At 40.2% G+C, this 261685-nt stretch overlaps 3 protein-coding genes across 6 annotated transcripts; 1 reads left to right on the top strand and 2 right to left on the bottom strand.

Annotated features, from left to right (window-relative positions):
- Nucleotides 1–20504: 20504 nt before the first annotated feature.
- ADAM30 (ADAM metallopeptidase domain 30) lies at nt 20505–22865 on the bottom strand. Its single transcript, XM_028503138.2, has one exon. It carries the CDS (start codon nt 22863–22865, stop codon nt 20505–20507), a length of 2361 nt encoding a protein of 786 aa, XP_028358939.1.
- Nucleotides 22866–41194: 18329 nt separating this feature from the next.
- Nucleotides 41195–237487, bottom strand: NOTCH2 (notch receptor 2). 4 transcript variants are annotated; one of them, XM_036015694.1, is made up of 34 exons: nt 237279–237487; nt 149440–149521; nt 124037–124296; nt 120740–121075; nt 110904–111026; nt 93865–94098; nt 92425–92580; nt 91790–91978; nt 90725–90838; nt 89820–89933; nt 87945–88178; nt 83999–84109; nt 75381–75573; nt 73984–74129; nt 71877–71990; nt 69339–69458; nt 68786–68938; nt 65669–65897; nt 64687–64888; nt 63146–63299; nt 61174–61358; nt 59429–59561; nt 56659–56895; nt 54103–54215; nt 52636–53138; nt 50944–51291; nt 50237–50379; nt 49833–50043; nt 49302–49398; nt 47169–47334; nt 46246–46547; nt 45371–45518; nt 44658–44755; nt 41195–43731 (listed from the first exon to the last, which is right to left on the bottom strand). In XM_036015694.1, exons 3-34 carry the CDS (start codon nt 124200–124202, stop codon nt 42343–42345), a joined length of 7161 nt encoding a protein of 2386 aa, XP_035871587.1. In that variant the 5' UTR covers nt 124203–124296; nt 149440–149521; nt 237279–237487; the 3' UTR covers nt 41195–42342. The 4 variants fall into 4 exon arrangements, with proteins under 4 accessions (XP_035871587.1, XP_028358535.1, XP_028358536.1 ...); XM_028502734.2 differs by lacking the exon at nt 237279–237487 and adding an exon at nt 193490–193798; XM_028502735.2 differs by lacking the exon at nt 237279–237487 and adding an exon at nt 150551–150620.
- On the top strand, nt 203211–203755 carry LOC114488910 (cytochrome c oxidase subunit 6A1, mitochondrial-like). Its single transcript, XM_036015696.1, has one exon. It carries the CDS (start codon nt 203223–203225, stop codon nt 203550–203552), a length of 330 nt encoding a protein of 109 aa, XP_035871589.1. The 5' UTR covers nt 203211–203222; the 3' UTR covers nt 203553–203755.
- Nucleotides 237488–261685: the final 24198 nt, after the last annotated feature.

Genomic DNA, 261685 nt, shown 5'->3' on the forward strand with positions numbered 1-261685 from the left:
TGCTTTTAAATTGGTTGTTATCCTTCTTTTGGTTGTGTGAGGAAGAGAAGCATTTCTACCTATGCCTCTGTCTTGGCCAGAAGCTCCTATTTATGGCTTTTATTATGTTGAGATAGTATCCTTCTATCCTAGTTTTTTACTATAACAAGGGTGTTAGATCTTGTCAAATGCTTCTCCTGCATCAAGTGAAATAATGATGTTTTTCCTTCATTTTAATGTGTTGCATTATATTAATCAGTTTTCACTTAATGAGCCATCATTACATTCTAATAATAAAGTCCTTCCGGTTATGGTGTATAATCTTTGTAATATGTTAATGAAATTGGCTTGCTAGTATTTTGTTGCTGCAAGGAAGACTAGTAAGTACATTTTTAAAGCTGCATCTTGCTGCCCCACATGAACACCAGGCTTGCACTGATAACAGGGAAAGGGAGGAAGGGTTACGGCTACACAACCAGCAATGCTGGGTGGGTACTAAGCCGTTACATTTGCACTTTATGGGTGGCCTAGCGCATTTGACTATGTATAAAATAATAATGCAGAATATTTTACAAAACTGTTAGGGCATCTGGGGATTATATGTTCTTAAAAATAAACAAAATTAATAAACATGGTAATTATTTACTCCAGATAAAACAAAAAATTATGGAAACTTGAGCAATCATGATTTACCATTTATCTTAACAATAAAACTTAATTTTATAGTAATAATAACAAAGAAAATAACTGTTATCTTTTTCCATCATCAGACAGTACATGAATTATTAAATGACCAATGAAAAACCAGAAAACAGGAAGTGAATCCGATCTCCCAGAAATAAATAATTTAGCGACTTGCTTAAAGACATCTTTCTATACATACTTGTGTGTGTGGGGGTGTGATTTTACATAACTGGAGTCATATAGTCCTGTAACCTGGTTTTCTTTCTCAGAAATACATTGATTGTAATAAGACTTTTTCACTCACATAATTTTTACGTAGTTGTGATTCTTTCTTGAGTGCAAACCCACACACACAGGGTTTCAGTGTCACGGAGCTCGGTCACTGGCACGTGGTTCCCCGCGGCTCGGGTGCCCTCCCCCTGGGCTGCGGTGCGCATCCCAGTAACAGCGCCCAGGAACACCGCTTCCCCAGACTTCAGCGAGTGCCTAATTTGCCCGTTTTTCTTCCTAACTTTGGTCTGCTAGAGAAAAACCTCATGGTTTTTGTTAGCATTTAAAAATGCTAATGAGGTTGAACATTTCTTTATATAATGCCTACCTTTCAATGTTTCTTTTGCAAACTTTTGCTAGCAGCTTTGTGCGGTATTCTGTTTGATTATTTTTTTTCCTCAGGGATTTGTGAAGACTTCCTTTGAACATTTATTGTCATTTGTATGTTACTACAAATATTTCCCAGGTTGCATTTTCTCCTATTTATCTTTTTTTTGCTATGCTGAACATTTCATATATTGTCATATCTATTTTCTCCTTTATAAGTTCCGAAATTTTTATCAGGAAAAAACTGGCCATCACCACCCACATATCCACCCACATTCTCCTGTATTTTTTTCCACTTGGCATTTATTTGAGTGTAAGCATGGGATTAGGTCCAAGATTTTTCCCCAAATAATTATTAAGATGGGAAATTCATTGACTCTCATTTACGCATGTTTTTTTTGTGATCCAAAAATCAGGATACACGTTCTAACTCTCGAATAACAGATTGCTTAAAGGGAATGATGGAACATATAAAATTGAAATGGAAACTTTCCTGAAAAAACTTAAAGATTGGCTCCATATCCCTGTCCCGGTGAACATCTGGACAGTGTTAATAACGAAGAAACAAAAGGGTGAAGAGCATGGGGGGCGGTGATGACCCCCACCTGTTCTGAACCCCTGCATTCACCCCGCACTCCTCTGACAAACTTCGCCTCCGAGAGCGATGGAGGAATCTTCAGTGTCCTGAAACCCTCTCAAAACACAAACAGTCAGAACTTCTCTGTCAAGCCAACTCTCTGCGGGGCAGGAGTTACAGCATCTCTTCGAATCGTCTGTCAACGAATGTTACAGGACTGGCGTCCACTGAACACTCCTATCTCATCTAACTTAATTCTCACAACTGGGCTGCATGGCAGGTATCGTTACCTTGTTTCACTCGCAATGACACTGAAGTTCATTGAGATTAAGTAACTTTCCTAAAGTTCCACGGCTGCTGTGTAGCAGAGCCATGATTCAAACCAACACCGTTTGACACCAAAGCCACTGATGCTTTGTAGAATCAGGGAAGAAAGAAAACAAGTCATCCAAACCAAACAGAACAGCGACACAAAGCGTGCCCACCATCACTAGAGCTGCCGCGTGTCGTGTCTGGCCCGGTTAAGAGCTGAGGAAAGCAGATACTCAAAGAAAGCCCTCTGCCCTCACCCACAGGGAGGATTACCTGGTTGGCATCCAAGGCTCTGGCGTCCTGCCTTCTTCAGCCTCCAGAGAGACCCCAGGCCGTTTCCGGAGTTCTTATATCTTCTTCCCTCAGAAATTGTATGACCTTTTTTAAATCATAGAGCAATAACATTGTGTACAAATAATAACCCATCCATAAAACCTTATCTACAGTCAGAGCAGACCGTATGAGAGATGACTGGACAACAGATGCAAACCTCTCCCTGTTCACACACAGAAGCTTTTCTCTCCCTCCCCTTCCCTCCCCTCCCCTCCGCTCCCCTCCCCTCCTCTCCCCTTCCCAGGCTACAAAACTGGCAATACCCTGTCATCGGTTACAGCCTCTCCACTCATTCACTTTTCTTTTGGTCTCTCCTTTTACCCCTTCTCTTTATTGATTTCTTTTATTCCTCCTTCCTTTCTAGAAAGATGCCCCACCTCAACTCTGGGGACCACGGCAGAAAGGATTTGCCATCAGGGCAGGGTGTCGGCTATGTATCGAGTGGTGAGTCTGAGGAGGACATACAGACTTTCTCTCTGCAGCCCCACCCCCACCCTTCTCAGCGTGCCCCGGTTCTGCCCTGAATCTTGTCCTAACACGGGGCAATTGTGTCTAAATAGCTCACACTGACACACAATGTTTTACAGTAAAGTGTTTTCACCGAAGTCATCAAATGAGATCTTAGCAGAACCCCTGGGAGCAATGCAGGACTCGCATCCTCGTTTGCATCCAAGAAACCCGCTACTGAGAGCATTAGCAAGCCTGCCCAGGCTCGTGCTGCTGGTCCCTGGGGGAGCTGGTCGCTGACCCCAGGCTGTCTGACACTAAATCCAGCTCGTCCTTTGCAGAATCACAGCCTTATTAAAAAATAGCCTATTTGGAAAGGGTAGCAAGATTCCCTTCTCTTGTGAAGAAAGCAAAGGATTAACTATGTTGTAGGTATCAGAGGTTATTCAAACCTCAACTAGACTAGAACCTCAACAGACTAGAACTTCAAGTCTGGAAAGGATAATGGTGTTGGTAATCAAGTCCCACTTGCTCTACTTACGAGGACCCTGAGGCCCAGAGGAGCCCACGACTGGTTCAGTGCACAGGCAGTCAGGCTCGTGGCTTCAGAAGTCAGGCTTCCTGACTTCCAGCCCAGTGTGCTCAGCCACTGTCATTGGATTTCTGCAGCCTGTGTATAAATCCATGGGAGGACAGGAGAAAGTAATGTTTCCACGGTTTACAAAGGATGTTTTAGAGAGCTTCTGCCACTCTGGTGATGCTCTGGAGAAAGACCACTGGGGTTGGCTTCCAGTGGGTCTTGGTTTGGGTCCTGATGCTCTTACTCGTTCACCGTGTAACGTTGGGCATGCGCCCGAACTTCTCTGAGCCTCAGTTTCCTAACTGCTGTGTGTGTTTGATATTACCGGACTAGTTTTATTTCTTCCGCTGCCCGTTAAATGCAAGCCCCTTCCCCTTTGGGTGGCTGAGTGAGAATCATCATTACCTCACAGCCCAGCACAGTACAAAGATATGAACTCCAAGCCTTGTCAGTTCAAAAGCACTAGTCCAGATGCAAGAGAGAAAAGTTTTGACCAAATATGTGGTCAAATATGTAGATAAATCTCCCCCTCCCCTAACTCTCACTCTGCTATCTCCAGGCCACTATATAAATATTTTAAGTCTAGGGTTGAGAGAGGAAAAAGAAGGACGTTAGATAAGAGAAGTAGATGCTCATAAGACTTTAAGAGGTCTTTCACTGAATCCCTGTAACAGCGGGGAATTGTAACGGTGGGACATTATAACCCACCCCACCATTCTTTTGAATTGTTTCTGCAAGTGCAGACTCTGACTGATATGTGGCCTGTGGGTGAACAACACGTTTGTGTAAGACTCCTAGGAACTAACTTCAGAAATTACGGGCTCTGACCGTTGAGCAGCCCAGCTCTGGGAGACTGGCTGACCTGCATCCGTTCGTGGGGCCAGGATGATGTGAATGAAGTCAGGACAGCGAGAAGCCGGGATGACTAAACCAGAATGTGACACACTGGACCATCACTCGCCTTATCGCCTTATCGTAACGGACTGTGCTTGTCTGCACGCACAGAACTTTTCCACCCACTCCCTTGGTCTCCATGTCTGTTCCCCTCTGCCTCCTTATAAAAACCTCTGCCTCCACCAAGAGGCGGAGATGGGCTTTGAGACCTGAGTCCCCCACCTTCTACATGACCGGCATCTGCAAATACGCCACTTTCCTTTACGTCAGCACCTGCCTCTCCAGTACTGGCTTTCGCAGCGGCAGGCAGCCGGACCTGCATTTGGGTTACATCCCCACTGGTTTGCACCAAAGGTGGGCATTGATAGAACTCACATCAAAGTTTGGGACACAAGGCTATAGCTAATTGGAGAAATATCTGAATTGAAAAGGCCCACTGAATACTGAGTGGAATTATTAAAATAATTTCTACATGAAATTTAGAAAGAATCCTAAAATCACAAATCAACACGATTACCTACAAAACCATAAGGAGCAGAGTAGCACACTGCACTGGAGAAATAAAAATGGAACTCAGACCCTGCCCAGCATGGCTCATTTGGTTGGGTGTTGTTCCACAAAGCAAAAGGCCACTGGTTCAATTCCCAGTCAGGGCAAACCCCTGGGTTGCAGGTTTGTTCTCCAGTTGGGGCACGTAGGAGAGGCAGCCGATCGATGTTTCTCTCCCTTTCTTTCTCCCTCCCTTCTCCTCTCTCTAAAAATGAATATATAAAATCTTTTTAAAAAATGGAACTCAGGCAACCTTAAACTATCTTTAAAATGTAAAGGGAAACAACTTTTTCTTTTTCAGGACTTTTGTTGGGAGTTTTTTAATCACTTACTTGATTTTGTTAGTAGTGGTTTGTTCAGATTTTTTGTTTTGTCTTGGTTTAGTCTTGGGAGATTATATATCTTTGGAAATTTACCATTTGTTCCAGATCGTCTAATTTGTTGGCACATAATTGTTCATACTACTTTCTTACACTCCTTTGTTATTTCTGTGGTATCAGTTGTTAATTCTCCTCTTTCATTTCTGGTTTGATTTATTTGGGTCCTCTTTTTTCTTGGGGAATCTGGTTAAAGATTCATCAAGTTTGCTTATTGTTTCAAAGAAGCTGCTCTTGGTTTCATTAATGGGTTGTTTTTTTTTTTTTAGGTAGTATGAAGGGAACCAGATTTTTCAACCTAGAATTCTATATTCAGCCAACCAATCACTAAGGGTAAGCACGAAATAAACACACATTAACATTGTAAACACTTAGAAAAGTTATTGTCCACAGACACTTATTGAAATTACAGCTCAAACACATCCTTTAGCAAAAATTAAAATGACCATTGAAGAAAAGAATGTGGAACAATAAAGAAATATGTGTTGGCTGTAAAAAATAATTATAATGATGTTTAAAATAAGATTAATAGTGACTTTATTTAATTTTTAAAATACAAGCCAGAACTAAAATACCAGAAAATAATTGTTGGAGTGGGAGAGAATTTGGAATAAAGTTAAAATGTGCTAACATGTGTGCTAACAATGTGCTGGTTAAATTTAGATTCCATTAGAAAATTTTAATGAGTATATGTATTTCCAGAGTACCAATTGTATAATGCAAATTTGCTGTTGTAACATCTATGATGAAATACTGAAATGGAGCCCCACCCCCATCCAAACTTATGCACGGCAGGAAGACCTTCCCAGTCTTAGCCCCCTTCTGCGACTCTAGCCGCCTGCACTGACTCTCCATCCACTCAAATTTGTGCTCCCTCCGCATCACATGTTGCTATTTTCTGGAATGCCCCATACAAGGTCATGTCCCCATGCCTTTTTGGGGGGGTGTGCCATTCTTCTTTTTGCAATGCTCTTCTTTGATTTGTCATGTTTATTCACCTTTTCATTAACAAATTCAATAAATGTTAAATGCTATTGTGGATGAAAACAGGGTTCTGTGGAAAGTGATCTCATAGGGAGATTTGATAATAAATTTTTAACTGGGCAGGTCATGGTGGGTACTCACTCACAAGGCATATAACCTCTTTAGTAAAAGTTTTATCTTTGCCTTAAACCAGCCCTGTCCTGGTGTTTTTGTACAGATAAGTCAATACACCTTTGAAATAAGCTACCCACCCTCAAGAGCACTTAACCATGTTAACTGTCCTGTAATCCAATCCCCACCTTGCTTTCTACCACTTCCATGTAATCTTTCTTTCTTTCTTGTTTTTTTTTTAAATATTTTATTTATTTTCAGACAGAGGGGAAGGGAGGAAAAAAGAGAGGGAGAGAAACATCAATGTTGGTTGCCTCTCGCGTGCGCCCTGCTGTGGACCTGGCCTGCAACCCAGGCACGTGCCCTGACTGGGAACCAAACTGGCGACCCTTTGGTTCACAGGCCGGAGCTCAGTCCACTGAGCCACACCAGCCAGGGCCCATGTAATCTTTCTTACCTTCCCTCCTTAATCTCCAAAGCATAACAAGAAATGTAAAACTGTCATTCTCCGGGACATTTGAGATCTTCCTTCCTGGCACTTTGACTCAAATAAATTCTTATGAAAGTCTCTACAGGTTTGGGCATTCTTACATTAATACTCTTAAGTGCAAGAACTGTGGGTGTGGGTGAGGTGGGGAAGAGAAGGAGAGGTAGGAAAAAGTTAAAGAGGACCCATCTGGTCCCCATCCTGCGGGAGCTTCCGTCACTCAGCTTGGTTTGGTTGGCAACCTGCTTTTGGAAGCCTGTCCATATCCCCACTCTCTGACAGAAAGACGCCCCTCCTCTGTGCACCTACCGCACACTTGTACTTACCCGCATTTTACCATGTATAATGTGCAATTTTTTGCCCAAAACTTGAGGGAAAAATAAGGATGCTCATTATACATGGGTACACACCATGAGTGTAATAATGGGTGTGATAATCCCATGTATAATGCACACAAAACCATGGGTGCACATTTTACATGGCAAAATATGGTAAGTTCTGTTTCCTGCCTGTCTTCCTAACAGATCTCTATGCTACTTCCTCATCTCTATAACCTTATGCTCAGGAAGTCTGAACGCTAAGCGAACCCAAAACCTAAGAAAGAGTGGGTGCTTCCAAACCTGTTCCTTTTCCTTCTCAGGTAAGGAAGTGCAAGCGAGGTCCTGCGTGTCTTTTTCCCTGCCCACAGAAGAAAGCTTCACTCACTCCTTTTTTTTTTTTTTGAGAAGACGTTCGCCTCTCTCTGAATGTTTTCTTTCCTCTCTTGGCAGAATTCATGCTCCAATTGAACTGGTTTCATTTGAAGCATCTTACCTTCGCCTACGTGGTGATTCCACCTGAATTCGTGAAAAGCCCCCTGCAAGTGCGAACATGTACAGTGCTGCGTCTCCATAGACGGGGGGCGCACTTCTGAAAAGGGGGGGTGGTTGAAAGTGCTGACAATGAAGTGAATTTTCTGATGGAAAATAAAATAAGACCCTTTGAGATATTTTCATAAATATTCAGTGAGCTTCTATTAATACATAAATGAATAAATGAATGAGTAAACAAACAAAGAAACAAACATATAAGGACCCACAGGCCCCAGGTGCAGCCCCTTGTCCCCAGGACAGCAAACCAAGACTCAGCAGCAGCTCCGCTGCCTCAGTCTCAGGCGTGGAGCTTGAAGCTGGAATTTCCTGATGGACACAACTGAGGTCACCTGCCTGGTAACACCCCCACCAGTCTCTTCCTCCAAAGACAGGTGGCCTTCCCTGGGACAATCCTTTCTTTGCTTTTGCTAATAACCTTCTTGTCCCGTCCAGATTGCTATAAACCTTCCATGTTGCACAACTCCTCATGTCACAGATGGGGGTTCTTGCCCCGTTTCAGGGCAGAAATCAAGAGCGGGTGAAACAAGTTCAAAAGAGAAGAGGTTTACTAACAACGGAGGGTGGGGGGAGGGGACAATGGAGCGGGAGGGGGCACACTGACAGAGGTGGCTCCCGGAAGTGCCGTGTGGGCAGTGCAGTGTCCTTTAACGCAGGCAGAGGGGATCCCTCGGTCCTGCCCCAGGCTGGCACTGACCGGTGCTCCACGTGGCCAGGGGCTGCCATACAGGACAGACCCAGAAGGTGGGAGCTGATTCTTTGTAGAAACATGTAAATGTGAAAGAAAAGAGAAATCATCCCCCCATCGGCAAGGAAGCTTAGAGACAGAGGGAAGCTGGAGAAGCAAGTCCTGAGCACTGGATGGAGTTTGGGGCAGAAAGGTGTGGAACTTGAATTTCAGTTACATTTAATTAGATGCCCAGGACGACACCTAGTTTTTACTTCACGAAGAAATCTGTTGTGTCTGCAGGATGCTTTCTGACTCCAGTTTCCCCGACAGGAGCTCCGATGACTGTGATCTTGGCCTTCTTCTTCGAATGACCAGTGAACTTCATTTGGAGTCAAACACCAGTGCTTCTCATAACTTCTTCATCAGAGGTCAAGGATAAGTTGTCTCCAGCTTTGGGTGGTAGCAAGTCACTTAGTACTCATTTAACTAATGAACAGTTCTTATTTTACTGGTGGTGCCTATTGGAAATCTTTTAAAGGGTCAATTATTTTCTGGATGTTTAAACATTTCAATACTACTAGATTGGCAGGCAAAAAGGCCTTCAGCCAGGCAGGGGCAGTGGGGTGGGTAGCACCTAGTGGCATGGCCAGTGAGAGAAACATGCTTTAGGAAAATGTGGGAAATGAAGTCTGGTAGAGGGATCTGGGAAAAATCTGAAGTGGCTATATAATGGAATGGTGAGCCATGAAGTTTTAAAAAATTCTAAATCCTTCAAAGTGTCACAGGTTCAATTCCCAGTCAGGGTACATGCCTGGGTTGCAGGCCATGACCTCCAGCAACCGCACATTGATGTTTCTCTCCCTCTCCCTCTCTTCCCTCTCTAAAAATAAATAAAAAAATAAAATCTTAAAAAAAAAATTCTAAATCCTGAGAAAACAGCATAAACTATTCATTTGAAAAAAAAAAAAAACTATGGAAGAATTCCTCCTCATCACCCCAGGATATAAATCTTTACAGTCTTGGACTTTGTGCTTTCATGTTTGACAAAGACATTGATCACGACCACTGCCGCAAGCAAACCCTGTAACCTCCCAGGATCCTGGACGAGTGCTATCAGCAGGAGAGAGGAAATGAGTCACCGAGGACGTGCTCATTAACTTTTACAACCCTGGGGGAACTCTTGTCTGGAGGCCGTAGAGTGTATGTCCACCCACTCAGCCCCGATGTGGGGACAGGTGGCATAGCGCAATCACCCCTTCTCCACGAATCCTGGACAGCCCAGTTATCTACTCTGTGGAAAGCTCTGTCAGCTAGAAAGCATCAGCTGATTTGCTCAAGACATACAACAGAAGTTATGCCACAGAGGTGGCAACTGAAGAGTCCATACCTAACTATCTCCCTCCCTCCCTCCCTTCCTCCCTCCTTTCCTTTCCTCACTCTTCAAGTCACTTTATTTCCACTGTGCTATCCACTTCTTTCTCATCGGGGGGAAGCGGGGGGACTTACCATATCGCACCTTCAAAATGACTAGACGAAAATGTAATTTCCCTTGTTGCCAAAGTCCTTGTCTAGTATTTCTTGTTTTGCATTTTAGAAGATTTTTTATGATGATACTACTTTATTAGGTTTAATTTACATTGAATAAAATGCACACATCTTAAATATAAGCTTGAAGGATTTTGACAAATCTACACACCCGTGTGACAATAACCCAGCTCAAGATATGGAACATTCCCATCACCCCAGAAAGTTCCCTCCCGCCCCCCATTCAACCCCCCACCAAGGCAACAGCTGTTATGACTCCTAACACCATGGATGAGTTTTGCCTTTTTATAAAACTTTATTTGAATGAAATCATATCATATGTACTCTATTATGTCTGGATTGTTCTCACTTGACATAAGGTTTTAAAAAATATTGACTGATTGATTTAAGAGAGGGGAAGGGAGGCGGGGGCGGGGGAGAAACACTGTTGGGAGGGGCAAACATCGACGGGCAGCCTCTCCGACGCGCCCCGACGGGGGCCCAAACCCACGACCTAGGCCTGTGCCCTGACCAAGAATCGAACCAGCGACCTTTCGCTGTGTGGGACAATGGCCTATCAAGTCAGGGTGACCATAAGGTTTTTGTCACGCTTCCATGTTGCTGCCTGCATTAATAATTCATTCTTTTATCACGTTGAGTAGCATTTCATTGCCTGAATATAGCACCGATTGTTATCATAGTTACTCATTCTTGGTTGATGGGCGTGTTGGCTATTTCCAGCCTCTGACTAAAGCTGCTGTGGGCATCCTCAGTCTCTTGGTGGGCGTATGTTTTCATTCCATGACTTGCGGGGGGACTGCTGGGTCGTGGGATGGGTGTATGTTCGAGTTCGTTTGAAAGTGACAAACTGTTTTCCAGAGCATTTGAGCCATTTTATACTCTCCCCAGCAATGAGGGAGAGTTCCAGGTGCTCCACACCCTCGGTACCGCTTGGTGTTGACAGCCTTTTACTGCTTTCCTTTCAGTTCAAGAGTAAGATACGGGGTCGGCACAAATAACGCCCCTGCTTTTTATTACAAAATCACAAGCATGTAATTCTGTAGCATGACAATATCACACTCAAGCACACCCTATGACATTTTAGGTGAAGCGTTCCTATTAAAACTGTAAGCTATCACGCCCGTGTTATGACCCCGCCAACCACACTGGAGCCGGCCTTCCTTCTGCCGGACCCCGCACTCGTTGCCTGGGCTGTAACTGACCCCAGAGTATGGGGTCAAACACTACGCAAAGAAAATGACCCAGAGAATTAAGAATTCTCTTCTTAATGAAAAGGGAATTCACATAGGAGGGAATCACTATTCCTGTCTGGGCCTCAATATCACCTCTAAAACAATGGCCCTGGAGTGGAACATGTCTGAGGCATTCCTAAGTCAAACAGCGGATTTGGAGGGAGGCAGGTGAGCGTAGCTGTGGGTGCCCGGGCCTTGGCGTCGGGGGCTCAGATTCTCACCAGGCTCTGCCGCTTATTAGCAGGGGCTTGCAGTAGACACTTAGCCCCAATAACACTCTGTTTTCTTTCTAATAAAATGAGATGTGAATTGTACATCATCCATAGGAACGCTTTACATGTTGAATGGTATCATGAATGCAAGGAGTTTTGGGGGGCTGGACCTTTTGGGGGTGACCAAGTTTCCCTAGGCTGCAGTGGGCCAGGCCCAGACAGGTGGGGCTCTGGTGCAGCGGGGCTGTGGTGAAGCAGCCCGGAAGGCAAAGGCAAAGGCAGTGGCCACCCAGGCCAGGAAACTGTAGAACACGGCCAAGGGCAAAGCACCCAAGTTGGCCTGGCTGAGTTCCAGAAGCAAGAATGTGGGGGCTACCTTGGAGTGAACCTCAAGTTTACTGCCACTGCAGGAAGCACCGTGCCTGAGCCCATCACCCGCAGACTGTGCCCCAGATCCAAGGCCGCAAATCCTGAGACTGGCCTGTGACCAAGAAGAAGAAGCCGCCTGAGGGCGTGGGGTTCACTTTGCAGCTAGATTCCTGGGGCGGGTGCAGTGGGAGAGGCCCCGAGGCCCAGCTGCCCCCTGTGACCTCACAGCCGCCGCCAGCCCTTGGCCCGGCCAGGCACAGCGGGGTGGGCCGGCTTCAGGAAGCCCTGGAGCTGAAGCCAGGGGCCAGCTGAGTGGAGCTGGGGAGCTGGAAGCCTGGGGGAGGATTCACACTTGGGGCGGAGACCTCCAGGCTTGGGAGGAACTGTCTACCTGCCAGAAAGGAACATTTCCGTCTGTTTTGTTTGCTTTGGCCCAAGTAGGGCCTCCTGGCTGTTTGCTGTGGAGAGGCTAGCTTGGGGGCCCAAGGGCCACACCTCTAGGAGGAGGTGGAGGGCTGCTGGGTGTGATTCTGGGTCCTAATAACTGTGGGTCCCAAGGTGGCCCTGAGGGGGCCCCGAGGGGGAAGCATTTTGCATAACTGTTGGCACATAATAAGAACTTAATATCAGATTTTTTTAATAGACATTTTAAAAGTATGTTCTTGGAGAGAAAGGGTGTTCTCATGAATGTGGCCAGTTCTTAGGGCGGCTGCCCTGGCGAAGGTAGTCGCCCTCCTTGTGGGACCGTCAGAGACTCGCAGAGCGTCATTGTCACAAACATCTTCAAACATGAAACAAAGTCGGAAGACTTCACAGCGGTGGTGAACTTTTACCTGTAGACCTGTTATGGGGAAAACTCGGTTCTTCTAGCCCGTGATGCGGTTAAAGAATTAAAGATCAGCGAGTCTATTAGCGTGCAAGCAAAGTTTATTGGTGGCGCGTTCTCGTGGAGGAGAACGGGCCTTGCCACGGTGTGGGGGGAGGCTCAGGGCGTAGGCAAAAGCAAGGCAAGGGCGGTGGAAAGCATCGGGTCCTTTGTCCTGAGGACTGATACGGTTAGTTGTCGGGATGCGGTGAGGGAGTTACATACTGATTGGTGGGTAAAGGTGGTGCCAGCTTCCCCTGACGGACGTGACCACCTACACATAGGCACGTGTGGGGGTCTTTTCCCTTGAATTCTTACTTTGCTCCAGACCACATTTGGTCATCTTGATGTGAAACAGATGCGTGACAGGAGGCAGGCAATGAACCAAAGTCATTTCATGGGCTCTTTCTCTGGGCACTGGGGACCACCTTCCTCTTCCCCCTTCCAGGCCTTGGGATGAATACACAGTTTCAAAGGCTTTTTCCCAGAGAGTGTTAATGATACATGCAGAGTTTCGGGGGCTCCTCTCCTTCTGTGTTAGCATGGTGTTTCTCATGAGGTTTGGAACACCTGGTGATCTTATGGGACCAGGCTCGGGCCTGCTGAGTCAGCGGGTGGGACACGCTTCCCTCCCCCCCACCCCCCGCCTCGGTTCACTGTCTGTCCTCCCGAACATGCCCATCACTTAGAGCCCATCGTTAGAATTTCCCTATCCTTGCTATATCACACACTGATACATTTGCTGTCTTCTAATCACCTATAAATCCACGTTGGGGTTTTTTAAATGCATTTCAAAGTAGATTGGAGACATCAGTACACTTTCCTCTAAATACATATCATTTACTAAAGTTCAATATTTTTTTGCAGTTTTTTTATTTTGAGGTAAAATTTACATATAACACGATGCACACATCTCTGGTATACATTGCAAAATTCTGACAAATGCCTACTAACATGTAAACCAAACCCCACTGAAGATACAGGACATCTCCATCGCCCTACAAAGTTCCTGGTGCCCCTTCCCGATCAATTCCTACCCCATCCCTAGGCAAGTACGGTTTTGAATTCCAGAACTTCTATCACTGGAATTAAAGTGTACATGCTCTTTTATGTGTGCCCTCTTTCACTTAATACAATGTTTCTGAGATTTATTTATGTTGTTTTGCGTATCAGTAATTTGTTTCTCTCTGTGTTCTCTTTTAGTGTTCCATAGAGTGAATACATCACAGTTGATTTATTCTATTGATAGATAACCTGGATATTTTCCAGTTTTTGCTATACTAATAAAGCTGCTATGAACATCCTCCTATAAGTCATCTTGTGGGCATGTTTTCATTTCTCTTGGATAAAAACCTACCAATTACTGAGTAATAGAATAGATAGTTGTTTGTTTGGTAAGAACCTGCCAAACTTTTCCCCAAGGTGGTTAAACCATTTACACTCCCACTAATTATGTGCAAGAGGGGGGAGAGATTTTGCTACTCCCAAAGGGGTTTTCCATCTATACGTGGGCGTTCTTCTAACCAGAGACATGGCCGATCACTTCAGGGGCATGAATGTGGGATCCAGAGACACTTGCACCACCATCCTCGCCCTGGGCTTTAGAAAGAAGGCGAACTGTGCAGGGAACTCCAGGACCAGGGCGAGTTCCCATCAGATGGCACAGGGCACTCAAGTGACTAGGGCAGAGCTGGCTCTGAGGCCACGGTAGGGAAGTGTCTCATGGTGAGTCAGTCACCTGTGCTTACGGGGCAGGGAAATAAATTTTTTGTTCCTTCTTGGAACCTTCAAAGATAAGAGTGGTAAAAAAAAAATATCATATCTAGAAACCCAGGTCTTGTTAAGATTTAAAAGAAAGGAATGCAGGGTTAATGACAAGACACAGATGGGGGCATCAAATCTGAGTCAAATACACAAGTTGTGGGGAAGAAGCCAGCAGTTGTTTTTCCAGAGAAAAGATGTTATTGTTGTTTATTTTCTTCTCTGATATAGCCCATATGCTTAGCCAAGAAAACATCTTTATAGCTCTTCGAATGACAATGTCCTTGTTTAACAATTCCCCAAACACTTTTTTAGATAAACATTTTATGGACATCCTTCATGGGGTTCATCCTTAATATTAATAAACCTTATGGTTTTATTGCACAGCCTTGTGTTTGTTTTCTTTTTAAGATGACACAATTTATAGCGTGCAAGATTTCTGCCTCCTCCCTTATGTACACATGGAATGAACAAACATTTGGCCACAGTACAGATGGTCGCAGAGTTGGCTCAGCATTGTGATTACAGCAATCTGAGAGCCTCTTATCTGAAATAGCCCTAGGAATGCCAGGACACTGGAGACAGAAGGTATTCAGCGGGCTCCTTTAACATATGTGCTTCCAAATACAAAGCCGTTGGGAAGGAACCAGAGTTACAGAATGTCAAAGACAGAGGAGGATTTAGAGGCACCTACCCCTGTCTCACAAGGGAGAGAGTAGAACTGAAGCGGGGGTAGGCCTGATGTCCATAATCACAGTTCCTCGGAGATTGTCACAGTTAATGTTTGTTTGTGATGAAGGAGAACTCTACTCCAGAAAGCTCAAGTTCAAGTGGCTTTATTGAAATGATAAAGAAGCATCTTGCTGCCCTGGCCGGTGTCTCAGTTGCTTGGAGCATTGTCCCATACACTAAAAGTTGGCGGGTTTGATTCCCAGTCGGGGCACATGCCTAGCTGCAGGTTCATCCCCAGTCGAGGCGTGTATGGGAGGCAACCCATTGATGTTTCTCTCTCATGGCAATGTTTCTCTCTCTCTCTCTCTCTCCTTTCCTCTCTCCCTCTAGAATCAATGAACATATCCTTGGGTATATCCTGAAACTGTAAAACTCTTAGGAGAAAACATATGGGAAAAGATCTTTGGCACTGGTCTTGAAAATGGTTTCCTGGATAAGACATCAAAAGCAGAAACAACAAAAAGCTAAAACAAACAACTGGGATCACATCGCATTAAAAGGCTCTGCACAGCAAAGAAAACGATAAATTGAAAATACATCTTAGAAAATGGAAAAAAATATTTGCAAGCCATATATCTGATAGGGCCTAATATGCAAAATATATAAAGAATGTATAAACTCAACAACAAAAAAGCAAATAATCCAATAAAAATGGGCAAAGATCTCAACAAATATTTTCCCAAAGAAGACATTTAAATGGCCAATAAGCATATGAAAAGGTAACCAACAGCAATAATCATAAGGGAATTGCAAATTAAAACCACAATAATACATCATCCCATAAGTCATAAGATGGTTATTGTTAAAAAAAAAAAAGAGATAACAAATGTTAACAAGGAGGTGCAGAAAAAAGATAACTTAAACACTGTTCGTGGGGATGTAAATTGGTACAGCCACTGTGAAAAACAGTATAGTGGTTCCTTAAAAAATTAAAAATAGATTCAGCATATAATCCAGCAATCCCACTCCTTGATATAGATTATTATAAAAAGAAAATGAAATCTGTAGTTCAAAGAGATAGCTGTACTCCAATGCTCTTTGTGGCATTATTCACAATAACCAAATTTGGAAACAACCTAAATCTCCTTCACTGGATGAATGAATAAGTAAAACGTGATGTGTATGTGTGTGTGTATTATGTGTATGGAATAGTAATCAGCCATAAAAAGAAAATCCTGCTATTTGCAACAACATGGAAGAACTTGGAGGGCATTATACTAAGTGAAAGAAGCCAGACAAATAGAAATTCTACATGGTGATACTTACCTGTGGAATGTAATGAAAACCCCACTAATTTCATAGAAACAGAGACTAGAATGGTGGTTGCAGAGGCTGGGGGAAGGGGAAAGGGGTTGATGGAGGTCTAAGGGTACAAACATTCAGTTGTAAGTAATATAGTTCTCAGAATCTAATGCACAGCATGGTGACTGCAGTTAATAATACCTGTAGTTAATAATACACCTGAAACTTGCTGAGAGTTCTCTTAAGCATTCTCACCACCTCCCCTGCCCAAATTATCTATGTGAGCGATAGATCTCTTAATTACCTTCATCTTGGGGGCCATTCCACAATGTCCATGCATATCAAATCACCACATTGGACACTCTATTGCTATGCAATTATATTTGTCATTAATTTTTCAATAGAAGAAAAAGTGGGTAAGATGCTAAATATTATGAACATTTTATCACATTTAAACTTTCAGCTTCTGGTCAAGATGGTGACATAGGCAGACGTGGCTCGCCTCTTCGCACAACCACATCAAAATTACAACTAAAATATAGGACAACCATCACTCAGGAATATCAGAAATCAAGTTGAATGGAAGCCTGACAACTACGAACTGAAGGAACCACATCCATCCAGACTGGTAGGAGGGGCACAGATGCGAAATGGGCTTGTTTGACACCCGTATGGATAATCAGGGAGGGATATCTCAGGAAGGAATGATGTGTCCCAGACCCACACAGGGCCCCCCAGCCCAGGATTCCTGGGCCAGGAAGATAAGTTCCCACAACTTCTGGCTGCAAAAACCAGTGGGGATTAGGTCAGTGGAGGGGGCTGCTGGAGCCCTAAGCAGTTCCTCTGGGGGAACCCACACACACACTCACCTACTCAGACTCGCTTCCCCTGAGCTCCAGCACCAGGGTGGAAGCTTGAAGGGTACTAGTGGTATATAGGGAGAGACTGAAGTGTCTGGCATTTGGGAAGCACAGACCATTGTCCCTTGGCTGAGCCCTCCCCCCACAGAGCCAGTAGGCTGGTGCCATATCTGAGAGTCCATGAATCTGGCCAACACTGTGTGACCCACCTCAGAAATCCACAGGGACTCTACACCACCCAACTTACAGGCCCACCCAAGCTGCTTTTACACAAGAATGGTTGGTCTGGGCTTCTAAACCCTATCAAACAAGCAATGGCTGGCTTCAATCAGCTCTAGCAGCACCCAGATTAGAGTCACAGCTTGGTTTCACCTGGGAATCTCCAAGCCCAGCACAAGTAGCAGCCATCTCAGATTGCTTTACAGCTCCAGCAGGGTGCTCCAGGCAAAGCACAGGTGTTGGCTGACCTTGGCCTGCACCACCAGGGAACCCCAGGGCCAACGTACCCAGTGGACAGCTACAGATCACATTGGAGCATGACCACCCTGCCCCTGCTCAGCTGATCCTGCACAGAAGGTAGAGGCTGATGGTCCCCTTGCAGCTGACTGGCCTGGGTAAATCACTCCCACTGATCCACCAACAGCAACCAAGGCTCAACTACAAGAAGAAGGTGTACTCAGCCCACATGAAGGGTGCACCTCAAGTACCCAGCTTGGATGATAGGGATCATCCTACAGGATCCTACAGGATACCTACCACATTTGGCCATACTACCAAGACACCGAGTCATAGCAATTCTACCTAATACATAGAAACAAACAACTATGCAGAACAAGAAGAAGGAAAAAAATCCCCCCCAAATCAGGATAGTATAACAACCTCTGGGACAATTTTAAAAGGTCCAACATTCACCTCACAGATGTGCCAGAAGGAGAAGAGAATGAGCAAGAAATTGGAACTCTATCTGAAAAAACAGTAAAGGAAAACTTCCTTAATTTGGTGAAGGAAATAGACATGCAAGTCCAGGAAGCACAGAGAGTCCCAATTATGATGGATGCAAAGAGGCCCACTCCAAGACACATCATGATTAAAAAATGCCAAAGGTTAAGATAAAGAGAGACTCTTAAAAACAAGAGAAAAGAAGTTAGCTCCTGGAAGGTTGCCAGATGGGAGGGGTAGGGGGAGAGTGGGTGCACAGTGAGAGGATTAAGAAATATAAATAGGTAGTTACAAAATAGCCATGGGGATGTAAAGTACAGTATAGGAAAAAGAGTAGCCACAGATAGCAACAGAACTTACATGCATGACCCATGGACATGAACAACGGTGGGGGGATTGTCTGAGAAAGTGGGGGTGCTGGGTGGAGGGGGGCAAAGTGGGAAAAACCAGGACAACTGTAATGGCATAATCAATAAAATATAATTTAAAAATTTAAAAAAAGATGAAAGCAATAAACTTTGATATTTTAATTTGAACTTAAAAAATAAAATTTTCATAAAAACATTTCCCAGTGGATCAATATCCTTACAGTTTTTAAATAAATCCTCTTCCTAAATTCACTTCCCTAATATCTATTGAAGAGAGATATAATGCTTCCTTGAATAATGTCATCACTTATAAAGTACATAATCTCAAGCAGATTATTTAACCTCATTGTGCCTCGATGTCTCTTGGAAAACAGGACAATCGCCACACCTACCTCAGAGAGTGACTTTCAGGAGTGGGACGTGAACACACGTGAGACACTCAGACCATCACCCAGTGCACAGCAAGCTGTCAGTCCCGGCCACCTTCATCAGCACTGCAGCTGTAAGTCCATGTCCTTGCTTTGTAAGGACATTTTCTAGTGACGACCAAGCTTCATAACCAGAAAATGGAGGTTATCTTGATGTTCTCTGAGTGACCAGGGTCCCCAGACAGTCTGGGGGTACCATTATTGTGAGGCATCCCCAAATGCTTCTGTAATTAGAAGCATGATATGGCTAAGAAAAGAGGACATTGGCCCTGGCTGGTGTAGCTCAGAGGATTGAGCACTGGACTGAGAACCAAAGGGTCATTGGTTTGATGCCCAGTCAGGGCACATGCCTGGGTTGTGGGCCAGGTCCCCAGTAGAGGGCGTGAAAGGGGCAACCACACATTGATGTTTCTCTCCCTCTCTTTTTCTCTCCCTTCCCTTGTCTCTAAAAATAGATAAATACAATCTTTAGAGAGAAAAAGAAAAGAGGACATTAGGGTGAGGGACAGTGGGCCTGTGGCCGGGGCTTGGGGAAGGAGGGGCCCGGGCAAAGTGAGAGAACAGCAGGAAGGCTCAGACTAGAGCGAGCCGGAAAACAGCGGGGCTGACAAGGTCTGGGGAGGATGAGCCCCTCCCTGGGCAGCAGAGGTGGAGCCTGACTCCTCTGGCAGGCCACTCAGTCCTCCTCTCCTGCCCCAAAGCACTGCACAAAGGGGGGAGAATTTCTGCTGGCAGACATGGGGGCACTGGGGAGTGGAAGGCGCTTCTCACTCTCTCCTCTGCTCTACTTAGGGGTGTGGCAAACCTAGAGCCAGCTGTCCCTCAGCACACAGGCACACAAGACCTGTCCCTGTGGGCAGAATCCCAAAGCACAGAACATCCTTAGATCCTTCCCCCGGGACACTGCTGGGCTTGTAGTCAATTATAGACTGAGGTGCCTTAAACTAACTAAGGTCACCCCAAACGCTCAGTCGGAGACCACACATCCATAGAGTGATTGCACAGGGGGGATGCTGATCTGAGGGACACCCCTTGTAAGGTGTCACCATCTACAAAATGTGAAGTCACCATTTATGATACAGCATGGGACACAGGCACAGACATCTCCCTGGTCACATGGGGGGAGGAGAGAGAAAGGCAGATTAATAATCCCTTCATTTGCCAGGCTTCTGAGAGACAGGAGTCCACTCTGAAAGCTGCTGCGATTCCATGACACTCACAACATTCCGAGCTTTAGTGTTCAGGAGAGCCATCAGGGAGGGCACGCTTCTCAGGACGCTCAGACCTTATCACAAGCTAAGGGGTGAGGAAACACTAGGAAAGTCAAAGGCACTGATTTTTTTCCCAAACAAGAATATCATTTATTTGCTGACCAATCATGATGGGAAATTAAGTTAAAAAAAAAAAAAAAAGGAGCTTGGAAAAGAATGAAGAGCCATTCGGATAAATGATAAGCTTGTTCAGTATATGATCCTGTGTTATGGAGTGATTACGAACTTCCTTATTTCTTTTTCGTTTTTTTAGTATCTTTTGCCTTGGGTTTTTTAACCTTAGTTTTAGGCAGTGGTTTTTCCTTAACTGCAGTGGTACTCGGTGGTGTTTCCTTAACTTCAACGTTACTCGGTGGTGTTTCCTTAACTTCAACGTTACTCGGTAGTGTTTCTGTAACTCCAGTATTACTTAGTGGTGTTTCAGTTTGTTTGGGTTTAAAATAATTTACTATAGACCGTCTATAAAACACAATAATCATCGAGGCAAATAACAAAACAAGGCGCAGTGACATAAGGGACACGATTTGGACGGTGTCGTACACCTCCACTTTCAGCATTCCCGGCGGCCCGCTGTCCACGCTGCCTCCAAACCCAGCGTCCTCGCAGAAGGGAGGCGCCCAGCCATACCTGCAGTGGCAGTTTTTGTTATTGTTGCAAAAGCCTCTATAGTTGCATTTCTCAGGCAGACAGTCAAAATCCAGCATTGAACTATTCATACAAGTTGTGTTCAAACATACCCGGTCCGTTCCACAGGAGGTCCCATCATATACTGCACCTATGTCGGGAATCCCCATGGGTATCAAGGACCGATGGTAGCCTGTGCCCCAGCACATGAGATTTGCATCCTTGAGATGAGTAGAAATTATATTAGTAAGATCTGGCAAATCAGGGAGGGTTCTGACATTTATACACTGTACCCTGCCACATATTGCCTGTGCCTTGGTACATTGTTTATAGGAGCCAGTTTCCATGAGGCCACAGTTCCCATATTGATCACCTATTAAATTAACTGCTTCATAGCACTCGATAGGAGCCTCCCTGGCATCTGGTCCAAAAATGTGTTGGCACTGCATGTATGGGGATCGACAGCCCTTCTTGAAACAACGGGCTTCATACTTGCACGGGGTTCCATCCTGCTTATATGTGTCATTTGGGCAGACACCTGAGGCCCCATTGCAATATTCTGCAAGGTCACATTCATTTTCTTCCATCCGACACATATACCCAGAAGGACGAAAGTGACAGTTATGACAGCAAAGCCCAGTGCTGCAATTGGCACCGTGTTTGAATCTACAGCCTGCTTCACAACAGTGGTCTCTTTCACAGTCCTCTAATGAACCACAGTCACATTCCTCATCGTCTTCCACAATTTTGTTTCCACATCTCTTAAGCACAAATTTTTGTTCTGGGATATTATCTAGACAGCTTGCTTCTCTACGTACGTGGTTAAAAAACTGGACAATACTACAATTACTAAAGCCATTTCGTCCAGAGTTCATGATGCAACTACGCCGACCCTTACATCTGCAGTATTTGTTGTCATGTTCCATCCCCATACTATGGCCCAGGTTATGAGCACCCCAAGTGGCAGGTCCAAGGACAGAATTATCTAGAAAAACACTTATAGATCCAGCATATCTCTTAGTACACACTTTTCCCCAGGACCATGCCAGAGCATCGCTATAACGTCTTTTAACATAGAGTTGTGACCAATCTATGTTAGACTTACGACTCAGTACATTTTTTTGGTATATCAAAAATTGGCCTAAAGCTTCCTGTAATGTTGCAAAAGCAACATTTACTCTGTCATAACTTGTCCATACTTCAACAGAGCTCAGTTGTATTCTCACATTGAGTTCCTGAAAGTAAGTGTCCATAATTGAAGTCAGGAGAACGGCATCATTTGTGACTAAAGTAACATTGGAATCTGAGAACAAATATCTCTCACGATCAAAGATCAGGGCTAATTCCAGGTACTTTTTGTGCATAGAGGGTCGAAGCAAACTCCTTATGCTAGCCATATTCTCAGGCTGCTTCATCTGCTCGTCCATACCCTCTTCCGCTACGCCACAGATCTGATCTTGAAATTCCTCCTCACTCTTCAGAAGATACACGACATGTTCAAACGTGGAAGAGGCCTTAAGGGGCTCGATTTGGTAATGTTCGGCTCCAATTTTCAATACGCCTCGGAGACCCCCGGTGCATGTACTGAAGGTAGCTTCAGAATCCTCCACTCCTTCTAGCAAGCCCATGTAGTTGCAGTCCCTGGGTATATAAGGGTAGTCTTCCACGAGCTCCCCCTCTTCCGTGTAGGAGAACACCGGCAGATGTCGGGGCAGCAGAAACCTCTTGGGCCACAGGTGAAGGACATGCTTCTTGCCTTTTACCTGCAGGAGGTAGGACACGGGGTTGGCCACACCCTGCTCCCCTCCCCGGAAGCTCAGTTTCTTGGGGGTGGTGATTTCATAGGAGTCAAACCCCCACTCCGGGTGAAAAACTAAATCCTTGCCAAAGGTGTCAACCAGGAGCAGCGCCAGGACCAGCACGAGGAGCAAAGGGCCTCGGGAGAGGACAGTCCTCACTGGCCTCATGGCACAGCTCTGCTCCCCAGTGAGGCAGCCCCTGCGCTTCCAGGGGCCGTCGCTAGAGGCGCGGGAGCGCGAAGTGCCTGGCTAGGCGAGCAGGGTGTGGGTGTGCTGCAGCGCCGGCCTTGGCCTAGGATGGGTCAGGGCGCATGTCCTGTCCAAGACGCCTAGTTCGTTTTCTGGGCGGTGCCGTTGGGCGCACGTGGAAGAAACGCGAGAAAGGGGCGCGAGAATAAAAGAGAAATGAGGGTGTCAGGCAGAGAGAAGAGGAGAAGGAACAGACAGGAGGCAGAAGAGAGGACTTGTTAAGGCTGACTTTCTGCAGGACCTAGGACATCCCTGATGTTTTCCACTGGCTGCATTCGGGTGTCTTATAGGCCCCTGTGCCCGCATAGTCACCCCACCATTCCCAGTTTCCCAGTGGGCTCGCTCGCAGCAAAGGGCAGGAGCCCGGAGCCTGCCAGAGTAGCACCAGAGCCTGAGAGTGTCAGTGTAGGTGCTACACCTCCACCCCCGCGCCCGGAAGCCCCTGGCTGCAGGCAAGAGGAGCTTTCCCAGAGGGCTTCCTTATGCCAGGTCGTTCTTTCTGCTGTGCGTCCTCGGGGCGCCAGGGATCAGTGTGATTCACTGGTGTGTTTGTGCACTGGTGGGAGAATCTAGGAAGAGAAACGTACCGAGAAAGCACAAAGCCCAGCACGTTTCAGAGAAAGGCAAATAGTTGTTTGCGTTTGTGGTGTGGGTGATGGGTGAGAAAGGAGACCCCGGCTCGGACAATGGAGGGACATGTTCACGGAAAAGATAAATCCCCAGGTCATAAGGTCTGTTGAGGAATTCTGTCACAGGAACTTTTTCAGGTTAGTTCTTAGGGGGTTCATTCTGGCTGCATTCCAGAGAAAGGTTAACAAAGGATGAAGCTTGAGTCAGGAAGGCTAGTTAAGAAGCTCTTGTAATGACCCAGACAAGCGATGTTTTCCCTGGGCCGGAAACAACAGCATTGGGGCTGCTAAGAAACAGAAGCTCTGTGGAAGGCTCACTGTGTGCCAGGCACCGTTCTAGGCTCTTTGCAGGAATCAGCCCGTGAATTCTTCCCAATAGCCCTACTTTGCAGATCATGGTAACCCTATTGTCGTCATTCCGATTTTCCCATGAGAAAACTGAGACTGTCTTTGGCTCAGATGGTGATGTTTGTGACACAGTCGCTATACTCATTTAGCCTATTCCACCCCAGAGCCTGTACCAGTCACCTCTGTCATCTTTCTGGGGAAGGACATAAATGGGCAGTTTCAAAAAGTAGGAAGGAAAGCAGACCGTGCCGTACTCTAGGATTGAATGGATTCTCCGGCATGAAAGAGTCAAGAGTGAAAAACAATATTCACACCTGTTATCAAACTATGCCACATAGTCATAGTAATCAAAACAGGTTATTCTTGCATAACAAACAGATAAATCAATATAAATTAACTGAGAGCCCAGAAACAAACTCATGCCTATACGGTCAATTAATCTATGAAAAATGAGGCAAGAACATATAATGGGGATAAAAAGAGTCTATTCAATTAATAGTTTGGGAAGTGGACAGAAATATGCAATAAAATGAATCTAGATCACTACCTTACATCATATACAATAATAAATTTAAATGGCTTGAAGACTTAAATATAAGACCCGAAACCATAAAACTCCTAGAAGAAAGTATAGGCTGTAAAATCTCTGACATGTCTCTCATTACCATTTTCCCTGACATATCTTCTCAGACCAGGTAAATCAACAAAAAATGAACAAATGGGACCACAATCAAACAAAAGGTTTTTGTACAGCAAAGGAAACCATCAACAAAATGAAGAGATAACCCACTGAATGGGTGAAGATATTCGAGTGACACATCCGATAAAGGGTTAGTAACCAAATTTATAAAGAACTCGTACAGCTGAACACCAAAACAACCAAACCATCCAGTCGAAAAATGGGAAGAAGAACTGAACAGACATTTCTCAGAAGAAGACATACAGATGGCCACTGGGTATATGAAAAGCCACTCAAAGTCACTAGTCACCAGAGAAGTGCAGGTGAAACCCACGAGAAGACACCCCCGCACCGTCTGGATGGCTGTCATCAGTAAGTGAACAAGTAAGTGTTGGCGAGAATGTGAAGAAAAAGGAACCTCCTTGTACTGTTGGTGGGAATGCAGAATGGGGGGGGCAATATGGAGAATATTAAGTAGGTCCTCAAAATTTAACAGTGGAACTGCCTTATGACCCAGCAGTCCCCTTCTGTGTGTAGATCTGGAAAAAACCTACAACACTCATTTGAAAGAACAGGTGCACCCCTATGTCTATTGCAGCGTTATTTACAATAGCCAAGATATGAAAACAACCCAAGTGACCACCAATAGACATGTGGCTAAAAAAAGCTGTGGCACGTATGTACAATGGAACACTACTCAGCCATATAATGGTGAAATCTTACCATTTGCAACAGCATGGATGGGCCTATGGGGTATGCTAAGTAAAATAAGTCAGTCAGAGAAAGACAAATACCATGTGACTTCACTAACATGTGAAATTTAAAGAACAAAGTAAACAAATAAGATTAAAAGACTCATAGATACAGAGAACAGACTTATGATTGCCAGAAGGGAGGAGGTTTAGGAGACTGGGTGAAAAATGTGAAGGATTAAGAAATACAAATAGGTTATTACAGAATAGTCATGGGGATATAGATTACAGCATAGGAAATGTAGTCGACAATATTGTAATAACTATAATATGTATGGTACCGGGTGTTTACCGAATATATCGGGAGAACACTTTGTAAAGTATATGATTGGCTAACTACATGCTCTACATGTGAAACTAATATAAAACAATATTAAGTGTAAATTGTAATTGAAAAATAAATTTTTTAAAAGCCTAGAGTCAAGGATGTTTATATAAAATTATTGCGTGTTACAAAGTGTTTTAAAAATGCTTGGAATAGCATAATCATCTTATGACCCCTCACATTTATATGAACATTAATATGTAAAAATACAGGCTTTCTAGCCACATTAGTTAAATAGAGTGCTGTATGCTATTCTATTTATGTAACTCTTATGGCATTTCTACTGGTCAAGGGATAGGGTAGAATATCAATAAATGCTTGTCGATTGAAAAAAAGCTTCTTTGATTTCTTTTAGCAATGTATTATAGTTTTCAAGGTATAAGCCTTTCATCTCCTTGGTTAAGTTTATTCCTAAGCCTTTATCCTTTTCGGTGCTACAGTAAATGGGATTTACATGAACAATTTCCATTTCATCTCATTCCTTGTTAATGCAGAGAAACACGTCTGGGTTCGGATGTAGATTTTATAACATGCAACTTGGACAAATTCATTTACTAAGTCTAATAGTTTCTTGGGTGGCTACTTTAGGATTTTTTGTGTAAAAGACCATATCATTTGCAAACAGATTATTTTAATTTTTGTCCAACTGTATTTCTTTTAGTTCTCTTTCATGTCTAATTGCTCTGGCTAGAATTTTCCGCACTGTGTTGAATAGCAGTGGCACAAGTGATATCCCTGCCCACTTGCTCCTGATCTTAAAGGGAAGGCTTCTCCCAATGAGTGTGATGCTAACTGTGAGGTTTTTACACGTGGATTTATTGTGTTGTAGTGGTTTACTTCTGTTCCTCGTCCATTCAGTGTTTTTATCATGAAAGTATTACATTTTGTAAAACACCTTTTCTGCAGGGATTGAGATAACCATGTTCTTGTCCTTTGTTTTGTTAACGAGGTGTATTATATTGGTTGATTCTGATATGTTGAACCATTCTTTTGTCCAGGTATAAACCCCATCTGGCCATAAAAATAATACTTTAATATGCTGTTAAATTTCTTTTGCTAGTATTTTATTTACAACTTTAGTATTACTGTTCATCAGGGATATTTGTCTGTAGTTTTCTTGTGTTTTGTTTGGTTTTAGTATGAAGGCAATGGTGGCCTTAGAAAGAGTTTAGAAGTGCCTCTTCCTCTTCAGTTCTTTGGGAGAGTTTCAGAAGGGTTGGTGTTAATTTAAATGTGTGATGGCATTCTCCAGTGAAGCAATCTAGTCCTGGGCTTTTCATCTGTTGGCAAGTTTTTGATTACTGCTTCAATGTCCTCATAAGGTACAGGCCTGTTTACATCTTGTCTTTCTTTGTGATTCACCTTTGGTAAGCTGTATGTTTCCAGGAATTTATCCATTTCTAAGGTTATTTAATTTGTTACCCTATAATTGTTCATAGTAGTTTCTTATAATTTTTTTTCTTTATGTTGACATGAATTGCAATGTTTTATTTCATCTCTAATTTTGATACTTGAGTCTTCTCCTTGTCTGCATTAGCCTAACTAATAGTTTGCCTATTTTGTTGATCTTTTCCACAAAATCTGTTCTTGGTTACGTTTTTTCTACTATTCTTTCTTCAAATTTCATTTACTTCTGCTTTATCTCTGTAGTTTCCTTCTTTCCGCTGACTTTGGCTTTGTTTTTTTCTTTTTTCCTCTGGTTCCTTGAGTGAACCAAAAGGTGAAGTGCTATTTGAGATCCTGCTCCCTTTTTAATGTAAGCTTTCACTGCTCTCCATTTTTTCTCTTGGAGAAAAAATGCTTTTGTTGCATCTCATAAGATCTGGTATGTCGTGTCTTGTTTTCATTTGTCTTCAAATATTTTCTGAATTCCCTTTGATTTTTTTCGTTCACTAATTGGCTGTTTTATTTCCACATGTGTGTGGGCTTCCTTCTTTTACTTCTATTTACTTCTAGTTTCATTCCATTATGGTTGGAGAAGAAACATTGTATAATTTACATCTTCTTAAATTGGTGAAAACTTACTTCGTGACCTGATGCAGACACCAGCCCACAGTGTCCGCATCGTTATGGGTGAAATGAGACATTCACACGAACTACTGAGTCCGATGGAAGAAAAGGAACAGCATGGCTTTCTCTGAAGGGGAGCAAAAGCCTGGGCCCTTGCCGTGACAGGCCTTTGTTGGGTTTCTCGGCACATTACAAGAAGGTCCTCATTAACTATGCACAGGTTCACTTTAAGTGGCTACCTTTTACAGAAAACAAAGGAGCCAATGTTGCTAATCACATCACAGAAGGGGGATATTTGCAAATAAAAAGGCAAAAGTGGTTGAATCAGTTACACTCATCCTTGGAAGGTTTAGCATGGATTTTAGGAAGTTACTTTGCAGTAAATGTCCTCAATTCCAGGTGAGGGAGTTTTTTAGCAAAAGCAAGACTTAAAGCGGCCTAGGCACATTGCAGGCCTGATTCCCTGTGGGAGAACCTATCCGTGGGTGTGGGTCCTGTGCATCTCCAAGTGGGAGCTGGGCCCACACCACGCAGAACAGTCTCCTACAGTGACCTAATGTGTGGCCAGAGGGGAAATAAAGGCAGGGCCCTCACCATTGCAATCTAAATAAGAATGTAATACAGGAGGCTAAAAACAAAAACTCACATGCTGACCCCAGTAATCCTGAGCCTGGTCCGATAAGGCTGACAGGTGTCTCAAACAACAAGTGAAACTATGATAGTGCAGCAGGGGGGCGGCCCTTGAAAAGTCTGTGTGTATCATCTCCACCAGCTGGGAAAGGAAAACTTTGAGGCTGTGCATTCATCCCAAGGCCTAGAAGCAAGAGAGGGAAGAGGACAACAGTGCCCAAAGAAAAAGCCCCTAAGACAACTTTGGTTAACTGCCTGCCTCCCGGTACGTATGCAGAATGAACAAACAGAGTCTGGAGAAGTTTACTGACTCTTTGTTCTGCCTTGTCGAGTCGGCTGTTTAGTTCCGCCTGTGAAACTTCCCATTCCGGTATTGTGATCTTCATTCACAGAACAGCTGTTGGTTCTTTGTCATAGTTTCTCTTTGTTGATATTCTAACTTGTGCATGCCACATTTTCTGGAATTTGTTTCGTTATCTTATCTGTTCTGTCTTTTAATTCATTGAGCATCCTTATGAAAGTAATTTTGAATTCCTTATTTTCAATTTATGTAACTACATTTCTTTGGGCATGGCCTAGAGATATAATTGGTTCATTTGAACTTGATGTGCTTGCCTGTTTGTGTTGTTTTTTATTTTTATTGTAGTGTTTGGGATTTTGTCTTCTAAAGAATAAGCTAACCCTCCCAGACTGCTGTCGTGTTTCATAAAAAGCAAACTTTCTCCACACAGACAGTCTAGAGATTTTGGATATCTCTCAAGTATTTTCTGTGTGTGTGTGTGTGTGTGTGTGTTGTAATGTACATGTGTCCTTTCTGCGCTTGCGCGTATAATTTGATGAAATTGCCAGTTTCTATTTAGCTGCTCCCTCTAGTGTCTTTGTGTAATATTACAGCCTCCCTCGAGTAGTCAACTGCCGTCCTGAGGCTTAGCCTATTGCTGACTGTGGTGCTGCACACCCTGGTGAGTAGTTTGTGTCTGTTCTCCCAGGCCACTTAACCTGGCACCCTTTTTCTGTCAGTACAGGAATGCAGGAGGGACGGACACTGGTCTCTTCTACAGCTCCCAGGGTGTCAGTTGGACTTACATTCTACTTCTTTTTCTCCCCAAGGAAATTATTGGAAGCAAGACTTTCCTCCCAATTATGCTGCATTTTGCACGCATGCGCACGTGTGTGTGTGTGTGTTTGGGGAGAGGACCTCTGAGAGGAGAAAGTGGCAAGTGTTGCGGATTCTGAATTCAGCTGCCATGTGGTTGGCTTCATAACCCACCTAGGTTGCAGGAACCCTTTATCTGGTGTCGGGGTTTCTCACAGAGATATTTTGTTGGTTTGTTGTGGTAGAAGGTGTGTCTAGGGCTTCCTATTCCACTGTCTTGCTCATTGATGTCTTTAGTCTGTTCAAGGAAACTTTTTGCAATGACAGAAATGTTAATACAGTCCAATCCTGTAGCTAAAAATCACCTGTGGTCATTAATCTTTTGCAATGTCACTATTGTGACTGAGCAACTGAATTTAAACTTTACTTAATTTTAGCTAATTTAAATTTAAATAGCCACATATGCCTACCAGCTGCCAGACTGGACAGCAGAACTATTCTCACTTCTTTCCAGCAATGTTTGGTATCCAGCTCTTTAACCTGGACTCACATTAGGAAAAAGACAGCTCATACTTAAAATTGCATCCTTCGATTATTTGTGAGATTGAGCACTTCATAGTAGCTTAATGCCAATTAACTTAAAAAATGTTAATTGTGATATAATTGACATAAAACATTTTATTAATTTCAGATACACGACATACTGATTGGCTATCTGTATTGAAAATGATCGGCACAGTAAGTCAGTCCACTTAACGTTTGCCACCACGCGGAATTCCACTTTTTTCTTATGATGAGGACCTTTAAGATTTACTGTGTTAGTACTTTCAAATACATGATTCATTAACTAATTCTTAAATTTTCTCGTTCAGATCCTTTGCCTGTTATTCTATTGCATAGTTTTCTCTGCTTTTATTGAGTTGTTGGAGCTATTTGTATATTGAAAACACTTCTACCAATCTTTTATTTGTCATTTAAGTTTTACAGTGTCTTTCAACATATGGGGCACTTTAAGCCCCTCTAGCTTCTGGGTTAGCTTCATGTGATTCTTCTGTCCCCCCTCCTCCCGTGATTATATAAATTTCTGCCTAATATGTGCCCTGATAAATTTCCTTTAGTATATCTGTGATTTTCTTTGTATGAAATAAAATTCTTTCTGCTAGATATGAAGTAATTTTGTCTTATTATTGAATCAAACATTGAAAAATCTTATGACTATAAAGGACACTATAAATGGTTCTGACATATTGATGAGAAAAAGATAATCTAATAGAAAAATGAGCAAAAGACTTCTGTAGGCACATCGCAAAAAAGAAACACAGGTTGGCAATAATCAAGTGGAAAAGTTCTCAAACACAATGGGAACTGCGAGTTAAAACTGTTGACCGATGCTACTCCCATCAAGTTAGCAATGATTCAAAAGATAGATAATTCCCAGTTACGGTGCAGATATAGATGATAAGAACTCTCATACACTTTAGTGGCCATCTAGTAAAACCACCTTAGAAACCTGTTTAGCATTATCTTATATATTCAAAAATATGCTCTATAATCCAGAAATTCCATTCCTAGGTATATCCCTTATAAAAGTATGTACATATGTACACTAAAGAGGCCTGGAAATAGCAATATTCCTAAACCATAAATAATCTTAATTTCCATTAACAACAGTGAGTATAGCAAAGGAGAAAATGAATCCGAGTTGTATGCAATAATGTAGATGAATATCACAAACAAACAAAACCCCCACAAATAAATAGAAAGGTCAAAATCAGGCAAAGTCAAACTTCTTTTTTAGGGCTACATGCACAGTTGAAAAAAATAAATCAAGAACCCTGGCCAGGTGGCTAAGTTGGTGGGAGAGTCCTCTCTTACACCGAAGTTTGCGGGTTTGATTCCCAGTCAGGACACATACCTAGGTTGTGAGTTTGGTCCCTGGTCAGGACACACATGGGAGGCAACTGATCGATGTTTCTCTCTCGCATTGATGTTTCTCCCTTTCTCTCTCTCTCCCCACCCCGTTGGGTGAGAATTAAAATTGGTTAAGCAAGAAATGATTACCAGACTCTCAGGAGAGCTGTTACTTCTAGAGAGAACGGAAGAGGCTACATAAGGACTGAGGGAGGGGCAAGGTGAGGTTGGGGTAGGTTCTGGGGTGCTGTGGTGTTGGTAATATATTTCTTTTTTTTAAGATTTTATTTATTTATTTTTAGAGAGGAGAGTGGAGGGGGAAGGAGAGAGAGAAAAGCATCAATATGTGGTTGTCTTTTGCACATTCCCCACTGGAAACCTGGCCTGCAATCTAGGCATGCGCCCCAACTGGGAATCGAACCAGCAACATTTTGGTTTGCAGGACGGCACTCAATCCATTGAGCCACACCAGCCAGTAATATATTTCTTGAACACTAGCACTTGATATACATATTTGTTAAACCATTCTAAAACTGTTATGCTTATTCCTGTACATGTTATATTTTACAATGAAAGAAAGTTTTAATATAATTTTTTGGTCTATTTTCTGAGATGAGACAATTAAATATGCTTTGGAATCATTAATCTTGAGGTTGACAGGTTAGCTTGGAGTTTTAAAGATACTGTTGGGGGACAGTACAAGTAGGTTAAATATGGTTAGTATTTTTTTACTTGCATTGTAAAAAAATTATATCACAAATATATTTTGTCCCTTTTTACATTCTTAAAAGTTAAAAAGAAATAGCTTAAATTTTTTAGATGTCCATCTTGATTCATTATGTCCCTTTTGGAAAAGAATTAAAGAAAATTATATAGATTAAAGATAGTTCTGACTTATTAATATTAGAATAAAGCTAAGCACAAAATAGAATTTATTTCTCTACAAAAGTTACCTTTTGTATCTCTCAGTCTGGGTTCAGTCAGGAGACAGAAACTATACATTAACTGAAGAAGAAAAATGTAATATAAAGCTATAACAAAAGATTAGAATAATTAGAGACTGGCTGTTAAAATGTGAAGGTAACTCTGGAGAATATTGGAATAGTGGTTATACTACATAATATGACAGGTGCAATACGATATGATATATGATATGTGACATGATACATGATACGATGTGTGACACAGACACCTCCCTGGGGTGAAATAGGGCATCCAAAGAAGAGCTACCCTCCTTCCCAGGCTGAGGTCGGATCCTGTTGGAGGCACAGCCTAGTCCATTGAATGGCAGAGAAAAGTGGCTGAGGTGCCACTCTGGTGGGTTTTGCCAGAAACCCAACCTTTAAGATACTGGGGAGAGCTGTTCCCAGAAAGGTAACTCATGGCACCCTGGGGCACTTGGGAAGGTATGTCCCTGGGGTATCTCGTATACTGCACTACAAAACCACCCAGGGAAAAGCAGGTGCCCTTGGCTGCCACCACTGCGGACACTGGGTGCTGGAGAAGCAACTGACTCTGTACAGGGAGCCTGCAACCGAGAAGGAAAACCTTTCCTTTCCTCCTACAATCTCTCTCCAGCACCCTCTACTGAGAGCTTAACTTACTGCCCGCTAGGCAAAGCAAAAGTATTTAAAAGCCCAGATTCATGTTCACAGAGCAAGTAGAAAGAATGATTTTTGGAGCTACAACATTTTTTAGTTTTTATTTTTACTTTTCCATTTTTTAAGTTTAGGTGTGTTTAGATACACAAATACCTATCATTGTGTTACAGTTGCCCACAGTATTCAGTACAGTAACGTGAGGTACAGGTGTGTAGCCTAGGAGTAATAGGCTGGACCACAGAGCCTCGGGGTGCAGGAAGTACACTGTCTAGGTGTGTGTGAGTGTGCTCGTGGTGTTCTTGCAATGAGTAAATTGCCTAAAGGTGCACTTCTCAGGACTTATCCCCATTGTTAAGGGACACGACTGTATACTCAGATGGTTTGTAGGCAATACCTTTTTTTTCTTCCCTGGCTATTATCACTAGGACTTCCAGACCAAGTTGAACAGGACATATGAAAGCTGGAATCTGCACTATGCCTAGCACTACAGAAGATTATGACTTCATCATTAAGTATAATCTTTGCTGTTGATTGTGGTAGATACCCTTATTAGTTTTAGAAGTTCTCTGTTTTTAATTTGCTGCTACATCTCATAATTTTTACCACGAAGATTTAATTTTGCCAAATACTTTGTTGAGATACTATTGAAATAATTATGTGAGCCTTCTCCTTAAACTGGTGACGTCTATTAATTGATTTACTAACATTAACTATTCCTTCTTTCCTGAGAGAAAAATTTCTTGGCCGTGATGGGTTTATACAATATTCATTGCTAGTTTTGGTTTGGTAGTAACTGATTTATAATTTTTGTTCATAGGTGAGACAGACCTTTAATTTTCCATACTTGCATTGCCTTTGTAGCATTTGGCTACCAAAGTTATGTTACAGTCACAACATTAGTTGAGGAGTTTTTTATTTTTAATTCTCTGGAGGGTTTATAATAGGCACTATCTTCAGTAGAAATTACCTAGTATAATACCTAGGCCTGATTTTTTACAAATATATTACAATTTGTTTACATTAATGATTTTTAGTTTGCTGTGTCTGCCCTAAAATCCTACTTTTATTTCCCTAATACTTGTTAGTTGTACTTTTGTTAGAATTTTATTGTTGGTTTTTGCAAGAGTATTCTATTTTATGTCTTTCAAAGAATAAGCTTTTAGTTAATTTAACTGTCTCTACTATTTTTTTCAGTTAGTTCACTAATTTTTGCTTATTTTGATTATTTTCTAGCTTCTATTTCTTTGAATTTCGTCTGTGGCTCTTTGTCTTACTCCTCCAATAAAATGCTTAGGTGACCAATTCAGTCTTTGCGCTGTGATGTTAAATATTTAGGCTAGAGTTTCTCCATTTACAACTTTAGTTGCTTTCCATGAATTTCAATAATTAGCATTTCAAAAATAGTGGTGTTGATATTTTTGTGCAGTTTCTAAATATCTTCTAGCATATTTGCATTAATAACTGACCTAAGTTTTTTAAATGTTCATACATATAGGAGTGCTGGTTACATTTTGCTTCTAATTCGATAGTGCTCTGTTGAGAGAGAACTGTGTGATACTGACTCTTTGAAACTCAGATTTTATCATGGCTTCTTACAGGCTACATTTTTGTGAATGTGGTAGGTATTTTTGAAATAAATTCATCAACTCTCACTGTTACAGTCAGTTCTCTTGTATATAAGAAGCTTTCAAAACGGGAATCTTTTTGTCTTGGACGTGAGTGCAGGCCTGTGTGGATGTCTGTGAAAGACCGCCAGGAGCACCCCTCAGAGTCAAACAAGGCCAGGTTTATGAATGTTTTCCTGCTGCGGGAAAACTGCACCCTGGGGGAAATGTGCGTGTCTCAGTAAGGAAGGGCTTATCGTGGGAACTGGGCACGGGTGAGGTGATGGTGAGATGGGACCAATGAATGAGTGTCTAAGCTGTGGGCATGAGCAGATGCAGTCATGCTTTTTACCCAGCAGATGGGCAGGGGGAAATAGAGCAGAGCTAAAACGAGCTGGTAAAGGCGCAGCAGCTGTCACTCAGATTTTCAGGAGTGGGGCGTGTTTGGTAGTATTCTCGGTCAGTCCTTTTTTCTAAAGGTGATTGCTATGTGTAGGTGGGGTGGAGAGAAATGTGCGTGTAGTGTTGCGCGTGTGTATTTACTATCGTAACTGTGATCTTCTCTTCAATGAATCTCCCAATTGGCTTTTGTTTATAACAAAGATTTTTCTATGAATTACTTTTACGTCACTTTATTCACTGAATTCCTAATGGTTTAGGGTCGTTTTTCAGAAAGTTTTCTTGGGGTGTCCATGTATGTAGTCTAAGTAACCTCAGATGCAGACAGCTTCCCTACCTCCTTTCCCATTTTGTATGTAAAACCCTGCAACGGCCACAGTAACACAGATTCTCATGTAACATGATTAGTGGTCGGTGTCCACCATTTGCCAGCTCCATGTTCTTAAAACTTTTCCGGAGTCAAAGGAAAGAAATCACGGAGCAGAGAGATGGAGACGTGAGAGAATTCCGTTACAGAGAGGCAGGAACTGAACGCCTACACCCCAGTATTCGCTTGGCCTAAACTATCTGAACTAGGCATATGAAAACAGGTGATGATTCACAATGAGGTTCTTGCAAATCCAGCTAGATTACAGAACCCAGAATCAATTCCAAATATGTTTAGGCTGTGGCAGACAAGGGCCCAACAGCAAGCCAGGACCCAGACAGATACGGATTATCCAGCTGGACTCCAGAAACCCTACCCAGCTGGCTTACAGGCCGGCCTTGCTCAGTTAATCTCACAACTGTGCAGTCTCACATGTCATACCATTAAATTTGGGAACATATTTTCTTCGTTAAGTAAATATTGCACATAATAACATAGTTAAGAATAAAAAATTTCCATAAACCAAATTTATGAAAAGTAACTGGGAAAGGAAGAAAAATGGAACTAGAGAGGGAAAGATAGAAAGCTCTAAGTATTATACCATCTCTAAATGTCTGAAACAAACATGATAAAATATTAACATTTTGTAACAAATTATATGTGACTATGTATTATTTTATAATATTAGGTGTTTATACATCTGTGTTATTATAGATATATTGGGTTGGACAAAACGTCCATTCTGGTTTTTTCAGTAAAAGGAAAGACACATTTTTCATTTTCACCAGTAACTTTATTGATTTGGATATTTAGAGTATGTTGGCTATCTCCCATGGGGCATAATGTTGATTATTCTCAATGTCTTGATTTGGTCACTATCAGTTCAATTGTTCTACCCAACCTGGAGCATTATTCAGTGAGAAATCTCCAGCATGAAACTTGACAAACCACTTTTGACATATTTGATCAATTATATCACACATCTTTTTCATTGCCTTTCAGTTGTGTTTTTATCTTTCTTGAAATAATAAAACATAATATGCTGAAAATGTATATTTTCTTCCATCTTCAACATTAAAATGGCTAAAATTCACCAACTTTGATGTTTTTTTAAGTGCACGCTGATATGACAGCTGTCACAATACAATCTAACAAAATGGTTTCAAATGAAGTTCAAGACAACTAAGAGCTACTAGAGCCATCACAGGGGAAAAAATCCAACAAACTTTTTGGCCAACCCAATATTTTATCGAAGTATAACTTACAATAATAAAATGCACAAACCTTAAGGAAATCCTATGTGTGTGTACATTCGTGAGATCACCAGCCAGGTCAAGATCTCTTCAGACTTCAGAAAGATTTCCTTGCCCTCTTTTCAGTCAAGAACTCTCTCCCCAAGAAAGCACCCACTATTCAAATCTCTATTTACCATTGGTTTGTTTTCCCTGAACTTACATAATGGAATCATCGAGTGTATTCTTTTGTGTCTGTCTGGCTTACTTTGCTCAACGTTATGTCAATGACAGTTTTCCATATTGCTTTTTTTTTTTCATTTTTGTATAGCATTCCACTTGATGCAAGTACCATAATTTATCCATTCTGCTGTTGATTGACTCCAGTTTGGGTGCCCGAAGCAAGCCAAAGTAGTGAAGAAACACACTAGTAAGTTGATCAGGAAAAGAAGTTAAACCCGGGTTATCAGTACATCGGTCCTTTTCCTTTGCATCCCCTGCCTTGACACATCAGCGGAAGGCTGTCAGTAGAAGATTCTTAGAAATGTTATAGTTGGAGGGAGAATGTTTTCGATAATGCTGTGTTTGCACCATCAGATCCACTCGCTTCCTTTCCCCACCGAGCTCTCCACCCCAGGAAGCTGACTGTATCAGTGGATGAAATCCAACAGGCTCCTGTATTTTCAGACTTCCTCTTGGATTCAGCAAATAGGAAGTGCGGGTTGGAAAGTGAGACCAGGGTTTTTATGGCCTGGCTTCCTCATAGTGCGGGAGCCTGGGGCTCACTGTGTTCCCCGACAGAGGTCACACAGCTCTTCTTGAGGTAACTTGCTCTTCAGGACTCTCTCCTTCCAGGTTCGGTCATCTCTCCCAACCTTCATTCCTTTGGATCTAAGCAGTAGTAGCTGTGCTGATGCTAGCCAGAACGTTCTGCACCGCCTGGGAAGGGTCCCCTACTCCTTACATACACACTTCACAATCAGTCCTGTTATACATAAAGCCCCTATTTATAAGGTTTAGAATAAGCCCTTTTTGTGTTATCCTCTTTTGAGCTCGCCCACACTTTTCAGTCAGGATCTGACAGGTACAAATCTTTTAAATGTGTCTTGCTAATAAGCTCTAAGAGAAAAGAAGGAAAAGTTGAATACTCTCTCTCTATCACACACATTCCCGCACAGACACACACACAAACACATGCGCTCACCACATACACCCTCTCTCTCTTTAGGGCTTTTGCAAGCACTTGACCCTCATTTTACTTTAAAAATGCCGTCAGACAGATGAGTTAAATGGCCTGACCACTCAGAGAACCAGCCTGCAGCAGTGTTTTCCGGATGTAGTTACAGAAGCAGAGGCAGTCACTGGCTCACAGTTCCCCCATTGCCCATTGCACCCTGGACATCCAGGATGGTTGGCCCATCCATCACCTTCTGAAAGAGGACCTTGGCCCCCTCCCCTTGGGCCAGGAGGCTTGTTAGTTGCATGACCGAGGGAAGCACTGTCCCTGCCTGGCATGTCCAGGGCCTGGTCCAAATCTGTTCCAGGCATGTGACATGGACTGCCAGCCTGCTCTCCATTGGATTTCATCACTGGGAAAGCCGTGGGTTCTCCCTGCACCATCAAGGGCTAGGATTTTAGGCTTAAGGTGGCAGGGGGAGGATGTGGAAGGGGGCCAGTGGCCCAGATCCACTGGTTCCCATGGGCCCAGTTTGAGCTCCCAAAGTCTGAAAAGGCAGCTCCAGCTCCGAGGCCAGCCAGCAGAGGACCAGTCTGGGCAAGTCATTCCTTAGCTTTCAAATTCATTTTCTTCCCACACCATTACACAATCCAATGTGAAGACTCAAGTGTATTTTATATACAATGATAACACTCCCGAGGTAACCATTATGTGCTGGCAGCTGTGTTACAACATTATTTTGCAGAACTTAAAAAAGGATCTGTCAGCTGCTTCACTGAACTACAGCCTGACTTCAAGTCAGTCATTCAAATACAATACTGCTATCATGTATGTGTGACTCAGCAGTTTCTGCAAATCCACTATGGAAAAAATCTTGATGCTAAAGTTGATGGAAAGCTGCTAACGCCATAGATATCACCAATGCCAAATATTTGTGTTTAAGCATTCACTTGGTTGACTTGACAAGTATATGAATAAATGAACTTGCTTATGTATTTACATGTAAAATACTGTAATTGCATATATTAAGTTGTATACAAACTTTAATTTGAAGGATAATATTGCAAACTAATGGTTTAGGCACCAGCACCATCAATGTTATTCGTTATATCCTAGTTACTCCTTGTAACCTAACTCTCCCTTCGGCCTTTAGCAAACATCCCCATTTCCTCTGGAAGGCACTTTGCCCTGAGCAATCGTCTATCGACAGCTGGTGCACAGAAAAGTGACTTAATCTTGTGATGCTTCCTATTTGACAGAAGCTTCTTCCTCAAAAGCATTTATTTATGATCTGCCTGAAGGAAAAAAAAAAAAAAGAAGCCCAGTGCTAGGCCCTGTGGGACACAGAATGAAAAGTATTTCTGTCTAAGCAAATGCTGGGAGGTAAATCGCTGCAAGACCAGGGATGCAGGAAAAGAAAACAAAAACTGCCACACCACTGAACTTGGCATGTACGGTTTTTATTTTGTGATAAAAATGCTTTCATATAAATTTCATCTTAACTACTTTTAGAATGAAACTTTGAAAAGTAAAAACAAAGCGTGCATTTTCCTTACTACGTATAGTTAGGAATATGCAGTCATTTTACTGGTTATAGGTTTCCTATACAAACAGATATAATATCATTCTTAAGAGAAATGTACACAAGGAAGGAGCTGTAGGACCAGAGAGTTAGGAATGAGAGCCTCGGGGTATAGAACGTGTCCTATCAAATAGTCATCACACATTCAATGTATTGGTTAAGTCCAAATTCCCCAAACCACCTGCCAACAATACATTACACCTTTGGTTCTTTTCTGTGCAAGAATTATGAACTAGGAAGTTTAACAGGAAGATGATATGATGGACATGAGCTTCATATCTGATTACTTACATTAAAATCTTTAGCTTTCAGTCTCTCTTGCCCTCAAACCTCTACCTCCCTCACTATCATGTAAGTCAGAAAATGATGCTTAACTCAAAACAGGAGATAAGCAAATAAAAAATCTATTTGCAGAGGATGACAGAAGAGTCAAAGGCAGAATCTATAAAAATAAACCAAAAATGGGGTGTTGACCTATACATGGCATGAAAGTTGCATCTCCTTTAATGTAAGTCTGCCATCCAGAGCCAAATGAGATAGTGAGTCTGCATCCTCCCTTTTCTTTGATCAGATATGATACAACTCAAGGGTCCTTAACATCTAAGTGACTGACAAATGCCTGGAAAAGCAGTATCTTCCTCTTTGTCACCAAACCCTGTTGTTTATAATGGTGTCTTTCATGTTCCTTTCCCCTAAACCCAAAAGATTCCAATTAGAAACAAGCAAGTCAGGCCTGCACTGTGTCTGGAGAAGGAGGAGGTTATAAAAGACCCAAGCTGCTGGATCAGAGGCTGCTAATTCCAGTAAGTGGAGCTGGAACAGGATGACAGAGCGGGGCAGGTGTGGTGAGGTCCATAAGAGTGATTCGGGCATATAGGTTCTCCCATCTGTGAATTACCAGATGGATCCAAGAAGAGAGAGCATTTAGAATGAAAAAATGTTACACACTATGAAAGGGGCTAGTAGAGTTGGTGCACGAGAGAATAAAACACAGACTGAGCAAATAGTCTACTTATATTAGAGCAGAATTAATTATTTTTGTTCATTTGTGAACTTGGGCAGGACTGGAAAAATCATTTGTGGGCTTCCACGCAGGCCACAGACGGACGAGTCAGGTAAGTGGGAGGCACTGATGAACACTGCCGGCCACGGCAGGAGTGAAGGCTGTTATTCAAACCAAAACAGAGTAGGCAACTGACCTATTAACATCTACCAAATACTCCAGTGGAATTAATTTTCCAGGAATCATGACACCACAGCACCAGGTAGATGTGACAGTGTGGCCAGAGGACCAATTATTTGCTGACTCAGGGGGAAGGGGAAAAACTGTCGTCTCCTCATTTCTCGTGTTACTAGAACACTTCTGCCCTTGCCAAAGGGTCAAGAACACTGCCAAGACTACAAACAGAGCAGACTTAAGTGAGATGCAATTCCAAGCTGAACGTGAGGATGACAAGGACGGTGAGTCTGTAACTGTCTGTTATCACCCAGAAGGTGACTCTAGGAAAGGAAAACGTTTCTTGGTAGTCACCTAAAAGGAGGTGTCATGACTGTGCCAAAGGAAATGAAATGGTACCAAAAAATAGCAAAGGCTGTCTCATAGTTCCTCCCTTTCAGACCTCTTATAGGACTGGCTTTGATCCTAGAAAACTAGGCCAACATTTTATTTCCTGTACTTGAAAATCCCTGTGTTCAGCGAGAACCTCACTGATTGGAATCTAATTGGAATCACCACTAACTCAGACCACGCTGTGTGGAGGGAAGACTGGTGAATGGGCCTGCGGTCAGAAAAGAGAATCAATCAGGAAGTAGAGACTGATCGCCTGGCCAAGGGAAGACTGCCATGATGGGCTCTCGAGCCAAGGAAAATTCCATGCTAGAAGGTAAGGAAATAATGTTTGAGACATTTTTTTTCTGTGAGGACTGACGGAAGGAGAGGCTCAGCATATAGACCCACTTTATCTGCTGGAGGCCCGAGGGAAGCACCCAAGGGCTCTCGGAGCTGAGACAAATGTGTTTCCCACTGGAGTCAACACACTGCTTGCAGGAAGGGCAGGGACCTGTCCGTGGGGACACTTCCTACATCAGTTAGCTTAACTGCTGGTCACTCCAACATTCCAGACTTTGTTTTTTTAAAGAAGCTCATAGTACCTACACTGCCAAGGATAAAACATCATACTGACTAGGCCCACAGATGAAAAAACTGATTCTTATCCTTCTTCCTATAAGATTTACACGAAGCCCTGCATGCAGGCCAGAGAACCAGGAGCAGCCTCTTGAAGGGATCTCTTGTCCCCAAATTGGGCTCAAAGAAAAATATTTTGCTCCTCTTCTAGGAATGCTATTATGTAGGAGAAGGCAGTATGTCCATTTCCAAAATAAACACATGAGGGTTATGCTGAGAACCATGACCAAAGTGAACCCTGTGACTTCCAGGGACAGTAAAAAGCAGGGGGGCAAAGGAGGCAGAAGTTATGTCCTAGAGCAGGAATGATTAAAGGTACAAAGGCCAAGGCCTGTAACTTGGTGGAAGGGCTATAACCACAGAGAGGTGCAAAACTTAAAGCACCAAATGAAGTCAAAAGAATTTCAACAGCTAAGATGAGACAGGTCAATTCAGCAAGGATTCCAGGCCAAAATTCCCAATAGGACCCTACTGTAGAATCTTCTCACGGATACGGCAGAAGCCCCCGGGGCTTAACATGTAGTCCGAGCTGCAAGAATGTCTGGGCTACAACAGGCATCCACCCTAGTCTCCAAATAAAAGTAAACATGGTTCCGAGTCTTGTATTTATCTTGCATTTCCACAAACGTGGCTTGATGGGCAAGAGAGTAAAAGGAGGCTAGTCACTCTCCCTCAAAAGTCTGCAAATATCCAGTGAAGCTGATAAAATTGCTTCCCTTGCATTATTGGAACGGTAAGAGCGTCTCCCCTCTTTTGCCTCCAAAAGCTGGCTCCAGAGATTTCTTCATTTCTCTCCAGGATGACCTTCATTTGCTCCACAGCAGCATTTACTATAGGCAGTTCTGTCCCTACACTGGAGTCAAACTCTTTCATGCGTAAACCTGCATGTTGCTGCGTGGTGGCTCAGACATGTGTGTCCCAGGTCCCCGCTGTCCTGCTCCAGCACTCCCAGGAGTAGGGCTGGTGGTCACATCCGACCAGTCAGAAGCAGAGTGGGGTGACGAACTTGACCACTGGTCAGGAGACTCTGGGGACGGTGTTAGGTAGGGATGCTCACCCTGCAGATGACCACTGTGACTGGGCGTTCGCTCAGCAGCATTCGAGGAAGCATAGCTATGCTGTGAAGGGGGTGTGGGATACTTGCCCACAGAGGCTGGGAAAGGATGATAGGTTGGGAGGATGGTCTGAGTAACCTGGCCATCCTGCTGGGGCATCATGGCAGTGGGGAAGGCCATATTGGGCAAACGAGCCATTTCTGGAATCTGGTACATGGTGGGCAGGGGGCCCGCAACAGCGGGAGGGCAGCTGGATTGAGGCTGGGGTGCCCCGGCTGGCTGGGCAATGTTGCCTTTGGGGATTAGCTGGAAAGTCACAATGGGAGGCAAGGGCTCCCGAGGGGTGGTTATATGTTTCCCTTCCGGCGGCCTGCTCTGGGGAGCTATGCCAGGAGGGGTGCCCTCAGCGGGTGCCAGTACCATACCAAACATCTCATTGTACTGGCTGTCATTCATCTCCATGCAGTTCATCCAATCTGCTGGTACAGAGACCGGATGCAACCTGCCCAAGCTCCCGGCACTGCCACTGCCTGGGGGAACCATGTGGTGGTGGGACAGCAGCTGGCTCACTGAGGGAAGAACAGTGCCGGCCCCGTGAGCCACAGGCTGAATCTCATGAAGGTTAGAGAAAGACAGTGCATGCTGTGCGTGGACTTGGGCAGCGGGGGCGGCAGTGGCCAACATAGGGTTGGGTGAGGCCTGTAAGAGGCCAGGGGATGTAATCATTGGAGAGGATGTGGTGTCAGAGACATATGTATGAGGAGACTCTAGGGAATCGACAGGGGATAAAGTCACTGAGCTCTCAGACAGCTGGCCCTTGTCACTCAGCGACTTCTTCCTCCTACTCCCCTTGGCATCCTTGGCTTCCTTGGCAAGGTTAGGAAGGCTGGTGGGAATGGCACTCTTGGCATTGGGTCGTCTGGGTTTCTTGCCCACTGGAGTGTGCTTCAGACTGAGGAAAGGTCTGTTGGGCCCACAGATGACAGGAGAGAGGGCGGAAGTCAGCACAGTGCCTGGAGGGCTCGGGGTCACGTTGTACTCATCCAGAAGGCGCACGATGTCGTGGTGCATGCGTTCCCGAGCCACGTCCCGGGGCAGACGATCCATGTGGTCTGTGATGTCGCGATTGGCAAAATGGTCTAATAGGATCTTGGCTGCTTCATAGCTCCCCTCCCGGGCAGCAAGAAACAGAGGTGTCTCTTCCTATAGAAAGGCCCACAGAGAGCACATATTAATGACACTCAAGAATACAGCAGTGTTTCTGCAGTCTTTCCACTATCACCCCTGTAGACATTTTTTCCAAACTGCCTCTCTGCGTGAAACTTTACCAAAAACAAGTTGAATATCTAGCTTTGTGCTAAACAGAGATCTGCACTTTACACATAAAAAGAGTAAGATTATTTCACCCCGCCCCCCCCGCCCCAAGAACCAATTTTGCCATTCAGGGCAGTATTTCCTTAGGTGGGAATGTGTGAAATAAAGCATGCCACTGAGCCAAGGACTCACTTAAAAGAGCACTGAGCTTATCAGAAAAGAGTTCTAAGAGAAGAAGAGTTAGAAATAAGGAAGGTAGAAGGGGAAGAATCTAAAGCAGGTACAGCGCTGAAAAAATAAGAGAAAGTAAAAGAACACAGAGAAAAATCATGAACAAGACCTAAATCAGGGGAAAAGAGAAAATAAAAGGGAGAAGATGAGCGAGAGAGGGGAAGCAGGACATAAAACACAGGAAGAAAAGCAAACAGGAAAACACCTGGGGTCCAAGAACACACAAAAAGAGCAACAGGAAGACAAGTGAAAACAATCAAGAGAGAAGGAAGTGAGCATAGGCAGAACAGAGAACAGCAGAAAGGGGAATGTTAAAGAAGAGGAAGGCCTAGAAGGCTGCACCCAAGTTATCACAGAGTGGCCTGGATCAGACTGCATGCTGAGTAGGCAGGGAGCTCAACCCCGACCCTTCCCTGGATAAGCCTGATACCCTTCCTCAAGCTCTCTGCACCCAGTTTCTGTCCAGCCAGCCTCCATCTTTGTCTATACCTATCACAAGGAGCTATGGGAGGGAAGGTGGGGGAAGTGACGTTGTATTCTGGGCACTGCTGTGCCTGTCCTCCAGCTCAGAGCCCAGACTGTACCTTATTGTCCTGCATGTCTCGGTTGGCCCCATTTTTCAACAGCAAAAGCGTTGCCTCCACATTATTGACAGCAGCTGCCCAGTGAAGTGCAGATTTTCCTGCAGAGAAAATCATTCGTATAAGTGGACAGAGTAGAAGGACATGTCCTACTCCTAGCATAAGGAAGCATCATGACTTGTACAAGGAACTTGAACTTCCAAGAGAGCAGCAAGAAGTCAGTTCTCTATTCTAGAAACACTTCAGTATAGGCTGCTTAGCCTTCAGAAGACATCTAGGTATAAGGATCATTTTGTCTGTGGTAATCCACCCTCCCCATGGCAGATACCCTTTCATACACTGATGACGATGACCTCTTTATGTATTACCTGCCAGAATATATATTTAGACCATCTACCAGTCTACCCGACCCCAGTGCATTCAGTTCTCATAAGTCCTCATGTCAAGAGTGGTGCTGCAGGCAACGTACACAGACAAACTTTGTACAGACTCGCTCTGAGGTCCAAAAACCCTCACTAACAATCCCTTCCTATCTTCATCTATAAATCTCCCAATGGCACAGACCTCTGAGCTCAGTATGTTAAAAGGAAGAATGAATAAATGAATGAATCTTGAGTGGATTTGGATCTGAGACAGGTCTTTAAAGACCATATAACAATTCTGCTCCCTGGAGGATGCTTTGCAGGTAAGAATCCCAACTCCCACTTTATCCCTACCATGGTCATCCACCGCATTCACGTCCGCTTGGCAGTTGATCAGTTCTGCCACCATCCCCTCCACGGCAAGGCGAGCAGCCAGGATCAGGGGTGTGGTGCCATCATTCATCCTGGCATCTAGATCAGTTACTCGGTTGCGGATCAGAATCTAGAAGAGGAGAAAGTACAGAAAACAGTCAGCTGGATAGAGAATATAATGAAGCTCAGAGAAGAAACAAGGGCATCACAGCTGAAGCTGCATGTCAGTTCCTGGAGGGCAAGAAATGTCTTATTTTTGTGCCCAAGTTTCTACCATGGTCAATCAACAAATGTCTGTATGCTTGTTGAATGAATGAATGAATGAATGAACAAATGAACAAACATGTTCTCAACAGACAACTGCTCCATGTAAAGTGAAGCACTTCTCCTTTCTGAAGAAAGAAGAGGGATGTGGGAAAATATCACCACCTCAGTTGTGGTATAGAGAATGTTTCCAACTTCCTCATAAGGGTAAAATAAAAGGGCATCTAGGAGTATACTGTGAATTCATGTGATAATCCCTGAGGCAGAAGCTGACACTATCAAAGGCCTCATAACAGGTATCACTCCCATCTAATCTACTCATTTGGGAGGCATTTTGGCACATCAAAAAAACACAGTGATTAAGAATCAGAAGACTGGTGTTATCTGCTGTTAGCTCTGTCAACATCTGGCTGTAGATAATTAGGTCAAATTGCCTGCCTTCCTTTTTCTGCTTTCCCGTCTAGCAAGTGTGACTCTACCATTTACTTTACTTTCTCAGAAATTATTGAATGAGTATAATAGGATGTTAAATGTCTTATCAAAGATAAGACATTAAAGATCCATAAGGAAGGAGCTCTTCCCATGTTCTTTACCTGGAAGACACCCTGGGCATCAGCTGCCACTGCAGCATGGAGAGGGCAGCGGCCCATGTTGTCCTGGGCATTGGCATCCGCCCCTGCATCCAGGAGACGCTTTGCGGCATCCGCCCTCGAGTAGCGTGCTGCAAGGTGCAGGGCCATCTCACCGGTCCGGTCTGTCTGGGCCTGGAGGCTGGCACCCTGGTAGACCAAGTCTGTGATGATGTTGGCAGAAGAGTCCTCTGCATCTTCATCTTCGTCACTCATATCGGAGTTGCCCCCTCGGAGGGAAGCCAGCATCAGTGGGGTGCACCCATCTATAGGAAAGGAAAATGCCAAAGGGTAGTCAAGGAGGAGAAAAATATTAATATTCAGTTAACCCTGCTGTCAGAAAAGTTCACTATGAGTAAAGTCATTTTGATGGGAAAAAAATCCTGGTGCTTGTGGTAATTGGCCCCCTACTCTTCCTCTGATGATGTCCTTTCTGTAAAGAATAATGGGACAGCAAGAAGGGGGAGTTAAATAAGCTTTTCTGCTCAAGTTGCTAAATGTTTTGTTATTTTAAAGTGGATGACATTTTAAAATATTCAGTATTAATAGAATTATAGGCACTAAGGTATCAACTAAACTAATTCTCTATCCCTCTGCCTGGGATAAAATTTTTCTAACGTACTGAAATCTATCCCATATAATCAGCCTATTTGTTCTCAAGCACACTATATATGAAGAATGTGAAATCCTTCCCTTTGTTCTAATGTATGTTTGTAATTTCTACATATAAGTTCTCATATAAATTCCTAATTTTATAGTTTCCTCAAGCTAATTTAGAGTCTGTGGAACTGACAGGGGGCATATCACCAAGTAGGACAAATGTAGGACTGATAACCTAGAACCAAGGGCAGGCATGGCCTCGTGAGAGGGGAGGACGGGGTGCTGACCTGGGCCCCGGACATTCACGTCCAGCACATCCACCTCCTGCTCTGCCTGCGGAGGAGTGAGAGCCAGCGATGGTGTCCTACGGATGTCTGCGGCTTCAAGGTGCTGCTGCGTCCATGGGCGTCTATCGATGGGGTCATCTTCTGAGAGTAAAGCCTCATCTTCACCCTGACAGGGAAAGGCAGCTCTTGCTATCGGCCTGGCCCACCACCAGGAACTGTGGACATGGAGCGAATCCCACCACTTCTAATCTCCGACCCAGTTTTCTCCCAACTCCTACTCTAACCCTTCAGGGTCATGTCCATATCAGCCTCCCATGGCTCTTGTGATGTGACTTCTATTTACCTGTCCTGTACCATCTGTACAACTCTCCCAACTGTAGGCTGCAGCCTTAATATGTGACCTATCTTACCTCCCTAATGTGCTATTTATACATCTGCAAAGCACCGTTTTCTTGCTTCTGGGCATTCACTCATGTTGTTCCCTGTCTGGCATTGTCTCTCCCAATTCTTTAACTCCTACCTATCCTACAATTGAATTTAGACCTTAATTTGTCTTCTTGGTCCTAAAAAGCACTTTGCTCTTCTGCTCAACTGACCATGTGTTAAATGCTCACTGGGGACTACCACCAGGCTGTACAGTTCACGAGCACAGGGGACAAAACTGCTTCAAGGCTGCCGCCTGTATGAACACAGAGATCAGCACACAGCAAGCACTCAGAAAATATTTGTTGAGCAATAATCATTATTATGATTTCAAAAGCAGCTACTCTTTATTGAGTACCTAGTATGTGACAGAAAATAAATAAATCACTTTACACATATTGCTGTATTTAATCCTCACAATACCTCATAAAGAATTATTAATATCCCTATTCATAGTCTTATTTTAAGGGTAAGGATAATTAAGTACAAAGAGGTTAAATAATTTGCCAGCTGTTAAGTAGCAGAGTTTGGACTGGAATCCAGTTCCAATGGTAACTAAAGCAATGTTTTCGGTCATCGTGCTGCACTGCATGCCTGTACTACAAGATTCATTTCCTTAAGCTGGTTTAGAATATCTATGGGATGTATATGCATCCCAGCCATGCAGGGCTACAGATGGGGGGGGGGTCTCCTTTTTCACATCAGCCTCAGCCTAATCTATTGCTTACTGTTAAGTGGTTTTAGTGTCCCGGGCTCGAACTGAGGAGCCTCTGAAGCCAATGGTCACAGGCTTTCTTCCACTGTTTAATTTCACCTTCCCTTCCAGAAGAGAAATGCCCAGAGAGAATAAGGGAGAGATGTAGCTCTGCAGGAAATTGGTGTTTACACACCTCAGTCCTTATTTGACTACCACCTATGGCACTTTTCAGGAAGGAAGCATGTTTGTACTTTCAGAGTTCTTACTGAAAACACGTAGGTAACCCAAGGCCATTAATGACCTAAAGATTCCTGCTTTTCATGACAACCTGGGATAGCCACTGCCTGGGCAACATATGATGGGGGACCCCCAAAAACTGGAATTTACTTACAAAAAATTGTGTACTCATTCTTACATGTTTAAACTTCAGTCACTTTCAAAGTATCCTCTGTTTGATGCAACATACCTACTGAGATGTTTTTTCCACTGCTCAGAACAGTTTTTGAACTCGTCAATTTTGATGCCTTTTAGTGCTTCTGCCATTTTTGTGTTTGTTTCACCTCTTTCACACCAGTAAATCATTTCCCTCTGAGGACTTTTTTTATCCAGGGAAACAAAAAAAAGTCGGATGGGGAGAGATTGGGTAAATAGGGAGGGTTGGGGTCATGCTGTTTTTGGTCAAAAACTGCTGAACACTCCGCGCAGTATGGGCAGGTGCACTCAAATCACCCATCACTAAATGGGCAAAGGCATTAACTGAGTCTTCAAAAAAAATTCACTGGAGCCAAATGCAACCTCTCACAACACCACCAGCTGGTACATTGATACAGATGGTTCCCTAGAACACTCACCTAGCAGGGAAAGCCTGTACTACAAGGGGCCTGCCCTCCAGAAGAGAATTCCGGTTTTTCTTGGGTCCCCCTGTATTACTATCACTCCCATTTGGGACAATCTAGCTACCAAAGACAGAAATTGAAATGTGACCAGATAATGGCTGATGACGGCCAACTTACCTTGGCTTTCTTTGGCTGGGGACCTTCATCATCGACCCAATGTTCACTTGTTCCAGAACCAATTAGGTTGGCCTCTGAGACTTGCGCCGAGAGATTTCTGATATGCCAGGATTATGAAGGGGAAAAACAAAGCAGAGGTCTGTCATCAACTAATGTAGTGGATTTTAATACTTTTTCCACCATGACACACTCTCAGTGCCATACTTAGATTTTTAGGGACTTTGGCCCTGAAAGGATGGACAGTATTTTACATCTTATTACCTGAGTAAACATCACTTCCTTTCCTGCTGATTAAGAGCTTACAACAAAAGTGTACCTCAACACAGAAGCTGAGCACCAATGCAATAATATCCAATATGTACAGAATAGAAGCACACAGTTATGCAGTAGGCATTCAGAATTATGGTCAAGTGTGATAATGTGGCGTGGCCAGAGCTTAGAATTAAAATCATGACTCAAAAAGATCTACTTTTTTGATTTATCTCTGCTAAGTACAACTGTGAGTCGTGACTTGCTGGCAAACTGTCTTACTTCATCCCCACGGCATCCTGTCCCACTGGCTCACGACGCTTGTGATTGCTGGAGTCTCGGCGAAGGGTGAAACCTTCAGGCAGCCAGAGGGAGCCATGCTTCCGCTTTCGTTTGGCCATGATAACCCCCAGCAGCAGAATAAACAGAATAATGACAACAGCAACGGCAAGTAGATAGAGAAGCTGAGTGCGTGGTGGACTTGGGGGTTCACCTAAAATTGCAAACGACAGGAAAAGTGCTGAATAAAACACAAACCTCTCAATACTGGCTTTAAATTTAGTTAGAGGACAGCTTTGAGCTCCCTAGCCCTGGAAAACAGAGCTGCACATCGAAAAGTGTGTCCTTTTCCCTTTGCCCCAGGTGACGCCCCCCATCCACTTTTCCCTTCACAGTGTGCAACTCACTGTCAACAGAGACGAGAGGGTATGACAGGGTGCCCTGGATGGCATGAGAGGCGAGAAGCGCTGCTGCTGCATCTGTGTTCTTGAAACACTGGTCTGAATCTTGAACACACTGGCGGTTGTCAATTTCCAGATATACCTTAGAGCTGGGGGTGCCAAGGAAAAGAGGAGAAAGGGAAATGGTGAGGAACATAAGGTGCCAGTCAAGCTGAGTTAGAAAGGGTCGCATGACCCTTCCTTTGTCACCTTCAGTTTCGGCCTCTCCCCTTTGCGATGCTGCCTCCTCCAGAAGGATCTCTGAAATTAAAGTATAGATCCTAATCCCCACTTAGAGAATATCTCACCTTCCTTAGCCTGGCTGAGTTCAAGCCTTCTGGCTTAGGCAACACAGCTGAGAAGCCAAAGATTAATACAAAAGAGGTGTCCTACTGAAGGGATTTGAGGCAACCCTGCCAAAAGGTTAAAATCCTAGCACTTGAGGAGGCTTCCTGACATCCCGCCTCCTGATCACTCCAGACCACCTTTCAGGATCCCAAGATCAAGGCAAACCTTTACTCTTAAATAAACATACTGGGATCATACATTTGTTTTACTTGGTGGGCTGTTCTATTTGATTTTGCATTTTTATAGATTCGCTTATGACTTCTTCTGTGTATTTAAGTACTCAGCTTTATAAAATTAAGCTGTAAGTTCAGAAACCAAAAACCTACCCAACTACCTCCTGTTCTTGATCATCAGGAAGGGACCTGCGTGTCATCCTCTGCTTCTTTATGGCAGCTGACTTCTCACCATAATAGGGGTAGACCATGAGGTTCCCCTGATAGTCCTGTTTGATGCGCAGGTTGGTGTGCAGCAGGGTGCCCAGTGCCCGCAAAAAGTTGCGAGCATCCTGGAGTAGATGTTCAGGTGGCAACAGCACCACAATAACCAGGGTACCCTCTGCCAGGTTCTCCGGCCGATCAGCAGCACAGTCCAGCCCATCCCAGCCACACTCCTCACTGTTGCATCCTTGGTCACAGCGGTTGTCTCTGAAGTGGTCTGCACAGTATTTGTCATACCTAGGCAGGGGGAGGCAGAGGAAGGAAAGGAGCTGGGATGATACTGGAGCTCTATTTAGATTTCCATGGGGAACTACTGTGGATTTTTCTTACCCATCTTCTGTGGCCCAGATCGGACCCCAAATGCCCCATTAAAAGCCTTCCTTGAATTTCCTACCTCTGCCATCTTAGAGTACATAGAATCTATGCCACATGACATCAGTGAGTGCTCCCTCAATGAGAGACAGTATGGTGCTCACTATGCCATCAGGGTTTATGGCCCCCTGGCAGCTCATCATCTTTTTAAGTCAGATGTATAAATAAAGCTGCATACCTGAAATGAAAATATACCTGGTTCATACCTCCTCTATTTTTGCATCCACTTTCAGAAGTAAAAGATGCCTCTCAGAGATGCCTCCAGAGCCAGGATTCACAGCTCTGAACCATCAAGAGCTGCTATACAAAGGACCATGTCAATACGGCCTATTTCTTTCCCAGTCAAGACTGAATCTCAGCTATGGAAGGCAGGCGGGGAGGTGGGTGTCCCACACAGGATACCACATCTAACTTGTAAAGCCTCTTTCAAATACTGGGAAGAGGAAGTCAAGCCCCAAAACCTAAATGATGCACAAACCATTTTATCTACACCTCCTCCCCCACTCCCACCCCTTGGTAGTTACACCACATGATACAACTTGCCATGCTAGCTCAATGAAGACTCGAGGAGTCAGGAAGTGCTATATGTGATTTGGCAACCAATTTAACCTTCCAGGCTTCACCTGTGAAAGGCCACTAAGAATACCTATGCCTCACAAGGTTGTTGAGAATTCATCAGGATCAAATTAAATGGGAGGGCTAAAAGGAAAGTTATTATGTAAATGATAACGCGCCCTATAACTGTGAAGTGAAGACCAGGAGGGTTAAGTGGCCTAATCTACCTTATGCTTCCTGATAAATCCAGCTGGGGAAACCCAGTCTTAGAAAAAGGAATGGGGTAAACAGATAGAGGTACAGACCTTTCCATCCATCCTGCAGGCAGATTATGTGAGAGGCTGCCTGAGAGTAGGTAACACCACTTCCAAAAGTTATTTCCCCAGAAGGTCACGAGAGCAGCAGGTGAGAAGGCAAAAATAGGCAGAGAGAGGGTAGTTGTGCAATGAGCATTCCTGGACCTCTGTCAGCAAGGGAGAGCACAGGGTAGCGTGCGATGGGACAAGGCTGACACCAGGAAGAGGGCCTCAGGGCACCAGTCTGAAGGGCAGAGGCAGCTTGGGCTGAAGCACTGGAGTGGTTAGGAGCAAGAACAAGAAACCAAGGTGTGTTAGTGACAGTCTCCTGCTGCTTCTAGGGACCCTGGATCCTTACTTGCATGGCTTGCTATTCCCCTGGCATTCAAAGTGGTCAAACAGGCACTCGGCTGTGTTGCACAGCTCATCACACTGGTTGTTGATGTATTTCCAGCAGGGAAGTGGGGAGGAGCAGTTGGCCCAGGGGTCCTCTATGGTGAGGGAACAGTCACCCCCATCCCACTGGCAGGCATGGCTGTTGCAGGCCTCATCGCAGACATTATCCCGAGCTTTGTCAGTGCAATACTGGCTGTCACAGGTGGCAGGAGGGGTGCTGGTGGGGGCTGTGTGTTCGCAGTGGCTGCCCCAGAATGGCGGAGGGCACTGGCAAGAATAATACGGAGGCTGGCGCTGAGGCAAGCAGCTTCCCCCGTGCTGGCAGGGGCTGCTGGCACAGCCTGAATCACAGTCCTGGGGGTTGGGGCAGAAGCAGCGTGGTCCTGAAGTCGTGTGCACACACTGCTCCCCTCGCTTGCACTTCACTTGTCCGCAGCTGCTCTGGCATCTTGCCCCGGAGAATCCCTGTGGAGGCCAGTGAACAAATGAGGGTGATGGGTCGATTCTTGAGGGCATGCCCTATTTCCCCTCCCAATCCCCTCTGCCATACTTCTAGGGAGGTAAAGACGAGACACTTGGCTAAGATCTCTCCATGAAGGCTCCTGGACCAAGTTCTAGGAAGAGACCTCTTTCAGTCAACCTGGAGGTCAAGGCTGAAGGTTCCATGGAGTGATGTAAATTTTATCAGTTTAAAAGATCACTTCCAAATTAAGCCCACAGGTCATGGTGGGATTAGACACAGGTGACACTGTATCCATAAGTACTTGCCTAACCATCGTTAGATCACTTATATAATATAACGGCTTTATGGGAGCGCAGGAATCATATCAGGAGTTCTGGGTAAATAAAAAACTCCCCATATCAGTTCATTCTTATACTCCCTGCTTAGCCCAAGTCAAGCTTACTGCACAGGCTTCCTTTTGGTGTCTCCCCACACACAGTGATCTGTGTTTTAGGGAGGATTCAGCCTCTGGCAGTGGCAAAAGAGTTTGCACAGCAAATGGCTAAAATTAGGCTTCCTTCTAGATTAAGGAGCAGCTTGCTCTCATACAGTCCCTACTAAGGAATGTAAGCAAAACAGCATTTCCAACCAACTCTGCCCCAATCTGGGCAGCAAGACAACCCTCCAGCACAGGACCGAGAAGCCAGAGACAGCGGGCCTTTTTTCCAGGGCACATTCCAGCACTTCTTGTGGTTTCCTTTGGTGCTTCTGAAGATCGCCAGTCAGAGATTAGGGAGCTCACTGCTTCTGGGAGTATCTTAACAGCTCTAAATGAAAACCCGAGCACTTTCTTCTGAAGGAGCTAAAATTAAGAAACCTCCCCACTGAGAAAGTTCCCCATGGAACTTGGAAAAACCTGGTTTGAGCTCAGCTTTGTCAGACTGCATGGAAGACAGCATGCTCCATAAGTAGGCAACACGGACTTACCGGGGGACAACGACAAATGAAACCATCAGGCATGTTGCTGGCCACAGCACAAGTCCCTCCATTCAAGCAAGGCTTCTGGGGACACACATCGATGAAAGTTTCACAATGACGGCCTCAAAACAGAAAATGAAACGGAACTTTAGAAGGCAGAAGTAACTGCAAGTTGCTGAACAGAACACTGCTAGGATGTGAGCTAGCCAAAGGATTAGAGATGGAGTAAGATGTATGAGAGTTCAGTTCCAAGCCCAAGGGAACATGAGACGATGAAGAAAACACTCTCTGGATCTCAGGGTGACTGACCCATCCCTGGCTCAGGCCAGTGCCCTCGCCTCTCTTGTCTACACTCTACGCACACGAATTCCCAACATGGCATGCACTCCCAACTGACTCACAAAACAGGATGGGTATGGAAAATGACTTTAAAACCACCACAACACCCCCCAACAAAAAGACACAGCCTTTTCTTGAAGGCAGTTAGCTTTCATAAGTCAAAAGAAATACTTAGCAAACTGTTTACTGCATTTTGTTAACATCGTCTTCTTTATAGGAGAAGCTACCCCAGGCCAATACATATAAATGCTGATTGGCAATTTATAGAGAATTTTCATCTGTTATATCACTTTTCAATCATTTCTTAGCCTTTCTATAACCTGATTGGCACTGCTTTAAAACACAGCTTAACTTTCCCAGAATTGATTTTCCCATTGTTCCGAGATAAAGTGAACTAAACAACTGAAGTCATGGGGGAGGCAGAGACACACAGCTGGGGCTGCTTGGCAAATAGAAGGAGACAGGCACCTTTTGCCCTGCAGTCACTTAGAAGGGAAGAGGTAGCTTTAAAAGAGAAATTCAGAGTAATAATTTCAGCCAACCAGAACTAAGAGTTAAGAAATACAGATGTTTATCTCTTCAGATCACAGCCACAGCTTCGAACCAAGGGCAACCACAGCATGAGCACAGGGCTCAGGGACCAAGGGCCCCTCAACATTCATCTCATCAACAGCATCCCACAACAATTACAATCATTGAGCTCAATCTGCAAGTGTGGGAAATGCACGAACACCCCTTCCTGGCCGTGGAACCCTGACTCAAGGTGGTCTCCATTCCTCCCTTCATCTGTTCCACCTGTCTTTGTATGTGCCTGTCACTGTTTCAGATAAAGGAAGCCTCAGTGGTGACAAAAAAAAAAAGGAGGCAGTTTTGCTTCTCTGGTTCTCCAAGCACATCGTGGCTACTGTGAGGCTGTAGACAGATTGTTCATGCTCTTTCCATCCAGCGCTACCTCAATAGGCATGACATTCACAACAGAATGCCTCTCTTTTGATATTACACACAGGCATTTTTCATAATGCAAAATCTTTCCCATTCTTTACAAAGCTCCGAAGTTCTTAAAGGTAACACAGCTTTAAAATCAGAGAGAAGGATGTCTAGAGATGGGCTCAGAGTGTAGCAGAGTCCAACTTGCCAAATTATTAGTAAGGTGATTACTACAGCCTATTACCTTACTCTCAAGGAATACTACTACTGCATACGATTAGAAATGACCCCAGAAATGCCAGACAGATTTCTGAACTGAATATCTGATGATACTGCCACATTTAGACAAAAACAACTATTTTCGTCACCAAACTTTCCTTCTAGAGAAGAAACTAGTCAAGGCCTATGATAAAGCACCTATTCTGAGGCCAGACTTTGGTCATCCTTATGCTCTGTGATGGAGGAAAAAAGCTTGAGAAAAGTCTTAGGACTACAGGTCACCCTTGTGACCACTGCAGGTCCAGTTCACACCCTTTATCACCTGACTTTTGCTCAAATGCACCCTGGTTGGACCTACTCTCCCTAAGTACCCTGGCAGTGGCACAGTGGCAGTGACTACTCAGTTACTCAGGTCATGACATGCCAATGAAGGCAGAGTGATGAAACCAGAGTTAGGTGTAAGGTTCCTGAAGAGTTCTTTGCATAGATGTTGGTGATGGTAGTACAACGATGTGAATATACTTGGTATCACCGAACTGTACACTTGAAAATGGTTACAATGGCAACCTTTACATTATGTGCATTTTACCACAATTAAAAAATGTTATTTTGCTCAACTATTCCCCAAATTCTATCTTTTATATTTCTGCTACATATATGTATGTATGTATACTATATATTGTGTGTGTATATATTGCATATATACTATATATGCTATGTATATATAATATGCATGCATTTATACTACATGTGTATATATGTAGCATATACACATTTATATTATATGTGTGTGTACATACAGCATATATGTGTATATACATACATACACATATATAAAATCAATGTATAGCAAAAAAGAAAATGTGTCTCAGGAAAAACTCAAGGTAGAGATCGATTACAGTAACTATGGGATACAGACCTAAGAAAAAACCTGGGCCCTTGAATGAAACTGGTCTAGTTTTTCCTGTGGGAAGAACTAGGCTTCACTTGGGTCTGGGAGGTATCACTCAGAGTCCGGTCTCCTCATGCAGGGCCCCGCCCCCCGAGCTGAGCAGGCAGGCAGTCTGGAGAGGCTCTCACCAGTGAAGGCGCTGCGGCAGACGCACTGGTAGTCATTGGTGAGCTGGATGCAGTCCAGGCTGCCCTCAGAGCTGCAGGGGTTTGACAGGCACTCGTTGATGTCCCCCTCACACCGCTCCCCGGCAAAGCCAGGCAAGCAGCGACAACCGTAGCCCCCAATCTTATCCACACACTGACCACCATTAAGGCAATGGGGTCCCTTGGCACAGTCATCAATGTTCTCTTCACAAAGCAGGCCTGGAGGAAAGAGAGGAGAGATCAAGACTTGTGACAATTCTTGAAACACTGCTTCTAGCAAGGCAGAGCCACCCTTGCTGGCACTGCCAAAATTAATCAGGATCCACTGTGGTGGGACCTTTTAGGTCAGGCAGGGCAAAACACACTCTTGATCTAAGACAGCCCATCATTTTCCTGGTGGCCAGTTACACCTATTCTTCCACTCACGACACAGTCCCCATGGAGCAACTAGTGTTATCTGTCTCACCTGAGAGACTAGGAAACCGGAGCCCAAGAGAGACTCATAATTTCTTGTTAATTTATTCATCTTGATTTAAAATATAAAACAGTTGAAAAGAGAATATAACAATGAATACACAGACTGCAAGTATGTGACAATATTGGTAAGAACTGAAAACTAAGTTTTGAATGACTTTTAAAGTTTAATACCCATTGACTATTTCTCTGTAAAATAGTATAAGTGTACTTATTTCTTATATTAAGAATAGAGGGAAAATATCCTGTTGAGAGCTCAAAGGTATTTTATTTGAAACAGAATTAATTTAATGTTGACTATAGATATAAAAGAGCTATCTAGTATAAATATCTGTAAATACCTTTAAGAAACAAAAGAAATCAATTACTAGGCTAGAAATGATCCCAAGATCAACTAAAAAAATTACAAAAGAAAGGAAAATGGTTCTGTACTTCTACCACGTGAATCTGTAGCATGCACTAATATAAGATGGACTATTAAAAAAAATCTAAGGAAAGACCTAATTTTCAATAGCAATAGCAAAAAATAAAATATCTAGGAATAACTGTAACAAGAAATGTACTACACCTACATGAAAACTTTAAAATAGTCATGAAAGATACAAAAGGAAACGAATAAATAGAAAGACACTGATTTGGTTAGGAACACTCCTTATCATAAAGATATCAGTTTTCTCTATACACATTTATAATTTACTGTGACCCCAATAAATATAGCAATATGATTTTTACCAGACAATCTGATTCTAAAGTTACATGGAAAAATAAACTATAACCATAGCCTAGAAAACACTGGAGAAGAAGATCCATAATAATTAAAACATCTGGGATAGTACTGATAATAGAACAACAGAACAAAAACAAAAAAAAAATCCAGAAACACTCCCAAATATGCAGGGGAGTTTATAATTTGATAAGGTGCCATCTCAAATCATTGTATAAAGGATCAATATTCAGTAAATTGTGCTGGGACCAATCGGTAGCCATGGGGAGAAAGTGCTCCAGGATTCTAGGACTTGGAGAAAATATGGGAGAATTCCTTTATAATCGTAGAGTGTAGAAGGTGTTGCTGACTAGGACTCAAAATCCAGGAGCCACAAAAAAAGACTGATGACTTCAACCTGATTAAAATAAAAAACTGCATGAAAAAAATCACCATAAAAAAAATCAACAGACAAAAACCAATATATGTGGATAATATGTATATTTACATTCTGTATTACAGACAGCTAATCTCTGTCAAATATTAAGATCAATCACAGAATAGAAAAAAAGAATACAGATATGAACAGAGAACCATAGAAAAAGGAAAACCAAATGACAGCACATTCATCCACACTGAGAAGCAGTATGCTCATACACTGTAACTCAGCCACATCAACCAAAATTACAAATACATATCTCATATTCTCTAATCCAGAGATTCCATTTTTGTAAATTAATTTTATAAATACACTTATGTACATGTGAGACGACCCAAATTTCTATCACTAGGGCACTGGTTAGGCAAAATATGGCATGCTCATAAAAGGGAATTCTGCAGGATAAAAACAATTAAGGAAGTTCTATATTTTGATATGGAACATCTCCAATTAAATGAAAAAAAAATCAACTGCAAAAGACTGTGTCTAATATTCTGTCTTCAGAGTAAACAGTGGGGGAAAAATTTCTTTGTACTTGGTTTCTATACACATAATGAAATTCTGAAGGTAGGTACATGTCTTCTAAGAAACAATACTCTAAGCTCCTTCCAGGAGGCAGGGGCCAGAGCAGAATGATGGCTTCACGCTTCACAGTTTAAAGTCACAACCCCTAGCAGGCTTTACTGCAAGGCTCAGTTACAGCCTTAGCCATCAGGCTCCTCCCTGGGCTTATGAAAATAGGCAAATGTTTTCATCCATTCATTTCCCTACCTTAGGGAGGCAAGATTTGGCAAGTTTTAAGAAATACATAAACTGGTAAATGTGAATTATTTATTCAAGAGGCCACTGGGTGTTTTCCCTTGAAGCTCCAAGAAATCTTGCTAACCAGGCTAGTTCTGTTGAAACATTATATCATTTCCACTTTCTGTGTTTCAGGAAATATTAGATGTCAACAAGACCCAGACAGCACTAACAGCATGAGTCAGAACTTCAGAGCCAGGCAAGAGATGAATGAATGGCTGAATTACCAGAATTCAGAACTAAATGTTTACTTAAAAAAAAACCCTCAACACTAAAATTGGATTTATAACTTAAAGAATGCCCTGGATGGAGAACAAGTAAGGCTGATTTCATACCACGAGTGCCTGGAGGGCAGGAGCACTTGAAATGGTTCACCAGGTCAATACAGGTGCCTCCATTCTGGCATGGCTGATTCTGGCACTCATCCACTTCATACTCGCAATTCACACCCTGGTATCCTGGGACACACTGCCAGGAGCAAACAAAAAGGACAAGAAATATTGGACCATCATTGGAAACAGACTATAAGAGCAAAGGAGATCTGGAGCATTACTATGACCCTCTGCCCCCCATGCTCCACCCAGCTCTCGTCTGTCTCTCTGGCATCATCACACTCCCAATAATCCTCCTGTGCAGGGCTGACTGCAGCTTACCAGCATTTACCTACACCAGCTTGAAGAGCTACTTTAAAGGAAGGCAAAGACTGAATATCAAGGGATATTTCAGATATGACCCCTGTGCAAAACGTCTGTCCCTCCCCCGTGCAGGTTGCTATCTTTAAAATATGTATTCCTTTGTGTATGATGAGGATGTCTGTGTGAATCGTAGTAAAGACACTGCATTTACTCATCTCCAAGTTCAGCAAATAACACGTATGTGTGAGAGACAGGCTGAGATAGAGGTGAAGGCAAGGGAGGTAGGCTAGCAAGCTAGAGTAAATCTTGATGTTTAAGGGATTTCAGGGCTGACCAAGAAAAAAGACATTGACCAAGAGGTGGCTTTATTTGAGCAATGCTGTGGCAGGTGTCAATGTGGGGGAAGTCCCTCATAGCAGGAGTTCATCCCTTAAGGAAAGGATAAGGAGAGGAGGGCAAGTGAGCTCCAAGGGAAGGGGTAATTGGGAGGGGCCTACATGTTTCATGATGTCACTCAGCAGGCAGGCTGGAGTCTCTGGGTCAGACAGCTGTGAAGGGCAGCAGTGGCTTCGGGTCTTTATATTCTGGGGCTTATTTTAGCTGTGACTAGGCAGATGCTGGGTGCTGTTTTGCAGAACATATAAAGCTGGAAGCCTCAAAATAGCTAAAAATCTGTTTATTACAGCTATGTTTAAAACATATGGATGTGTACGATTTTGAGTTTAGTACTGTTGACTTTTGAGCTAACAGGTCCCAGGATACTATGAAGAAATAACCTGGGGGCAAATATAAAGGAGTTATCTTTGGCTCATTTCTGAGAGGCAAAGAAGCAAAGCTATTCTCAATATTGCTTGGTGGCCTGAATTGGTATCAAATTCATGTTTCTGGTATTGTGTTAACATCTTCTTGAAACCATTATCAGCCCAGACATTAAGAAGACAGTGACATGTCCCTTAAAAGACACACACTTCCTCAAATATACACATGCAACAATCAGTATAGTGCTACACAGAACAGACTGAGCAACATTTTTTGAAAGAATTACTAGTTGGTTGGTCAATGACTATATACAAAGATGGCATGGGTCAAAGGACACTCTTTGAAGTACCTTCTCCTATCTCACCTGCTACTCAGGGAAATGCCAGGGGGCTCTGGTGGGCCTGTGAAATGCACTCTGGTAGTGAATAATGGCTCTGAATCCTGGAGGCAACCCTTGGAAGTGACATGGTTCCAGAACTTCATGAAAATATCTTACTAGAGCTATGTTAACTTATTGCACAGGGGACTGAAAGAACCAGCAATGAGTAAATACTGTAATGGTGATTGGTTAAAAAAAGTGTATAAATTTGTAAAAATAAAACATAAGCAGCTACAGTCATTGTCTTAGTGTTTACAACAGTTGCACCATCCTCTGGGAAGTCTCTGATGACCTCAGCTTATCTTACCTCACATCTGTATCCACCAATGAAGTCATGGCACGTGGCTCCATGCTGGCAGGGATTGGATGAGCACTCGTTGAGCTGCTCCTCACAGTAGCTCCCAGTGTAGCCCAAGGGGCACTGGCAGCGATGCGAGTTGCCAGCATTGATACAGATGCCTGAGTGCTGGCACAAGCGGTCAGTGGGCAATCCTGGGAAACGCCATGGAGGAAGAGACATCACAGAGGAGCATATGACACGTCAGGTTTAGACCAACTAATGAGCAAACTAATCAGGCCAGTAGACAAATCTAATTTTATTCTTGCTAATTCATGACACTTAACACCAGATATGTATTGAAAATAAACAAGCCCGGAAATTGTAATATGCCTTCATTTCATTTAAAATACATTTCTTATTCTTACTGTAGTTGACATACAATATTGTATCAATTTTAGGTGTACATCATAATAAATCAACATTTATACAGCCTATGAGATAATCATCACCATGATAAGTACAGTAACCATCTGTCACCATACAATGTTTTTATGATATTATTAACTATATTCCCTATGCTGTACATTACATCCCCAGGACATTTATTTTATTCCTGGAAGTCTGTATCCCTTAATCCCTTTCATATTTTTAACCCATCTCCCCAACCCCCAACCAAAAGTTTGTTCTCTGCATCTATTAGCCCAATTCTGTTTTGTTTTTTTTAGATTTCACATATAAATGAGACCATACAATATTTGCCTTTCTCTGACTTACTTCACTTAGCATAATACCCTTTGGATATCTATGTTGTCACAAATGGCAAGATTGCACTCTTTTTTATGGTTGAGTAATATTTCCTTGTACAAGTGTATACCACATCTTCTTGATCTATTCATGTATGATGGAATATGCAATGGGAAAAAGACAGTCTCTTCAATAAATGATGTTGGGAAAACTGACCAGGTACATGGAAAAAATGAAACTCTACTGCTTCCTTATACCATATACAAAAATAAACTCAAATTGATTAGAGACTTAAATGTAAACCTGATCATAAAACTCCTAGAAATAAACATAGGCAGTAAACTCATTGACATCAGTCTTAACAATATATTCCTTTATGTGTCTCCTCCGGTAAGGGCAACGAAAGCAAAAATGAACAAATGGGACTACATCAAACTTAAATGCTTTTGCATAGCAAAGGAAGCCATTAACAGAGTGAAAAGACAACCCACTGAATGGAAGAAGATATTTGCAAATCATATATCTGATAAAGGATAGATATCCAAAATATATAAAGACTCATATCAAAAACAACCAAAAACAGCTTGATTTTTTTAAATGGGAAGAGCACCTGAACAGACCTTTCTTCAAAGAAGATGCAGAGATGGCCAACAGACATATGAGAAGATGCTCAACATCACATAAGGAAAATACAAATCAAAATCACAATGAGATACCACCTCACACCCATTAGAATGGCTATTACCAAAAGTCAGTAAGTAACAAGTGTTAGTGAAGATGTGGAGAAAAGGGGACCGTTGTGCACTAGTGGTAGGATTGTAAACTGGTGCCGCCACTACGAGAAGCAGTATGGAGTTTCCTCAAAAAATAAAAATTAGAACTACCCAGTAATTCCACTTCTGGGGATTTATCCAGAGAAAATGAAAACACTAATTTGAAAAGATATATGCACCCTTATATTCATCACAGAATTATTTACAACAGCCAAGATAAGAAAGCAACCTAGGCATCCATTGATTGATGAATGGATAAAGAAGAAGAGGCATACAAATACATTTCTGTTTTGGACTTTCTAAATCTGTGCTCCTGCCCTTTTATCTCCTGTCTCAGACCCTTCTGCCAGAGCCTTGCCCACCACCCCACTGTTTGCCCTTCCTTCTCATCCCACAGTAATGACATCTACTGTCATCTAAGATGACACAGGCCAGTCAATATTTCAGGGAATGATCCTGGAGCCTGAGAAGGTCTAACTTACCTCTTTGGGAGGCTGCCACCTCACAGGATACATTAGGCACATCACAGTAAGCACCAGTCCATCCAGATGGACACAGGCACCAGGACTCTGCTTCTTCCTGAACACAAGTACCTTTGTTTTTACATGGAGACCGACTACAGAGGTTCACCAGGGTCTGAAAAAGGGGCATACACACATGTCAACATCCACACATCCACATACTAGAAACGAAGAAATAAGTTACATGGCATTTTAAGAAATCAAAGAAAAGCACACTAATTAATTTTTTTAAAGCCCTCACCCAAGCCTTAAACTAGATCCAGTGTTCCCAAGTAACCTAATCACTTTATACAGTCCAATTCCTCTTAGATCCTCTGCTATTTAAAAAGTCCTTAACACAGAAATTTAAGAATTTGAGGAAGCCCAATAGGTTAAAGTTATTCCCTATATCATGATTGTGCCTCGATATGTGGCCATCCCGTAGGGCTGGAAAGAAAGAGTCAAAGCTATTGGACAGGTAACTAACTTCCTGTGCTAATCCTGTGTGAGAAATCCACATGGGTCCTGAGCAAATCTGTGGTGAACATGACTGAAAGAACTTAAAGCCTATTAATAAACCTAAGAACCATCAAACAGAGTATTTTGAGGGGAGAAAATCAGGCTTATGAAAAACACGAGGCAAAGAGTGCAAGCAGACTGGCACTTTTCTCCACAGTTTACATATGGGGGGAACGTGGGGGAAGGCTTGGCCCCTGGGGAGAGGAAGGCAAATTCACAACACAGACTGTGAAAGAAGGGGCTGCCGGGGAAAGAACAAAATGCTCCACCAGCATTTATAATTTCACACCAGGAGAATAAGCAGAAGCCCATGAGGAATGTCTCACTGATCCACAGAACTGACAACAAGCTGTTTAATGTGCAGAGCTGGTAATATCTGCATGTTCAATATAGACAAAGTCTTACTGAAGTACTACTATAAGGCTACTTTAATAGGTAAAATGGCATAAAATTAAATATACTGTTTAATGTGCAACCTTAAAAGAGTTACTTTGTCCCTCTGGGATTTCCATGAAATGAAAGGCTAAACTAGTTGATTCTGAGGGGTCCTTCCAACCTAAGAGTCAACAAAAATATATATTTATATATTTGAATTTAAATGATATGTCAATAGCCTGGTTTTGAGAATGGTACAACATTGTAAGACACGGTACTTATTATCCCTTTAGATATTATATCTGACTTTCAAAAATTTAATTTTGACTGTTTTTTCCCTTTCTGTATTTCCAATGTAAATAATATCTATGTGCTTATTTCCTACATGTATTTTTCTGTGGTTCTCAGCCTGTTAACAACAATCTTACATTTGTTAATCTGTATAATCTTGCCAGTTGTCACTATTTTGGAATCTACTAGCTATTAAAAAGTTAACTTGATTTATATCAGAGACATCCTTGAGACCTGGAATTTTCTCTTTTAGAGGGGCTTATTCCACCTAGAAAAGAAGCAGGCATAATACTTTGCTCCTCTGAAGAAGCGGAGTGAATGGTCTGGAATTTAATTACCTGACAGTTTTTCCCAGTGTAGCCCCAGGGGCAGGTGCAGCGGTAGGAACCCAGGCCATCAACACATATTCCTGCATTCCGGCACGGATGAGAGTTGCATTCATTGATCTCATGGAGGCAGAATGGGCCAGTGAAGCCCACGGGGCATAAGCAAGAGAAGGAGTTAATCCCATCGACACAGGTGCCACCATTGAAACAGGAGCTAAGAAACAAGCAGAGAGCACCGTCAACTATGTAATCTGGTCCTCTGACCTGCTGTTTAAAAAGCAAGGTTCCTGAAATCTAGCATGTTACAGAGGCAAATACTCCTGAGCATCCCAAATTCCTATAGCCAGTACATTTTACCTTTTTCCAAACTAGACTGGCTGCCAATCAGTCTTGAGTCCCAGCTTCCTTTCCAAAACCAAGAAGCTTAGAGAAGTATTTAAAAGGCTGAGTGAATGACAGATTCCCAGAGAAAGTTAACTTTCCAGATTTTACCTAGTCCTTCCACATATATCATATTTCATTTTATCCTTAAGTCAATTTAATTTATAAGAAAAGTGCTAATTAGATAGCTCCTGACTCTAGATTTCTTTATGAAAGAGAAACACAACAAATTTGTTGATGATAATAAAAAAGAAACAGACCTTTCAGAAATTACTTAAACAGTGATGAAAAATCCGCAAATAAATAGAAAATGTTAAATTGCCGACTAACAGGAACAAAAGACAAAGAAGAAAGTTTTTCTTTTGTTCAGAATTATGTGTGTATCTCTTTCTGTTCCCTAAGTAAGAAATAAATGATGATCCATCCCACAAAGCTTGTCAGTCCCTGACCTTTGACCTGCTAACTCCACATCTACAAGGAATCAGGACTGGGCAGCAGGAGATGATTATGAACTGGGACCCAAGTGGATACCTTACCTCTGCCCCATAATCCCAGTTATTGTGCTCCTTCTTTCCCACAGGACACTGGGACCCAAGTGCATAGGGCTGCTCACCTCTCAGTGCACTCGTCGATGTTGTTCTCACAGTGGACTCCTTCATATCCCGCCTGGCACTTGCAAGTGTAACTGTTCACATAGTCAGAGCAGGTCCCTCCATTCTTACAGGGTTCACTCAGACACTCATTTATGTCTGTCTGACACTTATCCCCAGTGAAGCCCGGAAGGCACAGGCAAAAGAAAGCATTCACTCCATCTACACAGGAACCTCCATTCTGGCAAGGATCTAAACCATTACAAACAAGAATTAGAGCTCTGAACCGCATCAGCAGTTTAATCTTAGACTCATGAAGGTGAACTGAGTCACGCTAAGCAGTAACAATTCTGACTTTTCTATACTTGCACTTTTCCTTATCTCTTCATCCTGACTCCCCCATTTATGAAAATGAATGCAATAACACTTGCCTAGTTGATCATTGGAATGAACTTCACATATACCACTAAGAGTTTTATCAAATTACTAGTCATAAAATGTCCATTCGTCCCTACATATATGTGCCCTCAGCACACAGAATCTCAGAAAGTCAATAAAGATTTTTAAAAGTGGTACATGACAGTGGAGTGGGTGGGACAGGACAGTATACATAGTAATCAGCCTCCTGTGCTGACCCATCTTTCTTTCCTTTCCTTTCCCCCCATCTTGCCATTCACCCTGCCTTCCTTTCTTCTCTATTTTTATTTTTTAGGTCTAGGTAGAATTAGGAAACAAATGTGACCTTTGGTTTAAATATCACATAGCTCAGTCTTAGAACACCTTACACTCACACCAGTTAATCAACAAACTGAGCTACCACCATGGCACCATCCTCTGCATTTCGATGGCACTCAAATCAGAACAAGAAAAACAAGATGTAGCCCCTGCGCTTAAGGATCTTAAAATATAATTGCAAAGGCAGGCTATAAACATAAAAAGAAAACTAAATACCCAGTGGGTAATGGAGCCCCTATTTTATAAGGGGAATATTTAATATAACTTATTCATCTATTAGGATACTTTCATTCTGAGGCTCATCCGTAATCTCTACTAGAGCAATTGTAAAAATCATATTATCTCTTCTAATTCACAGTACACAACTACTATAATTTCCATAGCATCATTTAAAAAACTCATCATAATTTAATGAATCATTTTAAACTAAATATAAACATTACCTGTCCTACTTCAAATAAGAAAAGACTTTAAATACTGAAAAATTTGACTGAGATACTATGTACAAAGGAATCCAAATAGTTTGATGCCACTCCCTTAAATTTCTCCATCAATTATACCTACAACGTAGTAAATTGCAGTAATGCAAGAAAATAAATTAAACTGCATACAGATTTCAAAAGAAATAAAGGACATTGTAGTTGTATTTATTTAGAGGTAACGTGATTATTTCTGTAAAAAAAAATCCTAGAAATCTAAATTAAACTTGTAGCTAAACTAATCTAGAATTAATAGTGAGTTTAGCAAAAATAGAAAATAAAATTAGTCCTTAAAACCTTTAAAACTCACAGTAAGTGCAAAAACTAACTCAAAATAGATCATTGATCTAAAGGTCAGTGCTAGAAGTATGACCCTTTCAGAATAAATCAAAGAAGATAAAACCTCAATGACCTTAGGTTAGATAAGATTGATTAAATATGATACAAGAAAAATGAACTATAATAGAAAATTATAGGTATATTGAATTTTATCTAAAGAAAACTCTTCCTCTTCAAAAAAGTAAAACAAAAGCTATAAATTGGCAGAAAATAGTTGTAATGCAAATATATGACAGAATATTTATCTAGGACATAAAGAACTCTTTCAATTCAGTAATAAGACTTTCAATTTTTCAATTGGGCAGAAGATTTCAATAGATACCACACTAAGTAAGCTATACAGCTGACCAATAAGCACATGAAAGGTACTCAACATCATTAGTAAATAGGAAAATGCAAGTTAAAACCACTGTGAAATACTGTATGTAGCCACTAGAATAGCTAACATTAAAATGAGTAATCACATCAAGCGTTCCTGAGGATGTGATTTAATTGGAACTCTCATTCTCATACAATGCTCATAAGAATACAAGCATGGTACAACTACCTTGGAAAATATTTTGGCAATTTTGAAAAAAGTTAAATGTATACCTACTACATAATTCAATTATTTATCTGTCATCTAGATATTTACTCAAGAGAAATAAAATCACATGTCCACACTCATTCATAGCAGCTTAATTTGTAATATCCCGAAACTGTAAAAAAGCCAGATGTCTCACTGGTGAGTTGTAGTATCTTCAAACAATGGAATACTACTCAGCAATTAAACAGAATGAGTTATTAATACACACAACATGGATGAGTCTCAAATAATATGCTGAATGAGAGAAGTCACATTCCCTCTCCCTACAAAAGAGTTTATATTATATGATTACATTTATATAAAAGTGGAGCTCTGGCTGGTGTGGTTCAGTGGACTGAGCACCAGCCTGTGAACCAAAGAAAGGGTTGCCGGTTTGATTCCCAGTCAGGGCACAAGCCTGGACTGTGGGCCGAGTCCCCAGTAAGGAGCATGAGAGGGGCAGACACATTGATGTTTCCTTCTCTCCCTCCTTTCCCCTATCTCTAAAGGTCAATAAATAAATCTTTTAAAAAAAAAGTATAAAAAATGCAAATAAATCTCTAATGGCAGAGGTAGATCACTGATTGCCTGGAACAGGGAAATGGAAAGAAGGGTTAAATTACAAGAAAGGAGAATGCTTTTAGGAGGATGGATACGTTCATTAGCTTGAGTGATAGTTTCAGTTGCCATATATCAAAACCCACTGAACTATACATTTAAAATATCGGCAGTGTATTAAATGTTAATTATACCTCAATAATCAGCTTTAAAAAAAGAGCTATCATATCACTGTCCCCACTTTGTCAATGTAAATCAGTAAGGAAATGATTAACACAGGGTCCATTGTCTTAACTCCTAAAGCTACTAGCTTCAAAAAGAAGATTGTAAAAATACTAATATTAGAGACACATGAAAAATTATTGGGGTGGCCAGTCTCAGCATAGAGAGGCGGCTGCCTCCAGTCCAGGCCCCTGTGTGCTCCTCTGTCCAAGGTGGGTGTAGGAGCTGGCTGGCATACTCACTTGCGAGGCAGTCGTCGACGTCCTCCTCACAGTCCATACCACTGAAGCCTGGAGGACACTCACACATGTAGCTGCCCTGCGTGTTATGGCAGAGACCATGGTTCATGCAGGGCTTGGAGACACACTCATCAATGTCTATTGTACACCGTTGACCTAGAAACACAGGGACAATGAATGGTCCAGTCTTGGGAAGCTCATTCCCACAGAAATTTATGTGGCACTTGAGCTGCAGCAGGGGTAGATGGGGCTACTCCAAGGGTATTCTGGTTAGTCTCCTGCTTTGGGAAGTCCCTTTAGGCTTCTGTGCTCCTGGCAAGTTGCTGCCCAGGTGCTAAAATTCCCTGTAGGACATTATGGTTTCAGACTCAGGATGGAGTCTTCCAGCCACTGGGGGACCCCACAGACATGCAAAATGGAAAGGTTTTCTGAGTCACTGCAGTTAGCAGCTCCTCTACAAGGCCTGTGTTAGTGACAAACACCAGGGCTTTCCATGTATTCTGATGACCTGACCACTTTACAAAAACTTTTGGTTTCCCCACTCCCATGTTGTTACCTTGCCAGCCAGGAGCACACAGGCAGGTGTAACTCTCAAAATTTGGTGCCTCTTTGCAAACAGCAGCATTCTCACAAGGGTTTGGGGAACAGGGTGCCAATACTGTCTGACAGTTCTTGCCTGCAAAGCAAATGACAGGGTTTATAACAGAAAATTAGCCAAAGGAACTACAATTTCCCCAAATTCTAAACCAAAGGATGCTCTCCAAATGCAAGTCTAAAGTAGTGGTTAAGAGCTTTGGAATCTGAGAGTCTTACGGTCCTCTGAGTCTTGGCTCTGACTCGATTACTAATTGTGTGGCCTCGGGCAAGTTATTTACATTCTCTGAGCCTTTCACATAAGTAAAATGGAAATTAGAATGATACCTAATAGAAGCTTTTTGAAGATTAAGTGAAAAATGCTTGCAAAGTCCTTATTGGCATAGATCCTGGCACACAGAGTGAGTACTTAACAACTGGTGAGCTGCTGTCATCTTCCCGTTATTATCATGAGTGGTTACAAGCATTTGGACACCTACATCAATCAGGAGCAATGGTTCTTGTGTCTCCAAAGCTAAGATTCAGCTACCCAGAGGCTTTACCACACAGATCTCCCTTCATGTGAGCAGAGAAGCAACAATACGGCCTCCTATTCCTCACAGGCCTCTGCTAGCCTGTTCCAGAAGGCAATGAGATTGATCAGAAGGCCATCAGAGGTGGGAAATAGTAAAGTAATTCTGATGCCTAGTAACAAGTCTCCTTATACTGACATTAGCAACATGACATCATTTTTTGCCCATCAATATTTTTTGCCTTAATGTGCTGAAGATAAGCTTCCAGAAAAAAAAAAACCAAAAAACCTTATCCCCTTTATTAATAGGGAGATGAGGTTGTTTTTAAACTCAGGTTATAACTAACTCGATTTAAAATTTTATCCTAAAATTTTGTATTCAGAAAGAAAAAAAATAACCATAAATTTTCGCTGATCCCCATCCAGCTTTTAACATGCCTGGTCACAACAGTGGCTCACAAGGGGAAGCAATGCTGCTTAGTTCCCTTTATGCTGGTCAAAGTCAATGACCTGTAGAACCCTTAGCTATCAGCACTGAAATTTTACCTGCATAGGCTTTCACTCTAATATAATTTCTCAAAGATCCCACACAGTAATTTCTTTTATTGATATCCTAATCTGAAGAAAAACAACAGCTAACATATTACTGAATATTCTTACAGTATCTGAATAGCAAGAAGACAAAATATATAATTTCAAGATGAACCGTACATGTAAGTCATACTCAGATAAGTTTATGATGTGGCTGAGTACAGTGACATCTATTTACATCTCTCTGTAGCCATCAATTCTGTCTTCATAATCCTCTCACTACCAACAGGTGTTGTCAGCACCGTTGCCACAAAATGACATGATACAGACTATCTTTGGGGATAGCTAGGGATTTCTGATAACTCTGATTTGATCAATCAAGCTGGCCAAATGCCATTTCCCTACAAGAGCACTTCTTCTAAAGTGGGGCAAAGGGGACAATGCAGTATCAAGTCTTTCAGGTCACAGAGTCATGCTTGTGGCCATTTCACCACTCTTCACTGCTTAGAGTTACTAGTAATGGCTACTAGGAACAACCCAAGACTCTGAGGTAGTGAGGATTTGGCCATGCTCAGAACTGCATGCTGCACACTGGAGAACCATGCAGAGCTACCATCCATGTTTCTATCTGTTCCCCAGAAATGAAGACAATGGATGACGAGGAGGTAAAGAAGCCACACAAATACAACCAATCACAAGATGGCAGTAATGTAACAGGAAAACACAAAGCAGAAATGTCCAAGCACACTCCTAAAATACCACCAGAACCAAAGAACACCTGGAATGAAATGAAGTCACACCCATGTCTTCTCTTTGTGGTCGCCATCCAAGGCAATACCCCTCTGAATGAGACAAAGACATGCTGAATGTGAGGAGGAGAGTAGCAGTCAAGAGGATAAACTGTGGATTCAGAGACCTGGGGGCAAATCCTAGACCTATCAGCTATCTGTGACCTTCAGCAAGTAACCTCTCTTTGCCTCAGCTTCTTCATGTCTAAAATGGTGACAGGTAGAAAAAAAATGGTGACATAAACTTATATTTGCAGAATTATTGTGAGCACTAAAGTAAATAATCCAAAGTACATAAAGTGTCTGGCACATAGTAAATTAGCAGTAAGTGGTAGTTGTGTTATTGAAACTAAGACTAAGAGAACAGGTCATGGAGACACTGGGTCCATTCACATAATCAGCTATATGTCAGTTCCAACCTCAGATGATGAAAAAAATTCAAACCCTAAAGTACAAGGAAGGCAAATGAGTCTCCTCAGTACTTGCATCTAGGGAGGCCACAGTGTTTCCTCAGAGCTCAAGATCCGGTCAGTGAGGGCAGGACAGGAGGCCAGGGGTGAGTCCTCAGAGCAGCATCACTGCCCCACATATCCTGTCTCTGAGACTTGGAGGCTTGGAATGAGAAGGTGAGGCCCAGCATCCCCTTTGTCCCTATACCTGCAGGGCTCACCTGTGTATGGCAGCACACAGCGGCAAGTGTAGCCACTTATGTCATCAAAGCAGGTTCCTTGGTTCAGGCACGGATTTGAAGCACATTCATTGATATTCACCTGACAGTTGGAGCCTGTAGACCGAATAGGGGAAAAACCAAAAGCAGTAAAACTTTTTGTTAGCCTCTTCATTATCTGAATTACTAAGCAATTCTCTCAGTGGTGAAAACTAAATAGCTCAGAAACTGCATTCATTTCTTCAGACCACTGGAACACCTGTTCATTCATTTCAATGGCAAGTCCTTGACATACAGTAAGTCTGTAAAAGACGGTGCTCAATTAAAAAGATAAATAGGGGAACAGTATATTCTAATAGCCTGAAAGTCTAATGCACCTCTGAATACAGCACAAGTAATTTCTCAATATTGGACCAAGAAGTTCACTAAGAGCAAAAATCTGTTGCTGTATCTAAATACAGGGTCTGGCAGTTGTAACACCTACTTGAGTGTGGTTGGTAGAGTAATAATATGAGTGTAATAGTTTATAGTTTTAATTTGAACACTTCACCTAAAATGTCATATGGTGTGCTTGAATGTGATATTGTCATGTTACAGAATTACATGCTTATGATTTTATAATAAAAGACTTTGTAATATGAAAAGGGGTGTTATTTGTGCTAGGCCCTGTATAAGTTCTCTGTATCCAAAGTGTCTGGTCAAGGCTTAAAACAAGGGTATGTGTTACCAAGGGATAATTTTTCTTTTCTTTTTTTTTTTTTTTTTTAGAGAAAGAGAGGGGAAAGGAGGGAGAAAGAGAAAAATATCAATGTGTGGTCACCTCTCATATGCCCCCAACTAGGGACCTGGCCCGCAACCCAGGCATGTGCCTTGAATGGAAATCGAACCAGCAACCCTCTGGTTCGCAGGGTGGCACTCAATCCACTGAGCCATACCAGCCAGAGCTAAGGGATACATTCTTAAATACATTGATCAAAGCCTCTGAGTTATGCCCCCTATTTCATATGCACAGTCTCTACCATCAATGTGGTAGTATTTCCTGAAGTCACAAGCTGTCTTCCCCGATCCAAGATATGAAATCTATTCCCATTATGAAAAAAAGAAAAAGTAAAGAGCATTAATGAGGACTGGGCAGTGCCCAACTATTACACACCTTTGGCTCTTCAATAAGGCCTGGCACAGAGGCTTAAAATAGAGGAACTAGAGTACCATGAAAAATGATAATCTGGGATTACAGAGGGCTGGCTATTGAATAGCCATACAAATATGGATTGTATATTCTGAAGTTTATTTAGTTCATTGATTGGCATGTCTCAATGACATAAAGAAATAAGAGTGTTTTTAAATCTATTTTTTTATGCTAATGTAATGTTATATATTAGTAAATTAATAACTAATATATGGTTTCAGAAAATTTTTCAAGCAATGAAATAAAGTGACTTTGAGACATATTGATGATTCACAGTAGCCTATTACATTTTTGAGTGGGGAATTCAATGACTAAGTAAATAGAATAGTTCAAATAAAAATGATTTACCCACAGATTTCTCTCTCATGAGTTTCCAAGAAAAAAATTGATGGCAGAAATACCACAGTGACAACTCAAAAATAATTTTACACAATATCCCCCTATTATGCATTTTTCCATAAGGCCATATAGGGAACTATGTATCTAAGAATATCTCACCACATGAGAGAATTTGCGGGAAGATTTTGAACACATGAATCCTTCCATGATATTACTGCAACCAAAATTACAGTTAGATAATATTTTTATTCTACTACCAATATCTCCTTTGAATTATCATGGAATCAAACCTGCACCAAGAAGCTTATAATTAGAAACCTGTGCAAAGTTGTGTAAATGGAGTCATAGTTGCTCATCTTTAATAGCAGTGTTTCAATAGCTTACCTTTCTGCTAGGCAGAAAGTAAAATCTATAATTTATTTACATTTTTATTCCCCATGTGCCTTATAAATATTTGTTGCTCAAATTATGTTTGCTATATTAACGGACAAAAAAAAGGCAGGAAAGAAAGAAGTAAGCCAAGAGGTACGCAACAACAAAAGGGCTGAGCAGGGAGATGGAAATGTGCACTTTTGCCTTCACCTTTAAAGCCCTTCTTGCAAGTACACCTGTATCCATTCACCAGATTGTCACAAGTTCCTCCATTCTGGCATGGGTTAGAAAAACATTCATTTTTGTCCACTTCACAGTTGGTGCCAACCCAGCCTGCATCACAAAGGCACTTGTATCTGAAAGAAGATAGAATTATTTACTGTGGGAGATGAAGGTACCATTGAGTCAGAGCTGAATACTGGACTTGGTGAAGACATGAGACACAGAGGAGATGAAGGTAGGCCAATCTCATCTAGGGACCTATATGTGGATCACCGTGGACACGGTGCTCCGTGCTTCCCTGTTTCACAAAGATGCTGGAGAAATTAATAAATTATACTGAGCTTCCATACATAAATAGTGGTTGATATAACATATCAGACCAATCTGAAGGATACACTAACACGGATAAACCTGCACAGTTTTTTTCTTATATATAAAACTAAAGTAAAGCAAGCCTTAAGATCATTTATTTCTGAGGCAAAACAGACACCCAGGAAGTAGATTAGTATCAGAGACTCTAAATCAATCTGAAGATCTGGAATGTCTGACTTACGAGATATGCTTTGTTCTGAAACCCTGCCCCAGAAAGCACTTAGGATACTGAGTAGGAAAAGGACCAAAAATGGAGGCATGGACATTGCTCACAATTTGAACATTATTAGCATTTACTATGTGGTCTGAAGAGCCTTAGGAAGAATGTGGATGGGTTGGGATGCTCTGGAGGCTGCCCTACTCAGAAGCAGGAATACTGAGGAAATTCATCTTGGAAATGACTTGCTTTCCCGTTCCCCTCTAAAGACACTCTTAATTCTTTCACCTTTTCTGAGTATGGCCCTGTCCTCTGGTAAGCATGGCAAGAGGGCAGGACTATCCCATGGAACTTAATGTCACACTCTATGATTCTAGAAAATTATCTACCAACACATCATGTAACTCCATGGGGCTTGCAAACTACAAACATTTTATCAGGGCCACATCTAAAGTTAGCTGAGACCAACTCTACTTCAGAGGCACACAGTGATAATGCATTAGAACAAAGTTGAGCTTTTTTAAGCAGAAAAAATATCAGAGAGAACATCCTGTAAAACTTAATCTTGCGATAGGTGTTCAAAACACAACTGCTAAAGACTCACAGAACAACCTTAGACTCCTCCCACGTGCTAACTACCCACATGAGGAAGACTTTCCTCCTTATTTTCCACCAGCTCAGTGATGGAAGGTAAGGAAAAGGGCAATTTGGAAGACTATGATACAGACTCCCAAACTCTTCAGCCAAATCTCAGCTGAAGTTGTTGACTGACTTCTGCAGGGTTATGGCCAGAACTTAACCCCAACTGGCTTGATACACATCAGTAAGAAACTGTTACTACAGGGCAGCTACTCACCCTCTGAGGCCCCCAGTACAGTTCCCGTGGATGCAGGGATTGCTCAGGCACTCGTTCACCTGTGAGTAGCAGCTGGGGTGATGGGGTCCCTCAGGGCATATGCAGCGGAAACCATTCACATCGTTGATGCACGTTGCACCCTTGCGACAGGGATTGGAGGCACACTCATCAATGTCAATGTTACATCTCTGCCCTGCAGAGAAGGGAGACAGTTTTTGTCAAATAAAGCACAATGCTTTAAGGAATAGATACAGAACTGAGGTATATTGTCTTGATGCCTTCATCTGTACAGACACCAAATGGCACTTACTTAAGGAACAAGACACCCAAAAGCACTTAGTGCCATGAGGGGAAGCAGCAAACAGCACTGTCTCTTGAAAATGAAGAAGAGTTAACAAAATGCTGGAATGGTGCTGTAGTGTTTGACATATTGGGTTGGCCAAAAAGTTTGTTTGGTTTTCTCCATAAGATGGCTCTAGTAGCATTTAATTGTCTTTAACTTCATTCGAAACAATTTTGTTAGATTGTGTTGTTGACAGCTGTCATACTAGCATGCATTAAAAGAAACATCAAAATTAGTGAATTTTTGTGTAGCCATTCTAATATTGAAGATGGAAGAAAATATGCAACATTTCCAGCGTATTGTGCTTTATTATTTCAAAAAAGGTAAAAAAGGAGTGAAAATGCAAAGAAAAGATTTGTGCGGTGTATGGAGAAGGTGTTGTGACTGTGTCAAAAGTGGTTTGCAAAGTTTCACGCTGGAGATTTCTTGCTGGACAATGTTCCAGGATTGGGTAGACCAGTTGAAGTCTCAAAATGAGACATTAATTGAGGACAATCAATGTTATATCATGTGGGAGATAGCCAACATATTTAAAATATCCAAATCAATAAAGTTACTGGTGAAAATGAAAACTGTCTTATTTTATGGAAAAAACTAAATGGGCTTTTTGGATAATCCAATATATTTCTTCTTCACTCTACCTTAGAAAGGGAGAAACTTCACAAGGATTTAGAAAGAGAACATCAACGCTCCCAAAGTTGCTCTGAGTACACTCAAAGAAGCTTATTTTACCACTGTTCTCAGCTGGTTTACTGAAAACTCATCTTTCTTAGTCAACCTCTTATAATATATTTCTATATACAGTAAATCTCAACAGGAATGCTTAGTGAATGGAATGTTAATGTTTAATTTGGTTAAAAAGAAAAGCCATTTTGCTTTCACTTTTAGGTTTGTATTAATCCATTATCTGCTCAGGAAGAATATTCTCAATATAATTGTATTGTCCTCTGACAACTGAGAAAACAATTAGGGTCTTTCAATCTAGACCAGTGGTTCTCAAACTTTATGTGCAAACAAGAGTTGCTTAAAGTACTTGTTTTAAAAGGAGATTCTTAGGGCCTATCACCATGGACTATGATGGGTAGGGTCCAACAAATCACACTTTAAATCATGTAAGTGGTTCAAATATTACATTTTGAGAAACTCTTATGTAGACAATTATTAATTTATCATCAAGTAATAATGTAATTGCTTAGAATATATGAAACTGAAGTATGTTCTTTCTCTAAAACATACCTAAGATTGCACTTTGAAAAAACATCTGCTATAACTTTAACATTTACTGCTTTAAACTGAATAGAGTGCGCCAGTTACATGAGTTTTGCTTTGTTAAATTTTTTTAATCCTCACCTGAGAATATGTTTATTGATTTGGGAGAGAAAGAGGAAGGGAGGAAAGGAGGGTGGGAGGAGGGAGAAGGAAAGAAGCGGGGGTGGAAAGGGGAGAAAAATGAGAGAAGGGAGAAAAGGAAGAGAAGGGGGAGAGAGGGAGGGACAGTAGGAGGAAGAGAGAGAAACACCGATTATTGCCTCCTGTATGCACCCTGACTGGGGACTGAACCCACAACCTAGGCATGAGCCCCAACTGGAAATTGAACCCACAATCTTTTGGTGTACAGGACAATGCTCCAACTGAGTCACCCAGCCAGGGCTGCTCTGTTAAATTTTTAATAATTGAGATTTAACTGTATATTCCAAAATTATATAAAAACATAAAATAACCCATAATTCTGTAAATGAGTGGCAACAAGGAACTGTTATGAAGGAATTTACAAATTTCAAAGAATACAATGTTCTGACTCAGAAAAATACATGCATTTTTATTTAAGAAAGAGTAACCCTGCATTTAGAACAGGAAATTCCAAATGAAATAGACACACACCCCTTTAAAGTATGGGTATTAACATTTTTTCACTCTCCATTGCTCTCTAAACCATTATTGGTGGTATTTGTGGTAAAGACCCATAATCTGGTAGTGGTTACTGTTTCTCTCTTAAGTGTTTTATTAATAACTTATTTTAAAATATGACTTCCTTAGCCTCAACCACTGACTTTTTTAGATGTTTGCCAATGGCACCAAGATGTGAGCCAGAACTCAACTGCAGGGCTATCCTCAACCTGCAATGCAGTGGAGAATGAGAGGGAAAAGCCTTCATTTTCTGTCTTTTTTTGGAAGCATCTTCTGAGAAGTCACTCCTTCCAAGTTTTCTTCATTTGCTTTTAAAACTCTTTCCAGAATCAATTTCCAAGCCATCTTTAGCCAGGAGAGTTAAGTGTACCCTTGTGCAGTCTACTATGTGAACTGACAGCTGCTTCCATAGCCAGGTCTTACTCTTAAGGAGTTTCTTCTCAGCATCAGAAATGTCCGGCACAAGGCTATGGACCTATTGGGCTCAGCAGCTACTGAGTGAGAAGTTAACCAATGTTTCTTACCTTATGTTTGATTGGTGTTCAATGAATGAAATCATGGAATAGCTCAGACTGGAGAGTCTGGGGTTGGATGTTAGAGGTCCTATATTTGAGTTCTAGTCATTCATTCAGCAACATTTAGTGAGTGTTTTCAAACACTGTCTTAGACACAGGCTAAAAAGATGATTAGAAAGGTCCCTACCTTCTAGGAACTCACAGTCCTAGCTGTGTGGCTCAGCAGCTGATAACGTGGACATAAGTTCTATCTCTCAGTTGCCTCATTTACTAAATGAGGATAATAAAACTTTCCCATTTACTTTTTGTTTTGTTAATTTTTTATTGGGATATAATTGACATGTAAGATTGTGTAAGTTTAAGGTTTGATACATTTATATGTTGCAATATGATCACACCATATTGTTAGGTAACACCTCTATCATGTCTCATGATTATCATTTCTTTCTTGTGGTGAGAATAAAAATCTACTCACTTAGCAGCTTTGATGTTTATAATACAATATTATTGACTGTAGTCATTATGTGATGCATTATATCTCCAGAACTTATTGATCTACTAGCTGCAGTTTGTATCCTTAAACAACATCTTCCCGATTCCCCCAGCCCTCTTCCCAGACCCCAGAAACCATCATTCCACTCTGTCTTTACAAGTGTAACTTTTTCACATTCTACATATAACTGATATAATACATACTTGTCTTTCTCTGTCTGACTTATCAACGCTTAGCATAATACCCTAAAGATCTACCCATATTATCACAAATGGCAGGATTTCCTGCTTTCTCACAAATGAATAACATTCCATTACACACATACAAACACACACACATATCTTGGATGCTGTGAATAATGTTACAATAAACATAGGTGTGCAGATACATCTTTGAGATACTGCTTTTGATTCCTTAGGACATATATTCAGGAATGGAATTGCTGAATCATATGATAGTTCTATTTTGAATTTTTTGAGGAACCACCATACTGTTTTCCATAATGAATGTATCATTTTATATTCCAACCAACAGTGCACAATTGTTCCCTTTTCTCTGCATCCTAGCCACACTTGTTATCTCTTGTCTTTTTGATTACAGCCATTCTATCAGGTGTGAGGTGATATCTCATTGTGGTTTTGACTTTCATTTCTTAGAAATTAATGATGTTGAGTATTCAGGTCCTTTGCCCATTTTCCCCCCTAATTCTAAACATTTATTCATTTTCTTTCATCATTTATGCATTTTTTTCATGTATATACACTGTTTATACTTGCTTCCACAGCCTTAAATCATTTTCTTATGTATGCAGTCTGGGTTTCTGATTATACTTCAAGTCTTTTTAAAAGCATGAACTCATTTTCTACACAAGACAATGCTCCTCACTTCTTTTTTCATCAGTACAACTGTGCAGGATATGCCATGGTTGGGTTGGCTAAGAGCCAGAGAACCAAAAAGAAATTACATGTTCAACATGTATAGGTTTATAATTTATAAAGATTTATACACTTTACTACTGATTAGAAACTATGGTAAGAGACTTGGAAAGAGGAGAGATTATAAGACTCCTATCTATGTTTTTTTTATTATATTTTGGTAATTTCCCACAGTTTTATAATGGTACTGTAATGAGGATTAGCTGTACTGGTAGATTTGTTACTCAACTTTTCAAATACTATTTGAAAATCACTAGGGTTTGGTAAATTGTGAAGCTTTCAAAACTTCACCTGTTTCAGATGATACTGGATTTCTAAATACAAACAATGACTTACAGTGTAAAATATCATAGTCTGTGGTTAAATCACATAGCCCTGAGAATTAGTGTGAACACTTCCAGTATCCTCTAATTTTCCAACAATATTTCCTAAAATTATGTTTAGCTACTCTTGCTGATTGCGTTTTCATAACTGAGGTATCATTAAATAAAACATTATATTAGTTTCAGGTATACACAGAATAATTTGATATTTGCATATATTGCAAAATGATTACCACAGTAAGTCTAGTTAACATGCATCACCATACATAGCTAATTACAAAATCAATTTTGTTGTCCTTTGCTCATTTTTTTTTTTAAGATTTTATTTATTTATTTTTAGAGTGGGAAGGGAAGGGGATAGAGAGAGAGAGAGAAACATCAATGTGCGGTTGCTGGGGGTTATAGCCTGCAACCCAGGCATGTACCCTGGCTGGGAATCAAACCTGCGACACTTTGGTTCGCAGCCCGCGCTCAATTCACTGAGCTATGCCAGCCAGGGCATCCTAAATATAAGACCTGAAACAACAGATTACACAGAAGAAACACAGGTTCTAAACTTATGAACCTTGGTCTTAGAGAAGATTTTATGAATTTGACCTCAAAGCCAAGGGAAGTAAAAGCAAAAATAACTGAATGAGACTATATCAAACTAAAAATCTTCTTCACAGCAAAAGAAACCTTCAACAAAACAAAAAGGCAACCCACCAAATAGGAGAAGATATTTGCAAACAGCAGCTCTGATAAGAAGTTAATATCCAAAAGAACTCATACAACTCAACAATAACAATAAAACAACCCAATTAAAAGATAGTCAGAGGACCTGAGGAGACACTTCTCCCCCCAAAATATACAAATGACCAATAGATATGTGAAAAGTCATTCAACTTTACTAGCTATTAGGAAAATTCATATCAAAATTGCAATGAGATGCCATCTCACACCTGTTAGAATGGTTATTATCAACAGGACAAATAATGACAAGCGTTGAAGAGGTTGTGGAAAGGAACCATCATTCACTGCTGGTGGGAATGTAAATTGGAATGCCACTATGGAAAACAGTATGGAGGTTCCTCAAAAAATTCAGACTAGAGTTACCATATGACCCAGCAACTCCTCTTCTGGGTATCTACTCAATTTTTTTTGAGTAGATACCCATTTATTGGGTATATATCTTTTGAATACCCATTTATTCATAAAGATATATGTACCTTGTATTCATTGCAGCATATTCACAGTAGCCAAGGCATAGAAACAACTGAAGTGTCCCTCAATAGATGACTGGATAAAAATGTGGTGCATACAAGGTCTGTCTGGAAAAAGTCCAACCATTGTTACTATAACAAGAAGGGTCTGCGCTACATTGATGTAAGCTGGCAGCCAAGGAGGAATGTGCATGTGTAAACAATGATGACTTCATTGTAGTAGTCAGTGGGGGTGGTAGACATCATTGAGTGAGCACATGTACTGTGTGGCTGTCACATTCAAAATGACTGAGCCAGTAGAACAATGAATCTGCATCAGATTTTGTGTTAAGCTTCAACATTCCTCCATGGAAACTATTTGGATGATTCAGAAGGCCACAGCTATGGGCAACAGATGATTGGTATTTTCATCACAACAACATGCCTGCTCATGCATCATGTCTTATGCAGAGTTTTTTGCAAAACATCAAATCACCTAGGTGACTCGAGCCCTCCTACAGCCCAGCCCAGATGTGGTGTCCCCCAACTTCTGGCTTTTCCCCAAACTAAAATCACCTTTGAAAGGGAAGAGATTTCAGACTGTTGAAGAGATTCAAAAAAATATGATGGGGCAGCTGATGGCCACTGGGAGTACCGTGTGAGGTCCCAAGGTGCCTGCTTTGAAGGGGACTGAGACACCATTGTCCTATGTACAATGTTTCTTGTATCTTCTTCAGTAAATTTCTCTATTTTTATATTACATGGCTGGATACCTTCTAAATGGACCTCATGTATATAATGGAAAACTACTCAGCTATAAAAGATAAAATACTGCCATGTGCAATGACATGGATGGATCTTGGGAATATCATGCTAAGCGAAATAGCTCACAGAAAGTCAAGAACCACATTATTTTACTTATATGTGGAATATAAAATGGAAAGCAACAAATATAAATAAGACAAATAAAACCTTATAGACACGGACAACAGTTTGGTGGTTACCAGTGGGAAAGGGGTGTGGGGGGAGGTAAAGGGTGTCAAATATATGGTGACAGAAAGAGAGTTGACTTTGGGTGATAAACACAATGTAATGCACAGGGTATGTTTATAGAACTGTACACTTGAAACCTATATAATTTTATTAATCAATGTTACCCCAATAAATTTAATTTTTAAAATTCTCTTAAATCTGTTTAAAAAGTAGTATTAAATAAAACAGGGGAAAGAATAAAGTACCTCACATTCACAGCTCTGAGTGTATAACCACAGTTGTCTCTGATATTTTCAGCAGCTGATTTAACTTCACTCCCGCCAAAAACAAAACAAAACAAAAAAAAACCTCCCAAAAGACTAGAAAACAGTTCCAAGAACAGGGTACCACCCAGTAACCAAAACATTCCATTTCTTGGTTATGTAGTCTCATGCTACACCTTAAGTTTATTTTAGAATATTTTTAGTCCATGTCCTCCCTCCTTGACCTTCCTGGTTTGCTAAATGTTAAAAAGAGAGAAACTATGATTCACTGACTTTTCCAAAAGAAGGAGGAGGAGGAGGGTTGGGAGGAGGTGGAGTAGGAGGAAGAAATCTAGTCTAGGCTTATATACTTAAAAAGAAACCACCACAGGCACCCACTTGGGCTGCCCAGTGAAGTGGGAATGAGCACAGGCTCTAGAGTAGGACCCCTGAGTTGGACTCCTAGCTATAGTGCACTGGTAATATTACTCACCCTCTCTAAGCTCTGGTTTTCTCATCAGGACTGCAGAATGATAATAGCAATGACAATTAAATGAGATCAGGCACTTAATTTAATATCTAGCTCAAAATAAGTCCTTAATAAATGGTAACAAAGTTTTATTATCCATTTTTTAAAATGTACTTAATATTCTATCCAGCAGAATTTTTGTGTATTCTGTTGGCTGTCACTTAACCTTGGAGTAGTAAGTTTCAGGACAGAGAAGTACATCTGGCTACCCCAAGCAGTGCCAGGCACTAAGTATGAGAGCTTTCATTATGCCTGTCTCCTGAGTAATCTCCCACTGAACAGGGATTACGGTGACCCATGTGGACCACCAAAATTCCTCTCCAGCATCCACAATCATACAAAGCAGGAGAAAAGAACTGTGAGATACAGAGGACTGCAAGTTTCTAGCAGGCGAGAGGCAGACATTTACTTTTACTTGGATCCAATTGCCTTTTGACATTATAGTTTAAAAAGCTCTGAGGGAAGTTCCTCACATTGGTTGCAAATGACCCTGTGGTATCTATTAAATGGTCACATCTTATGTTAGTGTCTTCTTGTGTATAAAGATAGTTAATCTGATTAACAACAAAAGAGAGAAAAGAGAAGATATGTGTGCACACATGTGTACATATGTAAACGCTCTAGGTGATTATAATTTAAGAAGGATTCTAGCTTATTTTATTTTGGGCATTTTTTTTTTGTTCCTCTTGGGGAGAAAAAAATCTCAATTGCACTAGCCAAATGAGCTTGGTTCTGGCTTCATCCAGCAAGCTCCCATAAGGAGCACTCAGAAAAAAGCATTTAGGGTTCTGATAGAATTTTACCTTGGCTATGCCAGTACAGAAAGCATTCACTACTAAGTGTAGAAAAAGAAAGGTGGCTTTGGAAGACATATAACTCAAGCACAGAAAGTGAGAGAAATTCAGAGTCTGACTATAAGTTCTTTTCAAGTATCTATAAACACATGACCTAAAAGCCCTAACTAATGAAAAGTTTCACGTTACAGTTTAGAAAGGTGTGCAAGCAGAAAACTGGGCCAGAGAAGCACAGAAACAAACGTCTGACCTTCCAAAAGACAAAGAAATAGGAAACATTTTAAAAGTAATGTTCCTTTAGATGCCCTTTTACCAAAGTAATGGGACTGGAGGTGGAACCTCCCAACAAAAAGGAGCATTACCTGTGAATCCTGGTGAGCAGACACAACTATAACGATTAACTCCATCCATACAGACTCCATGGACACAAGGGTTACTTGCACAGTCATCAAAATTGTTTTCACAATTAATACCTGTAAGGATAAACCAAAGAGGAACCATGTAATATTACCACAGAAGTACCAAGGATGTCTACTTGTGATGCTGTTAAGAAAGCCAAAGAGTATCCAGCCAACCCTGGGTAAAGTAGCAATTCTCAAAGGGCAGTCAGTCCCCCAGACTCTGTCAGGGTGATCATGAGGGCCAGTCGACCTTATTCATCACACTAAGCCACCATTTGACTTTTCCCCTGTGATAGCATTTGCACAGGTGTGCAAAAGCAATGGTGGCAGGACTCAGCGGGAATGTGGCATTTCAGCAGGAATCAGAGCAGTGGTACCACACTGTAGTAGCAGTCACTGTGCTCTTCACCTCTGGGCACTCACAGTGAAAACCAAACAAAATGACAGATTCACTTAAGAATGGCTATGGTGAAGTAATCAAAATTACTAACTTTCTCATTTTATTACATCTTTTTTAAAAGATTTATTTATTTATGAGAATGGGGGAGGGAGGGAGAGAAACATCAGTGTGGGGTTGCCTTTCACATACTCCCTACTGGGGACCTGGCCTGCAACCCAGGCATGTGTCCTGAGTGGGAATCGAACCAATGACACTTTGGTTCGCAGGCCAGCACTCAATCCACTGAGCCAGTCCAGCTGGGCCAGTCAGTTCATTAGGCCTTGACCCTTGACTATACTTTTACTGCTCTGCGTGGATGCCAAAGTATAGAGTTGTCTCCAGGAAAAGCAGCTGTGTGATTGTTTCAGTTTTGAACAGAAACAGTTGTTTTTTCCTTGAATCCCATTTTCACTGAAAGAACTACTGACACACTAACTAGAGCAGTTTGGATCTAAGTGTTTAGTTCACATTAAGTGAAAGAAGTAAACGTGTCATTCCAAAACAAACAAATCGACAAACAAACCACTAATGGTGTTGTGTCCCAAAGATAAAATTTTAAATTTCACATGAAAATTAGTATTTCAGAACTTGTGTCCACTGCCATTAGCTTCAAACTGACAGTTTCTATTCTGGGCTAAAGTTCAGGATAAATTTTAAAGTCTGGTAACTTCCTCCTGGAGCATGCTGCCTTCCTCCTGGACTATTCCCAGAATAAACTGTAGAGTTTGGCTATGTTAAGAAAGCTTTAACTAAAAATATGGGTAACTAAACAGTAGAGATATACTAATCATTGTTGTTAGTACTATTTGGTAACAATACTCTTGATATTTCATGATTTATTTAATATGAATTTTGTGATGCTTTTGGGTATCATAAAAGAATATTCTACTAGTTAAAAAAATCTAAAAACTAAAGCCTTGTAATAAGAATTGTAAGAAATTCCCATGACAATTGCCATAATTTTGATTCACTTTGTATTAATCTTTATTAATAGCAATAATTACATCAAAATTTATTGAGCCATTATTATGTGCAAACTATTCTGCCCCCCCTTTACATAACTATTCCCTAACCTTCTAACTCAATCACCAAACCAAGCTGTGCTACACTCACTTTTCCATGATTTATACAATCACAGTAGCACAATGGGATGTGAACCCAGGTCTCTGGATACACACTCTTCACCATACCATATTGGTCATTCTGTGAGTGATGAGGCTATGCTGCCTCTCTAGCCACAAAGGAGGCAAGGGTTTCCATACTCTTGTACACAAGTGAATTTTTTTGAGAGATGTGTCCAGCCCTTACCTAGCAACACCATTAACCCACACTTGACCAAGCAGGCCCCAGAAAGCCAGGTGGTCTAGTGTGACTCCACCCCCAAGCTGGGCCAATGGGATTTCCTCATTGGAATGTAGGAATATGAATTGTGCGACCTATGGCCTGCAAATGGCACTGCTTCCTGCTAACCTCTGCAAAGCCTTACTGTTTCAAACTCACCTGAAACCCATGAGGTGCTTTTGTGCTTTCACTAAATTTCTTCTGCCTGTTTTGTTGTCATTTGTGTGCTTGTTCATAATTCTTTAAGCTAGTCAAATTGAATTCTGTGACTTCAAACCAAAAATAACTTACTTAAAACAATGTCCCATCATAGAAGCACAAGGAGAGACAAGGCATGAGAAGTCATTCTGGGTAGCGCCTCCCACTCTCAGTGCCAGTGAGTGAGAAACCACAACTATAACCAGCAAATTGTGAAGTATCCTTTCTATCTACATACCCATCCATGCTCCAGCCTACCAACCTAGGACCATGTTATGAATGGGTCATGGATTTTTACTCTAGAACTCAAGAGTTTATTCATAAGGATTAACTGAACAAATGCTTTCACCCAGGGCCCTGCCTGCCAGGTCTTTCTCCACCCATTACAAGATTTTTTTACATTGCCTGGGTCACTTGGCTTTAATTCTGCAGACAAGCCACAGCCATGAATTTGGCAGTTCTCCAAGAGATTCTGGGCCTTGCCTCTCTATGCTGCCTGCACACCACTCACATCTACTTCTTGCCTTTCTCAGTGGTTGCCTTCGTTGTCCTCCCCAGGGAACACACCTGATACATCCTGCCATAATGATATCATCACAGAGAAAACAAAGTGCTTGCTAACCCGCCACTCACCCAGGTTCCAGTATGCTTGTTCTAATGGCAATGATAGCAAGGCCTAAAACAGCCCTGCCATTCTAAAGGCATCCATTCAATTGCTTGTAAATCTCTCAAATTTCTTTTCGTACTGCAATTTCTCATGTCTGGGGACCAGCCCGGAAGCAAATTGCTTTTGGAAGGTTTCACAAAGATCTATTCAGCCCTTTTAGTGAGTTATCTAAATGTGGGGAGGGGGAAGGCATTTTCAACTGTGAAGGCATGGGATGTTTTTCATATGCTTGAACAACTCAAAAAGGACTTTGTTTTCAAACTTGGCATGTATGAGGTCCTGGATGAAGCCCAGGGCCCTTGACAAGTTTGAAGGAATGCAATTGGAAATAACAAAATAAAATGAGGGCAGCTAACCACCTCCCCCCACCTTTGCCCCCTACCTAGGCTCTTTTCCTTAAATCGAGAGTGAGCTCTCAATAAATCACTCTGTTGTTCTGGCAGGTTCCCTTCTAACAAAGGTACACACTAGTTAATCTTTCACTAATACATTTGCCTTTGATCTGAGACACAGTACTTCTCTGTCCATTAACCACAGTTGTGACCATGACTATTGCTCCAGTAAGTAAAACGGAATCCAGTGGAACCTGTGAAATGCTGCTTCCCGAGAAAATCAACATTCACCCAGCAAGGAGGAGCATGCCCTCACAACTAACAGTAATTTGGCCGGAGTCAGGAAACAGCAATGAACTTGGGACAAGAATGGTGGTTCCACATTCTAATTTCCAGTGACCAGGGTGTGCTGCAAAGTCTCTCCTCTCCCTTACAATCCTCACAAATGCCCAATGCCCCACAGAGATAAATGGCAGAAGAAAAGTGTCACACTAAAGATACTGGACTCTGAATTAGAGAGAAAACTACTGGAAAGAAAGGAGGGAGGGTTAAAGAAAGGGACGGGGGAGAATAACTATTAGTCTGTGGTAGAGGTTATAAAAAAAAGAAAACAATAAAATCAAGCCACAAAAGCAAGAGGGTTTTCAATTTTAAATAATAACTTCAGTTTTTTGAAGTGGTAGGCCTCCTTTTAGGGAGAAGACATACATAAAATCACCAGTTTTGTAAAGCTATTGTCTCTAATTTCTTCCCTGGCTAGAGCCATCTCCCTCTGAGATGTTTCTGGCTGTGGCTTTGGCTATGCCTCTCAGAAAAGGGATTGTTTTTTGGGGTATCTAAGCATATGCCAAGAAAGCCTGTGACATCTGTGTAAATTGTTTTTGAGAAGCAGTGAAAACTCCAAAGGAAACATAAAGAGAGAAAGTTTACCTGAGGTGCCTGGCTGGCAGTTGCACTGATAGCCATTTACCAGGTCGATGCAACGGCCCTCATTCAAGCAAGGGCTGCTGTAACATTCATCTATCTGGTCACTGCAGATGGCGCCCATGTACCCGGGGTTACAGATGCAGGTGTAGGAATCAATCCCGTCCTGACACTGGCCATGGTGGCAGGGATCAGGGTCACAGTTGTCAATGTTCTCCTCACACAACACACCAGTGAATCCTTGGAAGGAATTTTACCAAGAAGAATTAAAAACCAAAGCAGATACTCCACACCTGAACATAAACAATGTAGCTACATCCACGTATCCCCGTATCTCCCATGCCTTAATTCATAGTGCAGGAATGAGCAGCTGAAACTGACTATTTGCACTGATTTATATATAAGGCAGGCCTAGAGAGCTGTACTTAAAAAAAAGTTCTTTAAATTGAATGTGTAGAATCCAAGTATCTTTTTCTAAGTGATCAATGCTTTCATCGCAGAAATGCTTTAACTGAATCTTCATTCCTTATTGGGCTTCATGGGGAATAGCTCTCAATATTTTTCCTATATTTATTTACCTCTACATTCCTTTCCTCCCAAACCTAATATATACGTAATGTAAGAAAGGTTTCATGAACCTTATCTTCCCAATTCTGACTTTAGAGGACAGAGAACTCCCCTTTATTCCTCTCAACTTCTCCCAGAATATTATGCATATGTACTAAGCTTTTAATAAATACTTGCTGAGTAAAATGAACAAATTATAAAGACTGAAATGAAAAAGGGACAAATAAAAACTCCTTCATGCAACATTAAGTCTCTTCTAGAAGACTCCAGTAAGGTTATTCTCCCTTTTAAACATGACTTCAAAGTTTTTCTACTTCTCTCCTGTGAATGTTATTCTCCCTGAGCAGTATCTGGCCAGAGGAGGACATAACCTGAAACTTCTCCAGCCAGAGACAACAGTTCATGAAGAAAGAAGGAAGTTTAAAACTAAGCCAAGTAGGCATAATTAAGTGGTAATGTTCTAGTACTACTAAAATATTGTTTATTTTTGTGACATAGTTTGCTTTTCTGTGATCAGAAGAAATGCACATAATGTTTAAAAGTATTTAAGAACCTATTTTCTAAAATAAAAAAAGTCTTAAATTATATTCCTAATTTCTTTCTCTCTTAAGCAGTGGGATAAAAAATAGACTGGAAAATCACCTTTTCTAATAATTTCTACTCCTTTTCTACAATATTGGTGTGTGCAGAAGCAAATGAGTAATAGGGGATATTTGGCTCATTCAGATCACTCCCAACTGGGAAATGTGGCCACAGATCAGAAATGTAGAACATTTATAAACAGATTATTTTACACCCTAATAGCAGAATTCAGAAAAGAGTACACAAAATTCCCCAGACAGAGCTCTCACACCTGTCCAGAGACACACCTGACTCTCACCACATGATTTGTGTTTTAGACAGAAAACCTCTGCACTTGCACACAATTGCCCTTAGATTTCTGGGCCCCTGTTCAATCACTTGCCTCAAGAAACACAGTGACAGACCTCCTGTTGAGAAGCCCCAGTGAAAAATAGCTTTCAAATGGAATTCTTCCCTTTCCCAAAGGAGTAAGTCAAGCCAGCTGGAAACTTACTGCTGCCAAAATCTGTCCCAGAAAGACATGGACACCAAATGGAAATGCCCAGGCCAGACCACTATTGTGAAGAAGGAGGCAGGTGTTGTAGAAGGAAACAGTGAGAGCAACAAAAAATATGCTGGAAGAAGATATTTCAACACAGAGCAGCCCTGTCAGTGGACTGGCCTGGCAGAGTAACTGGAAGAGGATAGTCTCAGCTGGACCTACCAGAGGAATAAAAGTGAGAAAAATCTTACCTGTGGCACACTGGCATTCATAGCCATTTGGGTGATCAATACACTTTGCCCCATTCAGACATGGAGTACTGGAACAGTCATCAATATCAATCTGGCAAACTGGCCCGGTGAAACCTTAAATGGGGACAGTGATGACACAAGACAAAGGATTATCCGATGTCCTCCTTTTTATGAAATGATGCTCAAGAAGTGTTAGGATAAGTTACTCACAGGGCTTATACCAAAGGGTTAACAAAAGTAAAAATATTCTCTCCAACAGTTAACTAGGATGATTGGGTGAAGCCCAGGGCATCAACCCCTGTGTCTCCATGTCTGTTTCTTCCCCTTGCATATTTCACCTTCTACTTAAAATAGGGATTGACTGGTTACAGGTGAAGCACTCCAACAAGTGAGTGTAGCATCAGAGGAACTGAGACCTTCTCTCAGAAAACAGTGAGAGATGCTACAGTGTATGGTAGAAAATTTAGCATGTCTTCAACAATAGCTTTGGGGAGCAAAAGGAGAGGCAGAGCATTCTTTCAAAAAAATTGACTTTGTTTCTGACTCAGAGGTGAAATGTCTAAAAATAATAATCTCACCAATGGGCTTCAAGACTATGACCCATGGGGAAAAATAAAATCCCGAATAGCCCAAAACTAAGGCCTCTATGAGATATGAACTTTCTGAAATATACACACAGACAGAGAGGTCATGGGCCTTTCAGAGTAGACTTGGACTTCTAGCCACAAAGGATTTGAAAAACACACTAGCTGAAACAAATTCCCCATTTCTGTACACACACTCTCCTATTCTGAAGTGCTCACTTTAATGACTTCCTCATGTACAGCCCACACACATTCTCTCCCTCCCTGTGGTCAGTCAGCTTTGTGCTTTCAAGGATAACAGGGGCAGGTGTGGGCACTTACCAGGCGGACACAGACACTGGAAGCGATTGACTTTATCCACGCACTGCCCATTGTTCACACAAGGGTTGCTCTGACATTCATTTATCTCCAGTTCACAATGCACACCTTTGAAACCTGAACAAAACAGACCACACAAGTGGCTTAGAGAGAGAGAAAGGCATACATAGTCCGGACAAGAAAGTCCAAACTTGCAAAGATGATGACATCCTCTATGAGCATGAACACTTCTGCAGAGGACAAAGGGGACTGTGCCATGACAGTGACTGATCCATCACACAGGGGAACCCCCTGGGGTATCCCTGTCACTGTGAAGAGGGGGAAGAAGTTACCTCCAAAGACACTGGTATGATCTAGCATGCCAATGAAGACAGTGCCATTATTCTCTCACCAGTCCAGGCTTTGCTTTCAGGGCAGTGCCAGGCCCACAGCATCCCCTCTGCTTATTCCTAAAGACCAGCTGAAGTGGAGATATTGCTGCTCTCGGGGTGTAAGTCCAGGTCAGGAGGGCCTCTCAAGGCTAGAGCGTCTAGCATCATTACTGAGGCAAGCGGCCACTGTCAGCCTCCCTTGTGACCTGGACTAGCTGTGCTCTCTGAGAGTTCAGAAAGGAATGGTCTCTGCAGAAGAGCTCCAGAATACAACTAATTAGTCATGTGTACATGACTCTGGGTAAATGGCAGGTTCCTATATAATTATGGATAAAATTAATTTCTATAAATGATATGGCATGGTATTTGTAATACAAAGGGAATCAGGAAAGCTGGCTATTTGAAAGATTCCGATGGTAAATGCTTTATTAAATTAAAGAAGACTTGCATTAAAACATTCACTTCTAAAGTTTTCTGAGTTTTGACATAATGGGCTTGCTTAACTGGGTCTTCATAGCTCTAAGAATTCTAGCACTGCCTCACTCCTTAAAAGTCCCTTGGCTGGGAGCCCCATCATTACTGGGAAGGAAATGATGACAGAGGTCAGAGAATGGCCACATATCCTGAGTGTTCCACCTAAGAGAAGCACAGGTGAGTGCCTCCTGTCTGAACGCCACACACAGACGGGCCCAAGTACCTGGCATGCACAGACATGTGAAGCCTCCGATCTTATCCAGACAGGTGGCATCGTTCTGGCAGGGGTCTGAATGGCACTCATTGACGTCCATCTCACAACGGGGCCCCGCATACCCTTTCAGACACTCACAGTGGAAGGCACCATCCGTGTTCACACATTTTCCCGCATGCTCACAAGGATTGCTATTGGCTGAAAGAGACAAGAACCAATTACAAGAATCAAAGCACTTGATGGAGAGGTTCCACAGATGTGGACTACAGATGCAGGTCTGATTGTTATAAGCGTTAGGGCCAGGCATGTAATGGTCTTCTTCTCAATTTCCTATTTTCTCTGTAATAAGTTCAACAGGTAATAAAATTAGGGCAATCTCAAGTGCTGTGTGTCTCTGCTGCTCTTTTCCCCAAACCATTACTAAGATATGGCATTATATCAAGAGTTAAGTACAGACCATCCATATATTTCAATTCCCAAAATAGAATATATGATTACACTGAAAGGTTAGTTGTAAACAGTGGGCAGGTAACAAGAGATCTGAGGTTGGGGCAAACATGCTCCTAGAGTAAAAGGTGCTTCCATTGAAGTTCTTGCTAAGCACAACAGACACATGAGGAAGAGGAAAGTTTCCTCAAACTCACCCATGGCGCACTCATCCACGTCTTCCGTACAGTCAGCCCCTTTGTAGCCTTGTGGGCAGGTGCAAATATACTGTCCATTCAGGGGGTTGGTATCACACAGTGCCCCCTTGTGGCAAGGATTGCTGATGCATGCATCATCCAGATGACACAAGAGACCTGTGGCAAGAAGAAAGAGAAAATGTCCCTACTTGGGGAACAGTTGTCTCTTTTACGGAGGAGGGAGAACAGTATACTGGCTCATCAGAATCCACTAAGGAGATTGAGGCAACCTCCCTTTGGCTGTCCTACATGAGGAACATGCTGCCAAAAAAGGAGCTTCTGCAGACAACCCTGATCCTCACCCTAACCCTTGGCTGGACCTCTCCTCAAGGGTAGAGTATTCTATAGGCTATAAAGGGAGATGGTTAGATGACAGAGACAGGAAAAGGGCAATTACTTTCCTGTAGCACTGCCTGATTCAGCAAACAAAAATTGAGGATGCCTGGTTCAATAGTAATTTCCAAAAAACAATAAATAGCTTTCTAGTGTATGTCCAAAATACTGCATGCATCCTGTATTTTATTTGGCAACTTACTTTCCCAAATCATGCTACCTGGTAATTATGGGACACCAGCATTTCACTAGCCTCAGAAAGAAAAAAAAAAAAACCAGTTCAACATCGTCAGCCTATGCTTGGGCAGCCTTTTAATAATGTCAACATTCCTGGCTCAAGTGCCCTCAGGACTTTGAAGATATTACCAGGCCCCATGTTCTGCATAGTTCACATGGGAACTGGATTTTCCACTCTGCAATTAGCTTTAGAACAGGTAGCTAAGGCTTCTTCTACAAAGCTGGAGGTAGAGTTTTTGGAAAGGCCTAGATATGAGAATATTTCAAAATTGCTGGGCACACAGTTCTTTCACCTAAGCTATCTTCTTCCATCACATTCCTCCCTTCATTCTCTACTCCTAGAACCAGAAGCTGTTATACTGAGAAACTATAGCAATGTTAACTCTTAAGTCAGTAACAATCCTCCCTTAGAGGAATATTTCTATAGACACTGAAAGCTGAAATGCATTTAAATGCTTCTCTTCTGCCAACTCCTCCTGAGCAAATAAACTATTTCTTCTTAATATGAAGTCCCTTCATCCATTTATTAGTAATTTTGTCTTAATTTCTGAGGTGTTTTTCAGCCTAAGATTTTAAGGTCAACAGATGCTTCCAAGGCAACAGTGACTTTCATTTTTCAGAATGAAACACTAAGGTACACAAGGTGAGATGAGAGCCAAAAGTGCCAAGGAAAAAGACTAGTTTTGTAGCATTTTGGCTAGCATTTACATTTCCAGAACAATCTCGAGCAGTATCTCCCTACTAATGGTAATTAAAAGGACACTGCTACTAGGTGAAAGAGAAGACAGAAATCCTGAATGCTCGTGGGCTCTGTTCCCCTGCTGGCCTTACCTGCCTTTCCTTCTGGGCACATGCAAGAGAAGGAGGCCACACGGTCAATGCAAGTGGAGCCTGCAGTACAGGAGGCGAAGGCACAGTCATCAACATTCATACTGCAGTCATCGCCACTCCAGCCATTAACGCACACACAGCCATAGCCTCCGTTGCGGTTGGTACAGGTGCCTCCGTTCTGACAGGCATTGGGTTGCAGCAGGCACTCGTCCACATCCTCTGTGCAGAACTGTCCTTTGGGGGGGAAAGCACTTTTGATTAGGACTCTTCAGTCTCAAAGGATCAGTACCATAGCAGCCCCCACACCTTCTTCTTCCTAATGTGACTTGCCTGAAATTAAGGCAAGCAGAACTCACAGCTGATCAGGTTCTCACATTAATTTTAAGCCCACCTTGAGCCATCCAAATGACATTTATTCTAGGCAAATAACTTAAAGAAACGAAAGTTGCTATACCTAGAAACTCTGATACCACAAGAATTTAGGCAACCTATTAAAGAGAAGACAAGTTTTTTAGCCTTCTTGACTCAGTTAAATCCCTGGGACAATGAACATGTAACTGAGAAGAGTGAGAAAAGAGTCTAAAGGATGAGTAAGGAAAAGAATAATGAGAAGGAATGTAAAAGTCAAAATGTTACAGTAATTTTTCTGTATCTTGCCTATCAATGTTAGTAACCTGGTTATGATACTGTACAATAGCATTACAAGATAATGTTACCACTGAGGGAGACTTGGTAAAGTGTATTAATACCTTTAAGTGCACATGAAATTACAATGATCTCAAAGTAAGAAACTCAATGAAAAAAATGAAGGCCAGGGCAAGCAAAGGTAGATATAAAAGACTAAGGACAATAAAAGCCTTGGTAAAATATGGATGTGAAAAAACAAACCAAGATCATGAGATTGGAGCAAACTGTGCTCAGCCCGAGACATCCAAGCTTCAAGGATGCAAATTTGGAGAATAAGACACAGAAAGTCAACCCAATGTGATAGAAGATGGAAAAAGGATCAGTATGCTCTGTCTGAAAAAGAGCAAACTGGAGGATGATAAAGATGAAAGCAGTTATGGACCTACTGCAGGTCACTATGACAGCAATGGAAGGGGGACTAGGGAAAGGCTCCTGGGACCCATGACAAGAAAAAGAGTATCTTCAACTAAAAGCAAGGAATCTGTGATTAACAGCAGTTTAGTGTCAGGCCAGTTGAACTGTAAAACAAGTTGACGAATTGGTCTTATTGGAAGTCTTCTTAATACCAATTTTAGAGAGCTATCAAAGAGAACTAATATTCAGGTCACTTGAATTCTCTAAAACACAACAAGTGGCTGAAACTCAAAAAAACCTCAAGGTCTCCTTAATTCTTTCTTTGTAAAAGAACTCAATAAATAATTTAAAAAGGTATTCTGTTGAAGAGGCCTCTTAATGAAAAAGCACATGACACTTATCCTCAGAAAATGCCAATGTTATCTCTAGTCCCCAAAATACCTACCAGTAATTCAACTGGCTCAAGTAGTTTTGCAATGTGCCCATCTGTGTAGCCATCATGGCTAGTCGAAGCTAGTTGTGTCTAATCTAACCTAAGTGACCACCTATTCTTTACTTCCACTATTACACCATTCTTTACACTCATCATTATATCCATTACTACGGAACCAACATCATTCTATTGCACTTATTTAATTGTACATCTATCTCCCATCACTTGGCTGCAACCAGCCTCTGAGTTCAGAAGTATTTTTTGTATTTCCAGCTAAGACACCACTGCCTAGGATGTCAAGATGGGTGTGTGTGCATCTCTGACCTCTGTGCTCATCATCCCACTCCTGTGCTCTTCTTCTCACCCCACTTCTTCTATACAATTTTGAAGAAGCCACCATGTCTTTACATGATAATGCCCTCCTGATATAGGATGGGCATCTGAGACATGTTACATATCGCTACGTCTCTTTCCAAACTTTTGGACTAGTGACACTTTGCCACATGGACCAAAAGGATGAAGTAGCCAGTCTACACAGAAGATGACAGGTGAGTCAGAAGTGCACAGAAAAGAATCACAGTCGAGTTAATGGTTCTAGTCGTTCCTGAAGCCCAACTGCTCCAAACCCTTTCAGGGGCACAGCTATTCTGAGAGATGTCCCTTGCAAAGGGTTTCCCTAATTTCAGACGGGGATCTGTCCGTTGCAACCCACAGTATTAACTAATGCAGAGTGCATGAGTGAGTGCAGAAGTGAGTGTGTGCATTTGACTATGACTTCTGCCAGAGCAGGTAGTGTCATTTTTGACAGCTTTGCTCCCTTACCACACTGACAGACATGCTACCTCAGATAGAGACAGATGTGTAATTAGGATGTAGGTAGGATTTAGAAATAAAAACATGACCAAGGAGATGAAGAGTTGCTGTAACCTAGAAATTACTGAGAATCTTGTCTATTATGCTAACTAAAAAATATATATGCTACACTCAAAGCAAATGACATGCTGAATGTGAGCAATTTGGATGTTATTTTTCTTTTTGACTGGCTCCATGATAGTTCTGAGTATAAGACACTGTGCGTTTAAAAATATCTCATGTATTCTTTATATATTGTAATACCCAGACATTTAAATATTGTAGTAAGACAGACTAGGTAAAAAAACAACAACACTTGGAATGCAAATTCGGCACTTGGGAAAGGAAACCAGAAGTCACTGATTGCCTACTATAAAGCAAGCATTGCTCTTGAGCTGTAACAAAAATTACATCGTTTGTAGTTGAAGAATTGGGCTCAGAGAGGTATAATAACTTGCCCAGTGTGAACTTTTCTGCACTCAAGTAGAGCTGGGATTTGAACTACCAGCTCTACTTGAGTGCAGAGCAGAACTACCTGATTCTAAAATTCTTAATGAAGACTTGTGACGTGATTCTCATCTTTTCAAAACCATCTCTGTGTGTCTCAGGTTCCCAAGCACACAAAGGCATGGGGAAGTGGAGAGGATAAAGAAGGTGAGAATTAGAATCATGACTCACACAATCTGATTACTGGAAAAACTCATGAGTGCAAATTACTATCTAAAAACCAAATGTACTTTCAGGTACAGTTCACTAACTTTTTGAATGAGACTGATTTTTGAAGGTTACATACAATCACTGAACACCTTAACGTAGTATATCTCTTAGGTAGTGTTAGAGAAATCAAGTCTAGAGCCAAGGGCATGCTAGCTTGTAAGAACTTCCTATAGAATTGATCATTTTTCTCTAAGTTGCAGGCACATTTCTCCAGAACAACACTCCTTCCCAAGCTCACTTCTGCCAGAATTTTTTTTCCTCCTAATTCCAATTCTATCAACCAGTTTTTTAATTCAGAAGGTAGAAAACAGTAACCCGGCAGGGGGGGGGGGCACTACGGTTGCCTGTTCCAAAATTCCCAATGAAACATCTTCTAAGACACTGTGCTTCTTTCATGTTATTGCCCTCTTGGCACAGAAGGAAACCAATGCAGAGAGGCCTATGAATAAGAAATAAGGCTCAAGAAGGAGAGGGAAGCTTTCCAAGGTCAGAAACCAGTAAGTGAGAGCAGTGTCATTCAAACCCAGATCATTTTGACTCTAAATTTACTAGCTTTCTACTGCAGCATAGTTAGGTGTCCAGGATTTGATCCTAGGGTCTCAAAGCACTGAGAAGGCACAGAAGCTTGAAACAATTAAAGAACAGCCTTGTTAGAAATGAATAAAGGTCCCTAAATATTGAATATTGATGCAGGAAAATTTCTTGGTGATCATCTAGAGATATTGGGTGCATTTTGCCAATTCAACTTTTCCCACTACATCCTGGGCTCACTGAGGGTGGTAAGGTTAGGACTTGAAGATATCAAAATGACTGAAGTGTATTCTTTGGCTGGAGTTTAAAAGGAAAAAGGTTGGAGATCATTTGAAGCTTGGAATTAGACTGAATTCTGAACTTGATACAGCAGGCAAAGGGAATTATGATAGGTTCCTGGCTGGGGGAAGACAGGATCAAAATTGCCTTTAAAGACTAGTCTCCCAGTAGAATACAGGAGGGACTAAAAGCAAATGGCTTTCAGTTACAGGGAGAGAAGGAGAAAGCACCAAGTTATGAGCGACCTAGCACATAAAAGCCTCTGGTGAAAAGGGACAGCTGTGTTGTTTCCATGCCTGACCACGCTACTAAATCTTCAATCCAAACAAGCCTCAGCATGTATCATCACCTGTCTCAACACACAAACTTTGCTGGTGAACTCCAAAATATACTGCACAAAGCTCAGTGAGGCAAGTTTTTGAGGGTATCAATTATCCCTCTTAGTAATTTCATCTGCTAGATATTATAGGCTACTGCCATTTAACACTGAAACTAAGGCCCCTCCCATTTTCTGTGTGTAAAAGAAAAAGAAATCACTTGTTTTTAGAAACTACCTTCTGTATTGTCACCATGAGTCTGGACTAACTTGGTATGAAATGTCACACCACCAAATCCTTTCCTCACACCTTAAACACTTAGAGCCTTCTGTAGCTACTGATAGTTTTCTGGCTGATAGTTTTGCCTCATAAATTATCTCAAACACATGTCTCCCCTTCATGTATTTTATTCTAGCCATGAGGGCTTACTGTTGGTCCCTTACATTAACTTCCTTCCTACCTCAGAGCCTCTGCATATCTTGTTCTTTCCACCTCAGATATTCTCCCCCCTTGATTTATATGGCTAGTTACTTTTCATCCTTTGAACTCACATCCATGAAGGCAGGGACTGTGTCTGCCATTCACCTCAGCATAACAAGCACTGTACCAGACACTTGGTATCAGTGGTAAAATAGCCCTCAGACCTAATCTAATGACCTCATTTTTACAGATGAGGCAACTAGGACCAGAGAGGTACAGTGACTTGCCCACAGTTGCACAGCTAGCTGGAAGGAGAATTTGAAAGAGACAAAATTAAAAACAGAAATTGTGAGGTGCTAACAGCAGATTAATTTAGTGTTCAAAATGGGGAAGGGGACGCTAAGCTGAGTGTGGAGGGGCAGGGCAGAATCGAAAACACAGGGAAGAGCAAGGTGCCTCAGTAGTGCTACTAAGGAAGATGACACTATTAACTCACCCTTAGAAAAATAAGTATGCTGTGCTGGTTTTACAGGAGTAGGGTCACCTTCATAGTGATCTTTCTTATTGCCCCATCCTATTGTCTGGAAACTGTATAGTACATTATGGGTACAGCAGTGGCAGTAACTATGAAAGTGAGCCCAAGAGGACTACACTGAAATGGAAAACCATGATCCAGACCTCATTAGCATCAAGCTCTAGCCCAGTGAGCCATGGACCATTAAACAGACACCATTTGTGAGCTGCAATACGCTGGGATACAAACAGTTCGTTGTGGCTTCCTCAAGATACAATAAACAAACCATCAATCTGACTTGGAGTTACAAGTGACTGGGAAGTAGGAGGAGGAGGGGGAAAAAAGAAAAGAAATGATCACTGAGCCTTAGCACTTTGGGAAGAAGCCCTCTCCTTCCTAGTCATCTCTCAACTGTGAAGTGTGTGGGAAAAACTTTTATCACATCAATGGCCCTGTTAAGGGTCAACTCTTACTGCAACAACAATCACCACATGAGAACATATAAAAAAAGAGTTTGGCTGGCCCTTGCCCTGACCCTGCTACCTCCTCTTCTGTGGTTAAATCAAGAGAATTCAGTCTCCAATATACCCTTCCAACCAGCAGTCACCCAAGCTCCTGAGTGGTGGAGTTTCATCTTTTCATTTCATATCAGAATATTCTTATAACTTCTGTCCTACAAAATCTCCTCCTCTAAACAGATTTTTCCATTCCACTGATGGAGTGAAAGAACAGAGGGCAAGCTTAACCATTATTGCTGTCAGCTGGGATGAAAGCTGGTTGAACATTCTGTATAAATACTGGGGTCCACACATGTACACAAATGCACAAGCACGAATGTATATACAAGGCCTGGGGTATACAGTGGCTAAGGGGATAATGTGAGTATGGGTGGGGGAATTCATGTATGGATAAATGCAAGAATTGCAGTGAATGTGAATGTTGCCACTACTCACAGATGCCATCACCTTTTTTCTAGACTCCTCAAAAGACGGCTTTCCCTGCATCCTGGTCAATAAATTTCCTAAAGAGTCACCAGAATGATATCAACATGTACAGTGGACTTTGCCACTTGCTTGTTCAAGCCCTTTGATGATTTCCATTATACTTAAGATAAAATTCTAAATCCTATCCTGGTTTTCTGCCTACCTGTCTAGTCTCTCCTTTTGAAACACTACTAGGTCTATCGCTTTAGCTTTTTTTCATTTCTCAAAATGATCACAATCTTTCCCCTCTCATCAGGGTCTTTGTACGTGCTGTTCCCTGTGCTTGCAACACTCCTATCCCCACCTTTCTCTAACTAATTCTGACTCGCTGTCCAACTGAAATGTCACCTTCTCAAAGAGACAGTACCTGCCAACCTCAAGCTCAGTTGTTTCTGCCTTTTTAATATGCTCTGCTACTTTTCCTGAAGGCATTTATTACAGTTCAAAGTTTTAAAATAATTATTTGATTTATGTCTGTTTCTTACCAGACTGTAAGTTCCTTAAAGAAATGGGTGGTAGCTATTTACTTCATCAGTAAATCCCCAACATTTGCTACAGTGCCCAGCTAATAATATTTTTTAGTAGTATTAAAAAATATTTGCAAAGCAAATGTTTATCTGCTCCTGCTTTCTCTTAAGTCATTCTAATCCCAAAATAATAATCAACTTCCAATTCATCTCCTTCACACCTTTAGGTTGTCTCTATTCTATTCATCATCCCTTTATCTACATCCACCAATCAATACACAAAAGTTCTCATTCCAACCCCTCCTTAGTTACTGAACTCCATCTAATTATACTACACAAAATTCATCTTGTCTTTTGACCCTAGTTCTTCAATGATGTCTCAAAGGTAACCCTACATTATTGTGAGTACCTTCCTTCTTCAACTGAAATCTAAGATCTCCCTAAAGGCTATATCCCAGTCAACCACCTTGGCTGAGATCCTCTTCCAATTGCTTCCATCTGCATGAAGGTAAGTAGGTAAAGAATCCATGTTTTCTTTATTCCCTAATGCTGATACTAACTTCAAACAGTAAACATTTATTCATTAAGCTATTTCTAGGTACAAGACACTGTGTTAAGCACTTAATTGCAAATTTAATCCTCTTGTACAATTACTCCAGCTTTATAGATGTAGTACAGATGTAGTACAGATGTAGAGGCCTGGTCCCCACTGAGCAAAGACATTAAAATATTTCAGGGAGGTAAAGAGAGCAACCCTGAAAGAACTCAGTAACAGCCCTCCTATTTGGAGGGGTGAGGGCAGGTCAGAAATGAATGGAAAATGTAATGCCCCCATTTACTCAACAAATATGAACATACTATGTACCAGGCTTGACCTATACACACTGGGATTATAATGTTGAATAAAATAGTTGTGACTTTTACCCTGCAGAACTTATAGACAAATACAGGTTTTACAACCAAACAAACAATAACATAGGACAAAAACTGCTCTAATAGGCACATGTTGCCTTGGGAGCACAGAATAGGAGAATAGAGAAGAACTATATTGTCCAGACCAGTTGAGGATAATATGTTCATTGGCAAGCTACAATTATGGGACCTAATGACATCCCATGTCAAGGCAGTGTATTTTTTTGACAATTCGTTTTCCAAGATTCCCCTTCAAACCACCTAAGTTTGCATTAACAACAAGAATTTATCATACAAACATTAATAGTAATGGCAGCATTTAGCTCCATATTCTAAGGCCATAGTGGGCTCTTGCTTTAACCACTTCTAAAGTTCTTTTATCCATTTGTTTACTGTTATGTAATCCAAACCTAGATGACTCCCTAGTGACAGAGACCACACAAACCTATAAAACAGAGATAAATACAACAGAATATCTTGTGGACAGACTTAGAAATAGGCCATCTAATGTTACCTTAAAGTCAGAATGAGCTGCATTATAGCTGAATAAACTTTAAATTACTGAGAGTGAGAGAAAGACAGCAAGAGCAAGAAAGACAGAGAGGCTTCATATGTTACCCAGGTGGTGTAAGAGCCTGTATGTATGTGCGAGTGTGTGTAGGAAGGGAATGAGTGGAGAGCATTTCAGGCAGAAGGAAGTGTATGCGTATAGGTTTGAATAGAGGAGATAACATGGCTCATTTGAGGCCATAAAAAAAATCTGTGGGGTTCAATTACAAGGCATGCATCAGGGAGATATGGCTGCAGAGGGAGTTATATGCAGAGCCTTAGAACTCTATCCAAAGACAAGGAGGACTCCATGAAGTGTTTTAAGCAAAGAAACAACACAATCCAATTTGTGTTTCAAAATGTCCACTCTGCTGCTCTGGGGAGAATGGACTGAACTCTATCTCACCCTTCCAGGTCAACAGCAATTTAAAACACTGGGGAGTTCCAGGGCTCCCATGGCCATTATAGCAACAAGAAAGTCGGTGGTGCATCTGGGGCAAATTCCAGATGCAGTAACACCAAAGAGCATCCAGGCTCAGAAGCTGTATGGTGAGCAATGGATGCTGCACCAATGCTGGACATTCCGAAAGCGAACCCCTGACACACAGAAGAAAGCAGCTCTAAGCTTTAGTTCCCCTGCCTGGAGTCCTGTGCTCTGGTTCTTTCCCCGTCCCAGGGCTGCTGAGCTGTTATACCAGTTTACATAAAGAACCCCTCACTCCACTGGGAGAAAAAACTAACTGCAGTAGGGGTTCCAAAGAGAATCAACATCCTCTTTTTCTGAGCAATTATTATGAGCAGATGGGAAAAATGGAAAAAACAACAAGGGACCTATGAAAACATTCTAAACGATGGGGAACATACTATTTAAGATGTAGATGAAGAACATACTTGTGAAAAAATTCATTTACAGAAACTGAACACATTTTAGAAAGAACTGATTCTATATTCTCAAGAAATTTAGGTACATATAGGTTCTAAAAAGAAACGGAAAATAATATAGGACACCAGACTCTGATGAAAGGAAGCAGGCTGAGAGAAAGGTAGAAAGAACCTAGGTACAATGAGTAAATGTTATAAATAATATAAGTAATATAAAATACAGTTCAAATAAAATCACAATGAAAGCTACAAAGGACAAAACAATAAAGAAGCATAGATAAGTGTTATGAAGGAAAAATGTAACAAGTTCTCATAAAATGCAAAGAAAAAACCAGCAAGAGAAAAAATAGAAGAGAGAAGATTCCAGCCACAGAGGAGAATCACAACCTAATATAAAGGTCATAGGTGTTCCTGAAAACACAAAAACAAATGAAAAAGACAATATTTTCTGAGGTGAGAATAGAACTATGTCTGCAGATCCAAAGGGTTCAAAACATACTAGGATAAAATACCTATAACCAATTATTGGTTAAAGATTTGAGTTGAAAAAGAGGAGAGACAGAGGCAGAGACTGACTTGTCTGGGACTTCCCTATGATACTCACATCTAGGAACCTGGTAGGATTAATTTATGACCCAAGAATTCAGTATCTAGGCAAGAGGCCATTTGTATATGAAGGCAACTAAATCAAAAGGTATTTTCCAAAAATCTAAGAGTTCTGAAGACATATCAACATGTAACTTCTGGAAAAAAATACTCAAAAATGTACTGATCTGATGGAAAAATATAAATCAATAAATAACTCAGGAATGAAAAGGTTGTGATATAAAAGTACTAGTAGTTAACAGAAAGCAAGTTACACAAAGAACTAAGCCTAAAACCTTATATATTGGATTATAAAACAGTGTAAATATCAAGAATAATTTTTAAAGAATATGTATATGATTTTAAAACTCAATAGTAACTATACTATAATGTGAATTTTTAAATATCAGATCATATAAACAAAATCTGGAGAGCAAAGAGACAATATTCCCCGTCCTACAGAAAAGGCAATTAGTATACCATTTAATTTTGACATTAAAAATATAGATGGATTCAAATCCAAATTTTTCTAAACATGTATACCTTTAAAAATAAAAAGTACACTAAATACTGTAAGTTAAATCACCTCACCTCTATCTGTTGTCCACAAGGACCCATTTCCACTTCCTCAAATGACTTAAATACACGGCTTACATTCCTCTCACTGCTTCCTCCCCTTCTCCTCTGAAATCAGTATCTGGTTTGAGAACCAATAAGGTCATCTAAGCCAAGAGTTCTCACTTTTCGCAACTCAACTGACCTCCACACGTGCTGCATATCACAAACATACTCACATTCTGGATCTCACTATACGACATTCACTGTTCCAATGTCGAGATCTCAAACTTGGTACACTCTGTGCTTCCCATCTTCATCCCTTCCCATTCCCAACAACCATTTCACCTAATTTATCCCCAAATAAAACTTGTAAAAGTGAGCCCCTCCTAAATAACCCAGTTCATTAACCAGCCCCCTTTCTAGCTGTCTTAATCCTTAGTCTAGCCAAGGATCTAGGTGGGTCACATAAATGAAGTTCCTGTCCTATGACTCCAGCCTTGCACCTCCCTCTCTCCCTTTTCCAGCAGAACAAAATGTTGAGTAAGGGACTATGCCCACTCCCCCACTTCCTCCTTCCTCATCACTCACTTTTCTTTTTAACCCTTGCAATCCGGTCTCTTTCTCTCCTTTATATCGAAACTACATTTTAGAAGATTTTTGAGGACTTAAAAAAATTCTGATAAACTCTGTGAAATTATTCTTATTTGACTCTCCTGGTTGTCATTGATTCAATAATCATCATTTGTTAAAACTTGACCTGGGAATGCCAAAATAAGTAAGACCAGTTTCCCAATCCTCCAGAGGCTAAGAGTCCACTAGGCAAAGCAAGCATATAAACCAGTAAGAGCAGTAAAATATTACAGGAACTACCAACAGAGGTGTGTAGAGTTGAATTAAGGGCACGATCTTGAAACACACCCCTGACTCAGTGATGCTCTTATGGTAAGCTGCTTCCCAACTCTCATACATCCCCTTTTCTTATCCTCCTCCTCTGGATCCCTTTCCTCATTCATTTTCTTTAGTGCAGAAATTCCTCACAGTTCAGGTTCTACCCTCCATTCTTCTCACTCCACATACTTTCCCTTACACACTTGATACATTCCCAGGGCAACCAAAAACAAAACTCAAGCTCTGAGTCTCTAGCCCCTACCTCTGTTCTGACCTCCTGGACCTTACTGCTAAATGTTTTTCACTTGGAAAACTTAACATCAGCTCTAGCCCATTTGTGTCAAAAGTCCCCATGTTCTCCCATTACTCAGATTCAAAACAGAAGTTAACTCTTCTCGATCTCCTTCCTTATCCAATCAAGTACTTAAATCGTTCCCAATTCCTATCTATCCTTCTTTCAAGCTCACACCCATTCAAACTGTCTACCTCCTATTGTGGTTATGTAGACTTATTTCTTTCTGGTAAATTTGACCCTCCTTTAAAGACAGAAGGGTCAAATTTCTTCATGTCTTTTATGGCAGTCAGCATAGTATACTGAATATAACAGTTATTCAATAAATATCTGTTATTGAAGCTACCTTACAATCATTCTGTGGGGGCTTTGAAATCCATGAAGTGAAACTAGAACTTGCCTGGAATATAGCCAAAGCCAGACACTGAGTCATGCATGGATGAGGACAGAAGAGATCCCTCAGTCTCACCTCCTGCACTTAGTGGGGAGCTGTACTAACCACTCACCCATGTTCCCACCAGTACAACCACTAATCAGCTCTGAGACCTCTGGGGTGAGGATGCTTCAGGTTAGCACTCTGGCAGTCTGCCCACCTGATAGCAAACTGAACTTGAGGCTGGAAGCAGAATTCCAGAAAACAGGCTTATTATTATCAAGGCTTTACAACCCAGCTGACAGCAAAAAAAACTGAAATGGGAGATGCATTTCCCCACTCCCCATGAAAAATGCAAATAAGAAAACTTCTACAGTCCCAGTTATAATGAAATAATTTCTATTCTCAACCAACAAGAGCAGAGAAGTGGTTGCGAGAAAAGCCTCATCCTAGAGAATAGTTTGTCGCCAACTAGAGGCTAAATTGGAATAGGAGCATTTAGTTCAAAATCAAATAACACCATAAAAAGACTCCATTTCCAGACAAGGAGCTCATGGAGCACCTCTGACAATCTATGCCTTGCTGATTCATGTCCAAAACTTTTACTGAAATTGGAGCAACCAACAGCAAAGGGGACTTTAACCCACTCTTTAGGCTCATTGTGTTACGAAGGAGAGAGAGCTGAGAAAAAATGTGGTCAGTTTTCTTTGACTTATATCCACCTAATTTCCATTGTTCACTTCTGCTTAGTGTCCCAAAGCACTATTCCAAGCCCAAGCTGAAATTACAATTCTGGGTTAATAACAAGCACAGGAAAATAAATCATGTCTGCCCTAGGAGTGAACCCAAAACCAAAAGCTGCCAGAGAGGAATTTGTGAGTTGAGTTTAGAGGCAACTTTAATTCTGAAGGAAATGAACCTTTAAAAAGAAAATTCAAATAACAATCTACGTAGACAAAACATTAATCTATACTGCCTTAGTTAATTTGGGGGCCTTTCATAACATTTTTTCTTAAATGGATATCTGCCAAAGCAGAACTTCTTTTACAAGACGGCAAGATGGCTTGGGGCCAAGCACAGTAATCATAAAAACATTTGTGCTTGGGCTTCATCAGATCCTTAGGAGTACTTCCATTCTGTAGAGGAACCATCTCTATAACAAGATTCCAGTAAGAAAAGTAAATCATTGTGCAAACCCAATACCATTCTATTCTTCTACCTGGGCTTTAGCTTGCATGTACTATTACTAACCTACATACCAATGTCAGGTAAAATGGTTCTGTGTTGGGCTAGAAACAGTTCTGTCCACCACTACATGGAAACCACACCAGAACATGGCCACCATGCTATCCTCTACTAGGATCAACTCCAGGCCCCTCTACAGAGAGCTACACATATACCCTCTACCACTCAGGGTCAGACAGGAGACACCTACATGGTAGCAGCAATGGTAATACCTACAGAACATCTCTGCTTCTAAAGTAGTGCATCCAACAGAAATATCTAAGAGACACAAGTGTAATTTTAAATTATCTGGTAGCACTTTAAAAAGGAAAAAAGCAGCTAGTAAAATTAACTTTAGTATTTTATTTTATTTAACTCAGTATATCTAAAACATCATTTTAGCATCTAATCAATATTTTAAAACATTATTAATGAGACATTTTACTTTTTTTTTAATACCACGTCTTCAAAATCAGGTATTTTATAATTGTGGCATATCTCAATTCAGACCAGTCACATTTCAGGTGCTGAATATCAAGATGTGGCTAGTGGCTACCATACCAAACAACATAATCTAAGATGTTTTACAAGATAATTGTTTCTAAGTAAATGAAAAACTCAAAAACCTTTTTATTGCACCATTTATTCACCCAATACCCCAATAAAGTAACTAAAAGATATTATAGTTCCATGGATGGCAAATAAAGCCTTCCAAAAAAAAAAAAAAAAGGAAGCCAACTCATTTATTGTTCATTAGCATCCAAATAGAATGCATAAAGCAAACCATAAATAGACTTGGAAAAATTCTGGTCATCCTGAAGTCTAAAATTTGCTACGAGAGACCAAGCCTTCTATGCATGTGTACATACAACATAGTCAGGCTCTTCTCACTAAAAACACAGCAAATTCCTAAATCTTCATTTATTTCCAATTGATACTTAATTTTTGTAGCTATAGAATCCCATCCATTCTTTTTCAGATAGCTGGCAACTTCATTCCCTTTCCTAGTATCCTACCCAACCCCTCTTTTTCTATTTTGTCAAAAGCCAGAGCAAACAGTTCATGTTTCAACTTTATAGCCAGAAATTGTAAAGGGAATTTTGAACAAAGATGTAATAAAGCTTTTTGGTATAATGAAAAAAACATTACACTGAATATAAATCATTCACTTAATTTAATTTCTAATCTCAAAGTAACCAGGTAAATTTTTAAAACGGAAAAAAAAAACAGAGTAGATCATCATACCCTAAAATAATATAACTAAAAATTGAACTTTCAATCACTTAAAAAGAATCAAAGTTCTTAAAAATACAAATTTAAAAAAAAGAACTCACAGAGTACATTTGTATAGGAAAAAGACCACAGATTGAGTATAAACTTGGAGTAAAATTAGGCCAGGTTCAAACCCTATCCCAACCACTACATGTCTTGAATAAACTGTTTAGCCCTTCTGATATTCATTATCATCTGCAAAAAGGGTATTTAATAAACTCTATCCCTAATACAGTTATTGCAGAGATTACATAAAATAAACATGGTAATTAGCACTGTATTTGGATGCTAATGAACATTAGTTACTTCCCAGCCCCAGTCCTTTCTTTAACTTGTATAAGGTAGAAAATACTAACCTGAATTTACAGCTCTAATGCCAACAGAAATAGGAACCCTACACCCCAAAATTATCTTTCTATTCTTCTCATAATGAGGTGGGGGCTGGTAAAATGGTAAAAGTTCAGCTACATGCTACTGAGAACAAACCCCCCCCCCCCCCCTCTAACTTGGTACTTCCCACACCTCAATATTAGCACATAGCAATGCCAATATTAATGTGGTGAGTGTTATCACAGAGGACTCTATGGACAGTGGTGAAGCCCAGAAAAGAACACTTAGCTCAGCCTGGAGAGATGTGAAAAATGTCATGGAAGGCTTCCTGAAGGGGGCAACCACTTAATCTGAGTCAGGCAGGCAAAAATGGTGAGGACAAGAGGGAGAAGAGTGGAGAAGGGAAATCTAGAAAAAAAGGAATGGTATAAGTGGAGACACAGGATGTGGCAGATACAGGAAACTGGAAACCGTTTTTATTGCTGGAATATGAAGTACTGTTGGATGTATGAAAAGCTTGGAGAAGCAGACAGGGCTGAGGCCAGGAAGGACTCCTGCACCCATACAAAGTGGAAGAGCCTTAGACTTTATCCTACTGGTGATGAGGATAGCAAAAAACAAGGTTGTCACTGGAAATCAAAGAACTGGCAGGAGAGAAGTAGAGGAAAGTACTACTTTGTGTGGTGAGAAACCAAAGGCTGAGGGCCACTTTAAATGACAGCAGATCAAAAGAAATAAACATTGCCACACTGAACTTACCCATCATTTTTGCCAATTCTAGAAATACAAGAACATATGGGGGAAAACATCTTACAAGGACCGTCACAGAAAAGAGGTATTTATTAGACATCCTGTAGCAAGAAATTTTAGTAAAATATCATTTCACTGGGAAAGTTTCCCCCAAGATTGGGCCTTCCTAATTAATATCAAAGCAGGAAACTGAGTGTGGTATCAAAGAAAAACCAGCAATGAAATCACAGTATCACTTAATCTTGATTGGCATTGGAAGCTTAGTACCACACAGAGCCACTCTGCCACACAGCAAGAGAGATGAGAATGGGCTCAAGTTCCTAACAAATATCCCATCCTACCCAATGCCACTGTGAGAAACATTAAAAAGAAAAATTCAAATCTTTCCAGTTATTGTCATATAATTAACTTCACAGTAATTTTTAAGTTGAAAAAAAAATGACCTTTGAAAATTCTACCCCAGAAATGGCAAAAGGTACAGAGAGCATGGCAGAAAGAGCAGAGGGTTGGGAGTGAAGTCCCAGGATCGAGACACCAAGAAGAAATTCTAGGGGAAGTCCAGTTCTAGGGGAACCCAGTGGGAAAGTATTAAAAAAGGACAGTTTAGGGATTAAAACCAGAAATATGTGCCCTTTCAGGAAATCGTGTTATTGAAGTTTTAAACTCTTTTAATCTTTTTGATTCATAGTCTACAGCTCTAAAAAGTACTCTAAATAATTAGCTGCTACAGAGGAGGAAGAGCAATTTGTAGCACTAAACACCAGGTAGTGTTGGCGGCAATCCAACATCAAGACTTCTTTGCTAGGCGCCATCGACTTCTTCCTTATAACATAACTTATTGGGTTTCCATATTAAATTAATCAATTTCTCTCAAAAAGGCTCAGTTCTTAATCACTTAATTAGTTCTTAACTGTCTCCACTTTCAGTTAAATAAATAAACAGAAACTGGATCCAAACATCTGCATAAGATCAACTTAACTTTCAAACAGAAGTAGAAAATCTGCCTAAGACAATATCAGAAACTTCCAAGAGGTTGTAAAATTAAGCAAACAACTCTTCTACTTTCAGAGGCAAAAATATCTGTTTTTGTCCTATGCACAAAAGGATACAAAAAAGAGAAAAATAAAAACATAAATGAGTGTCATAAAAATGTCATCAAGAGTACCTGCTCAGCCCTTTGCATAATTATAGGACATAACAATAAGATGAGACAGAGTTCTGTCTGTGAAAAAGCAACAGCTCTGAACTCTTAAAGTCTCTATAACTTACTTTTACTTTTTTTAAGCTGGAAGAGGAGTATTCTATTAGCCTTTTCTTATAATTATGATTATTCTTTGACACTACACCAAAACTTGACAAGTTGTAGTTTCCTTTTTTCAGCTTTAATGAGATATGATTGACATATAAAATTGTGTAAGTTTAAGGTACACGATGTGATTATTTAATATACATATATATTGCAAATAATTACAATAAAATTAGTTAGCACATCCATTATTACCTTACATAGCTACCATTTGTATGTGTGTGTGGTATATTTTTGCATTTAAGCATGTTCTTTTCCTTTCAAATATTTATTATGCATCTACTACATTCCAGGCAATGTGCAGTGCTTCCCAGACAACCTCAGAGTCTGTCAATAATGCTCTTTTCTCACATCTGCCACAACACCTAGCACAGGGCTGAGTTGAGAGCAGCTGTCCAATAAATACCTGTGAACATTTTTCTTTATATGAACACAGGAGAACCTAGAGGGTTAGCACAATGATCTAACACACAGACACTTGCAAAAGGTGCCTACTTCAATTACAGCCTGCCTCTGGTTACCAATCTATGCCCCTCATCCTGGTTTTAGCCACACTGTACATACCTGTCCACTGAGGGGGGCAGCGACAGTTGTAGGTATTGACCCCGTCCACACAAACCCCTCCATTCTGACACCTGTGGTTAGGGCAGTCATCAATATTCCGCTCACAGGTGCTGCCTTCAAAACCTGGTAAGAGAAGAACAAGTGAAAATGATGAATTCCATACAGAAGAAATAATCTTCTCTTCTCCCACAGGACATGATCATCAGAAACCTACTTCATTATTTTAGTTCAGTAGCTAGAAGCTGGTCAACCCAGTACTCACTGTATTGAAAATCCCCCAGTCTTCCGCGTGCTCTTGCCTCAAGCATAGCTAGACAGTTAAAGTGACTCATTATGCCAATGACATGCTTTCACAGTTACCTCACAAGTTTCATGAAATAAAACGCAGTGAAAGCAAATTTCTATTTGGGACAGCAAATTACTGGTTCTTAACAAAGGTATTAAATTTACCTCTCAGCTCCATGCTAGGTTAATGAGAACAGATAAAAGATTATCTAATTAGATTTAAATTTATTTTTTCCCCTTGGGATTATTGTTTGGGAAAACTAGGTGGGGGTGAAGGGCATAAGAAAAATATTAAAGTCTGAAGATATAAATCAAGTTCCAACCTCACTACCTATAAGCTGCTTAAGACATGGTAAATTCCTAACTCTGAATCAGGGATGTCAAACTCATTTTCACCAGGGGCCACATCAGCCTCGCAGTTGCCTTCAAAGGGCCCAATGTAATTTTAGGACTGTATAAATGTAACTACTCCTCAACAGTTAACTGAGAGCTCGGTGCTACTGCCGGGTAGAAACAAGGTGCCGGCCGGATAAAACAAGGTGGAAGACTGGATTCAGCCCGCGGGCCTTGTGTTTGCTACCTGTGCTCTGAATCAACTTCCTTATTTGTAAAATGAGGTTGACTCCACCTGCCTGGCCTGCCTTTCTAGGTTGTTATAAGTGCCACATCACAAGTAAATGCAATACAAATATTAAAAACTATCTGAAAATGCGGTAGTATTATTACTAAACTTCCCAACCCTTCAAATTCTTCACCTTTCTACTACATTTTATAGCTTTGCTTTCTTCCTCTTGATTTTCCCCTTTTATGAAAAATGAAACTAGCACATCAAATTTCACCCTAACTGCCCACAATAATTTATATACTGGGCTTTTCCTTTTCTCTCTCCTTGCTACCTAATTCTTAAGCTATTAAAACAGAAGACTACCAGTTTCAAAACAAGAGAATGTTCACTAAATATTGTCCTATTTGAAATACAGTATGACTATGTACTTGACCTCTTCAAAATGTCCCTTAAGGTTCCTGTGTCACACTCAAAACACTTAATGAGTCTTAAGGCACTGGGAAATAAGAATGAGTAAAATAGACAGAGTCCCTGCTTTCAGGGCATTGACAGCCTGTGGGTGGGGAAAGACATCAATCACACCTTGCTTTATTCATTCCTTACCACAAGCCACTGTGGTATTCTCCACATCTGCTCTGTTACACTGGAACATGGCTGGTTTGTCTGAACACAGTGGCAGTCATGTAAATGAGTATAAATCAAATGGCCAAAACAATTTTCCAGACACCAAAGGAAATCACTTCATAGAAGATGGGAATAAGTGAAAGCTTGACTAAAGAGAATTCTGTTCCTCCTTGTATTTGGTACTCAAGCCATTCAGGCAGACGAATCACAAAGTAAGCTTGAGAAAGACTATGAAAAATTTTATAAACTCAGATTTAAAAAAAAAACACTTGTCTTATTACTCCCATAATAGTATTACACTCAAGTGTAATAGTTTATAGTTTATTACTCCTTAATCCCATGAATGGGCTAAGTCAGAAAATATTATGATAAAGTGAAGGCAAATCTACAGATCTACCAAGCAGCAGTCCTTGAACAAGAATGGAGGTTGGTGTCACTAGTCCAGTGCTCTTAATGGAAACAATCTTTAGAAAAGTCAAAAATTCAGTTTTAGAGTGTGGGAAGGACATAGGGCTCCTGGCCCACCATTGTTAGAACCTGGGTGGTCTGGTGATGTTCTAGAACTGGTAATGATCATCCTCCCCCTAACTTGATCTTTCTGGTGACTAATACTATGTATTATTGACTAGGGTTTCAGGGAGATGATAAAGCCCTTGTAACCAAATTGAAAACTGCGACCCTGAATTTATGAGTCAATGCTATAACTAACTGAATTCACCAACCACAGACAAATTAAGAAAGAAGAAGCATTTCTTCATAACCACAACATATAAGAAATAAAATGTTCTCTTTTTATGACTGACTGACTGACTGTTTTTGAAGTAGTTCTTCCTAGCCAAGAGGTCGATAGCTACGAAGAAGAGAGGTGAAAGCGTTAGTTCATGGGTAAAGCATGGCCTAGGTCCAACTCTCAGCCTCTCCATGCAATACCTGAATGAACATGGACATGATACTTATTTCCTCTCTGGGGAAATTAATAGGACCTACCTCAAAAGGTTGTTGTAAAGATTAGATGAATTAGATATAAAAAACACTTAATTCAATAAATGGTGCTGGAACAATTAAATATCAACATACGAAAGAATAAAGTTGGACCCTTTCCTCACACCATGCACAAAATTAACTCAAAATGTAAGACTCAAAATTATAAAACTCTTGGAAGAAAACTCAGGATTAAATCTCTGTGACTTGAGCCAGGCAACGTTTTCTTAAATATAACCAAAGGCACAAGCAACAAAGGAAAAAAGCAGTATAGTTTGGACTTCATCAAAATTAAAAACATTTGGCCTTCAAAGGACACCATCAAGAATGTGAAAGACCACAAAATAGGAGAAAATATTTGCAAATCATATATCTGACAAGAGGTTTGTTTCTAGGATATATAAAGAACTCTTAAAACAATAATAAAAATATAATCTATATAATATGATAATAAAAAGACAACCCACTTACAAATGGGTAAGAGATCTGAATTGACATTTCTTCAAAGATAATGTACAAATAACTGGTAAGCACATGAAAAGATGCTTGACATCAGCCATCAGGGAAATGCAAATAAAAACTACAATTTGATGTTACTTCATGTCCACTAGGATGGTGATAATCAAAAAGACAGATAATAACAAGTGCTGGCAAAAGAATGTAGAGAAACTTGGAAACCTCATACACTGTTGATTGGAATGTAAAACTGTGCAGCCACTTTGGAATATAGTCTGGTAGTTCCTGAAAAGGTTAGTTACCCTATCACTCAGTGATTCCTCTCCTACAGACATACTAGCTAATGCTATTAACCAATGAGATCAAAGCACCCCTTACAGATCATCTACTCTAATCCTTTTATGTAGGCAGATGATGATACTGAGAGTCACAATCTGAGTTTACCTGACTAGTAGGTAGGAATCTATACTGAACTGGAAACTTTACCCAGTTTCAATGAGGATATCCTCTGGGATTTCAGCGTTCTCTTTCAATAACCTGAAAAACTGCCCTTGGGTCAAAAGTTCCCTGTCTGGGAAAAACTCAAGCCAAATCAGTTCTCCAAAGTTAAGACAGGACTTATGCCTTAAAAAGAGAGATACAGAACTCTTTTTGGAAATAGCCAGCAAATTCTTGTAAGAAAGTGTATGCAAGGGGGTGGATAGGATTATATGAGTAAGTTACAGTGCAATCACTTCTTTAAAACATATTTTAAGGTTTTAGCGGAAAGGGAAACAGACAAGTCTCCAGACCTGTGTGTGGGATGGGTGTAGCAGACTTACAGAGAGGCTCCCATGACCGTACTAAAAGGAATCCTCTGCTTAACGCCAATTCACGTCCTTAAAAGGTCACAAGGAGAGAAATTAAACTTAGAAGGAACATTTTAAGACTGTGCTGTTATAAAACTATGGGCCATGTAACTGATAAATAATGACAGTGAGGGTGGGGAGCAGAAAAGAGTCTTTTGAACTTGTCATCCCACACAGAGAACAGCATCTCTCAAGACAGCATCGTAGCTTTCTGTTTTCAGACCCTGGGAGGTGTGAGGGTAGAAAGACTAGGTGGGGAGGCACAAAGAGTAGAGCAAATGGAGAAGATGAGAAAGCACAACCAGGAATCTCCCAGACAAGGCTGAAAGTCCTTAGGAAAGGCTTCCATGTAGAGTGATGAAAGAGGGAGGAAAAACACAGGGACACCTGAAATGGTGGGGACAAAGGCAGAAAGGTAAAAATCTGTAAGACTGCCTTCTCCCCACAACCCCTGGAAAGAAGCCTCTCAAAAAAGCAACTGGTCCTATCTGGGTCGAGCTGATTTTCTTGGAATGTATCTTCCATCCTCTGAATGAGCCCAGGGGAGCTCAATGACCCCCAAGGCCAGCCCATGCATCCCCCCCACCACACCACCCGCCCAGGCTGCTACTCCTGCCTGCCTCCCTGGGATCTTGCTAACGCTCTCCACCTTCCTTTATAACTTTATTACCAAAGAAGTCACAGAAATGAATAAGGGTATTCAAAAGAAATAAATTCAGTACATTTTTAAAAATTATATAATATAGGAATTCTCTTCTCTATCACATTTAATTCATTCATTTGCCAAATATTCACTGAGTCTCAATTTTGAGCCACTAAGTTGCTACTGGGAGGGAGGGGGGAGTTAAAACTAGAGTGTCTACTGGGAAAGATGAACAAACGAACAATCTGCTGGAGGTGTACAGGTTGCCAAAAGACCCCAGAGGGTCTCTAATCCCCCAAGGGCGTGGAGAATATAGAAGGCATCTCAGTGACGTAGATGCCTTTGATGCACCATAAAGAGTGAGTTCTGTACAAAAAGGTGGCGAGGGTGGGGGGAAGAAGGTGATGGAAAGCTGAGGAGACGGCATAGGCAAAACTACCAAGCATGGGAAAACAGGAAACACTTCCAAGAATATTGAGTAAAATTGGACTTGGGGCCCAAGTCAAAGAAGCTAAAATAATGTACACTGAAAAGCGGTGTGAGCAGATTTCTGCATCTGCTCCAGAGATACCTGCCAAGATATGACTACTCGAATGCCCAGGAGAACATTACATGCCCTGTGTGTGAGAAAGCAAGGAGGAATTCTTTCTAACAGCTTTTAAGCTCAGCAACAACAGAGCAGACACAAAAGCCACAAAATGTGCCTGAAGCATTATTTCAATGATAAGGGGAATATTATGCATAAGCACCCCGTGAAGTACAGGGCCGGGTTACAAAGGGTAAGTATTCATTGTTTGGAGAGGACGAGATCACACAGCCTTTTATAAAGTTTTTTTTTAAAAAATCACAGAGGAATAAAAAGGTGTGGGAGAAACAGAAAAAGGGAAAGTACACTGAGGACTGTTCAATCCAGCTATGAACACAAGTCCACACAGCCAATAGATTCAAACACCTCATTGTTTTCTGATTACTTGTAAAACTTTTTTAAGCCCTGGCTGGCGTAGCTCAGTGGATGGAGCGCGGGCTGGGAACCAAAGTGTCCCAGGTTCGATTCCCAGCCAGGGTACATTCCTGGGTTGCAGGCCATAACCCCCAGCAACTGCACATTGATGTTTCTCTCTCTTTCTCTCTCTCTCCCTCTCTCTCTCTCTCTATCAATCTATCTCCCTCCCTTCCCTCTCTAAAAATAAATCAATAAAATCTTTTAAAAAATTAAAAAAAAAAACAACTTTTTTAAATGTCCACAAACACAAAATGGGCCTAACTCATTCTCTCCACACTAGCTGGCCCTAACCTAAAAATACTGGGAGTCAATAATTGAATGATTTATTTTCTATTTTGTTCTTATGTTAAAATGATTCTGGCTGAGTGCTCCTCCTCAGGGCATCTGTTAAATAATTTACTTAATGGTAGATCTTGAAGGTCTGGATTATTAAAAGTTGCTGACCCAAGGAGAAGATGAAATATGGTTCCTTGGCTTATGTCTATTGGTTCCTTGTCTCTTGAATATATTGTTTTTTCTTCCCACCATAAAGAAATTTTACTTTCCTTGTCACACAAGATGAGTCATTTTTGCAGTTTTAATCACTTCCCCCACTCCCAAGAGCCTTACAATAATACTAAAATCAATTCACTGTAACAATAGTGCCCTTTGCAGGAAAAGAACTATAACTAAACTCTTCCAATATAATCACTAACTTATGTGGGGGTCACTGACTTTCAGAGTTAAAAAGCACTCCAAAATTCTTCTTACCTAGTATCATAGAATATAACAAAGGGAAAAGCCAGGCAAGGTCTAAGATGTATGACACCAGGAAGAAAATGGGAAGACCAAACATAGTTACATTCTCAATGCTGTGATATGATATGAAACTCAGTCAGTCAATAAACATTTGTGTGCCTGTTATGTACCTGGCACTGTTTTTTAGGTGTTTGGGATATACTGCTAACAAAAACAAAGATCCTAGCTTTCACTCTGGAGAAGAGGGAGCAGAAATTTGGAAAAGACAGACAACAAACTAATAGATACATGAAGTAAATTAATTATATAGTAAAAATTATACAGTAAGAAAATAAGTCTTAGCCCTGGCTGGCGTAGCTCAGTGGATTGAGCTCGGAGACTGCAAACCAAAGTGTCGCAGGTTCAACTCCCAATCAGGGCACATGCTTGGGTTGCAGGCCGTGACCCCCAGCAACCGCACAATGATGTTTCCCTTTTTCTCTCTATCTCCCTCCCTTCCCTCTCTAAAGGTAAATAAATAAAATCTTAAAAAAAAAAAAAAAAGATAAGTCTTAGCCCTGGCTGGCGTAGCCCAGTGGATTGAGTGCAGGCTGTGAACCAAAGCATTGCAGGTTTGATTCCCAGTCAGGGCACATGCCTGGGTTGCAGGCCATGGCCCCCAGCAACCGCACATTGATGTCTCTCTCTCTCTCTCTCTCTCTCTTTTTCCCTCCCTTCCCTCTCTAAAAATAAATAAATAAAATCTTAAAAAAAAAGAAGATAAGTCTTACAGAAAAAGGAAAGTAGATAAGGGCCAGTAGTTAAGGAGGTTTACAGTATGCTTACAATTTTAAATAGGGTGATCAGGCTGGGCCTCAATTAGAAGTGCAAAGACCTGAAATGTGGTGGGAAGAAGCCATCTGGGAGTTACAGACTACTTTCACAAGCTACTGTGCTGACTTGGTTTCTCCAGTTTTATAAGTGCAATATGGATTATTATTTTAAGTAACATTTTAGTCATTTAGAATAGTGTGGAGGGCAACAGAGGAAAGGGCAAGGAGAAAGGTATTGCATTTATCAAAAAAAGCTTTGTAAAAGAAAATCACCTTCCAGACACTATTTCCTATGTGGAAATAAAGTTAATATTTTCCAAAGTCCACTTACAAAAGAAAAAACAATGAGCATAAAATCTTACAAACTGTGTATCTATTGATTCACAGTGTTACTACATTATTTATTGTTTTGTATTCTTTTTTAGCTTCCTTCTGTACATTGTCTAAGCTAATGTCATATAGTTTGTAGATCATGGGACCCTGAAAGGCAAGAACAAGTCTACCTATCTTTCAATGTCTGCAACATATCATGCATAGGCTGATATGCAATGAATGCTGGTCAGTCATAATTAGAAGTATCTCTTTTTTCTTATAATATGAGTGCACTTTTTAACTCAAACACATCAATGCATTTAACAAAGTTTCATACATATTCAAAGCACACTCAGGGATACAGAAGTAGTACAGGGTGACACAGAAAGATGCAAAAGCTTTGGAAAGAATCTGCCTGAGGGAAAGACTCTGCCTGATCGTATGTCAGCTGTGCCACTTCGGGTAAATCACTTGACATCTCCAAACTTGAATTACTTCACCTGGGAAAACTTGAAAATTAATACCTGTCCCCAAGGTTTTGTGTAAATGAACTAATGAATGCAGAAGGACCTGGCATAGTGCCTAACTCAAAAGGCATTGTATGTTAGTTTTTCTCTTCATCAAATCTCCCCTACCCCTGCACTCCCAACACACACACATGCACACACACTTCATCAGTGAGTAAATAAATGTCTTGCTTTAAACTACAAGCAGAGTGTTAAGAGAGAGCCAAGTTTTCCTCACTCCATCCCACTAGCCTTGGCAGCCTCTCAGCTGTGGAATCCCTGGTTATTTCCTTTCTCAAGGAGGAGATGCTATTCTGGTTTGACAGATCCTTTCCTGCACACACTCTCAGAATTCCCTAAGGTTCTTATCGTGGCTAATGGATAACAATGCAAAGACTATGGGAGTGAGTAATCACTCTCTCCTAGCTAAAAACTTCCTTTATTGACTTCTCTAACTTCCCGTCAGCATTTTGCTGCCAAATTAACCTCTTGTTCTAGGCAACTATTAAAAGCAATTCTCTTGAAGCTTAAAAACACAATTAGCCTTCGACAATAAATCACACTAAACTTTTACTACTAGCCACTCACACTGGTAGACTTTTAGACTATTAGACTATTAGAATATTTGTAAAATTAAATTCTTTACATTTCTATTTCATTCCTTAATCCTTAAAATGAAAACAGGAATGAAGATACCTTTTAGTTATTCTTTCAGATAATGTAGACAATAGTAATATTATTCCAATAAAAGTTTATTTAGTGTTTAGAATGATAGTATTATCTATTCTTCACTGAAAGAGAAACTGAAAGTGATATAATAATAGCTTACTCTTGTAGCTTCAGTTAAATAGTATGAAGTCTTCTATTGTGTGGCAGTGTCTGGATGGCCCATAGCATAAGTGCCTAGAACATAGCTGGCAGTCAATAAATTTTTACTCAATGAAATGAATAAATTACCATTTGGTTTTATACCAGGGACCAGTATATGACCTTTAATCCCCAAAAGATAAAATACACAATCCCAGGGTATGGGAACCATACCTTCAACGCCAGAAGCAAAGATTCCCATTCTGAAAAAGTAGCTAGAACAACTTCTTTTTGAGGCAATTCTGCTTACTTAGCACATTATTCCCCCTCAAGTTTTCCTTCTTTTGTTTTTGTACTAACGATATTTGTATAAAAACAGAATCTTTGTTGCTTAGTAATTCATCTGCTCCAGCTGCTTGTGTTCTGTTCCCAATCAAAATTCTCAGTTTTCAGCATCCTCATCATTTTTATAAGGAGTTCAGTGAATTGGCCAGGCTCACTCTTTTCTCCACCTCTGCAGAACACTGGGCCCCACACTCCCATACATCGCTCATCTTTGTGTTTCTACCTTAGGATTATGTATGATTGTGCCATATATAATCACTTAGTGCTCATCATAAAGTGCTCACTGATTAACAGAGCACCAACCTCCACCCCAGTCCCAAAATTCTCTAGCTTCAAGTCAAGGCAGGGTTATCCCAAAGTCAGACAGAGTAACTGAAAAGGGTTTTGAGGCCCAGAAACCCAGGGAAAAATCACAAGGGTAAATGGACACATTTAAGTAGACAGAAAAATGTTTTTTTTAGAGATAAAAGCATATAGGAAACTTGATCACCTATCACTGTTAATTCAGTTTAAAGCACTTCATTAGTCATGCCTATTTTTCAATGTCTAATTCTCAATTGTGTTCCTTTCTATTCCATAGACTTATCTATCCCTTTCCCACAGCTGTTTCTGTAATTACTGTTTCTCCAAAAAGGATACTAAACAATTTCCTAGCCACTCATCATCATAAACCCTGACATGTTAAATTACCCCCTGCTCAGTTTATACACCACACTGGACCCATAAAACTCCTCCCTCTCTTGCAACCCACCTCACCCAAAATTCTCACTTCCCCTTTTTCTCTCTGCCCTCCCTCACTCTCCTCTCCTAGGAAGGATACTTCCTAAAGGAGCAACAGAGCCCCATCCACCACCTTCCTTCTGTGTAGTAGGTGTATCTCCCAATCCAAGGACACTAGGGGAACTCCTTACCTGGAAGGCAGTTGCACTCAAAAGTGAAGTCACCAGTCTGCCGGCAGGTGCCTCCATTGACACAGGGGGAGGGAGCGCAGGGCACATAGGGGCTGTCACAGTGCTGGCCTGTGAAGCCCTGGGGGCACTGGCACTGATAGGAACCTGGCAGGTTGAGACAGGTACCACCATGCTGGCATTGTCCTGGAATGTCACACTCATTGACATCAGTCTCACATTTCTGCCCTGTGAAGCCTGCGAGGCATTTGCAGGAGAACTGGTTGGCCACAGTGGTACAGGTACTTCCATTTGCACAGGGATGAGATAGGCAGGCATCAGTCCACTGGCACAGCTTACCTGAAAGAAAGATAACAGAACTCAGTACTGCCCTCAGAAATGGGAGTGGGTACCATCTGCAACCCCTACATCTCTCGACCAAAAGATGACATCAGGGGGTTACTGCATAGAGAATCCTTAAGCTCTCTGAATAAATAAAATGATTGATATTTTCCACAACATATAGGTCTAGTTATTAAATAGACCTCTTGGAAGACATAAACAAGTCAACACTACTTCTTTTTCCTTTAAACACAACACACATACACACATATTCTTGGAAACATTTTATTAATTGTGGTCTTGATATAAATATTGCTTGATGTGTTTGAAGAAGATGAAGAATCTCTGGCTCCTTGTATATGAAAAATAGACAAAACTAAAAGCAGTCATAAGACTAAAAGGCTAGGAAGGTAACTTTCATGGACTCTCTTAGGAAGAAAGGTACCAGAGGAAGCAGGAAGGCTCTCACATGCTGGATACCAAAGCATGACTCCAAGGAAGCAAAGCAGAAAGAGGTAGAAAGAGAGAAAAAAAAAACACTCCTATACTACTAATAAATTTGGTATTCGTGTGGCTTTTTGTTGTCATTAGCTTAAGCTTTTTTTTTACAGTAAAAATATGCGAGAATCTGCTGAATTTGTAATACTCTAAGTGGTTGTCAAAGTAAATACCCCATAGGGAAGCAAGTGAGAATCACGACAGCTTTTGTAAAAGAGAGGAAAGGGTGATGCATGAGCACACAGAAGTGCTCTCTGCCCATCACTAAATGTCAGATCAAAGGGGAAAGGTATGATAAAGGTATGATATGTTTGGGCACAACACATATTTCAGGGTATGAAGCAGAAAGAAAATTTTTTAAAAACTGGTATTTCTCTTCCTACTTTTTCCGCATGAGAGGTACCTACAGTGGGAAGGAGATTAAAATGGTTATTTTAGACAACCATGTGTATCATCAGAGTGTTTGCCTATAGCTGAAATAGAAAGGTCCCTGAACTTGGTTTCCCATAAATGTTATGTAGTATAGGCATTAGCTTCCTGCCTGTTTCTTCATCTAAGAGTGGAGCTTAAGCTAATAAAGTCTGACTAGGAAGGGCATAAGGCTATCACAAAACCAAAAGGGTGAACTTAACCTGTGACAGACAAAAATTGCAGATATGCAAACATGATCAGAACCCTACAGAACACCAAGAAGAAATCTTTTTAATGGCAAAGGAGGAAGTTTTAGTTTGGGGATCATTTCAGAGAAATCATTTTAATTATAAAGAAGGTATTGCTGTCACTTTGCCCATTCAGAATTAAACCATTTTAAATAGGCATAGCCTCCCTTTTCCTTGTGGAGCAAAACAACTCAAAACTGATAATCATGGAAGAATTACTCTCTTAACCACCAAATCTCTTCAATCACTCATAGAATCAAAGCTATCACAGTCATAGTGGAGATAATGGATCATCCTAACAATTATCTACCCCTACCAATATCCTATAATGAAAAATCAAGAGCAAGAATTCCAAACTAACTGATCCGGTCTAGTTTTCTATGTTTTTCATTTTTCACTTATTAGATTTACAGAATTATTGGTGTAGTTGGGGACAAAACAACAAATGGTTCTCCTTTTCTCATCTAACTTAATAAACACTCACCGTTCATTTGGAATAAAGCTCAGACCTACCTTTGAAGGACTCATAACCTAGTCAGATGAGAGACATGTAAAAAAATTAATTACAATAGATTGTGGTGCGTAAAATAATAGAGAATAAAGACTAACTGCCTAAAGGAATCATGACAGGGCCAGTAAGACAGAGTTTTAAAAAAACATTGGGCAATTGCCAATTACAGAAAAGGGCATTCCCGGCAAAGGGGTGTGCAATAGCATGGAGGCAATAGGAAGTATGACATTTTCAGGAAATGATGAGAAGGAAGGCATGACTAGAACTAGATGCTTCCAGGGAAGTGAAGATCTAAAAAGATGTAAGGTCTGGACTGTGAAGGGCTATGGAAGCCATGGAAAAGAGTTTTCAGTTTACCCTGTGGATGACGGGAAGTCATTAGGCATTGTAAGCTGGTGAGTTTATAAAAGGATTTACATTTATAATTAAAGGTATGGCAATGTGGTAGGTGAACAAGATGGAGAGATGATAAAGACCAGTTAGAAAATGACCGCAGGAGTCCAGGTGAGAGATGACAGGGACCTCAACTGGAGAGTAGGAGAGCAAATGGAGAGAAGCAGACAGCTGAGAGGTAATTCAAAGGGTGGGTTGGGTGACTGAGTCTAAGGTGGGTAAGGACAAGTGACAGGGAGTTTCTAATCTGAAGTACTTGGAATGTAGCACTATTTATATCAACGTGTTGAGTTTGTCGTACCTGTTGAATCTCCAAAGATAATATGCAATACATAGTTGGAAATGTAAGTCTGAACATCAGGGTCAGGGTAGAGCAAAAAAGATGACTGTCAGAGTCCTCAGCAACTGAGGAACAGTCAGTGGGACAGTCAGTGAGACTCCCTTGGGAGAGCTGTAATAAGACGTTAAAGAAGCTTCTAAACAGACTTCCAAGGAACACAAATATAGAATGGATGAGGACAAGAGAATGCAGAAGCAGAAGGACTAATCAGAGTTCAGAAAGTCAGAATGGCCAATATCCCAAATGTCTAGGGAGAGGAGATTTTAAGAAGCAAGTAATTAATAGCATGAACAGCTTTTCTTCTGGTGACAATGACATGATTCTGATCCCCAATTCTGACTTGTATACTTTAAGCAAATACTTCTGAGTATCTGACCGTTTTTCTTTCTCTTTCTCCTCTCTGAAAACTCTCAAAAGAAAGCTAAAAATAGTTGTCTGGAACATTCCAGTTCCTTACCATAATGTTAAATATGTACCAGAGTTGGGGGACTCTTAAGAGCCAGATGTCAAGATTTAAAAGAAGCTGAATAGACATTTACTGACAACAGGAAAGTATGGGCCTGAGTCCCATCTGATACCTGTAAAACCAACTTGGCAGATGCACTCATAGTCATCCTGGCTGAGCACACGGCAGGTGCCTCCATTCTGACAGGAGGGACGTGCATAGCAGGGGTGAGTGGTGGAGTACTGGCAGTCCTCGCCTGTGAACCCCAGGGCACACTGGCATGTGGCTTTCCCCAGCATGGCCTGGGCCACACATGTCCCACCATTCTGGCAGCGGTTCTTCTCACAGGGGTCTCGATGTTGACAATATTCTCCCAAGAAGCCCTCTGGACATCTGTGTAGAAAAGAGAGAAGTCCATGAAAATACATGACTTCCTATAAATCCAAAAGCTTACAAAATAATGCAGTCCAGTCAAGAAAACACTAGACTGCGAACTGACAGGCCTGAAAGTACAACTTTATACAACTGTAAACTGCCACACTTTAGGAGCAAAAATGTTTAGAGAAATTAACCTCATACTCCCATGTCCTTTTGAATCTAGACTGGAGACAGAATACTAGGCAGGTGATCCAGCATGGTCTGCCACAGCCAGTCAGCATGACTTTTATTTAAAGGCAAAATACAACCCTAGATTTTTTTTCATGTACATACAGACTGGTATAGTATAACAGCACCTTTTTGTGCAGCACTGTTGATACTTGTGCGTTTAAATTCATTAACTTTCTCATTTTGATTAAGCCCCTGGATAGCATTAAGGCATTCAGATGATACTGCATGGACTGGCCCTCTATCCTCTCCAGTTACAAACATAAAATACTATGCATCTTCTCTCAATTAAGCATTAAAAAATAGTAATTTCTCCTTTTTCTTTTCTCCATTGAAACATCAATTGGTCTAGATTTCTGGGTTATGTTCAGGAGGTTGAGACTGGAATAAAGAAACAAAAAGGAATGGGGAACACTTCACAGGAGCTTTTCTTTTTAACTGAAATCTGTTACAATATAAGTAGTAGGCAGCTTTTTTTAACCAAATTAAAAAAGCACAAAATATAACTGGAATGACATTAAAAATATCTAAGGTACCATATAGACCCAAAAGTGAAGAATGGAAAACAATTCAATAACATTCTATTGAATGTTTCCACATGGTATGTTGAAGAATTTTTGTATATGCCACCCCATTGATTCATAACATATACAACCATCCCAAATTGTCTGTAATATTTATGAAAATCTTCTCTAAACATCATTAAAGAGATATGGAAAGTTTCCATTCACAATGAAAAGGAACATGAAGACTTTGAGGCTAACTATAAACTTTACCATGTGGCTGCACCTCCCAGATATTTGGTTCAAAATATTTCTTCGTTTTACTTCTTGGAGTGTAGAAAACTAAACTTACAACACTGTCCCACCATTAACACATTTAAGCTCCTAATCTTTCTCCTCAAAACCAGCCCCTGAGAGGGGTATTGGAAGACTGGGGAGAAAGAGGTGAAGGAATTAAGAAGTACAAATTGGTAGTTACAGAACAGTCACAAATGTGTAAGGTACAGCACAGGGAATATAGTCGATAATGTTGCGGTAACTATGTATGGTACCATTTGGGTACTGGAAATATTGAGGAGAACACTATGTCTAACCACTAGGCTGTTTACCTGAAACCAATACAAAATAATATTGAAAGTAATTGAAAAATAATAAATAATAAATAAATAAATAACCTGGCTGGGGTAGGGGAGACCCAGCTCCTATCACAGCTTCCTTAGCCCGATCACTGTGCCCTGATGCTCCCAGTCACCCAGATCTGAAGCACTGGCATCATGGTTTACTTCTTCCTGCTTTTGCTAATCATATCCAAGACTTTTAATTAGCTATTGGTTGTCAAGGTAGTCTTTAGAGGTCATAGTTATTAAGAAAGGAAGGAGAACCAGACATTAGGGAACTAAGATAGAATATGCCCAGAAAAATTATGCAGTAGCTAAAATGGCTGAGGAGGAAACAGAGCTGGTAAGTAGCTACAGTGGTAGTGATGTAACTGACCACAGCCTCCTCACCCCACAGCTGTGTACAGTAAGTGCAGCAGAGTCAGGAGCAATCAGAGCTTCGAGCATCTTCATGAGAAGGCAAAGCTAGAGATGAAGACGTAGTGAGCGGAGGGTACAGTACTCAAACCAAAGACTGGCCCAAGTTTCCAGCAAGGAGTCTGCACCTTGTATAGTCAGACCTATAGGAATCCTAATCTTGGACAAGGTTTTTAACCTCACTGACTATTAGTTTTCTCAGATTTTAAATAGTTGTGTAAGAATCCAATAAAATCAAGTATGTGAAAAACCTTTTATTAGAAAGTTTTGCAAATGAAAAACATTTCTTTCTCTTGGTACTTACTGAGGAAAATATGATGCATTATTTAAATCACAGCTTAATTCGATAATAGAATAGGTTATTTTCTGATTTTTTTTAAGTAAGTGAGTAAAAACAGCCAATGTAGCATAGTTAAAATTAACCCTGAGCTGTATTATTAAAAGCATTTGCAATTTATTCAAGAAATCTGTTCTGGATAATGTTAAAGACTGAGCCACAATTCTTATTCACAGGGATTCCGGTCCTCAGGACGTTAAGCCTGGCTGACAATGCTTGATTCCCCCATACTAAAATTATTCACCTTGTAAATAATGGCAAACTTTTAAATGTGGGTGGGCTTTGCCCAGCTTTGCTCCTAGCCTATTACACTATCAATACCTCTCCAACACTATTATGTGGCATCTGCTCAGAGAATGTAAACTCACTGAAATATCACCATCATAAACACATCATGAAACCATAAGGTTCCCAGGAAAACAAAAATGAAATACTACAAAAAATCTGGAGCCAAACAAAAGTATGTATTGCTGAATTATCTGTTACTAGAATTTAACCTACATTGCTGCTCCCTATATGGAAAAATAAATTTCAACTACGTTATGCTTAAGAAACTAGTACAGGCAGAGGCTGACAAACTACATCTTGAGGGTCTACTCTGGCCCACTGCCTGCTGGGCTGAGAATAATTTTACATTTGTAAATGGTTCGGGGCCCTGGCTGATCTGATACAGTGGATTGAGTGCCAGCCTGGGGAACCAAAAAGTCACTGGTTCAATTCCCAGTCAGGGCACATGTCTGGATTACAGAACAGGTCCCCTGTTGAGGACATTGTTAAGAGGCAAACAGTCAATGTATCTCTTACACATCAGTGTTTCTCTCGCTCTCTTTCTCTCTCCCCTCTCTCTCTAAAAATAATTAAATAAATAAAATCTAAAAAATAAAATAAATGGTTGGAGGAAAAAATCAAAAGAAGAATGTTTCATAACATTTGAAAATTATGTAAAAATTTAAATTTCAGTGTCCATAAATAAGGTCTTATTGGAACATAGGCACATACATTTATTTCTGAATTATCTGTGGCTACTTCTGCATTACAATAATAGGGCTGAACAGCTGCAATGAGACTATATGGCCCACAAAACTACTTACTATCTGATGCAGAAAAAGTTTGTGAACTCCTGAGTAAAAGAATACATGAAGCTTAATTCTATAAATAGCAACCTACATGCTTATTAATAATGATGTTTTGATGATGAAAAAGATTGTTCTTGTATCTGTTTCCACAAAGAATATTACACTCATTCATTCATGCAACAAACATTTTGTAAGTTCCAGGCATTGTTCTAGTGCTAAGAAAATCCTTGAAGTTGTGAAGTTGAAAATTCTAGTAAGAGAAAACAAAAACAAAATGAATAAGTGAAATGTATTATTTGTGAGGTGTAGGTAAGCGCTATGAAAAAATAAAACAGGAAAGAAGGATAGGAAAAGATGAAATTAGGGACAGTAAAGGATAGATAAAAGTGAGGTATTTTGGGCTTTAAATAGGAAAACCAGAGAAGACTCAAAGGCATATTTGAGTCAAGACCTGAATGAGGTGATGGACTACCCATGGATGTATCTGGGGGAAGTGTGTTCAGGCCAAAGGCAACAGCAAACGCAAAAGCCCTAAAACAGGGAACAACCCCGGTATGTTTGAGGATTAGCGAGACCTATGTAGTTCTACCAAAGGGATTAATTAAGAAAAAGAGTAGGAGAAAGCAGATGACAGCTGTGACTGAAAGGTGGATCGTGAAGGGCCTTCAGGCCCCTGTAAGAAGGATTTAGTTTTACTCTAGTGAGATATTTAGATATGATTGATGTATAACTGACTTACTCTCCTGAAGTCCATGCATAGATCCACATCTAATTTTTATGCCAAACTAGACCTATTGTTGGTATAATAATGACTTAATTTATTATTCAAGATGTTCTAAAGGACTAGCCATCAGCCTCTTTCATTACCTTAAAACATGTACAACTCTTTTTTAACCTACATTTTTCACTAAGCTTCATTTTCCTTTCCCAATTCCTCTTCCTTCACAGCCAAACTTCTATAACTGTAGCCTAGTTTCACAGGTTTTTTTCCTTTCTTTTCTATCTTCTTGTTACTTGTCTCTTTTTAACAAAACTTTCAAATTACTGCCCAGAAACTATGTTCTAAGAGCAATCTTCCCCTTGTCAAGTTCAGTGGTCTCATCTGAGATTTCATCAAAAGGAAATTCTCTCTCCTATAGGAGGTATTGCTGAACACACCTTCCATCATTTTACTCTTTTTATATTCGGGTTCTATGACTCCCTCCATCTATCTCAAAGCTCAGTGAATGCTTAGTCTAGGTTGCTGATTCCTCTTCTCCTTCCCCATCAATCATGGCCACCTTTAAGTCTGGGCTGCCCTGCTCTGTTCTCTCATATGCATTTGTTATTGCTATTGTTCATTTGGTTTTAAACAACTACCATCATGTATTTGACTCCCAAATATGCAGCTCCAGTTCCATTGTGTTCAGTTCACTAAAAATCATCTACTTATACTAATATATACTGTCAGTACTTGAATTGAAACAGTTAAAAAGTGACATCATGGTCCCATGAAACTTCAAATTCCTTCATTTTTCTAAGGCTTCCATTCACAATCTCAAAAGTCACTTTTGGTTAATCTTTTTAGGTTACATATAATTTCTTACCATGTTCTGACAACTTTTGTTAACCGAATTCCTATAATATTATTCATAAATTCTGATTGTCTTAAATGCCCGAGGACATACATCTTATTGCTGGCTTGCTCCCTACTTCCATCCATCCATGGAATAACAGAACCTTGGGATTCAAGGTACCCTAAGGCAATTTTTACCTAGTGGTATAATTCTTTCTAAAATGTCACTAAAAGATGATTACAAGGCTCTACCTGAATGCAAACAATTAAGCATGGTGCCTTAGAAATAGTTAGACTTTAATAAATGTTGAAATTATTGTTCCTGCTATTAAGAGTACAGACTCTAGAATCCCCAATCCCACTTCCGCATTTACTTGATGAGTGATCTTGAGCGAGTTACTAAACCTTCCTCGTTGTAAACTGTATTTAATAATAATGCCTACCTCATAGGGCTTTTAAGTAATTGTAAAACATGTAGAGTGATGTCCAGCACACAGTAATCACCATGCATTTACTAAGTAAAATAAAATTACTGGCTCACTACTTCAACAAGAGAACAGCCTTCAGTGTGGGTGAATCCAATGGTGAAAAAGCTCTTTCTTCCTGATATCTTAAAATTCTGCAACCCTCCTAGGTACATGGATAAATAAAATGTGGTATATCCATACAATGAAATATTATTTGTCCATAAAAAGGAAAAAAGATATGATACATGCTATGACCTGGATAAACCTTGAAGATACCATGCTAAGTGAAGTTACTTAGACACAAAAGGCCACATATTATATGACTTCATTTTTAGGAAATGTCCAGAATAGGAAAATCTACCAAGATTGCAAAAAATAGATCAGTATGGCCAGGGGCTAGGAAAAAAGGGAAATGGAGAATGGCTACTAAGAACTAGAGCATTTCTTGGGGTAGGGAGGGCATAATGACAATGTTTAGACATTAAATAATAGTAATAGTTACACAGATCTGTGAACATACTAAAAACCAGTAAATTGTACACTTTAAAATGGTAAATGTAGTAGTATATGAATTGTATCTTTTTTAAAAAAAATTCTGCCTCCTTACAATTTCTACCTCCTGGCTATCCCTGTCCTCTAAAACAAAAAGGAGCAAGGCTCTGCTCTCCTACACTAAGCCCTTCAAGAATTTGAAGACAGTTCTATTGACCCTTTGTTTTCCTTTCTCCAGGATTCAGAGCTTTGGCCTATTCCTCAGTATAAAATTATTTTCAAACTTCCTCAGTACTTTACTGGTTCTTCTATGTTTAAGATAACAATAGTAATAACAATAGTCACCAAAATTTTTGAAGCATTTACTGTGTATTATGTATTTGCTAAGCATTTTACAGCTATGATCTTTTTTATTACTCCCTATAACAGTGTACTATGATCTCTATTCTGTATATGAGGATCTTGAAGCTTAGAAAAATCAAGATTTCACAGCTAGTAGAAAGCAAAGGCATCAAACCTATCCTGCTCCGCACCCCCCAGGATGATTCTAGTTCATCTAAACCTCTTTAAGATGTGGAGCCCAAAATGGGAAGAAGAAGAAAAAAACATAACACATATGTTCTTACTAGAGTAGCACAGAGCTGGATCATCACCTTCTGGACACGATGTTTCTACTATTGCAGCCTAAAGCTGTGTTCACTTTTTTTAGATGCCACAAAATACCATTACCTGCTACTGAACACATGGTCAGTTAAAACACCCAGATCTTTCCTTTCTCCACATGAACTATTTTCTAATTTTTTTTTATTTTTATTGATTTTTTTTTTAGAGAAAGAGAGTAAGGGAGAGAGAAGAGGAGGGGGGGAGAGAGAGAGAGAAACATCGATTTGTTGTTTCCCTTATTTATACATTCACTGGTTGATTCTTCTATGTGCCCTGACCACGGATCACACCTGCAACCTTGGCATATTGGGATGACACTCGAACCAATGGAACTACCCAGCCAGGGCCTCACGTGAACTACTTTTATAGCATAATTCTCTATTCTGTAGTCATACAACATGTTTTTTGAACCCAAAAGTTGAACCTGTTATCTGTACCTTTTAAATTCACCATGCTGAATCTTTACCCCAAGTTTTCTTGATTGAGATAACTTACGCATTACTCATATAATCACAGAACTTCAGTAAAGCATGATACTTCAGAAGTCAACTGGTCTGAATTCCTTTTGCACTGATAATGACGCCAAAGCTAAATGGACCTGCACCCAAGCTTGTAAATTTAGCAATTTCCCCCATTTTTGCATCATTCATAACTGTATCTCTTTCTTTACCTATATCTTTTATCAAAAGATAAAACAGAACTTAACTGAAAGTGTTCTATCTAGTAGATCCTGCCCAAAGACTGGCACCTATTCAGTCAGTTCTAGCACCTTAACTGCACCATCATTCTACCCATACCTCCCCGTAATGACAGCCAGGAAATTCCTTGCTGAAACTAAGCACCCTACATAAAGAAAAACCCTTCACAAGCATAATTTTGACTGTCACTTCTGCTCAGTAACTAGCACTAGTGCCCAGCCCTTCAAATCCAAGTGCCTTAGAATCTGTGACCTGCTTGTCTGCCTTACTCCTACCAGCTCTCTTGCTGTGTAGTAGTCCATAACTAAAACACTCCGGATACTTCTGCAGTCATCTAATGTTCCCTATATACAAATCTTCTTTCTACTTTCCAGTGAGAAACATCATGCTTTCCCATCTGTTAGCCTCTAATTTATGTTCCTTCCATCTCTGCTTCAAGGATCTGCTCAAAACTTAAGTCCTCCATTAAGCCTCTTCCAAACCATCTTACCCGTCTTTGATCCCTCCAACAGTAGATGCAGTGCCATGTTAGGTACAACATTATTTCTATTAGTATGGCTCTTCATTTAAGCCATTACTATGCCTTTCCTGTGCCTATCAAGCTCCCATTGGATTTCCTGTGTGGGGTGGGTGTGGGGGAGAGGAAGAGCATGTCTTGAGAACCTGGTACAGGTGTCTTGTATACCATAAGCACCTAAGTACCATTAGGCAACTGGTTTCAAAGCAGGTTAAATTTCATATGATGGATAAAGTGAGTCAATCCAAATCTGCTGCAAAATCCCCTTCCAACCCCACTCTGTGGTTGGAACACAGAGTGTTAATACACAGAAAGTACTAAACACTGTGTTAATAACATAGAGTGTTAGTACACAAAAAGTACTAAGAAAGTACCAAACTCTATGGTTTGGCCTACAGAAGAACACAGGTCAAATGAACCCTAAGAATCATCCTGAGGTACAAGATTATCCCTCAATCCCCAGGAGGTTCAGTAGAATTATGGACATGGAAGAAAAGAGAAGAAATGGGTGAAAAAGCTATAAGTAAAAGACCCACATTTCCTAAGGCAGGAGGCCTTTCAACTCTGCAAATTCCTGTTCAACTATAATACAAGTACCCCTCATACCTGTTGATCTGAGTGGGAATTAAGACTCTGCCTGAAAACAAGAGCTTAAATAGCTTTCTTCTTGGAATGACAGGAATTGAGTTTGGTTAGAGGCGGGAAACATGGCTAATCATCCTGGCTGATCATCCAAGTTCCCTCACAAGTCTCAGTTCTATTAAGTTACCTCAGTAAATTTTCAAAAATGGCCTACCTCTTGAATAAAGGTCTGTGTAAAATATATTCTAAAATGTTAACTAAATAAATTTAACAGCTGCCTTTTGTTCCCAAAACTGTTTGAATGCCTCCCTCCTGGAGGGAAGTGAGCAGTTATTTTAGTGGTTCTCTCAGTGACTTCCTCCTGTCCTGTCCCCCTTCTCCAGCTTTGGAACTCGGAAAGAATACAGTTCACAGACAAGGCTGTGAATACAGGGAAAGTTTTGGAGGGCTTTTTTTTTCCTGTAAAATAATTCCAAAAACTGATCTGAATACTTATTAGGTCTTTGCCTTTTTTGAAACAGTCTGCCATTTCTGACATGAATATGTCCACTCTTTCACTGTCACTGTTCAAACACACACATGAGGAATAAGGTGAAGGGGAAGAAAGGAGGGGGGAAAAGAGAGAAAAACAAGGGTTTCCTCCTAATGGAAATAGAAAACTTTGCAATGGAAAGGATGCCCGTACAGCCCCCCTCAGTAGAGCAGACGAGAACCAGACCCCAGCTCTTGTCACGGGCAGCCTGGATTCGTTTACATGTAGCCACTTTACACAGATTTCAACGACCCTGGAATTTGAATAGCAATTCCAATCTATCTGGCAATGGCTGCAGCTCAGGATCAGTCTCCCTAGTAATACAGGACAGAAAAATTTGTTCTTTCAAGTTTCCTAAGTGAATAGCCACTCGTCTAGAGAAAAGCTGAAAACACTGTAGCAGCATGTCAGCTCCAAGATGACTGAAGTCTGAGCAGGAAATAAGCCCCTTTTTCCAAATAAAAGCCAGTGTTCTCTCTCCTTGTTTTCTCCACTGAATGTTCTGTATCAGCAGGGTGAGCCCAAACTGCATCCAGGGCTTTGCTGCAGCTTTGCCTTTAGCTTTTTTTTTTTTTTTAAGCAGGGATTTGGTTATTAAAAAAATAAAACAACAAAGCAAAACCCCACTGCATACAAGAAGAAAAAGAGAGGCGGGCTTTACAAAACAGCTATTTCAAAATCATGATGTTTTAAAAACTATACAGAATGTGGAACGGAGGGGAAAAAAATGTCTCATGTGGGTTGCGTCGGCCCTGCAGCTGCTCCTCATTAAAGCTCCTCTTTACTCCCTCTGGGCTAGTTTCCAGCAGAAAATTCTTTAAACAGAACTCTGCTTTCAACCCACTTTCTTCTTGCTCTGGGCCTCTCGGCTGGCCCCCCAATCCGCAGTGGCAGCCTGCCCTGGCTGCGCTCTAGAGGGGGGAGCTGTCGTTAAGGTAAATGAGGTAAGGGCAGGGGGAAAAAATAACAAAACTCAGAAACCAAATTAAGCATTGGTCAGTAACAAAGGCCTGCATTCTGAAAGAGCCCCAAATCAGTCTGTTCTTTTCTTTGACCATAATGCCAGCTTAGTTTCCTGCCCCCATCCCTGCTCCCCCTGTTAAAGTAGATAAAAATAATTGCTAACAGCCAAGGCTAACTGTAACCAGTGAAAGTTTCTGTTTAACATTTAATTCCCAAGGCTCTGGCTACAAACTTCTAGATGCCCTAGAGCCTACAAAATCAAGGCTAAACTCTACAGTTGGCATTCAACAGGCCCAACCTAACAGTCTAACTGCATGGTCCCCCTGCTCCTTGTACCTCCAGTTTGACATTTCTTCAGACTGTCAACTTGCTAACTCTGTAACTCTGTGCAAAGGTAACTGGGTTACTGACCTTGTTTTTTTTTAAAAAAAAGGAAAAGAAACAACGCATGAAGACTTCTAGTGAACTTCCTGGTAGAGAGGGGAAGAAAGGGGAAGAAGCTCTGTCATGCTGACCTCTTGCCATTCCCACTCTTACCCCCCCGCTCCAAAAAAAAAAAAAAAAAAAAAAAAAACACCACCACACTATAGCTTACTCAGCAAGAAGGGAAAACAAAAAGTACTAAACAAAGTATTCGTGTATAGAGACAGGACCCAGTACTGGGCTGGTTTGTGGTAAAACACACTTTCCAGTGCTTTGCTGGTTGGATGTAAAGGAAACAGACAAATATACAATCAACTCACTCTCACTCTCTTTCTCTCTCATATACACGTGCATGTGTATGCACATGCACACACTTTTTATCACAACTAATAAATAAAAACTACCAAATACTGCAGGACAGCCCGTTTTCTAATATGTAAATTCAGCTTCCGGAACAGAACATTTCTGCTTTTCTTGTAGAGGTATTTCAGAAAATGTTAATCTTGGTTCCCACATTAGGCTGAATGCTTCCAAATTAAAAGTTTCCCACAGGAAAAGAATTTCACAGGGAACTGCAAGGCTGGGAATCATCTGAAATACCACCTCACTTGGTGTTCAGGTTTTCATTCACCACCACCACCCCCATCTGAATAAAGCAGTAAATACACACTGATTTTAATAAATCCAAACTCGAGAGAAGCTGCAGTGGTACAAGCTGTGAAGCTGTTAATTCACAGCATCATTCATCTTCATCAGAGACTATGAAATCAGTAACCGCTGCAATGGGAAACCATGCTTTATTTACACAAGAATTTGCAAATGTCCTTATCTTCCAGTTTATAATCTGGGCTCATTTATCAGAACTCAGAAGCCGAACTGAGCACCCAGTCTCTTCCATCATCACCTGTAAGATTGGGCAAGGGCATACAAACGGTGCTGAAAGACATGTGTTGCTGCTATAACAGAAGGTGGTCGTTCTCCTGTCTTCTAGCATACAATCAGTACCTTACCATATTTCACTGCATTAAACCCTGAATAAATATCTACTTTTGATTAAAACATGGCAAACATACTCTAAACATATGAGTTTACAAAAAGCACCCTTCACAGTAATAGGCAAAAATGAATGAGTTTGGTCAGTTGTTCCCAAGCTATGCATTGTATGACTATGGCAAGAAGCCTGCAATGCTTACAAAGCACTCTCTAGACTACTAAATCATGTCCTGTCCATATTTAAATGGATTTTAGATGCTGTTTTCATTATTAAAATATAAAGGTATTATAAACTGGTTACTGCACTCTTAGGTTTTGACATTATGCATTGTATTCAAACAAGAGGTTGAGAAATGGCTTCATCTTTAGATCATCTCTCCTTTATGCATTACAATCTTGCTAGGCTCAACTTCTAGGCCCAGAACGTGCTATGGCACAAGGCTTCTCACCACCAGACCTTTGTACGTGCTGTTCACTTAGTCCAAAACACTTTTGCCCACCCTCTTTCTCATAGCTAAGCCCTGAAATTCCTTCAAGATTCTGCTTAAATGTTTTTTCCCTTGGAGATATCAGCTCAATACCCTTTCAGTACATTCTTATAACCCTAACATATCATATCTCTTATTATACTTTATAATGAGTATGTTTCCTAACAAATTAAGAATCATTCAGCACTATATTCCAGGTGCCTAACACAGTAACTGGCATATGGGAGGCAGTTAACTATTCAGTGCTCATATTCTTAACAGGAGCCAAAAGGCAAAACACAAGTCTGTTGAACCTACATCTACACGTTAAAAAGACCCTTTATACTCAAAGTTTGGAAACCACTAGGTTGACATACTTACCCAAAGATTATCAAAACTAATTAACACAACTGATATATAGAGGACTTCTTAACTTTCACTCATCCCTAAATCATTCAAAGTGGGCCAGCCAACACCATGTGAAGTAGATTTTTTCCCCCAAAATATGAAGTTAACCAACACACACACAGAGTCTTCATTTTCTCTTGCACTTTTATTAATCTTTGACAATAAACTGACTACACGAACCGCCCAAGCCTGGAACCCTAAGTGACGGAACATCCTACTGCCTCAGAAGCATGAACTGCTAGATTCTTTAGAGACTGAGCAGTGAAAATTTAACAAGATTTCAAAGAAGAAAAGTGAATGTGGTGCCTGCTTTCTGTTCGCCAATGGGAGTGGTGACTGACTACCTTCAAAGTTCTGAACTCAAAAAAAAAAATGTCTATAAACAGAATAGTTCCAAAAGCTAATGGTTTAACCTGAAAGATTCCTAGTTCAAAATAACTGTACCCAAATCATATAAAACCAAGTGTGAATATAAAAGTAAGCTGGAGAAAAATCCGCATTTCTTCAAATTTTAAGAGGGCAAAAATATTTCTTTGTAGATTCTGAATAAATCATTCTCAAAGTGATCACATGTGCAGCTATGCAAAACTCTTCAAGGAACTGGAAAATATAATTTCAGAATGTCCTGAAATGTATCAAAATCCCATTTAATGGCCTTAATTAGAACCACAGATAAAAACAGTGGACATACAGAAAAAGAATAACAGTGTCTACTTCAATACAAAAACCTCTACACTTCCCTTAAATGATTGGACAATGGCCCAGGAGATTAAAAATTAAAATAAAATAAAAAATCTTAGGTGTTACAATGATCTGTGCCCTTCCAAACCAGAGAAACTGAGTATCAAACAAGCATCCTGAAATAATACACTCAAATTTACTTAAAGTGGAGATAAATGCATTCTCAGAATACAATACATTTACCCCCAAACCAAAAATGATGTAGGTAACAAGCACAGCAGACACTGCGAAACCTGAAATGGCCCAGGCTGACCTGTACTTAGCAACCAAACTGAAGCTCCAAATAAAATCTCCCAAATCTAAAAAAGTTATCTTACAGTAGAATCAGAATATAAGTCACACCCCATGTTTTCACATTAGCTCTGGGGAGGCACTTCACTTACTAAACTGAGTCAGGGCAAAGCCACACTTGACATGGCTACATTCTCCTGTACTGCTCTGCTTTAAAAAAAAAAAAGTCTAGTGATAAGTGAGATGTATTTAGGATATATTGGAACAAATATATTTATGAAAAAAAAAGATAACTAGTATAGTGTTTTATAAAAATCTCTCACCCAAGACCTTAACAGGCTCCCATATCTTTTTGATAAAGTGGCTCCCAACAAACCTTCCTTCTAGACCAGCCCTGGCTCTGCTACTAGACCTTGAACAAGCCACTTTACCTCTCTGGGTCTCAACTGCTTCATGTGTTAAAACAAGATGCTAGAGCAAATAATCTGTAATAGTTCCTTAAGCTCTAAAATTGTAAGATTCCACTTAGGTATGTCCCATGGCCCCTTGAATATTAATATAGGCCTTTATAAGGAACTTAAAAGAATTTCAGTGTTTTGTTTCATGGAACATTAAAAAATAAAAATGTATAGCAAGAATTAAAATTATTGGTCTTTCAGAAAAATTGACTCAGAAAAGCTCATTTATTTTTAGTTTTAATTCTCTCTCCCTCACCCCCTACCCTCCAGGTACATATATAAATAAAACATTCACCCACATCAGTTCCCTGAAGGCTGGTAACAATAATGAAAAGAAATAGTGCTGAATCTTTTGATCACCTAGTGAGGTTGGAGAAACAACCTTTAGTCCCAGTCTACATTCTAATTAGTTACTATAACACAGGTAAGTCACTGGGGCTCTTCATCTATAAAATAAGCAGAAAAGATGCTTGTGCCAAAGTCCCTTCATCGTCCTAATATGATGACTCTACAGTTTTTGGCTTTTGAATTTCCTCAGCAGTACCTACCGCCCAAAGATGTAATGATACTTGCTGATGTTAATGCTTGGAGTCAATGGTTATATTCTTCTTGGTCGTTGACACTCTGTGCAAGGGCTCCTTCACCCTGCTATTATCCTTGTAAGTGCACAGACAGTTCAATACACACTTGTATAAATGAACTGTTACAAAACTTACACTTTCAACTAACCCCTCATAGGAAGTATATGGAAGCAAAGAACATGCAAAGGAAAAAAGAAAAATATATTTAAACAGCATATGGAGGATAAAAAGGAATCCTGAACCTAAAAAGGAAAGAAAAGTCGGCATCTTCCCCAAACAAGTGGCCAACATCAGAGCCTGTATTCTTCAGCACAGAATGGTGGTAGACACTGCAGCCTCCTTATGGAATCTGAGCTGCTGATAATATACATAAGGCTAAAAGTGACTGGTGTGTGTGTGTGTATAACAATGGTCTGGGAAGAGATGCACCAAATTTAAACTTTCATGGAATCAACCACTTAACTAAGTTAATGTAGGATCTGTTTCCAGGTATCATTTTAATACATTCTCTCAATACATAAATGCCTATTTTAGTCACTTCTCCAGCTCATAATGCTTAAAATTTAGGAAAGAATAGGTGATATCCCATAACTAGAGTTTGGTTCTGTGGAGACTAATTATGGACTCTGAGAGTCAATGTCAGCCTTTGCCTGGAAGGAAATGAGTCAACTTTTCATTAGTAATCAAGTCTGTCCATTTTTTAAGAGTGACCCAGAAATTCAATGCTGAGTTTTAACAGTATGAAATTTAAGAAGTCAGACACCACAATCATTATATACAAATAGTACTAAAGCAGAAAAATTAAAGTCAAAGAGGTTCCTGAGGTACTTTTTGGAATGACTGAGGTTTCTGAAGGGGCTAGTTTCCCAGTAAAATAATTCCTCAAGGAGATGTGTCTGGCTTACACAATCAGAACCAGCATTTCAAAATCTTAAAGGGACAGGTGATTAAATGGCTAAGGCTCTACCATGGTTTAGGCAAGAGAATCATAGCCACTGTCAAATGTTTTCCAAACAAAACAGACAGCCCTGGTTTATTCTGGATAATTGAGGGTTTGGATGAGTACTATATAATCAGAGGAAACAAGCAGTAAAGAACATGAGCTAATTTGGGGTAACCAAAGATTTGGCTAACAGATGCTTGTTCACTCTGGACCCCTGAACTGAACTGGATCAGGCCAGTGATATGCCAGACAGAAGAGATCTGAAGCTGGGATACCTGAATTATCAGTTAAGAGAATGCACTGTGTTGTCTATGAAAATTGATCCTGTTCTTAGTGTTGCTGCTTTTCCATCACTCCTCCTATCCCAGCCCATTCTCCTTGCCTCAAAGATTCCTGAATCCTGATGGTCAATGGCATCCACAAGCCTTTCTGGCCATCCTGCTTTGGAAGCAGCACAAGAATCAACAGTCAAAAAAGGTCTGAGGGGGAAGCAGGTCTCCTCTTCCTCCCTCACTCTAGACAGTCAATATCCAAGCACTCCAGCCAACATGTGCTAAAGAAATGATTTTTTAAAAATCACTTTTCTGTCACTATGAAACCAGATTATCCACATACTGGTTTAATAACCTCACACAAACTGAAGTATAGACAAAAGAGAGCAACCAACATGAAGAGAAGTTTTAAAACCATGTCTTTAAGGAAAAAATGATGATAACATTGGTAACAATTATTCCAGGAAACAATGGCCCTTGCACTTCCATCATTTTGCCTACCCACCTCCTAAAGCATTGTCAATATTTTCAGATTTATAATCTAACTTACCACTAAAACTCTTCTGATTTTGGTCTTCTGTCCCACAGTTGTTCCCTTGTCTGAATCGCTATAGTTCTTAATATCTGTGCTGCTACATTGGACAATTACAGATGGTTTTACTTTATACATACATGGGTGCCTCATCTCCCCAACAAGATGGCAAGATGTCAGAGAACTGCCACCATGCCGTATGCCAAAAAAACACAACACTCTCCATCAGACACTGCCAAGATATGTGTACTTATGATAAAGAAGTCAGACAGCACAGGCTTCTTGGGCTTTTCTGTCTCTTCACAAAATCTACCATGCGCTCAATCATTACAGCTGGCTCAATAAAACCCAATAAATAACTATGAAGAGTTATAAATTGAATGTTTGTATTCCTTCCCCCAAATTCACATGTTGCACCCAATTCCCCAATGTATTTGGAGACGAGGGCTTTAGGAGGTAATTAGGTAGATGAAGTCATGATGGTGGGATACTCGCTGTGGGATTAGTGCCCTTATAAGTAGGTGAAGGGACCAGAGCTTTCTCTCACCACAATGTGAGGGTATAGTGAGAAGGCAGACATCTGCAATCCACAAAGCCCTCACAGAGAACCAAATCAGCCAGCACCTTGATCTTAGACTTCCCAGCCTCCAGAACTGTAAGAAATAAATGTCTGTTCTTAACCCACCCCGTTTGTGGTAGTCTGTTATAGCAGCCTGAGCTGACTAAAACAAATTGTAAGGATCCTACAGTGCTTCAGAGTCTATCTGACTTTCAGTGTTCAGTATACATGTTTATAGATATATTAACTTCAGGAAATTGGCCTGAGTCTATACAGATTCAGTACCATAAATGCTACTGCTCCACATAAGTCCTAACCAGGTTATTTTCTCATTAACACCTACCTACCTTCTCCTCATTCTTAGGTGAAGAAAAAAATTGTGCATAATATTACAGTTAGCTGTGTTCACTGAGAAATACCATCTGTCACTTAAATAATGCCTTTAAAAATTTTTTTGACTGCCTTTAGAGAGAGAGGATGGGGGAGGGAGGAGGAAAAGAGAAAGAGAGAGAGAAACATTAATTGGCTGCCCCCACAGGGGATCAAACCCACAACCCAGGTATGTGCCTTCACCGGGAATCGAACCTACTACCTTTTGGTATATGAGACAACACTCCAACCAACTGAACCACCGGGCCAGGGCAATTATGCCTTTACCATACTTTGCTTTCACTTTTCTTTTATAAAGTCCTTTTCATAAAGATCCAATAGGACATTATTTAGGAGAGGAAAATGTTAAACGATATAATTGCATTAATAACGAAAGGCTGAAGGCAACAGTGTAACAATTTGTAATACACATTTGAAGAGGACAAAGTGCTAGTGAAGATTACTGAAAATGGCTAAATATAGAGAACTTTAGGAAGACTCAGAGAAAATGTAGTATACCTTAAATTGAGATGTAAAGTAAAATATAACTAAGACAAATATGAAAACAAAACATTCACATAAAACACACACACACACACAGCAGGGGTGAAGGAGACACTAAAGTTCATTCTCAGCTACAAAATTCCTAGGTACAGGATTTTGAGAAGAGGCTTAATGAAAACCTCCATCACCCACACACATTTATGGCAGCTTAACAAAGAAAACATTACTTGGAAATTTCTAGATAATTACATTTTTATCTCATTCTGATATTCTCCGCCCCTTTGTATTCAATCTTGCTAGCCTCGATGAAAGACAGATAGCCAAAATTTTAAATGAAGGATTTAATTAAGCTATTCCAGATCCTGAAAGAGAAATATTTCTCATCCTGCTTAATCACAAGGAAAAAGGGGGCAAAAGAATTCCTACATAAAATTAATGGTGCTGACATGCTACCACAGAACAGTAAGAAAGAAACTTTATATAGGATTATGGTTAACCTGGGGATTGTGCTGAAAGAAGTATAGCTAAACTCACATCTATTCATGCCAATTTTGTATGCCAAAATTAGTTGATTTAACTTATTGGCAGTTCCCTTAGACAGGCAAAAGGATATAAACTTAGGCCAAGAACCACCTTCTCCTACTTTTTCACCTAACACTTAAGTTTATAAGGGTTCCTGCCTAAAGAATGAAGATTAGTTAAAAGAATATGAAAATTCTGTTATATGTTGATGAGAAGCTGTTAATCAAGACTTCCTTTATGAAAAATTCCTGAGGAACACTTAACACACTTCTTAAAAGATGTTTCAAGGATATGTGTTTATTAGGAAAATCACTTAAGAATGGTACTGTTGTTAGAGGTCCATACCCCAAGCCCTCAACAAGGAAAGCCTCACAGGGCATACATCCATATACACCTGTAACTCACTAAGCAAATGTAAGGCACTTATGTTCAACAACTTGTAACTTTGTGCTGGCAGCAACATTTATCAGAAGTCATTGAATTTGGCCTGTCTCAATTTCACAGCTGCATAAATTCTGTTTGGACTTGCTCATCTTCCATTAGGAAAAAGAAGAAAGAAGTTTCAAGTTTTTCAATTTAGTTTTCTCTACAAAAGAGCATTTTAATTGTCAATATCCTAGGTCCCTACCTTCACTGTCCTCTTCTTATATTTCATCTTCAGTAATTGCACTGAGATTTCAAGTCAAAAGGCCACTTCTCAGAAATGCAGCATTAGCGAAGCCTGGTACATAAACACTCAAGTAAGCTACAACCAGGTTCAGTACCCCAGCATTCTCGGAGCTGCCTAGACCTATCTAATGCTACTGTCTCTAGTTTAAAATCAGGACTAAAAGTAGAGTTTTAGTCATATTTATCTAAAAAGCCACCTTATATACACTTTCAAATATTCCACATTCCAAAATGTTCCAAAGGGTAGTTTGAACTACCCCTTTAAAATAGGTAATTTTGTCCCATTTTGCTGATAGGCAAATTGAGACTCAGAGTGACAGCAAATTTTCTAAGAGGTCAGCTCCTTAATCATTATGAGATCTTGGACAAACCATTTACCTTTCTGAGTTTTCATATATTCATTGGTAAAACAGGGATATTAAGACTAACTACTTTAGCCCTGGCTGGCATAGCTCAGTGGATTGAGCGCGGGCTGCGAACCAGGCATCGCAGGTTCGATTCCCAGTCAGGGCACATGCCTGGGTTGCAGACCATGGCCCCCAGCAACCACACATTGATGCCTCTCTCTCTCTCTCCCTTTCTCTCCCTCTCTCTATCTCTCTCTCTCTCCCCCCTTCCCTCTCTAAAAAATTAAATAAAATAAAATCTTTAAATAAAAAAGATGATCTCTAAAAAAAAAAAAGACTGACTACTTTAATATGAGAACTAAAATACATGTAAAGAGCTTAACTAAGCACAGAGCCTGGCACATAATAAGTGCTTGATAAATATTAGCTAGCATAACATTCTTTCTTTAACTTGCCAAAGAGCTGAGTGGCAACATGAATTATGGCTCAATTCGAGTCTGGTGACATAATATCCATGTCACCAGGCAGGGCTCTTCCAGATGCCTTCATCCACTCACCAGTGGCAGAATGAACCATACTGGAGTCTGAGGCAAAAGGAAAAAAGTCAGTAATACTGATTTTCTCTTTATTTAAAATCTGGATATATTTTATCATAGTTGTTTTTGCATTAATTTTGATTGTTTAACTAGCACATAAAAGTATTATTTATCTTGATTACTGAGTTTTGGGCACCCTCCTAAATTTTATGCTCAAGACAAATGCCTCAGCCACCTAACCCTGGTCCCAGCCCCATTCACTGGTGGTTCCACATTACAGTCAATTGTTTCACAGCTGATCTTACAAGACTAGCAAGACTCATTCTGAACCTCTTTAAGAAGTCCAGGTTAACAAATTGATAATTATTATATAGCTTCCTAAAGAAGTGTGAAATAATGTAGTAACAGTATCAATTATTAACACAGACTTGAGTTATGTTACATTGTTACATATGGTATACATAAACAGTATGCACTGAATAATTCCTGAATTAATAATGCCTTCAGCATCACATTAAAGAAAAAAACAACAAATATTACTCTGTGAAAGGTATTTAGTGAGCCAAAAGGCAGCTTTCTTCATTTTATGGTAAAGTTAAAAGAATTACAAAAAAGTGGCCAGGCATGCTAGCATCTGGCAGCAAAATTGTATGTGTGATGTTCTGCTACGATACCCCACTCGAAGGAACTTTGCTGGCAGAGTTTCAGCAGAGAAGAAAGAGAAAGTGATTTAACAGTTGATATTTTTCCCAGTGTAGTTCTCTGATCTGACACTGCCCCAAATAGCACTGAATATACTAACAAGGTGAGTGAAAAGGGAAAATATTAATGGCTGTGACTTTTGAAAATGTCTTTCTAGGGGAGCACCTCACAACACAACATTGCTAATGCATCCTCTGCTATGAGCCAGGCTGGAAGATTCCAAGTGTCTATTCTCTCCTGACCATGCAGAAACTTTTCAAGAGGACAAAAGCAATGGCTCCACTTTTCTTGGATGGCTTCAGGAGGCCTAGACCACCAATGTTACTCCCTAATCCTGGCAAGGATAATCGTTACTCCTTAATATTTAATGTCTCTTATAGCTAGTAGACAAATTTTGGGTAAAATGTGACACAACGTTGTATTTTACAACATATTTATAATGATTTGTTTTAACATGTAGTTTTTAGTTAAATACTTTGGCAAAAAGTAGAGATTCTCAAATGCAATCATCAATCCACAGGAATCTATGTAACTCATGGTGACTTTCCATTGTGGAACAAATATTCTGCTAGTTATCTCTTAAGGGGTATGTAGAAAATTTTGAAAGACTACTTTATAACTATAATTTTTATCATTAAAATTAATGGCAGAGTGACATATCAAACCAACTCTCCTGTTTTTAATAATTATAAAGTCTGGACAAAATAGCAAAGGTACCAAAGAGTAACCAAAAGAAGGCAAAAACTGAAAGGGATATGAGCCTTGGGAAATAAAAAACTATATAAAACCTACATTTATACAGCCTTTTCAATGAAAATATTCCCAGTCCACGTAGCAGAAGAAGAAGAGAATGCAAGCAGAAAACGGAAGTCTTACTGGCTGAGCAGTAAAAGGTGTCTGGAACTGAGGAGCCTAGAAGACAGCACCCCGGATAGGGAAGTCCTAACGTACGCATACAACTCCACTCCTTAAATGATTCCTGGCTATGCATGAACAAGATGACATTTACGAACCCAAGAGAAAGCAAGAGTTGGAAGGCTGAAAAGCAGAGCATGGTTCTGGAAAGTGGAAGGTTTGAATTCAAATCCTGTCAAATTAGAGATGCTTAGGAAACACCCCAGGGTTTGGGAAACAAGTCACATTTCCACTGAACCCCCTCAGGTGGTCATACCTTGGGAGTAAGGCCCATATCCCAGGACTAAGACTCAAACCATCAGACTAAGAGCAAAACAGACCCACCACAGCAAAGCCTAAAAGTAAGTCTTCCACAGGATCAAGGTGATCTTCCAGTAATATAGCTTGCCTGCTAGAACGAAACTTAACACTCTTTAGTGAAAGATAAACTTTAAGATGCATCACCCACAATGTCCAGTAAATAATAAAAACTACCATAAATATGAAGTAAAGGAAACTGTATCAACAGTCAAAAGGAAGAGTTGTTGATAGAAACATACCCAAAGACAAACCGGATGTTAAGAATTGGCAAACAAGTACTTTATTTATTTATTTATATTTTTTTATCCTCACCCAAGAACATTTTTTCATTGCTTTTAGAGAGAGAGGAAAGGTGAGAGAAAGGGAGAGAGAGAACATCAATGCAAGAGAGAAGTACCAAATCAGCTGCTTCCTGCACATGCCAGACCAGGGACTGCGCCCAGCCCATGCCTAGGCTGGGGATAGAACCTGCAACCTTTTATTCAGTTACAGGATGATGGTCCAACTGAACTACAACAGCCAAGGCAGGAATTGGCAGACAAGAACCTTTAAATAATTATGAAAAACATGTTTTAACAATGCACACTTTGTGAGTTTTACAAATCATATGTCACCCACCCCCAGCATTCTACTGAACCTGAGCTGCACATAAGTTTTAATCAAAGTGGGATTTGGAATGGTTTGTATTTGAAAGTCTGAGACCAACAACTTGAAAGTGATTAATGACAGCTAAACTTAATTATGTACTTACACCTCCCAGTAGGACAAGGGAGAGAATGAAATGTCTTATCTCTCTGTAGTGAGAGGGCTTTATTAAGATCTGACAACAACTATTTAGGAGCAATAATTGAGTTTTATGCATGATTACACAGGCTCTCCTTGTCTGGCATCCCAATATAATCACAAACTGATTGACTACTTAGGCTCCTAGCAGTAAGAGGAAAAAAAAAGTTGAGCTGTGTACAAAACTAGCCTTTACAAGTACTTATCCTCACCTGTCAATATGATCTTATCAAGGATTTCTATAATTTCTGTAAACAATCATTATATTTTAGCTGAATCAGTAGCATTATGCTCTCTAAACAGTCAGATAGCTCCTACTTTAAAACATATTCCAATGATTTCCACCCGCCCTCAAAGGAATTTGGCTTTAACGTTCTTTTCTTAATCCACTAAGCAATCTCCTGAGTAAAAAGTTAATCACATGCCCTGCATGTCTGATGTAATTCTTATAAACCTGCTAAGTGTTCTAATATTCATTTACCATTCTGTGAAAATAATATTTACTGAGCAAGCTGGATTACCTACCTTCTTTCCCCAGGGAAAATAACAAAGTTGATGAGGAATAGATTGAAAGGTCTGCTAAGAAGATGTTATTTTTGCTTAAAATTTTGTTTAACACCTATGGAGATTGGCATGGGATGTAGGGATGGTTGACTTGGCCTCCCTGATATTGTTCTTGTGTTACCTATGTCCACTTATGTTGACATTGCCACACCTAAAGATGTTAGTATTACTTTTACTGAGGTAGAGAAACACACTTTTCCCCCCAAGTTTTATTGTCCATTCTGGTCTCCCAAAAGGATGCCTCGCCCATTTTTTTTCTTACTCTGTCTTTCTCAGGGAGTGTATTTCCTTCACAACAGGGTTAGAGGACATCTGAGGGATCCACCCAGAATGATATCAATAAGTAACTCACCCCACCAACAATTAACAAGTATCCAGGAAAAGACTTCAGGCAGCTCCATTTATGTCATTCACAAAGTGAGTCCCCTGTTCCCTATCAGTGCTTCTTCCAGAAACCAGGGGCAACTTTGTCTCTTACCTGGTTAGAGAGTTGGAGTCTAGCAAGCCCACAAATCTGTTTGCTCCCAAAAGTGACTCTTAGTGCCCTTTCCTGGTAAGTGCTTAGAAATTAGTCTCCTCTAGAAGCTGTCTCTCCCCATGTCAGACCTAAAACATGTAGGCCAACTCTTAGAACCTATCTGAAATTCTCCCTGTACAAGTCATCAAGGTGAATTATCTCCAGATAGTTTGGAAGTAAACTGAATTGCCTTTCTGTATAGTACTACCTTCCTAGATGCAATGTGAGGCAAATAAAATTCTTAAGAGAAAAGGACCAGTTTCTTCCCATTTAAGACAAATAGATATTCTCAATGCAAATGATATCTTCTGAGCACTTTTTGGTTCAAGAAACACATTGCTAAACACTAGCTACATGCCAGGCATTATAACTATACAAATATGCCTAAGACCAGAACTTCACAACCTAGTAGGAGAAACAAATATATCAACAAATGATCATAATGTAATGGGGTTAACTATCACAAGAGAGCTGAATAACAGAATAAAGCAAGTAACTAAGACACCAGATGCCAAAAAGGGGCTGAATAAGATTTCAGTGGCCAGTTTTGAGTTTCTTCCCTTGTTATCTCCAGCTGTGCTTCCATTCTTAAAAGGAGAATGAATCACATGATTTGAGATGGGGTTTTTTCCCAGGTAGAAAAACTAAGTTAACAGTACATAATCGTTTACTTAGTACATAATCAGTTACATAAAAAATTTCATTTCCAATGTTATCTTTATTCCAATGCAAACAACCTATTGTTAAGCCTCACTGTCACCACAGCTTAAAATATTTTCACTTCAGTGAAGAAAAGTCTTTCTGACTTGGAAAAATTCTTGTTTATGACATTAAAGAGCCTAGATCCTGGTCAGAATACAGTTGATGGGAACAAATGTCATTATTTTCTTTATGGTATTTGCTTAAATATCCATAGAAAAAACAAAATGTGTTGGATAAACTCCCATAAAAGTATTAAAGAAGATAAAACTCATATTATCAAATCTTATTTTCCATGATACAAACAGAATGAATACATGTTCTTATCAAAAATTTTCAATTGAGGCAAACGAGGAAAAAAGGTCATAGAAAACCTGGAAAAGCTATTTATGAGATTATCTCACAGGCTGCCTCAAACAAACAAAAAATATGGCTAACTACATGGTTGAAAAAAAGAAAAGAAAAACTCTTGAGAACTAGCTTATGCTCCCTAGTCTGTTCTCATCCTTATTCTTTTAAACCCATATCATGTCATTCACACACAGCACCTGCTCCCCACCTCATCCTTAGGGTATATGTGCATCTTTCTCCAGCACAGTGTCCCTCAGAATTTTTACAATAAAAAAAAGAATTTCATAGGCTATTAGGCAGAATTACAAAGTTACTATTGGGTGAAAGGACTCTTGCTGGTGGCCCATGAGGAGGTGCCATGTGGTTTTGGATTAAGAACTGGAGATCACAGCAACACATCTGATGGTGCTGGGGACAGTGGAAAACCTGCCCAGTGGAGCATGGATTACCGAGAGGAATCGGGGAAAGCGAGCTGTGGGCTTCTGTTCTTTTCCTTCTGGAGGATGGTACTTCTGATTGGTATGTTCTGAGACTGGCCTGACTGGGCAAGAGGGGGAAGGAAGGACTGTGTGTGTTTGTGAGTATTTTAAAGGGACTCAGATTTAATAGTGACATTCCGCCATTACTCTAAATCTGTATGTCTTGAATAAATAGTTCCTTTCCTTTTCACAAAAAAGTTAATATCTTTATTATTCATGTATATTAGGCAGAATTAAAAAGTTAATTATCTATTTAGTTTGACTTAAAAACAAGATCATACTAACATGTTGAGGAGTGATTCTAAGGATTTGCCTTAAACTGAAAAATGTAAGAGAATGCACTCAAGATATATATTTACTAGCCTAGTTAATTAAAACTAGCTAAAGTTATTTCAAAATACTCACTGGAAAGTCCTTTTCATAGTGAAAAAGATAACAATAAGGTATGAGGAGTTCTTATTAGCTATTTATCTGACACCCACATCCTTCCCTCCTCATGCACACAATAACTACACCAGGGGAGTTAGAGAACCTGTAACATTTCACGGAAGTATTAAAAATAGAATAGTAGAACTGAACCTTGCCCAGTATCCTACTTAGGTAAAATAAAATATATGAAGAAAAGAAAGCACAAAGAAAAACTTACTTGCAGTATCCTGTGCCATTGTGGTAAGTAACACATATTCCTTCATTTACACAGGGCTCATAGCCATCCCGACACTGCAATGCTAAAAATAAAAACAAATGTACGTTAGAAATAATTCCCTAATCATAACCCTCAGACATCAAAGAAATGTTAGCCTCTCTAAGTCAACACTCATTCCTAGATTCAACAAGATCTGGGTTTCCTTTTAGAGTTTTTTTCCTTTTTTAAAAAAAGATTTTATTTATTTTATTTTTTATTTTGTAAGTATATTTTATTGATTATACTCTTACAGTTTTCCCAATTTTTTCTCCCCTTTACCCCCCGCCCCACTGCCCTGCACCCCCCAGGCTCTCCAGCCTTCTACCCCTTAGTTCATATCCATGGGTTTTATATATATATATATATATAATCCTTTCAGAGTTTTAATCCATTTTTTTTTCTTTTGGCTTCTGGGGTCATAGAAGCATGGAAGCTCATCCCAAGTATCTCCTCCCACAATAACTGTTTTGTGATCTTGAATGATGCTTTTGATGGTCTGTGCCTTGATCTCCCCAGTTATTACATCTCTATCTCCCAATGATAATAGGGAAATCCAAGCTCTAACACTCATGAAATACCATGAGCACCAATGCATACTAAGGAAGACTTAGGTAGATATTAGATCACCATGATATTAATTAATTACTTAAGGCTTCAGGTGAGGTTTCAGAAAAGGCCACTTAAAGAAGTAATCAAGAACATCAACAATATTCATTCAACAAACTGAGAATGAGATCCTAGTATATACCAGCATTATACCAGGATCTAGAGGAAAAATGGAACACATAGAGAAATAAATAAAACATAATCTCTAACTTTAAAGGGAAGAGACCATGAATAAAGATTGTAGATGAGGGGGATCAAAGTAAAGAAAATGAAAAAGTTCATTTATACATACAGATAAAATAATTCTCAATTCTTAAACCCCATTTTCTTTATGAGGCAATGAAAAGGCACTTCACCACCCTAATCCCTTCTAAAAACAGACTACTCAGAAATAAACAGCAATAGTAGAAAGTTTCATTGATTTAAGCCAAAAGAGGAGGAAAGCTATCCAAAGTCTGTCACTCACTTGCTATATAATCACAATACCTTGATTGTTTGGCTTTTAGAGTTAGAATTTTCATCACCGAAATGATTATAATTCTAATAACAACTGAAAAGTCAAGACAGAAAGAAACCTAGTCAAATAAACATCAAAATTGAAGGTCATGAACATTTTCTAGATTATTAAGATTTCCATTTCATAGGATGGTTCACGGATAAAAATACCTGAAAGCAAAATTGAGAAGTCTTCACTTTGAGTTTCCTCTAGCCACACCACTCTTTAAATAAACTGCGATATCAGAGGCTCTAGGCCTGCCCCTCCTGGGCATCAAAACCAGTTTCTTTTCACAGCAGGACCCAGGCACAAGCTGGATGTTAGAAAAAATCCTCCATTAACAATTACTACTTAAGAGCCATGTATTTGCCCAGTACTGTTATCAAGTGATGGAACTATTTGAGAACATGTTTACAGAAATTTCATCTCTTAAAATAGTAACACTAAAAAACAGTAATAACAACAGCAGCTAACACATAGCACTTACTAACTAAATACCAGGTACTTACTGTCCTCGACTAATTCAATATTCCCAACAACCCTATTGTGACAGTATAAGGACTTAGACCCAGGAATAGAAAATAGCAGAAGACTAGGAAGCTGAGCTTCCTAGGTGGCTAGAAGGAACCCAAGGATGTCATCACCCCTCCACTCCTTACTCAAAAACACAGAGGTAGCTGATTTTATCTCCTTTCTAACTGTCCTGCTTAAACTACTGACCCACATGTGCAGCTGATCAAGGTTTAGCCACTACATGACCTTCCTGGGGTAGCAGTAATGAGCAACACCACCATCTTGCTCACATAGTTCAGGTGTGAAGACAGTTGCCAAGCAACCCAATAGGGGCAGAAAGTCACCCTGCCCTGACATGAAAAATTCCACTCTCCAAACCCTTCACATGCCCACCTTTTTGCATGAGCCCACCTTTTTGTGCAAGCCTACTTTGTCTCCAGCTCACAAATGCAGTCAGCCCCTGTGCCAGTTTAGAGGACTTACTTTCCTCTGTGCTGTCACCCTGTGCCTGAGCATAAGCTTAATAAAATCTGTCTCCAGGGTTTCCTCTTAATTTCTAACTTGCAGAACCCAAGAACCCTAATGCTGGTAAAATTCTGTGGCAATCTGGTGTGACCTCTTGTGTCCCTATAGCATCAGGACAGAGTGGGGAGAAGAGTCATGAATCAGGATTGACAAGTGGTCAAACCTTGAGCCTTTGGTTCAGCATCACTGAAATTTGTGTGTGTTTCTGATACTCTCGGCCCTCTCCTCTTGCCCAGACATATTTTGTTTCCTAACCAGTCTGTCTTTTCCTCTCATATGATTGTTTTATCTTAGCCTTGAGTCCCTGAAAGTGTTTCGAGTCCTGTGCAGTTCCTGAGGTTGGGTTGGAGTTGCACTACAGTTATACTGATGAGCAGATTGCTACCCTCTGTCCTGCCCTGAGTGTCTCAGGTTTGAGTTCCGAGGTTGGGTTCATGTTCCAAGATTGGGTTCTAGCCATGCCACAGAAGTTATGCCAGTGGGCAGATGGGTTGCTTCCTTCCTTTGCACCCTCAGTGGCTCAGATTTGAGTCAGTCCCAGGGTTGCGTTCCAGTCCCACCCACTGCAGAAGTCCCATTCTTTTGTGTTCTGTTTCTGTTTTGTGTGTCTGTTTCCACTTGATGAGACTGACTTCCTGACAATCCTGGCTACTTGTTGGACTACTCTTTCCAACACTAAAAAAATAAAATAAAAATTAATTTTCTTTTACAATGTAGTCTATCCCCAATATTTTCTTGGGGATCAAAAAAACAGTGGCAACCATGAAGGGACAGCCTTGAGTGGCCTTTCCACCTATGGTTCAGTGATCCCTGGCCAGTGACAGTCTCTCCAGGTTCTGTCTGAGCAGCTGCCTTGACTAATTGTTCCAGGGACAGAACTGCAGTGCTCACCACTGACCAGGTATCGCTGACCAACAGTGCTTTCATTTTACAGTGAGAAAAAAGGTAGTTGATTACTGGAACTATATCTGTTACTTGTCAAAGCTGTGTCTCAATCTAGCCATAGAACCTTGTTTTTAACTGGAGTTGGTTTTGAATTTGGTCTAGAGCTGACAAATGAAATCTGAAAGTACTGTAGTTTGGGGCAAGGGAGGCAGAGAATGTATGAATGTGTGTTAGTAAGATACGTTGCTTGCTGATGTTGTTTTAAATGACTTGACTTTCTTGGTGACACAGTAAACTCCTTTGTGAGAGCCTTCTAACCCTGTAGAGAGGCACTGCTCTATTTCACTCGCCCCTAGAGCCATTCCCAGAGGACTGAGGTCTTCACACACTCTTCCTGCGCTTTCATGGTACCTTGTAAAGCAGCTGGCAAAGGTAGTCTGTCCCAGGGCTCACTCATCAGAACTTTATCAGTGCTGGAGAAGAATCCATATGGCAAATGTTCAGAGTTTAACCCACACCTCCCTTGGTTCTAATGGTTAGGATTTGGCACTCTTAATGTTGCACCCTCAGTTCAGTTTCCAGGCAGAGTTTATCCCGTGACTTGTTTGCTATGACCAACCAGAAAGCTTTTACAGTTTGCCCCATTGAGAGGATCAAGCACACAGGGGCCTTTTCTTCCACTCCCCCATCTTTTTCATCTCCAGACACTTGGCAGCCACCATCCTGTGCTCAGGTTCCCTCCCACAGCCATCTTCCTCTAGGAAAATCTGTAAATTCAGACATTCTGAAGCTGCTCCTTTACCTTCCGAGCTTTCTATTTTCTGTTGTTTGTGTTTATTGACAAATCCACCTTAAGGGGTACCCTTGAAGGAGAGGTCCTAGGCCTCTCAGAGACAATAGAATGCATTCTATGATTGGTTATAATTTTTAAATGGCTTAAAGAAATTCTTACAGCATGCAAAAGCTTTGGTCATCCAAGCAAAATCTTAAATTAGTAACAGGCTAATTCAAATACTTTTCGGATCACATGATTTGGGCTGATTTGGGTTTGGTTTGGCTAAGTAGATATATCTTTAAAATCATCAGCATTAAATAATACTTTTATTCTACCTGGGTTTATTAATGAAATAAATTCATGTCATTTCTGTTGCAAAATTGTCAGCAAGGAAAATAACTTGGTGTGATAAAATTTTCATAAGTAATCTAAACTTGGGAGCAAGTAAGATAAATGTAAAATGGGGTGAAATGTTTCTTTTAGGTTAACTAGCAATAATTAAATCATTTATGTAATTAAATTATTTTATAAATTTCTTTGGTAACTTGAAACCTTAAAGTTTTCTTAGCTAAATTAAATGATGAATATTCATTGAATGTCTAGAACATTTCCAATAAGATAAAATAATAAAACATTAATTACTGAAAATGTAGATGAATAGGTTTCTCTACTTTTTGCTTATCATGCAGAAACTAAAGATATTTGAGTACATCAGTAAACATGTCCTGTGCCACATTAAAAAACTGTGTGAGAAAATATATTTTTGAGAAAATTATTAAACATGTTCATAAATATACCAATCTAAAGAATACTAATTGCTTTCTTTTTAGTTGTCACTAGAAACTGAGGTTCCTGTGAGCTAAGATTTCTAATTAAGATGGGCAGAAATTGTATGTTTTTAGTAATAAGCATACAGTATGAAAATACTTTTGAAAGAATTAAAAGAACAAGGTTTATCCCAAAATATCGTTGGTTATTCCTGAATGAGTAGAAACAGACAAACTAAGCGGGACTAGGAAAGTTGTAGAAGGTCTGTGCAAAAAGTCTTGAGGAAATTTCACACATGGCTAAGCTAAATAAGATTAAAATTTAATCAAGTAAATGAATCTTTATATCAAAAATAAGCAAATGTGGAGTGAGAGCTTGGTTCTTTTTAACTCTGTGGAGAACAGATTTTTTCCTGTATTTATTGTTCTATTCCAGATAAGATTATACAAATAAAATTTCTGCCTAGAAAGCACAGATTCTGTTTTATTAAAAGTTCTCTGTTATACTGTTTTAATTATACCCTTGATTACTTAAGAAAATAATCTTCTAAATCCTAAGAACTAAAGTTTTACTAACATGTATCTGATACCTTTTATTGTCACTTTGGGTGAATAAATAATTAATACTGTTTCATAATGATATATGATCTTTTTGGAAAGTCCATTTGACAAACTTCCCAGGTTCAAATTTTAACAAAAGAACTTTTCCTTAACTTAGAAATGGCTTTGGGTTGTTCCAATAGTACCCTGGAATACCTCAAAGGATTTGTTTTCTTTTCTTATAAGGGAGAGGCTTTGAACTAATTAGGCCTATTTGATATGCTTGAATTGCACAGGAAGCTTTGTTAACTAAGGAAATAGTTGTGTAGTATTTGGGTTATATATGTATATAAATACATGAATATTACATATTGGAGAATTACATAAAAATATGTAGGAGTCTACAAAGTCCTAATACAATACTCATTTGTAATTATTATCTTAAAATATGTCATAGAAAAGCAAAGTTCTTTGTCAATTGCATTATATTCAGATCTATAACCATGTCATTTTAAGTTTTATCATTTACATACAGTCATTGTTTTACTCTGATGCTTTTGCAAGTATGTTTCATCTTCAGAGAGAACCATGGAAACAACTCTAACTTGTTCTAAAATAAGAGCTTTTCTGGTAATATACTTTCAGATCATACCTTTAAATTGGATGAAGATTTTTCAAGCTCTAAGGAATAACTGGATTCATAAAATACTGACAAAAGATCAAGATAGGCAGGAATTAATTATATGGGACTGAGTGAAATGAGGATAATTATTACTTTTATAACTCTTTGTGGAAATATTGCTGACTTTTTAATCTTTTTGTTTTTCAGATCAAAGAAAACTTGTTTTCTTTTAAACTACCTATAATGTAGGGCAGTTTGGTAAATTGTACCTTTGTAAGCAGTATTGAAATATTTTTTTTTTCTCCCTACTTGATCACTCCAGAAATTTGGAGACTCCGAAAGAGTATTACTATTTTCATGGCAATATGGTTGTTCACAAAAATTGAATAGGAAGCTGTTCTCTTTACAACAGGACACAATTGGAAACTCTTGATGTGGCTTTGATTGGAATGTCATGTTTGAGAGAAATATGCACAGACTCTGGATATCACCAGAAAGCTCTAAGGAATTAAAATTGACTTTAGAGGCTGATAAAACCCCCCTGGAAAGGCAGCCTGGTACCTTGCTTACATGGTTCACAGCAGTCTTTGCAGGTAAAGAACAAAGGTTGCTTTCTTGGGACATGGCAAAAGAACCTCAAGACATTTTTGAAAAACCTCAAGAACCTGAGGAATTCACCCAAATCTTTGATATTGCAGGCAAATGCTGATTGCAACTATGTGGCTTGAATTCTTAGCCCTGAAAGGCTTAATTAAAGTTCAATCTGGAGATTGCTTATGAAATTCCAGCAAAGCAGTTTTAATAGAACCTATATGATCAATTACTATTCTTGCTGTACTTATGCAAATAACAGGCCAAATTTATTCAAACTAGACTTATATAATAAATTAGTCTTAAATTGGCTACCTACAATAAAATGAGGGTGATTTTCGAGAGAAAAGTGTTTTGAAAGATACCATAATACACAATTGTAGTTATTAGATTCTGGTCCGGTTAATTATCTTTAAAATTTTATTTTTTCACCTGTGGACTTGACTGGATCCTGAGATTTCCTAATGAAAGTGTTTGGCTACAATCCCCAGAATTATTGTTTCCTTCTTCTCCCATCCTTGGCCTTGGAATTATTGAGAACTAAAACTTGCCTTGGAATTAAAGACTACAACTAGATGATGTAATGTAAACTTTGGAGAACTCATCACGAGAGGCTACTCAGTTAAAAGGAGTATACCCTGGCAACCTAAATCAAGTCTGGGAAACCATTAAAGATTTATCTGCCCACTTACCTAGATCCTTCCCTTTCTGGGGGCCCTGGTGACCTTTCTACTCCTCCTATTATTTGATCCTTGCCTCTTTAACCTTCTCGTAAAGTTTGTCTCTTCCAGACTACAACAATTCCACATTAAATTGATAGTTATGCAAGACTTCCAGCCCATCCCAGACAAAAAAAGATCCATGTTCTTACTGCTCTTTAGATCAGAGAATGAGAATTTTATTCTTCCCAAGTATAGGGACCATGTTCAGCAGAAAGTAGTTACAGGAGAAGAGACCTCCAATTCTAATCCCTTAAGAATAGGAAGGATGGGCCCTGGCCAGATAGCTCAGCTGCTTACAGTGTCATCCTCTCATATGCCAAGGTTGTGGGTTCAATTCCTAGTCAGGGCACATACAAGAATCAACCAGTGAATGCACAAATAAGTAAAACAACAATTGATGTTTCTCTCTCTCCCCCAACTTCCCCAACCATTCCTCCCTCACACCCTTCTTTCTTTTCTCTTAAAAAAATAAAAAAAATTAAAAAATAAACAGGCCCTGGCTGGTGTAGCTCAGTGAATTGAGCGCAGGCCTGTGAACCAAAGCATTGCTGGTTTGATTCCCAGTCAGGGCACATTCCTGGGTTGCAGGCCATATTCCCCAGTATGGAGTGTGCTAGAGGCAAGCACACATTGATGTTTCACGCCCTCTCTTTCTCCCTCCCTTCCCCATCTCTCTAAAATAAATAAATAAAATCTAAAAAAACTTAACAAAAATCAAAACAAAAAGAATAGGAAGGATAAAATCTCTGGGGGGAGGGGGATGAAACAGCATAGGGACTTGGGCCAAGGACTAGAAAATAGCAGATGACCAGGAAGCTGAGATGAGACCAGGTGGCTAGAAGGAACACAGGGATGCCACCACCCCTTCACTCCCTACTCAAAAACACAGAGGTAGCTGATTTTATCACCCTTCTAACCGCCTGCTTAGACTGCTGACCCACAAGCACAGCTGATCAAGATTTGGCCACTATTCAACCTTCCTGGGGTGGCGGTAATGAGCAACACCACCATCTTGCCGCCACAGCACAGGTGGGATGTAGGTGCCAGCAACCCAACAGGAGGAAGAAGCAACCCCACCCTGACACAGAAAATTCCACTCTCCAAACCCTCACGAGTCTGCCTTTTCCAAAAGCTCGACTTTTTACGCAAGCCCACTTTGTCCTCAGCTTATAAAAGCAGCCAAGCAGAGCCAGCCCCTGAGCCAATTAAAAGGACTTCCTTTCCTCTATGCTGTTGCCCTTGTGCTTGAGCATAAGCTTAATAAAATCTATCTGGAAATTTCTCTGGTTTGCTTTCAATTTATATGTTGGGGAACCCAAGAATCCTAATGCCAGTAACATTATTCAGTAGTTAATTTCATTATGCCCATTCCACAGAAAGGATAAGTGACCTGCCTATTATCACACCAGTAAATTAAAGAGACAGAATTTGAGCCCTGGCCTGGTGGCTCAGTTGGTTGTAGCATCATCCTGATGTGCCAAGGTTGTAGGTTCAGTCCCTGGTTGGGGCACATGCAGGAAGCAATCAATGAAGGTATGGATAAAGTGGAACAACCAATCAATGTTTCTCTCTCTCAAATCAACTTTTTTAAAAAAGAGCCAGAATTTGAACCTAGGAACTCTGGGTCCCATGACAGTCTGTATCCTTAATTACAATGATCCACTGCTTCCCACTAACTGACATTTTTATTTTCAGGATGGACAGGAAAGGCATTATTATAACAACTGACTAGAAAGTAAAGTCCAGGAAGGTTCAGTGACCTCCTCAGGGCACCACACCACTAGTTTTGGCAGTGCCGGGTCTGGGACCCAGGTCTATTATTTAGACCAGCCCCTACTCCATGACTACTGTTAAGATCACACAAGCAGTCACTAGGCTGCAGCCTGAACAGACAGATTCAGGAAAATGGTCATCTTGTTGTCTATATCCCACTTCCCTGTAGGGCTCAAATGCTCCCTCTTCCCACACTGATAAGCCCAATGCAACAACTATAATTAAAACAGTTAATGTCAGGTTATTTCCTCCATACCAAAGTTCTCAAACTGGTTTTTTTTTTTTTCATTCTCTTTGGACACTTTTATTAGTTTCAATGAGAACTTCCTGACTTTTTACTATTTGCTTTTTTTTTCTTTAAATAAAAAAAGCCTCTCAGTAGGAAAGAAATGTCCCACAGGCAGAGAGCAAACTGCAGCTTTGTCCTGCAGTAATCCTGCTGCAGTGGAGGAATCCTGGTGCAATGGAGGGAGTCAGGAGACCTGAAATCCTGCCTCTACCTCTCACTAGTTGTGCTCTTACTACAAGCAAAGCACAACCTCATGCAGGCTCATTTCCCTATCTGTAAACCAAACTAGGGTGAACTAAATACCCGCCCCCCCAGGTCCCATGTGATCTAGCAGTGACACCTCCCTCAATAAGAGTATATGCATGGCATGCCTGGAACCTGGAGAAATCTATCCAGAAGAACATAAGGACCCAGTGGCTCAGAGAGCCATAGGTGAAAAAAAATCTCAGTCTGTTCCTATTAGGTGTCCTTGGAAATCAATACCATGACAGGTTCAGAGAAATACAAACAACACAAAGTCAATATGTGACAATCAATCTACCAAATAACTTTACAGCCTACCTTTAGTGAACCAATCAAGTTCAGTGACCTAAAAGGAGGTGGGCTTACAGGGCTAATAATTAATGCCAATTGGCTAATCTGTAGGGTCATGCAACCTTGAACCTTTAACACTTACTAAGCCACAGTTCTCAAACTTTAGTTTGCAGCAGAATCATCTGGAGGGTTTTCCATGCCCCATCCCCACAGACTCTGATTCAGAGGGTCTAGAGGGGGCCTGAGAATCTGCATTCCTAACAAGTTCACAGGTGATGCTGTTGCTACTTGTCTGAGGACCACTTTGAGAGCAACAACTGTACTAAGGCATGTGTCCACTTTAAGGACTCTCCTAAAATTATAAAATCCACAGGAGGTCTTAGATAATCTGTATGATAACATTGCCTGAATAAACTAAAAAATAAATTTCAGACTTACGACTTTTGCCTGAGGACTATTTTCTAAATGAATATTGTACTTATTTGCTATAACCATGAAAGTGACTGGGAAAGACCTCATTTCAAAATTCAACTTAGTTTTTTTCCCATTGTAAAACATATAAATTTAACAATGAAATTGAAAGCAGCTATATCTTTGTAGGGCCAAAAAAAAAAGCTCAGTCATGTCATAGTTGGAGAACTGATGCTTAAATTGATGTTCTAATAGACTCGGAGAAACTAGTTATTCACAAAAAGAGTAACTTTTCCCCAAATTTTCATCTTAAGCCACGAATGATGGTCACTCAATAAATACTGGCTGAAACCAATCTTCATACAGTGTGTGTGCGTGTGTGTCTATTTTCATATACACACCTCCTCCCCCACAAGAGGCAAAATCAAGGAGCAGATATCAATCTCATCACTCCATCACAGGGCAATGTGACATAAAATCTAGAATCCAATTTCCAATTTTCACACATTTTCTATGTAGCATATAGGGAACTAATCTCATATTCAGAACATACAGAGCATCTACCATGTGAGGGGCAGGCCCTGATGTCAGGATACCATGGCTAACACAATAAAAGTCCCTTTATTAGGGAAAGACAGCTAACAAGTAAGTAAATAAGCAAAATCATTCCAGACAGTGGTTAAGTGATAGATTCTGTTAAAAACAGAATCCAGTTATGGGATACAAAGTAATCACAAAGGCTGTGTGAGGAGGTATCTTCATGCTAAGATTTAAATGAACAAGAGTCATGAAAATATGGGGAAAGAGTAACCCCAGGAAAAGGAAACAGCAAGTATATAGCCCCAAGATAGGATGAGTTTAATATTCCAGATTCACATGGGTACAGATTATTAAGCAAGGAGGAGAGTAATTGGAGACAGGCCAGGGAGGCAAGCAGAGAGAATCATAGGTTTTGCTCTAAGGTGAGGGTAAACGAATGGGCTGCTTTAAGCAAGGAAAAGGACAATCAGATGTAGGTTTGAAAAAAGTAAAGATTGTACAAAGTTCCAGTTATCAATGTTTTTTTCCTTTCTTATGTGAGCTTATTTAAGTCATCTCTTTTTAGACTTAGGCTAAAGACATCCACTTCCCCCAAAATAGTAAAGATTTTATTCTAATTGCATCTAACCTCCCAGAAGCACCACTTGCAACGTGTCACTCCACCACTCTCTGATCCAGTGATTTTCAACCTTTTTCATCCCATGGCACACATAAACTAATTACTAAAATTCTGCAGCACACCAAAAAATATATTTTTTGCCGATCTGACCAAAGAAGTATTATTTTGATTCATTCACACTGGATGGCTATAGTTGTGTTGGCTGTTGTCGTTTTTTTATTTGACAATCTAAGGGAAAAGAGGTCAGTGTCCCTAACTAAATAGTCAGGTATTGGATGTTTTAAAAATTCTTGCAGCACAGTTTGAAAATTGCTGCTCTGATCTACAATGACTTTCAGCTCCAAATTCTCAGAACTTAGTTAAGGCATATGTCCACTCCTCAAGCTCAGTTTGGCTTAAGGAGAGCCAGCTGAGAAGTCTATGCAACACCTTTGAACAGAGTGCCAAACTTGGTATTTTTCTTCCAGAGATAAGCCATTTCTTACTTCTAGTCTAAGTCCTCATGCTCACCTACAAGGTGGTAGCCTCCCTTTCTGGTCCAGTATGACTCCCACCAACTCTGAATATAGCCTCTTGCTTGAACAGCTCACCACTGAACTCATTTCCATGCCTCCACTTGTATCTCAGCTTCCTCTGATTGCTACTTCCCCTTTATTATCTAAAGTCTACTCAATCCTCTGAGGCCCAGCTCACCCCTGCCTCACCCTCACAGCCTGTTCTTGACAGTTCTGGTCTTCATAAGCCAACCTCGACTCTTTTAACATGCGTAACTTAGCATTTAATTCTATACAGTCTTCTAACCTCTCTCTGCTTTTTCATTTTTAAGGACTTAGAGGATAGAGAACATTTCTTCTTTTCTGTAGATTTGGGGCAATGTGGTTTAGTGGCTGAAAGCACAGACGCTGAAATCGGGATCTGGATTTGAATTCTAGCTCTACCACTTGCTACCATCTACCTCTGGATCCTCTTTGTGCTTTAATTTCTTCATCTCTAATCTTTCAAAGAGCTCTGCTAAGAAGTAACTGAATTAATAAATTACAGAGTGTAAAGCAATGCATAGCAAGAGCTCACAGGCTAGCTCACATAACAGGTACTTCAATTCTTGGTTGCATGATAAATGGTGTCTTTAGAAAAACCTATTATATCAATCAAACCCCAGTTTAAGCAAACTGAGAAATCTAGAAAAACAGAAGAGCCCTAGGCAATTTAGGATATGATATCAATAAATGGAATAAATTCTTCCAGTTGTCATCAGTAGCAGTCTGATAAAAGACATACTGAAGTACTACAAAAAAAACCCCCACAAAAAACAGAGGTCACCACTCTTTTTTAAAAATAAAAAGATATACATGCATAGCACTGCAGGCATAAGAAGTGATTTGCTAAAAGTAAAATAAGTACAGCTGTAATAGCATAATCAATATTTTTAAAAAAGGTAAAATAAGTAATACATGAGCAAGAATGTCATTCAATTTTAATACAGTTCTCTTAACAGTTGTTGAACAACTACTGTGAGCATTACCATCTCCCTACTAGGAACTGCACAAAAATTAAACATGAATAAAGCAATTCTTATCCTCAAGGTCTTTACAATCTAATGGAAGGAAGTTAGAGGTGGGTACAGAGGGACTGTGACTTACCCAAAAGAATCTAGTATGAAAATAAAAATAGCTTTTATTATATAGTAGCCTCTCTTAATATCAATCTCAGAATAACTCCAAAAAGAACCACTAAGTATAACTCAGTCCAGACAGGGTTCTAGTATTTATTCAAGTTCGTAGGCCTTGATTGTATATACAGACAAGACCCTCCGCAAGCAAAATGATTACAGCTTATTTTATTGCAGTGGTCTGGAACCAAACCCACACTATCTCTGAGGTTTGCCTGTAAACACAACTGCAAACAACAGAATAAGCTGTTGCTGATTTTAACCAGTTCCAGTGCCTAAGGAATTTGCTCATTTAGGAATAGGCCCAAGGTGTCCAAACTTGATGGAATCATCCCTGAAATTTTCTGTAGGCATTTACCTAGGTTTTCCAGAGCTTTTCAGTATCATGCCAGGTACACATCACTGGTTTAAAAGCCTCCTTTTGTTTTAGGAATCTCTAACATGAGTAAGTCTGCACCCCAGCAGGTGTAATCTGAGCAGCCTTCAATGTGTTTCACTTGTATTAACATGTAATCATGTTAAATTGGCATTACTTGCTGCTCTGTAGCCTCTTCAAATAAGCCGGTCTGTTGTCTAGCTCACATGATTTTTTTCATACCCTGCTCCCTCTGTCTGCAGTATGGTATCTGTCTGTGCTTATATCCACTGCTCACTCAAAAGATATGTTAATGCCTTGAATGGTTGGGCTTCCTAAAATACGTGAAGAGGAGGTATACAGGGCCCTTTTAATTTTCTTTTCAAGTTTATGCAAATTTCAAGTAGCAGCATTTGAGAAAGATGAAGTCTGAGTTTACATCCTAGGACTTTGGCTATGGCTGGCTGCTGTTCCTTCAGGCACATGGTGTCTGGAAGAAACTCAGTAAAATGAACAAAGCACAGTTCTCTAAAATGACTACTTGTATTGTTACCAAAAATAGGAGAATTAAGGGCAGACAGGGAGACATCAGGGATTTGCAATAATTCTTCTATCACCCTGCAATTTCAAATAACAAAGTTTTCATTAAATGTTTTTATTCCTTTTTTGGGGATCAAGCCACGAAAAAAAAAATCCAAACAAACAGAAGAAGTGCAGAAGCTTCAAATCCCAAGTGGTACATTTAAATAAAAACAAAGTGGAGAAACATCTGTCTTCCTCTTGAATTTCATCTTGATTAAAAGGCAAATAAATGCAACAAGGGAGATAGCAATTTTATTTTTTTGATAATGTTCCAAGGACTTCTATGCCCTGTACAGATATCATCTAAAAGAAAATGTGTTTCCTGCTGGAGAGATGCTGATACCAAACCCAAGATTATTAAGGCTTAGCCTATAGGGTTAAGCTTAGCCTTATGGCAAAATATTATCAAAACTACTTTTCAAAAACAGGTATGCCTTGATTTAAGAAAATGTAACCAACAAAAAGTGCAGTTATGAATAGCATGAGTATTTTTGACGTTACTAATAGAATTTTTGTTTTATATTTATCCCAATGAATTTCTCCCATTGAGCTGATGAATCTAGAATAATCTTTGATATAAAAAATTCCAATTTTGTCCTATTTTATCATACTGAAACAAAATCCATCAATATTTGCTGTGCTATATTGACATACTAAGTCTGTCCAGAAGGTATTCAGCCCTGTAATATGAAAAAGAAATATTTATTGAAGAAGATACAAGATACAAGAAACACTGTACATAGGACAAAGACACTTCAGTCCCATGCAAAGCCAGCGTCTGGAGATCTCACACAGTTCTCCCATTCTCCATCAGCTGCCTGGTCATATTTCCTGAATATCATCCATGGTCTGAAATCTCTTCCTTTCAAAGGTGATTTTAGTTTTGGGAAAAGCAAGAAGTTGCTGACTGACAAATCTGGGCTGTTAGTAAGGCTAAGTCACCTGTGTGATTTGATGCTTCACCATAAAACTCTTCATAAGGCCCTGGCTGGTGTAGCTCAGCAGATTGGGAGCACAGACTGTGAACCAAAGGGTCGCTAGTTCGGTTGCCAGTCAGGGCACATGCCTGGATTGCAGGTCAGGTCCCCAGTGGGGGGCCATGTGAGAGGCAACCACACATTGATGTTTCTCTTCCTCTCTTTCTTCCTCCCTTCCCCTCTTTCTAAAAATAAATAAATAAAATCAATAAAATCTTAAAAAAAAAAAAACTCTTCATAAGACATAATATATGTTATAGGCATGTTGTTGTGATGAAGCTGCCAATCACCAGTTGCCCATAGCTGTGGCCTTCTGAATCATCTGAATAGTTTCCATGAAGGAATATTCGAGCTTAACGCAAAATCTGATGCAGATCCATTCTCTACTTGCTCATTTTGAATGCCATGACCACACAATACACATGCTCACTCAACAGCATCTACCGCCCCCACTGACTAGTACAGTGAAGTCATCACTATTTACATGTGTGCATTCCAGTCAACTCTTCTTGGCTGCCAGGTTACATCAATGTCGTGCAAATCGTACTAATTATATTAACAATGACTGGACTTTTTCCAGACAGATCTCGTTTACCATAGATTGTTTTTTCCTTTTTCGTTTATTTTGTGTCTTTTTAAAGACTGCAGAAAATTTTAATTTATTTGTGAGCTAGATTTCAATGTGTCAGTTTGGGGAATGAAAATGGATTTAGTTCTTCCACATGAAATGCAAGTTTGAAAAATCCACATATACTTATAAATCAGATATGGCCTATTTGTTAATGATCACCTCTACATACATGTACATTCTTCCACCTGGAAAATACTGCCCATCTCTTTCTTCTAGCTCCATCTTGCTAACTTCTACTTATATTTCAAACCATAGATAAAGTGTATAGATGCAAATTTTCTGGACTTCAACAAGATATAAAGTTGAGAGTGGAACTACACTTTTCTAATCTTCACAAAGTTAAAACATTAAAATTTTGGAAGTTCCTGCCTTAAAATTTTCATAAGTGAAGACACACACTTTCCTACTCTTCTCCATGAATCTTAAGCCATGTGTATTGTGTTAAGAATTGATTAAAATTGGTTGAATGGAAGCTAAAATAATTTATATCTAAATTGCAAATGCAGAAAACATAGCAATAAAAATTCCAACTGAATAGTACTTTAAGATAGTATGTTTTCATCACACCGTACCATTTTCCCCATGAGTAGATTCACTGATACACATCCACAGAACATGAACGAATCTGATCGAAAATGGCCCCAATGGATTTCTTCACTCTAAGTATCTAATCCTTTTTGTAAATGACACTGACCAAAATAATTATAGGGCTTACATGTCCAAAAAGTTCAGGGTCTCGGTGTAACAAAACTCAACAGAAGGAAAGAAGCTGTATCATATCTATATGCTAAGTTATTCTCTACACAAAGGGCTATATATATATTTGTGCACTGCTTAGTGATCAGAAAAGGCCAATCCTAGGTGTTATTCCATTGTTTTATATCTATTATCTGTTCTGTTTTATAATCTATATCTATTCTGTTATCAGAGACACATTCTGCCTATCACCAATTTCCTGTGCTTTTAGTATGCTCCCTTTTTAAAGCTTTTAAAGGCTGTTTTGTTAAATACAGCTTCATTTTTCAAAGCCCTTAATTTTAAATATATGCTTTTAAGTACCCATGCTGGAAAAGAATTTTATAAATACATATAATCTTCTTGCTACCCACTCAAAAGAAACAAAGTTTTCTTTTAGCTTAAGTTGTTTAGAATGCTTTTTAAATGGAAGACAATTTCTATTGTTTATTAATTTGGAATAGACCCCCAAAAGAAAGAATAAGTTTCTAAATTATGTTAAAAATGAAAAATGGGAAAACCTAAGATTGTTATATGTTATTATATAAAATCATGGAGACTTCCCAAAACCAAATGGGGGAAATCCAGAGAACAGACTCAGATTTCCCCACAGGCATTCTTCCCCACAGCCTTTTTAAAAAAACCCTTGGTTGGTAGCAATGAAGGCTCCTCACAAGAACTCAACCAACCAAACACCATAATCAATGCACTGTACTAACAGTTGACGGGGGTCTGAGTCCTACATAAAGTCCTACCACATGTATAGCTAACTGTTCTGAAGTCATGGTTTGCAGAAGATAAGGTCCTAACATTTGGGTTATTTCTATTATTACGAGTCACAGAGGTTCTATACCTTCAGTCAAAAACAAACCCTATTCACCTGTTGACAGTATTCAACTCCAAATTCCTGCATGCATGTCTGAGAATTGTCCAAACTGAAGAGCTCAACAGGTCGTATAAATCCTGGGCTCATACCCAGAATGCTCCAGATGAGTATAGAAACCAGCACTGCAAAGAACATATCTAAATCTGGAAATGGTCAATGCATACTTTTCCCATTTCCAGAGAACATGCCTCAGGCAAGAACCTTGACATAAGAAAGTATCAAATCTTTATTATATACTGAGTGGGGGAAAAAACATGAGCATCAAACTTCTATTTTTATTTAGTTTTGTTTTAATTGCTCTCTTCTTTTGTTTCTTCAAACACAAATCAATGCCAACTCACACCAACATAATTTGGGCCACCATGGTCAACAGAAAAAAGTAATGCACACTTAAAGATATTTGATAAAATGCTCATAATTTCAATGTTCGATTCATTCCTCTTAAATCCCCAGCCCTCCAATACCATGAACCTTTCAACTACTCATATTCTTTCTTTACTCTGAGGGTAAGCAAGAATTTATCTCCAAAACTACTTAGATTTCTGTGGAGCTGTAACAGTTTTTAAAAAAACAGCCTAGCACACTAACAGTCAACTATCTAGTTTGCAAATGCTCCTGTTAATTCTTACTCACTCAGTTGTTGTTGGATGAGCAAAGAAAGGCAGCAAAGGCAAAAAAAATTGTGTATACCAATAAATGACCATATGGAAACTTAAGTTTTCCATGTTTGTGTCTTCAAACATGGGAGATCTAGGTTTCTCCATTTGTAACAACACCTGATTCGGAAAACCGAAAATCACATTGCCTTTGACACAGGTTGTGGGGATTTTTGATTTTGGGGTTTTTGAGGGAGAGGGGGAGATGTGGTTCTAAAGAAGCCAAAAGACTTTTCTGGTTCCAGCTTCAGTCTAGAGTTCTCAGAAAGAGCAAGAGAAATGACCTAAACTCCAATATATTAAATTAAAACTTGGGAGGGTAAATCCTGTAAGAGGAGTTGACTTTCTGGAGCCCAGTGCTTCCCCAACTGTCATAAATAAGTCATAAATTCCTAGAGGAATTAAAAAAAATAAAAGGCAGATGCCCTGGCCCACAACCCATTTCATGTGCTTTATTGCCACTCCTTTTGCCTGGCAGCCCAAGGGAGTTCCAGCAAAAGACAGATCTGGGCTGCACAGCACCTCCACAATGCCTGCTCCACCTCGCTTCAACCCACCATGAAGCCAGGCATAGAGTAATGCTTGCAAAATGTCAAGCCAAACTGTTGAAGGAACAGGCCAGTAGTTTTCTATCTCCCTCCAAGAGAACATAAACAATCCTTCATTTCCCACAAAAGAAGATGAAAATAAAATCTGCAAAATGACAGTTTATTCTAGCTTTCTAAGATCACAATGACCTGGCAGAGGAGATCATTTAATCTCTTCTTTTTTATCACTCTTAAAATTCTCTCCTCAATAAAAATTCATTTCACTTTGGGGACATGGGAGTGACACTCATGTTCAACAAGAGGGATTTACAAAGGGAGTTTTACCAGTTATACCACTCAAGCCCAGTGGGAATGTCCTTCTCACCCATCACCACATCACATTAACAGGATTAAGTCCTTTGGAAAACCAGTATTAAAGCAAGTAACCCTCAGTGCAAGCAAAGGGACAAAGGATTTAGTGAATGTGGTTATTAGTGCAGTGCTAGTGATTAAATAACATTTCTCCTCCTCCCTACCAAAGCACACATTACCTCATCGAAAATGTTAAAGCCAAGGCATTGTAATCACTTTGGCTACAGGCCTAAGTGTAAGTTACCACAGAAAGTGTCGAATACTCTAAGTTTTATATTAAAAATGTCAAGTGAACCACATATACTCCCCCCTCAATGCCATCTGGCTTTAGAACGAGAAGACAACTTGATAAATCTGAGCACAGTGAACTTCTCTTTCTCCACAGAAAATAACCCAAATCAGCATCCTTACAAAGACACAACATCTTACCCTCAAGGAACAACTCTAGTGATGTGAAATTCGGTAATTAGTCAGTCATTTCCTAAATTAGTTGGCTGGTCAGTGTCCTTCCAGTAAAATAAGAGTGACAAGCACCTACCCTACCTAAAGATAGAGCTGGTGTTGACTTGGTAAAATGTACTTAGGATTAACATCCCAGCTTCTAATGGACAAGAGTTTTCAGGGGATCTTCATCTGTGTTCCCCACTCAAACTTACAAGCACTCTAAGGCCAGGTAACACTTTAGCCAAACAAATCAGAAAGTTGGCTCACAACCCTCGATTTCTCAGCCCTGAGAAGGCTGAATGGACCCACATCAACTGGCCAAAGACAATGCTATGATCAAAGTGCCTTCATAATTTACAGACATTTTCACAGAATCTCATCTGATTCCCACAACAGTCATGTAGGTGCCATCTTACAGAAGAGGAAGCTACAACTCAAAGAAAAAAGGACTTGCCCAAAGGCATTCAAGTCAAGATGGCCAAACAAGGACTAAAGCACAAATCTTTTACCCACTCGTACAGCATCCTTTCACTTAATATATCTGTTGAGATGCAGTTAGAAAAACCTAATATCCACCCAAACTTTCAAACCTCCATAATATGCATTTGTGACTATAACATTCTCATGTAGATAAGCACCCACATACTAGCTATGTACATAAAAAACATTTATGCCAAAGATCAGCTAATGACCCACGCTTGTTAAAAACAAACCCGAGACAAGAGTTCCTAGGATGACAGGGGCCACCAATGCTGCATTTCAGGACCATGCTTCACAAACATGCCCTAATAAGAAATGACATCCATTCTTTAGTATCAGTCCTACCTCTAAAACAAAAGAACTCCACTTTTGAAAACTTGCCAACTCTCGGATTCAAACTACTGCTATGTATTATTTCTCTTGAAAAACACAAAAACAAACTGCGCTGTGAGGTAAAAGAATGGGTGAAACTGCATATAGAGTGCGTTCTTTGTAAAACTGTAACTAGATACCATTTCTTCTCAGTAATAGAATAGCATCACAGAAGCAAAGGAAATTACGGAACCAGAGCATGAGAATGATCACAACTTATCTTGACAAGATTTTACCCTTAAGAATGCTGATCTTATTAAAGGTAAGCAAGAGCATCACTATTTAATAAAGCTACCCATAATTTAATTGATCAGAAACAAACCCCTTCAAAGAACATATCTGCAGTCAAGCTGGTGAAAACTGAACCACTAAACAGGAAAAGTGTGGCTTGCTACTCAGAGAAGGAGGGTAATAACTAATGTGGTAAACCAAAAATGCTATAAAGAGATAGAATATTTTCTTCATCTGGTCTGCTTCTCCCCAATTAAAGGAATCAACTGAGAGGGGAAAAAAGACAAAAACTCACCTTCCCAAACCAAGAAATAAACTATCCAGACACATACCCTTAATAATATTGGCTCCTGCTTGAGGAAACCTCAGATAGCTCACAGCATTATTTTTCCACAAGACTCTTATCTTCCAAAATCAAAGGATAAATTTCATCACTACAGTTTGGTATACCGTTTGAAAAAATACTACCTTACTTCATGTCCACACCATTAAAAAACTGTAGAAAATGATGACATGATAAAATAGACTACTTTTCTGTTTCCTTAAGACATTTTTAAAGGATATTTGATGCTGTATAACAACCCTGGTCCATGAATTGGTAAATGAACTCAAAGTAAAGTTTTAAACTACAAGTAATCTATAACAAATAAAATGCTAATTCAGGAAATCTGATGATAAAAATCTAAAGAGAAAATGAATTTTTTAAGTCTCACACAAAAAGAAAACTAAATAGCTATAATTAAGATAGAAAGGAAATGGGCAACTTCTTTTTTTGCATCTAAGCCCCACTTCTGAAACAACAGCTGTCTTTGCTCAGCTGGAGGAAAACCACAGGACTTGGAATAACTCACTTAATGTACTCTGTCCCTCCTTATGCTAAAATGACACTGTTGACTCACCCTCAGGAGGACATGTGCTTGGTTTAACTCGTTTTTCCAGTAACAGCAATGAACTGAGCTGCTCTAACACTGAAATGATTTGCATCCACACAACTGAAAAAAATATTTGGAAATACCTACATATATAGAATATATGGCCTTGAGTTTGCCTTGCTCTATGGTGTAGCCAAAGTGAATTTTATATCTCTCTCTGATTTGCTCTCCAGAGTCTCTCCACAAATTATTTCTTTTTATTTCATTATAAAAATGGAATTTCTTCTAATTACCAAAATAATCTTTCACTACATTTACTCAATATATCTTTATTTTAATGAATCCCCATAAGCCTGGGCTTCCAAACTCTGAAATGAAATAAACTTACTTTCTGATTACAAATCTTGCTCAACTTTAGGTAATACTGCAAAAGACCTATAACAAATCAACAACCTTTGCATGGTACCAGTACCATTCAACAGTATTCCATAAAAAAATCTTGTCTCTTCTTCATACTCTGTCATTTCTAATTTGTTCCCCAGTTAAGGCTGAAAGAACTTTTTTTTAAAACCAGCAAACATTTGCCAAGCCCTAATATGGATTAGGAAGCAGGTTAATCACTGTAATGGTGGGGAGGAAAAGCTTCATGACATCAAACGAAAGTTTTGTACCAACAGAGACCTTGAAAGTCCTGGCTGGGTAGTTCAATCCGTTAGAGCGTCACCCTAATATGCCAACATTGTGGGTTCCATCTCCAGTCAGGGTACATACAAGAATCAATCAATGAATGCATAAATAAGTGAAACAATGAATCAATGTCTGTCTGTCTCTCTTTCTCACTCTGTAAAATCAATAAATAAAGTTAAAAGAAATAAAAAATAAAACCACAGACCATGAAAGGGAAAGTTGTTCATTCTAATTAGATCAAAAACAGCAATCTTCTCAAGGAAAGATTCAACCTAATTCACATACATCCTCCATCCTTACCTCTTCCACTCTTGAAAGATAGCTTTTAAATTCAAAACTTCAATTCAAAAACTATGTTTCAGAGGGACATTAGAAATACTGTAAGTAAAAAAAAAAGAATTATCTAATGAAAGAATCAATAACTTTGACATTAAACTCTTCAGTTTGCGTTCTGAAACAGCGGTCTACAAAATGAGACATGTATATCTCAGAGGTGGGGGAGGTGCAAGACCATCCACTGGCGTACCAGAATAACTTTTAGAATGTTTACATATTTATCAACTAAAAAACATATAATCACACTTTACTAAGAGTTTACATATGCATGTATGATTTAATAGTTGTATCTGTATATAATTTATAAATATCTATTAACTTACTTGGAGGAAAGAGTTTATGCTTAAAAAATGTTTTCTCTTGGAGCATAACATTTCTTTTTAAAGTTTGGTGGTTCCTGCTTTATCCTTGCATTTCACAACTAGAACACATACAGCATTTGGGGGGAAATACAAAGAAACTGATAAACCTGGCACATGTTCCTGTTGTCTGTATTTCATTTACTCTAGGGTAAGTGACAGTCACTCTTTTCTGTAACTAGGTGTTTTGGAAGACAGCTCTGGTGAACATGTCATAGGATGAAAGAACCACAGAATGAGGATCAAAGTTCTATGACTGACTTTTGATCATCTAGCCAGAGAATTGAAGGCCAATCACTTCACTCTTTAGGCCATTAAGGCCCCTTCTCACTCTGTTTTTATGATTCATAAGTTCAGGTTTTCATCTCATCCTTACTTGTTCTACATGTCATTTTCCTATCTAGAATGTATTAGCCTCTCCTCCGCGCCAATCTCGGTCCCTGCCTTCCTCCTTGATGAAGCCCTGACTTCACATTCACTCAGCTTCCACAGAACATTTGTATGGTGCTAAAGAGCACTTGCTGGAAGGGTTTATAAGCATTCTCAAGTTATTTCCAAATGTCCCCTACTACTCCTAGATAGATTGTGAGCTCCTTCCTATAAAGTACTGGGACAGCATTCTGCATGGAGGGCCAACATATATCCTCACCTGATCATGCCCCCAGTAAAAATCAGCAATATACTAATTTAAGGGAAGAAATTACAGGAACCTAAATTACCCACCTAATTAACATTTAAGGTCTGGCATAAGAAAATGAAGCTGAGACCATGAGGAAAATAGCTCTGAACTCAGCAGGAACAAAATGAGGAACTGGGGACAGCAAAGAGAAGTGTTAACTCATGCTGATAGGATGCCCCCTTTCGTTCAAAACAGCCAAGTTCACATCCCAGCCATAGCCATCCTGTCAAAGTAATTACTAATTAAATGAGTTACTATATGAAATGTGCTTACAGCCTGGCACCATTAGTTAATGTTATTATCTTCATCCCATCAAGGGCACCAGAACTAGCAGAAGAAATGTTATATCTTTATCTGCAGACTTTGGGGGCTACATGGTCCCTATTTTCACCTACCTAGAGCAGGCTGGGATTCAACTTCCCTTTTCAGATTTTGTCAACATCTCTAAAGGTTCTGTGGCATATTTCCCAACACATGGCAAGATAAGACTCAATTCCCAGGCAACATGGCATACTTTAAAGGAAGCAGTAAGGTGTAAGAAATAAAGCATTAGGCCAGGGGCTAAAAGTCAGACACCTTGTCTTTGTAGAACCACTATTTTTGTGTCCTTGAAAAATTACTTACTTTTCTAAGGCCTAAATTTTCTAATATATTTTTAAAAATCATTTAATGAACTATGATCAAGGCAGTAGCCTACAAACATTTTTACTGTGGTCTACTGTAAGAAATATACTTTAAGTCAGAACTCAATATTCACATGTATATGTATACAGTGGAAACAAAAATTTCAAGAAACAATGCTTGTTCTTACTGTGTAATATTTTCTATTCCATTCCATCCCCTCCCCCGCCCTGCCAAAAAGAAGTGCTGGTTGAGACCTACCAAATTAGTTTCATGACCTATTAGTGATCACGGCCTGGAGCCTAAAAACACTGGACTAACTAAAGCATGAGAGTAAAGAATGTGGCCCTGCAGGCAGATAGACCTAGCTCCATAACGTGGTGGCAAAATCTTGGGTAAGCTACCAATTCTTTCAAAGTTCATCTTTTAGATCAGGATAAAACACCAGGGTTTTTTCTGAAGATTAAATGGGTAATGAATGTAAAGCCCTTAGCTGCACTGTCTGACACAGAATTAAGCGCTTAATCAAAAATTTTGGTGATGATTAATAATAGCAATGTCATTATTGCTAAATTCAAAGATTCCAAAAGACAGTAATATAAGTGGAAAGGGGCTAGGAAAAGGAACAGGCTCATCTGCAAGCTTCAACAACTAGCAAGAATAATATCAGGTTAATCCTGGCCTATGCTCACTGAAGTTCCAGAAATGAAGGGATTTTTGTGTACTTTCCTCACAGTAGAGTATCTCCTAACAACTGTAACAGTGCCTGGCACATAGTGGACATGCATATTTGTTGAATTAATTAATTAATACATATGGAAGCTCTCCTCTGTGCCCTAGAAGAGCTGTGAAAAAATCCAAGCCAAGCTTGCATAGCTCCCTCTGCCCTAAAACTCAAACACCTAAAACTACTCCAACTCTATAGTTCTCAAAGTGTAGTTCCCCAAACAGCTACAGCATCACCTGGGAATTTATCAGAAATGCAAATTACCAGACCCCACTCCACGCCTACAGAATAAGAACCTCTAGGGATGGGCCCAGCAATCTGTGTTCTAACAAACCCTCAAAAACTTGATGCACACTCAGGTATGAAAACCACTATTCCAAAACAGGATGGCTCGGAACCAAATGCAATCCCAGGGAGCTGTATGTACAGCCAAAGGGACTCTGGAAAGTTCATTAGTCCCAGGAACTAGTTACTCATCTATTCCAATCAAGATTCTTTAAGAGCCAGCTATAACCTCCAAGGAAAGTTCCCAAGAATTGCTTTTTTCTGCTGCTTTTCCTAAGCTCACCAACAAGAGCCTAAACTAGATTTAAAAAAAGCTCTTTGAAACAATAACTCTAACATTCAGCACAAGACCTGACTTATAAAAGGAATGCAAAATCCATTTCTTAAATGGCCTCTTAGCTAAGCATGTTCCCTAGGGTCACACTGTCTCATTCCAGGACTTCTGACCACAGGTTCAGGGTACTTCCTGAAACCACATCACTTCTCAAAAGATGAGCTAGGTCTCACAGCAAGTCTGCACACAGCAACCTTAGCACTGAAGTTATATGGCACTGCTCTACCAATACTCTTTGACCACTTGCCAAATCAGTGAGAACTATTAAGCATCCACTTTGTGAGCAGACATATGCTCAGAAAGAAGGTAAACATTAAAACTCCAAAATAAGTTTGTAATGTGTTAACAAATAAAAGAACACACATGTATCACTAGATTGAGTCTGTTCCTTCAAAAAGTCATGGAAAAGCTTGCTAATTTCTGTAAAATCTTATTTTTCCAAAAGGCTCCTTAGCCAGAAGCCCTGCAGTGCCATCAGACTCTCATTAGAAACAACAAGATTTAGAGAAAACACAGTGATTTTTATGAAAAGGCAGGAAAATATAACTATCTTCTTTCCACTCTGGAAATAATTGCTAACATACCTTCCAAGAGCAAAACGGTACCCTTTAAAAACATGAAAGATTCTATATTTCTACCAATAAAATAATCATCCAGTTATACACCAAGAGACAGACAGAAGACCTGGCTTTGGTTTTCTAGCCAGCTCTGGTACGTATAGGGTGACTTTGGATTGATTAGGTCTGACAGGGTCTCTGCCTCGGTCTCCACAAATGAACACACAGTGTAGTAAAAGAGATAATGTACATGAAAGTGCTTAGCTATTGCAAACTATTAGATATTATCTTCTCGATATGCAAATTGATTCCTGTGAACCAATTCCTTTCCTCCCACTCACAGTGACCAAAATGATTTACATTAGAAAGTGCTCATAAGTGGTTTGACAGCAGTTGTAACATTAAGTGTAAAACAGAAGAAATACTGAATACTTTCTTACACATAAAGCAGCAGGAAGCCACAGGGCATGAAGTCTCTCAAATGACAAAGATGTAAGTTAGGAAAGTGACCCATAGTACTTTGGCACTTCCTGGTTTGAGCTGGCAAAAATTCAAGCTGGAAAGACATGGTAGTTAAGAAGGAAAATTTATGAAAAACAGTCAATAGATTGAATTACTTTAAAACCTCACAAAAGGATATATTTAAAGAGAGGTTTGGGAACAAAGGGTTAGGGAAGGCTACGTTTTTGTCAGGTCTGACTTACTCTTTACTATGGGCACACTGTCTTTTCATGTGGCCCCAAAGAAACAGTGGAGCCACTATTGTTGTTGATAATGATGACCAGATGCTGATGGGACGATTGCACATCAACAGTTCTCAGACTCAGGTCTTGTGTAATTGGGTGTGTCGATCTATGTCACTCCACAGATGGTTATTAAACTAGTTACAACTTCCCTAAATCTTCTCTAGTGACCTTAGCAACACTCTACATAGTTCTTCTTTGCCAACTGAAAATAGGCACTACTATAAAATAAGTTTTTAGAAACAGTGCCAAGGTCTATTCCTCCCAGCACACACACACACACACACACACACACACACACATAGCAGGGATATTTGTTTAATTCAAATATTCATATCATCAAATTTGAAACTTTTATCAAAACCATAAATAGTCCTTTACTGTAGTGAATGTAACAAGTCTATTAATTTCAACCTGTCATAAATAAAAAATATATACAGTCATCAATTCATAATTTTCTATGAACAAATTTATATGCATTTTGGATAACCTATGTGCTTCGGGAGCAACCCTGCTATCAAAGCTCTCAGGATGAAGGAGAATGGGGAATCCCAGCTCTCATGATATACAAGTGCCAAATTCTTCCTAGTGAGAGAGGTGAATGGCCTTGATTTGGCTAGATGGCAATGGCCTTCAAAGGAAGTTCTCAGCTCACAGGGCCTGGCCAGATGTCCAGATGGATTGCTGGTGGAGTCAAAACGGTCCACTTAGCATTCTGTTGATAATAAAGTGTCAGACCTTCAACTTGCAATAAGCTGTCCTACACTGTACACCTGAAAGAATGTTTGCTAAGATGGCTCCCTTGAATGAAAAGCACAACTTGTGAAATGCACTCTGTGAAAAGGCAAGCATGCTTTCATACACTAACAGATGTAAACAAGGCAGATACTCATATAAATTGAAAGCCTTAGGATCAGTAAGCTAAACTGAAGTACATTATGTGAGCTTGATTATTTTTTTTTCCCCATGAACATTTGGCAGAGTTAAAATTTTAGCCATCATACATTTTCTTCCCTGAAATGTATCAGTTACAGTTCCCACAGAAGCTAGGCATTTCCTTGTAGGGTGTATGTGTAAAACTACCATAACAAAACATTTTCTATTTCCTCATTTTGATTTAAAGGAAAGACGAAATGCTAAAGTGCACTTACATAAATGACAGTGCGATACTGACATGCCTATCAGCATACACAATTTATATTCTGTTTAAATTTAAGGTTATGATGATTAAGAAGAGAAATGCCAAGAGCTATGAAATGAAATTACACTAAGCAGGAGCCCATGCTGTGTGCTCTTGAGAGAATTCAGGGAAAATTTAAGGAACAGCAAAGTCATTTCAAGCCACTCAGGAAGAACTGAGGTTTCAGACATTAAACACATCTGAGGAAAAGTACTAGGAAACAGATATCAGAGCACATAAAGTGCATGTCAATGAACATGACATGCTTGACCCACTGGCAGAACAAATAGTTGTGATGGGGACTCAGTTAAGGTGAGTAGGCCACACACTCCTGATGTTTTTACTTTGGATTGATATCCTGTCTAGGTAAGGAAGACAACTGGTTACTGCAGCACAGAATTGTGCTAAGAAAAGCTAATGACCCATCTCAGGAAAGAATTCCTCAACTTCTACTTCATTGCTGACATGCTCTAACTGACACAGGTAATCAAACAGAAAGGAAGAGAACCCTTTCATACCATGGGGCACAGAATTCAGATTTAGGGACATTATGGAAGAAGCAACGTGGTATAATGAAACAAGAACTACTGCCTTAACAGCCCTGGCCTGGTAGCTCAGTTGGTTAGGGCATTAATTCAGTAAGTCAAGGTTGCAGGTTCAATCCTCAGTCAGGACACATATAAGAAGCAACCAATAAATGCATAAACAAGTGGAACAACAAATTGATTTCTCTTTATCAAGTCAATACAAAATAAACTTGTAAAGAAAAGGAAAGAAATGACCTACTGTCATTATAAACCAGAAAGCACTATTTAATGTAAAATATTATTTCATATAAAATCCCAAATCCTAAATTCTGTGAAACAAAAAAATCCTCATTATCTAGCCCAGATGATAAACTTAATTACATAATTCAAATTAGGTCACATATACCTACATAAGACGACCAACCCAAGTGGAGGTGGGAGATGTGTATGTTGGGTTAGTGTAACCAACTTCAAAAAAAACTTTTTTAAATTTCTCCATTACTCTCCTAGAGTCTCAACAATGCTCAGGAATTACAAGCAAGAGCGATAATCTCCTCAACCTCCCCTAGCTTTCCCTGGCACAGAAATCCAACATAGGCCACTTCACATGCCTGATTAGATAAGCTTTCCCAATGCTGAAAACCAACTGCTTCTAACATTTCAAACCTGATTTCCATGAAGACTCAGGGATGAAAGATGGGAACAAATAAGCCAACCAAGTAGATCTTCCTTATTTAAAAAGTTCTCTAGCTTTGATATGAATTACTAAATAATTTTTTCTATGAATCAATTGCTTCTGAAGTGAAAGATGCAAGATGCTACAAACTATGAGCAGACAAAAGTGTTTTAATTCACACAGTTAATATATAAACTTGAAGTTGCTAGACAATAGTGTTTTCTTTCTTTCTTTTTTTTTTTTTTTTTTTAGATGACCCATAATCTTGCCTCGGCAATGGAGCAGAGTCTAAAGGGAATCATTAAAAGAAAATCGAAACAAGGAGGTCCAGAGACAAGTATTCCCAGCCTATATCCTCCAAATGGGGTAATTACCATGAGACTAATGAAGTTCAAATTTTGGGGGCTCCCACACCTGAGTGTGTATTTTGTGCTCAGAACCATGCAATTAAATGTTGTTTCCAATATTTACCAATAATCCTGCAAGTTAGGTACTACTACTATTATTCTCATTATATAAATAAAGGAACTGAGACTTAGAGAAGTTAAGTGGCTTACCCAATATTTTTAGCTAAGAATCAGAGCCAGGTCTAGCCAGTTCCAAAACTCACTAGCTACACTAAATTAAAAATCAAAATGTAGTAGGGAAGGGTATCTAAAAGTCATTCCAAGAGATAATTAAAAATAAACAATCAACTTTCACTGTCATTTATCTTTTTCATTATCCTTAATATAACTGGACATTCACTCCTTCACCATTCAACTGGCTAACACAACTAAACCTTAAAGAGAAAATCCAGTATGTTTGCAAGGTCCCACATGTCTGAGCATTCATGTGTAGGAGTGTATTTTAAAACAGAAGGAATTATCTGTTGGTATCAAACATACTTCTCTCATTTATTAATACAGACAACCTCAATTTTCAGTAACAAAGGAGATAATAATAAGGAAAAACTTTACAGAAATGAAAAGCCAAGGTTATCCTTGTGCTTTTTCTATAATGATATGTTTAGAAATGCTGCACACAGTTAATTCCAAGGTTCCCAGGCCAAGACAGGTCAGTACTGAGTAGTTTTATCAGTAATTGGCTATGGGCAGTTTTATCAGTAATTGGCTATGTCTATTGTTCATATACTGAGGCCTTCCAATCATTTTACATGGTCTCTCACATCCCTTTCAGTGATACAATAAGAATACAAGAGCACAGTCCAGAAAAAGCTATCTGTAACTTAAAAACCTGGCACAGATATGACTCTGGATTCAATCTTTCAAAATGTTTCTTATTAAAAAGAAGAAAAAAGTTACACATTCATTCCTGTTGTTAATCTAAAGAATTTCTTTTAGGATCAAGAAATTAGAGAAAGAAAAGCTAAATAACTTCCCTTGCATTATGACAAATATAAATCCATTCTTCCCCTTTCAAGATTTAGAAAGAACTGCAACTCCTCAAAATGGAATTTTGAATTTTAAGTCATTTCCATATTATGTAAATGTTCTTTCAAAGGAAAGATATTAAGAAGAGTAAAACTGAAGTCAGTTTAGTACACAAAATATTAGTAAATCCAAAGTCACGTTATTATCTGTGGGATTACAGACAATGTCATTACAGAGAGGGGTAAACATGTGAGCTTTAGAGTCATGACAGAGGGGCTCCAGTTGCTGCTCTCTACCACTGACAAGCTGGGTGAGCTGGATGACCATCCCTTAACCTTTCAGTAAATAGGAATCATAACACCTACTGTGAGGACTAAAAAAAACAGGTAAAGTACTCCTTCCCCAACCATCTGTCATATAACAAACTTTCAGTATATGGAAGCTGTTGTTACTACTTCTAAGATCCATGAGGACAGAGATTTTTGTCTGTTTTGTTCATTGTATTAATAAGCAGGCATCTCCTGGTCAACTTTCATGCAAATACTCCCAGTTTCTCCAAAGTGATACTCACATTTATCTCTATTAACTACCTTCAAATACTGCTATCTTTAGTGTTATACCTCCTCTTTTACTGTCAGTAACAGAAAGAGCGGCTTCAAGCTGCTCTTTCGGAAAGATTTAAATTATTGGAAAATATTTTAAGTGTTTTAAGGGTATGAGTTAACATATACACCATTTACATTTTCTGTAAACAGTGTGCTTATGCATAATTATAAATATCTCAGACTATAAAAGAAAACCTTTCATAGTATTCCCACAACTGAAAAACAAAGTCTTAGAAATAATTATAGAGGGAGCAGAAGGGCGTGGTAGGAAGAAAACAGTTTACTAAACTGGCAAAATGAAATTTGGAGTTTTGTCTTAAAACAAAACAAAACAAAAAACCTGACAACCATTTACTCAAAGCTGCCAAAACTTAAGAATAAGCCAAGTGTCATAGGAAACAAATGTTAAAATATGAAACCCTTTTCTGAGACAGTAACTCCACCAGTCCTGGGTAATCCAATTCTGAATCACTAATGACAACACCCCTGCTGGGTTTGTCCAAAGGGACAGGCTGGGGTTCACAGGCAAATATTCTCTCTGCTGTCTCTGGCATGCTGGATATGGCCATATTTCTCCCCTCCCCCACCCTCCCTATTCCTTCACTGTCCATTTTCTGATCTCAAAATACAGAGGGTCAACATATTGATGCATCATCTGAGTAGAGGGTATACAGGAAAAATCACTTGACTAGAAACCAAGAGCTTGGATTCTGGCTCCAATCTTAACCTTGCTTTGGACCCTCATACCTGTCATTTTACTTCTTTGGGCTTTGGTTTCCTCATCTGTAAAACAAGGATGGACTACATGGGTGGTTCCCGGCCTAAGATCCCAAATCTCCAGAAGCCCCTGAACTTTTAATAACAGACCATGAGATATTTTGATTATTTCAAAATGTCTAACAGAGATAGTCTATTAAGTGCTGTAAGGCTAATTAAAACATTAAATATTTTGTCTTTAGGCTAGTATTCCACACGTAACATTGGATAATACATGATATTTGTCATATCACAGGAAATTAGGGGGGGAAAAGTGTTAGACCTGATATTGTCCTCAAGCTATACCTTAGAAATATCAGTTTCTATTAACATAAAACCACAGATGTCTGGTTAATAAATAACAGGGAAATAATTTAACACCTATCAATGCAATTTTTATAATAGGCAAAACTTTTTTTTTAATTGCAAGTACACGTCATTAAAGGAACAAACTCAAATACAATACCCCTAAATATTTACAGGGTCATCAGAAACCAGTGAACAATCTACATGCTACATAGGTGAAGTTCCTATTTCTCACCATTTTGACTAAAGAAAAAGTGAAAGCAACAAAAGGCCAATCCATACCGCAACATAAAATAACACCAATAACGACTACTATTTACTGCCCTCTTACTTTGTGCCAGGTACTGTACTATGAATATAACACTTCCTAAGTTACTTAATACTCATAACAACCCTAACAATTACATGCTGCTATTATCTTCATTTTATAAATAATGAAACTAAGGCAAAGAGAACTTAAGAAACTTGCCCAAGGACACAGGGCTAATAGTACATTTACAGCCAGACTCGTATGCATCCCACCCTCTTTCCCCATTGGCTGACAACTCCCTGGCAAAGAGAAGTCTCCAGAAACACAGGAATGTCCATGAGCCGAGTCCTCAGGAACTGGGCACTCTGAAAGGCTCATAGCTGTGGCCTATTTGGGATTAAAACTCATCTTTAATGGGAACTCCCCTCCTCTCAACCCAAATTCAACTGAGAGAAGGCAAGGTCCATCAGTCAAATAATGCCCACCCATTGCTTATTTATTCAGAAGATACGATTCCTACAGCTGGTCTCTACATTCAAAACACTGACAGTCATATGAACTAATTTTTAGTTATACATATTATCAAAACATGCATCTTCAGTGTACAGGAATGAGTAAGGGTTACAGAAACAGATAGACCTAGCTCTAAATCCCAACTCTGCCACTTGTTCATTGCATTTTCCTGAGCATGCTGTAGGCCTTAGTTTCCCCAATTTACTCACACCCCATCTTGTAGGGTTGTTGTGATGTGTAGCTGTATAAATGCTCACAAAGTGCCAGTGTTGGCTGCTGGCCCTGGAGCCAGACAGACACTTGAATCCTAGCTCCATCCCTCACTATCCACAAGATTCACCCCAATAGTCAAAGCTATGAATCTTAGTTTCAATTTCTTTATCTGTCTATATAGGTAAATACTGTCTATCCTAAAGGATGGCCATGTGAATTAAATGAGGAATATATGTAAAGCCCCTAATAGAATGACAAACACGTAGTGAGAATTTGACCAAAAAAAAACCTTTAAGCTGAGGTTTAAAAGTCAAACCACAAGTTTAAGCCCCAGCTCTGTCACTTATTATCTAGGTTTAAACAATGGTACACAAGCCAACAAACCTCTCTGAGGCTCAGTTTCCACCAAGGTTTTGTGAGGATTAAAGTGCTCTGTAAACTCTACATCGCTATGTAAATGTTGGGGTTGTTTTACTTCATAAAAATAAGTTGTATTATGTTCATTGTTTTGACTGGTCCTTCCAAATGCTATCTCCATCTTTACAATGGAAAAACTGAGGCAGAGAAATGTTAAGCCATAAGGGAAGTCTGATGGTTCTAAAAGTAGGATGGAGAAAAAGGGCTGGGCCAAAATAAATTCAGACCATGACAAAGCAAAAAACTAATAAGCCTTCAAGAAGAAAGATGAGAATAACACCCATCAACCTGTTTTTAAATCAACAGCTTTACTTGCTGATTAAGCCTCTCACTGCACAGTCCAGGCATAAGAATTCTCAAATCCCGCCCCCACCCAGAAACAGCACTATGTACTTCTGGGTCAGAAAGAGCTTCCCTATCAAATCTCTTTAGTCATCCATAAATTAATTTTGTGGATTGGGCACAGATACAAAGACCACTAGACCATAATGGAATCTCACTCTAACCAGTATTCTCCTAACTACACCATTTAAAAAGTCTTAATCTTTCAAGAGAGGTTTCCTTCTTTGGTTGGTCAGAAATGTCTAGAAATGTGCATTTCCTTGTTCTCCAGGTCTCCTCATGCTAAATATGGTAATAGCTGGCAAACCACCAGCCCAGTAAATTCCAATAATACTTAAGAAAGCATTCATATTGCCAGAAATTACTCTGAATCAAACACTTAAGACCTGCAGAGCTTCTGCATAAAGCAATTCAGCTGGAGCTCTTCATGCCAAAAGCAGCAGGGTGTCTTAAGAACACACCAACATGTAAAAAACAACAACAACAATCTACTCTTTTTTATTGGCAACATTCTTCAGCAACAAGTTGATCTCCGACCCACTGTGCACACAGCACTACACTAGGGCAGTGGGAGGCTGGAAGGAGAAATGGAAAAAACAGGTGGTGTCCATAGGGTGCCAAAACAACAGGTTGATTCAGTCTGTTCTGTCCCACAACTAATCAATTTGGTGAGGGGAGAAGAGAGGGAATCTTAGTCACCATGTTGTCTGACCAAACTGACTGGCTAGACCACTGTACAATGATCAATTAAGGTCAAAATGTCAGATTCAGTAGTGCATTAATGCTGCCTTTCAGGGATGTTACTTCAAATATGTAGGAAGAAAGGCAGAAGAAGATTAACTTCCACCCACCCAAAATCACATATTTGGCTCCAGAATATACTGTTTTCCTCCAGAATCTTTTTATAAAATATTAAAGGAAATGTTTATTTCCTGGGCATATACAACTGACAGCTTATTGACTTACGATATAGTCAGATTAGAATTTTAAAGTAGCTACAGAAAAAACCCATGAACACATGCTCAGAAAATTGACCAAGCTCATTAGAAATCAAAGGATAAAAAAATTAACCTATCAAATAAACAATTTCTATATCAATATTGGTAACAATTTCATACTATTTAGTTTAACCCATCCATACCTGTTGCACCATAGGTAAGATAGATAAGTACTAATACACTTAATACTTAAAGAGCTTTTTCAAATCAGTAACCAAAAATAAACACCTTGATGGATTAAGATAAAACAACTTACCAAAATAAGTAAAGAAAGAAAAGGCAATACAAATAACCACTGACCATATGAAAAAAGCATTCACCATCTTTGTAGTCAGGGAGGAAAATTACTATATGGTAGCAGTTACCACTTATAAAATTGGTAGTTTTAAAAATAAAACTAGTGTTGACAATGATTGGGAACAATGACATTCTGCTGATGGAAGTATAACTCAATCAAACTATATGGAAGGGAACTTGTCAGTGTATATCAAAAGCCACAGAAAGGTCCATATTCTCTGTTACAATAATTTGACTTCAGGAATAAATATCCCTACAGATGTTTATAACAAGAATATTCATCATAGCATTATTTATAATTATAAAAATTGGAAACTACAAATAGATTTCAATTTAAATAAAATATAATAGATTCTTAAGGTAGAAGAGTATGCAGCTTTTAAAACTACATTCTTAAAGAACATTAACATAAGTTCACAATATTTAAGTGGTACAGACGCAGATGATAAAACTATATGTACAACAAAATCCCAATTACAATAATGCACACAGAAAAACACTGGAATCTATCAAAATATTAACTGTGTGTTTTGGTTGGAAATGGTAGTATTATTAGACATTCTGATTTTCTCCTATGTTTTCCTGATTTTTTTAATCCTGTTTCCTGATTTCTTTTTAAATCACTCTCTTTGACATATTAATTTTTCTTCTGGGAATCTAGCTTAATGAAAAAAATCCTGAAGAGGTAAATTTCTCTCTATATAAAAAGTGATTAATATAATTTTCGTTTATACAGAAAAAAAAGTTGAAACCAACCAAATATGCAAGCACACCAAAGGAGAATGATCAAAATATAGTAAACTTATTAGAATACTATTTAACCATTAAAATTCAACTTGTGAAAAAAATATATAACCACCAGAGAAAGGCAGAACAGAAAACTGTATATACCTTATGAATCAACAACTTTTTAAAACTAAGGTAGGAAAAAAAAGTAAAAGACGTACACTAAATTATTAACAGTAAAATACTACCACCACCATGACCACCCTCCAAAAATCTTGTATAAGTGCCGGAGAAAATCATCAAAATATAGATAAGTTAATTACGCATAAACTTAACAAATAATTCTGTTGTTATGTCAACTTACCTTAAAATGTTACAATGTTTGTTTGTAGTTACAACCATTTTCCTTAAATCTCTTAGAAAGAATGTGTCACAAGAGCCATGATATATTGTTAACTTACTTTAATAAGTAACATAATGCCAAAGACTTAAAAAATTCACAGGATGTGTTTCTCTAATAATCTTCATAAAGATTAGAAGGTGCTTTAAATGTTACAGTAAAGTAAATGTCTTTAATGTTTCCAATTCAAGAAGATCTAGCAAATAAGAGCATGCTCACAGCAAAGGAAAAACATAAAAAGTAATAATCAAAATGTACGTGCCCTCAAACTTCAATGAATCCCCACTTTCTGGACAAAAGCATGTGAAAGCAAAGAATTAAGGAAAAGTTTCTTTGCTGCTTACCACACTTACCATTTTGAGAAGTTAATACATTAGCACTATCTAGTTTTCTAACTATTCATATTTAAAAACTCAGTAAAATATATCAGTGAATAAACAGTATTCAACTATTCTTATTTGAATCTTGGCTAAGTATTCCAACATAGCAACCTCTCCCTGTCAGGTACTAGTTAAAATAGGCTATTTTATCTTTGAAGCGTAAAAGCCTTCTAAAATCTCCTCACAAAAGAGGGATGGGAGTAAAAAGAGATGAAAAAGAAGTAAACAATTTAAAAAATGCACCTGCTTCTGAACAAGGTAGTATACTTCAGAATGTAACCACAGCTTCTCATACAACACTTTATTCAGCAAGCAAAATTGTATTTTAAAGCAATATTATTTGTTAAAAGACAACATATTATTAGGAAGACAATATCTGACTCCAATCAAAATGTTAATCATCGTATTTTCCTTACCTCACAAAATACACACACACTTTTTTCATATGAATAAATATATATGAGGGTGGGAGAGCTACTCTTAACCCAGAAACAGGTTCTGCAACACCCAACCTGTCTTTGTGAGACAATGAGTCCGTCTTGGCATGATATTTGGCTGATGTATTCAAAGAACCAGAACCACTGCCCAGCTGCCAATATCCCACAAAGGAACTGAGTTGAAGACCAGAAACTACCCTAGGGCACACCTCTCAGGAAGTTGCTTCAGTCTAAAGGGAAGAGAGATCCAGGCCCCTCACTGCCTGGCCAGAAGACCAAGGACACCAGAGCTGGACCAAGGCAACTGGCCTTCAGTTCAACAGTGGCAAAGAACAGTAAAATGTCATCCCCCACCCAAGAGTTTGCTCAATCATACCTAGTAAAGCCCAAACTCTGAGGAGCTGGTAGAACAGGGTTTTGCCAAGACAAGCACAAGAGGGTGAGGGAGATGTCAGTATGATTAATCAATGCCACCCACCTAAGGCAGCAACTCTGGGTGTGTCCATACCACACCTCAGTCATTGCCTGGCTGTGACAAGAAGTTCCTTCAGCTACTGCCACTGGGAACTAGATCTTCCAAAGAAGATACTTCCACCTTAACTTGTCCTAGATCAGGCTTGGCATCCAGGCTGAGAACACAGCCCTCTCTCTTGCCACAAACCCACTAATAGACATAATAGACATCAAACATGTGCCAAATTTATATTTACACCCTTACCAGACAAAGAGGTCTTTGTCTTTTCCCCAAGTGAAGTTTTTATATTTCTAAATTACAACAGATAAAGAGGAGAACAGCACACAAGCCCAGCAGGGGTGAGCTGGGGGTCGCTATTCCCTGGTAGACCTGGAGTTTCCTCTCCCAGACCCAACAGTTGTCAGTTAGCCTGACAGCAGAAAACTGCTTTTAGAGAGTGTAGATAAGTGACTAAATGACTATAGTTCATATTCCTAATTGTATGCTCATTTGTCTCCATGATGATACTCACCCCTTGGGAGCAGGACCCTATCTTCTACTTGGTCAGTGATTCCCACACATCTAGCAGAACAGAATACCCTATACTCCCTACCACATGATGCTAAGGGAAACACACAAAGTAAGAATGAAAACACACCACAGTGCTCCCTAACATACCACTAAGAGAGCTACAAAGATAATATATCTTAGAGCCAATAGGTAGGGCTTATACCAGACTATGATATGGAAACATGCATTTACAGGCACATACATATATACCTAAGTTAGCACAGTAACTGTTTTACTTTTCTCACTCCAATCTATGGCTTTTATCATCTCCCTTTCTTAGCTTTACTCTTCTCCTTTTTTTTCCAATGTCCAGGAGAACTCCCCAGATGGGATCTCATCTTCATGCTCCTCTGTGGGTTTAACTCCTTTTACAAAAGGATAGATGTCAGTTTGGTAAAGGGTACCCCTTTTGGATCCTATCACCCACACAAGGCTCATAACTTTATGAGGCAAATTCCTGAGAAGATGGAGGCAAGTCATAATAAGACAGATTACAGATGAATATAAGATCTATATAAGAATTATAGCTGTTTAAAGATGGACTAACCTGCCTCTAGAGGCAGGGAACTATCACAAAAGGTGTACAAGCAGAAAGAAGACAGGCTACCTCTTGACCAGGATGTTGTAAGAGGATCACATCCAACATGGTATGGACAGGACTAGACGTATTTGGGTTGGCCAAAAAGTCTGTATGATTTTTTCCATAAAATAAAAGACACATTTTTCATTTTCACCAATAACTTTATTGATTTTGTTATTTTGAGTATGTCAGCTATCTCCCGCTATTGACTTCTAGTGGGTAGAGGCCAGGGGTGCTACTAAACATCTTCCAATGCATAAGACAGGCCCATAGCAAAGAATTATTTGGCCAAAATTTCAACAGTACCAAGAAACTCCACAAACCACTTCTGACATGTTTGATCAGTCACAGCGCCTTCTCCATATACTGCATAAATCTTTTTTTTTTGCATTTCAGTTGCATTTTTATCTTTCTTGAAATAATAAAGCATAATACACCCAAAATGTTGTATATTTTCTTCCATCTTCAGCATTAAAATGGGTACACAAAAATTCACCAATTTTAATAAGTTGTTTTTAAATGCATGCTGATATGACACTAGTCACCATACAATCTAACAAATTGTTTTGAATGAAGTTAAAGACAACCAAGCACTACTAGAGCCATCATAGGTAAAAAACTAAACTTTCTGGCCAACCCAATAATTTAAAGTTCCTGCCAACACATAAGTCAATAAAGAGGAAAATTTAAGCTACCCATTAATTAATAAAAAGAGATAGCATAAAAGTCTGTAGGTGTGGTCAGCTTTCAACTGATCTTTTCTCTTCAAAGGAGAAAGGAGCATAAAGACACACCCCTGACTCATCAGCCTCTCCTCCAGAATGTCTCAGAGGTGGAAAGGACAGAGTAGGAACCACAGGTGCTGTGACCAAAACCTGCTGCTCGCTGACTCTGCATGTTGGGCACACGCCAGACAGGTTTTGTAGGCCAGAGAAGGGATGCCTATGACATAGTCCCTACCATCAAGGAGCAAATCTTGTGGTGGATATAGCTCACAAACTTTCTGGTTCTCTCAAAATTTTATTTATTTATTTTCTCACCTTTAGAGGTTTTGTCAGTGGCAGTGGTTTTTTAGGAACTCTCTTGGTGGGGGAAAAACAAAAACAAACTTTACTAAATGTACATATCCTTAGTCAAGTACAAGTTTGCAATATCCAGATCCCAAAGGAAAAAAAAGTCTCAAAATATCATTTAAATATACTTAACTTTAATTTAAAAAAATTAAAAACACTATTCCAGCAGTCCCTAAAATGATCAAATTACATCAAGGTATCCTAATTCTGAACAAAATAATAGAAATTGCTGACCCAGTAATATAGTAATACAGGAAGCAGTAGAAGCAACTCAAGTGAGAGACTGGTGGTGGATGCCAGTGCCTTTGAGGCTAAATACCAAAGTCAAAGTGACCTTCATGAATTGCAGAAGTGATAAAAAAAGAGAGAGACAGAAATTCAAAATAGTAAGTTTAAATACAACATTTGGGGAAGGGGAAAATTTGGTTTTCCCCCAAATGTAAGGTAAGCAATGATTCTTGCAAACACTTATTAAAACAACAACAACAACAAACTGTCTTAGAGTACCATAGTAGTGCAGAATAAGAGAATAACTAAAAGTAGTTGTCCAATTGAATAAATATTTATTGACAGCCTAGTAGAGGCCAAGGCATTGTGATAGGTACAGAGGAAGGAGTGAGAATTATAATAAACACATAAATGTTTAATTATAAATAAACATAAATGAAAAGACAATTCTTTTCCCCACCAGAAGCACACATTAACAATAAGCACTTTAGGATGTTCTGAGTGTTTTTGTGTATACAACCTCATTTGTACAAGAGATATAAGTGGTACGAAGAGCAAATGAGGCACTGGACTAAGGGCCAGAAGAAAGAGATTCTAGTCTCAACTCTGTAATTGGCTCAGTGACTATGAACAAAGTACCTAAGCAAATGAAGGACCAAAACAGTGCCCTGCCCACAAAATTACAAGAATAATTAGTAATAGATCTGGAGGAGAAATTGGTCTTCTGGCTCCTAGGCCAGTGATCTTTCCAAAATATTTTATATTTTTTAAATATTTCCAAAATATTTTTATATAATTATAAAATACATACATAAAGAGAGGAGTACAAGAAAATAAAACCTTTTGACTTCAAGTCATTTGCAGAGAAAGGGAAGAAGAGAGGAAAAGGAGAATCAGGAAAAGGTGGGGGGAAAATGATAGGATCAAGTTGTGACATCCAGGTAGAAAATATCAAGAAATAAGGAGTGTAAACACAATAACCAAATATGTAAACTCTCCTATTATATTGTCATCCAAATCATGGCTTAGAATTTTTCACTCTAAAGCCATTAAGGGCAAATAGATAGAAGGTCCAAAATGACATATTTGAATGAGGCTTGAAGAAAAACAGATTAACAGAGGAAAAAAGGGGGGTGAGAAGCTTATAATAATAGCATTCAAATATATAAAGCTCTTCTAAGGAGAAAATGAAGACCTACTGCGCCAAGATGATGAAGAATTGGCATTATACTCTATAACTTTTATGATAAAAATAGAGAGTTAAACACTGGAATAGCTAAGATTAGGTTCATTCTAGAAATTATTAAAATTAAGAAGGAACAAACCCATATACACACAAACCTGAAGGCAAACTAATGAACTATCAATAGGTTCCAATCAAATTACTATATTAGAATCACCTATAAACCTTGAGCAATACAAATTCTCAGACCTACTGTATCAGAATCCCTGGGTATTGAGTCCAAAATCACCCCAGCTGATTTTGATGCAGCCAGGATATGGAGCTTTGTTCTATCACAGTGGACAGAGTAAGGAGGAGGACTACTAGGGATGGCATCAGAAAGTGGGAACTAAATCAATGCAAATTTTGTGGGCAAAATAAAATTTCTGTGGGTATGATATTTTTAAAATGTATTGTAAGGCTGCTCTGAAGCATCCAAGCATATCCCACTGAATCTAAACATTTCTAAAGGTCTCAAAGTCAGCAAATACAATTCAGGTGAACCAGAAGCTACTCCTCAGTGCCATAAGACTACAGAGGTAGTAGAGTGGGAATGATGCAGAAAATGTGGGTAAATATCTTTAAAAATCAAAACTGAGGGAAACAAAAAGAGACCAGAAATAATTACTGTCATTCCATCTCCCCCCTCCCAAAATAGAATAATAATAAAGAATAGGAAGAAAGAAAAAGAGTTTCAGCTCCATCTGAAAAAAAAATTTGCTCTTGGTGATTTTTTTCTTTAAAAGCAAGAGAAAAATGCAGCTGATAAATTATCTAGAAGGCAGCAAAACTAGGGAGTCAGTCACACTGCAAAGCAAAAGAAAATAAGAAGCAAGAGGTGGTCTTGGGTAGCTGTGTAGACAATCAAATGGATGCATTGACAGCTCCTTACCTTAGGAACTCAGTGATGTTTAAATTAAGAATTGGCCACAGGCCAAATACAGGAACACCCCAAAGTTTGGAAGAGTATGTTACAATTGGTACCTTGGCAAAACACTGCCAAACTCTGCAAAAATTTAAGATTTGTACCAAGAAATGGTTTTTTTAATCTCTTCTATTGCAGTTTAGCATCTGGAGAACACCTGTCTAAAAATCAAAATATTTAAATCTTGTCCTTTGAGCTAATTGACCAACATTCAACTCATTTACCTAAAAGCTTGCTAGTAATAGCAATACCTCATCAATGCAGAAGTAAAAAAGAGAACAACTTTCTATGTACTGAGGTTCTAGAATGAGAGAAGTCCTGTTTGTCAGAATAATTCTTCTTGATGTCTGATCATTTAACATTTAATTTTGAAAATTGCGCTGCAATCATATTTATTATTCCCTCCAATTCTCTAATGTAGGTTATTTCTTCTATTTCACAGGTGAGAAGACAACAGATCATAAACATGAAGTTATTTACTAAAACAAGTTAATGGCAGACCAGGGAGTGTAACCCTCAGACTAGCCCATTGTTTATACTCCTCTCTGTTCTAAATCCACACTTAATACTAAAGCTCTCACTCAAAGAAAGAAGAAAGGCAAAACTACCATTGTATGTGTTTTGTTAAATGCTCCCGAAACAACAGGTTTGACATCATCACAGAACCTCCTCATCCACTCATGAAAGTTTTAGAAACCTAGAGGTGTGTGGAATTTGAACTTTCCAAAAAGGATCTGGTTGGTTCTGAACAACCCAGCACGGTGATAACCTTGTTCTCTTTCAACATCTGTGACTGGCATGTCGACTGCCTGTTAACAATGAACAAAGAGCAAATTTTTCTGAAGCTCATCTCCTTACCTTTCCTTTGCAAAGAGACATTGCTCATGTACCAAGGGTTGGGTTTTTCCTTTTTTTTTAATCAAGGTAAAAGATTCCCTCAGATTAGGCTGCTTTCAACAAACATACATAAACCACCATCCCATACACAAGCCACCATCCCACCGAAAGCAGGGCGTTCAGAAAAAGTAAAAAACAGCTCTGCCCTGAAAGGACTTTATGAATACCTTTTGACTGCCATGGGTTCAATATACATTCTCTTAATTAATCCTATTAGCTGGGTAATTTCATTCCCATTTTATTGGTGAATTTATATAGCAAAGCTGGATTTGAACCCAGGATTACAAAGCAGAGCTCTAAAGCCCAAACTCTTTCCACTAAACAGTCTGAAAAATTTGGAAACTGAGGCAGTGGGTGGGATGGGTAAAAAATGATTCGACTTCCTTTCCTTGACCCAACCGTGTTCAGAAAGACTGCTGCAAATATCCAACCATAAAGAGGCTTTCTGAGGAAGCACTTTGAATTAAGGTCTCCACTTTTCCTCACCCTCCCATGCCCCACCCCCAACCTGCCAAAAGAGCAGCAAACGCGGCTGCCAGGTTGGAGAAGTTGGTGATCGTCACACCACATTCCTGGGGCTGGACACGGACTCTGAAACAGCGCCGGAGCTCCGCGCCTCGGAAAGAATAACAGCAGTTGAGATTTTTTAAATCATGTGGCCCAGCATGCAGCCACACCAGTTTTGCTACTACTCCTGCCTCCACCTTTCAGAGAATGGAGCACAACACGCCGGATTCACTCGGACCACGCATTCCGGGTGTCAGGGCTCAGGCGCACCGCGAAACCCTGGTCCCATCCAAACCTACCCCACCCACCCGGATTGTGTGCCTCCCCTTTGGCACACTCCGTCCGGCCGGGAAGGTGCAAGCAGTTGGGCTGGGAGGCCCTGCCTCCGCTCCTCCAGGCCAGAACCTGGCATTCCTTTGCTCAGCCCCTCTGCGGTCCGCGGCTGGCGATGGTTTGTCGCGGGCAGCCCGCCCTCGGTTCCCCTTCAACCCCGGGAAACGCGGAACCAAAAGGGCAAAACTGCCCAACACCCTGAACTCTGTGCTCGAGAAAGGGAGTTTCTGAGCCTCGCTGCCCGGCCGAGGAGGCGTGTGTGGGGCCACCCGCCTAGGGAAGCAGGCGGCGGCGGGGAGCGCGGGGGAGGGGACGCACCCAGGGAGGGGCCCCCACGATGTCCAAACTTTCGGGAACCAAGTGGCCTCACTCCGCGCCGACGGCAGAGCCCGGCCTCCTCGCAAAGAAGGGACCGGAGGATCACCTCGGCTGGCCGGCCACGGCGGGAGCGGCGGTGCGAGGACCGCAGCGCGGGGACAGCACCCCCAGCCTGATACTCACCACGCGCGGGGGCCGCGCGGCACAGCCAGAGCGCCAGCAGCACCCACAGCCGAGCCGGGCGCAGGGCGGGCATCTTCTCGGTCGCCTCCACCGCCGCCTCTGCCGCCGGGGCAGATCCACATGGGGAGGGGGTCCCTACAGAGGAGCCCCTACTTTCTCCTTCCTCCTCCTATCCGCGGCTCACGGCCTCGCGCTGCGCCCCAAAACTCAGGCTAATGCCTTCACTCCTTCCACCGCTAATCAGCCGATCCCGGGCCGCCGCCTCAGCCGCCGCCCGAAGCTCTAAGGCAAACTTTCTCGGGTGTGCAACAAAGTTGCCTCGTGTGTCCTTCCGCCTCAGCCTCCTCCTCCCACCTCAAGCCCCGCCCCCTGTCGCCGCGGCTGAGCTCCGCCGCCTTCAGCACCCAGGGGTTTCCCGCAGGAAGAAGCGCCGGCCCGAGCCGCGCGCGGAGGGATCTACTACAAGTCCTCAGACATCCACCAGCCTCCCCCTACCCGCGTCGGGTTCCGACGCGCCTTAACGCCGTCGACTTCGGAGCTCATAGCTGGGCCCGGCCTTGCTGAAGGGGGACGCTGAACTTCAGACACTAAAGTGGCCGAGATCTCGAACTTGCGGGGAGAGCCAGCCCTCACTCGGTGAGCTAGGTATCTCCCCCACACCCACACATCCACACCCTCCTGGACTAACTGGGGGAATGCGGTAGAGGACCAGCGCTGTCAAGAAAATGAGGGTAGGGGACCAAAGGCCACTTAGAACAGAGCCATCAACTGGCTTGTGCTGCACCATTCATTTACTCATTCATTCACTCATTTGTTCCTTTGCTGGGCACAATGGAATGGTACTACAGACGCGTGAGGCACAAGATACTTTTGAGAACGGAGATTTTGCAGCCTCTGGTTGCAGGATTCGGAGCGGGCTTTTCATGGGGAAACTGGGATGGGCCAATAAAATTTGTAAGGACAAGGAGACCAGCTAAGGATATTCATTGTAACTTTGTTTATAATAGTCCCAAATTAGAAACAACCTAAATGCCCACCCATAGAAGAACGAATGAGTGATGTATGGTATATTTATAAAATGCAATGCGACACACCAATTTAAAAGACTGTATTCACATAGGTCAATAGGGATAAATCTTAAAATTACGATGATAGTGAAAAAACTAATTGCAGAAGGACACATAAAATATACCATATATCTATTTAAACTTTTTCATAACATTGCCATATATTACTTATGGATGCATACTGCCCAGTATATAGTAATAGAACAGCACCAGAATATTGGTTAATTCCAAAGCAAGAGTGTGGGAGATATGATTAGGCATGGGTATAAGTGGGCTTGTTATGTGTAAGAGATGAGCTGCCCTGGCCAGTGTGCCTCACTTGGTTGGAACGTCGTCCAGGAAGCCAAAAAGCATCAGTTCCGTTCCCAGTCAGGGCACATACCTAGGTTGCCAGCTTGTAGGATCCCTGGTCCGGGCATAAGGGAGGCAACCAACTGATGCTTCTTTCTTTCACTTCCTCTCCTTTCCTGTCTAAAAAAGTAATGTCCTCGTTGTGAGGGTGTAGCATTCCCAGGGAGAACCACCATAAAAGTGAAGGCACAGATAAGGGAAGCAGTAAATGACTTCTGTCACTATTAGTTGTGACAGGAGTCAAGGAGAGATAGAGGGTTGGGACCAAATCATGCAGGACTTTGAAAGACAAGCTGAAAAGTGGGGAGTGAGGAGTGGGAAGGGAAGGTGGGTAGTTAACTCTCAGGTCATAGAAAACCATTGAAGGTTTTGGAACAGGAGGGAAACTTGATTGAAAGGAAGGTTGCTCTGATAACCCTGTGCAAAATTGTCAGTAACAAAAAGTGAACTTTTGTTCATCAAGGGTCAGTCAGGGATTTGTGAAACAGCCCAGGCAGGCATGGGTTGATGGAGGTCTGAATTAATGAGGTAGATATCAAATGGAAAGAACGGGATGTATCTGAGACGATCTTGAAAAAAATATATTGGGGGGGCAGGCAAGCAACCCTATGTGACTAATTGGATATGGAGATTTATGGTCCTGTTGGGAAGGGAAATCCTATTCACAGGGCCTTTCCCTGGCTTCTACAGGACACAGTCCATACTTCTAAAAATGATAAATACAAGGCTTTTTTTCACTCGGTCCCCCCTCTTGTCCTCTCTGCCCTATTGTGAACTTTACACAATAACAGTATTGAATGACTTGAGATTCCCCCAAACATATCTTCTTGTTTCTGTCTCTGTACCTTCTGTTCCCTTGACTTTGAATGACTCTTGCAGTCCCCTTCCCTCCTCCTCTTGGTGAACTTCTAACTATTCATCCTTCAGCCCTGAGAAGGCTTTGGCAGCACTGTAACAAATTCTTCCCCCTCACAGACAGTCCCTTCACTATACTGCTTCTTTATCTTACACTGATATCTATTTTTCACACAGGACTATTTGTATTTCTATCTTTTCAACTAGATTAGGAGATCATGATGGACAAGGACCATGGCCTTATTCATTCCCAGCATCTATCACATAATAGCAGTTCAACTACAATATAAAAAAAAAACACTAAACAAATACAAATAAGCATGATCATAGGCCTGTAAAATTCCCACTGGATTTTAATAAGCACTTTATAATAGATAAGCAAGTGCTATTATTAAAAGTAGTCACCTTGGGATGCAAGAAAGTCTTTTCAAAAATAACATAATCCAATTGTTTTGGAATTTCCCTTGTGCAAATATGTTCAGAGAAAGATAATAACATTACTTTTTATTTGCTAACATATAGCGTTATCAACTTGGTCATTCTCTTTACTCACTAAATATAGTTCATACTGATTTGACTGTATACAATTCTAAAAATCACTTGCAAAGATTAGATTTATCCTTTTTAAAATACATTCAGAAGAATGGCTCCAGAAAGACTGTGGCTATGACATTACTATGACAATAGTACACAATTTCTCAAGGTGATTGTTTTAAGGAAAGTGGTTATTATGTTAACATACAATGTTTTAGGAATTGTTATGTTAAATTTATTACATACATTCCCATAATGGCAGGAGGAATAAAGAGTAAATGTTGTGTGTGGAAGTAGAGGCTATGACTGAAAAGGTGTCTTTAAAAACATGTTTTGAAAGAAGTTATGGATATAAATGGGTAAAAACAAAACAAAAAAGGGATCTGAAAATCGAGGGAAGAAACTGGAATTGGCAAAGACTGAGAGATGAGAACAAGTATGTCCAAGCTATGAGCCAGTATTTGATGAATATTTAGCACAGGCCAGATCCTGTATGAGGAGTAGGGGGATAAAGAGAGACAAGTGGCCAACAATTAAGATCCAGTGTGACAACTAAGGGACATTGAATCGTACCCCAGCCCAGGGGTGGTCAGGTAAGGCTTCTAGGACAATCTCAACAGCTGGACCAAAAGTTGGAAGACAAGAAGATTAAAGAAGTTGATAAAGAAGAGGAGATTTCTCATGTTCAGTGATCTAAGCTGTTCCAGGCAATGGAACAAGTATAGAGGGAGCTGAACAATGGAGACCACAGCCTGCTCCCTAAAGTAGGAAGATAAGGACTTCGGTAGAGGCTATGGGAAGGCAGAAAAGATGGACATTGGCTCCTAAGACTAGCAATTGCTTCAATGAAAGAGGAAAGGACAGTCAAGGATTTAGCAATGACCTCAGTATCTTGAGGCATGATGGACATAGGAAATGCAGGGGAAAGAAAAGGAGGTTTGATAGATTAGCTAAGCAGGCAAGATAAGAGATCAATATAGCCAGAAGGAGGGAAACTATGTTCAGTAGTAGCAGGAACTATTGACTACTTTAGGGAGAGCTGTGAGTAGCCTGGTTGATCAAAAGGATAGACTTGCACTGAAATATGTTTTCTACTGGTGACCTCTCCCCAAAGCTGAGCCTAAATTCCACTGTGCACATTTAGGTGACTATTTCACTACTTCCCTGATCCCGATCAGAGGCCAGGGGGTCTTACAGTGGTGTCTCAAAACTCAAATAGCAGCTGAGGACATGAAATGCCAGGTGGTTCCTGGAGGTGTTAGCCTCAAATGTACTCAGCAGTTAATTGCTCAACTGGATTGGGAATTATCTTCCCCAAAAACAGTACTTCTAGTCAAAGAAAATTCTACTTTATAGGAGAAATTATTAGGAAAACATTCAGGTGATCTTATAACTAGTCATAGCTATTGCTATTCCTCAAAGTTTTATAGCTTCACTGATACAAAGAAATGGGATCTCATAAACTTTCATCTAAAAAAAAAATCTGTCCAATGTCAAACTAAAATCTATAGGCCATTAGCAGTAGAAAAATATGGGTAAGGGCCATCACTAGTTTTCATTTTAGTCAAAACTAAAAATGTGTATATATATATATATATATACACATATATATATATCTCTTTACTAATATATATATATCTTTACTAATTAAAACTTATATGTAAAATTGCCTCCCAAAACAAGTGCAGAATTGGGCACATTTGTTTTCATATCTGTTCTCTCAGATCCAAAAGGCTATAAAACCCCTTAAGGGCAGAAATACTGTGTTATTTGTCTCTTTTGCCCAAGTTCCTAGCATGATAGATAGTGCACCTGTATGCTCAGTAATATGTGTCTTAAATAAATATTGAATGAGGAGCATCTATAGCTATATGAATTGGAGAGAGATGCAAGAGTGACAGAAAATCTATGTGTTTTGGAGAATCCCAGGCTGAATCAGTGAAACACTATAAATGTTGCAGAAGAGATTCTGGGGTACATACCAAGCATAGGTTGAGCTACTTACTCCATGTATCTCACCACATACCCCAGGAAATGAGGGATGTGTGATGCAGGAATTAAAAGTAAGGTTTCTTTGCAAGATAATGCCTTGAATTTGTGCAGTGCTTTGGCCTTTTCAAAAACACTTTTAAGTATATGTGTTTATCTCATTTGATTCTCAAAGCAATCGTGGGAAATAGCTAAGCCAGTCATTATTATCCCCCTTTCACAGATGAAGAAACTGAGATAGTGATTGTGTCCGCCCAAGGTTAAATAAGTAATTAGTGACTGAGCTGAGACAAAACCCCCAGCTTTTGACTTCTGATTATCTCATTCCACTCTTTCTCTCTGCAATGATATGAAGTACATTCAAGAGGATTTTTAGTGTAGGGACCTCTGGCCAAAGGTTGACCAGCTTCTTACCACTTCCATATTGGTACAGAACAAGCAGACCCACTGCAACTACAAAGCCTAAATAAGCAAATGCATTCTTTGATTTAAAAGCATTTTTTGAGAGTCTACCCTCCACGAGCACATCCTTGACCCTGTAGTAATACAGGCATGTATTAGCCTGTGCCTCTGTTCCCTGGAGATTACAGAGAACAGAGGCTGGAGATTGAGGGGACTGGGGATGTGGGGCCTCAAAACATGCAAAAAAACATAACTAGAGCAAAGATAAAGCACAGGGCTATGGGAAGTAGAGAGCACTGTGATTAATTCTAAGGACACGTTGATTTTGTTTAGTCTCCAGCCTGCAAGATATGAATGAACTGAGATGACCTATACAACTGAACTCTAAACAGTGTAGACACAAGAACCATCCCTTGTTCATGTTTGTAAATGCCACAGTATTGGTTCTTTGCCTTGCATAGAGCATAGAGTACGTGCACATTCTGAGAGAGCCACTAGGTTCAGCCAAACAGGACAGGAGTTCCAGAAGTAGGAGTCAATCTCAAGATTCAAACTACTCTTAGATTTAGGAACCAGCCAGACCCTTTAAATGAACATAGACACAATTGTCTCTGCTCTGATTAAGGGTGTAAGCAATATAAGAAATTGTAATTTGGGTTTCTTGACATATTTTTGCCCTTTTAGGAATGTGATTGTTTCAATTTAATATGAAGGAAAGGAAAATTTAAGATTTTCCTTGTACAATTAACTTTTCTCATGTGTGTGTACTTGTATGATGAACGGTCCCTATAAAACTTACCTAGGATCCAAAATTCTCTACTGTCCATGAACCAGGGAAGTTAGTACAGAAGTGCTCACTTTAGCATTACCTGACTTAAATTTTTCTTTTACGTATTTTATGCTGGGAGATATTACACTTCAATTCCTAAGTCAGTATATACATTTTATATATAATGATGTAAAAAAAAAAAAAGATTTGACGTGTATGCACAAGGACGTCTCCCCAACTCAAGAGCAGCATAAACTCACAACTGTGTAATTATCGAATTACAGGATTACTGGATGAGTTCCAGTGCTTCAGTCACTACAATGGTTATGCAACTCTGGATATTTGTGAAATGTTAAGGTGTTTGTTCTCAGAGACTTCAGTTGTTTCTACCCAACGTTCTCATGTTCTTTCCCTCACGGATTAGCCAAGAAATTTCTGAACAGTGAGGTCCAGACCTACAAAAAGTTTCCACCTTTAAGTATGGAAAAAATCTTCACACTATCTAAATACAGATCATATATCCTGAAGCAGAAGAAAAGGGAACATTTTTCTTATGTGGAATTCAAAATGGTTAACTAAGTATGAGGATGGGGGCACCAAAAGCAAGGAAAAGAAACTTCATTTTTAAAATAAGCATTATAAAGCCTCCTTCTAAAGTAATTCATCAGGAGATAATTAATGGCTGGCAACTGGTATTTATAAGGGGAGCATACATGGCCTTAACGATAGGCTTTGCTTCTGAAAACATTCTAATTAAAAAGGGAAAGAGTAGTTTGATAGGAAAGTACAAATCAGTGTTGTGTATGTGTGCTAATGTGTGCAGGGACAGAGGTGGTAATTGCTGGGCTGTGGTGTGTGTGTGTGCTAATATGTGGAGAGACAGAGGTGGTAATTGCTGGGCTCAGTGCAGGTATCTCTTGCTGAAGATAATGACCTTGTAAATATACAAATAGGGTTTCCAACACAGCTGAAGGTACATCATTACATTTCATCAATGTAGAATGGAATGTGAAATTGGAACTCAGCAGGTGAGTGGTAGCTCTACCTGATCTGAATACCAGCTTGTTTTTGTTTTTAATCTTTCTGGTTTCTGTGCTAAAATTAGTGGGGTGATCACCATTGTAAGGTATAAAAATGTTGAATCACTATATTGTACACCTGCAACATATAGGTGTACAATTGTACACCTGGAACTAATATAGCCAACATAAGATCTCATACCAACTATACTTAAATATAAAAATGAGTTAAATAAATAAATACAAAAAATAATGTAATATGACCACCCTGCTCTCTTGCTCAGACCTCTAGTCTAATCATTTTTCTGTCACACATTTGACACCTTCCCCTTTTTATCACACTTACTAAAAGTCTAAGCAAGACAAGAACACATGCTGGCAAGACAGAGAATGCTTCTCACATTGAGATCTAAATCTGGGTCCAGGAAAGCACGCCTCATTGTCAAGAATGTATACAGTTCACACCTCTGTTGGTTTCTTTTGAAGATATAGTTACCTCTAACGAGCCTTGCTTAATTGAACTCTTATGGTTCTAAATCCTTGTCTTTCTACTGATGACTATCATTTAAGAGTATTTACTAAAGACGGTAGTTAGGGGTACAATTATTATTTTTAAGCTGATATTTTACTTTATTTTTATTGTTGAACACTATTACACATGTTTCCATTCACCCTCCCCCTTTTGCCCACCTCCACCAAAGCCTCGCCCCACCTTTCTCTGGCCATCACCACACTGTTATCTGTGTCTATGGGTTATGCATATATGTTCTTTGGCTAATCCCTTCACCTTCTTTTTACCCAGTCCCCCCTTCCTCTCTGACAGTTGTCAGTCTGTTCCATGTAACTATGCTTCTATTTCTATTAATCATCAGTTTATTTTGTTCATGAGATTCCACATATAAGTGAGACATACGGTATTTGTCTTTCTCTGACTAGCTTATTTCATTTAGCATAATAATCTTCAGGCCCACACATGCTGTTGCAAAAGGTAAGAGTTCCTTCTTTTTATGGTCATGTAGTATTCCATCGTGTAAATGTACCACAGCTTTTTTTTATCAACTCATCCACTGATGGGCACTTGGGCTGTTCCCAGATCCTGGCTTGTGAAATAGCACTGCTACTAACATAGGGGTGCATATATTCTTTCCAATTGGTGTTTGGGGATTCTTAGCATATATTCCCAGAAGTGGGATCACTGGGTCAAATGGCAGTTCCATTTTTAGTTTTTTGAGAAATCGTCATACTGTTTTCTACCCTGGCTGCACTAGACTGCATTCCCACCAACAATGCACTAGGATTCCCTTTTCTCCACATCCTCACCAGCACTCGTTATTGATATATTGATGGTAGCCATTCTGCCATCAATATATGAAGTGATATCCCACCGTGGTTTTATTTGCATCTCTCTGATGATTAGTGACATTGAGCATCTTTTAATAGATCTACTAGTCATCTGTATGTCCTCCTTAGAGAAGTGTTTATTCAGGTCCTTTGCCCATTTTTTAAGTTGGATTGTTTGGAGTTTTTTGGTGTTGTATGAATTCTTTACAAATTTTGGTTATTAGCCTCCTATCAGATGTATCATTGGCAAATGTGTTCTCCCATTCAGTGAGTTGTCTCTTCATTTAGTTGAGGGTTTCCTTTGCTGTGCAAAAGCTTTTTAGTTTGGTGTAGTCCCATTTCTTTATTTTTTTTTTTAGTTTCCCTTGCCCAAGGAGATATATCAGAAAGACTGTCACCATGAGACATGCCCGAGATTTTACTGTCCATGTTTTCTTCTGTGATTTTATGGTTTCAACACTTACATGCAAGTCTTTTATCCATTTTGAATTTATTCTTGTGTATGGTGCAAGTTGGTTGTCTAGTTTCATTTTGTTGCATGTACCTGTCCAGTTTTCCCAACATTTTTTGAAGACACTGTCTTTACTCCATTGTATACTCTCGCCTCTTTTGTCAAGTGTTAATTGACCATAAAGGCATGGGTTTATTTCTGGGCTCTCTGTTCTGTTCCATTGATCTATATGCCTGTTCTTATGCCAGTACCAGGTTCCTTTTATTATAATGGCCTTGTAGTATGGTTTGATATCAAGTATTGTGATACCTCCGACTTTTTTTTTCTTTCTCAAGATTGCTAGGCTATTTGGGTTCTTGTTTGGTTCCATATAAACTTTTGGAATATTTGTTCTAGATCTGTGAAATATGCCATTGGTATTTTAATAGAAATTGCAATGAATCTATAGATTGCTTTGGGTACTATGTACATTCTAATGATGTTAATTCTTCAGTCCATGAACACAGTATGTGCTTCCACTTATTTTTATCTTCCTCAGTTTCTTTCTTCAATGTCCTCTAATTTCTGAATGCAGGTCTTTTACCTCCTTGGTTAAATTTATTCCTAGGTATGTTGTTTTTGTTTTGTTGCAATAGTAAATGGGATTGTTTTCTTAGTTTTGCTCTCTGATAGTGAATTACTGGTGTATAGAAATGCCACTGATTTCTAAATAGTATTGATTTTGTATTCTTCTGCTTTGCCAAAATAGTTTATTAGATCTAGTAGCTTTTTGGTGGAGTCTTCAGGGTTTTATATGTACAATAATGTGTTATCTGTGAATAATGACAGTTTTACTTCCTCGTTTCCAATTTGAATGCCTTTTACTTCTTCTTCTTGTCTGATTGCTTGGCTAGGACTTCCAGTACTATGTTGAATAAGAGTGGTGAAAATGGATATCCCAAGGTCTTGGCCAAAAATGGCGGCGGCGGCTGGGTCCCGGGTTTCTGAGCTGCTAGGTCGTTTCCGGCCACAGCTAGCACGGTCTATGTCAAGTGGTGCCCACGGTGAAGAGGGATCAGCTCGCATGTGGAAAGCCCTTACCTACTTTGTTGTGCTCCCCGGGGTGGGAGTGAGCATGCTGAACGTCTTTCTGAAGTCGCATCACGGAGAGCATGAAAGACCCGAGTTTGTCGCCTACCCCCATCTTCGCATCAGGTCCAAGCCCTTTCCCTGGGGAGATGGTAACCATACTCTGTTCCATAACTCTCACGTGAATCCACTTCCCACCGGCTATGAAGATGAATAGAGAGAACCTGGACCACTGCCCAATGGGGACCACAGCGCTGGTTTGGACCATTACTCTGCACGCGGACCAGAAAAATGTATGGGACCTTAAGCTGACCTTCTTTCCTAATATCAAATGATGACTAAAGTATGCTAATCTTCCATCTCTTTGCTAATAGCAGGAGGTGGCTTAAATAAATAACTTAGTCATGAAAAAAAAAAAAAGAAAATGGACATCCCTGTTTTTTTCTTGATCTTAAGAGAAATGCTTTTAGTTTTTGCTCATTGAGGTGATGTTGGCTGTGAGTTTGTCACATATGGCCTTTATGTTGAGGTATGTTGTTCCCTCTAGTCCCACTTTGCTGAGAGGTTTGCTTTTTTTTTAAATAAATAAGTGATACATTTTATAAATGCTTTTTCTGCATCTATTGATATGACAGTGTGTTTTTCATCCTTCCTTTTGTTTGTGTAGGTATCATGTTCATTGATTTGCAGATATTCTACCTGCCTTGCATTCCCAGAATAAATCCCACTTGATCAGGGTATATGACCTTTTAAATGTGTTGCTGGGTCTGGTTTGGTTATATTTTGTTGATGATTTTAGCATCTATGTTCATCAGAAAAATTGGCCTATAATTTTCTTTCTTTGTAGTGTCCTTATATGATTTGGAAATGATAATGCTGACCTTGTAAAATGAGCTTGAGAGTTTTCCCTTCTCTTGAATTTTTTTGAATAGTTTGAGAAGAGTAAGTATTAGTTCTTTTTGGAAGGTTTGGTAAAATTCAGCTGTGAGGCCATCTGGTCCATATCTTTATTTATTGGGAGGGGGTTTTTTTGTTGTTTTTTTTTTAAATACTGCTTCAGTTTCACTAGTTGTAATCTTTCTATTCAGATTCTATGGTTCTTGATTCAATTTTGGAAGATTGGATGTTTCTAGAAATGTATCCATTTGTTTCAGATTTTCCAATTTGTTGCCATATAGTTGTTTGTAATATGTTCTTATAATATTTTGTATTTCTTTGGTGACAATTGTTACTTCTCCTCTTTCATTTCTGATTTTATTTATTTGAGTCCTGTCTCTTTTTTTCTTGATGAGTCTGGTTAAAGGTTTGTCAGCTTCATTTATCTTTAAAAGAACCAGCCTTTAGTTTCATTGATTTTTTTGGTATTTTTTTAGAATCTATTTTCTTTATTTCTGCTCTGATTCTTATTATTTCCTTCATTCTACTCACTTTTGGCTTTGTTGTTTTTTCCAGTACCTTTAAATATAGGTTGTTTATTTGAGGTTTTTCTTGTTTCCTGAGGTAGGCCTGTAATGCTATGAATTTCCCTCTTATGACTGCTTGTATCTCATAAATTTTGGGTTGTTGTGTTCTTATTTTCATTTATTTCAAGGTAACTTTTGTTTTCTTCCTTGATCTCATTGTTAACCCATTCATTATTTAGTAACATGTTATTTAGCCTCCATGATTTTGTGTGTTTTTTAGTTTTTTTCTTATGATTGATTGCTAGTTTCATACCATTTATAGTCAGAGAAGATGCTTGATATGATTTCAATCTTCTTAAATGTATTCAGACTTGTTTTCTGTCATAACATGTGGCCTCTCCTAGAAAATGTTCCATGTGCACTTGAAAATAATGTATATTCTATTGCTTTGGGGTAAAATGCTCTGATAATATCAGTTAAATCCATCTGATCTAGTGTGCCACTTAAGGCCACTCTTTCCTTGTTGATTTTCTGTCTGGAAGATTTATCCATTGATGTCAATGGAATGTTAAAATCTCCTTCTATTATTGTATTACTGTCAATCTTTCCTTTTATGTCTATCAAAATTTGCTTTACATATTTAGGTACTCCTATGCTGGGTACATAAGTGTTTACCAAAGTTATATCCTCTTGTTGGATTGCTCCTTTTATAATTATGTAGTGTTCTTCTTTTTTTCTTACTATAGCCTTTGTTTTAAAGTCTATTTAGTCAAATATAAGTGTGACTATCTCAGCTTTTTAAATTTTCATTTGCATAAAATATTTTTTTCTATCGCTTTGCTTTTAGTCTGTATGTATCTTTCATTCTGAGGTGGGTCTCTAGTAAACAGCATATATATGGCTCTTGCTTTCTTATCCATTCGGCTACCCTGTGTCTTTTGATTGTAGCATTTAAGCCATTTACATTTAAAGTTATTATTGATAGGTACATATTTTTTGCCATTTTATTCTTTTAACTCTGTTCCTCTTTTTTTGGTTGTAGTTTCTTCTTCTTCTCTTCCTTCTTTTCCTCCTCCTCTTCCTTCTTCTTCAGGAAGGCCCTTTACCATTTCTTGTGTTATTGGTTTGGTAGTAACAAACTCCTATAGCTTTTTCCTCTCAAAGAAGTTCTTTATTTCTTCCTCAATTTTAAATGATAGCCTTGCTCAGTAAAGTAGACTTGGTTGTATGCCCTTGCCTTTCATCACTTTGAATATTTCATGCCAATTCCTTCTGGCCTGAAATGTTTCTGTTGAGAAATCAACTGATAGTCTATGAGAGCTCCCTTGTAGGTAATTAACTGCTATACTTTTTCTGCTTTTAAGATTCTCTCTTTGTCTTTAACCTTTGCCAGTTTAATTATGATGTGCCTTGCTGTTGGCCTCTTTGGGTTGATCTTGTTTGAGATTCTCTGTGCTTCCTGGATTGTTGTGGGGTTTTGTTTTGTTTTTTTTTCCTTCACCAAGTTAGGGAAGTTTTCTGTAATTATTTCTTCAAATAGGTTCTCAATCTCTTGCTCTCTCTCTCCTCCTCTTAGTACCCCTATGTGTGGATGTTTTTATGCTTCATGTTGGCCCAAAGTTTCCTTAAACTATCCTTATTATTTTTAATTCTTTTTCTTTTTATTGCTCTTATGGGGTTTGTTTTCCTGCCTTTCCTTCCAAGTCAATGATTCAATCCTGTGCTTCATCTAACCTATTTCTTACTCCTTCCAGTGTATTCTTGATGTCGGCTATGGTATTTTTCATTTCTGACTGGTTATTTTTCATGGCTTTTATATCCTCTTTCACATTGTTGTAGTTCTCACTAAGTTTCTTGAGTATCCTTATTACTATTACTTTAAACTCTATATCTGATAAATTGCTAGCCTCCATTTCATTTGGCTCTTTTTCTAGAAATTCTTTCTATTCTTTCATTTGGGACCCATTTCTGTGTCTCTCCATTTTGACTGCCTCTTGGTGTTTGTTTCTATGTATTAGATAGCTCTGCTATGACTCCCAGTCTTTGTGGGGAGGCCTTATGTAGTAGGTGTCCTGTGAGACCCAGTGGTGCAGTCTTCTTGATCTCCTGAGCTGGGTGTCTAGGAATGTGTCTTATATGGGTTTTGTAGGCCCTCCTGTTGTAATTGAGTTTTGATTGCTCTTGTCCCATTTGTGTGTGTGATCAACCCTCAGGCTGGCTGACTGTGAGGCTCAATGCAAACCACAGCATGTGAGCTGCTGTGCAGGTGCTAATCAAAAGCAAATAAAAAATAAAATACTAATACTAATAGATAAAATACAAAATAAAGAAAAAAGAAAAAGAAGAAAGGAATAAAGAAATAGAAAAGAGAAAAAAAGCAGACTTTTCCTCAGGAGAGTTCACTACCTGCTAGAATCTCCCTTTGGATATGCTGTTTGTGAAGCTTATTGGGTCCTGCGCCAGTGTTGTTTGAAGCTGGCCACTTGATGTGTTGGTTCTGGGTCTTTTGGGAGGATCTGTGGTACAGGCCAATGTCAGATATTATTTGTGCCTGTCCCTTGTCAATCTGTTGAAGCTACAAGCAATCCACAGATTGTGGCTGCATACAGGTATGACCAGGCTGTACTCCAAGGCTGGTTTTTACCGGCACTGGGTCCAAGAGCAGGTTAGCAAACATCCCAAGGCACTCAAAGATCTGCCTTTGCCTGCCTCTGCCTGCCAGCTTCCTTTCAGGCTCAGTCACTTGAAAGAGTCTCTGATGGACTCAAGAGGATGGGGTTAGTGGATATCACATGAGGGAGAAGTGCAGTTCAGGCTTCAGGGAAGGTAGTGGGTCTGATCCTTATCCCAGAACCACATGACTGAGTCTATTCTGGATTTTGCCCTGACCTTTGCCTGGCAGAGCCCCTAGTAGTCAGGTGGGCGGGGCCTCTGGATCCCAGAGGTTGGGTCTACCAGAAGCCAGGAAGGTGGTTGTGTTGGCTCTCCCATGGGGGAAAGTGCCGGTCAAGTTCACAGGAAAGTGGGATAATAGCCCCACCCCAGAGTCAGTCACTGACACCCCCTGAGTCTGGCCAGACTTCTTCACCCTGGCCTATGCAGGTATCTTTTCAGCAGGGCTTAAAATCTACAGGATGGAGCCAAAGGGATTCCAGAGGGTGGGATAATTGCTTTCCCTCAGGCTGATGCTGCTAGAAGGGAAGTATCCTGACCAAGAAAGATGACAACTGCGACAATGGCACCAGAGAATAAGTCAGCATCCGGATCCCCAGTGGCCCTCCTCCCCCAGCTTACTTCCTAGAGCCCCAAACCCCACACTCTTCCCAGGAGACTCCAATCCTCACTACCCTCCCTCCACCAGAGCCCAGGTGAGTGGCTGTGAATGAAATTTTGTGTGTTGGCCCTTTAAGTGGGTTCCTATGTCTCTAGAAGATTTTCTCTCCCCTCAAAAACAGAAACCTTGCTGCTTTTTATAGCCAAATGTTATGTGGCCTCTTCTTCCTAGCTCTTACACTCTGGACTGGGGAGCCCAGCCTGGGGTTCATGCCCTATGCTTTTCAGGGTGGAAACCCTCACAGCTGAGGTATCCCTCTGGAACCTCAGCCACTGTCTGTGGGAGAGGGGCCAGCCCTTTTTGTGTCTCTGTCCCTTCTACCAGTCTTGAGGTGGCTTCTTTTATAAATTCTTAGTTATAAGACTCCTTTTCAGCTGGACTTTAGTTGGTGATTCAGGGTGATTATTCTTTAATTTAGTTGTATTTCCTGTTTGGTTCTAGGAAAAGGTTAGTAAGGGGGAGAATACAGTTATTTTTTAAGTAAGTGAAGGAATGCATAGTATGAACACAGACAGACTTATGTAAATGCCTAGAATTAGGAGACAACCTTCAAGTTTCAAAAAGGCAAATTTGGAACATGTCAAAGGTAGTATAGTTTCTTACCCTTCCACCACTTGGGGTTTTGAGGAGAAAAGGGAAGTAAAAAGAGTTGAAGACAGAAAACCAGAACAGGAGAGCGGGAGAGGAAGGTGAAAGGGTGCTCTGAAGTAATATGCACCTGTTTAGAAGTGGGGAAGCAGCACAAACACTAGCAAAAGAAGAACCAACATGGAGTTCCTCCTTGCACATCTCCTTCTTCCCTCCTGAAGGCCTGCGGTGAACCCATAGCATTGTTCTAGTGGTGAGAGAGAACTGCACTCAGTATCATCAGACACTTCCCTGAATTCACACCAAAGAATTCAAAATGCCCCAGTCCAAATCAGGTCCCTGCATAATCAATATTTGTGCATAACAATAATAATAATCACATTAATAATACTCATGGCAGTAAATATTTATGGAGTGCTTAGTGTGTGTTGGGTACTGAATTAAGCACTTCACCCACTTTATTGTTTGTAATGCTCCAACCAGTTTATGAGTAGATATTGTTATTCCCGCTTCACAAAGTGAAACCTGAGAAGTTGCCCCAAAGCACACAGCTGTAAACAGTGGCACAGCCCAGGTCCATCTGACTACCTCCAGTGGCACACAATTGACCTCTGAATGGGATGTATCCTCCCCACCTGCCTCTGCCTCAGAGACTCACTTGAGCACAGAATAAGTTGTCCTGTAATCACTTATTGTTAACCCGGTCTCCAAAGTTTCTTGAGACAAAGGCTTGATCACATATGTCCTTTGTGCTCCCCTGCAGTGTGATACCCAATCTCTTGCTTGTCGGCCTCCAAGGATGTCATGTCCCTACTTCTGCCCCTCAGATGAGAGAAAGTTAGATAATTTTTCAGGTTCGTTCCACACTACAATTTTATTTTGAAATACTCTCTTCTTAGTGTACTTAATCAAAAACAAAGCCAGTAAGGAAAGAACAAATTCTATTTATTGCCATTTCTTTGTTTCAATTATAAACAAAAAAAAGTTATTTAAAAATTAAAATAAAATCACCTATAATACTACCACTGATAGCATTTGGGAGTATTTTATTTAGTTATTCCTTCATATGCACATTTCAAATAGTTATAATGCAGATATATATGCAGTGTTTGTCCTGCTTTATCAGCTAATTATATAAATCTTTTCCATTGTTGCTCATAGTGGTCATATGTAGCACAGTTAGTTTCTGCATTTTGTTTCAGCACTGATGATAAATAGAGTTTCTGCATTTTGTTTCAGCACTGATGATAAACAGAGCTAGAACGCTTTCTATATTAGTACTGGGCTCTGTGTCCAGAGTTGTCTAGCTTACTGCTGAGCCAGCCCCTGCAGACAATCCTCCCATACTGCTTATATTACCAAAGTCTGGTGGGGTGAATGGGTGGGCCCTTCAGCAACTGAAATGGATCAGCCTCAAAGAACCCCTTGCTGTGGCTCTCTAAGCTCACCTACCATCCCCTCCCACTTACCTCCACGACATTTGTAAAACTTTATCATTCTTCTGGGGCCTCTTTCCCTCTTTCTGTTCCCTGTTTCCTTCACAGCAACAGGCTTCACTTCCCACTTCAATAAAGACATCTCCTAGCTCAGATATCACCTGCCCTGTAAAACCTTCCCTTGCCTTCCCACTTCTAGGGTGGGAGGCCATCTAAAAACTTCCTCAGCCCCTCCCTCTCAGACTCACAATTTATCTCTCATGCACCCATCTTCGCTCCTATCCTTGTATCTCAGAGAAAAGTCTTTCCTTCATCCCAGGGCTAATCCTTCTGTTTTGCTACTGATTTCACTCACTTCTACCTTGTGCAAGACCATTTTGCCATTCATTATCCTTTTGCCCCCACTGTCATCGTCATTCATCTCTTTACTGATTTAATCCCCTCAGCCAACAATTTAATTTCAGCCTTAATGCATTACACACCACGCACATTAAATTTGGCTCAGTCAAATTTCTATTTCTTTTCACTCCCAGACTTCTTAAATTGTAGTTTATCTCCTGCTGTCCTTGCCTCCTCAACCCATGATAGCTTCCTTTCCCTACATTTATTGAGTGTCTACTATGTGAAAACAATGGGGAAATAGATATGAACAAGGCACTCCCTACTCCTAAGGAATTTCTAGCTAGTGGAGAGATAAATATAAACAAAAAAAAAACACAACACAATAAAATAAATGTCATAATAGAAATAATGTGTAAAAGTATCCCTTGAAGGGCTGTCTACAGATGCCACTGGAAAAACTTCTGTGGGAGTGACAGGAGTTAGGCCTCAAACTATAAATTCAATTTTGCCAGGTAGAGACTATATATATTGAGTGGGGGAGAGCACATGACTGACAGAGGAAACATCTTATGCAGAGGTCTGAGAAATCATGATATTAATGATTACTTAGGGAATATCAGGCAGCTCTGTTACTGTAAGAGTTGAGTTAGATTTGTTTAGGTCATGGTTCTCAAACTTTAACATGCATCAGCATCACCCAAAGAGCATATAAAAATACAAATCTCTGGATTCCACTCCAAAGCTTTGGAGTGGGATCTAGGGTGAGGCTGGGTAATTTGCATTTCTAGCAAGTTCCCAAGTAATACCAATGCTGTTGGTTTGGGGACCACACTTTGAGAACCACTGGCTTAGCAACCTGGCTTCTGCTTGAATTATTCTAGTAAAATTACTTTTAGATGTCACCAAAGATCTTCAACTGCCAAATCCAATGAACTCCTCAGTCCTCATCCTCCTGGACCAGCTGGCAGCATTTTGATACAATTGATGACTTGTTAACTGATCTTCCAGTTTCTGGTCTCACCTTCTTTCAATCCATTCACTACACAGAAGGCCACAAGATTGTCTGAAATACAAGTATAACCCTATCACTTTATACTTAAAACCTACCAGTGGCTCCCCAATCCCTCTGGGTAGAACCTAAATTCCACAGGCTTGGAAAAAAACCAAACTGGCATTCTGGTCACATTTACTTCTCTCCTGCTGCTGCTCCCTATTGCAGAGTCTATGTTCCAGGCACATCAACCTACCAGCCAGTTCCTAGATAATGCTGTGAGTTCACACACTCTTCATCTCTGCATATGCACTTTTTTTTTCCTGGCGTGCTCTTACTCCTGCCCCTCCTCTACCCCATCTCCTCCATGACCTGTCGGATTCTAGCTCGAGGCCTAGATCAAAGGTGATCTCCTTTGTGAAGCTTCCCTCAGTTTGGTTGTGCCTTTCCCTGAGCCTCTCTACAGTTGGTTCCTGCATGTGGTATATACCATTTAACAATTAGTTAAACATGTGACTACTGTACTGAGACCTACTTGAGTTCACCGTCTGATTCTTAATATTTTTTAATTTACTTTAAAACTATAGTTGACATACAATATTATATTAGTATCAGGTGTATAAGATAATGGTGAGACAACTATATACCTTATGAAATGACCACAATAAGTCTAATGACCTTGACACTGTACATAGTTATTATAATATTGACTATATTCCCTATGCTGTACTTTACAACCCATCTATTTTATGATTTTTGTTGTTCTCATAGAAGATATTCAGTGTAGGTATGTTGAATGAATGTTGGGTACACACGCAATACATAATTAATGACTTGAGTAGGTACTGGCTGCCTACCCAGTGGAACACAGCAGTGGGCAGGCAGGCAAAGGGGAGGAGGAGAATACAAGGAAAAACTTCATTAATGAGCAAGAGCAAAGATGCCACCTCACACCTACCTGACTCCCTGACTGAGAGGATGAACCACAGGCTTTTGTTTCCTATGACTCCCTCTTTCTTTGATGACATACCAGTTTGTCAGCTCCATGGACAAGGCAGTTATGCAGCTGCCTTTCTTGTTTTTGACAAACCTCTCTCTGGGGGACTTATCCAGAGCCAAAGAGCAACATCTGTGCAGACTAAGCAGGAAGTGCTTTGGCTGCTTGGCTTGGTGAGCGCGCTGCCAGCAGGCAGCCATTCACCTCTTCTTTCTGTCCGACTGCTAAAGGAACACCGCACACTCTCTGCCTCTGGGGAGAACAGAACCTTTCCGGCCTCCTTATTCTTGCTCATCCTCTCCCTCCCCCTCCCTCCTCCCTCTCCCTCTGTCTTACTCCTGCTTTTACATTCTGATTTCTGTGGTGACCAGATCCTGCGGAAATAAAAGAGGCCTGAATTTCTATGTGGCCAAGGAAGCATCTAGCAGCTAATGAGCTCAGACAGCCATGCCTTTTGTCACCTAGCCTTTCCTACATCTGTGCATGTATTCCTATGAAAGCAGCTATTTATTTAGTGACTACTGTGTACTAAATGCTTCCATACATGATCTCATTAGCTCCTTACAACATTCCTGCAAGGAAGATAATTTTACCTCCATTTAACAGATAAATGGAGAGGCTCCAAAGAAGTTACATGAATTTTCCAAGGGCAACAAACTAAAAAGTGTGGTAGGGGTAGGATTTGAACCCATGTTGTAATAATTCCAAAGCCTGTATGTTTTTCATTATTCATAACACCTTGGAGGACTAAAAAGGGTGAAAGTTATAGTCAACCAATGTCACTATAGGGCTTAAATTCAAGGTGTCCTGACTTCAAGGCCAACCTAGAAATATTCATTTTATTGAAAGAATTGTTTGAGTGGGTATATCTGATACTCCAAGAATTTGTAAAACTTACAAAAATATATTGAGGTCACAATGTGAAAATGATCCAGAACTGGAAGAGCTGCCTAATTACCCACCAGTGTCCCTTGTTGCTGTTCTCCTCTAGTCAGTGGATCCTCTCAGTTGCACGCACCTAAGCAGAGATGTTTCCCTATCCCCTAAGGTCACACATTTACCTGTGGTTCAAACTCCTACTCGAAGCCATGTTTTTTTGTTGTTGTTTTGTTTTTCCTTTTTATTGAATTTATAGGGGTGACGCTGGTTAACAAAATTATGCAGATGTCAGGTGCACAGTCCTACAGCACATTATCTGTACACTGCATTATGTGTTTACCACCGCAAGTCAAGTCTCTGTCCATCACCATTTATCCCTCCTATACCTTCCTCTACCTCTCCTCACTTCCTCACCCAAGCAGTCACCACACTGTTGTCCACATTCATGAGTTTTTTTCTTTTTTCTCAATCCCTCCACTCCCCCACCCAGACCACCTCCGACAGCTGTCAGCCTGTTCTCTATGAGTCTGTCTCTATTTTGCTTGTTAGTTCATTTTTTTCATTAGATTCCAAAAATGCATAAAATTATATGATACTTATCTTTGACTGGCTTATTTTACTTAGCATAATGTTCTCTAGGTCCGTACATGCTGTCGCAAGGGTAAGATTTTCTTCTTTTTTTTTACAGCAAAGTAGTATTCCATTGTGTAAAGGTACCACAGCTTTTTTATTCACACATCTGCTGATGGACACTTGGGTTTTAAAACCGTGTTTTAGTGCTCACTTCGGCAGCACATATACTAAAACTGTGTTTTAAAATCTCCCCTTTGCCCTGGCCAGGTGGCTCAGTTCGTTGGAGTATCATCCTGTACATCAAAGGGTTGAGGGTTCCGTCTCTGGTCAGGGCACACACCTATGTTGCATGTTCAATCCATGGGCAGTGTGCATACAGGAGGCAGCTGATCAACGTTTCTCTCTCACATTGAGATCCCTCTCTCTCTCTCTCTCTCTCTCTCTCAAAATCAATAAACATGTCCTTGGGTGAGGAATAAAAGAATAGAATAAAATAAAACCTTCCCTTTATGTCTTCTCATCCTTCTGGAGTGCAAAGTATGATGGGAAGAAGGAACAGGACTGTGATTGTACACACAACTAGTTTGACTAAATGTAAATGATTATTTCTAAAACGAAGCCAATTTTAACAAAACAATAATGTTTCTTTTTTTTCTGGTCAACTTGACCCTTAAAGAGTAGAGTTTCCTGAATAGTTCCTTGTTCAACTGGTGCTCTTGGCATCATGAATAAACAGAGCTAATGATAACATCCATCAGAGAGTTAAGCACACAGAGTGGGTGATAAAGTCAACAAGAGGCTGAAAACAAGATTTACCACGGATAAGCTGCCAAGAGTTGGCTATAGATTCAAAGTGGACACTGTGGCTCATCCATCTTCACCCCTCAGTTTTCCACCCCAACAACATCATCCCTGCTTCAGCACTCATGACGAGGTAGGAAAGCAGGACAGAAGGAAAGCTCAGGAGTCAAGAACAGGAGATGAATACGTGGCATAGACGATCTGACTAGTATAAATATGAAGACTTACTGGTAAATACTTAATGAATGCCATGAAAGAACAAAGAAGAGCATTTTAAAAGTCAAAACAAACAACCAAATAAAGGTCATGCTCTAGAAGAACAAGCAGACAAAAGTGATTGCCAGGTTTCCTCTAAGGAAGACTTTTTCTTGTCCTGCCCTCTCTCAAGCTCAGGAGGTTCTGGAGTCTGTCTATTGTTCAAAGAGCTGAAATTGTTTTCCTTGGATTATTCTCACTCTTGTATTTTCCTTGCCTCTCTTTTCAGAAGTAGGTTAAAGATATTCAGGTTTCCCTGAAGCATCTTAATGAGTTAGTCATGATTACAATTGCATCTTTTAAATTGCCCAACCCCTTGAAAGGCTGCCATGAAAGGAGCTTCTACAAACACAAGCTGGGCTGTGTGTTTCATTTTGTTATATTGCAAAATGTGAATGAGGAGTTGCCTTCAAGTGCATGATTAGCATAAAAACCGCTGAAGCGGAGGGGAAATAGGTAGGCTAATACCTCAAGGGCAACTGTCGCTGTTGTTCCTAAAAGGAATGTGCACATTGAGATTAAAATAAGGAGAAGCTTTCTGTTAACAAATGAGAAAGGGTTTCACACAGTTCATGGCACATAATAAACACTCAAAATTTGTTCGCCAGAATGGAACCTTCTCCCTAATCTACTTCTCAGGCAAGTAACTGACCCTGGCTACCTCCATTTCCTCACCATCCACTCTTCTAATGTTCCTCTTGTAACTCAAATTTTGCTCTCATAACATATCACAGTGTTTCTCAACCTCTCCCCTCACCATATTGCCCTCCTAAGTAGCCTTTTTAGACATTTTTAAATTGTTCCCCATAATATTTTAATACCACAGATATATTATTATATCAATTTAGGTACTATATCTACAGTATACATTAAAAAATTAAGTTGGCTTTTATCCTGCCAAAAACCATTCTCACTCCCATTGAGAATGCATGACCTATCAGACCAGAGTAGACACAACAGAAGCAGCACACAGAACTAGATGCTAGATGAAATCAATTTGGAAAAAAATCCAGACAGCTGGCCATAGAGGTTAGCTAAGCAACATATAGGTTGGAGAATGCAGCTGAAGGCAGTTTTGGTGGAAGAAAGGAGAGCAAAGTTCAAGGCAAGCAGAGGTGTGGAGAATATTGCTCCACTGGGTCAGAGAATGCCTTATACAGAGAGAGCCCAATACCCAGAAAAGTGCCATGGAAGAGAAATTGCTCTCAGAGCTGAAGCCAGATTAGCCATTTCACCTTTGATCCTAAGAGTGGGCCCCTAGACAACTACGCTGACTGCCCATTGATGAAAACATCTGATTAGTATAAGGGAACACATCAAGTTGGTCCCTGTGTTTCCAGAGAACTACCCACACCACCCTATGCTTTGAACCTTCTATCACAGATGAAAGAACCAAGGCTTCCAGCCCGACCTGAAGCTGTTCTGTGGTGTCATGTCCTCAGGCATTCAAACAGGTGGATGGAATAAGAAACCTGGTTTTCCTCTTCCTCAGGTCATTTATTTTCTCTATTATCCTTTCTCACCCAACCTAAAAATAGAGCGGATCCAGGGCGCTGACTGAGCAGTCTAAAAACTATGCTTCCTAAAACCATTAGGATCTTCCAATGGCCTTTCTCATTGATTTCCCAGGGCAGCACCTCAGTGGCCTTCGGTGCTGCTGCTTGTGCTCTCCTCTTTATTAGGCGCCAGCTACTCTAATTCTGCTCTTCATCACAACCCACTTCCTTGAGTCTCTTGACACTCTGAGTATCATGTCCATCTCCTCTTTCCTACTTAGCTTTTATCAAGGGCATCCTTTATCTTTGATTCCTTCCTATGGCCCTCCATGCTCATGCATGCACATGCTCAGTTTAATTTAATATTATTGATCACTTGCTATATGTCTAGCACTGATATAAACAAGATATGGTTCTTGGACACTCTTGTGGGAGAATGGATTTATACATTACCAAGCAAAACACAATGTGAGATATGTAACACAGATATGTATAAAAAATGTGCCTTGGCAAACCGAATGAGGAAGTGATTAATTCTCTCTTGAGGAGATTATAAAAGGCATTGCAAAAGAAAAAAAAATTTATTTATGCCTTGAAGAATGAATAGAGATTCACAAAACAGAAAAGTTAGAGGGAGAACAATGAAGTTAGAGAGATGAGGATGGGAAAGGCAAGGAAAAGAAGGGTCAGAAAGTCCTTGTGACTCAAGGGATGGTAGATGTGAGAACAAGGCTGGAAGGGTGGAGGTGGGAGTGCTAGGAGATGACCCTGGAGAGTCAGGACACACTAGCTTCGGTCACCATTTAAATCCACATCTTCAGGTCTCATGAAAATGGCTCATCACAGTGCCTGGCACATTCGTTTTCTAAAAATAAATTTTGTTCATTTTACTACATGTCATGTACTGCACTAGGTGCTGGGAATACAAAGAGAAATAAGCTTCCCCCTCAAGACCCCAGAGTATAACAGAGAGATAAAAATTTCAGGTATGCAATACAAGCTAATCTATGCAGTGACACAAAATAGAGAGTGAATGGTTCTATGTGGAAGGATTAACAGATGGTGATTCAGAGAAAAATGCTACTGAGCTGAGCTTTAAGAAATTGGTGGGCGTTGTATGGTGTGGCGGGCAGGATAGTGGCTCTCCAAAAATGTCCATCTCCTAACCCTGGGAGTATGTTGCCTTATGTGGCAACAGGAACTCTGCAGACATGATTACATTCAGGAAAGAGGGAAAGATCATAGGTCATCCAGGTGGGCCTGATGTAATCACACAGATCTTATAAGAAAGGGAGGCAGGAATGTCAGAGCCAGAGGAGATGCAACAATGGAAGCAGAGGTGGGAATGATGTGGCCATACCCCCAAAATATGGGTAGCTTCTAGAGACTGGAAAAGGCAAAGAACAGATTCTCTCCTAGAGCCTCCTAAAGGTATGCAGCCCTGTGAACAACTTGGTTTTAGCCCCGAAAGACTCATTTCAGCCTTCCGATTTCCAAAAAGGTAAGAGGATAAGTTCATGTGATTTCTAAGCCACTAAGTGTGTGATAAATTGTTGCAGCAGCAATAGGTAATGAATATAGGTGCAGCAGGAGGCAGGGCATGGGGAGGGAGGGCAGTCCAGGCAAAAGGAATAGCATCAGCCCAGAAACACAAACTAGCATGCACCCCCTCGGGGCAAGGGTTACAGGTAGCTTCACGTTGCTGAGGTTCAAGGACCACCGGGTAAGGAGCAGAAGAAAAGGCTGGAGAGTGTGAGGCAAGTACCAAATGATATATGGCCTTGAAAGGGACTGTGCTACTACAGGATTCGGGTGTTGCTTAAAGCTTAGAAGGTAAATTGGGAGCCACTTAATGGTTTTCAACAACAGAGCAAAAATATCAGATTTTCAATTTTGAAAGAAAGGCTAACAGGGAAAAGTCTGTCAGGGAGACTTTTTAGGAAGCCATCGTGAAAGTGCTGGCACAGGAACTACAGCCTGAACTAAAGTCGTGTGAGTAGGAGAAGTCTTGTTCAAGACTCAAAGAGTGACAGAATACTGGGTGCAAAGACAACAGGAAAAGTCAAGGATGACCCAAGGTTTCTAAACTGGACCCTAATGGATAGGCACGCTGCCTACTGAGATGGGGAAAACTAGAGATTTCTCTCAGTATTTCTTAGATCTTCTTTATTTTAGTGTTCACTAGGCTGACTAGTCCCATCAGCCTATAGTTAGAATGTCTTTAAGTTCTCCTGTTTTTTTTTTAATGCTTGCCTTTTCCCCACTCAATTTATTCTCTACATTGTAGTTAGAACAACTAATTAAATATTCAACAGATATTTATTTAGTGCCTACCATGTACCAAGTACTATTACAGACTTGCAGGATATTGTAATGAACAAAACAATATAAAAAATAAACTATATTGCATTTAATCTAGAAAGTCTTTTCAGGAGATAATTTTGGAAATTTCCAACACCAATTTACATCTTCTACAATTACTTCCAATTTCCTTTCACTTCATGTCTAAATTTTTTAGTACATGCTCAATGTCTCTGTCAACTACCTTGTCCCAAGGTAACTATAAGAAGTTTAACTTATAAATGAGTTGTGACCTAAAAGCAGTGCTCCTCAAACCATCTGTGGGTTTGTTGTTCAGTTTTGTTATTTGTTTTTTAATTTCCAACCTGCTAGGGTCTGACACCTGTCCCTCTTGCACATGACTAGGGCCCAGGTCATGCTCCATGTGAATCCCTATGTGAATTTAACAACACCCAAACTCACCCATACCTTGCTCACAATGAGTCCACTGATGAAGTAAGTGCTTGTATGTCATGGCATTCTTAATTTGCTCTGACAGTTTTCAAGTGTTTCCTCTCCAATTATGTACTCTTAATTTCAACACTGTCCACAGACTACACTTTGAGTCTCCATACTTACTAAGTCCCTTACTAAAACTGTTTGGAGGAATCTGAAACAAATTATATGGTGATCACATTTTTTTTTGCTAGCCCACTGAAGCTTATGTTCATCATGTTATCTTACAGTTTTCCTATGAAAAGACCCTAGTCTTTGTGGAGACAGGAGGGTAAAAGTTCTGGAACTGCTGTTTGGCACATTACCTTTTTAAAGAGCAAATACTTATTTTCCCTTCCCTTTTATGTTTTTCTCTTCTTTAGTCAGCCACCTCCTTAACCCAATCCCAACTCATACAAATGAAGAATAAAATTAATGGGAAAGCCCCTAAATTCTTTATCAAGTTCTTGCCAGAGTAGTCCAACCACCTCAATTTCACTAGCCCTAAATAGACGAAGCCATTTTCGCATAAATCATAGTCTAATTCAACCTCGAGCCTATGAACTGGGTGGGACTAGGAAATAGGAGCCTTTTGTTTCTGATTCACTGGCTCAACCCTGGGGCTGGCTTATGCTGGACTTCCTCCAGCCCCCACCGAGCATGTCTGCGGCCTTATATTACAGCTCTTCCAGGACCTTTTTTTCAGTTGTCACCATCCTTATTCTTTCTCTGGTTTGAACACCACTAACTCTTTCTTCCCTGTGGAATAAACTCTCTTTTTCTGTGGCTTCCATGACTCCATGCTGGATCTGTTCCTACTTCTTTACTTGTCTACTCCAATTTAGTCTTGGCTGTGTTACTCTCTCTCCTCCGTTTCCAAGGGCCTTGTCCAAGAGCTTCTTCTCTCACTCCCATGAGCTGCAGGTGCTCTCATCCTCTCCTAGGAACTCCGTTACAAGGTAGGTAAACTCACAACCTACACTTTGTCCTGGGTATGAGACACATAGTTCCAGCTGCTTTCTCAATACCTTCATGTGTGTATCTCACGAGCATCAAAATTCAATTTAATGTTATTTTTCAACAACCTCTTCTTCCTACATTCCATATCAGGACACTGCCATTCATTTATCCAAGCATGGATACATGCTTGGAATCATTCTTTTTATTTTTTTAATCCTCATCTGAAGATATGTTTATTGGTTTTAGAGAGAGAGAGGAAAGAAGAGAGAGAGATCAATGTGAGAAACATTGACCAGTTGCCTCCCGTTTGTGCCCTGACTGAGGATTGAACCCCCAACCTGGGTATGTGCCCCAACCAGGAATTGAATCCTCATCCTTTTGGGGTATGGGATGATGCTCCAACCAACTGAGCCACCCGGCCAGGACTGGAATCACTCTTTACTCCTCTCTCTCCCTCACTCCTCATCTCTAACCAGTCACTACTCATTACTCCACCACTGTTGTATCTCTCCAACCATTCTCTTTTTCTCCATCTCCACTGCCTTGCTGCTGGTTCCCATCACTTCACACTAGAACCATTCTCAGTTCTCTGAACCCTCAGATCAGCACTGTCACACCAGACTCAGAACTGCCAGTCCCAACCCTCTCCAGAGCAGCCTCTGCTCAGTTGCTGCATTGTCCTATCTCTCGGCAGGCACATCCAATTATTCATACTCTGGAATACTGACCTTCACAGCTCTTTTACTAGATCCTTGTAATACAATCAGAACTACTTTCTTGTCCTGGCCAGTGTGGCTCAGTTAGTTGGAGCGTCATCCCATACCCCAAAGGGATGAGGATTCAGTTCCTGGTTGGGGCACGTACCTAGGTTGTAGGTTCAATCCTCAGTCCAGGCACATATGAGATGCAGCCAATTGTTATTTCTCACATTGTTGTTTCTTTCTCTCCCTTCCTCTCTCTCTAAAAGCAATTAAAAGGTGTCCATGGATAAGGATAAAAACAAAAACAAAAACCTCCTTTCTTAGCATGAATTACCAGAAATCTTACACACCGGCCTTGACTATCTTTTGTAGATACTTCTACTTTAACAATTATACCACAGTCCATCCTCTCAGGTTTCCTTAACATTTCTCAAGCATGCCACCATTTCTACCATTTCTCAGGCCTCTGTACTGTGTGCATTCTATTCTTGACACCAGATGTGAATCAACACCCACCCTCTGCCTTGATGGGCTACTGATCATTTAAGGTGTGGCCCACATACTTTATCTCTTGGGGCAGCTCCTCCAAGTACAGGTCAGGGCTCCTTCCACTGCATTGCCACAGCTCTTTGTAAGGGCCTCTATGGGCAGTTCATTCCATGGAGTTTTTATGAACCAGATACTCAGCTGTGTTCTAGGGATACAAACAAGATGGCCCTGCCATCAAGGAGCCTACCTTTAATTAGCAGAGAAATACATATGTGTAAACAGCAAATACATTTATGTATTGTTTAGGTCAGTGTTGCAAAGCGCAATAGGTGCTACAGGATAGAACAGCATGTCACATTTAGGGAAAAGTAAATGGTTTTCTATGGTTGATCTTCAACATCAACATCAAGAGGTCAGAAAACAAGGAGGGGGATTTACCTGACAAGAATGAGAAGCCACTGTAGGCTTTTAGGCAGGAACAGACAAAATATTCTAGTTTCTATTTTTAGGGGGATCATTCTAGCAACAGTGTGCAGAATTCAATATAATGGTTTGGAGAGGGTGTCTATATATCTATTCTCCCTATTAGATTTTGAGCTCCTTGATATCAAGTATTATGTCTCATTTTTACCTTCTCAGTGCTTAACACATTCATTCACCAAAAATCGAGAGAGAAGCTACATGACATTAGTGATGGCACGTGGATCTGAGAGTCAGGAGCTGAGCTCTAGGCCACCTTCTGTCCCAGCTTGGTGAGACATCAGCAAGTCTCTGTGCTTCAGTTTCTTTGTCCATAAAATGGCAGCTTAGTCAAGATCATCTGTCAGTTCTCTTTTGCCCTAACATTCTGTAATCTGATAAGGGAGGTTCCTGTTTTGAAAGTTTGCAGTCAATATCTGTATTACAAATAACAAATCTGTCTCTGGATTATAGAGGTGAGTATCAAAAGCTTAGTGCACCGTGAAGCACAAGTTGACCCAAAGGTTATATAAACCATTCCCTGAATAGTGAGCAATGATTCTGGTTAAATCATTCACCCAGTAAAAGGACGGCTTCTTCCTGCTCGAGGGGTACAGAATTGTCTCCTCAAATATTCCTTTTTTGAGAAAAATAAACAGAACTTAGATTATTATTATTATAAGCCTTTAAGTGATATGACAAATACATTTTGAAAACATTAGAAGCTTGAGAGAAACCTGAGTTTTATCCCCCTTAAATTAGTCCTCTTTATTAGCTCAGCAGAATACACAGAACTCTATCAACTTCTCCATGTCCTTTCTATAATTCTTACACATCTTTGACATAGTAGAATATGCTCTCACATTTCTTCTTCATTAGTGGAACACTGGCCTGATTACCAGAATTTAAAATTCAGGATTTCTAGGAACAGAGCCAATTTCTCCTAAAAAAATAAAAATAAAAAAGCAAAGGTTTCTCTTAGCTTTTATTCTATTTGATCTTTATCATGCCGAGACTACAGCTTTCAACTAACTCTCTTGTAAAACATCTTTTTGCTGATACGATTTTACTATCTTTTATCCAGAGCGTTTTCTTTTTAAAATTTTATTTAAGTAAATAACTCATGAACATAGTTGTAGAAATCTAATAGTAATTCCCTTTCTTCCTGTTATGTCATAATATCAACATTTAGAGTTTACATAATTATGACTATGTGAATTTTTTTCTTAGCTGAATCAAATAGCATAAATATGCTCTTTTTTTATTCAAAGTTTTAAAATATCCCTGGAGTTATTAATTGACCCTTTAATTTTTTTCTTAATGTATGCAATCATTAATTCTAAATACTTTAGTAGCTCTGTAATATGCCTCTCGATTCTATTTTTTACATAATTAAGTACATTAGTTTTGGGATTTTTTTACCCAGGAGATCTCCCTGGAGCCTTCCCTTCCCATATTACAACCTGGATTGGTTGCTTTCTAGACTTCCTATTTTTTTAATTAAAAAAAATTAAATTAAATTGATTTTTTTAAATTAAAAGCTTCTTCCATATATTCTTCTACCATCACCTTTTTCTAGTATTGGAATATAACTCTTTAAATCTAATTTATTAGAGATTTTATTTAAAACTTTAATATCATATTAGACTTTTCCCAAGAAGAAATAACATTCATTATCTAGTATTTAGTTCAAATATATAAATTCTCTAATTTCTTAATATACTATCTATTCTTCCTTTGACCATATTCTCACACTAAACAATGTCTGTGGGTTCATTTTTACTGTAAGACATAGCTTATAAAGTTGTGCCAGGGCATAACTTCAAAGAGTGGTTTCTAAATCAGCTACAGTAACTTGGAAGTGATTCAACCGAGCTGTACCTTCCTTAAAACAAGACTTTAGAAGAGGAAAAGAGGGTTGTTCAGTAGTTTGGTGGACACACAAAAAATGATAGTGGTGACACCACCTTTCCCTTATTCTCTCTCACACACTCATGCTCTAGGTGGGCAGGTGAAACCTGTGATGCTAGTATCCCCTTGGGCTTTGACTTAGCTGAGCATGTACTCCTTTTTCAGTTGCTTGGCTTGTTTCCAGAGAATGAGCTAACAGGGTAGATTGGGGTCTCACAATGTCATCTAAACAAACAAGATGTATAGTGTAGCAGTTTCACCTCCAGAGAGAGGTTTGGCCTTCTGGCAATGCTCCTGTACTAGAGAAGAGACAGGACTGTCCCAGACTGGTCCATCTCCCTGAGGCTGTTATTCTTAAGGGGCTTATTCTCATTGGCTTATTTACCCCTAAACCCACTAACAGGATCTCATTTTCATTTGTTGAATTGCATCTGAAATATATTTAGGGGTATAAGATTAATAGTCCTTAGGAATAAAAACACACTGGCTAGGCCACTATGACACAATACAAAGTTCTAAAATTCACAGCAAATTTCGAACCAAAATACACCATTTGAAACTGAAGCAGAATATAATGTTAGCATCTCTTTTATCTCATGAACAAAGTCAAAATAATGTTCTAGAGGAAAATTCCCATAAAAATGATGTACTTCCTTGTTCTTTATCTCCAAAATGAGACGATTATAGAAAAAAAATTAAATGTCCTATGCAAGAAATAATTATGGGAAGGAGAAATGTTGTCACTCCAGGTAAGTTTCTCTCCCCCATCCTAGACCTAGTAGAACCTGGAGAAAATACGTGATAAGAGTTACTGAAATACTAAAATATCACAAATTAGTACATAGTAAGTCTAAATGCTTTCCTATCCACTTCGTTTTGCTGATTTTTCCCTAAGGTTATCAAATATGAAAAGGCTAGCCTTATATCAAACCTGGGAGAAATGAGAGGGAACTGTATACTAACTTTAGAAAACAGCAGATGAGAAAAGTGAAAAAGATTTAGGAGGGATCCAATATGGTGGGAGATCATGTGGAAGTTAAACTCACCTCCTCCCAAAACCAAATCAGAATTACAACTTAGTTGTAAACCAATCAACCTGAATAAGCAACTGAAGACTAACTGAACAGAAGTCTTATAACCAAGGATTTACAGAAGAAGCCATGCCAAGATTGGTAAGAAGGGCAGAGATGTGACAAGGGCTTGCCCTGCCCCCACATGTTGTGGGTGAGAACTGGAGGGATATCTTGGCTGCAAAGGTGCCGCCTGAAGAGCAACCAAGGGGTCTCAACTTCATGCTGGGCCAGCACCAGCACCAGGAAGAGGAGCCCATGTAACATCTGGTTCTAAAAATCCGGGGATTTTATTCCCCAGGGTGAGATGGGAGATTGCTAAAAGTCCAGGTGCCCTATTAAAGGACCAGCACATGAAATCTAGTTCATAGGGACTCACCCTGGACTCTAGTGAAGGGATGGAGGCTCAGGGAGGTCTGCAGTCATACAAGGAGAGATTGGGTTATGTGGCTTTGGGGAGAGAGCTGGAGGGACAGCCACCAATGTCCCTGTGCTGAGTGTCTCTCCCATGCCACCCACAGATGCCATCCATCCTGGGTCAAGCATTCCCCTTCATATGGCATCTCCCTGGAGGAATGCAATAACCCCACCCTCCTGGCACCCTATCACCCCACCCTGCCAAACACACACCCTATGGGAGAATCAGCTACCTGCAGCCAGCCTGGGCCCATGTTGCAGACTTTCTTGGAAGGCTCTCAGGGAGGCCTAGGCAAACTCCAGAAGTATTAGAAACACACAGAAAGAGAATGAGTTGGTGACTTTGGGGTGAGGGCTACATTTCCCTGTGTGCCCCAAGCAGTGCCATCATTCCTGTGTAGAGCCCTCCCTCCACAGGGCCAAATCTTAATCTCTTTTAACCTGATGAACTCTATTGGCTCCACCTGTACAACTCCCTGAGACCCCCACCCCACTGCAAAAATCCACAGGCCTCAGGCAGGTGATGGCTGGCCTTGGTGTACCCTGAGACTTTTGCTAAGTTACCTCAGACCAAGATCTGGTGCCAAGTTTGAATCTGTATCAACCTGGTGAACACCACACACCCTTACCTGGTGACTCAGAACTTGCCTCATACATTTCATGTACAACCAAAGGCTCTTTCAGTGGCTGAGTTCAATAGGCAGCTAGCAGGTAGAACAAAATCTCAGGGTGTTTTGGGCATTTTGCTGACGTGCCCCAAGCTCAGTCTGGTGGAAATCTGCCAAAGTAGACAGCTTGGTTCCTCTAGGCCCAGAACAGGCAGCCACCAACTGAGGATTGCTTTGTACCTCCTAACAGGTATCACAAGGCCTAACACAGGCAGCATCTGGCATTGATGCACTGGAATCCCTCTAGAGGCACCAGAACAAATAAACCCAGTGGCTGGCTTCCATCCACAAGAGCACAACCTGATTAACACCACAAGTAGCAAACCCAAAGAGAGATCTTGGCAGGCATCAGAACCTACTGGGACAAATTCTACTTTTAGGGGTCAGCTCCTACACAACAGCTCATACACTGTGGTTGGGATCAATCCTCACAGTCAGCCAGCCTGAGAGCAAAAATCACCCACAGATGGGCCAACAGCAAAGGCTCACAAAACCCACATAAGGGACATTTGTAGATCATTTAGCTCAAATAATCAGAGAGTCTGCACCACTGAGCCCCACAGGACTTTTACTACACGAGGCCACCATACCAAGACCTGGAGACATATCAGATGTACCTAATGTATAGAAAAAAACTAAGACAGCCAAAATGGGGAGACAAAGAAACACTCTCCAAATAAAAGAATTGGGAAAATGCTCAGAAAAAAGAACTCAGTAAAATGGAGGCAAGCAATATACTACATAGAGTTAAAAAACAACAGTTATAAGCTAAAGGAACTTAGTGAGAACCTCAACAAAGAGATAGTAAGCATTAAAAAGTACATATAAATTACTAAAAAGAGCCAGTAAGAAATGATTATTATACTTAAAATGAAGAATACACTAAAAGGAATCAAAAGCAAACCAAATGAAGGAGGGATTGAATTAGCAATTTGCAAGACAAGGTAGCAGAAAGAACCCATTCACGGCAGCAAAAACAAAAATGAATTTTAAAAAATGAGATTTTAAGGGACCTTTGGAACAACAAGAAGAATAACAACATCTCCATTTCAGGAGTACCAGAAGAAAAAGAAAGAGAACCTATTTGAAGAAATAATGACAGAAAACTTCCCTTACCCAGTGAAGGAAAAAGGCACAGAAGTCCAGGAAGCACAGAGAGTCCCAACAAGATGGTCCCAACATTATGAACCCAAAGAGGCCCACACCAAGACACATCATAATTAAAATGTCAAAGATTAGAAACAAAGAGAAAATCTTAAAAGCAGCAAAAAATAATAAAGACAGTTACCCACCGGGGAGCTCCTATAAGACTGTCAGCTCATTTCTCAACAGAAATATTTCAGGCCAGAAGGGACTGGCACAAAATATTCAAAGTGATGGAAAGCATCAAAAATAGTCTATCCAGCAAGGCTGTCATTTCAAATGGAAGGACAGATAAAGAGCTTCTGAGGGGAAACACACACACACACACACAACCTAAAGAAGATCACCACCACTAAACCGATAATATAAGAAATATTAAAGGGACTTCCTTAGCAAAGAAGGGCAAAAAAGAAACAAGTATAAATATAAATATAAATATAAATTAGAAATAACAGTGCCTATCACTTTACATGTAAATGGCTTAAATGCTCCAATTAAAAGGATAGCTGAGTGAAAAAGAAAAAAAAGACCCTATATATGCTGTCTACAAAAGACTGACTTCAGATCAAAAGACACATGCAGACTGAAAGTAAAGAGATGGAAAAAGATATTTCATGCAAAAGAAAATGAAAAAAGCTATAGTATCAATACTTATATAAGACAAAATAGATGTTAAAATATAGTATGACACACAAAAAAGACATAACATAAGGATAAAGAAATCAATCCAGCAAGAGGATATAACCATTGTGAACATTTATACTCCTAACATAGGAATACCTAAATATATAAAGTAAATATTGATGGACATAAAGGGAGATATCAGCAGTAATACAGTCAATATAGGGGACTTTAACACCTGATTAATATAAATGGATAGCTATTCCAAACATAAAATCAACAAGAAAGCAGAGGCCTTAAATGACACATTAGACTAGATGGATTTAACTGATATTTTTAGAACATTTCACCCCCAAACTGCAGAATATACATTCCTTTCAAGTGCACATGGAATATTTTCCAGAATAGGTCACAAATAAGTCTCAATAAATTTAAGAAGATTTATATCATATGAAGCATCTTCTACAGCCACAATGATATGAAACATGTCATTACAAGAAGTCAATTACAAGAAAAAAAATGAAAAACACATAGATACATGTAGGCTAAATAACATGCTATTGAACAATATATGGGATAACAATGAGATGGAGAAAAATCAAAAGATACCTTGAGGCAAATAAAAATAAAAACACAATTCAAAATCTATAGGACACAGAAAAAGTGGTCCTAAGAGGGAAATTCATAGCAGTACAGGCCTACCTCAAGAAACAGGAGAAAGCTCAAGTAAACAATCTAAACTTACACCTAAAGAACTAGAAAAAGAAAAACAAAGCACCAAATGAGTAGAAGGAAGGAAATAATAAAGATCAGAGTAAAAAGAAACAATATAAAGTCTAAAAAAAATACAAAGGATCAAAGAAACCAAGAGCTGGTTTTTAGAAAAGACAGACAAGGCCCTAGCTGGGTAGCTCAGTTGTTTAGAGTGTTGTCACAATATGCCAAGGTTGCAGGTTTGATCTCTGGTCAGGGCACACACAAGGAGCAACCAACGAATGCATAAATAAGTGGAACAATAAATTGATGTCTCTCTCTCTCGCTCTTTCTCATTCTCTCCTCTCTCTTTCCTTCTCTCCCCCTTATGTCTCCCTTCCTCTCTTTCTCTAAAATCAATAAATATCATTTTTAAAAAAGATTTTTAAAAAGATAAACAAGCCCTGGCTGGCATAGCTCAGTGGATTGAGCACAGGCTGCGGACCAAAGTGTCGCAGGTTCGATTCCCAGCCAGGGTACATGCCTTGGATGCAGGCCATAACCCCCAGCAACCGCACATTGATGTTTCTCTCTCTCTATCTCCCTCCCTTCCCTCTCTAAAAATAAATAAATAAAATCTTAAAAAAAAAGATAAACAAGATTGGTAAAATTTTAGCCAGACTCATCAAGAAAAAAGACAGAGGCCCCAATTAAATAAAATCAGAAATGAAAAAAGGAAAAGTGACAACTGACACTACTGAAATGCAAAGGATTATAAGAAAACACTATGAATAATTACATGCCAACAAATTGGACAATCTGGAGGAAATGAACCAATTCCTAGATACATACAATCTTTCCAGACTAAATCAAGAAAAAAGAAAAAAAGAAAATCAGAACAGAATAATTACCATGAATAAAATTGAGTCATTAATCCAAAAACTTCCAACAAACAAAAGTCCTGGACCAGATGACTTCATGGGTGAATTTTACCATTCAAAGAAGAACTAAACCTATCTTCTCAAACTATTCCAAAATATTTGAGAGAAGGGAAGTCTCCCAAGCTAATTTTTCTAATCTACCATTATGCTGATTCCAAAACCACACAAAGATATTACTAAAGAATAAAACTATAGGCCAATATCCCTCATGAACATAGATGCAAAAATCCTGAACAAAATATTACAAATTGAATTCAACAATACATTAAAAAGATCATACACCATGATCAAGTTGGATTTATTCCAGAGATGAAAGTTTGGTACGATATCTGCAAGTCAAATAATGTGATAAACTGTTGGGAACTGCCCTGAACTTAAAAAGTTCATACTACCCAAAGCAATCTATAGATTCAACACAATTCTTGTCAAAATACCAATGACATTTTTCATAAAATTAGAACAAATACTCCAATATATATATGGAAATACGAAAGAACTCCAAATAGCCACAGCAATCTTGAGAGAGAAAAACAAAGTCAGAAGTACCATGCTACCTGATATCAAACTATTTTACAAGGTTATAGTAATCAAAATAGCATGCTGTTGGAATAAAAACAGACACAGAGCAATGGAAGAAAATGGAGAGCCTGGAAATAAACCCACACCCTTATAGTCAGTTAATATGTGACCAAGGAGGCAAGAACATACAATGGAGTAAAGACAATCTGTTCAATAAGTGGTATTGGGAAAATTGGACAGATTTTGGACAGATGTGCAAAAAAATGAAAGTAAACTACCTTCTTATACCATACCCAAGAATAAACTCAAAATGGATTACAGACTTGAATGTAAGTCTCAAAGCCATAAAACTCCTAGAAGAAAACACAGGCATCAAAATCTCTGACATTGCTCTTAGCAATATTTTTTTCTGATATATCTCTTAGGGCGAGGATAATAGAAAAAAATTAAAAAATGAGACTACATCAAACTAGAAAGTCTTTGCACAGCAAAGAAAACCATAAAAAAAAATGAAAAGACAACCTTGGCTAGTGTAGCTCTGTGGACTGAGTGCAGGCTGGGAACCAAAGTGTTCAATTCCCAGTCAGGGCACATGCCTGGATTTCGGGCCAGGTCCCCAGTGTGGCGCATGCAAGAGGCAACCACACATTGATGTTTCTCTCCCTCTCTTTCTCCTTCCTTTCCCCTCTGTCTAAAAATAAATAAATAAAATCTTTAAAAAATATATAAAACATATTACTAAAAAAACTAAAAGACAACTTACTATATGGTGAAGTTATTCATCAATGATACATCCAGTAAGGGGTTAATATCCAAAATCTATGAAGAACTCATATAACTCAACACCACAAAAATCCCATTAAAAAATGGGCAGAGGACCTGCACAGACCTTTTTCCAGAGAGGACAGATGGCCAATAGACATATGAAAATGTCACTAAACATCAGAAAAACACAAATTAAAACCTTAATAAATATCACCTCACACCTGTCAGAATATCAGAATAGCTATCATAAAAAAGTCAACAACAAATGTTGGCGAGGATGTGGAGAAAGGGAACTCTTGTGCACCGTGGGTGGGAATACAGATTGGTACAACCATTATGGAAAACAGGATGGAGTTTCCTCAAACAATAAAAAATAAAACAACCTTGTGACCTAGCAATTCCACCTCTGGGTATATATTTGAGGAAACCCAAAACACTAATTTGAAAGAATATATGCACTCCTATGTTCATTGAAACATTATTTATAATAGCCCATAGCCCAGATAGGGAAGCAACCCAAGGGCCCATCAAGAGATAAGCAGATAAAAAAGCTGTGGTACATATATACAATGGAATGTTAGTCATAAAAATGATATCTTACCATTTGCAACAGCATGGATGGACCTAGAGGTTATTATGCTAAGTGAAGTAAATTAGACAGAGAAAGACAAATACCATATGATTTCACTCATATGTGAACTCTAAAGGGCAAAATAAATGAACGACACAATTGAAACAGACTCATAGATAGAGATCAGACTGATGGTTGCCAGAGGCGAGGTAGAGTGGGAAGCTGGGTGGAAAAGTTGAAGGAATTAAGGAGTATAAATTGGTATTCACAAAACAGTCATGGGGATGTAAAGTATAGCACAGTTAATATAGTCAGTAATGTCACCATAACTGTGGACAGTGCCAGGTGGGTACTAGAAATATGGGGGAACTACTTTGTAAAGTATATGCTTGGCTAACTACTATATGCCAGACTGATACCAAATAATATTGAATATAAATTGTAATTAAAAAAATAAATAAATACAATTTCATTAAGATCTTCTGCCATCAAATTAAATGAAATTGAATAAATAAATAAGGAGAAGCTCATTTGGTTATAAGATTTAGGATCTGGGTTTCCATTTATACTGTTCTAAGGCAGTTAAATAAATCATTGGTTAAACAGGGGTTATATGAAAAATTATATAATTGTTGCTCTGAGAATTTATATAGCATTCTAACATACTATTAAGGAATCACAATGCCATATTTTCAGAATATGCATTTTAGATCTTCACTTTGTTTTATAAATGAAGAATTCACATCTTGTTAGAAAAAAGGGGAACTAAGCATGTGATCTTCATACTCCTAGCCCACTTTACTGTTTTATCAGATAATGCAGTTTATTTTATTCTTTTAATCTTTAGAGAGGGGGAGGAAAAGAGAAAGAGAGGGAGAGACACATCAATGTGTGAGAGAAACATCAGTTGGTTGCCTCTCACACGCCCCCAACGGGGGACAGGACCTGGCCTGCAACCCAAGCATGTGACCTACCTGGAAATCAAACCTGCAGCCCTTTGCTTCACAGGACAGCAGTCAATCCACTGAGCCACACCAGCCAGGACAAATTCAAGCATTTTAATTCAAGCTGAAGAAAATAAAATGTATGGAATTAGAATATAAAACTTTGCATAAAGCAGAAAAAAGAAAGAAAAATGAAATGTACCTTTTGCTGTCTAGGAAGATTTTAATGCATATAAATAAACAAACATTATGATCTGATTGAAAATTATTTCCGTTAGTATGTAGGTTGCTTTCACTGCTGACAGGGGATACCTCTTAAAGGCAGGTCCTGGAAGGCCAGCCCAGCTTACATAAGAATTGCTCTACACCATTTGTCCTCACCAAAGTAACTCTACACTTACTTTGTTTCTTTAAAGGTTACTACTACACCTTGTGAAAAAGAGGGCAGAAAAAGATGATTTTATAAATAAGCTTGTCACTGTGTTCTAGAAATAAAGTTAACAAATTTCAGTGGGTAATAAACGAATACGAAATGTTTAAACATCTAAGGGTTGTTTTCACAGACCCTTTCCTTGGAGATATTTACTGGGATCACTAAGTCTGCAGAGCCAATGCAAAATGGTGACTGCTAGTATGGTCCGGGAGCCACGTTGTCTGCCGTGTATTCTGACGATCACTTTCTAGTCATGAGATCTTGAACAAGTTACTTACTCTCTGTGCCTCAATGACTTCATCTGTAAGATACAAACAATAATACTTACCTCAGAGTTTTGTGAAGTTTGAATGAGTTAATATATGTGAAATGACTAGAAAAGTGCCTGGCACAGAGTAAGCACTTAATCAACATTAAGATTGAATTACACCGATTAAAATTCTGCCTTGCAAAGAATGGTTTCAGTTTTTAATGGGGTATAGGACTGAGGTTGAAATAATATAGACCACAGATCTGGAAACTTTAAAAAGTGGGTCCTAAAATCTTCTGTCTCCTAGAATTCTTGTTTACATTAGAGGAGAAATTAAAATCTTTTCAGCTAGAATCTATACCTATAGACATATAGCCAAATTAAATGCAGTTAAAAAGTGAACTTTTATTTTGGCTCTTCCTCTTGTTTATTCCCCTATTATTTTCCCTTTTTCTACTGGTATAACATTTTTCTCATTTAATGTATTTTGAGTTCCAGTTAGAGTAAAGTCACTGGGCTAGATTCTGTGTAGGTGTCAACCACATATGTGTTTCAGAGTTAAATAGACAACTACAGTGATCTGACAATCTTGTACAACATTGTTACTAGGCAACAATGGCCTAGTGGCAAATAATTGTTTGAATACTCATTCCTCAGTGGCAAATAATTGTTTGAATACTCATCTCCATTCTGTGTCATAAGTCAAGGGCCTAGGGCTGTTGATGATACCATCTGTGCTTCTTCAATTCTCTTTGGTTAATTAAGACAAATTCCCTTGCCTGGGAGAACAGGAGTGATCGTGTAGGCCTGTTTGCAAGCTGAGTGAAATAGGGCACACACCCTACGTGAAGTTCATTGCCATGTTGCCCTTATGAGTTAAGTGGTTACCAAATGTTGTGTCTCAAAGAGTTATGGGTAGGAATCATCTCTCCAGAGTATCTGTACACTAATCTCTGTTCTTGTAGTGATTTAAAACACACCTTGCTGGGGTTTCCCCACTGTGATTCATGGTTTAGCCATGTAATTAAGAAGTGATGGATCCTGAGCTCTCCCTGATTTGCTGCTGCTTCTACTGAGTGATTTGAAATATACTTGTTTTAGATGATTGTCAAGCCCAGGAATGTAGGCGTGCTGTTGTTGTTAAAACTGAAAATCAAAAGCCCTTCCCCCAAATATCATAACTGTATACCTAGAAGTTACATATAAGAAAATATAAAATAGTTAATTTGTTTATCAAATATAAAACAAATAATACCAAGTTCAACATAGAAAATAAACACAAATTTCAGTTACAATATAAGTATTGTATCAGCCAAGCTATGCTGTCCCCAACCTGATTTTTCTGCCCAAGCTGATGTCTGCCTCTTGCAGACCTAGCCCTGGTCAATCTCTGTGCCAGTGAAAGCCAGATGTCATTCCAATTCTTTCTCCAGAAGAAAGTGGAAAAATTAGGAAATAATTTATTCAGAGCTCAATTTATAGCACTTAGCCCAGTGCTGGCACAGAGCCTGGCCTATAAAGAACACTCAGTAAATATTGATCCAATAAACAAATAGGCTACCACCCCTATAGACAGTATCTGATGTGACTTGGGATGGGTTTAGCCTCTTGAAGCTTCTTACATGCATTAATCTTCAATTTTCCTACCTGCCTTTCACCGTGTATGGCTGAGCATCCCAGATGGCCCTTCTGAACCAGTCATCTGCACCTGGTTTCCTTTCCAAAACCTCTGGGAAGGTCACAGGATAGTTTGCAACACCAGCTGATGAGCTGGAGTGAGATGGAAAGTGGAGTGGGCCAGACCTTCTTACTTTGATCCAATAGTTCCTTTTTGCTAAGCCAAGGCCCATTTCCAGGGTTTCTTTTTTTTTTTTTTTAAACATCTTCTTTTTTTTTTTTTTTACTGATTTTCTTTTTTTTTAAGATTTTATTTATTTTTATTTTTAGAGAGGGAATGGAGGGAGAAAGAGAGAGAGAGAAACATCAATGTGTGGTTGCTGGGGGTCATGGCCTGCAACCCAGGCATGTACCCTGACTGGGAATCGAACCTGCGACACTTTGGTTCACAGCCCACGCTCAATCCACTGAGCTATGCCAGCCAGTATTTCCAGGGTTTCTTATATTTCCCAGTAACTTCATGATTAACAACCCTGAATCCTAATATGAGAATCCCCTCTCCCCAAGGCTTTGCACTGCTTTCTTATTCATTCCTTGGACACTCCCATCAGAATCTTCTCTATGTTATGACTCACCTTTGACTCTTTTTGCCAAAGGTATTTTACTCTCATCTGTTTTGCAATTAAAATCCAAGTACGTAATGTACAATAATGTATTTTTACCACAGCTTTTCTCAATGCTCCAGAGACTTGAATTTACTTGGTCTATTTTGTTATTGGCTTTCAACCAGCCAATCTTCTCTTTCTGAAAGAAATTGAAGTTACCACATTCTTAGAAGAAATCCACCTCTCTTCATTTGACTTTTATAGGCTACTTCTAGCAGCGTGTTGAATTCTGTCTCCCATATTTCAATCAACCTTCACAGTTCCTTTCCTTTCCATTTCTTTCTTTCTGTTCCCATTTCTACCACACCAATCAAGGCTTTATTAGCTCTTACTTCAGTTATAGCAATGCCTCCTATAGGGCCTTCTTACTTCTTACACCAGTTCACCCTGGCCCCAGCCCTGAGGGGCCTAAAGCAAGTTGCTTTTGCTCTAATCCCTAGTTTCCTAATCTGTCTAATAGGCATATTATAGCACATGCCTTGTAGGGTTATGATAAATTTAACAAATGTCCTAGATTCCCCCAGGCTATACATCAAGATGCCAATTTAAAATATTAGTTGTTCTCATCCTTTCCCAAATATTTTGAGAAACCAACAAAAAGAATGACCTCAATGAATATTGAATACTCTGTGCTAGTCACTGATCTGGGCTCTGCGGACACAACAATAAACACAAAGACCTGGACACAGCCCTTATGCCGATAGGTGCTACAGAGAGAAAGTTGGGGATAAGGAAGGGAGGGTGTTCAGTTTTATGCTATACAGGATGGTCTTATGGAAAAGGTATTGTATGAGCAGAGACACCAGTAGGAAAACCTTATCTGTGTTCTTAAGTCAGCTATACCATCATTCATGGTTACAGTTAGCCCAGCTGGACACGTGATGCTGGCTCTGACAGCACCACAGTGAACTAGAAGCCCACGCCCGTGCCTCGTTTAGAGTCCTGTATTGTTCCCCTAGTCAACAATGCTTTTGAAAAAGAGGAAGTAAGAGAGTCCATTTTTTCAGCATTAATACTCAAGGTAAAGTGTTACTGAACTCATGTCATCTACCATTACCTTGCTACAAGTTAGATGAAAACTCTTTCTACCACCACAGCTGGCCCTGTGGTGCCAGTTTTGTGGGAAATTTAGAGCTGAATAGCTCCTGTGATATCTGTCAGCATCTTCTTTCAAAGTATGGAAGGCATAATTCTCTTCCTGGGTGCTACACCCAGTTACCCACCCACCGACAGGCCCTAGGGCATTGCAGAGCTTCATGAAATGGTTCTTTCTATTACACAGAGGCTCTTCTTTGTCTTCTTCCAGGAAAACACATACAGGGAAGCTGAGCAAGGCCCTAACCCATGACAGCCAGACTGGCCATGGCCTTCCAGGACTAAAGTCCAGCTTACCATCTCAGACTTCTTCCTCAACAAGTTGTGTACTCCCTGGGGGTCCCACTATACCTACCAGCAAACTGCCTACCTCTATAACTCTCCCCAGATGTATCTACCCATGACTAAAACCCTACTGAAACCAGGATTTGTGTTTCCCTCAGGCAAACTTCTCAGCCCCCTTGCAAATCAAGAGATGTCAATCATTGCTTGAGGGGAAGGGACATTGCCTTGTGCTGCGTCACAGACATATCTGTCTTAATTCTGGCTCATCTTGGCCTTTGTCTATTACAGTGACTAGAAACACTATTTATAAAGTGACCACCATGATTCTTCTATGGAGTAGGTGCTCAAAAATTAGCAACTATCATCATTATATGAGTAATTGAATTATGGGAAATTATGAATTCTTTAATTTTTTTGTTTTTCAAAAGTTATATGTCATATAATCAGAAGCAAATTCTTAAAATAAAAAATAAAACAACTCTTTACATGTAGCTGTTTTCTTCCCCTCCTTTTCATCTAAACTTCTCAGAAGAGTAGTCTTATACTCACTCTTTCCACTTCCTCAGCTTGCTTCTATCTGGTTTCTGCCCCAACCATCCCTCTAAAATTGCTCTCACTGAAGTCACCAACTATTTCTTATGTCTTTCCCTCAGGAATATGTTGGTGGGCTGGGAAGGGAAGGTACCCTCAGGTAAGTGATAACTTGGAGCAGAATAAATTTGAGTAGAAGCAAGGAAGCAAGGAGGCAAGAAGGGAGGCCATTTCATCCAAGCCAAAAGCATGATCCAAGACCAAAGCTGAATCTAAACACTCACCTTGTCCAAAAGTCAAGCAGTCTAATCAGAAGTCAACTCACCTAAGTAGAAGAGGAAATCCAGAAACAAGCCAACTTCCAACAGGTCATGAGCTTACAATTCAAGGTAGTCCCAGAAGGAAGACTACAAGGAGATGGCAGGCCAAGAGGAATTCCAAACTCAGCAAGTTACCAGCTGCATTTGGCTGGGCTCTCCTGGGGCTGTCTGATGAAAAGTCCTAACCTATAAAGTCACTTTTCAGAGATGAGCGATGGGCTCCCAGGAGCACTCCTATACTGGATATGTCAACAAAGTGCCTGCCACACCCAACTTCCTCTTCAAGATGAAACTGCCCCACCCACAGCCCCCTGTTCTGAGAAGCAGAGGTAGGTTGTTCTTTACCCAGGGATGGCTCCTGATTGGACCAGGGATTGGCCTTTGGCATGAAGGCTGCCCCTCCAAAAACCAGGGCATAGATGGAAAAGATAGGTTCCATCAGATTTAAAAGATGAGGTCAATGAGATTCACTCCTCTGGGATTTGAACTGAGAGACATAGAGATAGTGAGGTAGTTTGCCATGAAAATTAAAGTTGAAAGGGTGCTGTACAATGGAGTAGGGGCCATGGAGCACCATGGTTATACAAACTAAAGCCATATGGAAGCAGAGCAGTATGATAAGAAAGCAGAATTTACAAATAAGCAATTATGTAGAAGACAAAATACATGAAGAGTAAACAGAATTTGTTAGTGGAAATAGGATAGGAAAAAGCAAACCTGCAAAGAGTAGCTAAGAAATGGTATACCACTGTTACAAATATTCTGCCATATGGATCTACTAAAAGCAACTTTCCTGTCATCCAGATTTGCTATAGTTCTTGTCTCTTTATCAGGCCAAACCCACCTTCCTGGGCTCCCTTGCTAATGTTTGTTGGGGTAATGTTTGTTAATGAGTGAGGCATGTTTGTAGGTGTTTGGAATCCATCACTGAACAAAACAGGAAAGTAGTTATAACAAATTCCTAATTCCTTCGGGTAGGGTCTTGGTTTCAAGGCTCAAATTAGAATATGACTTTACTCTTTCCCATGGTCCCATTGGTGAGGTCAGCCATTGTGTCATAATGAGTCAGCTCTCTCTTGGGAACACAATTTGTGTTTATCCCCCCTCATCACTGGAGTGATGGTTGAAAAAGCTAAAAGATTGGACATAGAGGAAGTTAGCTGATGTATGACGGTGGCAGTAGAGTGGCTGGATGCCCAGGTTTTAAATTAACTGAGGTTCAAAATTTGACTCTACTATTTACTCATTATTGATCTTTGGTGAATCAGTTTTCTCAGCTACAATGTGGAGGTAAAATAGTATCCCTATTGCACTGTTGTAAGATTAAGTGAGAAAATATATGCAAAGCATTTAGCACATAGCAAGTGCCTAATAAATGATAGCTGCTGTTGCTGGGGGTATAATTATCAACAATCCTCTAGCTTTCACATTTGATTGTGCTAGGGGGACAATTAGATGGCATTGTGAACTCAAACCTTCTCTCTATACCAGATACATTCATCAAAATTCCTTCAAGTTGGTGCATATCTTCCCAAGTACTACCTAGCTGCAGAAGTATCAATAGTGCCAGGAAGAAGTGGTGCAAGAAAATGTAAGGATGAAAAAAAAAAAACCATCGTTGCAAAGAAATCAGTTCTGGAAGATGGGAAACAATAAATTCTGAAAGCAAAGTCTATGGGAGCAACACTAGCCAGAGAGGCCAGCTGTGTGGGAGAGGTAAAAGAATGCAGGTATTCCTTAAGCACTACCCTCATCATCCATCCAGAGCTGGTGAGCAGGTAGACGTGGACTTGATAGGTCCAAAGGCTCTGGTTGGAAAGCAGTGCTTTGACAGACCATAGAAGTAGGAACTTTCATTTATCCATTAGGGTGCAAGTGACTGGAATAGATAGAGGAGAGAAGCGGGGAGGGAAGCGTGACATCTTTATGAAGCTGTCACTACCAGGACAGTCATAACTGGGCAAGAAGGCAGACAGAGACAGAAGTCCCATAGATGCAGTGCTCAAGGCGTATGCTGATCAGGAGTCATAGCTGCTCTTCAGGAAGCCCAGGTCATCTTTGCTTGAGGTCCTAGTGTCATGAGAGTATACCAGAACACTTACAAGAGGGTCACAGACTGTGTTTTGGCAGCAGAACAGACAACTGGATGAGCTGATGCTGCATCTGGCGGGATGTCCACCACCCTACTCATAGAAAGGCTTTCCTGGTATTTTACACCTTTCTGAGTTGCTTGCAAGAGATCCTGGATCTGGATGAAGCCCACATATAGATGTCTTGAAGATGACTACAGTATTCAAGTCAAAGTCTCCTGGGAAAGAATCTCTCCACTGCCCCTGGTCCCCAGGCTTACAATCTAGGCCATTGCTCTGTGATCCTGTTGCCAGGTGTGTAGCTGATGGGGCACTGAGGCAAATGAGATCAGGTGAGCCACCTCACAGCATGAGCTGAGCTTCCAGGTTTGTTCTGGCTGCTTTAGGCCACTGCAGACTGAGCTCTCCATCAGGCCTTAGACTCTCTAGGCCTTGAAGACATCCTGACAGTAATGCATTCTCCTTCCTAAATAGGGATAATAGAGGACAGGGAAGATCTCCTTGGTCAGGGTGGTCCCTCCAGTGTTGCCAGCACCAGTCCCAACAGTGTAGAGTTGAACCTAATTTGGTGCAGGCTGCCTAGAGTTGGCAAACAGGTTAATAGGACATACTCTGGAGCTGGACTGCCCACATCCAACTCTTAGCTTGTATATCTTAGCAAGCTTTTTTACCTGTGTGAATTTAGAGGAATTACTTTATCTCTCTGTTTCCTCATCTATAAAACAGTGAGAATAACAGCATATATCTCATAGTATTATTAGGAGCATTCAATTTGTTATTATAGTCAAAGCCCTTAAAAGAGTGCCTGGCACGCAGTAAGTTCCTGCTAACGCCATAATGGAGCAGAAATGAAGGGAGTCTTGAGTTGCTTGAAAAATGGTGTCAACCTCAGCACATCAAGCCAACTTCCTTCTCTTTTTTAGGAGGTCAGGAGGTCATTACTGGGTCAGTTCCACAGAAAATAACAAATTGCTATCAAGCATATATTGGAATGTCTAGGTGTCCTCAAGTGATCAGGGGGTCTCTCAGTCCAGAATTATGGACACCCAGCTACAATGAACTTGTTCCAAAAATGCCACACATTTCTGGAGACTGTGTTAGAGGTGCTTATGTTTCAGGAAACCCAGGACTGTTGGATTAGAGGATAACCTGAAGCATAGTTGGACAAGGTATGTGTGAAGATATTTAAAGGTGTATTAGGACATGGTTAAAGAAGCAAAAAACCCCAGCAACATAAAATGGAGTAAAAATAGCCTCTTCAACAAATGGTGTGGAGAGAACTGGACAGCTATGTGCAAAAAAAAAAAAATGAAATTAGAGCACCAACTTACACCATACACAAAAATAAATTCAAGGTGTATAAAAGACTTAAATATAAACTGTGGCACCATTAAAGTCCTAGAGGAGAACAAAGGTAGGAAAATCTCAGCTATTTCATGCAGAAACTTTTTTACTGACATGTCCCCTAAAGCAAGGGACATAAAGGAAAGAATAAACAAATGGGACCTCATCAAAAGAAAAAGCTTCTGCACAGCTAAAGAAAACAGTATCAAAATAAAAAGAGAACCAACTGTATGGGAAAACATATTTGCCAATGATACCCAGACAAGGGTTTAATCTCCAAAATATATAAAGAACTTACACGACTTCACTATAAGAAGACAAGCAACCCAATTAAAAAATGGGCAAAGGACTTGAAAAGACACTTCTCCGAGGAGGACATACAGAGGATCCAAAGACACATGAAATGATGTTCAATATCGCTAGTTATCAGAGAGATGCAAATTAAAACCACAATGAGATACCACTTCACACCAGTCAGAATGGCCATCATAAACAAAGCAACAAACAACAAGTTTTGGAGAGGTTGTGGAGAAAAGGGGACCCTAGTGTACTGTTGGTGGGACTGCAAACTGGTACAACCACTATGGAAAACAGTATGGAACTTCCTCAGAAAACTAAAAATGGATCTGCCTTTTGACCCAGCAATCCCACTGCTGGGATTATATACTAAGAACACTAAAACACCAATACAAAAGAACCTTTGCACCCCGATGTTCATAGCAGCACAATTTACAATAGCTAAGTGCTGGAAGCAATTTAGAAGCCCATCAGTAAATGAATGGATCAAAAAACTATGGTACATTTACACAATGGAATTCTATGCAGCAGAAAGAAAGAAGGAGCTCCTGCCCTTTGCAACAGCTTGGATGGAGCTGGAAAGCATTATGCTAAGTGAAATAAGCCAGGCAGTGAAAGACAAATACCATATGATCTCACCTTTAACAGGAACCTAATCAACAAAACAAAGAAACAAGCAAAATATAACCAAAGACACTGAAATACAGGACAGGCTGACAGTGGCCAGAGGGGAGAGAAGAGGGAATTTCAGGGGAGAATGGGAAGGTTTACAGGAACAAATTTAAAGGACACATGGACAAAAACTAAGGGGGAGGGTGGTAATGGGAGGGAAGTGGGGAGTGTTGGGTGAGTGGGCTGGAGTGGGAGTAAAAGGAAGAAAACTGTACTTGAACAGTGATTAAAAATAAAAAAATTAAAAAAAGAAAAAAAACAAGAAGCAAAAAAAAAAAAAAACAGGACAAGGGGCATCGTGGTCTCTAAAAATTATCTAGGCACTTCTAGAAAGTGATCTTTTACCCTTTATCTTCCAAATGCAGCTAATGAAAGGCAAACAAGGTTATAGGAACTGAGAAGGACTAATTTCATGCATACCCAGAGCTGACCCAGGAGGACCATGAGGGGACCAGACAGATCACGACCCCAAGAGTCCTAGCAGAGGCCCAAGTTCTTGGCTTTTCTCATTCACAAAGTGTCCCAATGCCTTTCTGAGAGAAGTGGAGGCCCAGTGGATCCCAAGGTCTATGAATTCCTATCTCAGGTTATGGGGGTTGCCAGATATAATACAGGCCACCTGGTTGAATTTGAATTTTAGATGAACACTGAAAAAATTTTTAGTGTAAGTGTATCCCAAATGTTGTGTGGCACATACTTAGACTAAAAAAGTATTTGTTGTTTAGCTGAAATTCAAACTTAACTGGGTTTTCCTGTGTGTTTATTTAATGGATCTGGTAACCCTCGCTGGGTGGGGTGTCATCATGGAAGAGTGATAGATATGCAGCCTCCAGCTGAATGCAAATAGCAAAGGTGCTGGAGGATTCTGATGCCCTCACCTTAGAGTTCAGTTCATGTTGCTGGGAGTGAAGCAGGTCTGGATGCTTACCTACTCTAACACTGTAGTTGGCTACTCTAGGGACATCAAAGGCTCTTGCCAGTTAGTTGTGACTATAAGAAGGTCCCAATGGTGTCCATAGTGTGGCCTTCCAGGCTGTAGTTGGACAATAGTATTCTTATTTTTCCATACATGAGAATTTCCACTTCATAAGTGTCTTCTTATCCCCAAATATAAATCTCATATCACCATCAACTGCTTAAGCTGGCTGGATTAAGAAGCATGGCCACTGGGAGGGCCATCTGAAGACAGAGGTCTTGCTCTGGCCACAGGCATTGCAAGGTTTGGCAAGGTCTGAACAGCAACTTGTGACCTCAAAGCCAGAAGCCCATTGTCAGTAATTTGCCACATCTACAGAGTAGATACAGCAGCCACCATTTGAAACCACACTCTTTATTTCCCTTCTGAAAGCTGAGTTGCTGAGAATTAGCAGGAGACACAGCCTTGTGGACTAAGGGACAGTGTCTGACCTCACTCCCTCAAGTAGGAGGAGGTGGTAACCAAACAGTAGGGATGTGGTGTAAGACTGGGTTTCCTAAGCTGAGAGAGCAGTCCAGAACCTCAGACATGCACACACAAGTAGAGTCTAAAAGCCAGGTCACAAAGACCTACCTAACCAGGTCAAAACATGAAGATGGCCTCAAGAGGAGGAGTTCAATGAGAATGAACCAGCAACAGGTCAATATTTCCCAAGTCAGCACTTGACTAGCCATCTGTGGTTCATTTCTTACCGCTGGGGTTCTGAGTGGGGAGCATGGCTGGTTACAGATGCTTCTGTGAGGTTAGAGGAATTGTCAGGGACTAGGCCTACCTGTCAACACAAATGGACACTTCCCAGCCCTGCTCTTTGAGTATTCTGCTGTCTCTGACTCTGTTAGACACTCTCTTCTTGTTGTTACTCTCTGCACACTTGGCTTCTGAGGCTTTGTACTCTTCTGGCTTTCTCCTAACTGCTCTTTTTCCATCTTCTCCAAGGGCTCTTCATCTTCCTGATTCTTATATATTTATATTCCTCAGGGTTCTGCCCTTGACCCCCTGCTCTTACCTTCTCTCTCTTTCCATGGTGCCTGGATGTTCTCTTTTGCTGTCATGATTCCAAATAAGAGCACATTTGATTGAAATGTGGGTTGTGGAGGCAAAGAACTTGGGTCTTTTTGTAATTTTCAGTGAGACTTGGGTGAAGTTTTGTTTTGTTTTAAGCTTCTTTAGATTTATAGCCATATCTACACAATGAGGATAAATAAGACCAAGTAGCTTGTAGGACTGTTATGAGCATTAAATAATGTATGTAAATTGCTTTGCACAATGCCTGACATAGCAAGTGCTCAATAAGTGTAATCATAATGCTATTATTTATTACTTGTTATATGCTGATGAATCTCTTTGTTCTAGCTCATAACTCACTTGGGAACCATACTCATATGTGCATCTGTCTACTGTATATTTCTACATCGATGTTCCAAAGACAGCTCATGTTCATTGGGTCAAAAATAAAACTGGTCCTTTCTCATTCTCAACCTCCTCTCCTTTATTCTCTACCTCAACTCTTGGTACTATCATTCATCAGTCATCCAAGCTAGAGTCCTAGAAGTCATCCTTTACTCTGCCTTTTCCTACACACTTGCTATCTGCCTCTGCTCTTCAGCAAAACAATCATTAGAATGTGATGGTTTTGCCTCTTCAACTCTCTCACTTTATGTTTTTCCCCTGTTTATTGATAAAAATCTCTTGACAAGGTAGTGATTCAAGGTCAAGGCCCTGGCTCTGATGAAGTTGATAACTTGGAGGCAAAGATAAACTACTGTGGTAGATTACATTATTGTTTAGGAATACTCACTGCCCTTGCATATGGGGCCTTTAGGAGAAATATACCTACATCTCTGCCCCATTGACATCATCTTTGCAATCAACTTGCATTGGCCAATGGAATGTGAACATATTTGACATTTGAATGTGAGCATATCTAACCAGTTCTGAGCAGAAGCTGACCAGACTGAGAGATACCAATGATTCATAGAGTTGCATGCTGAAAGGAAATGGCATTGCTGTGAGTTTATTTATGACCTACATCAACATATTGGAAGAAATGTCAGCAATCTGACGGGTGGTAACAATGTGAAAGAAAAACAGCTTCAATTTTCTAACTCCACCACAAGGCCCAAATCAGTCTGACCATTTCTAGGGCACATTTCTTTGCTTGGCAACAACAGTAACAATAACAATAGGTGGTAACAAATGATCATGTATCCTGAACTGTGTTAAAATCAATAGAGGTTAAACAGCACATTACTTTGCAGATCCATGTAACAAATTTGTGTATTTACAAGGCTCTCTGAGAGCCTAAAATATTCTTGACTCAATGCTAAATACTCAATACTTAATACTAAAGCAATTTCTAAACCTAGCATATGGACATGTAAGGCTGGATAATTCTTTTTTATGGGAACTGCCTTGTGCTTTGTAGGATGTTTAGCAGCAACTCTGACCTTACCCATTAGATGCCAGTAGCACTCCCATACTTGTGACAACCAAAAAACGTCTCCAGACATTTTTGCCAAATGTCCCTGAAGGCGTGCGTCTTCCTGCCCTCTAGTTGTGGGAGATGAGAAACCGTGGGAGACACGAAACTCAAGATAATTTTGAGTGGACAGGCCTTTTGGCTTATCTCAGTTCAGATAGTTAGCTCTTCACTTTGTCTATAAGTCAAGCCAACTCTGTCCCCATTCCTAGTAACAACTGTTGATTGAGGATCTCTTATGGACTGCAAACATAATTTGCATAGTAAGTAGAATATGGAGATTAAGCATTTGGCTTTGTTGTCAGACAGGTGGGGTTAGATGCTGGCTCTGCTAATTGTTTGCTGTGTGCCCTGGGGTAAGTTTCTTTACCTCTCTGCCCTTGCTTCCTCATCTATAAAATGAAATAGCATAGCATATATGAAATAACATAGACTTGTGAGAATTCAAGGAGTCAGTGGTGCTAAGATGTTTAGAACTGAGCCTAGGGTATGGAAAAACAGTCAGTAGATGTTTACTCTTATTCTTAACTTTGACAACAACCCTGCAACTTAAACAATGTCATCTCCATTTTATATATGTGGAAGCAAATATTTAGGGAAATCCAGTCCAAATCACACAGCTGCTAAATTACTTGGCCGGCAAGAAGAGGAATAGCCATTCAAACTCCAGGACTGAAGCGTTTCTCACCACACCCCAGACTGGGTGAAGACAAGCTAAACCTGGGAGGAAGAGTTCTCTTTCAGGGGAAAAAAACTGGAACTTGTCCACTTGGCTGGTTGTCTGCATGGAGTAATGGTAAGACCCACTGAACAGAGATAGAAAACAGCCTTTACTACTGACTAGTTGTGAGAGATTGGGCCAGTCACTCGCAGATCCTGAGGCTGTTTACTCATCTGCAAAATGGACACAAAAACACCTGCTCTGTGTTCTTCATGGTTGGTGGTCAGAGGATGTGAAGAAAGTGCAGCAGAGCTCTCAACAAATATAAGCTCCGAAAGTACTGCTCTCGCAGCTTTGTTTTTCTGGGTAGGCGTGCCTAAGACCTCTTCTTCCTTTGGTCACATTATTCATGAGGCCCCACGTGCGCACACGGGCACAGGCTGGACGATCTGGGAGGTGACCCCAACATGGAGGCAGCAGCTGCTGCTTATCTGTAGTTAGCCAGCCACCCAGACAGATGAGGTGTCCGTGGTGACCTTCCTGCCTCAGTGACTGTGGGAACTCGGGGCTTCCCAAGGCCAGGGGCTGGGAACATAAATGCAATGGCCCCTGCTCAAGCTCCAGCCTCACCTCCTTCCTCTGGCAGCCCTGACCGAGAAGAAGGCTCAAGAGTCATCCAGACACCAGTGGTCACTGAGGGCGCAAGGGAAAAGAGCTAGGGCTCTGGGGTGCCAGTGTTCCTCTACCTCCTGGCACACTTCTGATTCCCGCCGGAGGTGGATGCTTCCTGCCAAAAGTCCCGCCACCTTTGCTGTCAACACACAGACTCGGAAATCTATCACCCTGATGGGAACTCCTTCTTAGCCTCGTCCCCCAGCAAGTTTATCACTGTGTTCTGTAGACTGCTTCCTGGTTAGTCATCTGTAAAGAGCAGGGAGGTCCAGCCTCTTTCTAGCAAAAGACAGCAAACAAGAGGCAGTCTGGCAGAAATGGCTCCTTCCCAACCCCCCTTCTTTTGTCTGCAGAAGGCTTGGCCCAGCCACGGCTCCTGAGGATGAATACCTAGGCTATTCTTCACAGTGACTGGCTTCTCTGCACTTTTCCCATGTGCTGGAGTCTTCTACATTTCCTCACAATCCCAATAGCACCTCTCAGACAGACTCTTGGGCAAAATGGTAAAGCACTTTAAGTCCATGTCTTCCCTCTTTTTTCTTGCTCTGCACTTAACAAATGGGCCAGAGGCCATAAGGGTGCCAGAGATACTGCAACCAGCAGGCCAAATAAACTTGATGACTTCTCATTGTTTGCAGTCTAGCCAGAAAGACAAATATTGGACAAGTATTCTCCAAAACAAGATGCTTGGGGTACTTATATTGGTACGTGCAAACCCAGGCCGGGCTCAGGACAACCTCTTTGAAGACATGTTAGGTGAAGTGTTGGGGAGAGGTGGGAAGGTGCAGGGGGCAATGTACATGAAGTTGCTGAGGGAAGACAGAGCCTTAGCAGAATCCGAAATGAATAGCATGGCGGCTTGTGGTGCATGACCTGGGCCACACCCACCCCCTTGAGCTGTGCCTCGTCTCTACACACTTCTGCTTGCTCACCCACCATGAAACCTGTCAGGTATGCTCTTTCTCTGAGGCTCTGCTTTTTTCCATCTACAACTGCAACCTCAACAGATAGTTTCCTATTTTAGGAGTTTGAAGTCTGGAGACTTTGATTCTTACTCAAATTCTACCACTAAGTATACAACCTGAGCCAATGACTTAGCTTATCTGAGCTGTGGTTTCTCATTAGTAATATGGTCTAGTAATGGACTAATAGCAATATTTAATAATGTTTACTCTGTGCCATCCCCCGGTGCTTAGTGCTTATTGTAGTTCATTGCATTTAATCCTCACAAACATCATGAAGTAGGTAATATTTTTATCCCTTTCTACCCCTCTCAAAGGATTCTTGGGTGTCTGAGTGTGACACAATCACAGACGTACTTTGTCATTATTAAGGGTTGATGCAAAAATGAAATAATGTTACCAGAACGTTCAACAAGTGCATGTGTAATGACTAAATTCATTTATCGAATGCTACAACAATTCTGGACTGTGCATAATTAAATGAGGCTCGAAATCTTCTGTGTCTGCCTCCCAAACAAGCCAAGCAAAAAGCAGGAGCAAGGATGAAGAATGTGGTCATCACCAAAGAGCTAATTGGATGTAGGACTGAATTACTGAAGGGAGAATTCCACAGATGTGACCCCGACCCCTGAAGTTTACCATCTGGTGACCACTGCTGTCAGGAGCACACACCCAGATAGCAGAGTGAAAGCTCAGAATAAGCTCCTGAAGAGACAGAGGTCATAGCAAACTTACCGCCCACCACAGGTAAGGGCCTTTCAGGAGGCTGAATGAGCTGGGAGAAATTCATAAGTTTACAGCAGAATTCAAGGTTGGGGCTGAAGCCAGAAGGGTCTAAGTCTCTCCATATTCTCCGTAGTACATGTCTCTCCAGTTTCTCCACTGAATCACAGCACTTTTTCACTGTAAACCCCAATTCTGGGAAATTACTTGTATATGATATATGCACTGACAATAATGACAGATTCTTAAATTGTCAATTTCTGAAAATGCAGATAGTGAACTAATAGGAATGTGTGCGTGTGCATGTGTGTTCATGTGTGTGGGTATGTGTGTGTGAGAATAGCTCCTATACTTACACTCCCTCACCTTGGCAGGGAGTGGTGCTGGTTCCCTCTAAAAGCAGCCAATGAGGGAGAAGTGACACCAAAAACAAAGGAGGTGAAAAAGGATAACTGATTTGAGGCTCACAGATCGGATGATAAGCAATGAATAAGAAAGTCAATGAGCTGCAAATCACCTGAATGCAGACACCTCCTAGGGATTATACCCCCAGTAAATGATTGTAGCACACATGTGTTTAAACTCCTTTAAAGTGCTTTCAGCTTTAATACCTATTTCCCCTGTCACAGTAGAGGTAGTCAATCTTAGAGGTTAGAGCCCATTCTGGGTTCAAATCCCATTTCCAGCAAATTCTGCCACTTACTCCACTTACTAGCTGAATGATATTGGGCAAGTCACAGTATCTCTACGCCTCTGTTTTTTCGCCTCTAATACGGGAAAACTACTATCTACCTCGCGGAGCTTTTGTAAGGACAAAGGAAAATAAAATGTGGCGAGTGTTTTATGTTCTATATTTAGCACATGACTACTTGATGGTGTTTTACAAGTGGACAACACAGATGCCCAGAGAAGACACCTCCCTCTTCTGGGTTTCTCTCGGCTAATTTACAGGCAGCGCCAGGGGACGCAGCCAGGCATTCTGTCTCTGGCCCAGGGCTCTTTCTACTCAACCGCGTGGAGCACCCAACCCACACTGAAATAATTTTCAGGTTACAAGTGATTTTTCACACATTACCTCTTTAATTTGCACTTCTCTGCCAAACCCACACATTAGCAAGCTCAGAACTCTGAAGCAAATGTTTATGTAGGACCTTCTGGAAAATTAGTCTAGATCTGGGGTGGCCTGAGGAGACCCTAATCTATGTGTGAGAAAAAAGAAGACACCCTGTCAAACACCCTTCAACTGTGGACATGTAGATTATTTACTTTGTGGATTGAAGTTACACAATCTTTAGTCCCAGTTGGCTACGCTCTGCCACTTTCCTCCACCATTAGTGGGTGTGTGCTCATGCAATGTAAACTCCAGAAAGTAACGCAAAACCAGGGAAGTAAATCTGCTTTCTTCACCTCTCTCCCCGCATCAGCCTCCTCCTCTCTTTTTATGTTGTCCCTCTGAAGCTTTAGAACACCAGAGAGAAGTGTATTTTCAATTATCTTTGCTCGACTCCTGTTAGGAAAATAATAGAAAGACAGCTGGACTACGGGTCAGGAAGCCAGGGGCTTCAGCCCAGGTGTGACGTTGGTTCCTTGTGGGCACTCAGACAAGTCCAATCAGTTCCTCAGGCTTCGGCTCCTTATCTGTCATATGAAAAAAGTATTCACCGACTGCCTGCTTTGTGCCATGTGCCTTCAATTATATCACTGTAGTCTTTTAAAATCTGTATTTATACAAATGAGAAAAAAAGTGGGGGGACAGAGAAGCTAAGTCAATTGCCCCAGGCCCAGATGACAGAGAAGAACCTGAGCTGAAATTTGAACCCGGGGCTATCTGATTCCAAATTTGTTTTAAAGATTTTATTTATTTATTTATTTATTAGACAGAGAGAAAGGGAGGGGAAAAGAGAGGGAGAGAAACATCATTGTGTGGTTGCTTCTTGTGTGCCCCCAACTGGGGACTGGGGTTGCAACCCAGGCATGTGCCCTGACTGGGAGTAAAACCAGCAATGCTTTGGTTTGCAGGCTGGCACTCAATCCAGTGAGCCACACCAGTAAGGGCTGAATCAAAATTTTATCTTGTACTAGTAATCCAATATAATCTATAACATTCCTTCCTACTCTACTAATATACTATTCTGTGAATGCAGTTAATCAATAGTTGGCTGAGTTTGTTGCGGTGTGTCATTCCTCCATGGCTTGGGCTTTCTTATCCTGAGTGTGCAGAGGCTGTGAAGAGGTTTACTACATCCCTTGTTTGGTCAGCACCTGATGTCAATGATACACCATAATATTATAAGAAGTAGTTTCATCACCATCAATTCGAAATTTGATACCTACCTTCATCTTAAATGCATTTCCAATAAGAAAAATATTTCCTTGGAAGCCCTTCCCTTATCCTTCTTTGGAAGCTTAATATTTGTATAATTGAATTTACCTTCAATTATTTAAAACTGTTCAATAATAAACCAAAAATAGTTCACACTTATATATTTAAGGGATTCCAATCCACACAGCGCCAGGGAGTAGTAGTATGAAGGGTATTTGATTCCTGGATAGTGGATGGGTGAGAATATTGGTGAGGAGCACAGAACATGGAGTTTTCAGCTACTCACTCTTGTAATGGAGATTTGTCCTCTCCACCTCTTATTCTCAGATGCCTCTTAAGTTGGACTTAAATAAGAACTTAACATGCCTCAACTGTAACTTCACTGCATGATGGCTGGAAGAGGCAGGTACAGTGGAGTGCACCCCACTCTCCAGAAGGAAAGACAGGAATACTAAACGTTACCTTTGGTCGTCAACCAGGTATATCATGGACCCCAGTTCCTTCACATTGTAGTTATGCTGTCTAAGGTAAAGATGATGTTTGTTTTATTTTGTTGTGGCATCCTAGAGCTATCGCAGTGCCTAACACATAGTAGGTGCTCAATAAATGTAGTAAATAAACAAACAGGATGAGGAAGACCAATAGAGAAGATGATTAGCCATCACTGGATTAAGTGTAAGCTACTAATTTAAATCATTTAAATCCACCTGAGAGTGGCGACCATATTTTTAAATCATCTTTGAGTTCCCCAGGATTTAGCCCTGTACAACAGGGGCTCAACCATTTCTATGGAATTGAAGCATCTTCAGGGATTCCAGTGACTGTGTAGTGAAAACATTCTAGAAGATAATATGTTGGAGGGATAAAGAAGGTGAATGATGTGACGGCGGCAGTGTAAAGATGACAGCAACGATCACGAGCACACTTGGCAGCACTGGAAGACAAGGCTGCTCCTGGGGAGAAGCACGCTCGCACTGGCGGCACAGTAACACAAGCTGTCCGGGGAAGGGTTGCAGTGCGAGTCCTCTCTCTGCTGCTCCATGGGTGCCAAAGCGAGTCCATTCCTACTGGCACTTGAGGGAAGGTAGTCCCCAACATTCCACTCAGTTTTGCTCCCATAATTTCCTAATAGTCCCAAATATCACAGTTCTCGCTGGTCAGATTATTTTTCCTTTTCTCCTATGCTTATACATAGCCAATTCCTGGGCACACGGGCCCGAGGATGAATTCCAGCGTCTTCCCTCCTGAACCCAGTACTGCAACCCCCTTCCTCTCCAATGACAACGTCTCTCCGAAGGGGTGGGGGGTGGGGGGTTCACTATAGCCATGATTCCCCTCCTTGCTCTGTCTACCCTCCTAAAGACTGCCGTGCCCAGTGACTCCGAGGCTATTCCTGACTCCACACTGTGACTGCCATCACCAACAACTTCTACGAAAGAGGAGAAAAACATACGTTTTAATCTTTAGTGGGACACCTCCTCTGGTTAAGAGGGCATCTCATTATGTAAGCATCCCAGCAGTGGGAGGGCAGTGAACTGAGTGATGCTTCATAGATGTGTGGTTGTGGGCTCAACTTTTGACTCCAAGTTGGGATGAATAGGAATATATTAATGGGTTTGGTCTGGGGTGAGTAGGGCTTGTTTAAAGTCTGGAGGGAGCAGTGTCCTACATAACTGAATCAGACAGACAGGAAATCATCTCAAATGGAGCACCAATGTGGGAAACATAGGGATGAGAAAACAGACAAAAGAAAGAAAGGCAGAGAGCTTTAAAGTCCTCATGGATGGTTTAGGAAGATGACAATAATTAATATTATCCACCCAGCACTCTTCTAAACTCTTTACGCATACTACTCTATATAATCTTCACAACAAGTCTATGAGGTAGATATTCATACCAATCCCACTTTACAGAATGGGAAACTGAGGCACAAAAGCATGGAGTAATCTACCCAAGGCCACATACAACTACGTGGTACAGAAAGCTGGAATTGGAAGTGTGAGCTCTGTTGTGTACTAACGCTTATTCAGCACTATCTATGTACTAGGTAGTACGCTTTAGTCTAGATCTGGGGTGTCCCCAGGAGACCGAAAGAGCTGTGGGTGACAGAAAAAACATATCCTGTTACCTCCCCTTCAACTGTCAACATGTAGGTTATTTACACTGTGAGTTGATTTACTTTATGATTTGTATGACACAGTCTTTAAGTCCTGGGTTGTTTTGTTTTGTTTTTTTCACACATATCCTTCCCACAAAATACTTGTATCTACATTTTGAAAATGTGTACATGTTGTGGGTGTTTATATATTCAAACACAATTTACCATCAATCTTCCAGATCACACCTCATTCTTACTTCTAGTATTTAGCATGGTTTCCATTATATTCCTCAGAGGAAATAAGCTAGTCCTTCCACTTTACAGACAGTGAAAGTGGCTTAGAGGAGGTCAATGGCTTGAGCAAGGTCACAGGTCAAGTTAGTGGCATTTGGCTTAAATCAGGATCAATAACCTCTATCCCTCCAGCCCGATCCTTAGAGGGTCAGCCTGTCCTGGGGCCTGGGCCACATTCCAAATTGGGTAATCTGGTGCATGCTGCCTGTCTGAAATTCCCCTTGTGGTTTTGCTCACATCTGGTGTTTTTCACTTCTCTTTCTAAACACGTGCTTTGATCCTACTGCTGCTACAGCAGAAAGATGTCCATGGTTCCAAGGAGCACAGTTAACTTAGTGAGAGGTGAAAGATACTCCTCTCAACAGGACTTCTAAAAATAAACAGTATCAGAGCCTCAGCCTGTCATGCTTGAAACACTTCCCGGAAACCCCCAGATTCAGAAACATCTACACAGTCTCTCCACAGCCCCCAAACCTCTGTGTGCCTGGACTCCTAGCTGCTCCCATCCTCAGCTCTTCTCAAATGCTCGACAGGTCTGAAGTCTTGTGCTGTTCTTCCTCTTGGTCATTCTCAGAGTATGCTGGATGACAAGGGGTTAAATGCCTTCCATAACAGTTCTGTGGTCATAATTCTCTCTCACACACACACTGAGCTGCGAACCATGTATATTTACTTCCAGAAAAACCTTATCTACAACTAGTTTTCCTGTTGTATTTATTTTATCAAACTTTGTTATTCATTCTGCCTCATACCTTATCTTAGTAAGCCTATTTCTTCATTATAAAATTATTTTTCCACTATAATGAAAAATTTTAGGGAAATAGATAATAAGAAAAAACCCCACAATCCTAGTTTTCTAACATAACCATTATTAATTATGTGATTTGTTTTCTTCTGGGCTTATTTTCCTTGTATGTATGTGTGTGTGCAATTTTTGTTTATTTGTTTTTACATAGCCAGAATCATAATTTACACACAACTTTTATATTCTCTTCTTTTCACTATTTCATATTATATTTTAAATGTTTTCTCATGTTGCCACATAATCTTACAGATATAAAAGGAAAGGGGAAATTATGTTTTGGCAAGGGGATTGGGCAAGTCCATCAGTGACCTCCAATAAAAGAATAGATTGTGAGTGGCATTTGGGGGGACCTAAATCTTCCCTAAATTGCTAGGATTTAGGATAGGAATAGAGAAGACATAGATGAATACAAAGAAGCAAAACAGCCCCTAATTTTTGAACACCAAAGATTAATCTGAAGTCACAAATGGCTAAAATCAGGATTCAAGACAACCCTCCCTGTTAAGATAAGGCAGAGGCAAGGCTAAATGTTTGGGTTGCATCTACCTAAACAGTCTCCAGAAAAGAACATCTTATCCCAGATATGGCCAAGAAAAAGCTGGGGGGGGTGATGTTTGGAAAATGCCCCTCCCTGGGAAAGAACATCTTCCCGTGGGCTGTGAAAGTTAGAAGTAAGTTAAGTTGCTCACTCCATTTCCAGAGGGCTTTCAGACAAGAAATGAGGAGGGTGGTCATTCTTCATACTACAGGGAATTGTCCACTTCCTGACTGTGTTTTCTTTATTTTGGTCCCTCTTACCTTTTCAGCTGCTCCACCAGACAGCCACCCCAAACTAAGACATACTGTCCCAAATGGATTAAGTTGTCATCCTTCAACCAATCTTCCTCTAATCAACCTTTGAATCCGACATCTCTTGCTTTTCTTTGTTGACCCTCCCAACCCCAGCGTGTCTAGCCAGCTCCCTTACGCCATTTCACTCTCCGCCTTCAGCCCTGCCACACACAGAGGCCAGTGCTGAGCAGCAGCCTCAGCCGTGCTTGGCAGCCATGGTGAAGCCTTCGTTTAAGAGCTGAGCAACTCCTGAATGATGAATGCTTTGTTTGACTTCTTTGGAGCTGCTCTTCTGACTCTAGAGACACCAACTGACCTACTGTGTGCCAGGCACTTTAATCCTTGCAAGAATGCTGAACGACTGGTATGGATCTTCTAAAATTACAGCTGAGGACCCTGGAGCCCAGGATTTGTCTATGTAATAGTACACAATATTGTAGAGATGTGAGAGAATTCAGAAAATACCCAGAAGTGCAGAAAAAATGTACAAAGCAACATCACCAATCATCCACTCTCCCAAAAGAACTACTTATTTATAAGCTGTATCTCCTTTTCATTGTGTGTGTGTGAGAGGGAGACAGCAAGAGACAGAGAGAGAGGAGGGTAATCCATAACATAAATGGGTTTGGATTATACTATTTCTTTAGTTCAGTAGGGCTGCCGACCACAAACTGAGTGGCTTAAAGAAGAGAAGGTATTGTCTCACGGTTCTAGAGGCTGGAAGTCTGAGAGCAAGGTATTAGCGGGGCTGGTCCTTCTGAGTCCGTGAGGGAGACAGTGCTCCAGGCCTCTCCCCTGCTTCTGCTGGTTTGCTGGCCATCTTTGTTTTTCCTTGACTTCTGTGTCATTCCAATCCGTGCCTTCACCTTCATGCTCTGTGCGTATCTGTCTCTCCATATGGATTCTTTCTATAAAAACAACAGTCATATTGCATTAGGGACCCACCCTACTCCAGTATGACCTCATCTTAACTTGAATAATCACATTTATGATAACCGTATGTTCAAATAAGGGCACATTCTGAGGTGCTGGAGGTTAGGACTTCAACATATGAATTGGGATGGGGGGGAGGCACAATTCAACCCATAGCAAATATTGATACAATATTTCATCTTACCTTTTGTTCTTCACTTACCATTTTGTAGTGGACATTTTCCAGGACAGGTACATTTTTGTCAGGAAAAGGACCTGGAATGTGCTGAGGGCATCTGTGGGCAGGGAGAGAAGGCCTGAGTGGGGCACCCCAGTGAGGAGCCACCCAAAGTGATGTGTGTGTGGGGAGAGGCAGGCAATGAGCAGAGCACATGGGAAGGGCAGGAACGCTGTCAGAATGTTGATGGTTGTCATGGCTGTCTACCTCGCAGGCTTTCTGAGGACTTCTCAGAAACATGTGTTAGCAAAGGAAAGCTGCCAGGACCGCCTAGTCTCCTTTGTGACCAGGCCCCCACCCAAGTACCATTGTTTAGCTTGGAAGAGATCCTGGAAGGAAGATGCAGGAGAAACCGCACAGACAGACATGAGGGGATAAGTGTGAGGGAAGTTTTGGAAGGCAAATATTGAAGATTTGTCAGCTGTGAAGCACTATAATATGATAATTAAGAAGTCCTACAGAGACTCAAAGAAATATATTTTCATATCCTAACTCTCCCACTCATTTTTTTTTTTTTTTTTTTTTTTGGCGAGGGCTTGGGCATTACTATTCAGTCTCTCTAAGCTTCAATTTCTTCCCCTGATAATAGTACCTTTTCCTAGAGTGGCTGTGAAAATAAAAATGAGGTGATACATGTAAAGTACTTACTGTAGTGCCTGGCGTGAAGAAAGCACTTCATGCATTCAGCAAATATTCGGTGTCTACTGCTCCTGGGACTGTGCTGAATTCTAAGCACATGGCGCTAAAGAAAACCAACAAGGCTCCTGTCCTCATGGAGCTTACACCCTGGAAAGATAGATGTTTAAGCAACTAAAGTCCACAATTATAAACTGAATAAGTAATTTGAAGGAAAAACTACTTCCCTAAGATGGAAAGTGGGGGGGTTTAGTTTTATGGGGGTAGGGAGGGGAGGAGGCACGTAGGGAGGGCACTCTGAGGAAGTGATAGTAAACTAACCCTAACCTGAAAGTCAAGTTGGAAATAGCCAGTTGGAGGGATGGGGAAGGGGGTCCCAGGTAGGGGGAACAGGGCCTAAGGCAACAAAAGCTGGGTGCATTAGAGGAACTGAAAGACACATGAGTGTGGCTGGACTGTAGTGGGGGCGAGGAATAGGGAGAATGGGGGGAATTCAGAGAGACAGACCTTCAGAGAGGTTTTAAAAGTCAAAGACTTAGGTTGTGGAGGATGAGGGCTAAACAGGACCAAGGGATTTAGCAAGTAAAAGCCCTTTGACCTATGAGCTAGCAGGTCAGAGAGGAAACTACATTGCACAGGGTGAAGAAGCAGCATGTGGTGAGGAAGTGAAGGAAAAGAAGGAAGTTAGCATGTATTCTTTTTAGAAGTATTGTGATGAAGGAAAAGAGAAAGTTGGGTTGACAGCTAAAGGGAGAATTTCTTGTTTATTTTTATCTTAGGTGGGGGTTTTATGGAGCATTTTCTAGGCTGGGGAGAAGGAGCCAGTGGCTAGAGACTGAAGACAGGAGGAGAATGTAGGACGGAGTTAGCTCTCAGGAGGCCCCATTCCCATGGACGTTTTGCCTGCAATTAAAAAGCAGTAGACCACGGTGTCTTGATTGGACTACTGACCTAAATGTGATTTCAATCATAGATAAGGTTAATCAAAATTCTGTAAAGGTGAAAGGGATTAAGAAGTACAAACTGCCAGTTATAAAAATAGTCATGAGGATGTACAGTACAGCATAGGGAACATAGTTGATAATATTGTAATAACTTTGGATGGCCAGATGCCTACTAGACTTATTGGGTGATCACTTTGTAAGTTATATAAACGGCTAATTGCTATGTTATACACCTGGAATTGATATAATTTTATATGTCAACTGTAATTGAAAAAATTTAAAGTATTTTAAAGCTCTGCACAAAGCATTTCCATGTATTTTTAAAAATCAAAACATCACCCTGGCTGGCATAACTCAGTGGATTGAGTTCGGGCTGCGAACCAAGCATCACAGGTTCAATTCCCAGTCAGGGCACATGCCTGGGTTGCAGGCCATGACCCCCAGCAACCGCACATTGATGTTTCTCTCTCTCTCTTTCTCTCTCTCTTTCTCCCTCCCTTCCCTCTCTAAAAATGAATAAATAAAATCTAAAAAAAAATCAAAGCATTCATATTTTTAAATTCTGGTTTCTAAGGCAACTGGTATGTAAAGTAAAATTTCCAGAAATTTATGTACAGACACAATTAAGAATTTATTCCTCTGATACTTTAGTGCTAACGATAACCCCCATAATGTAATCCTGGTTTTATTTTTGAATTTGATAGAACCCTTTCTTGGCATTTACCTTAGATCATTTCCTCGGGTCCAAACCCTACTAGGGGCAGCCCCAGATTTCCGTTCAGTTTGGCATCAACAGCTCTTTTAAAGAATTTTAAAGTCTTAATTTCCCATTTCTCATCATTATCTTTCCCTGCCTCAACAGGAGATGAAAAGACAAAGTTTCTGCTGAGTTGGTGGATTCAGGGAACAAGAAAGTTTCCCTTTACCTTCCCAGCTTCCTCATTGGCTAGGAGTGATGCACCTTCTATCTTACTTCCTCCTTTATTCACACAGCAGAAGAAAAAAGATAAATTACTGCTTTTTACTTAGGCATTTGCATCAACATTAAATATGCACAGTTTAAGGAGTAGAATAGTTCTACATTATTAACAGCAGTCCCCTACCCTACCACTCCCACTGCTCATTCCTCAGAGGAAATCACTTCCAGTCCTTTCACTAATCCCTTGCCCCTCTTTTTGCATCACATCTCTAAACCCTAAAATCTGTTGACTTTCTGCTGTGGAAAATGCCACACACACATATATTTTCTAGCTCATATACCTGTGTCATCATTAGATTGATACTGAGAGTTTCAATTATTTTGACCAAATAAATATTCTTCACACCTGTGTGGTATAATAAATTATGATCACTTTCCTGAAAAACATTTTGCTTCCCCTGGGGTTAATAATTGCGCTATTTTTCATTTGCCTACATTTTCCTCTGCATGTCTCAAGAATTTAATCCCTACCTACTCTCCCCAATTATTTGTCTCCTCTCAAAATGTTCAAACAAATTTGGTGTTTAATGAGTGTCATCTTTAAGAAAGCTTTTCCAGAGCCTTCTGATCTGCTCCTATTTGGGCTAATTGATCTCTAGGCTTGCTGTTGAAGAGAAGTTCTACAAACTGCCTTTGGGACCTTGATTTTAAGCTGTTTATTAAGAAACAAGGGTCAGAAAGAACCTTTGATCCCCCATCTCCCTGCAACCCATTTCAGGTCCAAAAGCTTCAGACAGAAAAACCTGCTTTAGGAAGAGACTCGTGGCTCAATCACCTTGAGGAACTTCACCCTAGCATCAGCCAGGGTGACTCCAAGCCTGTTAGCTGTTCTGTGTCCCATTGTTTCCGAGTTGCCCAGCAAGACTTTCCTGCCACGGATGTTCCTCAACTACCTGTAAATCACCTACTCTCACTTCTGAAATCTAATACCTCACCCCACCCCACCACTTTTTCCTTTGTCCAAAATGCCTTATATAGCCAATGCTGCATCCTATTTTGGAATTTTCATGCATATGTGAATTCTCCATGCACACGTATTAAAAATTCGGTTTTCTTCTGTTAACCTGTCTGTGTTAATTTGATTCTTAGCCCAGTTAGAAGAACTTAGAAGGTGGAAGGAAGAGCATTTTTTTTAAGCCTCCACACAGTACAGTTGTCACCTTGGGATCTCCCTTCACCACATCCTGGGGGTTCCCTTCCCCAGTTGTGTTGAATACTCTGGTTCTTGGATTCCACCTCTCCCTCGTTCTTGATTCACTCCATTGTTTTGGTGGAGCACACCCTCCAGTAATTTTCTAAGAAAGAGTACAAGGAAGATATAACAGATGCCATCAATGCCCTGACCACAGTCTCTTAGCACCTACCACATCCATGTAGTTTAAATTACCAGCACAAATGTCTCTTTGCTGGAGGGTTTTTCTGGCCTTGGGTTTGCTCAAAATTAACCCCCTTCTCCCTGCAAGTATCTCTTAACCAAAGACTGATAAGAGTTACTAGATAAATACCCCAGTTCCTTCAGCCCTGAGTGGGGATAACTTTGGGGCACAATTTCTACATTGGTCTCCAGAATTCCCCAAAGGAATCAAGTCCCAGTTGTTCACAGGAACTTGCTAGACTTACTGGCTTCCTTATTTCATGTCCCACTGCCTCACATGTGTTCCCTGGGATCATCTCCCAAATAAACTACTTGGTGCTCTTATATCTTCTTTGTTCCATGTCTTATCTGTATGCTTTGCTTTTTGAGAAAAATTTTACTTATTTTTAGAGAGCGGGAAAGGGAGGGAGAAAGACAGGAAGAGAAATAACTATGCACAAAAGATACATCAATCAGTTGCCTCTCACTCACCCGCTACTGGGGACCTGGCCTGCAACCCAGGCAAGTACCCTGACTGGGAATCAAACCAGCAACCTTTTGGTTCGCAGGCCAGCACTCAATCCACTGAGCCACACCAGCCAGCCTGTATGCTTTACTTTCTACTTTCCAAATCTTCTATTGAGCTTTCTTTAATATCTGCAATCATATTTAAGTTTCTAAGGTCTCTTTTTTGTTCTTTAAGTGTTTCTTTTAAAAAAGTGTTCTGCCATTGCCAGCTGGCTCAGTTCATTGGACCATCATCCTGTACACCAAAGGAGGCTACGGGTTCAATCCCCAGTCAGGGCATAGTTGGGAGGCAACCTATCTTTGTTTCTCTCCTTCCCTCTATCTCTCCCCATTCCTCTTTCTCTAAAACCAATGGAAACATATTCTCAAGTGAGGATTTAAAAATGATAGTGCTCTGTTTTTATTTCATGTGTGCACTATTCCCTCTTATCTCTAAGAGAATATTAATAATTGTTCTCTTTTTTTTTCACAGATGCTACTGTTGTCAAATAATCTTTAGGGCATTTCTATCTAGTGTGTCAGGTTCCCAGAGAAAACTTTTTAAATCTCCTGGTTGGATGCAAGGGTTGTATTACCTACATAAGGGAAGCAGGCAGGGGGATCTCCCTCTGTCTCACTTTCCCACCAGAGGACAAGCTTCCATTCTTTGGCCATTGTGGGGCAGGGGCAGTCCACCCAATGGCATCCGGGGGAGTAAGGGGTCTGGGGACCTCCATGCTTCTTGAACTGACTTTCAATTCATCCAACTGCTTTTAACCACAACTTTACTCACAAGAGTACCTGGGGACAACAAGGGCTGAGCACATGGAGGATTCTGAAATGTATTGTAAAGCAAGTTGCTTGAGTTTTCTCGTCACTTGGCTTAGAATTCTGCTTTCTCAGGTCTCTTGAGAAATCTGGAAACGCACACACATAAGAAACTGGTAATAGTGCTTACTTATGGACAGGAAGAAGGTGGGACCTGGGCCAATGGAGGATATGAGTGAGGGATACTTTTTGCTATACGCCTTTTTTTATTTTGTTTTAGAACCATGGGAATGTATTCATCAAACATTAACTTTTGGTTGAGCCCTAGGAGGGAGTGGAGCACAATACATGTGTTTAATCTGTTTTCTTGAACCAGAAATTTCACGGATTGTTTTCTAAATTAGCAGCTTCAATGTTGATACCATGAGAAGCTTCCCAAGCAAAATCCATTCTAAGCAAAATCAGAAGACATAAGTAAAAATATGGACACATATGACTCCATAAAAATGCAAGACTTCCTCTTTGAGGCAAAAAAAGCAAAATCAAATAAAATTAAGTCAGGACACCAAAAACAAATTGGGAAAAAATATTTGCAACTAATATGAAAAATAGCTAGTTTCCTTAAAATATGGAGTTCTTACAAAAAAATAAAAAACAGATCAAAGTCTAATAGAAAACAATAGGCAACAGACATAAATAGAATACATTGGTAAATCAATACAAATGGCATTTAAATATAAGAAAAATGCTCGGCATTACCTGTGGCTTTAAGAATGAGCATTAAAACAACAAGAATTCATTTTTAACTTGTCAGAATAGCAACATTATACAAATCTGATAATACATA

The sequence above is a fragment of the Phyllostomus discolor genome, chromosome 14 (assembly GCF_004126475.2).
Source record: "Phyllostomus discolor isolate MPI-MPIP mPhyDis1 chromosome 14, mPhyDis1.pri.v3, whole genome shotgun sequence".
Classification (NCBI taxonomy): Eukaryota; Metazoa; Chordata; class Mammalia; order Chiroptera; family Phyllostomidae; genus Phyllostomus; species Phyllostomus discolor.

Bases quoted from the DNA above. Each gene is read 5' to 3' on its own strand.
- LOC114488910 (XM_036015696.1), top strand. From the start codon at position 203,223: ATGGCGGCGGCGGCTGGGTCCCGGGTTTCTGAGCTGCTAGGTCGTTTC.
- NOTCH2 (XM_028502734.2), bottom strand. From the start codon at position 193,562: ATGCCCGCCCTGCGCCCGGCTCGGCTGTGGGTGCTGCTGGCGCTCTGG. The intron at 47,335-49,301 runs GTAAGTTGGCCG...TTTCCCTGTCAG, and splicing joins CCCAGCCAAAGAAAGCCAAG to GGTGAAGATGAGGCTTTACT. The intron at 46,548-47,168 runs GTCAGCACCCCG...CCTTTCCTATAG, and splicing joins CGTGAATGTCCGGGGCCCAG to ATGGGTGCACCCCACTGATG.
- ADAM30 (XM_028503138.2), bottom strand. From the start codon at position 22,865: ATGAGGCCAGTGAGGACTGTCCTCTCCCGAGGCCCTTTGCTCCTCGTG.